The sequence below is a fragment of the Lepidochelys kempii genome, chromosome 2 (assembly GCF_965140265.1).
Source record: "Lepidochelys kempii isolate rLepKem1 chromosome 2, rLepKem1.hap2, whole genome shotgun sequence".
In the NCBI taxonomy this organism is placed as follows: Eukaryota; Metazoa; Chordata; order Testudines; family Cheloniidae; genus Lepidochelys; species Lepidochelys kempii.
The window spans coordinates 61,190,755-61,394,677 of record NC_133257.1 but is presented as its reverse complement, the minus strand read 5'-3'; the positions used below and the strand labels follow the sequence as shown (position 1 = coordinate 61,394,677).

The 203,923-nt window shown below is 40.3% G+C and overlaps 1 protein-coding gene across 4 annotated transcripts; it reads right to left on the bottom strand.

Moving 5' to 3' along the window:
• Positions 1 to 5,075: 5,075 nt before the first annotated feature.
• ARFGEF1 (ARF guanine nucleotide exchange factor 1) lies at positions 5,076 to 186,820 on the bottom strand. 4 transcript variants are annotated; one of them, XM_073330927.1, is made up of 39 exons: positions 186,190 to 186,816; positions 118,339 to 118,369; positions 108,788 to 108,944; positions 107,406 to 107,552; positions 97,176 to 97,355; positions 92,394 to 92,670; positions 91,692 to 91,805; positions 90,658 to 90,830; positions 89,103 to 89,236; positions 81,749 to 81,983; positions 73,822 to 73,921; positions 73,549 to 73,688; positions 73,325 to 73,433; positions 71,812 to 72,013; positions 70,464 to 70,575; positions 69,392 to 69,597; positions 68,350 to 68,434; positions 64,134 to 64,305; positions 62,026 to 62,177; positions 54,903 to 55,031; positions 49,412 to 49,570; positions 47,438 to 47,588; positions 39,121 to 39,211; positions 37,898 to 37,938; positions 37,635 to 37,804; positions 35,843 to 35,994; positions 35,500 to 35,672; positions 34,255 to 34,415; positions 33,018 to 33,148; positions 30,452 to 30,581; positions 28,458 to 28,593; positions 28,233 to 28,371; positions 22,564 to 22,636; positions 19,268 to 19,397; positions 16,028 to 16,167; positions 15,359 to 15,527; positions 9,266 to 9,404; positions 8,042 to 8,159; positions 5,076 to 6,511 (listed from the first exon to the last, which is right to left on the bottom strand). In XM_073330927.1, exons 1-39 carry the CDS (start codon positions 186,311 to 186,313, stop codon positions 6,347 to 6,349), a joined length of 5,547 nt encoding a protein of 1,848 aa, XP_073187028.1. In that variant the 5' UTR covers positions 186,314 to 186,816; the 3' UTR covers positions 5,076 to 6,346. The 4 variants fall into 4 exon arrangements, with proteins under 4 accessions (XP_073187028.1, XP_073187030.1, XP_073187031.1 ...); XM_073330929.1 differs by lacking the exons at positions 108,788 to 108,944; positions 118,339 to 118,369; positions 186,190 to 186,816 and adding an exon at positions 106,871 to 107,143 and having other exon boundaries at positions 107,406 to 107,482; XM_073330930.1 differs by lacking the exons at positions 107,406 to 107,552; positions 108,788 to 108,944; positions 118,339 to 118,369; positions 186,190 to 186,816 and adding an exon at positions 102,650 to 103,124.
• Between the last annotated feature and the right edge of the window lie 17,103 nt (positions 186,821 to 203,923).

Below are 203,923 nucleotides of genomic sequence, written 5' to 3'. Positions count from 1 at the left end.
CCAACGACTGTCGTGGGTGGTAAGAAGGAACTGAGAGGGGGGTGAAGCTGGCCTGTCCCCATATTACTGGCTCATGAGCACATGGCACCAGAGATGCTAGAGCCGGCCTGATGGATACCACAGAGGGAAAAATCTGCAGTGACTGTGCATGCAGTGTGTGCACACCTGACACGGCCTGGCCATGAACCGGCACATACTAAGCACCAGCAGAGAGAATGGTAGAGAGAGGTATGGTCAGGTAGGGTGGCATGGATTGAGGTAGGATGTTTCAGATGGTGTTAGTTTTGCCTTTGAAGAAATCAGCAAGAGTAAGAAAAGAATGTGTAGAGAAAGGGTAGAAGTAGTGGAGGGGAAAAGAGTTAAGGGAGAGTTTCCATCTTAGAGAAAGTCTTATTCCTGTGTATGTATTCCCTCTCAAAGGGCAGTCAAAGCTGGGAGTGGAGGTACAGCTAAACAGTGGGAAATAGGCAAGTTCCTCAAAGCTTACATGGCAAAATGGGCAGAGTCCAAGCCTAGAGGTTGGCTCTGTACCTGTCTGCAGCAGATACCAGATCAATGGCCACAGCTCCTCCTCGCAAGCATTAAGTGACAATGTATTATAACTAATCAAACATGTAAATGTTTTTAGAAACATCATTTTGGAAATCACAATAGCCTAAGTTCTACGGCAGTGATTACGACTCTTAATGAACTTTTTCGTGTGTACGCTTGCTGTTCTAAAAATGGGTTTCTCTGTTCAGCAGGGTAAAGCCTGTGGCACAGTAAGAAGGTTTAACTCCTGATTTTCTGCCTCTTGGCATCTTCACATCACCAGCCTTCCTGTGTGCTGAAGCACATGGAAAGCACTTCAGTTTCACAATAGATTCAGAGGTTTTTCTTGTGGGTGTTGGGCTTCTTGGCGTTCCTTGCTTCACCCCAGGTAGTGACTGCTCAATACCCTCAAGATAGGGAAGCTCTCCAAAATGAAGGAAGAATACCGAATATGCTTCCTCTGTCCTCATATCTCCTCTGTCTTGCTGTGAGGGGAAACTTCGCTTCTGTTCCCAATGATCTCTCTTTGCTAGCCCCTAACAGCTAGCACCAGTTCCAGCTGTGTACAGCGCAGCTTCTCTTGCTGTGCACCCCTATGCTCCCTGTGACAGCACTGAGAGGGGACAGGGCTTAGCTGCCAGTTCAAAGCCAGCTACACACTAGACACCAATTCCAAGCCAAACGGTGGTGGTGGTGATTATTGGTGTTCGAGGAGTGCCTTAAGACCCCAACCAGTCTTAGGTAATTTACAAAGTTTCTACTCTGAAGAGCTTCCAGTCTAAGGCTGTGTCTACACTATGAGCTAGAGTGTGAATCCCCAGCTCCCATACGCCTATTAGCTGAATGAGAGCTAGTGCGAGGATAAAGAGCAGTGGGGCCATGCAAACATGGACAGCGGCAGCAAGGCTGAGTACGTACCCACTGGTTTCAGGCAGGTTTGTAAGCAGCATGGCTAAGCCGGGCCACGGCTGGCACTCTGGCTACACTACTGTTTATACTTGCACTAGCTGTCATCAAGCTACCCTGAGTGTGTGTGAGAGAGCTGGGAATCACACCCCTAGCTCATAGCACAGAAGTAGCCCTAGGTAGGTCTGTGCTATGGAGAAACAGCCCGTTTCATCTTGAACTGTTCTACCCAACAACTTTGCAGCATGGAGACTGCTAAAGCTTGTGTTGCTGAGCTTGTTCTGATAGTCATCCAACAATTCCTGGTGCCTCTTTGTTCCAGCCCTTCTGCCTACTCACTTCCTTCTCATCCCATCTCTACCAGAAGCTACTTGGTTGGTGTTAACACTTCAGTTCTGCACAGCTTTGCAAAACACCATTAGAAGATGTCCAGCACTTGGTGTGCTGCTAGCTGGTTGGAGGTGCATGCCAAGGTTCTTGCTAACTTGTGATGTAAGTACAGCAAGCAGCATGATTTTGGGAAACGTGTCGGAAACGTGCAGGTGGGGATAAACTGAACTGCTGTGCAGTGCAGAGAGCACCTCAAACACTTAAAGACCCTCTACTGCAAAGCTAAAGGGATGGCACCAGCAGTTCCAGGAACTCACCTGCTACCTGGCCCTATTATGAGGCATTTGAGCAGTTGCTGATGATTGCCCAGAGGCCTCCATGACCTACTTCTGAACGTGGATGATCTGATGATTAGACCAGAGGGAGAGGGGTTGCACCAGAAGAGAATGTGGATTCTGAGGAACAGACCACAATGCTGGTAGCTCAGGAGCAGGCCAGATGAGGCTAGTGTGCAGCCTGGGTCAGTTCTGCTAGGACTTGTTCAGGGATGGGCCCAGAAAACAACCTGGAGCAAGAAAGAGGGGAGCAGCAGCAGCAGGAACTACATCCATGGTTAGGCTAAGTGGCGTCTGCCGTCTTCTTTATTACCATGGGCAAATTGTAGCAGATCGGGGGAGGGATTTCTGCATTATGACTTGTTATGGAGATTACATGCAGTGTGATGGGTTTTGCTTCAGTTGAGGGTGGAAGCCACAACATTTTCCTGGTGCTACTGCTGCACCTCCCTGTGTGACCCTGAATGAAAGCCAGCCAGGGGAGAAAAATGTAAACACAGAACTGATTTGTTACGATCTTGGCATTTTTAAAAAAGATGCAGGGTTACAGACTGGACCAACTCATGTACTGCTGTCTTTGTAACTGGCATAGCAGAGGAATGGTAGGTAGATCTTTACTAGCATTAAAATATTATCTCAGAGTGCATGATTTAAGACCCAGTGACTGAATTAAGTAGAAAAGTCCCTTGTAGACTGTCAGTGACATGCTGTCCAGATTGGGGCACAGGGAAGGGAACTCAGTTGTGCTTGTGTGCAACCTTCTGCATTGTAGTTCAGCATCCTGTTAGTGTTTGCCTGAATCTTCCCCCACTCCTAGCAGGTGCTGCTTAAGAATTTTCATGCGGAAGAAACTGAAGACAGATAAGTTAGGCAGACTTCCACCTACCTCAGCTGTAGCTTGCAAGTCCTCTTCATTCCTTAGGACTGTGTTTAGTTCCCACTTGATGAAAAGCTCCTTTGCTTGGATGGGATTCCAACAGTAGCCTGGAAAATTTAGTACTTAGTCTGTGATTTCCAGACCAGTAATATCCCACAGCCTGAACTAATGTTGAAACCAGTATGAAGCCCCTGATCTGATTGGGGTGTAGGGCAAAATTAAAAAAATTAAATCTGAAATTCTTACCATACGGTATCTTTGGTGAGGATATGTTGCAAGAAGGAGCTTGTGAATAGGCTGTGTATACTGTTTGCCATCTGTATCAAACTGTGGCTCTGCCTGGTTACAGAATGTAAAAGGGGGAGGGGAGTTATCAGTGTCTAGGAGCCACAGTCATAGACCAGAAACCTATTGTGCTAGGTGCTGTACAGATCTCTCTATTTTTACCCCTCACCTAATGAAAAATTGTGCTGGTTCATTTTCTTGGCCAGGCACTTCCACAATCACACAGGATCCTCAACCAGCATGGGAAAAGGAAGAGGGTTACAGATGACCTGGAGTGGCCAAAAGTGAAGGACAATAATGATAGTAGTTTTCCCCAAACTGATCAGAGAACTCGGCCTCAGGCCCAGATCACCCCTAGGCTGCAGCCTTCAGTACCATCACCCATGCAGCTCCTGGAAAGTTCAGGAGCTAGGTGGGTTGGGAACAAGTCCTTGAACTAGAAGGGATAGATGTATCCTATGCACTACACCCACCAACCAGAGGTGGAAAGAGACCAGGAGGCATTCTGTTCCACAGCCAGTGAGACTGGAGCTTGGCCAGCAGTTATTTACATTTTACACACTTGTAGTTATTGATGGACAGACACCTGGTATGGCTCTAGTGGCTATGTTAATTAGTTGATTTGACTGTACAGTATCTTTGTGGGTGAGTGCTTGGCACCTGTCTGACTCTTCAGTCATTCCCAAAGATTAAAAGTGTCACATTCTTGTAATCATATAAAACCAATAGCAGTGCTAACCAAATAAATGTGTACTGCTATATACATGTTCATCACCTCATTCCCCTCACCCTGTGATGCAAGTATGCGGGCACACAAGGTAGCCCTCCTTTCTCATGATGACTTGGACCCCAGCCCTAGTGATGAGATGTAAGGCTGGTGCGGGGAGTTTTTAGATGGCAATAGCAACCTGCTTCTGGAACAGCATTGCCTCCCTCATTTCACAGGCAGGGCAAGTGCCTCACACTGCTCCATGAAAGTCTATTTCCTCCTGTGAAACTTCTGGCCTCACTGCTGGTCATTCCATTACAGTGTGTGTGAGTGAGCTGTCCTGCACCAGAAGTGTTGCTCTACATGGGGAGAATCCACATAAGCTGCAGCAACTGAGGGGACTCTGAGTCCTGCCACTGAAATGTCATCCACCATCTTGCATAACATCAATCCTGCTACATAAGCAGGTCAGGCACAAGCAGCAACAGCTTATCCATAACTTGGCCCCAGATAGGTGAGACGCATGTAGAGCAGGAAGTTCCTCAGACATGTTGGCGGCTAAAACCCCTTCCATAATAAACCAAGGCCTAGAGAAGCTTCAGTTAATGTGATAATCTGAGATATACTCCAGAGCCTGCTCTGTGTAACTGTTTCACCAGTATGGATACATGTACAATTAGGTATGGGTCATGGGGTGCTGGGAGGAGAGCTTAGCTAGTACTTGTCTGCTTCCACATGAGTCAGGACACAGGTACATACTGTACTATGGATATATCCTCAGAGGCAAGACAGACAGACAACCATAATGCGTATTTCTCTTCATTCAACTACCAAACACATGCCCTTGTTCATTTTGAGTGCCTCCTTCTACTCTAACTCATTCCCACAGAAAAAAACCCAGCCTGATGCCAGAGAAAAACAAGCCCTTAAAACCCCCAAAAGTCTGAAGCTATGCTCCTGGCTGCATCCCCGCTCTCACTCCAAGTGAGCGTATCATTTCTTAGAAGTTCAGTATATTTAGGTTCATTTGTTAAAAACAGAAAGAAGAGCATGAAAGGTCAAGGAAACAGTGAAACAAGCAGGTGCAGATTACATTGGTTTGATTGCACTGATGAAAGAATTCAAAAACTTTATTGACCTATAACCTGATTAGAATATGCCAGATGAGAACCAATATTGTACAGAAAGTTGTACAGAATTTTTACATAGAAAACTTTACATATCTGTACCATATACATTTTATTTTGTCCATCTGAAAAAATTTTCTACATCCACTGTAATACAGAATGCTTGTCTTTAACCATCAGGGCACAATTCACAGTATGAATACATTTCCAATAAATTTAACCATCCCCAAACCATGCCAGATTTGTTACTTTAATATATTCAACATTAAATTCTGTACATAGAGTGAAATCTACATCAAACAAACAAACAAAAAAAAAGGTGACAGCAGACACAACCTAGACTGTTTGCAGTGATTCAAAATCCAGTCCTTGAAGGATCATCATATTTCAATGGCTCTTTATATTTAAAAGCCCTAAAACAAGTATATTACAGGTAGTTATGTCAGTCGTGAGATTTTCTTCCTCTGTTCTTGACAAAATTCAGCAACACTAACTTTTGAGCTACAACAAAACAAAAATCATAACTCAAAAAATAAACCCAAACTTCTAGTGCATCTGGTAAACCATAAAATGTTATGGGTTTTTAGCAAATCAATAAGAAAATACAGAAACAAAACAATGCAGGAAGAACTGTATAGTGTTTAATAATTTATATTACAGACCTGCATCTCTGTACATTTTTCACAGAAGGATGATTACCAATATCTCAGACCGCCTGAGTGTGCAAAAAATTTTAAGAGTAAGAATATCGGACATAGTTGCTAAATACCTTTTACCATGAACAATAATTTTCCATTCTTTTTTCACTATAAACATTTTATCCTTCAAAATACAGCTCTCCTGAGTTGTACTTCTGGCAGAAGTTCAAACCTTTACATATATAGTTCTTTGGGTACGTTTTAAATTCACACCCACCATAAACATCTGTTGCTATACTGCTGTCTAGGACAGTAAAGGATATCATAGCCCATGCTGACAACAGGACTGTGCTAAAAACTGGCTCTATGCTCAACATGAGCCAGGAAAGAGAACCAATAGAGATAATCCATCAGAAAACTGAAAGGGACTGGAGTGTTGTGAGCCTGAATTACAGTTGTAAGTATCTGTACCAATAACCCTTAGATACACGTTGCCATACAAATAAACCGTTTTTATGGCTATCCAGACAGAAAGCCTCAGCTACCTGGTCCTTTTAAATAGCTGAGGGATGTAATCTCATAAGAGAGCAATATTCAGTCAGCGCTTGCTACTGCTTGTTTGTTCCAGGCTCCTGCTCTGGTGGTTGGGATATCTGAAAAACTACACCAATCCGCAGGAAAAACCTTCGCAGAACAGCTCGAAGTTCAGGAATTAGGTCAAACTGCATAATTTCACACAAGAGAGGGTAGTAGAAGGAGGCATGAGCTTTGAACTGAGGAGGGAAAAAATAAAAAGTTATTCTATTATACATCAATCTTCCCCCACACCTCCACAAGCCTGTGCTTTAGAGTGAAGGATTTCAAATGCTATGCATCAAGGTGAGACACAGACACAAAATGATGACAAATGTTAATGGAGCTCAAGGACAAACAATTTTATAGGTATCCTGCAGTGGCTATATACTGTACATATTTTTTTTTAAACTATTGCTCATTCTGAGTGTGCCCTTGTTGCCAAGAAGGCCAATGGCATTTTGGGATGTATAAGTAGGGGCATAGCGAGCAGATCGAGGGACGTGATCGTTCCCCTCTATTCGACATTGGTGAGGCCTCATCTGGAGTACTGTGTCCAGTTTTGGGCCCCACACTACAAGAAGGATGTGGATAAATTGGAGAGAGTCCAGCGAAGGGCAACAAGAATGATTAGGGGTCTGGAACACATGAGTTATGAGGAGAGGCTGAGGGAACTGGGATTGTTTAGTCTGCGGAAGAGAAGAATGAGGGGGGATTTGATAGCTGCTTTCAACTACCTGAGAGGTAGTTCCAGAGAGGATGGTTCTAGACTATTCTCAGTGGTGGAAGAGGACAGGACAAGGAGTAATGGTCTCAAGTTGCAGTGGGGGAGGTTTAGGTTGGATATTAGGAAAAACTTTTTCACTAAGAGGGTGGTGAAACACTGGAATGCGTTACCTAGGGAGGTGGTAGAATCTCCTTCCTTAGAGGTTTTTAAGGTCAGGCTTGACAAAGCCCTGGCTGGGATGATTGAACTGGGAATTGGTCCTGCTTCGAATAGGGGGTTGGACTAGATGACCTTCAGGGGTCCCTTCCAACCCTGATATTCTATGATTCTATGAGAGAGAAGGGGGTTTTCCTTTTCCACTGAAGATTTGTGCACCGTGTCAGCTTACATTTGCAGCATGGCATCAAATTTTACTAAACCCAAGAACATTTAGTGGGGTGTGGGAGCCGCGGAGGAGGTCTCAGATGAAACTACAATAATTACTTGCTGTACAATTGCTGAAACATTCTAATTTATCTACAAGATTCATTCCAAAATTCATTATTACACATAGCATAGGAGTATACAGGAACTGGGTGTTATGGGAAGAATTAGGAAAAAAACACATTAACCACCAATCCTTCCCTCATAGTAGCTTTGTGTGGGAAGCAACTTTCAAAGACCGCCCTCAAGGCAGACGTATCATGTCTTTCATGTTTTTTTATTACAGTATGCTTGTCCTCCCTGCCATCCTCCTCCTCCTCTCTAGTGTCTGTCATCGTCCTCCATGTACTGTCTCAAATTAGACAGTAAGTTCCTTAGGGCGGGACATTTTCTGAATTGTCCGTAAAACAGCACAAACATTTAAATGTCTATAAGTAACTACAAAACCATATAATATCTTAGTACTTTTTTGGCTTCATGTTTTTAAAGTTTTTTGAGCATATCAGTGTTCAGATAATAAAACTTGGAACCAGTTCTTATTTGAGTACTATTTTAAAATAGCTTTTATGCAAATACTTACTCTTTCATCACTTATCTTGAGGACCTTAGTCAAGAATAAGAGTAGTAGATTAGTCCAGGCTTCCCGATGACTTTCTGATGCAAGAGTAAGGAAGTAACTTAGAGCTTCACTGCAGACACTACAGAGAACATAAAATTACAGAAGGTAAAGTGTTTACAAATACTATTGTAACCATAATAAATACTGAACGAGCCCTTGGGAAGAATAGAACCATTTTGGGAAAGGGAGCATGAGCCTCATTGCCAAAATAAATGAGAAGTGCCCTAAAAATGTAAGTAGGGGAGAGAATCTCAAACCCCATCCCTGTTGTAGTTTTGCACAACTGGTACTTTTAACAGTCCTAGGATTAATATCAGGGACGCTGCCTGTCAGGATTGAGCTGGACTGGCAAAGCATTGTGCCTGCCCCAGCCAGTGCTAGCATGCTCAGGCTGATCATATTTTCTTCCAATATATTACACAAAACGGTAGTAGCCGGCTCTCTCAGAGGCGTTAGAAAATGACAGAAGCAGAAAGATACTTAAAGTACTTCTATATTTCATATAATTTTTGGATGTGATAACAGACCTCACACAGATTTATCACTCTTTCAGAGTCACTGGATAGTCTGTAAATCTCAGTGCTATTACCATTGTATTTAAATCAAGTATTGTTCAGTCACTTGAAAGGGTTTTGTAGACTAAACATTTTCTTCCAACAAATATGAGAGTTCAGAATAATTAATAACCAATGCCCCCAAGGGGCAGTGTGTGTCAGTAGGTTCCTGAAGCTCAGTGGCACCTGGGCCATTTCCTACAAGGGAGAGTATGTAGTGAATTCTCAAAGAAAAATGGTGTCTATTCTCAGATTCATGTGAAAAGTTGACCTCCTGCTCCCCTTTAACGAACAGCAGCAGCAAAAACTTCAGGAGCAAAGGAAATCCCCACTGCACCCCACCTCCGCATGGAACACAAACCAGGGTTAAGGCTGACACCATCCTATGTTCTGCCACTTTTGCAAGGTTTTATGGACATGGCAGGGAGAGAGCGGAGAAGATCAGAAGAACTGCACTCTTCTACACCACATCAGGCATTTCAGCTGTAACTTTCATTGTAAAGTTTCATTTCCTTTTCAACACTATATAAACGTTAGCAACTATACATATAGCAAGTCAGATAGAGCACATTAATGTGTTTCGTGCTTAAAAATATGTATTTTAATGTTACAGCTATTACAATGATCTTACTTCAGTAGTCTTTGCTGGACTTCATCCCATGCACCGGTGCGGCTTTCATCCATGTACATGCGGAAAAGAATGCGCAACCCACAGGCCAGGCTACTAGTCTCCTGTTTCAAAAGATTGGGCTTTGATTTGCCTTTAAAACCTGGAGAAATGCAAGGAATACACTTAAATTTGTTACTTTCATCTTGAAGTTTCCCTTTGTACTTCTATCTTTTTAAAATGCTTGTTTGCCAGTAAGTGGCCACTACAAATTACCCATTTATTTAGATCTTGCAGCAGACAGCACCATAGGGCAGTGCTATTGTTTGGGGTTTCTGTGTACTACCTTGATTATCATACACATTGTAAGGAGAGTGATCACTTTAGATAAGCTATTACCAGCAGGAGAGTGGGGTGGGGGGAGAAAACCTTTTGAAGTGATAAACACCCATTTTTTCATGGTGTGTGTGTATAAAAACATTCTCACTGCATTTTCCACTTTTATGCATCCGATGAAGTGAGCTGTAGCTCATGAAAGCTTATGCTCAAATAAATTGGTTAGTCTCTAAGGTGCCACAAGTACTCCTTTTCTTTTTGCGGATACAGACTAACACGGCTGCTACTCTGAAACCTGTGTACTACCGTAATCATTTGCCTGGCATCATTTTCCTGCATGATCCTGGATGTGTTTGAAGTCTGTGACTATGATAAAAAGGTGGGGCCTGGAGGTCTGAACATAGGACGTAGAGCCACAAACTCCAAAATCCTCAGCGTTCATACAGACTATTGGTCCTTGACAGACCCAGTCTTTATGCCTCAGTTTCCTCATCTGCAAAATGTACTTCACAGGGATGTTGGTATACCTCTCCATTCCAAACCTGTCTCCTGTCCAAACTAAAATCTCAGCCTCTCTCTCTGACATCTTGTGAATGTCTAACCATCAACGCAAGCTCAACGTGGCTAAAACTGAGTTCTTAATCTCCTCCCCTCCAATCCAAGTCATCCCTGCTACTTCCTTTCTTCATCACTGTAGACAACACCACTATCTTGCAGTCAGGCTGGTTATGAGTGACTGACACATCGCACGTCCTGGCTATGTCTAAATCTTGCCAATACTTTCTACATAATGTCTCTTAAGGAACAGCCTCCCTTATCCATTCACTCCGCTAACACTTTTTGTCCAGCCTCTCATCAGCTTGCATCTTGATTGCAGCAACATCCTTTTTTCTGGCCCTGACAAATGCAGTCTTGCTCTGCTCCTATCCATTCAGGATACTGTTGCAAAGACCATTTTCCTAGCCCATCGCTTTATGGAAAATCTTTTTCTGGGGTCATTTCTAATGCATAAGTTTGGACATATGCCTGCAGGCTGACTTTTGGCCTCGCCATTGTTCGGCCTGAGTGGTGGTGTGTTTATAAGTTGCTATACAGGTGATGTTTTTAAAACAGAATGTACTTAACATATCTATAAAATGTTCTGTCAAAGGCCACTGAAGGAAACGGCAAGGAGGAAGAGGACCGGAAAGTACCCCAAAACCCTATGCAAAGAAACAGGTCAAAATGACCTGGCCAAACTTTCACAAATATACATAATCAGTGGTAATAAACCAACAACAAAAGAGAACAACATGAAATTAGTTTAGACAGCAAAAGTATAAAGATCATGCATGCATACTGCATAAGTTACTTAATATTCATGATACTCACTGGTGATTGGAAAAAGTCAAAATAATGAATATTTAATTTGGATGTGTATAAATATGTGAAAGATTGTAAGGACAGTTGCAGCATTGTAGGAGAAATCCATCATGAACTGCCTGTGCCCTGGGAGAAGATAACTGTCCATTGCCTTTTTCTGTATGTCTGTTGTTTCTTATTTTAACAGTAATGGTAATCCCAACGAATGCTTTTGGTCCAAATTAATAAACCGGAGTGTCTTTTACCCAACTACGTACCTTTCTCACCCAACAGTCTTGACCATGTTACTCCTCAATTTGCAGCCCTCCAATGGCTTCCCCCTTCTCAACTGCAACAAACTCCTGGTCTTCTCAAGGCCTGTAATGACCTATTCTCACCCTACTGATCATGTCCTATTCAGTATTGAAAGGTTATCATCCTTCTCTGATCAGCCCACGATGCCAGCCTCAAGGGCCCATTTGTTAAATTTTCAAACAAGAATCTTCGTGCTTTCTCTCATGATGACCCTCACAGTTGGGAAGAGCTCCCCAAAAACTGCAAAACTAACTCATTCTCCTCCTTCAAACTCCTTTGATGTGACCCCTACAAAAAAACAACACTTTGGCTGCTGGAGTGCCAAGAACTAGTGTGTATCATGCTGACCAGTATTGTCTCATTGTTTTCATGTACACCCGTCACTCTGGTTGTATACATCTAGACTCTTGCCTTATACTCAGACTGTAAACTCTGAGAAAGGGGGGACTATCTTTTTGTTCAGTGTTTGAATAGAGCCTAGCATACTGAGATCCTGGTCTATGACAGAGGCTGCTAGGCACAACAACAATAATTAACAACAACAACGATCAAAGTCTATCAGGCAACAAAAAGTGACATCACTGCATGCTGGGAACAAAAATGACAAAACGCTGAAATTTTTTACAGATTCCGTTTTTATAATTAAAAGCACTGAATAATATGGAATAAGGAACAATGTTTGGCTGAAAATATCTGGATATAGATGAGAGACGAGAAGGGCGAGGTAATATCTTTTAATGGACCAACTTCTGTTTGTGAGAGAGACAAGCCTCTAAGCTTACAAAGAGCTTTTCTTCCAGTCTGGGAAAGATACTGAGGCTACATCCGTACTACAGCACTTACAGTGGCACTGCTGTAGGGCTTCCGGTGAAGATGCTCTAAGCCTGTCTCTGAAATCTAGTGAATTTTTAGAAGTATAACTAGAAAAACAGCCTGGAAAATATCTCCAGCAGAACTGGAAAACAAGAGCCTACCTTTACCAAATATTAAGGGCGCACAGCTGAAGATACCTGAGGCTAAAATCCTTCCAAGAGATTTTAACTAGTTGGGAATCCTAACTGTAGGCCTAGCGTGACATGAGTAATTGGACATGGGTGAGGCTTCGTTTCTTGGAAGACAAGATTAGGGAGGTAAATCGATTAGCTGGCTGAAAACAGAACGTCTGTACTAGCAACTTCATGGGGATGCCCAGAGAACCATTTCCAACAGACAAGATAACAATGGATAAAAGAAGCCTGGAACATAAGATGAGGTAAAGAGTAAGTTGTGCATGGACAATGCACGCTGTATAGGGATTTGTTCTTACAAAGTGATCAAGCCAATCCCAAAATGTGTGATGCACAGTATACTAAATGCAATGTCATGTGTAAATGTATATTAAGGAAGAGTTTTGCTGTGTAACTTTGGATGAGTGATATGCCCTAGACCAGGGGTCTCAAACACTCGGACCGCGAGGCTATTTCCTGCGGCCCGCCAAGCTCCCCGCCCACCCCGCTCTGCCTTGCCTACCTCCGGGCCAGGGGTGGGCAAACTACAGCCTGCAGGCTGAGATTGCCCCCCCTAGCGCCACGAGCCCCGAGCTGCTCGGTGGGGAGGGGCGCAGAGGGCTCCATGCATTGCTTCCAGGCACCACCCCCCACAGCTCCCATTGGCTGGGAACGGGGAACCTCAGCCAATGGGAGCTTCGGGGGAGGTACCTGGAGGAGTGGCAAAAGCAGAGCACAGAGCCCTGTGCTCGACCTCCCCCAGTAGCAACAGGGACATGGTTCTGGCTGCTTCCCGGAGTGGAGCGGAGCAGCACAGGGCTGGGGCCAGGGCAGTGCACACTGCTACCACCCCAGAGTCGCTCCAGGTAAGCGGCGCCGGGCTGGAGCCTGCACCCCAAGCCCTTGCCCTGAGCCCCCTGCCGCACCCTGCACCCCAACTCCCTGCAACGAGCCACTTCCTACACTTAACTCTGATCAGCTCAACATTGCTTTGCTGTGGGACAAATAAAGGAACCTGACTGATGAGACTGGCATCAAACTAAGTCTTTGGGGAACTGAGTACAAGAGGTCTCAGGGGAACCCCAAACACTAATCAGACAAGACAAATAGGAAACAGAGGCAGAGAAAGGTGGAATGACTTGCCGAAGGTCATACAGGAGGTTAATGGTAGATCCAGGAATAGAACTCATGTCCCAATCTAGTGCCCTATTCACTGGACTACACTGTCTCAATCACACAGTGATGGTTTAAAATACTAATTTTTAAATAAAAAATAATTTGCTAAAACACCAAGGTTTGGCAAGCTATTACCATGTGTGCATATTAACTGTTCTCATAAGGGTCAATACAACTCAACTGCTATTAAAGATCTATTCTATATAAATGCATATTCTTATACATTCACACCATACACAGGATCCAACTGAGATGGCTAAGTGAGTGCATGCTGGTAACAGACACCAAACAACTAATTATGCATTCACAGTACGGTGGGTGCACTATTGTTGAAAGTATTAATATACTGGATTGGGTCCCAAGGAATATATGAATACATAATACTACAGGAAATTTCCACTTTCCATCAACAAGAAGTCTTAGATAATGGCATTTATTTCAAGCACTTAAGTATATATATATATATATATATATATAAAACAAAGGCTGGGATTTTTCGCAGAAGCCTATGGGAGTTGGGTGCCTAACTCTTTTAGGCTCCTTTAAAAATCCCAACCAAAAAAATTGACATTTAGAATCAGAGTTTAAGGCCAGAAAGGACCACTGGATCACCTAGTCTGACCTCCTGTATATCAGAAGCCACCAAACTACCCAGCACCGACTCTTCAAAGTGTTTTACAAACATTAATCTATCCTTCCAATCACTGTAAGGTATTATCAGCCCCTTTTATTACACAGGGAATTTAATCACAAGGAAGTTAAATAAGTTGATGAAGACCAAGCAAGAAGTTATTGGAAAAAACAGGCATAAAACCCAGAAGCTCTTAACTCTTAAGTTTCAGGCTTAAGACACTAGACCAGTGGTGGGCAACCTGCAGTCCGCATGCAGCCCCTCAGGGTAATCTGATTGCAGGGTGTGAGACATTTTGCTGACTTGACCATCCACAGGCATAGCTCCCAGTGGCCGCGATTTACGTTTCAGGCCAATGGGAGCTGCGGGAAGTGGCAGCCAGTACATCCCTGTGGCCCGCCGCTTCCCACAGCTCCCATTGGCCGAGAACAGTGAACTGTGGCCACTGGGAGCTGCAGGAGGCCATGCCTGCGGATGGTCAACGTCAGCAAAATGTCTCGCAGCCCTCAATCAGATTACCTTGATGGGCTGTAGGTTGCCCACCACTGCACTAGACATTGCTAACTACTGGCACCAACTTTCCAAAGCGCCAGGGGGTGCTTGACACCCCGACTGATCCTGCCCAGTTCTGCCCCTTTCCCCGATCGTGCCACATTCTCGCTCCTCCCCCACTCCCTCCCAGCCTCCTGCCTGCCGCGAAACAGCTGTTTGTGGCAGTCAGGAGGCACGGGGAGGGAGAGGGAGGCGTTGATTTGCAGGGCCCGCCAGCGGGTGGGAGGCGCTGGGGAGTGGGAGGGAGTTGATAGGGGGGCTGCCAGTGGGTGCTCAGCACCCACCATCTTTTCCCCGTGGGTGCTCCAACCCCAAAGCACCCATGGAGTCAGCGCCTATGTTGCTAACTCTCTGAAATACTTTCAGTTAATGAATTAATGTTAGCTGTACGACCTAAGGACTGAACGCTGTACTTAAAGTCCCTACCAAAAAGGATATGTTTCAAATGTAACCTACCACTAAGCTATGGATTTACTTTAGGACGGCTAAGTACATCCTCACCGCGTTTGGTTTAATATTATAAACCAAAACTAAACTCATACATTTTTATTTTATCTCTTTCCTTTTCTGAAAGGAAAATTTCTTTGAAAGGAAAAGAAATGTCAGGTATTTAAGTAACCAACCAGAAAAGAATCTCCATTGAGCTCTATGACTAATATACCTATACTAATATACCATGCTGGTGCTCCCTAAGGTGATATAGTAAGGCAATCAGCTCAAAACACCCAACTGATTCGGTCAAGACACAGTAACATTGTTTTCTCAAAGGAGGTGACCCACCTGCTTTCCAGAGGGCAGTTCTTTGTTCATTGTTTGAATTAAAAGCTTTCGCAAATCTGTGAGATTCCAGCAAACAGTCCAGCAGTTTGAAAAGCTGTTGCGATGTTAGAAAACGGTACATTCCTTGATCTTGTGTGTCCACATGAACATCGAAGTCTACTGCATCTCTCTTTAAAAAACAGACTTAGAACAGTCAGACTCAGAACCGTACTGACTACTGATTGTTGGTCATGGCAGTTAAGCTTTGCGATATCAGTCATTAACAACCGATATTGCTAACTCAAGGGTAAAAGGCTGTTGAAATTTTATTATTCTATAATTTCTCTTTTAAAGACAGACACTATGAATTATGCCCCTTACCTTATTTCTAGCCGTATACATACTTTAACTTAGATCTCGACAGAAAAAACAAACAAGTAGCAACATATACTAGGTAAGGAAATTTCATCACACACTCGTAATATCTAAATTTAGGCCTCCACAAAGTAGTCTGCCTCTGTGTGGGAAGGCTGAATTAATGTAAGGTTTGACAGACACTTTGGTTGCTTTGTTGGAAATGATGTAATTGTTATAAGAAACTGTTAGTTGACCGAAGTCACAGGAGTTTATGGAACTTAATCTACCAGTGAAAATCTTTCCAAAAGACTAACACCAACCACTCAAACTTACTTGTGCTGCGGCTAGATTCTCTGCATCTTCTTTTTTGCTGGTTGCTGGGAAGAACACAATGTTGTCGATAGTCTGAATAAGCTCCAGTTGTACAACACATTTGATTAACAGAGCAGCAAACAACTTCTGTTCTGGAAATTCTTAAAAAAAAAAAAAACCACCAAAATTACTTATTTTAGCAACTTTAACAGTTATTCAAGCAAAAAAAGTACAGTACAACTTAAATCTGTAAGTAATTTATTTTAGTGAAGACTTTCAGGACAGACCTACACTTAAAAAAATGTAATTGCATGGACATTTAGAAACCAAGCCTGAAATGTAAAAATTCATCCACTGAATTATCACCACACAAAAAACAGTTTGTCAATATATTTTATAATGGGGAAGGGATTTTTTCCCCCATCTTTTCAAACCTCTAAAATTGAAGGGTTTTAGTTCAGTTGGGACTCTTCTTGGCAGTATGGCAGAATAGCAAGAACTCATCAGGAAAAGTGGTGGTCACTTATATCTTCACACTTGTTTGAAAGGGTCCATTTTTGTAATTGCCCTCTCTATACTGGAAAAGACTTGCAAGTTAAATGGGGTAATTAGCCACTAGTACTTCAAGTATCTACACATAAATTTGCAACTAAGGTTCTAGAGGCATGCTTTGTAACATTTGTTAGTTCTCCTATGGGCAGGAAAGACTTTTTTTGTTCTCAGCTAGTGTTAGGTTATAATGTTACCTCCCCCACAAAAAAATTAAATTCAGGGAAAGAAAGATTAAGTTACTAATTTATAATAATTTTATAAGGCGCCAAATAATGTGTTTAAGAAATCTTGCTTTAAGTCACAAATTTACTAGCAACCCAAAGCAAGATTTTTAAATACAGGATGAAATCCTGGCCCCATGGAAGCCAATGGGAGTTTTGCCATGGACTTTCATGGGGCCAAAATTTCATTCAAGGTGTTTTTCTCCTTATAAAATGTTTAATTCTTGCCCACATCACAGAGAACTAAAAATCATATATCCATTAAATAATATCTTCAACACAGCATAGCTCAATCTTTTTGTGCTGGAAACCCCCTTTGGGACTTAAAAGAAACTGTGACCGCCCCCCATGCTAAAACTTCAAAAAACTGTGATCCCCTTATTCTTAATTTACTTAATAATATTTAAGGTAATACCAGTCCACCAGCATTAATAAATATTTCAAACCTATGAAAATTATTATAGAGTAATTTGTTGCTGTTTTTTGCAGCTAGCACATATGTCTGTGCACTTTTCAGTGAGGTCTTCTTGTGCAATGGATAAATGTTTAAAGAGAGCTCAAGCAAGTACTTCGCAGAATGAATGAGTGAAGAAGGTAAAGTGAAGAAAATACGATTGCAGCTATTTAATGTACAGTTTTACAGCAATCAAAAATAAACTTCATTGTGTTGTGTGCAGTGAAGTGCTAAGTGTTGAAAGCAGGAAACCTTTGAAATTAATGTAGCATTTGGAGAGTAAACATCTACAGTTAAGGAACAAGCCTCCTGAGTTCTCTAGAAAACGGAACAGCTTGAATAGCCAGCAAACACTGATGCTGAATACAAGGAATGTCAGTAAGAATGCTCTTGAAGCTTCATTTCTCATGTTAGTTTGTATTGCCCAAACATGTAAGGTACATACAATAGCTGAGAATCTCATACTTCCTGGGGCATTAGACATGGTTACAAGCGTGCTCGGCCATGGAGAGGCAAATAAACTTAAAGCTATTCCTTTATGAAATTATACAGTTTTGAGGTATATTAATGAAATGGCTGATGACATTCATGAGCAGTTGAAAGAAAAGTTAAAATGGACTGAATTCCTATCTGTTCAGTTTCATGAATCAACAGATGTTCCAGGATCAGCACAGTTCTTAGCTTTCCTTCGATACAATTCAGATGCTACTGTTGAGAAAAACATGCTCTTCTGTAAAGTGCTTGCCTACCCACACGACTGGTAAATGTCTATTTAACATTTTTGCTAACGCTACCAAATGATTTTAAATCGATTGGAAAAAATGTATTGTTATATGCAGTGATGGTACCAAAGCAATGACTAGCAAGAACAGCGGGCTTGTTGCAATATTAAGAACAATTATGCTGCATACAGTTTAGACCCATTGCTTCTTACATCGGCAAGCACTTGCTGCAAAAGGAATGCTTTCTGAGTTGCATTAGGTGCTTGATGAGTCTGTAAAAGTTGTGATTTTTATAAAAAGCCAATTTCTATCAGCTCGCCTGTTTGTGATGAAATGGGTACACTTCATAAAAGTTTTCTCTTGCACACTGAACTGAGGTGGCTCTCAGGGGAAAAGCATGAAGCAGACTTTCTGAATTGCTAGCTGAAGTACTTATGATACCACAGGATCAAGGGTCTCCTTTTGCTAAATCGTTCAGGGATCCTTTAAGGCTTCTTCAATTGGCTTAGTCAGACATCTTCAATCATCTCAATGAGTTAAATATGAGTTTTTAACAGCACAAAACCACAACTGTGTTGGGAGACAAAGTGAGAGCCTTTGGAAAGAAGCTTGGAGCCTGGTCTGCTTGGCTTCAGAGTGGAAACTTCGAGTCATTTCCTTTGAGTTGCAAGTTCATTTAATCAATTGCCAGCCACAAGAGTGTGGACATGAAACATTATGATTGAACATATACTTGAACTTAAAAAGCAGCTCCAGGATTACATCCCCCTGACAACGAAGAATTTAGCAAGAGGTGGATAATTAATCTGTTCAACAAAAGAGAAGTCGAGTCTGCTGAACTTGCAGGAAGTCTGCAAGATAAACTGATCAAGTTTTCATCTGACAAAAAGCTTCAGTGTTCATTTCTTTCCGAAGATGTTTGCATGTTTTGAATGGCTTAGAAGCATGAGTATCCCGAACTTGTAAGTGAAGCTTTGAAAGTTTTAATCCCGTATGCAACAACATACTTATGTGCATTGGGATTCTCATCAATGGTTTCTTCAATTCAACCCAACATAAAAAAGTTAGTTGGTACAAAACAAGAACAAGTGGCTCATTGAAGGACTCTTAATTTATAAAAGTGAACTTACAGTTTGTTTCTGCGTAAAAATATACTTTGATCTGGCACACAAAAGTTTTTTCGTACTTTTACTTGAGACCCTCCTAAACCCATTCTGAGGACACCCTCCACCCCCGAGGTTGAGAAACATTACTTTAACAGATACAAAATCCTCTATCAAGCATTCCTCTCTTTATTTAAAGAAAGACTTACTTGCTGTAGGTCTGATTTTGCTGATCTCTTCACTTGCTGTGGACCCCACAATGGGCTGAATCTGGTGTTTATCTGAAGATCTTGGCTGGACAGTATCATGAATATCTACAGATTTCTGTGATATTGTATCCTGAAAATAAAATAAACCCAATAGTTGGTACATCAAATAAACTGAACAGAAGTTCACCAATGGGTCAACTTTCAATAAAATGTAACAACTGTAATTTACTGACAATTTTTGAGGAGTTTTCTATTCATTATTGTGATTATTTAAAAAAATATGCACTACAGCAGTTTTTAATATTAGAATTGGAAGAAGACCAATTCAAGTAATAGTTCACCAAGACAAGGATTGATAACTTCTCAAATATGTGCATGTAGAGTAAAGTAATATAATCAAATAACTAAGATAAAATATGTAATACATTGAAATCAAGAGAGTACTTTGCACTTACAATCATTTTTTACCATTTTCAAATACTTTAGTGGACCATGTACTAGCATGTCAAGTAAAAGCTTAATTCAAGTTTCAATGGATTAACTAAAATACATTAACTGTAGTATAATTCTGAAACTGGCATTGCTCTATACCTTCCTTCCAGGTGCTTTATTTACAAATTCTTAGACCCACTTTGCGAAGTATCATTCTCCAATATATAAATGGGTGAAAATAAGGCATACGGATGTAATTGGCAGATCTTGGAATGCTTCAAATAGCAAGAGTAAGTGGGCAGTATAACTGAACTTTAATCTTTATTTGCTTCAAGTCCCCTGAAGTCATGAATGATCACCTCTTGATCTACGATTTATACCCACCACAGAAGTCTACTGCAGCAAGATGTAGACTTGGCGGATGGAGGTATTAGGTAAATGCCCTATTTAATATTATTATTGGTATTTGATAGCTAGCTGCTTCAGTAGATTTCTGTGATATATATAATCAGAAATACTGAAAAATGGGGGAGTCACAATACAAGACAAGATCCATGACTTGGGATGGCCTGAAAGAGAAAAGCGGTTGCATTATATGAATAGCTTCCTTATTCTTGCTGGGTTGAGTATTCTGCATACTAAATTGAAGAATTTTATTTTATTTTTTCACTATTTGTTGATCACCATTAAGACTACTCCCTGCCTTTAATTTTTAAGTACTCATGGGAAGAGGTAGAAGTATTAAATTATGTAATTTAATATAGAAATAAGAATATTCTATCATTAACTGCTGAAGTAGATTATATAGATGTGTGATTATTCTTCCTTTCAATAAGCAAATACTTCCAGTGTCTATTGTCCAGTAAATGCAATTTGAGAATATGATGATTTAAATCTAAGCATTCAACACTTATAAACACTTACATCATACCAATAATAGTAACTAGGATTGGGTTTTCATCAAACAGTGGACAACTCCTCTCCTCATTTTATATGAATGCACTTTTGATTTTATACTATTGTGTATAATACCCAGCACTGTTGCATGCAAAAAACTTTTAAGGAACAATCTAAGACAACAGGGCCATTCAGATACAAAATAAAGGGAGGCTAAGTGCTTTACTGGTTATGGATGAATGGGAGTCAGGACTTCTGGATTTCATTTCCAGTTTTTGCTGATGCCTCTCTCACTGCACGAAACTGGGCAAGTCACAACTACTGTCTCTCAGATTATGCATCTGAAAACGTGGGTATAAGACTTCCTACCTACCTCACAGGAAAACTGTGAAACAGCTTTATTTTAAAATGTTGAGTAAACTTAACTGCTGATTGATCATGAAAATCCACAAACCCTAGCGAACCATACCACAGGATCTAAGGCTATGTCCTCACTGAAAAAGGTACATTTTTTACATTGAGATAGCTAACTTGACATAAACACACATTTTTTTTTGCAATGAAGACAAAGCCTGAGACTCTGGGCTTTTTATAAAACATCACTGTGAGGCTACTTTAATTTTAAAAAGACAACAGCAGCTTTTTAGTTTATTCAAATGATCAAGGAGTATCCAGTGCAATATTCAACTATTTACATATTGTACAACTTTCAGCTTTATTTCTAATAACTTCAAATGACTGGAAGTTCAAAAATAATGCCATCCACTACCATTTTATATAGAAAGCACTTCATGCACATCAGCCAGTCAGAATGTGGCAAGTACACCTAATAACACTGAATGAGCGTATTGGCTAGAGGTCTAATACTACCAGAAATGAAACAGTTCACATTTGTGTTTTGCCATAATTAGACCCCATGAAGAGAAATGGAGGAAGTTCACATCTTAGTGTTACTGTTCTGGGACTTGATCCTGCAATGGCATCCAGATAGATGGACCTTTTCACCCATGCAGAGACTAAGGCCATGTCTACACTACCCACCGGATAGGCGGGTAGTGATCGATCTATCGGGGATCGATTTATCGCGTCTAGCGATAGCTCTGCCGTCGACTCCGGAACTCCACCAGGGCGAGAGGTGGAAGCGGAGTTGACGGGGGGAGCAGCGGCCGTCGATCCCGCGCTGTGAGAAAGCGAAGTAAGTGATTCTAAGTCGATCTAAGACACGTTGACTTCAGCTACGCTATTCTCGTAGCTGAAGTTGCGTATCTTAGATCAATCCCCCCTAACCCCAGTGTAGACCAGGCCTTAGGCCCCCTATGTCCTATGAAGATTTACCCAAGGGCTTAATTTAAAAAGCATGAGCTGTTCCATTGAAATCAATGGGACTCAGGTCCTTAGTCACTTAAGTATTCAAATCCAAAGAAACAACAGCATGTCAGTTTACACCATCAAGGCTTTGAGACTAGATGGGCTACAAACTATTTATTTTTAAATGAAAGTTTATATTCTTATTAGGAAACAAAATATGTGAGAACCCCCCCAAAATCACTGAAGTGCAATGATTTTCTGTGATTATACACTATAAATTTTACTGTGCTAGCCTAGCTAGAAAGATAAATGTACTCTTAATTAAATCAAATCAAAACAATGTTATCATCCAAGGAGCCTTACCACCACTATATATGGGGTTTATCAGAAATGTACACATGTACAGGAATGTAGCTTACCTACTTCTGCACAACACAATATATAAGCACTGCATAAACAGACTGAAAAACCACTATTTCTTGGCAGCTGAATGCTGTTTTTAAAGTAAATTATCTAGAAAAGCATTTCCAACCAAACCACATAAAAATTTGGGTCTAAACTAAGCACATTTTACTTTGTTCCATACAACAATGTATATTCAAGGCAAACCCGTGAGAGCTTTAAAAAAATATTTAAAAAACTCATTTTGCAAAACATACCAGCTGTTTCTCTCTCACAGCAGATGGAGATACAGGGCCAGTCTCCCCACCTGTCGGTCGCCAAGTCAACAGCCTTGAAAACACAAAGAGCACACACTCAGCAGTTTTGAAACACAAATCACAGTTAGACACTTACATACAAGATACACATTCATATGCAATGGCTGCCCTGTGTCTAGCATTGTTAGAAATGAAATTGAAAAAGGCACGAAAAATGGAGGCAAAAATATACTCTGTAAATAGATACTTCCAGAAATCTATAATTTAAATAGTGTTTTTGAAAGATAATTTGTTTCAGTTATAAGCAAGAAATAAAATTTAAAATGTTTACTTCACACTTTTCCAGCTATAACTACTTTAGTTCTTAGCTTTTTTAAAAAAACCTCTGGTGTTATTTGTAAACTTTATAACTGATACACAGCAGAAGCGACAGAAATAGTAATACTTTGTACTTCCTTAACTTCCACCTTAAGATGTCAAATCGCTTTGCAAACACGAAAGAATAAAGCCTGAACATCCTTGTGAGTTATTTGTATTACAGCAGTGCCTGGATTTCCTAACCGAGATCAGGGCCCCATTGTGCCAGGTGTTGTACTTGCACATGGTAAGGTCTTTAGAGAGCATTACTACCAAAATAGACAAGACAGATAAAGGGTGGGAGAAGGGGACACTAACATTTCTTATTTAATAGAATGGGAACTGAGGTACAGAGAGATTAAATGACTTGACAAGACAAGAATGGACAAGAAGTCTACGGAAGAGCTTGGAATTGAACCCAGATCTCAGAAGTCCCAGTCACAAAAGGCATCAGGCAACACAAAACAGGAAGAAAGTTGTCACAAAGAGGTAGCTTGGATCTCCTCTGGAACAGAGGTGGCTATAGCCAATGTAGTTGGTGTTATGCTACCCAGTCACCACCACTACCTGTGAGAGGAGGTGGGAAAGAGAGGGCCCAGAGCATGCTGCACTCTAACAATTTTCACTGGCATAATGGCCTTAGGGAGCTATTAAATGCCTGCAGAAGTCAGACTGTTCTAATTTTTGCCAGGAGCCAGTTCCCAGCTCCGAGCCAGTACCAGGATAAGAGGAGGGTCAATTTGCCTCTATCAATCTCAGCTATGCCAGACTCTGCTCTGGCACACCTGAGGGTATGGCTTCAGCTAAAATAAAATTATAAATTGTACAGATTGTATTATTTCTTCTGTTTTGTAACAAAGATGACTTCTATCCAGGGCTCCAGAATCGGATGCCTGTGACATACTCAAAAGTGTGTGCACATGTATGGTGGGGCTCATTGCAGGATTTTTCTACTGTCACCATATTGCATAAATACAGGAGCAAAGCTAGGCAATGATTTCTGCAAAAGCAATTGAGATATTGAAGAATTAATAACCCAATGACTTTGCAAGCATGCCAGGACACCAATTTTACCTGGCTACCCACATGATTCTTCACAAAAGTGATAAGTAATTCTTTTAGTTATCTCAGCAAAGAGTTTCTCAAAGAAAGGCAAGTAGTATTTCAGGATTGTTTAAATCACTTTTGAAAACAAAGACTCCATCTACACTTGGAGCTAGGGGTGGGATTCCCATTTGAGTAGACAGTCTCTCACTAGCTTTCATTGAGTTAGCATACTAAAAAGAATAATGTAATGTAGTCACAGTAGCGTTGGCAACAGCAAGTGGCAACATCCATGTCCACAGAGTCTGGGCGAGCTTGTGCACAGATTTGCACGCAGTGGCACAGGCTAGCCACTGCCCATGTTACAGTGGCTACACTACTATTTTTAGCATAGTCGCTTGATGAGAGCTAGCGAGAGTGTGTCTAGCCTAGCTGGGAATATCACGCCCAGGTCCAAATACAGACATAGACAAAGAGAGCCTGTCAAGCACTGACAGATTCCAGTACTATGTATGAAGACTATCCTATTAAATAACGTCTGAGGCAATCACAATGTTTCTCACACTGAGAGGGATATAAAATACAATACATAAAAATAGGTTTACTGAGTTGCCAATATTAAAAATAGTGTGAGGTAAACTGCTGGCTGGTTCAAAGCTTACTAACAGGATACAGTGTCTTAGGGTACACGTCCAGTGAATCCAAGGCACAACTGCAGCTTGGGTAGGCATACCCTCATTAGCTCTAATCCAGCTAACGTGGCTAAAACGAGTAGTGAAGTTATAGCAGCACCGCTTTAGTGCCAACTAGCAACATGACTACGTACCCAGAGGGCCTGGGTGGGCTTCTTCACTGCTAGTTTTAGCTGAGCTAGCAAGATTAAAGGTACCTTCTAAAGGTACCTTCTAAAGGTACCTACCTAAAAGTTGCAATCACACCTTCACTTGCATTTTAGTCATACCCTTATTTTTAAGCCATTGGGTCAAACGCAGTCAGTTCATATGCTGGAAGGCACCTAGAATTACTACTGAAATCATTACACCTGGAATAAATGCTAATTATTCAACCACTTCCACGCTATTAGTAATAAAGCCCTTGCCCTTGATGCAACACTATATACCTCTGTGATCTTTGCTTCTGCCTGCACTTCAACAAACAGTGTCGGAACAAGGAGAAAGGAAGAAAGAGTATGTGAAGTTACTCAGAGCAGGGAGGGGTTGTTTTCCTCATCCCCAAGCACTGGAGCAGCATTCAGAACAAGCTGTGTTGTCAGGGCTGCACTGTAGAATAGAAAGAGGAGAGAGCTGAGGCTCTTCGTAGGGCTGTGAGAGCCCCAGCCCAAAGAGGAGAGAGACAAAAAGACAGGACAGAAAAATATGAACTCAATGAAGAGGAGACTCTGCAGAGGAACTGCACTGCAGGCCACAAGAGAGCTAGAGCAAAAAGGCCCACCTCCCATTGGAAGAGGAAGGAAGCCACAGGAACGGAGGGAGAAAAATAAGGTAGTTTAAGGGCACAGAAACAGCAGAAAAACAGGATTAAAACAAGGAGTTTGCAAAGAAAAGTTCATTTTTGAGGTAAATGGAGTCAGTATTTCCACTAACCCTTCTAGAAAGTCTTAATTTTGCTGAGAAGACATGGCTAAAATGAACAGGTCATTTTGAGCAGTTTCATGTTGCATCAGGGTTGTCAGTAACCATGATGAGTACCAAGTAAATGTCCTCATATGCCATGGAAGATGAGGCAGACAACATACTGATCAGAAGACTGTATGTAAAAACACTGATAAAACAGGTTTCAGAGTAACAGCCGTGTTAGTCTGTATTCGCAAAAAGAAAAGGAGGACTTGTGGCACCTTAGAGACTAACCAATTTATTAGAGCATAAGCTTTCGTGAGCTACAGCTCACTTCTTCAGATGCATATCGTGGAAAACAGAGGATGTTTCACTGGGAAGGCTGCGCATCTCCCACAGAATATAAATGGCATCAGAGGGATGCTTGCGATGATGCAAAAATTTCAACCTAAAAAGCTCAAGAAGAAACACAAATTGAAAACCTGAGGAAACTCTGAGAGAAGACAGACAGGAAAAAGAGAACGGAAACATATGGAAGATGTGGTAGAACATCACAACATTCGTGCAAAGTGTGTCCAGCCTGAGAAGCAAAATACCATAAATGTCAGCAAAAGGGAAACTGTGAAGCATTAAGCAGGTCTTAAAAGCAGATGCTTAGTAGACAATGCAAAAGAACCAGCGTAAGATGTCCACAACAGAAATTGTTACGGAGCTGCCAATGTCTGATTGTATGAATGCACTGAACAGTGAAGGAGCTTAATACTTTGGTGAAAATGAAGACTTAACACATTCTGCTAGCACAAGTTCATATTTAAACCGTACACGGTAGCTGGCACAATGGATTAGTGTGTTTGGCTTTTCACATCTGGAGACATGGGTTCAAATGTCACTCTTGGTCACACCAACGAAAGAAACATTGGTGGTTTCATTCCAGCCTTCAGTAAACAGTTATCCACATCACTTCACCACCACACATAATCTGATGCTTTGATAGGGTGTGAAAATTATTACTGGTTTAGCTCAAAGAATTGTATTATTAAATTAAAACCGGACACATCTGGGAACTGGCTATTGGGTGTTGTATTGAAGAGGTTTCTAGCCACCAAAGACTGGGCAGGGTGAGATATTTGTGAGGAGAAAGTCCCTCACTGCAATTCCCTCTGCACTTCAGCCTGAATGCCTCATGCATCCCAGCTCCCTCACTGTCAGTTCCTGATCCCTCCACTGGGCCAGGTAACATCAGGAAGTCAAACCTGGGAAAGGAGAAAATGCTATGAAGCCAGCAGTCATGTGCAGGCCCAGCAGTGCTGTGACATGAGTCAGGACAGAGACAGAGAGACTTCAGAATGGGTAGAGTGTTCCACGCTCTGGCTTCGTCTGGTGGCAGTGTGTAATGTATGTTTAGCTATGTGCCGCAGTGGAAAGCTCACCAGATCCACATTGTGGTGTGTAGCTACAAGTGTCAGGGAAAGGCTCCGGAAGCAGAGAGGCTGTGGGGAAAGGGTTCAGCATCTTGTCACAGCCAAGACCTTTTGTTGTGGTGAGGAAGGGCTCCAGCAGAGGGGAGCTGGCAGAGCCTTTCCCCACTGCTGGCATCTTTCACTAAGGTAGGGAAGGCTCCAGCAGTGGGATACTACACTGCTAAAAGGTGGAGGCTTGGCCTGAGAAAGCAGGGAGTCCTGCAGGGCATATACTCAAGTACACTCCCACACCCTTCAGGTATTCCTTTACTTTAGTTGCCTAAACTGTACCTCATCATCTACACTACTATTTATACCTCCACTGAGGGGTTAAACAGATATGGACACTACACATTACTGAAAAAAGCCTACAATACAGACACACCTTCTGTGAGGGAGCTGGGGGTGGGATTTTAGTCTCAGACAACAGTGATTTTTTATTTTTTCACACCCCCATAAGCATGCATGGCGTATTGTAGCTGAAGTGGCAAGACCCTTCCCCAAGGCACTTACAGGCAGCCAGGAAAGACAATTAAATGTATGAGGGTTGTTAAAGGCCACAAAAGTGAATGACCAAGAGATTAATGTGTCACACTAAGAACATTTTGTTAATTCATTTTAACCCTTCCCTGCCCCCCCCCTTTTTTTTGCTTTTTAAGTAAGCAGATTAAAATTGGGCAAGTGTGAACCAACTATATGGCTTCCCTGACAAATTAAGACGCTTACTCTAATACACTTCACTTATATTTTATGGTAAAAGTCCTGTTAGATTATTTCATGCATATTTAAAAAATTGAAAGGCCTACTGTCCAATAAATAAGAGTAAGAGAAGAAGCGAATAAAACCAGGAGACACAATTCTTCCTCAGTGAAGCTGTAATTTTAAAAATTTGATTAGACCTCAATAATTCCTGTTAAAAAACCTCCTATGTTGTATTTCAAAGGTTTTTTTTTTTAAAAAAACACAGTTGATTAAAATTTACAATATATAGAAAAAGTACACTGAATACCCTGGTTATTTTGAATCAATTTGCTGTTATAAAAGACCATTTATTTTTAGTCTTCTGTTGACAAACAAGCAAAAAACAATATAAAAACATTAAATATAATATCACAACTTTTTGGTCACCTATGTAAAATGAAACTGATTTCAAACCATGGAGCCCTTATCCAAATTATCTTCTAAAAAGAATAGCTAATACAAATTTTACAATAAAAAAGAGGAATTTTCTTACGCATGGGGGATTGTGGTTTTGAAGATATCCAGCATGCAGTTGCATGTTTTATCCCAGATTTCTAGTGTAAACTTTTCACCATTTAGAATGACCACATTCTCCAAACAGTTGGTACCAGATCGTGCTAGCTGTTCATTGTCTGGAATGGAAAATAGTGCATTTGTTTGTTTGTACCCAACAGTGTAAAATGTTAGCATTGTCTAATACAACTTGGTACAGTCTTACCTTGCTGCACACACCAGTACAGCTGTGCAAATATATCATCCAAAAGGACATCACTAAGTACTTCTAAATACTGGGTGAATACATCACATATTGCATAAAGTGCATGATTGCAAGTAGTTGTCATCCATTCAGCTTTCTAGGAGAAAAAATAATAGCGAGGTGTGTGCTACTATAAAATTTCTAATGTATCTTACTAAGAATGCACAAAATTCTTATTTTAACTTGTAGGCAATTCCTGTTGATCTGTGGGGGAGCTATTGGGTACTTGTTCCATCTGCACCTTTCTCCTAATTTCTATTTTTAATCCCTAGTCCTATCCCTATACTAAATTGCAACTACTATCCACAATGACATGTAGTGCTGCATGGATTTGGCTGATAGGGTAATCTAAAATCCGTCTCTCCACTTTTACCCTGCTTAATGTGAGGTTAAGAGCATCAATTACTAACCCATTGATAGCATTAAAAAGCATAAAGGAAGAAAGCATGAAAATCTGATCCCAAGGAGAAATTAAGTAATGTAAATGTGAAGAGTACCTGATATAAGAAATGTAGCATACAGTAACCCCTTTCTTTTTACTACTATTTGAGAGCAATGTAAAGACTATGTAAATCATTAATGAATGCTAATATAAATTAAGTCTCACCTCACAATTAGCTCACTTTTCTGTAGCTTAATATTTGACAAAAGAAAAAAGGAAATCTGGCCTTTCACAAATCAACAGTACGTATTTTCCAAAAATAGTTGATATCTTGACCATATTTATAATCTATTATATCTGCCACCTTAGGATAAAAAAGTATATGACACAGCTAAAATGTATGAAATAAGCAACCGCTAAATTACCAGAACCTAGATGATCTTTCTTTAATGCTTTTAAAAGCAAGTGGCACCCCCCCACAACCTCTGAGGTGTGGGGGAGGGGTATTGTCTGGGCCTTCAGGGAGAAGTGGGCTCTGTGGTTTCTTTCAGGATCTTTCCATCTTATCGTGCTCATGGGAGCTTAGCTTTCTCATGGATTAGGAAGGTGAGATTACTGCTGGGGGCAGCATCCTAGCTGACTGGCTGCTTTGAGGGTTGCAGTGGAAGCCCATTGGTTCCCATGTACCAAAGGAGAGGGCACCCCAACACCAGCACAGCAGCTGCCACACCTGGGGTTTGAGGAGGACATGTTGTTTTGAAATTGCTGTGGATGTTGCACTAATTGCCTTTTTAAACTGGGAAAGAAATTTTATTCTCACTGCCAGAGTGGCCAGCATAGGAAGGGTTTTTTGCCTTCCCTACAACAGCTCAGGGACCTAGTGGGTAGGTTAGAAGTTGCAATTTGGCAGGTGTCCAGTGCAGATACTCATTCGATAGGGAGTCTGATTCCTTAATAACAGGAATAGGGAGTTAGGGAAAGGTTTCCCCTAATGAAACGGGGAATGGGATAGGAGCGCCTGAAGTCTGGTATGGAGAGGTGTCAACCTCTTTTTCCCCAGCCCCTTATAAACTTCATATGCATGCCGTGCAGTGAGATCCCAGAAATGGGCTGGAAACATGCGACAGGTACCCTCCACCTGGTGAGCAGATTATGAAAGGAAGGATGACTTGCACAGAAAGAGTTACTGCTGGATAGTTCCCAGATGACTTCAGTTAATAAATTTGCAGCCTAGCTCAACCATATCCCCTGTGTCTTATCTTTCTTCCTGCAATTATCAATTCCTAAACCATTCTTCCAACATTCAAAATAAGGAACTATTATAACCTAGTACATGGAATTATCATCCCTCACTATACAGATGGGGTTTACAATACAAATAAGAAGAGAGATTCTGCGTATGTTCAACAGAACAGTAACACAATTAATTAAGGTAGTTCTAGCAACAAGTGAAACATTCTGATTCACAAGACATGTGGGTGTGGCTTTATGGGTGAGGAACATTTCTTTTTCCTAGCTGTGAATCGTATGAAAATCTCTCCCCCTCAAACCCTGCGCCTCCCCTCTTTTTTACCTCTGTCTGCTGTTCTGGCAGTTTCATGTTGTCAAATATCCTGAAGACAATCCTAAACAAATCTTGCCACCAGTGTTTTTCATAAGTAAGGCCATATGTTTTCATTATTTCAAACATTACTGTTAAGCCCCTGCAATTAAAAAAAAACCACACAAATATGAGGAATCATGAAAAGAAACACTATATGCCACAGATGTCACACTGCTACACTAATAATAATATTCAAATCCTGCATGAAACACATTCCATGCACTGTTTATATTTTAAAACATGCTATAGTTGTATTGTTCTCATACAGTATACTAAAAATGAGTGGTAAAGTCAACTAGTTTAAAAAATATATTTTTAGAAATTGAAGTGGAAAACAAAGCAAGCATTTGTGAGCACTTCAAACTGAACAGGATTTTTAAGTTTAATTTCAAGAGATAGAAAACGGAGGGCACAAATTTCACCTATAAACTCTTTATAATTTTCTTTAACTTGTCAGAATTTACAGTAAAATATTATGAATGGAGGTACCCATAAGGTAAATCAGTGTATAATTTGTTTTAAAAAGTGAGCTTTCCCAAATGCTACCTGAAGCCAGGAAATAGTCAAAGTGACTTGTAAAAGGAAAAAAATGGGGTTGTGCCCTTTTTGATTCTCTGTGAAGAACAGACAAGAGTTTTTAAAAGATTCTGCTTATTTTTTTAATTGAGAAACTCAGGTCTCATCTCCCCCCCCCAGGAAGACTAAGGATGCCTAGAGAACTGGGAATATTGTGACATGAGACACCATGCATATGAAATCTAATTGAGAGAGGAAGTTATTTTTATTAAGATTTTTAAAAACTTTTCTAGTTACAGATTTAATGTAAAAATATTCCAGAAACAGTTAAAAAGAAAGTATCTAGTAAAGATTCACCACCTCTCAGCCTTTTAATTAAGCGCTGGGAATATTTCCAGTCAAAATCTTTGACCTCCAACAAGTCATACAGCACAAACAAGGAAAAGAAGCCTTCACTTTTCTGATACTTTAAAATGTAAAAACAAGCGAACTTTATTTTAATACCAGGTGTTTATATATTAGAAAGAAGCAATACAGAGCATAAAGTTCCATCTTCCTGTTCAAGTAATCTTTTAGCTGCTGTAGCTCACGAAAGGTTATACTCAAATAATGTTAGTCTCTAAGGTGCCACAAGTACTCCTTTTCTTTTTGCGAATACAGACTAACATGGCTGCTACTCTGAAAACAGCTCATTTACAAACGCTCTTCCTTTCATCTATTTACATTCTGAACATTAAAATTAAGTACCCAATAATGAGCCCTTCAAGTAAACATACAAGCATCTCTTTCAACATTTCTTGATTTTTAGGGCTGTGCCTAAATTTAGCTTTACAGTTTTCTTTCCCAGTATTTATCACAGGTATATAGAATTATAAATGTCAAATGTATTTTTATAAGTTATTTGTTACATTTACTGGGATTCTAAACATACTTTTTGTTACTTTTGAATATGAATGATTTCCTGTTAGTGACAGTGGAGAATTAACCTCAAAAATCTAAAATATAATTTACTTTTCTCTCATTATTTGACATACTGCAAAAACACTTCCTTCATGAAAAAGGAAATCCAAACATTTCATATATATCATTAAAAATGTCAATAAATATAAAAAACACATTACAAGGGCAGAATAGCATTCACTGAAAAAGAACTAGATTTGTGTGGGAAAGTACTGTATAACTTTTCTCCCTTTCAATCTTTCTGCAATCAATTATCAATTTGCAGACTCCACTACAGTATCTGCCCTGGCTTGAAAACTGTTGGCAAATACTCAAAGAAAATGTGCAAATTCAAGTATTCAACAGAAACCAGAAAAGATTCCTATAGGATTGTGTCATAATTTTCTATTAATATTAAATCTGGTTATTACACTATTTGTTCACATTTGTTTAACAACAACAAAATAATGGGTAGAACTGCCAGGGGGAAAAACATATTCTGAAGACATACTAACCTAACTAATTTCCTATTTTAACAAGAGTTTAGGGCATAATGATTGTTTACACAGTTGACCTACTGTGTCAAAATTAAAATGGAATGATTCTGATTAATTTACAACCTCTAACATATGGAGGTAAAGTTACTGTTTTACTTTTACTAACAGGCACTAAAAACAGCACTGGGTTTGACTATCACAGACTTTAAGAGAGAAACAGACATACAATAGAAGCCCATATCATAATGTCAAGTATTTCACCTATTGTATGATAATTCTAAAAGCATGTATCCATGTTCAATTGGACCTTCATCAGCTTAAGTAACAAAGCTAACTTAAGTAAAAAGTTTCTTCGAAAAAAAAATTTAATTAATGTTTCAGCATCTGTTTAAAATGTATTTATAGCACTTGCCTATCCTTCCAAAGTGATAGCAATTAAATCAAATATGTAAGTTACTGATTTTAGTCAGATCAGTTATGTTTGCCAACAGAAAATTACCTCCATCTGCTTTAAAAAAAATTTAAAGGCTCAAACAAGAAAAACAAACCACTTGAAAATTTAAATTACAAATACTGATTGTTACCTGGTTCTTACATCTAATTTGCATCTATTGATGATACAGGATAACTCAAAGAGAATTGGGAACCATCCTCTCACCCACACCCTGTCTTCAGGAGCTACATTCATATCATCACTTGTGTATTCCTTGAAAGCCTTGAGAAGCAAACACAGGATTAATGTAGCAGAAGCATCGTATTATTTACAAGTTCTACCTTCCAAATAGTAAGTTTATAAGTACTAGGATAATATTACAGTAAATGTATTCAATAAAGCACAATTTAAGCACTGTTATGGATATTATATTAGAAAAATTATATTCAGTATTTTACAATCTGGTATTAAGGTTTATAAATGATACCACTAAAATATGGTAATCAAATTTACTTTAGGAGCTATACTATGGTCAAGGTAAACTAAATGTTTTTTTAAAATTATCCTTATAAAAGCATGAAAAACAGATTTTGCAAGAAACAACTGGATGATCTACTCAGCCACCATTTTAAACTTTTAATTTAACCTCTCAGTCTTCTATTCTGTCCTATAGAGACATCCTTGAGGATAAGAATCTACACCATAATAATAATTTTTTTTTTTATTGACACCTATACCTATGCTACTATAGCAGGGGTCGGCAACCTTCGGCACGCAGCCCATCAGGGTAATCCACTGGCGGGCTGCAAGACATTTTGTTTATGACGACAGTCTGCAGCCACGGCCCCCCACACCTTCCAGTAGCCACAGTTCACTGTTCTCAGCTGATGGGAGCTTCAAGAAATGGCGACAAGCACACCCCTGTGGCCCGCTGCTTCCTGCAGCTCCCATTGGCTGGGAACAGTGAACCGTGGCCACTGGGAGCTGTGGGGGGGCCATGCCTGCGGACGGTCAATGTCAGCAAAATCTCTCACAGCCTGCCAGCGGATTACCTGGATGGGCTGTGTGCCAAAGGTTGCTGACCCCTGCACTGTATGTTAGCAAAGGGTGCTCCCTGCACAGGAACAGATACTGAAAGGTTCCAACCTTCAACAGCTCTCATTGAAGATCCCAAGAAAGTTAACCAACACAAAGTGCAACTTGTTCAAAGCCTACATCAAGATATTTATAAAAACAAAACAAAACATACAGCCCATGCCCTCTCCTGAACTTTAAAGTCCCTCTTAGAATTTAAAGCCAAACTTGTAAAGCTGGTACAACTGCACATTTTTATGTTATGAAAGTATTATTAATTTAAACACTTTTGATTTAACAAGTATGGTTTATACCTGAGGTCTGTCTGATACATATTTTGCACAATGGCGAATGAGGCGGATTGCTTCCATGCTTGTGTCTGGAAAAGCTGCATTGCATGCAAATTCAGACAAACATTTTACTGCATCCTGGAAAGAATCTATGGTGGCTGGGAAGTGTTTTTCAAATACAATTGCTGGAAAAAATACATATATAAAAATTAACACATGGGTCCTTCAAATAAAATGTCAATTGTTCCTAAAATAATTTTAGGAGGCCAAGATGAGAATCTAGCACAGTACAAAAGTGAGAGAAATGGCTGAACAGATGTGTGTCACTGCTTGATTCTGTTAAATGTGTAATTATTACAAAAACCAAAAATATTCCATTAAGAATTCATACAGAGGGCACTGTATTTTTATAAAATATTTTAATTTCACACCCATTCACGGATGTAGTCTTCTAAAGCAATGAAAGCCCACAATTAAATTAGTTAAGAAATTATGAATATGGCACGAGGCTTGATATTTAGCACTATCTATATTTCAACACATTTTTACTAAGAGCTGAACAGCATCCCCCCAGGACAGGCTACAGCATCAGAGATCAGTTGTAGGCCTTTCCCCGACCCCATATTTGTGGTTCAATTGTATTGGCGTTACATATTCACACGAGTTGTGAAACACAGAGCTTTGAGAACCTTCTTGAAAGCACAGCCTGTTGCAACTGCAGAAGTGATCCCTTTTGGCATTGAAAGCTTTGAGCCAAGACAATAAAAGATCATACAGTCCCAACTGCCTCACTTCCTTCTTTTAAAACAGAGCTCTCAGCAAGAACTCAGAGAACAAAGGGAAGGTGTGCAGGTAATGTAATTCTGCAACATACTCGAAAATTATAAATTCACAATCAAAAATAAAAAAGTATAACTTGTTTAAAAATTCATCGTCTCTCAATAGTTAATTTTTCAGTCCAGAAATAAATGTTTACAGCTCTATTATAAAAAACTTGTGTGTGAAGTACAAAGACAAATGACAAACATTACTTTATTACTTTTTGAAGTATATTCTCAGTGAACTACACATTTAAAAAAAATAGTAAAAGCAGAGAAACATTGATTTAACATGTATTAAGTGAGTTCTGCTAACAAAATAAATAATAATAATAAATAATAGATAAAAATAATAGATAATAAAATTAGAGCAAACTGAAAAGAACAATGAGCTGTTCATTTGCTTCCACATACCCATAGTGATATTTGTAAATTATGCATCAATACTTACTGACAATGTGCCCTGTAGTTTGAAATGCAAGTTCCACTATACTTTCATCCTGATCTGATGCAGCCAAATGAAACACTGAAAATATATTCTTCCAACCTGAGCGAATGTTGGCAGCTTGAGAGTTTACCATCTGTGCTATGCACCGTACAACCATGTCTCGAATGGTAGGAGACCTAAATTATAAACAAAATGTTAATAAATAGTAACTGAAGCTACTGTACTGATTAAAAAACAGGACTTTTCTAAGGACCAATTTCATTTTACAGAAGCAATTCGAACAAAATATCTGATTCCAAAAGCTGGTTGTTATGTTCCCAAGTGATTCAGTTAACTGCATAATTACCTGTTTCTCTTCATTATGTGTTCAAACGGCCTTAAGAAATCCTTCTGGAATCGGAAATTAGCAAGTTCTCCTTTTTCTAAGAATTTCATTGATAACTGCCTTAAGGAATCTACTGCAAAAATAGCTACATCTTCATTCGGATTGCAGCCAACCTAATAGTGTAGAAGTAGAAACACATGTTGGCATTAAAACTTCATTTTAAGAAATGAGTCTGAATTGTCTTTACATTTGAAAGTGGAAACGGAAGAGTAGAAATCACAAATTTAGAAGTGAAACTTAAGATACAAAGTTAAAAATACAGTATTCATTTAATCAATTCCTACCAGCAGCATGGCTCAGTACTTTACCAAATAAGTTTCTCACTTCCTAACCTATCCAACTTGTATTTTGAAGAACACATCCCAACTTTTAAAGCTAATTCACCAGTCAAAATGATATTAAAAAACAAAGACAAATAAGACTTTTAATTTAGAACAACAAATTAATTCAACACTGCAAACAGCCAAAGCTGAGTTAAGAAACACAAAACACTTTTTACAACACCCAATGACGGCATATTACCACTTACTGCAGCCATTTTTAGAGCTATACCATGATTAGGGCCCTACCAAAGTCACTGTCCATTTTGGTCAATTTCACGGTCACAGGATTTTAAAAATTGTAAATTTCATGATTTCAGCTATTTAAATCTGAAATTTCAGTGTGTTGTAATTGTAGGGGTCCTGACCCAAAAAGGACTTGTGAGGGGATTGCAAGGTTATTATAGGGGGGAGTCGCAAGGATATTGTAAGGGGGGTTGCGGTACTGCTACCCTTACTTCTGTGCTGCTGCTGGCTGGAGGTGCCTTCAGAGTGGGCAGCCGGAGAGCGGTAGCTGCTGGCTAGAAGTCCAGTTCTGAAGGCAGAGCTGCCGCCAGCAGCAGCGCAAAAGTAAGCATGGCCTGGTATGGTATTGCCACCCTTACTTCTAGGCTGCTGCATGCAGAGCTGGGTTTTTAGTCAGCAGCCACCACTCTCCGGCTGCTCAGCTCTGAAGGCAGCAGCGCAGAAGTAAGGGTGGCAATACCATGCCATGCCATGCCATCCTTCTGCACTGCTGCAGACGGTGGCTCTGTCTTCAGAGCTGGTATGGTATGGTTTTGCCACCCGTACTTCTGTGCTGCTGCTGGCGGGGCGCTGCCTTCAGAGCTGGGTGCCCGGCCAATAGCTGCCGCTCTCTGGCCGCCCAGCTCTGAAGGCAGCGCAGAAGTAAGGGTGGCAATACCATGACCCCCATAAAAATAACCCTGTGACCCCCCTGTAACTCCCTTTTGGGTCAGGACCTCCAATTTGAGGAACGCTGGACTCCCCCATGAAATCTATATAGTAGAGGATAAAAGCACACACACAAGACCAGATTTCACAGTCTGTGATGCATTTTTCATGGCCGTGAATTTGGTAGGGCGCTAACCATGATTAACAAGTTGGCCAATTTATACCACTGCCTTTGCCTTTAGTACAGAATATATCAGCCTTGTGAACAGAGAATAACCAGCCAGTTCAATATAGAGCAATATAGATGGCTTTAGCCCTTCTATCATAGATTTTGTATTCTTTTTCCTTTTCTTCTTTAGTGCTCTAATTCTATTTATACTAAAGGATTACATTAAAGGATAAACATTAAAAGGATAGTCAGAACTGAATTTAGGTGTAAAATTTTTCAAATTTAGTTTTGAAAGGGTTTTAAATAGATAGGAATCATCATTTTCTGATTGTGGGAGCAATTCAAATGGTGTAATGATTAGCAAACATACCTTATTAAAATGATCTCCAATAACTTCCCAGATTCTAGACCACTGTAGTCTTATCCGACCCATGTTGTAGTAAGAAATCTCTACTATCTTCTGTAGACTAAACATTCGAGGATGGGTAGCAGACAGCAGTTCATCCATAGATACGGCACAAAGCCAACGGACAAAATCCACTGTTAAACAATCACAGAATTCATTTAGTATAATTTCCAAGCTTTATCAGAAAGCTACTTTGTAGATTAAGATAAAAAAGTGATAAAACTTACCAATAGCATTTCCATCCAGCCTTGTAGATCCTGTAAATATTCTGAAAAATTCACAATTTATGAGACTATTTTTTTTTAAAAAAGTGACTTCTTTTACAAAAAATAATTTATACCACAACTACTTTGCCACTGTGTTATTGTCCAAAGCAGATTTCTGGCCATGACAAAATCTAACTGCCTTAAATACAGCATTTAAGACTTGACAGGTAAATTCTCAAAATCTGGAACGCTACCAAAAAGTGAATCATGATTTACTACACTTAGTAAGATTTTAGAACTGCTGTCCCTCAGAGAGCTTCATGAGAAGGTAAAGTATACCAAGAAAAACAGCATTTTAAATATATAAATCAGAAAGTACTTTTCATTATACCAGAAAGATTTGGGTCAATATTCAACATTTACAAATGACACCATAAGATATAATGTTGACCAAAGTATCTGGTCAGAGCAAATACCCACAACTGACATCAGTCTTGTGTATTATGCCTAAACCCTAGGGACTCTTGCATTCCTTCAAACAAATACGACTTTGAAATACAGCTATCAATTTTGACAACCATTTAGACACTGGGGGCCTCAGACTTCTCCATATAAAACAGCAAGATTTATGAAACATTCCTGTCCGATCCAGTTTTGAAAATAAAAACCAGAATACTCCTATAATATCCGCAATGCATGATCACTTCCACTTTACATTTAGGGAAAAACTAGAACGCTAGTAAATATCAAAGACAGCATTCTTATAGATGAGTACTAGTCAGGGGGAATGGAAGGATGCAGTAATTGGGTAGAGAAGCAAAAGTGTTTAGTGTCAGTAGTTCTCTCTCTCCATAAATCTATACATTTTAACTGAAGCATTTATTCTTAAATTTATGTAGAGAATCAAGATGGGTCACGCTTTGTACAGCAACAGCAGCTTCTTTTACAACCCTCAGTTTTTCCCCTAATAATTTAGTTATTACTAAATATTTGTAAACTGTTTCTGCCTCTCTTTTCCCTACCTTCCTTCTACCTTCTGCTATGATGAGCAACTCCTGCTGTGCAATAACACAAAAACCAGCACCTTGTGACACTGAAATATGGTGATGCAGATACAGCATTTTTGTAATGACTGGGAAACCAAATAACCTACTTATTTTTTCTATCACTAATTGAATTTACTGTATTCACATACTGTGAAAAGTTCATGAAGTATCCAACTGGAAGGGAGTTAAATACTGTACCTGTCTACAGCAACAACAACACTTTGGGAACTAGTTTCTCCAATGGATTCCTGAATACTCGCTATCTGCTTCCAGTCCACATTTCCTCCAACTGTGAGGAAAAATTAAAAAAAGAAGAGGGAGGTGAGAGGAGGACAGAGAGGAAAGTACTTAAGTCAGTATCAAAAGAATTGAATATATTTGTATTTACGATGAAGGCAAGTACACCAATTTTTTCCTCACCTGTTAAACTGGTCATCTCATTGACTAGTCCTTTGCTGGGTTGCTCCCCCAAACCTTCAAGAAAATTCTCTCTCCAGATTCCACTTCTGTTGGAACCAAAAACTCCCAGAAAATACTTCCAAAGATGCAAAACACATGAAGAGTCCGTTGGGATTTTAAAGTTACCCTTCTGGTTTTTGCATCTTTGGAAGTATTCTCTGCAAGTTTTGGTGCTGAAACTGGATAATTAGTAATAGCATCTGGTGCCTGGAGATAGAATTTGCATATTCTACCAGGAGCAAGTGAACAGAGCTATCAGGATTGGTGAAGAGCTACTCCATGTGTATGAATGATGAAAAACTATGATGATGAAAAACTAATCCCTGAAGGCAATGTCCCTAACAAGTACACCATATCTACCACTATAAAATACATAGAAAAATAACTACAAATAAATGAAAATACTTATTTTGAGAACTAGAAACCGTGGCCAAGATTTTTTAAAAAATCAGCCCCTAAATTAAGGTTCCTAAATCCACATTTAGCGAAGTTTCTGAAAATCCTGTTCAAAATCAATAAAAACTAGAAACATTGAATTAATACTGCCATGGGGTCTTATTAAGGACACTACTCTTAGGCACTGAAACACACAGAGTGTGTTGAATTGTTCTAAAATACTCTATTAGAAAAGGGAGCAGAGTAGAGTCAGAGTTCCAAGGACAGAAGGGATCACCAGATCATATAGTCTGACCTCCTGTATATCACAGACCACCCAGCACCCCACACACTAAACCCAACAACTAAAATTAGACAAAATATTACAGCCTACAGCAGACTAAACTATTATGGGCCACACATGGAGAACAGGAGTGACTGACGTGCACCAGTACCCACAGTAGAGTATTCAATGAAAGCCAAATTTTTCCCAGTTTTAGAATTTAGCAAACAGAAAGTTTACCAGGTATGTTTTTTTCTTAAGTCTCCAAAAAATTTGTCACTGGGGAGCTTCCCCTCTATGCCAAGAAAGTAGAGGCAATTCAACCATTATAGCTTAATTCTTACCCATTTGGCTCCTCACTCTTCCAAAACTGAACAAGAAGCTGTAACAAATTCTTATGTGAATATTAATTGTTAATTTTCTATTTTTTTAAAAAATACGTACATCACCCTCACTAGCTTGCAGAAACTAAGTGATTTATTTATATTAGTGAAATGGATGTAGGTCCAGATTAAGAGATATCATAATGAAAGAAAGAAAATGATCAGGTAATATTTTCTGTTCTTTCCAAAACTGTCTCCCTCAATCTGTCAGAGGAAGGAGTAAAACAATAAATAGAAGAAGTGATGGGGAAAACCAAAAGTCATGAGAAAATAATATGGAAAATAAGGATTGCAAGTTTCGCTTTGGAAAAAAGTTTATTTTGAGACCACTTAATTTCTTTAAAGTTTATTTTTCTCTGAAAGGATGTGTCCGCAGTGGCATGGAAATCCAAGATTATAGTAATTGTGACAAGGTGGATATTCAAGACCAGGTGAATGCTTCACAAAATTCCTTCAGCTGAGGCTCTAGTTGTACATATAGTATGCTTTTCAACAATGGCTTGACAGCAAGTACACAAGCTTCTACATTGCATTATTTTATCCAGTTAGAGATGGAGAATTTAGAAGTTTTGGCTTCTAATAATTTTGGATGAAAAGCTTAATTAAAGTGACAATGGGGACTAACCAACTCAGTGATTCAAAAGGGAGTAGAGAAGGCTTTAAAAGAAACAAGTTTACGTTCTATGGTGGAGAAAGCTTTGGATGGTGGCTTGACTTGTTTTGCTGCCTCCAGGAGTCTTAAAATGTGGGGGAGGAATACCAGGGAAAAATCTCTATAATAAATTTGGAACCTTCTGTGTTAAGGATGTGAATCTCTAAAGAGCATATACTTGGAGATACAAAAGAACTATAGGACTGGAATTCTAAAAATCTTTGAATTAGGTCAGGGGCCATGTCCCTAAACCAACTGAAGTATTTTCTCCAAATTACAGAGTAACCTTTCAGGGTAGTCGGTTCTCTGGATGTTGCAAGTATTTTAGTCACTTTGAGAACTTGATTTGGTCAGAACTTTCCATTTCAACATGCAGGCTGTCAGGTTTGATTAGCTTGGATTTGGGTGTTATAGAAGTCTCTTAGTGAGGAGATACAGCCTGTTAAGAAACTCTGGATGAGGTAGCAGGGACATCTCTGTCAGGTCACAGAACTCTGGCTTCCTCTGACACTTTGTTGCTGGATTTCTCCTTTTTAATATGGAACTTGTGACATAAATTGGTGGCGGAAAAGAGTATGGAACGTAGTTCCATGAATGAGGCACAGCATCAATTCCAAAAGTTATAAGGTCTCTTTTACAACAGAAGTACAGTCTCATCTTTGCAGTTCAACCTGGAAAGAGCTTACCTTCTGGGAGTCTCAATGTGCCCATTATCCATAATCGAACTTTGTTTGCACAACCACTTCACTTAATTTATTTCTTACCTGCTGAGCCAGTCACCTTCCGATTGTATATGTCTTTGTGAATACAAATTAAAAGGACAGAGGATGTTTGACCCAGGTGAAGGATATGCACTGCCTCCCTGTGAAGGGACAAACTTCCCGTTCCTGTTTATTAATGTACATTATATTACTGTTGCACTGTCTGACATAATCTAGACATGGATTTAAGGGAGGCTTTCTTGGAAAGTTACCTGGGCTAATCTGGTAGCACTTCGTTCTGGCAGATGGATGTTCCTCTTCAAATCCATTCAACACATTAAGTGACCCAAATATAATGCCTGTATCGATCACTTTACTGCATGGTAGGATGCAGGTGAGGAGTCCCTATCATATGTAACCTTTGCCCTTTGATTCCACTAATGGAGAGATGATGGAGAATTGTGTTTCCACAATCTGTACTATGTCTGCATATGGAATCACTGCATGTGCCACTATGATCAGAGTGTGATCCCAATACAAGAGACCATGATCTTTGGAGTTGTAGTAAGAAAAGGATTAATGAAAAGTTGGCCCTTTAAATCTAATACAAAATTGTAGCTTTTGAACTGATCTTCTGTGGAAAAAACTATGGCCTATAATGAACCTGTCTGTATTCCTGCAGAACTGGGACAGTGAAAACCTGCCCCTCAGAAGAAAAAGTGATTATGGCTCTACTGTATATTCTTCATAGTAAGGAAATGATCAGGAAGAGCCTGGGCTGGTCTAGACCTCAAGAGGCTGAACAGGTCCATGCAGAATGAAAATTCTGTCAAAGAAGAACTCTCCTTACCCAGGAGGCCTTTTCACAGACAGAAAACCCAGGAGGTAATCTGTTTACTCCATTTGATCTGGACTGCCATGATGGGAGAAGAAGAACATGAAGAGAAAGCTCAGTGGATGGTCCCATTTGACAAACAAAGCACCAGAAATTTGCCACCCCTGCTCCCCAGAGGACAGGGGAAAAAGAGAGAGAAAAGGTTTTGCCTACTGTTGCCCCAAAATAAGCGTTACAAATCAGGACACTAATGGATAGGGCAGGAACGCTTAACTGCCACTCTGTTTGCACAGTAAGATGCAGAGATTGTGTCACAAGAACAAAAGGGATATTTGCCCATGGTGTTTGCCTCTGGTATTTGCAAGAACGAGGTTCAGCTCAAAATGTGTTGGGCTGGAGGGAAGAGGTCAGCCTACAGAAAAATTCTTCTAGTTGATTCTTTTCAGAACCACCTGCCTTGGGAATGTTCTCCTTTCATAAAGAAGATGTGGGGGGGGGGGGGGGAGGGGAGAAACTGAACTATTAAACTTCTAGGATTTATTAATTAAAAAACCCACACATGTCCACACAAGGATACCGTGGTGCAATTTTTAATTTTAGACTTTTTGGTGGGTTATCACAGTTCTCACCTAGAAGGGAGAAACTTTTCTTAGAGGAGAATCATAGAATATCAGGGTTGGAAGGGACCCCAGAAGGTCATCTAGTCCAACTCCCTGCTCGAAGCAGGACCAATTCCCAGTTAAATCATCCCAGCCAGGGCTTTGTCAAGCCTGACCTTAAAAACCTCTAAGGAAGGAGATTCTACCACCTCCCTAGGTAACGCATTCCAGTGTTTCACCACCCTCTTAGTGAAAAAGTTTTTCCTAATATCCAATCTAAACCTCCCCCACTGCAACTTGAGACCATTACTCCTCGTTCTGTCATCTGCTACCATTGAGAACAGTTTAGAGCCATCCTCTTTGGAACCCCCTTTCAGGTAGTTGAAAGCAGCTATCAAATCCCCCCTCATTCTTCTCTTCTGCAGGCTAAACAATCCCAGCTCCCTCAGCCTCTCCTCATAACTCATGTGTTCCAGACCCCTAATCATTTTTGTTGCCCTTCGCTGGACTCTCTCCAATTTATCCACATCCTTCTTGAAGTGTGGGGCCCAAAACTGGACACAGTACTCCAAATGAGGCCTCACCAATGTCAAATAGAGGGGAACGATCACGTCCCTCGATCTGCTCGCTATGCCCCTACTTATACATCCCAAAATGCCATTGGCCTTCTTGGCAACAAGGGCACACTGCTGACTCATATCCAGCTTCTCGTCCACTGTCACCCCTAGGTCCTTTTCCGCAGAACTGCTGCCTAGCCATTCGGTCCCTAGTCTGTAGCTGTGCATTGGGTTCTTCCGTCCTAAGTGCAGGACCCTGCACTTATCCTTATTGAACCTCATCAGATTTCTTTTGGCCCAATCCTCCAATTTGTCTAGGTCCTTCTGTATCCTATCCCTCCCCTCCAGCGTATCTACCACTCCTCCCAGTTTAGTATCATCCGCAAATTTGCTGAGAGTGCAATACACACCATCCTCCAGATCATTTACGAAGATATTGAACAAAACCGGCCCCAGGACCGACCCTTGGGGCACTCCACTTGATACCAGCTGCCAACTAGACATGGAGCCATTGATCACTACCCATTGAGCCCGACAATCTAGCCAGCTTTCTACCCACCATTACTTCAACTTGGGAATTCATTCTGCACTCATCCACAGATAAGGAAGATTGAGAGAGTCTCTACAGTATCTTATTTCTGAGTTCTCCTGCATGGGATTAAGAAGACTCAGAACTCCCAGCTTTTCTCTAAGGATATGGCAGAGTATTTTCAAAAAGAAAAGGAGTACTAGTGGCACCTTAGAGACTAACCAATTTATTTGAGCATAAGCTTTCGTGAGCTACAGCTCACTTCATCGGATGCATTCAGTGGAAAATACGGTGAGGAGATTTATATACACACAGAACATGAAAAAATGGGTGTTATCATACACACCGTAAGGAGAGTGATCACTTAAGATGAGCTATTACCAGCAGGAGCGCGGGGGGGAGAAAACCTTTTGTAGTGATAATCAAGGTGGGCCATTTCCAGCAGTTAACAGGAACATCCGAGGAACAGTTTGGGGGGGGGGGGGGGGGGGAGGAAAATAAACATGGGGAAATAGTTTTACTTTGTGTAATGACACATCCACTCCCAGTCTCTATTCAAGCCTAAGTTAACTGTATCTAGTTTGCAAATTAATTCCAATTCAGCAGTCTCTCATTGGAGTCTGTTTCTGAAGTCTTTTTGTTCTAATATTGCGACCTTTAGGTCTGAAATCGAGTGACCAGAGAGATTGAAGTGTTCTCCGACTGGTTTATGAATGTTATAATTCTTGACATCTGATTTGTGTCCATTTATTCTTTTACGTAGAGACTGTCCAGTTTGACCAATGTACATGGCAGAGGAGCATTGCTGGCACATGATGGCATATATCACATTGGTAGATGTACAGGTAAATGAGCCGCTGATAGTGTGGCTGATGTGATTAGGCCCTATGATGGTGTCCCCTGAATAGATATGTGGACACAGTTGGCAACGGGCTTTGTTGCAAGTATAGGTTCCTGGGTTAGTGGTTCTGTTGTGTGGTTGCTAGTGAGTATTTGTAATAGCTCATCTTAAGTGATCACTCTCCTTACAGTGTGTATGATAACACCCATTTTTTCATGTTCTGTGTGTATATAAATCTCCTCACTGTATTTTCCACTGAATGCATCCGATGAAGTGAGCTGTAGCTCACGAAAGCTTATGGTCAAATAAATTGGTTAGTCTCTAAAGTGCCACTAGTACTCCTTTTCTTTTTGCGAATACAGACTAACACGGCTGCTACTCTGAAACCAGAGTATTTTCAGTTTCTGTTTACTTCTAAACTTCTTTTCCTAAACCTAAATCTTTTTTCACTTACTCCACTGGGGAGGCTGATGGAGGAGCCTGATGGAGGTCATCCCCCAGTGCTGTGGGCTCCCTCCCACCCCTAAGATTCAATCAGTGATTTATGGTGTAAGTCATGGACAGGTCATGGGCCATGAGTTTTTGTTTCTTGCCGATGACCTGTCCATGACTTTTACTAAAAATGCCCGTGATTAAATCGTAGCCTTAGACATGAGTATTTTTCCTTGAAAAACAACTATGCCTGTATAGATGGGCAAACATACTAGCATATTTAACAGGAAGAATACTGCTAGAAAGTAGTAATGCCAGAAGAGACCTTGAGAGACTGTGGGAAGCAAATTAAAATGCAAGTCTGCAGTGTAAGAGAATAAAACAAAAATAAAGGTAAATTAATTTGGACTTGCATGCTTCAAGAGAGGACTATCCTGGGCAGTGAAGCTGTAAACTTTCTTTTACAGGGACTAGAATACTGTGTACCTCAACAATAGCAAAACCCTTAGCAGTGTGGGGAGAATGGGTGGAGGAAGGTCACAAAGGGAGCTAGGGAAAAGGATTGGCTCAGGAGTCGGGGCTGATATTGGACTATGGAATAGACTGGGACGACAGCCCTCAGACCTCTGGCTGGGGAGCAATACCAGGGAGCTAGTAACAGAATCCTAACAGCTCCAGGAAAAGTGTTGCAAGACAGAGAAACCTTTAGCCAAGACTCAAGCATTCACCAGACAGTGTGGAAAGCTGTTCTCATGAAGCAAGAGGGAGTCTGGCATCATATTAAAATCAGATTTAGATAAATTGAATGTTTCTGTTTAATGGTCTGCCTGGGTGCATGAGAAAGAGAACTGGGCATTGTAGTGAGTGCCTGAATTGCATCTACAAACTTCATTTGTTTCCGTGGATTTACTGTTGCATTACTCCCCACTCTCAAACAGATTTCTTGAACTGCATCTTAATTTTAATTTAGATTTTTTGGTATATTTGTTTGGCTTTTTTTTTTTTTGTTATGGAATGGGAGTGAATTCAAGAAAGTTTTATTTTCAATTATATAAAAATGTTCCAACGTTGGTTTTAATGGCTTTATTTATCTAACATTGAAGATGGCACATCTTTTAAAGAATTACAAGTTTCTGTAATTAATCAGAAATATAACATCCACTTTTTATCATAATATAAAAATAAAGAATCTCACTGATGGAATGAAGCTTGGTTCTCCAAACTTTACCTTTCCTATAACAAAGTAACCACTTAAGTCGGTAACAGATTAAGATAAATTAGTTTAAAACTTGATTAAAATAATTTAAATCATTGTAATTTAAACCAATCCACCCTACATATTTCTCACAAAAAGTCCACAAGGGCCACCAATCAATCTACATTCATAAATCCACACCCCGATTATATTTGTATTCAAGTTTGGCAAAACGGACATATATTTGGTACAGCAAATTAGCAATATTGCTCAATCTAGCAACACAATACCTTTAGTATGAAGTACTTTTGTGATCAGTTACATTTCAATTTCCTCTTAGAAATTACTGTATTATTAATAGATATTGCATTCAAGTGTTTTTATGCCATTTCCCACCCTGTATCCCCCATAAAGTGATATTAAATCAATCATAAGTATTCTTAAAAATATTTAATTTGGGAGTAAATATCTCAATCTCAGTCCTGCATTTGTATTAGCAACAGCAGAAATGTTTTTAATAAATAAAGTATTAAAATGACTTTTTTTTAATAATTATGCCTCACTTCAATAAAAAAGTCACTGGCAACCACAAGCTGAGAACAAACTTTATTCAAATATTATACGTTCATACGAAGCTGGATAACTAAAATACTTAGAGCATTCACATTACTCACCTAATCCGAGGCCCACAAATTCATCAGGTGCCTGATCCTTTGTTCCAGTAAAAGAACCTTCCCTGCCTCTCACTGTTCCAGAGATGTAACGTGGTTTTACTCCAGTTCCTATTAATTGTGCCAGCTCAAGTTGACTAATACATTTCAGAATCTAAATTAACACAAAACACAGAAACCACTTAACAGCGAGAAGTGGATTTTAAAAATATTTACTATCCCTGTTCACTTTTATAAAATTCTTTATAAACGGGCAGATCTCAGTGTTTTCAAAAATAAACTTCTCATTTACACACATACATACTACACACCCAGACTATATGTGTACACAGAATATGACAAAAATGAACAGTAATCTTTTAAAAATACAATTACTATCACTTCGCTTTATGAACCCAATCCTGCAACTTTATTCATGTAAGGGCTGTAGAATTGGGTCCAAAATATGCAAGTCTGTGCAGATACAAAATAAAATTACAAACAAAAATGACTGTTTACATATAAACACCCACTCTATATACATACATACATACTCAAAACCCACTGTACTTCTGAGGGAATTGTGCACCAAAAAAATAAAAATTCTGTCACACAGTATTTTAAAATTCTGCAAAATTCTTTTATTTATGGACAAATAAAATTCAATGTGGAGGCTCCAACATTGGGGAGCACAGGCCACTGGCTGCATGGAGGTGGGAGATCATGGTGCAGCTCACCCCGAGACATGGACATGGCAGTGAGGCTGCACCCAACCCTGACACAGCGCAAGAGCTGGACCTTCCCCAGAAATACCCTGGGGCCCTGACACACCAGGTGTGGGAAGGCAGGGTCAGCCCAGCAGGATCGAAGTGTAGATGAGCTTAGTGAGAGGGTTCTGTATGGGGCAGTCAGGGTGCATGTGGGTCCGGGGTGGGGGGAATCTGGATGCACAGAGGCTTGGGGGGGGGCAGAGGGGGAGTTCTGCTTGCAGGGACAAAGGGACTCCTCACAGGGGGTCCAAGTGAAGGTGGTTGGGGCTCAGTCAGGGGGTCTGGGTGTTGGGGGATGGGGCTTGGCGGGGGGGTCTGGGTGTTGGGGGCTCAGCAAGGGGTCCGGGTGCTGAGGGAGTGGGGCTTTGTGGGGTGGGGCTCCAGGTGTGGGGGGCTTCTAGGGGTGGTCCCTGTGCATACAGGGTGGGGCTCGTTTGGAGGGGGGATCCAGTGTGGGTGGCTCAGCAGGGGGTGGTCTGGGAGCAGAGGGAGGTTCAGGTGTGTGTGTGCTCAGTGAGGTGTGGTCTGGGTGCAAGGACGGGGGTCAGGATGCAGGCGGGTATGGCTCAGCCAGGGTTCTAAGGCCAAGGTGGGGAGGCTCAGCAGGAGTATGTATCGGTGTGAGAGCATCCAGATGCATGGGGGTTGGGTGGACGAGGGAGCAGCCTTCCACTGTGGCTAAGGAGTGATGGGGTAGGGGGTGGAGCCAAGGGAGATTTCTGGGGCTGGGTCTGATCCAGTCCTCACGACTCCATGCAGGGGAAGTGTGCTCCTCCCCCACCCCAGCCAGGACTACTAGCTGCTGGGTGCAGGGGGTTGCGGATGCAGCAGGTGAGGTTCGCCACAGTGGAGGTTCAGGTGCAGGGGAGGGAGGCTTGGTGGGGGGTCTGGGTATGGATGCACAGAGGTTGGGCAGATGCGGGGTGTGTGTGACCAAGCCCCTCCCACTCCTCTATCGCAGTGATTTACCTCTCCACCGGCTGCTCCAGGCGACCTAAACAAAGTATGTGTGCTGCTGCTGGGGAGGGGCATGTGGCTGCTCTTGCAGCTCCCTTTGTAGCCCCATCAGAAAGTTATTTTTCTGCAGGGAAGCAAAGAAATCTGTGGAGGACACGAATTCTGCATGTGTGCAGTGGCGCAAAATTCCCCCAGTAGTAATACTGTATACAAATTCAATGTATTTTCATGAACATACTTTCTTATAGTTAAGAATGAACTATTCTTGTACCTCATGCCAGGAATTTCCTAAATAGTTTCCATCTGTATGAGCCACTGTGATAAGTGTTTTTATTGTGTCAATGTTCTTCTGTTTCATTTCAGTTATACCAGAACTCACTGTAAGCAAGGTAAATCTTGCTAGTGCTTGGACATAGGCATCTCTTTCAAGCTACACAGGGAAACAAAAATGAGTTGTTTCTGTTAGTTTCCATAACTTGTCAATGTCTAAATATCTTTTGGTTCCTTTATGTATTATGGAGGCATTCAGACATTAATTTTTATTTGGGAAACCATATCTCTTATAATAACCCTATGTCCACATCGGAATGAACCAAATATAGTAATACATTTGAAAGATGCATTAGGAATGTAGTTCTGCATGCCCACTCTTTGAATAATTGTATGCACCACCCATCTATGCAGTATTATGATTTGGTTTATACGGCCCATATCCCTAGCTTACCCTATATTGACAGATTTCAACCTCAAATATCTGGTTGCAATATCTCAATGGCAACTACACCGAAAAGTAGGGAGACATTAAAGTCATGAAATTAAATACTGATTGCTGCTAAACTCATCTACAAAATCTCTTAGCTAAGTAATACGGACACTTAAAGACAGTGGCGTTTTCAATGAGGACCAATATGTTACTGAAGAAAATAAGGTAGGTTTCATACAGTTGAATTTCAAAAGTATTATATTAACTTAAAGCATCCCTCTCTTTCTCTAATGAGCTATGGCATAAGGCTCTCCTTGTAGAACTGTAAACCGGGGAAGGTAAGGTGTCACATGTAGCAGTCTACAGCATGTGATTTTTATAATTTATTCTGAAACCAGACACTATCTTAACTTGAAATACAAAATGTAAACAAATATTCAAGACACCCCACCAGATGAGAGACATGCACGCTGTAAGGGAAAAAAGATACAACTCCCCAGCAGCCTTTCCCCAGTTGAGAGATGCTATTGCCCATGCCCAAGTGCTGCCTTGCCATGATGTGCTGGTAAAAGTCTGTCAGCAGAAGTCCTCAGAGAGACGACCTAAGAGATTTATTAATTGAAAACAGAGACTTACATTATGTATCTGTGTGTTCAGAAAGAGAACGACTATAAAATGAACTTGTTATAACCCAATTCCAGAGCTCTAGAGCATCTGAGTGTAGGAGCAACTCTTCCTGGGTAGATGAGTGACTGACCTACCTTCCATGCAAACAGAGAAGAGCTACAAAGTACAAGAGAAGGGGTTTCTACATGTGTATAACTGATTTGTGTGGATGGCTTATCCATGAAGAGGCCAAAGGCCAGAAACTACGTTCTTTGGAAAAGGAAGCTCATTACAACCCCAATTATCATGTGAACCTAAGATATTAATTACAAAATGCAACGAGCTGTTTGGGAATTTATAAGGCAGGTTTTTAGATAAAAGTTAAAGAGCAAAAGAGCTGGAATAAAATGAGATACAACCAGAACAGACATCCATTTTGTTGGGCATAATCTAACCTCTTTTCTATATTTGTGAAAACCCTCAGATAAGAAGTCAGCAATGGCCAACTGGTAGCAAACAAATTCTGTGTGGTCTGCAAGGTTTATAAAAATTCCAGTGTATATGAAGTCTAAGGACTTACTGCTAATTTATTTCATGTAGAAAATACTGGCAGCAGTATCAGACCCTTTTATAGCTAGATGTCCAGTAGACCTGTGGGATTACATAATTCAATGGGCCATATTCAATACTGACTGGCATTCCACTTTACTCTGGGCTTAGGCAGAGTGAGCACAGTTCAATCAGAGGAACACTCTCCCATGATACCATCAGGTGAAGAGGGATTGCTGAACGAAAAAGACTCAGCAGTCAGAGTCAGATCTTCCTTGAAAAGAAAAGCAACAGAGGAAATTAAGGCACTCTTCTCATGACAGATGTTCTCTTTTCCCTCATGGAATGGGAGAGAAAAAGAGTGACGCCGTCTCCTTCCTAACCACCACTACTGTAGAAGAAGAGAAAAATAACAAATGAGATCAACCAAAAAGGATAGGTGAGCTGAAATATGCAAATTAAGAAAAATCATGGAGCAGGTCCTCAAGGAATCCATTTTGAAGCACTTGGAGGAGAGCAAAGTAATCAGGAATAGTCAATATGGATTCACCAAGGGCAAGTCATGCCTGACTAACCTGATTGCCTTCTATGATGAGATAACTGGCTCTGTGGATATGGGGAAAGCGGTGAACATGATATATCTTGACTTTAGCAAAGCTTTTGATATGGTCTCCTACAGTATTCTTGCCAGCAAATTCAAGAGTATGGATTGGATGAATGGACTGTAAGGTGGATAGAAAGCTGGCTAGCTCATCAGGCTCAATGGGTAGCGATCAATGGCTCAATATCTAGTTGGCGGCTGGTATCAAGCAGAGTGCCCCAGGGGGTCAGTCCTGGGGCCGGTTTTGTTCAACATCTTCATTAATGATCTGGATGATGGAATGGATTGTTCGCAGATGACACTAATATGGTGGGAGAAGTAGATATGCTGGAGGGTAGGTACAGAGTGACCTAGAAAAATTGTTGGATTGGGCTAAAAGAAATCTGATGAGGTTCAAGAAGGACAAGTGCAGGGTCCTGCACTTAGGACGGAAGAATCCCATGCACTGCTACAGGCTGGAGACCAATTGGCTAAGCGGCAGTTCTGCAGAAAAAGACCTGGAGATTACAGTGGACGAGAAGCTGGATATGAGTCAGCAGTGTGCCCTTGTTGCCAAGAAGGCTAACGATATACTGGGCTGCATTAGTAGGAGCACTGCCAGCATATCGAGAAAAGTGCTTATTCCCCTCTATTCGGCACTGGTGAGGCCACATCTTGAATACTGCATCCCCCACTACAGAAAGGATATGGACAAATTGGAGAGAGTCCAGCGGAGGGCAACGAAAATTATTAGGGGGCTGGGGCACATTACTCATGAGGAGAGGCTGAGGGAACTGGGCTTTTTAGTCTGCAGAAAAGAAGAGTGAGAAGGGATTTGATAGCAGCCTTCAACTACCTGAAGGGGGTTCCAAAGAGGAGGGAGCTAGGCTGGTCTCAGTAGTGGCAGATGACAGAACAAGGAGCAATGGTCTCAAGTTGCAGTGGGGACGTCTAGGTTGGATATTAGGAAACACTATTTCACTAGGAGGGTGATGAAGCACTGGAATGGGTTACCAAGGAAGGTGGTAGAATCTCCATCCTCGCAGGTTTTAAGGCCTGGCTTGACAAAGCTTTGGCTGGGATGATTTAGTTGGGATTGGTCCTGCTTTGAGCAGGGGCTTGGACTAGATGGCTCCTGAGGTCTCTTCCAACTCTGATCTTCTATGATTCTATGATCTGGTACAAGATATGGAGTGAAAGCCCCAAGACAGACTTGTGTTACAGCATCAGATTCACTTTAAAACCATAATAATGAAAACAAGATTTTAAAAATGAGATTTTATTATGCTCAGTGATGAGGATGCATGGCTCACAAAACTGTACTGTGCTGTTCAGGAAAAATCCATAAAAGCTGAGAGACCCTTTCAGCTATCAATGTTATGATTTTATCATGATGCATAAAATACTGACTGTTCTTAGAAAGTGATCTTGGGTAATAACTCATCTATATTTCTTCAACAAGACTGACACACAACATGAGAGCACCAGCAGGAAGGTGGGAGAAAAATTTAGCATGGGACAGACAACATATTTGTTCTCAAAAATTCTTATAAGGAAAATTTACCAACCATCCCTACATCCCCAAATAGTCTTGTGTCCAAAATGGACAATACTTGATCTAATCAGAATCTTGCACAATAGGAACTTTCTAGTCTAAACCACAGTATCTTAGGGTATGTCTTCGCTACCCGGCGTGCAGCGATTGATCCAGCGGGGATCGATTTATCGCGTCTAGTCTAGACGAGATAAATCAACCCCCGAGTGCTCTCCAGTTGACTCCTATACTCCAGCGCCATGAGAGGTGCAAGTGGAGTTGGCGGGGGAGCAGCAGCAGTCAACTCACCGTGGTGAAGACACCACAGTAAATCGATCTAAGTACGTTGACTTCAGCTACGTTATTCATGTAGCTGAAGTTGCATAACTTAGATCGATTCCCCACTCCCAGTGTAGATCAGGGCTTAGAGACCATAATTATTTTAATGGCAACCAAGATACAGAACTCTCCAGAACCTGAAGGTAATATCATGGTCCTCACTTCAGAGGGAAAAGCAGCAAAAAGCAATAAATTTTCCTTTGAGATTAAGGATCAATCATCCAGAAAAATAAGTAGAAAGCCCTGAATGACAAGGAGCAACCTACAAAGTGAATAAGACAAATCCCTATCTTTTGACAGTGGCCAATTCCAAGGAGCTGTTCCTCAGTCTATACTGAAAATTCTGAGATGCTGCTTTCAGTAAATTATTCATGGGCTATTAGTTGCTTTTCACAATTTAAGGACATTTATGCTGACCAGGTTGCCTTCCATGTTGCCAATACACTTTCTCAAAAGAAAATATATCACACCATACTGCAGCTGCACTGTGTTATTCTCTGATGGCAAGATAGTTCACTGCTGCCCATAATACTTTTGAAAGTGGAAGACTTTGGTTTCTGCTAAGAGAGACTCCTACACACCTATTACTAGTTTGAGAAGGCAATTACTGAGTGGCAAAAAAGTTATAAGGGAGAGATTACTATTTTCAGCATGATAGTGTAAATGTGTTTAGCTTAGGGATCACATTTTTAATAATTAAAAGTTTATTTTCTATTTTCAGTGGACTCATTTAAAATTGTGGTGTCAAACATAAAAGAATTCAGCCTTCATCCCAACCACCAACATATACTCACAGATTATGGCAGATCAGTACATTTATTGGCCATTTCCCTATACTGGCAGAATATTATGTTCAACAGCTGTGAGTTTAAAGAAAAGAAACTTATTCCCAAGTTTAATCAGTATTATCCACTAGAGCCAGTGAGTCTGGAATTCTTGACATCCCATTTAATGCAAGGTGCATTATATTTGGAAAGGCATTCCCAGTGCCATAGAGTTAAAATGATATCCAATTGCACAAGTCTCAGAATAGCTATGGTCTCTCTCTAAAGTTGAGCACAATTTTTCCACCAAGGTTCAGCGAACTACTACTTTTCAACTACATAATATATTTGAAAAAGATTCATGTTAAGAAACAGAACCTCTTGTGGCAAGGCTTAAGATGAAAATTCAAAAAGTTTGTTCATCTGAAAACGCTTCTTTGTAGTCCTATATATATGGAAACATGTATAGTTTCACAAACAACAGATGAAGCAATTTAGAATTTAAAATAAACTCAATGCACTCAATTAAAACCAGGTACAGTAATAACTTCGGAACAAGGAAGTCACTGGATATTGCAGTACTTACATCTTCAGGTAATAATGTAAAGAATTTAGTGAATGTACTACGATTCCATTAATAGCACCTAAACCAAAATATACTCATATAATCTTAACATTTAACATTACCTGAATGCTGAAAATGCATGCAATCCTGATTGCACATCGTATGCCTTCCAAGCAAAGAGAAGCAACTTCTGTATCATCACAGTCTTGTAGACCCACACTGAATGCAGCTAGGAATGGTGTCCATGCCAACTGGAACACAATAAAACCACACACATTACATTAATTTTTAATATTCGATCTCAATAAGCGAAAACTTTATTCCAACAGAAAAAGAGATATAAACATCACTGTATCTCGCTGAAAAATGAAAAACCAAAACGCTTAATCAACAACAACTTCGGAGTGGCCTTTCTACTAAAAAGAAATGGGAAGTGGAAATAGGGAAAAGGAGTAATAGTACAGTTATAAGGTAAGGAGAAGATTATTTTGGACCAACTGCAGTGTAATACAGACACACACTTTCTAGTGACAATGCAGTCTTGTCCAGAGCATTTTTTTTATTGTAAATGTGCTATGGGTTCTAAAAGAGAGAAGCTGTGTGTCAGTTATATATAGTGGATATTGTTTTTATACTATCTATATAACAGTTCTCCATATGCATACATAATTCTTTGCATAATCAGAAACAAATATATATATTTGTATATAAGTTCTGACAACAGCCCCAAAACTTAATTGCACAGTGAAAGGAGCAATTCAAATTTGCTGAAAAGTGCCATCCTTACACACACAATTTCAGAGAATTGTTAAGAGTCAGATTGAAAAAAGGTAACTGTAGAGTTCTTGAAAAGCTACTCATGAAAATATTTATCCAAGTGCGTGCCTTACTTGTTAGGAGAAGTAAGATAGGCAGCTCCACCCAGCTATCTATAGCATATTATTATAAAATTAATGATTTTATATTAGTTAAACAGCATGGCTAACTACTATTTGGCGTTTTTCATATGATGAAAAAAACCTAACTATACAACAATCATTCCTACCAAGGTGCAAGTGGTGGAGATAGAAGGAAAGACAGTTTTTCCCCTCTCCAGAGAAAGGGATCCCGACATTCCTTCAGTGACATAACTTTCAGTACTTCAGTTTGAATTTTGAACAGATAGAAGGGGAGATTAGATTTCTATTATTTTAGCACACATCTTTTTCCTTTTCTTTTCACACGGGGATTTTCCATAATGTTTATGTGGACAGCAGTACTATAAGTTGTTAAGAGTGTTTTTAATGGGACACTGTTTGCATACTACAATTTTGCTGTTTGGTGTGTTACACGTACAGTTGGATCCACATTATGGTAAATTTCTATAATTTCTTTAAAATGTACCATTTGCTCATTTAGGATGAAAATCATCCCTTATGAAGCATAATTCCTACTTTGAGGATTTAAGTGGTGGCACACAAGGTGAATTTCATCTGTACTTATTTTTACCATGATATATAACATCACTAGGTTATAAGTTTCACTACTTCATTAACAGGAAAAGATATGCATACAGACTTGAGAATGTTTACAGAGCCTAGATATGAGGAAAGTCAGGATGGAGTAAGCAAATATTTATTCTTTACTATTTTGTAATCACTACTTTGACAGAATAATTATGATTCCGATCGTTGGCTCTAAACATTAAGCTATATTATTGGTTCTTACGATTAGTTAATGACTGGAAATGATAAAAGGATGAATGTCTTGGAACTGAGTCTAGTAATTAGAAACTCAAAGAGGAAGAGATATATCCACTGGAAGCTCACATTAAAGCTTTGGGTTTTTCTCCCTTAAAAAAAGAGATGGGTTTTGCAGATATTCTTCTCTGCAAAGTAAAGAAAGGGAAATTTTATATTAAAATGGGTCGATATCTTAATTGAAAAAACTGAATAGATAAAAATGGGAAGTTTGTTATTTTACATATGCTATGTGACTGACTTCACATTCCTTAACTTAGATGGATCAATTTAAGTTTTTTAAAAATCCTTACGAAATTCACATAGCCATAAATAATGTCTGTCACAGTTCAAGGCAACTGCACCTGTATTCCTACTCTGTGGTCCAGCAAGGGCACCAACTCGAGGCTCCTGGCTCCTCAGCCGTCACCACTTTTGGGTGGAGACCCACATCTCCCTCCAGCCAGGCATTTATCCAGGCTGCACTGTTCCCTGCCTACACTGTGTTATTCCCAGTAAGCCAGACTCCGTAGACAAACCAGCGTCTGTGCTTCGCTTTTGCCTCAGACAATATAAACAGTATAATTGCCATCCGTTATGAGTTGCCACACAGATCTTTCTAAGCAAGCCTATTTATACACAAGATGAAAGCATTACAGAGACAACCTATTAAAAACAACAAAGGAACCTATATGCATCATGAAAAGCTTATCAGAGGTCACCTCAACTCTAAGGTCTTCCAGGTGTGTCTGTCTGTCTATTGTGAGGACAGGTTTGTTCCAACCCTTCCTTCAGGATTGCTCCCTACAACCTGGACAGAAGATTCAGCCCATTTGTGCAATCACAAAAAAAAGGCCCTCATTCAGGGTATTTATCAAAAAGCTTTCTTTGTCTGTTACCTTTGAAGAATCCAATTTGAACCAATTTATGCAAGCCTGTCCAGATGATGGTACCTCTCTGGATGTGTTAAAATCTGAGTGAATTTGCTTAATCACACTAAATGTCCTTTGTTCCTGGAGACCTGTGAAAGCACCTTTACTTGTTAAGCTCCCCACTCCTGGAGCCCTTCCTCACCACAACAAAAGGTCCTGGCAGTGAGGAGATGCTGAACCCTTTCCCCACAGCCTCCTTGCTTCCGGAGCCTTTCCCTAACACTTGTAGCTACACACCACAATGTGGACGTAGTGAGCTTTCCACTGCAGCACATAGCTAAATGTACATTACACACCGCCACCAGTGGAGCGTACTGTAGACGAAGCCAGAGCGTGCAACTCCCTACTCATTCTGAAGTCTTACGGTCTCTGTCCTGACTCATGTCACAGCACTGCTGAGCCTGCACATGACTGCTGGCTCCATATCTTTTTCTCCTTTCCCAGGTTTGGCTTCCTGATGTTACCTGGTCCAGTGGAGGGATCAGGAACTGACAGTGGGGGAGCTGGGATGTATGAGGCATTCAGGCTGAATTGCAGTGAAGAGGGACTTTCTCCTCACAAATATCTCACCCTGCCCTGTCTTTAGTGGCTAGAAACCTCTTCAATACACCACCCAATAGCAACACGAAATTGACAGAAAGGTAGCCAGTTCCCAGATGTGTCAGGTTTTAATTTAATAATACAATTCTTTGAGCTAAACCAGTAATAATTTTCACACCCTATCAAAGCATCAGACTATGTGTGGTGGTGAAGTGATGTGGATAACTGCTTACTGAAGGCTGGAATGAAACCACCAATGTTTCTTTTGTTGGTGTGACCAAGAGTGACATTTGAACCCATGTCTCCAGATGTGAAAAGCCAAACACACTAATCCATTGTGCCAGCTACCGTGTACGGTTTTAAATATGAACTTGTGCTAGCAGAATGAGTTAAGTCTTCATTTTCACCAAAATACCAAGCTCCTTCACCGTTCTGTGCATTCATACAATCCGACAATGGCAGCTCCGTAACAATTTCTGTTGTGGACATCTTACGCTGGTTCTTTTGCATTGTCTACTAAGTATCTGCTTTTAAGACCTGCTTAATGCTTCACAGTTTCCCTTTTGCTGACATTTATGGTATTTTGCTTCTCAGGCTGGACACACTTTGCACGAATGTTGTGATGTTCTACCACATCTTCCATATGTTTCCGTTCTCTTTTTCCTGTCTGTCTTCTCTCAGAGTTTCCTCAGGTTTTCAATTTGTGTTTCTTCTTGAGCTTTTTAGGTTGAAATTTTTGCATCATCGCAAGCATCCCTCTGATGCCATTTATATTCTGTGGGAGATGTGCAGCCTTCCCAGTGAAACATCCTCTGTTTTATCAGTGTTTTTACATACAGTCTTCTGATCAGTATGTTGTCTGCCTCATCTTCCATGGCATATGAGGACATTTACTTGGTACTCATCATGGTTACTGACAACCCTGATGCAACATGAAACTGCTCAAAATGACCTGTTCATTTTAGCCATGTCTTCTCAGCAAAATTAAGACTTTCTAGAAGGGTTAGTGGAAATACTGACTCCATTTACCTCAAAAATGAACTTTTCTTTGCAAACTCCTTGTTTTAATCCTGTTTTTCTGCTGCTTTTGTGCCCTTAAACTACCTTATTTTTCTCCCTCCGTTCCTGTGGCTTCCTTCCTGTTCCAATGAGAGCTGGGCCTTTTTGCTCTAGTTCTCTTGTGGCCTGAGTGCAGTTCCTCTGCAGAGTTTCCTCTTCACCGAGTTCATATTTTTCTGTCCTGTCTTTTTGTCTCTTTCCTCTTTGGGCTGGGGCTTTTCCTGCTCTCACAGCCCTACAAAGAGCCTCAGCTCTCTCCTCTTTCTATTCTACAGTGCAGCCCTGACAACACAGGTTGTTCTGAGTGCTGCTCCAGTGCTTGGGGATGAGGAAAACAACCCCTCCCTGCTCTGAGTAACTTCACATACTCTTTCTTCCTTTCTCCTTGTTCCGACACTGTTTGTTGAAGTGCAGGCAGAAGCAAAGATCACAGAGGTATATAGTGTTGCATCAAGGGCATTATTATTAATAGCGTGGAAGTGGTTGAATAATTAGCATTTATACCAGGTGTAATGAAACCTATAGTATTAACTCTAAGTACTTCCTACTTCAGCAGGAGTTTGAACTGATAATCCTACTCCAGGTTGGTTCAGGAGTAAATCACCTTCTCAGGGAGTACGCTTCTCAGTTACCAAATACATCTGGTGGTCTGCTCTGCATTTGACAGTGTTACCATGATAGACAGAGACACATTTGAATATATATTCTTAATCTGGGAGCTGTTAATCTGAAAACCAGTTTTTAAGTGGGGCAAAGAGAAGATTACTTAGATCTACACCAAGGTAAGGACAAGCAATTCAGAACCACACATTAGCAAAGATGCATCTTAAACACTAACCTACTCCCCCCATTGCAAACACTAAAAAGCAAGGAAATATTTTAAGTTATGGCACACCTCTTCACTATACCCAAGAGCCCACAAATTCATAATTCCACTAAAAGCAATAGACTGTTTTGTCAGAATGAACTTCCTTTGGCCAACACACTACATACAACAAATTAAATCTCCCTCAGAATGAAGAGGAATTCTTAACGAGAGAGCTGGATTGTGTAACAGCTACTGACTGACTATTGCATTGTCATTTCCCTCCTATGCAAATCCCTGCACTCTATTGCCTTCCATATTCTCTCAACAAATGTTTACAGTTTCTCATCCATTCTTTATCCTTTACCCTGCACACTCTCCTCAATTCCTCTTCTACCTTTTTTGTTCCTTGTTTGAGGATGTCCCCCCTGCCCCCTTTTTGAGCAATTCCTTTTTAAATTAAAAAAACACTTACTTTAAAAATACACCCCTTTTCTTCAGCTTTAGCTGGAGTAGATAAAGGGCTTCAATTCCTCCTTTGCATATAGGCCTTACTGGTGGGCAAAATAATGAGAGGATGAATTATTTTACCCATCACTCCCTTTTGGGGGTCCTTAAAAGAAAAGAAACGTTAAGGGGGAAACTGTCTGCAGAGGCTGTCTGACATTTGATGGCCGGGAAACAGGTGGACTGGAAAAAGTACGCTTCATTGTCATGGCTGCCACCCCCAGTGTTTCCTGGGACCACAGGATTCAACGTAAGACCACTGGGCCTTTGTTCTCCTGATCTTGAAAGATGTTCTGACTAAACCAGGCCAAAGACTAGTTGACAATACCATCTCCACTGGCTTTGGCTAAATCCCGACCACCACCTGGGATGTGAGATTTTGGTTTCTGCTGTCACTCCTCTCCACCCATGTACCCTTTTCCTTCTCTTTCCTACACCTCTCCTTTTGCCTTCTGTGTCTAACTTAGCCAGCCATGACTGTATATTTTGCAATACTCCAGTAAGACCAAAAAGACAGCTAAAAACAATGCCCTACACAGCGCAATGCTAGTATAAGTTTGCCAGCTCTCAGATTGGCTACTGTGTGCCATGCCTGTGTTTTTCTAGCAGCAAGGCTGAAAAAAAAATTAGCATCAAAGACAGAAGCTGCATTTTCTATCTTTGCTGTTCTTTTCTCTCCCTAGTTGGGTCTGTGTCTTGATTTGTCTTCTAGGAAACGGAATCAAATTTTAAGAGCAGCAACAAGAGTTCTGGTCCATCTCAACTAACTTCTTCTCTTTTTCCCAGAAAGGACAATTATTACCATATTTAAAACCATCTAAGAGACTGTCAAACAGGGTTGTGTTTCCCACCCCCCCCTTCTAAAGCCTTTATCCAGCTAAAGGTAAAAGAGACAAGGGACGCTGCTAAAACAAGTCTTATTTAATACTTTACATTTCTAATCCTTTAACTGCCCTTCCTTTAGTTTTTGTATCTTTACGAAAAGGTTGAAAGGATTTTTAACGGCGCGCACCATGGTACTAAGCAGACCGAAGGCTCTGTATTCAGAACCCTGAACCTTGTTTAAAATTATTGTTGTACAGTAACAGAGCCATGTTAATATCTTTGATTCTCAGGGCCCATTTATTCCATCAAAATTAATATAACAGAACACACAAGAATGGAAAAGGAGGGGGAGCAGAGAGAAAGGAGGAGAAAGGAAGAGGACAGGTAGGAAGCTTTTAAAATAGATATTAAGAAGTTACTTATGCAAATGAAGACTAATCATTCCTAAGCAGCATGAGGTTGACAGGCACAATCTTTCAGTAAAATAACTAAATGGTGCTTCTTATTGGTTTGGTAATATCGATCTGGGCTCTATTTCTAAAACTGTGGTGTTAAGCCCAAGATAAGGTTATAAACTCAAGCAGGTAGCACCCCCTCAAGTTATTTAAACACTTCTACACTTACAGGATAGATTAAGTAATGTGAATTTTTTTTAAACAATTCTGATTAATTCTTTTACAAGGTGAAACAATGTCCAATAAGCTTTAGATTATTCTTCTGGAAGTTCGGTCTTTCAAAACATTACCACTGAAATAATATGGAATCCCACAGTATTTCTAACAATGCCTTGCAATCACAGTGTTCCAAGTTAACATTATATACCCAGCTAGAATTTCAATACAGAACATGAGAATCTCACCTTGAACATTGGTCTCACATGCTCCAAATGGGTTGCACTAGTAAAAGGTGCCTGAACATGGCTCACTGCTTCCATGAGGGCTTTTGCTGTTTTAGCCATCTGTTCCATTTCCAAGTTATATAGAAGTCGTCTCTGCTTTTCACTAGCAACATCTATGAACACATTTTTTGCTTTTACATTTGTGTTTCAGTCAAGGCTCTCTCACAGAAAGTAAGTAAAATAGTAATTTTGTGACAGTAATCATTTAAATGCTGTATTCTGATACATTTAGAAACGGATGAAATCTAAAAGTTGATGCGAATTAATCTTGTTTGTTTACATTGTAGTATAAAGTCAAGTTACATCAATACACTAATAACAAAAGTATGTGAGTAGTGAAATTTTGTTTTTTAAATGATAATTTACCTTAATTTTAGTCTATATGGAAATAATCTATATCATTAATCAAAGAAAGATTGTGACTGAATTGAAGCAATCTATTTTAAGAAGAAATACCAAGCAAGGTACATGGGTTGGATTAATTTCACAAAGTGGACAGAGATTTTATATGAAACTACCACCACAATGGGGAAGGGTTAAGTGTGGAAAAATAAATATTTTTCCCTTTCTCAAACGTATGTGGCGAAGTACCTTAACACCTTTTCATGCTGGTATTGAAGCCTCTATCTCAAAGTGAGGGACAACCCAGAAAGAGTACAATAAAAAGAAATAAAACACTTACATTTTCAGGGAACATTTAATTCATCAGAGTTTAATGGCTTTATAAAAAGGTAAAATAAGCTGCTGGACAGAAACAAGCTGAAGAGCAGGGAAAAAAAGAGGTAGCTACAGATGGAGACTTGTGACGTTGGAAAGGAGTTATGAGCAGAGTGTTCTGGGGGGCTAGTTTTGGAACCATTCATTAAACCATATACAGAAAAAATTTGGATAACTTTATAAAAACAGGATCTTCACATTTGCAGAAAATATGAAAACTGAATGCACACACAATGAGGAACCATCAGATTTAAGAACATTTGGATCATTAAAATGACAGTCCAGAAGACAAACAACAGTTAAATGCTTTTTAACATTATTTAAGGAAGGAACCAATCTAGGGAACGTGTGCTAAACGAGCAATCATAAACCATAATGAAAACAAGATTTTGAGGCATTATTGTGGGGAAAACCCCATTACTGCATTAAAACAAGATATTGCTATAGGTGATGGACAGGATACAAAACAAAAAGTGATACTGTTACTTTATTGTAAAGGTCTCATGTGGAATATTGTATACAGTATTCATCACTGTACATCAGCAAAAACTATGCTGCCAAGAAAGTGCTGTGTAGAGGTACAAAGATGACACCTGGACTAAATAATATCAATTCTGAGGCAAGATAAAGTCAGAATAAACCCAGTTTAATTTAACAGATAAGACTTCAAGGGAGCACAACAGACTTTCAAAATTAAAGGGACTGACAGAAGGTAATAAATATAGTCACTCAATTACTGCAGAAGATGACATAACTGAAGCCAAAAAGATGACGACCTGAAGAAGAGCTCTGTGTAGCTCTAAAGCTCGTCTCCCTCACCAACAGAAATTGGTCCAATAAAAGATATTACCTCACACACGTTGTCTCGACAACAAGAAAGGAATTGATGGGTTTGGGCAGAGAGTAAGAAAGTGAGAAAAAGATTAAAATTAAAGAGGGTAGGAATTTTGGGGCCCAGAGTTCTTAAATACTAAGTTTACAGAAACAATGATTTAGTACTATATGTAAGAACCTGTAAAATTAATTCTCATAGGTTCACTTTTTAGAAGATAGGAAAGAAGAAAAAAAAAAAAAGAGAGAGAGAGAGAGAGAGAAAGTGAAAGCAAATTTAACCCCATTTCAGATTTCGTAGTGCATCCTTTCCTGCATGTTTCTCTTAATATGTATGTTCTTCAGGCGTATATAGCATGGCACTGAGATTACTACTAGTGCTAAACAAATAACTATTCATAGCAACAACAAACAAGAGGTTGTTAGTTTAGTACACCACATTCCTAACACCAGGAGACCACATTATGAAATAAAAGAGCCAACATTTATTCTGTGACGACTGACACACTGCTGGTACTTACTTTGTTTACTGGATTTTGTGGGTATTACTAGTTCTTTTGTTTCCTTCATAGATATCTTCTTCCCTGCTATTTCGTTATAGATAGCTGACAGATACTCCTCAGGAAGATCCTTACTGTCATTGATACCTCTGTTCATCTTAATATACTGCTCCTTGGTCATTTTGTTCTTTACCTGGAAACCAAAAAGAAGCAAATAGTATGAATGACAGAGGCAAAGGGGAAGATTTTTAAATGATTTAGGCACCTAAACAGGCAGATAGGTGCCTAAGCCCACCAGATAATCACCATTGACATTTTCAAAGCCACATCTCAGGTGTTACCTAATCCCCCAAAATGGCTAAGTTTCCACCACTCAGCATTTTCAAAATGGTCTAAGTGCTGCCACCCCACAGGGGGTAACGAGGTGCTAGGACAGTTAGCTCAAACCAAAGCCTTGGAGGCGCCAAAACAGAATTTTTAAACTAGGCAGGGGAATGCTTATCTTGCCAATGGGCCTGATTAGGGTGACCAGATGTCTCGTTTTTAAAGGGACAGTCCCATATTTAAGCTCTTCTGCAAGCGTCCAGCTTTTTTTTTTTAAAAACGGGCAAATTGTACTGTGTTTTCTGTCTCTCCTCCCCATCAGCACTCGTGAGTCCTGCTGCTGGCCCAATCCCCGATTGCTAGCCACTTGCCCACTAGTGGTGAGTGGGGGGTCCAGAGGCCAACGATGGGGGTGGGTGTGCAAGGCTGGTGGCAGGGCCGGCCACTCCCCTTGCTGTGTGCTGGCTCTCGGCCAGCAGGGCCCTGCCCCCTGTCCCATTTCTGGCCAGCACTGGCTGTGCACTGCGGTGGCTGGTGAGTGCAGGCAGGCGCTAGGTGGCGGCCAGTTACATGTCTCCTCTGCTGCCCACCCATCAGCCCCTCTATGTGCTCCCCCCTCTCACTGTCCTCTCCCTGCTTTGCCCCTTCACAAACCTCAGCCCTACTGCTCCTCCATATCTTCCCCGGCAGGGTGTGTCCCACTCCCAGTACTGTGCGGAGAACCAGTCCCTAGTTGGATTGGTCAGGGTTATGTCGGTGGCCAGCTGGAGGTGTTAGCTGCCTTTCAACACGGTGCGGGCAGGAAGGGACAAGCTGCTTCCAGTCACAGGGGATGTTAATTTGAACACTGGTACTGCACAGTTCTGACTGCCATTGAACTCGCTTGAATACGAGTAATTTTACCAGGTGTCCCATATTCAGCATAGGGAACTATGGTCACTCTAGGCCTGATACTGTAGGCGTATATTGAGCATGTCTAAGACCTGATATCTGTCAGACCCCACAGCAAGAGAGCTAGATGCAGGCTACCGGCAGGCAGAGGATACACAGCACATCCACAAAAGACAGGAAAACATAGGATGAGCATAAGCAGGACAGAGAGAGAGAGACTTTCAGCTGCTGGTGGACTACCTAAGCAGCTGACTTGCAATAGGTGCTGTGACAGACCCAGACCAGTAGGGTACAGGAGTCTGGTAGAAGGCAAATAGACTGGCCACTGGATGAATAGTTTTCTGTTCCTTGAGAGACCAGAGCAGGGGCTGCCCTAGAGCAATCAGGAACCTGCTAGAACCAATTAAGACAGGCAAGCTAATTAAGACACCTGGAGCCAATTATGGCTGGCAGACTGATCAGGACACCTGGTTTAAAAAGGACCTCCCAGCAGTTAGTGGGGGGCATGACGGTGTGCTGCTGGAGGACTGAGGAGTACAAGCGTGATCAGGGTTCAGGAGGAAGATCCTGGGGTGAGGCCATGGGGAAGTAGCCCAGGGAGTCGTAGCTGTCAGAGAGCTGTTACAAGAGACGTAGACAACTGCTATCCATAGAGCCCTGGGCTGGAACCCGGTGTAGAGGGTGGGTCCGGGTTCCCTTCATCCCCCACAACTCCTGATTGGGCACAGAAGGAGTTGACCTGGTCTGTGACCAACACCAGAAGGGAAGGTCTAATTTGGAAAGGGATCTGGCCTGTCCCCGACCCACTACGTGGGACAACAGAGACTGTGGAGATTGTTCTCCATTTCCCCCAGGCTGGCCAGTGATGAGGTTAGCTGAGTGTATGGCAGGTTTGAGCCTCTAGCAGAAGTGGCCAAACTGAGGGCTGCCGTGAACCTCTGAAGTGAGCAAATATGCCAAAAAGCACAGGACCCACCAAGGTAGAAGAGGAGGAACTTTGTCACAGTGCCTAATTCCAGAAGAGGGTTCACCACTGGTGGATGCCAAGCAGAGGGAGGTGCTTATCTCTGGGCCATCAGGCAGGTACAGCAGGTTAGCCAATGAGGGTATGTCTACACTGTAATTAAAAACATACAGCTGACCCTGACTCGCAGGTCTCAGGCTTAGGGGCTGTTTAACTGAAGTGTAGATGCTGGACTCAAGGTGGAGCTCGGGCTCTGGGACCCTCCCACCTTGTAGGGTCTTAGAGCCCAGGCTCTAGCCTTAGCCCAAATGTGTACACTGCAGTTAAACAGTCCCACAGCCCAAGTCAGCTGGCCCGGGTCAGCTGCAGGGGTCTAACTGCAGTATAGATAGATATAGTTTAGGCCAGTGGCTTTTTACATTGTCAGACTCCTAAAAAATTACAAATGGAGGTGCGGACCCCTTTGGAAATTTTAGACAGTCTGCAGATCCCAAGAGTCTGCGGGCCACAGGCTGAAAACCACTGCTTTAGGCACCTTAGGACCCTTTCTTTTCCCCACCCCTGTCCCTGCATTTCATTCCTGGATAGCTTAGGCAGCTCCCCACACAGCTGGCTGTCTTATGAAAATCCCTTTCTTAAGCACTTAACTATCCTCAGGCACTTTATAGGGAACCTATTCAACATGGAGTCACCTAACTCAAAGCTGAAAATTCCATCACATAGTGGGTTGCCCTCGGGCTAGCCATTGCTTCGCTCAGCTGAGCAAAGCCTAAATCCGTTTAAGAATCTGGCCTAAAGTTCATACAAATCATGCTAGGATTCATGAACTCTAATGAAATCTATCCATTTTTCCAACAAACTGATAACTTTTCCCATTTGTTGGTGAATTGAAAAAAGTTTGTCCTCTCAAAAAAGCAATTCTCGAAACTGATACACAGGCAAGTGCAGACTATTCCCTATTCATGCTCTGTTAATGTACCATAATCCTGTTTTATTCTGAAACATCCCGGTGGTAACCATTCTATTCTTAGTCATCTCTTAGATATACAGCATGTGTTGAAACTAGAGAAAATTTACAGAAGAATCCCACCAGTTCAGACGAACCAGTGTTACCACCAGTAGGAGCCCTACAGCAGCTAAGACTCCCACAGCTGGACCTGTTTTACCACCAATTTAGCAAGCATGCTTAAAGCAAGCATAACTGAAAACATGGTCAAATGGGTCCTGCAGCAGGAGTCTACACTATGACTCCAACAGGGGCTAAACATTATTTCAGCTGAACCAAAAGACTTTTTTTTTTTAAACATTTCCCCAGCATAGACAAGACTCTCTTCTCAGTTATATGAAATGGTGGCATTACATGATACTGATGAACATACGCTAGGAAGTAAGCCAAGATCCAAATTAGTCAATAAGCATAAAAACACAACTATTTTGGCACACAGGCTAAACTATCTAATCTAAGAGTTTATTATTTTTTCAAGGTTAAATCAGAGGTGGTACCAAATACTCTAATAATTTCAAATGTGGTGAGTACTGCATTTATAAAGGAGCTGCACTGACTGGGGTCTTTAAGCATAATTTTTCCAAATGGTGAAGCTACACGAATCTCTTTCAGTTTTCAAACTGGATGGAACCAGGGCAGATTTATGATAAAAGAGTAGTTAGTATCTGCAAAAACTCTGCCTTTGATTGTAAAACCAGTCACTAAGGACAGTAGTATAATAATAAAAAAAACAGTGGATATAACTCAATTCAATTAAAGTTAAGGAAGTGACCTCTCACTGCAAAAATAGCCTAACTGACTTGAACTGAAAACTTCAGAAGCAAAAGAAACAAAGATTGTGTGTGTTATTTAGAAGGAGCAGACTTATTAATGTTAGACTTCAGGTAGTACATTAGTATAGAGTAGAGCACAAAAATATTATAAATACATTGCCATAAAATTTGAATATTCTCGTGTTAGAAATTCTGTGACATGCACCTAGTCATTTAAAGTACAAGAAATGTTGTTTACAAGAAACCTCACATATGAGAAAGTTCTTTATAGCAACATACCTGTGGGCTATGAAGATCTGTCGTTAACATGATAATTGAGTAAGCTAAGACATATGCAGTGTCTGCACTAGCAAAAAGGGTTTGCCTGAAAAAACAATGAAGCCACATATTACTAATTCTTACTCATTACTCAGTTTCACAAAAGCATTAAAATAAGAATCATAGAATATCAGGGTTGGAAGGGACCTCAGGAGGTCATCTAGTCCAACCGCCTGCTCAAAGCAGGACCGATCCCCAATTAAATCATCCCAGCCAGGGCTTTGTCAAGCCTGACCTTAAAAACTTCTAAGGAAGGAGATTCCACCACCTCCCTAGGTAACGCATTCCAGGGCTTCACCACCCTCTAGTGAAAAAGTTTTTCCTAATATCCAACCTAAATCTCCCCCACTGCAACTTGAGACCATTACTCCTTCTTCTGTCATCTGCTACCACTGAGAACAGTCTAGAGCCATCCTCTTCGGAACCCCCTTTCAGGTAGTTGAAAGCAGCTATCAAATCCCCCCTCATTCTTCTCTTCCACAGAATAAACATCCCCAGTTCCCTCAGCCTCTCCTCATAACTCATGTGTTCCAGTCCCCTAATCATTTTTGTTGCCCTCTGCTGGACTCTTTCCAATTTTTCCACATCCTTCTTGTAGTGTGGGACCCAAAACTGGACACAGTACTCCAGATGAGGCCTCACCAGTGTCGAATAGAGGGGAACGATCACGTCCCTCGATCTGCTGGCAATGCCCCTACTTACACATCCCAAAAGGCCATTGGCCTTCTTGGCAACAAGGGCACATTGTTGAGTCATATCCAGCTTCTCGTCCACTGTAACCCCTACGTCCTTTTCTGCAGAACTGCTGCCAAGACATTCGGTCCCTAGTCTGTAGTGGTGCATGGGATTCTTCCGTCCTAAGTGCAGGACTCTGCACTTGTCCTTGTTGAAACTCATCAGATTTCTTTTGGCCCAATCCTCTAATTTGTCTAGGTCCCTCTGTATCCTATCCCTACCCTCCAGCGTATCTACCTCTCCTCCCAGTTTAGAAAGTACTGCTTACCCTTGGTTGCATTCTAAATATCTAGCAGCAAATTTCTCCATTAGCCGATCGATTTTCTGAGCCTCTCCTGGAAGACGGAATCCCTCTAAAAACAGGCGCAGAGCTGATACAAAATCCTTTCCTGAAAAATCATGTTGGTCCACATATGCATACATGACTTCTTTGTTAATTTTATCATTGTCTCCCAGGAACTCTCCAACCTGAGTCTAAAATAAGAATGAAGAGGAAGGTAGAATACCAAAACAACATGCTGCATTTATGTACAGTATGCAAACACTGCCACAGCATATATAAAATCTATTTATAGCATTAGGAATCTTTTCTTGCATCTAACAGGTAATATCTATGTTTAAAGTACTGCTATTTTTCCTGGCTTGATTGACTAAGTCAGCCCAGCACAACGATCTGCACAGATACTAATTAGATCATATCCAATGAAAGCCCTTCATATTTAATGCTGCAGAGCTTCCGAAGACAGGCAAGGAAAAGGTGGGCTAGCAGCAGATGAGAACTGGAAAGAGTGGCACGCTACACTACATTCCCGCATAGTAAATATTCTGTTCACATGCAAACAAAAGCAGTTCTTTAAAAAATATTTGTGATGTTTCTCTACTGCTCTGTAAATAGCATATTTTTATTTTAGCCACACACACCAGAACAGTGCCCTCTTGGTGTGCTCTCTTCTATTTACCGTTTTTCTCCTCTTCATTCTGTTCATTCACCATTTTGCTCCACTCCATGTGTTGCATGCATGCATTCAAAAGACAGCAGTAGCTTATCAAAAAAGCCCTTGTCACAGCTGCACTGGCCATTTCCTGTTGTTTCCCACCCAGTCTCTTTAGGGGAGGGTGTAGTAAGTGGGCATGCAATGCCCGCTTATCCCTACATTCCTGGGTCCAAGGTCCAGTAGGCCACAAAAAATAAAGTGAGGATTCCTTCTTCCCCTTACTCCTTTGTATAGGCACAGTACACTCTAGAGCATTCTAACCCTATGAGATTTATAATTGGTGTAAACAGGTAGCAACATAAGCACAAATATAAAAAACTAAAGTTACCAGAGCAGTTTCCTTACCGAGTCTAATCTTTCCTCTTGATGCAAGAACTGGGCAATATCTTCAGGAGTAGTGCCAAGCATTCCTTGCTCTTGCAGGTACTGTATTCCTCTTTTTGGTTTCTTATTAAATCTGCATAAGCAATGTCAATATGGTATTAATTATAATAAACATTTCTCTCTCTCTCACACACACACAGTCTTACGCAGATAAATAAGACAGTCAACTTACTGATATCATAGGTAACATCAAAATACTTTTTTTTAATTTGCTAATCAAAGTTATTTTAGTTTTCTTCCTCTGCTAAATTGTCCAAAATGTACACAAAGCAGGGACAGGCCACTCCCTTGTCTCTTCTGCAAAGATTGAAGGGGTTAGGCTTCAGTAAGGATTCAATATCTGCCCTGAACCAATCCTCATGGGATGCCTTTTGGTTTTTCACAACCACTTTCTCTTGCTAATGATTGCCGGTACTGAACTGAGCAGCTCCCTCTAAAGATGGTCTCAATATATGTAAGTCCTCAACTCATTGAGCAATACAAATATTCTTCCTTCTCTTCAACCAATGGAACGTTAATGTGGTGCAATATTGTCTACACAAGTCCAGAGATTCGAACTGGCTGGATTTCTGAAAATTTCTGAAATGAAATGATGAAATTTCCCACAGAATGGAAATTTCAAAAATTAGTTAAAAAGATCAAAACCCTTCATTTTGATCTTTTCTAAATGCTTGAAGCTCCTTGAGTTGCCTGGAGGCCAAAGAACCTGCCAGGCAGGCTGTCATGGGGTGGTAGAGCCTCAGAACTTGGAAAAATTTTCTTGTGAAAATTGAAATATTTTCCGGTGGAAAATTTTAATTTTACCAAAAATAATTTTTCCATCAGAAAACCATTCTACCGTAAAATTCCTAACCATTTCTAGTGAATGTCTTAACTATTCTCCAGTTCACATTAGAACAGGGCTATGAAATAACATGCAGAGAATTCCCTTTAAAGGAACTAATATGTAGACTTTTGTCAAATAAGGCATTACGAAAAGTAAGTCAATTCTTTTGACTGGTCTATTTATTGTATGAATGTAATATACTTTTTTATCCAAGTCTGGATCCCCTTCTTTTATGCCAGGATTGCGGGAGAGGCAGAATGCTCATCCTCTCTAGCTGTGAAGAAACAGGCTAACACACAGAGCATTGTTGGCAGCCTCCAAATGGAGCAGCATCTAGAGCTCTACCATCAGAGGAACATCTGCTACATCCAGAGGTTTTTGGATGATGGAAGGAGTAATGGGGGTGGGGGGGGAGAAAGGAGTCCTCAGAGTTCCAAGAGAGCCTGAGAATCCACCATTCCACGGGTGACAAAGTACACTTACAAATCTATTCCTTGTTCTATTATTTCCTTCTGTTGCTTTAGGACCTCAAACTGCTCTGGGTTGTCAGTGCCAGACATCTGTGTGCTGTAACTGCCAATTCCTGATGAGGCTGTAGAGTCCAGGGAATTTAAGCTTCCATATCTGTTAATTGTCTCTGGGTGTTTGGTTTCATTGCTCTCCTGCTCTGTGGGTTTTTCTTGCCCTATAAAGTGCAAACAAAGGAAACCAAGCCTTGTTTTCAAAAGTTAAACACACTGTAAAAACTTACAAAATCACAGTTCAGAAAAAATCTGAAAAATAAATTAAGGTTTATAAAGTTACTACGGATATACGTTTCCTCAATTATCCCTTTACTGTTATTTAGTAGAAACCTGTGCCTAGGGTATATCAAAGGACTTTCTCACAGTATAAAATGTATTTGAAAATCAAGTTTTACATTAGAAGTGGTGTTTCTTAATATAATATTGAGTCAGTTATCTTGCCAAAAGCAGTGACATGGATGTGGGATAATGGTCTTTTTGCAAGAACTCCTGAACTTTAATCGTAAATATTTCCCTTCTGATTTTCAGGTTTGATTCCCCTCTTTGGGCTGGAACAAGCCACACTGGACAAAATTTTCAAAACTTTGTGCTTAGACTGCCTGGTTTTCAGAAGTGTCAAGGAGTTGGTATTCCCACTGACTTCAGTGTGAGCCCTGGATGCTCAGCATCTCTGATAATCAGACCACTTTGGGTGCCAGTCTTTAGATACTCAGTTTGAACATTCTGGCCTTCACCTCTCAGAGCCTCTGTTATCCCATGTATCACATAGAAATAAGAAATAGTAATAAAAATAATGAGCATTGTTTATGGCTATTATTATTTCATCATCTGTGGCTCTGGCAATTAGTACTGGGCTTTACGTTAGAAAACATAAAAAGCAATCACTATCCTAATTTAGTATTAATCAAAATAACATGAAGTTCACTATTTAAAAATATGGGGAGATTGAAAGTCTCAGCTCAGAGTAAGTTTTATATAAAACAGCTACACAGAACTGTTTTTCTAATTAGAAGTGTGTAATATAATAGAATTAAGTAGCTTCTGATGTTTTAGTAGTCTAGGAATTGAAATAACTCAAGATCAGCTAGGTTTAAAACAAATTTTTGCACTGAAAGTTCCATAAGGAATTTAGCAAATGGGACATATTGCTCACTTCTTTGTGCAGGTTCTTGTATTAATACAACAAATAGTGTTTAAGTGCTGCAAGCTTATTAGATCATTGTGGCTAAGTAGGACGTGTTACATTTAGCTTAAGTGCTTATACAACTGGAAACATTTTCAAAAAGCCTGTATTAGAAACTCAAGAGCTTGTGCATTTTTGTGAATATTAGGTATGACTGCCAAACACCTGAACAGCACCATTCAAATAACCTGATGGATCAGGTTACCTAGTTACTTGAGCAACTATGGTGATGCTCTTGAGCATCTCCACTCAGTAAGTGCTAAAGCATAAATATTCCAAAATATCTTACCAAGGGTTGTCTGAGAATTGGGATTAACATATTGATCCTTACTCCATTCTACCATGCACTTCAAGATTGATACTAAACATTCCAATCCTTTTTTTCTCAAGCTTAACTCCTGGAAGAGATTTCAAAAGTTAGAGAACATTTTAGTGTAATGAAAAGATTTAAAATATTTTATAGGCATCATTCCTACAAACTTGTAACTTAATAAAACTTGCCAGAATACCTACCTGAACGTTAGTCATGCCAAGTTCTTGGCTACCCCTTCCTTGAGCAATTTTTGAAAGGTCATTAACCAGTCTTTCAAATATGTTTGCTGCATTTAAGTCACAGTCATAGTTTACATAAATATCCACTACACTCTGGGCATCTGTAATAATGAAATGAAATATTGATAAACTTAGGTAGAAATAGGAATAAAAAATCAAATTTTAAAAGATATTTGCACCTGCAACTCATCTAGCACACAAAATTAAAAATCAAAACCAAGGGATTGTTAGTACCTGCACATATCCTTGTCAGTGTTTGTATAACCATCCATTTATGATCAAATGAGCTAGTAGATGTTTCCAAGATATATAGGAAAATTTCTTTGAAGAAAACCTAGGAATTATTTCAGGAAGAGAAAAAAAACACCTATTTTTAAATTTCAACCACATGTAGTTCTTATAAACATATTTTTTTCAATTACACATTTTGACTATGAAAGCTAACATTCTGATCCATCCAATACTGAATGCATATAGATAATAAGAGGCAGACTTTTGGGGTGGAAAATGTTTTCACTCATGATTAGTGGGTAGGTTTTACAGTCTGTAGGACCTTAAAAAGTCACTACACATATAAATGTAGGGCTCTTTCCAGAAGTAGTTATAGATTCATCAAGTCTAATGCCAGAAGGGACCACTGTGATAATCTAGTCTGACCTTCTATATAGCACACGCCATATAAACTTCCCCAAAAGAATTCTTAGATCATATCTTTTATAAAAGTATCTATTCAAATCCCAGAAGGCCAGATACTGGCTGTATTGTGGGACAACTTAATCCAAGAGAAAATACTCTTGCACAGCACAATAGCTTAATATTTTTAAAAATATCAATTTTCTGTAATAGACTTGCAGATCTGTTTGGGCTTGAGTGGAAGTGGGGGTATTAATTCATAAAAAAGGTCCCCAATTCTTATGGGAGAGATGGCACAAGGCATAGGAGAGGGATGAGTCCACATGATGGTTTAAAAGTAACATAACTCTGACAACCTTCAGTTGAAGGGGGTTGTAGGCATATGAGAGAGAGAGGTGTATTCTACAATCCCAGATTACATATGTTGGACACTTGGCCAGAGAACACTATCTTTGCCTCTGACTTCTGGGGATGATGGAATGGACCCTCACATCTCTATTGCATGGATCTGGCTCTTACTTCTTCCTCAGAACCACACTTTCAGCTTTCCCTCATCCAAACTGTTGAGGAGGGAGACCTTTGTCTTCATAGCTCCTTTCTCTTCCTTTCACAGAGATCCATAATGGAGTAATCAACTAGAATAGTGGGGTTGTGGCACCGAGCATGCTTGCCAACTAGATTGGGCAGAGTATGAGAGAGAGGACAGCCCTGAGCTGTCGTATGAAGGACATATTGATGGTGAAGTATGCCCACAGAATAAGAAACAGTCACAAAGACTCTCAGAATATGAGCACAAGCAGCTGCTCAAGTTACTTGGGTGTGGACAGAACTGTTAGTTTGCGCCATTTCATAAAATACAAACTACTGCATCAAACTAGCTTGCAACTATCCACTTCTGAAATTTCATCTCTCTATACACTGGTAGCTATTAGGATCAGGCTATTTTTGCTTTAGGGTAGAACTGTCCAATTACTTTGGGAAAAACAGCAACAGTGTTCTCTAAATAACTTTGACGGTAAGCATTTTTTAAAAGTGAGACTTGACCAGATGTGTAACACAGTTCACCATCACACAGAGCTCTTTAGATTATATATATATATAAAACCCAGATCAGTAGAGCTCTCTAGTTATTACTCACAGTAAAGAAAAGCCACTGGGAAGTTGGTATTGTGGTATTGTGAGAGATCAACAAACAGTAAGAACCAGATCAAGGACTACATCCTTTTTGAAGTTGATTTTATTTGATAAAAGCATTATTCAGGGCCACAATACCAAGAGTTTAAAATAAAATAAATAATCACTACCACACTGAACATAATCCTTCCTACTAAGACAAGTTGTTTTAACATTTATAGAATCTTTCAAATGCAGTACCCACAGTGTTTCCATATTTTGCAGAATCTAAACAGAGCAGAATGTAGAAGATTAAATTTTTCTCAGGCTACATCCTTATTTGTTATGTATTAGCACATATCCATTACTCCTGGGGGAATTCTGCGCCACTGCACATAAGCAGAATTTATGTCCCCCACAGGTTTCTTTGCTTTCCTGTAGAAAAAGGACTCTCTGATGGGGAAGCAAAAGGAAGCCACACGAGTAGTCATGCGACCCTCGCCAGCAGTATGTTTCAGGTGCCCAGGGCAGGTCTGGGGAAGACCCAGCTGATGACTTCTACCCTACGTCAGGCTCAGCTGCTAGTCCAAGCTGGGCTGAGGAGGACGAGACTTCCTCTTCCCCTGCATGGCATCCCACCCCAAAATGTCTTCCCCAGCTGTAGGAAGCTCTTCAAACTCTCTCCCTCCCCGTCCCTGCCACCCCACTTCCTGCAACTATTGCTCCTCAGCTGCATGGGGAGGGATCACGATACAGGGAGCTGCTCCCCCATCCTCCCAATCCCGACCCCGGTCATATCCAGACCCTCCTGTTGAGTCTCACCTCCTCTCCCGCACCCAGAACCCTGTGATGAGCCTCACTCCTCCTGCACCTGGACCACCCTGACGAGCCACCCACACCCAGATCCCCACTGTACCAAGCCCCAACCAGCTGCACTTGGATCCCCATTCCCCCAGCACCTGGACCCCACCACTGAGCCCCCCCACACACCCAGACTCCCCTGCTGAGCTCTATCCTCCCCATACCCAGACAACGCTCCTGCTGAACCCCAACAACCTCCACCTGGACCCCCTCTGCAGACTCCCATTGCACCCAGAACCCCCACAACAATCCCTTGTGCATCTAGATCCCCCTGCACCTGGATCCCGCACTGAGCCGCCAGCACCAAGATTGCTCCACACAGAACCATCTCAACCTACACCTGGATCCCCCACACTTAAGCCCCTCCACACTTGGATCCTGCCTTGCTGAGCCTTCCTGCCCACATCTGGTACACCTAGCACAGAGGGGCAGAGCCCTGGAGTGTTTCTGGGGCAGGCCCAGTCCTTGCGCTGTGTCAGGGTTGGTTGCAGTCTCACCACTGAGTCCATGTCCCTGGGGGAGAGCTGCATAGAGATCTCCAACCTTTGTGCAGCCAGTGGCCTGCGCGCCCCAATGCCATGCTGGAGTCTCCACATTTATTTGACAAATAAAATTTGCAGTATTTTAAAACATTGTGCACAGAATTTTTATTTTTTTGGTGCAGAATGCCCTCAGGAGTAACCCATGCTGCTAGACAAAGACAGTCTGGAAACAGATAAATTGACCAGTTCCTGAGATAGAACCAATGAAAGTTCCAGTACTAAATGTAGGAGTCTTAAGTATCAGAATTATGGGCCCCAGGCCTGAGCTATGAGGATAACATGAACTCTGTCCTTTTCCGCCTTCCAGACGACTCTCAGAAGAAAAGACACACACTAAATTCAGTCAATAAGAAATAAATCTATAATGCCCAGACCTCTGTGAATCCATGAACAGAACAGACTTCTGGCTTCTGGACTGTCTTTGGACAAATATGTCTGGGGAGAAATTAATTTTCTGAAAATTGTGGTGACTATTTGTTTCTTTAAGCAACCCTCAGGCTGATTTTGATGTCTATTACTTGGTTTTAAAAAACAAACAAAAAACAACAATACCCTCTCAGCTATCCACCATATGAGAAGACCTAATGACAGGAATGTTTAATTACTTATTTTTGTTCATCACAGGGAAAACTTGATGGTTATTGACAGGTGGGGGAACAGAGGTAATAAATCATCAGGGCCTAAACCGCACTAGGTTGCCAAGATATTATAGCCATGCTATTTGCACAGACTGACAAAGATTCAGATGTTCTTCTCTCACCCACAGTGCCCTTTTTTAGGCATGGTAAAATTACCATGATCAAATTACCATTACAACGATGATTCATGCATGACTAGAAATACATAGACTATATGGACCCTTTGTCATAAATGTAAAGGGAAGGGTAAACCCCTTTAAAATCCCTCCTGGCCAGAGGAAAAATCCTCTCACCTGTAGAGGGTTAAGAAGCTAAACGTAACCTCGCTGGCACCTGACCAAAATGACCAATGAGGAGACAAGATACTTTCAAAAGCTGGGAGGAGGGAGAGAAACAAAAGGGTCTGTGTCTATTGGTATGCTGCTTTGCCGGGGATAGAACAGGAATGGAGTCTTAGAACTTTTAGTAAGTAATCTAGCTAGGTATGTGTTAGATTATGATTTCTTTAAATGGCTGAGAAAAGAATTGTGCTGAATAGAATGACTATTTCTGTCTGTGTGTCTTTTTTGTAACTTAAGGTTTTGCCTAGAGGGATTCTCTATGTTTTGAATCTAATTACCCTGTAAGGTACCTACCATCCTGATTTTACAGGGGTGATTCCTTTACTCCTATTTACTTCTATTTCTATTAAAAGTCTTCTTGTAAGAAAACTGAATGTTTTTTCATTGTTCTCAGATCCAAGGGTTTGGGTCTGTGGTCAACTATGCAAATTGGTGAGGATTTTTACCAAACCTTTCCCAGGAAGTGGGGTGCAAGGGTTGGGAGGATTTTGGGGGGAAAGACGTATCCAAACTACGTTTCCCAGTAAACCCAGTTAGAGTTTGGTGGTGGCAGTGGTTATTCCAAGGACAAAAGATAAAATTAATTTGTACCTTGGGGAAGTTTTAACCTAAGCTGGTAAAAGTAAGCTTAGGAGGTTTTCATGCAGGTCCCCACATCTGTACCCTAGAGTTCAGAGTGGGGGAGGAACCTTGACACCCTTTTAGAACGATTGTTACTGTAAGATGAGTGAAGACAGAGAGAGCTCCAATATGTGGGTGGGAAGAAAGTAGAGATGGCAACCGGACGGATTCTGATTGAGCCCCAGAGGCCATTCTGGTTGTTTAAGTGCAATAAAATAGTTCAAAATGAAAAAGGATGGATGACCATCAGTGGTCTTCTTTTTAAATAGCCCAAGTGGAGAGCATCTTCCTCTTAAACAAGCAGGTTTCCAAGCCTTCCAACAGAATATAGTGCTCAATCTCAAAATCAAGCAGTCAGTCTGAGGAATTTCATATCTAAGTGAAGAATCCCGCCCCTGATCCTGAGACAAGAGATTCCGTGTAAAAGAATACACAGCTTGTGGGTCTTCTTAGCTCCAGGAGCTCAACACAACTGCCAAACCCAGTCTGGGGCTAACAATTACAATCTGACCATGCCTTTTGGACAACCTGTAGAATCAGTGGTATCAAGAGTACACATAAAGGAACTCCTAGCTGAAGTCCAGGAAAAAAAATACGTCTGTCAAAAATGCTGGCTCCTGTTTCCTTGAAACAGAATCAGAAACATCTCCCATTTTTCTTGGTGTCAAAAGAATGCAGCAACGATCTGCCTTATTTGTGGAAAAGGTAATACAGGCTTGACTCCTTGAGATATACATGGTTGTACTTGCTTGAGGAATCTTCTAAAATGATGTCTTTTTCAGGTAAACACAAAGCCATTGAAGTGATCTGATGATGGATTAACCACTCTCAGAGCATGACAGCTTTCTGAAATGGAACTGGCAAGACTGGCCTCTTTCCTCACAGCTGCTATGGCACAACACCGCGGTATTGTCCCTCACATTTGAACGGTTTGATTTGATTACAGGGAAGAACTTATCTATATTCTGCACTTATGGGGTCCCCATTATTGTTGTTAATATCTTTATACTCACAACCACCCTGAGAGGTAGCCCTGAAGGATTCAGCACCTGAACTGACTCCTGAGGTATCTGATTAACAGTACAGATGGTAAGGGAGATAGGGAGGGGACTCCAACATGATGATCCTCCTTTGTGCACCATAGCAGAGAATCCTGAATGTCTTGGAGAACAAACAGCAGCATATCCATGGTGGTTAAATGTACAGAGCACTTCCATAACTAGCACTGCAGAGGCTTCAGACAGTATTATGAATGGCACGGAATAGTTACCCAATGCCATAAAGCCTAAAAGTCACCAGAACCACCATATACTTGCACTGAGACTAAGGCCTCATAGAGCTTACTGCTTCCTGTTTGTCTTAGAATCTGCTCTTTGGTAAGAAAGCTTTAATAGCTGTAGTGTCTGTATAGGCTTTGATAAATTCCACCCTTGCTGCTGAGATGAAGATGGATTTCTGAATCTATGCCCCAGGGAGTGAAACAGCATGCATACCCTTTGAGAACTGAGGACACGGATGAAATGGGATCTTATTCAATCACCAAAATACAAGCAGATTTGTGCCTTGATACTTGAGGAGAGTAGTCACAGCAGTCAAATGTTTTGGCTTTTTCTAGAAAAGGAAAACACCTAATATGTTTTCAGATACAATCATATAAACCTAAGTACCATTTAAGCCACATTTTTTATTCTAAAATTTCTTGCATAAAATACAATTATACTATATTGTTCATAGTTTTTAAAATATTATATTCTTGTTTTATGCCATATATTCTAGAACTAAAACTTCTGTTTGCATCACTGAACTTTGCTTGACAGCACAGTTTATTTGCAGATTTTGCTACTTCTGAATCTTATCTTCCATCAATACTGTATGCAGCCAATTAGAAGATTTAATTCCCAGTTTAGAGATCTAGTCCCAGATTATATAATTTTGTATAATGTATAACATATACCTTATTTACATTTAATATATAATGCATAATTACAAGATTATAAATGGCTTTCCTCTTCTTGAAAACTAAGAGTCTACAATTCTGTAAATATTCACGTTGGTCACAAAAATACCATGTGTATTATACTGTGGGTATATGGATTTCCTATCTTTCATTAAAATCTGTTAATATATAAAAGCTGAAAGTATGCCTTCCCAGATAATTAATACACTTTCACAGTCAAATATGATGGAATTGTTTTTTTAAGCAAAATTTGACCTTTGACCAATAACCTGAGCTCAGGTGATCAGATAAACAATCATTTGTATCTTAATTATTTCTAAGATGATTACTAAATTAGTGCAAATGAAACTAAAGCTATAATACAAGTAAGAGTAAGCAAAGAAACTTAAAGGTTACTTTATAAAGTGAGCCTGAAGCCTAGTACTTAGATTGAGGCCTATTGGTAGTAATAGTTAGCAGAGGGCCAGATAAGGCCTAATAAGAGATAGCATTAGTAGGCAGCCTTGCGTCAGAAGATTAGCAATATATATCTTGTGATAAACTGTCTAGACTGAAAAGGATTTATTTAGCCCGCCATCCTTAACTGCATTGTACTGAGAATCTTCCATGTGCACAAATGCTTATGACTATTGTCCAAACCCCCAAAACGGGTAGCAGGTATGACAAATATGGACAAGAGTCCAAGATTTAATCAAATATGGTCTTGAAAATAGGTGGATATAAGAAATAGGTGCATAAAAAGCACCCTCAGTGCTTTTGACCCTCAGTGGGACCTCCGGATAGCAGGATGGTGACAAACTGTAACACTAAATCTCTTGTTAAGGGGAACCCACAGCCCCATAGATTGATGAGTATATTTGACATGGATTCCGATTTTATTCTTATTTTGTTTTCTAGATCTGTGATTTTGCTTAAATTGATCGTGATATTAGTAAAACTCATAATGACTACGTGGGTGTTTCACCAATCAACTTCTTCATAGTCTCTAAGTGCCACCAAAGAACAAATCTTATCAGTGACAAATGCATTTTTGCTTCCAAATTAATCATGCCACTACCAAAAGGATTTCTTAATTTCTATTTGGTAAGTTAACTAGTCACAGTACTAAGATTTGAATATTAAATTATTTAAAACACATACATTAGAACTGCAAATTGAACCTATATTTCTACAAATATTCCAGAAGACTTTCCATACAGAATGTTGGCTGGTCTGCTCTACCTGAATGAGGTTTCAAGGGCACTATCAGTAACAGCTCCCTTTCTCGTTGCGGGGGAAGGCCCAGACCTTCTCATATTAGGGAGCGGAGACTCAACAGAGAGAGAAACTTAGTGAACAGTATCTTTACAAAAATTCAGTGTTTCCACAAGTAGAAAAAACATTGAGCTACATGACTGTAGACAGCGGTACAGTTAAAAAGCAAAGACTTAAGTCACTGAAAATTGTATAAAATACCTCAATTTGCATCTTTAGGTGTGTCTTGAAGTTTGAGAGAAGTGTAAGGAATATTGAAAGTGAAAGCTCAAAAACTTCTGGAACAGATGAAACTCCATTCTTGGACAACGCAACACAAAGATACTGCTTAATAGCATTTATAAACATCTCATTTGTCCTGAAGACAGGTCCTGCATTCTGCAGAATGGACAGAAGCAACTGCAATGAAAGAACCTTTGATCGCAGCTCATGAGACCTAGAATGAAATAATATATACCAGGTATGAACAAGTTTGTAATTACAATGTAAAACATGCTTCTGGAAAGTTTTCGTGAGCCACACAATTATTTTATGTTTCAAGTACTTGAAACAACATGCTACGGTTTAAAAACACTTTGTTAAAGAAAGTAGCAAAAAAGGAGGCCTTAGTTACAAACAACAACAATTTGGCACATTTCAAGCAGACAAAAGTGTGTTTAAGCCCACAGCAGCCTTTTGTAGGCCTGTCCCTCCCTCTGCTACCTACACAATCCCCTCCTCTCCTGAATAGCTGTTTGGGGCTGGACATGAGATAGTTCTCCCCACTTCCTAATCATAAGAGAAAGAATTCGCCTCTTCTGAGTGGCTTGGGCGGATGGGCTTTTTCTCCCAGAAATGGGGACATGGGGAAGAAGAGCGAAAGTTACAGAATTCCACAAATTCTTCTTTTCTCCATACGCTCCTCCAGCATGGAAAACTGAATAAGGGACCCTGGGCAGCTAATGTACTGCTTGATCTATTTAGGCTTTCTTCTCTCACCACTGAGCACTTGACACCTCACTTTTCTTTATACACGTATAGTCAGAGATCAAAGCGGGGTGTGTGAACATTATACTTGCATTACAGACTAAAACTGAAGAACAATTTTGGAGACCCAACTACCACAACGCCCACCCACCTCAAAAAAAAAAATAATCCAAAACTAACAAACAATGAAAAGTCAAGCAGCAACCATAAGATCTCCATGAAAGTTATCCACCTTTTCAAAGCAATTTGAAAAGGTTATTATATACCATCTTCTGGAAAGTAGAGATTAGAGGAATAAGAGAAAAACAAATATAGTTGTTGAAATACTGTGTGCATTATCTGGCATAGCTTCTTCGAACCATTTCTATCAGGTGCATAACACAGATCCAGAGAGCATGGAAAGTAATGGGGTCCACCACAGACCACTGATGCAATCACAGGAAAATCAATTTGAGAATGATACCCTCAGCTAGGGCTAACAAAATAACCTTTGTTCACTGCTAAAGAGAAAAAGAGATAACATACCATCACTGCCGTAATAATCTGAGAAAAAACTTCCATGATCACAAGTTTGTCTGTCAGTTTAAACCTCTGCACCTTAGCAAAAATCACTGCAGGGAACCCTCTAATTCCAGTATACCCAATGACATTTAACTGTTTTTAAAGTAGTATTTTCTTAGGAGTGAAGAACAGCTCATTCTCACTTCTTAGGTAAACATACTTGACTACTAAAAAGACAAAATTTGGGCCCTGACCAACAGTATATAATAAATGGAGATGCAGCTGCAGTTTAGGGAATTAAGGGACAAATTGCAACGAGTGTGAATAAGTCAAAACCACTCCCATTTGGATTTTACGCTAGCCAAATAAATGTGCCTTCCTCCAATAGTCACTCTAAAAGTCCAGACTGCTGTTGTAATTACATTCTGGTAATTGTCTTGGGAACTAATGCTATACACAGAGAAAGCATGCTGCCTTAAAACTAGAGGTATGAATGTCAGAAAAGTTTGATTAACGATAGAATTTTTTTGTGTTGGGGGGAGGGGGAGAGGAAACAAGAGAGAGAATATTTGCACCCTTAAGGGTGATGGGATCCATGAAGTGTCCTGGATTGTAACATGCCTCTCCCTTAGGTTTATCAGATTTATCCTTATTTCTGGATGTCAGAGAGAAAAAACGAGCATGTGGCTTTTATGGAGAGCAAGACCATGGACTTGTGAAAGTATGGCTTATATTGAAGAAATATTTGTTGCTAGTTCCCATTTGTCAGATATGAAGAATACTGGAAAGAGATCCCCAGATAGTACTGATCTAGGAGGTAACAAGATATGGTACAGGTTTCTATCAGTCAAACATCTGAGATCCATAATACCTCTAATTCTGTTATATTCTGTAAATAATTAGTCAATTGTGTTATACTCACTTTGAGAATGTTACAACCTGGCCCGGTACCACTCTACTGTCACCAGTCTGTTGCAAATGGATCCAAACACTGGTTCCCATGTGCTTCCAAGCCAACTGGAGCCGAGTAAAGTCTAGTCGCTGTTTCTAGCTCTTGCACCCAAGGGCATTCTCCCAGGCTCTGATATCTTGTCTGACATCTTTTCCTTGGGATATGGGTTGCTGTTGTCCCGTCATGCTAGTCTCCAAAAACCAGTCAGACTTCCCAACCCCCCAGTTGCTTACCTATGCTCCTCCACAGCTCCACTTGGCTGTGGTCACTCTGGGCTTCTAATTCAACTCCTTTGGGGACAAATGTGTCAGGAAAGCCCCTGCACAGAGTAGCACCCCCCAACATAGAGTCTGACCCTTTCCATGCCTTGGAAGCTCTAGCTCTTTCCCCTTTGTCATATTTGCCCCACCAGCATGGTTATAAAATAAGCTAGGATAATTTCAAAACCACTGTGGATCACCACCTTTTCTATAGATATGAAGTCACACATCAACCTTTGCTAAATTAAAAGTAAAACCCCCTCATTTGTTAGCATCATAAAAAAGCAGATTCTGTACCAGATGTCACATGTACATAGAAATACACAAATATTTTGAATATCATGAATTATTTTTTATTCTTAAAGTTGAGGAAAAGCTAAAAAGATCCTTTCCCTGCTCTTAATAGAAATTTAAACTTACTATGAAAATACACAACAATGTTCACCTAACTTTTTTCTCTCCAAGATTCATTTTTGTAACCATACTATTTGTTTAAATTTGAGCATGTGACCAATTGCAATTATGTATTTTGTTTGACAATACAAAGAATCAAGTGTCTTTATGGAAACAAACTACTTCCAGAATGGACTGCTGAATCAAATAATATGTTCACATTATGTACTTTTCCAATCATATTAATGAGGTGTTGAATACTGAATTTCAACTAAGCCTCTTGAGTTTAGTTAGCAAATTTGTAAATCTTCTGTGCTATAAGTATTCTGCCTGTCTAGAAACAATGAAATACCAGTACCATTTCTCTGTCTATCAAAAACCAACAGGTTTGATTTTAGTTTTTGCTGACTATTACAGGGATTTTCTTTGAATTTCTCCTGACCCTTGTTCAAAGTAAAGGAACAACAGTCACAAGTTCCTATTTTATCATCTTACAATACTATCATTTCAGAAAACTGAACCACTCCTATGGGGCACCCAGTAGATTTTACAGAGCACTCTAGAAGACAAATACTGCCAAAAAGCAACTCTTGGATGCAAATCACAGTGAAAGATCATGTTATATAAAAACATATATAAACAAATTTAGGCCACAGAGCTCATGATTAAAAATTTATTCTTGTTTTTTCTGGGAATTGAGGAAGATACTCTAGTCTTTAGGAGTTTCCTGCTCATTTTCAAGGTACTGTAGACCTACACGTAAAAGGAGTTTAATTAGAAGAGAGTCTCTTGCAAAACTTTTGATTTTTATATTATCTTTCATCAGAAGATGAAAGCCACTTTATAACTACAACCCCAGTCCTGCAGCCTGCTGCCCTCAGTGGGACTCCAAAGGTTGTAATGATCTGCGCGTGTATAACAAGCTTAAGGATCAAGGCCAAATAATTAAACTTTAGAACATCCCTGTGAAAAAAGGAGGTATCTCCATTTCATTCTACAAGGAAAGATGAGTTAGAAGTGTCACATGACTTGTCTAAGGTCATACAGGAAATCTGTGGCAGAGCTAGGAATAGAATCCAGATCTTGACTCCCAGTATTTGTGCTTTTAACAACAAGGCCTCCTCTCCAATAACTCTGTTAATATTCATGAAGACTTATGTTTCAGTAAACATGTTTTCAGTTTATTTTAGTTATTTTTTCCTCTGTTTCTCTTTGTTTTAAACATTACTGGAATTTTCTCTTGAGATATTTGTGTGTCTGTTCTCAGTCTTGCTTTTTCACTACCTGATTTTCCAAAAACATTTTTTTTTTACTTTAGAATTCTCTAAAGTGATCTTAGGTAACTGCTAATCATTTATTTTTAAAATGTTGCAATTATCTTATCCACTATTCCCCCCCACTAAAAACGTGTTTGAAATGGCTGACAAGCCTTCAACGCTTTAGAACCGGAGAGCAATTCCAGGCATTACTCCAAATGTAGGACATCTTTGAATGTCTTGGCAGCTGTTTCTTTTTGTCCCAAATGTCATTTCCTTCAATTTACCCTATGCAGAGAGCTTAATTGGTCTTAATTTGCATGTCAAGGACTCTAGGGATTAAAAGGATGAATTCCAAGTGCCTCAGCAGCTACTGCTGCCCTCCAGGAGTAGGTTAACCCATTACTGCCTTTGGTAAATCTCGTTTCTTAATTTCAGACAGACAGTTTAACAAAAGTCGTATGTCAGAATTTAAGTTTTCTTTTTGGCATCGATGCAGACCAATTCCCAAGGGGAGCGAAAACCAAACACTGTTCTCAACTGATATTATTCTTTCCTTTAGTTTAGATGGGAGACTGAATACATCCCTAAGGCGCTAATAATCCAGTGTCAAGTTTTACAGCAGAAACAGTGACCATGCAGTCTGGGGGATGGATAACCAGAATCTTACTGTAGAACTCTGGATGAGAATATTACAACCTTTTTTCTGTTTTTTTCTGATCCTACAAACTATTGTTCTACTTGTTGAAAAATCACTAGTATCCTGGACTATTCCAAAGTTATGACATCAGTGGTAGCAGCATTTCCTGATTGTATTCAAGGACATCATCTCTCCCTAAAGAGCTACATTTAGAATTCATCATCACAGGCAATCCATTTCTTTGGTACAACTTCCCTTTAAACTGAATTGGATGGTCAATACTTATTCACACTTAAAGAGACATTTAAAGGAGTCAGTAGTTGTCTTATCTTTATTCAAAACTTCAAAATCCTCTCTCTCAATATATTAGAAACTACTACTTTCAAAGAATCTTGCATGCACACATAGTGGAGTAGTCACACACTTTTCTAAGCACTCAGTATGGTGTCACATTTTCAAAGATTTATGGGTTGGCCATTATAATTAGAACTATGAGAAAGCAAGGTCTGGATACACAGAAATCCCTAAAATTTTGAAAGAGGGCTTCTGGGGTTATCCAGGTGCACTGTCCACTCCCTTCCAGTTTTATCCCCTCTGCAGCTCAGAGTGGTACCCTCCACAAATTTTGTAGCTATTTGCAAAATAAAACTGAAATGAGCTTAGGGCAATTCATGATGTAGGGTCAAATGGGAGCCAGGAGAATATTAATGACTACCCAAGCACGAGGCATGGGTTTTAGGTTTTGAAAAGTATGAGAGATAAGAGAGACTGGGTGGTCCAGATTATTTAATATATTTTTCCCTCATTTTTCACATTTTCTTATGCGTGAAGACCCTAATCTCCCAATATAGTTAAGAAGTCTGCTCTAACAAAACTAAATTTCTCTGAAATTGAGGGTTCCCTCTACTAGATGTGTAGAAACTTGATAGGTAAAGGCTTTAACGCAGGTATCCTTGTGTATATGCGCCAGACATTAACTTATGGATTGGTTAGTTTTGTCTGAAGTAGCCTTTGGTAGCTGGTTCTCTATTAATTCCCTCCCTGTGCTATCTCCAAAAGGACCACGATAATCTAACCGAAATCAAAAGAAAGGAAATCTCCTCACTAATATTGAATTCAATCATCTCTGCTTCGGCTGATTAGAAATTTGTTTCCAATCAGGAGTCGTTATACCAGGTGGTACTGGAGACAGCACCAAAGTGCGATTGGTGTGCTTTTCATATCTTGCTACAGAAGATGGTGCTGATGACTATTCCGGCTCAGCTCCGGAGTTCTTGTGTTTCACAGGCACTGTGTTCAGCGTTGATGCCACAGCCAGTCTAGGTTGCTTACCTGACAGCTTCTCAGTATGTGGTATAGTCTTCTTAACTGATGCTGGAGTCTTAGTACTGAAGGGGATGGGAGTCTCAGTGCTACCCACATTGGGATGCAAGGTCTCCTAAGACCCAGATCAAAAAGGGTGACTTTCCCCTTCTCTTTTCCCATTCTGGAGAAAGGGGACTTTTCTTCTTTGAGGGTCTAGATAGAAGGGACCCAAGGATCTACTGTCACACCAAAGAGAGTCACCTGAAGTCTGTGAGCAACCAGATCCAAAGTATGGGGAGTGAATCAAACCCGGGGACTCAGAGAGCACTCCATCACCAGGTGCTTCAGTTGGCCTTCCCTCAGCTTCTTAGATCTGCTTTTAAGCCTGAGCAGATGTTACATTAGGAGGAGACGTGAGTCTCCCCCAGGCAGCAAAGGCCACTTGAATGACTGTCGCTGTGAATGGAAGACCTATAGCTGGTCTAGCAGGGTTTAATGCCCAGGGTCTTGGACATAATCTGTACTTGAGGCTCTGGACCAAGATCAGAGTTTTAAAAAAAAAAAATGGAATGACAATGGATCCATCCCCTTCCTACACACCTTTGTACCACAGCATGAAGATGTCTAGGGCACAGGTGCAGCCCTACAGACACTGCTGATGAAAATCTCCAACCCAAGAGTACATGGGTTTGTGCACAAAAGGACACTATTTGAAGAAGTACTGTAGTGAAAGTACTCCTTAAGAGAATCTTATGTCCTCATTCCCAGACAACAATCTGAATTTTGATTATTTTATTTTCCTTTCTATTGTCTGGGAAAAGCAATACTGTTCACAAGTTGCAACAATCTAGAAAGAGTAACAGAAAATAAACTTACAAATAAAATATTTGTCTTTCAGTCATCACACATTAAAAAGTTATCAAATATTAAAAAGCCCTTAATCAAACCTTGGACTTCATAGTTTGGAAGTGGTTTGTAATTAAAAAGTGATGACTTAGTCTACCAATAAAATAATGACTAGATAGAAAAGCGTAGGCTTATAAGCCATGTAAAGTGGTTAAAACTTATCAGAGAACAGAGCAGAAAGAGAGATGCTGCCACTTAACATACAAAAAATACATTAAAAATAAAGTACAGCTCAGCGGAAACTTTCAGATGATGTGGCTTTTCTGTCAAAATTGTTAACAATTTGTTTCTCAACAGCAGAAGACCCTTATCATTTGTGTTCATTTTCATTTTTAGCATCAAAGTATTTTCATAAAAGAAAATCATGCTGACTTACTTTGGATCTGGTGGCCCATCTGACAGTGGCTTCATAGAGAGTTTACACAGTGACCTGAATACTAGGAAGGCATCCTTTTGTAAAATATGGGAAAACTTAGCACCAGGCGTAGGTCCTGAAGAATTTCCAGATTCCTAAAGAAGTTAACAAATTTCAGAATTCCATTTTGCATTAGCAGCGTGTAGGGAAATCCCCACCTCCTAGCAATGAGAAGTTATGATATTGTACAAATACGACAAAATGTTAAATGTAATTTAAGGTCTCCAGACTAAGTTTTAAAAATGTAGTTTGACAATTTAGTTAAAACGGACCTGAAGAAAACATTAATAAAGCTGCCAACCCAGTAAAGTTAAGTGTCATCCCTGAAGATGTAAAGTCAGAGCCAATAAGTAAAGTGTGGGCAGGTCAAATTTATAGAAGACAACTGAGACCATACTGCCCTCACTCAGGGCTCCTAGAAAATAAAAAACTTTTAGAAAGAAAACAAACGGTAACATCAACTATAATTATACTAGTGGGTTACATGAGAATATTTACACAGTCATAAAGCCTTGGCATAATTTATAATGTCTTGTTATAGTCTTTATATATATATGGTGGATGGCAAAAACTTTTAGAATAAAATATTCACTTTTTTCTATTTACCAACTTCTGGTGATGCTATAAATGCCATTATCACTTCTGAAGAGGATATGGTAAGTCTTGTCAGACACATATGCTGTGCAACTAAAAGATAACAGCATCTCTTTAAACATTAAAGCATACTTAGGGTTGGAAAGAATATACTTTTAACTGGTTCACATTGGCAGTAAACTGCCAGTACAGATCTCTGTGCCCATGGAGCATGTTTTTTTAAGCCAACGGGATTCTACACTCATGCAGGGATTCGTGCTGCCAGATCTCAATGCAAGATAGGGAGAGTTATTTTATTTCTCGCTATTACAAAAGCTTAAAACTGAAAAATGAGGTGTACATTAAAATAATTATTTTCAATGAAAATTCAAAATCAAATCCTCCCAATCATAGATATAAGGTATGGCATAGCTCAAATCACTACCATTGGGGCACACTGTAAGGTGCAGGGGTTTTTTGTTTTGTTTTTTAAACGGACATTTGAAAACAAGGGAGAATTGTACAGGGAGAGCTGGTAATGGGTTTTATACATTGGCACTGATAACTCTGCGACATTTCTGAAGTTATTTTTATGTTATGGAAGAAGCACATAGAACATAAAGATAGGTGTCCTTTTAGACATTTATATAAATCCAAAGAAAGTTAAATTCTGTGTTATAATTTGAGCATCTACCTTCTGTAGTGAAAATGTTTTACCCTGCATGTAACTTGCTTGCAAAAGTCTTAAACAGCAGTCAAAGAAGAATACAGTAAATTTAAAAAAAAAATAAAAATGCCTGAGACTCCTTTAATAGCGATTGATTTTATACAATTATATTAAGATGTGTTGTCTGCACAAACGTAAGAGAAACAGATTATTATTATTAAAAAGAAACAGATTATTGTTTTCTTTGCCTGCTTCAACATTTATTTCCTTTAGTACCTGAGTGTCATTGGAAGAGACAGATAACCTGTCATCAGGTAAAGATGGTGTATATGCAACAGAGATTGGAGTCCCTGGAATTCCATTTGCCTGAATATTTTCACTGTCACTGCCATCTTCTAAAGTTCCAATTGTGCCATCTGCACTTCCACTTTCAGCAGTCCCTTCTACATCTAATGGGGGAAAAAAAGGTTAAAAGCAAAATATCATGCAAAAATATACAATATTTAAATTTAAAATTAGAAAGAATTTTTTTTATTAAGTCAACTAGAAGTTCAGTGCGCTAAGATTAAAAGCGGCATAGGGCCCAATCCTACAAGGTATTGAATTTATATTACTGTGAAATCTTTTTGGTAAATAGTAAGTTCACCAAATTCACCAAAAATTGCATTTTTCAGGGCATCAAAACCATTCAATGAATTTGAATAGAATTAAATAAAATTTCAGACAAAAAAACAAAAGAAATGTCAAGTCAAATCAACATCTCATTATGAAAATGTCACTCAAAATTTGAAATGGTTTCATTTTGACCCAAAAGAATTTTTTTGTTTCGGCAAGAAAAAAAAATCAGTTTCAGTTCAAAACAAAACCATTTCAGCAGAAACAAAACATTTTTAACTGAGCTATGAATGGACATTTTGAATATTTAGTCTTTCATTAATTATTTGAAGAAGAATTGTAAAGAACTCACAAGTGTAGAAACAAAATGGAAGTGGAGATATAAATGCAGTCAGAAATCTGAAATACTGATTATAGCTGAAAATTAAGCAAATTATCACACCTAAAAAATTCCCCCTCAGTTAAGGTAAATAGCAAAAAGCCCCGCTCTAGTTCATTTTATTGAAAAGTGGCACATTTAAAGTGGGCCAGCTGAAAGACTACCTCAGAAAGTAAACATGAAATTAAAATGGTTTAGAATTGTTTTTTATTTTAAACATACACAAATGGTTAAAGGAATCCTTAATGAGTGCTTAGGCAAAAGTGACTGCAGAACGAAGCTGGCAGTATATAAATTTTAAAAGTGAGTATGATACCTCCAACTATTATGTTCACCATTTCCTGCACAATACTCTGTACAATATCTTGTGCCTTTTCTTCACACTCATTGTTTTCTCCATCATATGTTCCCACATCACTTTTAGACAGAGCTTCCAAAAAAAAAGCAAAGCAGGAAAGATATTATTGACAAGCACTAAAGTCAATCAAGAAGGTTTTAAACACAATATTATATATTAAAAAAACCAGAACAAGACAGCAGTATTGAATGGTCAAATGTACTTTTCTTTTCACAGGTAAGAAGATCCAAATACGTTTTGGTAAGGGAAGAAGAGAGGAGTACATTAGTTATCCTTAGAGATAATTTAAGTAGTAATTGTGTAAATTTGTGAAAAATACTTAAAGAATATATGTTAACATTTCAATGGGCTTAGGGTGAAAAAACAAGGTTGACATGTTTATATTTTGCAATATGTGGCTGCACATTTGTGATTACCTGGGTGCAAGCATGCATCTAGACTGCAGTGACCAGAACAGATGTAATTTATTTGTGACTGAAATATGTTGTAAAGATAAAATGTTAACAGTGGTAGCAAGGGCAACTGATATTTGTACACTATCCTTAACTGTATTTTACTAACTGGAAACAGAATAATCTTCCATTAAATTGCTCAGCCCTTAAGTACCACAAAACTCCACACCCTCTTCCTCCTTACTAAGACCAACCACACAGTGATTACTTTCTGCTGCTGCAGCCTGGTCAGCTTCTGTCTGTTCATTTTCTGCACTGTAAATATCAGATCCATTTGCTGCTTCTGTATCTTCTTGAAGGCTCTTGTTCACATCATTTGTGCTGTGGTCAAGTTCTCCTTCATGTTCTTGGGGGAGCTGATTGACTGTCTGTGACGGAAGATGTCTCAGCTGAGGTGATTCGGGTTCATGATGGCTTAAGGGTGACTGCTGTAGATGGTGCTGTTGTCGGTGTCTTTCCTTTTCCATCTGTTTGGCTTCCTGGAGCTAGAAATAGATTAAGTATTCACCCATACACATTTTGTTAAAAATAAGATGCTGTTTATGAATGGAAAAACAAAAAATGTAATATGAGCAGTATATCTTAATTTGTGCTGGATAATAAAATTTTATCTTTAGTAAAATAGTCAACAATGTTCAAATATTTTCTTATTGTATCTATTTACATCCTGCCAGGCTACATTAGTGAATTAATCTACTTTTATTGGTAGCACATTTGCTTATGTTGTATTTGTAGACCTGCTGTGACAGGGTGAGCTTACCCTTTAAGAGGGTTAAGGTTAAGCTAACCCACCTGTGCCACACTGAGCTTGCCTCCCCAGGTGGTGGAGAGGAGTGCTGAAGCTATAGGACAGGTAGATCAGGTGACTAAACCAGGCCTGCTGGAGGGATAAGAACAGCTTGTGGGAAATCTTGGAGCAGAACTCTGGGGTAGGACAGAACAAAGAGGGACGTCCAAGGAGAGCAGCCATGGGAGTCAGTACTCTACAAAAGAGCTGTAGGGCTGAAAATATAGGAAGAGGTGTAGTATTAAAAATAGTTGTTAATGGCTGTATTGTTGATACGGCGACAGAAATCACCAAGGAAATTCTAGCACTGGTACTAACCTCTGAATCTTAACATTACAACCATTAACCAAGATTTTTAATACTACAGATCTTTATACTAACTTACAAATACTATTTACAAACAGAACCATATAATGCACATGAGCATGACATTCTTCAGTAAGTCATCTCTATCCCAGACTCTTCTGGTTACAAGCAAAAAGTCTTCAGTTGCTAGACCCTCTCTATGGCAGAGTGTGTGTGTTAAGTAATTATATCCCTTTTTTAACTTGCTGATTAAATAATTGCCTCTACCCTTACAAGCAATCACTTTAAAAAATGGGTTTGAGATGTGTCTCAAGAGTCAGATGCGAAGTGGAAAATCAGTTTAATTGAAATGAAGATTCATAGATATTAAGGTCAGAAGGGACCAATATGATCATCTAGTCTGACCTCCTGCACAATGCAGGCCACAGAATCTCTCCCACCCACTCCTGCGATAAACCTCTCACCTATGTCTGAGCTATTGAAGTCCCCAAATCATGGTTTAAATACTTCAAGGAGCAAAGAATCCTCCAGCAAGTGACCCGTGCCCCAAGCTACAGAGGAAGGTGAAAAACCTCCCGGGCCTCTTCCAATCTGCCCTGGAGGAAAATTCCTTCCTAACCCCAAATATGGTGATCAGCTGAACCCTGAGCATATGGGCAAGATTCACAAGCCAGATACCCAAGAAAGAATTCTCTGTAGTAACTCAGATCCCACCCCATCTAACATCCCATCACAGGCCATTGGGCCTATTTACCATTAATAGTTAAAGATCAATTAATTGCCAAAATCATATTATCCCACCATACCATCTCCTCCATAAACTTATCGAGTTTAATCTTAAAGCCAGATAGGTCTTTTGCCCCCACTGCTTCCCTTGGAAGGCTATTCCAAAACTTCATTCCTCTGATGGTTAGAAACCTTCGTCTAATTTAAAGTCTAAACTTCCCGATGACCAGTTTATATCCATTAGTTCTTGTGTCCACATTGGTACTGAGCTTAAATAATTCCTCTCCCTCTCTGGCATTTATCCCTCTGATATATTTATAGAGAGCAATCATATCTCCCCACAGCCTTCTTTTGGTTAGGCTAAACAAGCCAACCTCCTTGAGTCTCCTTTCCTAAGACAGGTTTTCCATTCCTTGGATCATCCTAGTAGCACTTCTCTGTAGCTGTTCCAGTTTGAATTCATCCTTCTTAAACATGGGAGACCAGAACTGCACACAGGAATAGTTTGGAGAATTTAGAGAGACCCCCTCTTTATGGGATGTTAATGTAATTCTTTCCTGGCCTATGAAGCGTCCTTTTGAGAAACTTAATATGTGTGAAAGAGCAGGGAAGGAACATTTTCCCTATAAAGTGACAGCCATAGTTGGAAGACAACACTGCTCTTTCCTGATTCCCACTGGTGAGTGAATTTAACAAGCAAAGAAGTATAGGCATTGGTCCTCCATTCTCTGAAATGAGAGCACGGGAGTAAGACAATACAAACACCACACCTACTAGCAAAAATGAAAGATGAGAATAGGAAGCGTTCATCCCTATCGTCAGCCTGGAAAAGGAGTGATGTCTCCTCCCCACTCTCCCAGCAAGGTAAAGAAAGGGAACAAAGCTTATCTACTGGCAAATGTTGATGCAAGAAGTAAGGCCCTATTTCTCCCAACCCGATTCGAAACCCAGACCTTCACGATTCTGAACCCAGCACTGGTACTGCCCCTAAATCCCAATGAGGAGGCCTCAGTCTTCAGTTTTAGACTCTGAGTATCACGTGCCTGAAACGTCATTCCCTGCCGATAACTACAACTACACAGCTGACACCTAAGAGCCAGTTCACGTAAGTGCTCAACGGCTCAGCTTTTTTTTGAACAGTATCTGACAGCAGTCATACCATGTATTGATAAGCAGTTTCTTTTCAGAAACTAATGAGCAAACTAATGAATTTTGATCACTGGATGACTCAAACACTGCTCAATCTGAAAGAAAATTGCTTGCTAATATTCACAAACTAACAGAAAAAATACTGGTCTCTTCAGGAAAGAGCAATGAAGTCTATCACTTCTAGGATCTGACTTTCCTTCTGTTTCCTGTGGCAATTAAGCCAACATTGCTTTGCTTTATTAACTACTCTGCTATCAGTAGCACAGAGCATGGGGCACAAGAAGCAGCGGACTTAGCTCACCACTTTCACTGCGAACGATGGCAATACTCTGTAGGCATCTGTTAGGGTGACTATTACACTGATTAAAAGATCATCAAGGGTGCAAAGTCAATCATTCAGAAGTTAGAAAATGCCAGAATTATGGTTGCTTGTGTAACCTTAATTTGGCCCCGTTGCACTTATTCATTATGATACAGTCATTAAATATGTGATCACACCTTTTTTTCCCCACAAGACCCCTGTCTAGTCAGTGCACACGATGGATGGTGCTCAATTAAAGAGCAGCTATTCAATATTTTGTTTTCTCCTTAATGCATGTTCAGTGCATGGTCCCCATGCCTTATTTATTGCACACTACTCAAACTCTGCTATGAAGACAAAATTAGTTTCTTCGTGGGCTTTTCTATAGCACTCCTCACTATAGTGTGAAAGCTTCTGAAATATTAATGAATTTGCTTTAACAACACCCCTATGAGGTGAGTTGGGATTATTAGCTCCCCATCTGTAAAATGGGGGTAAGGCACAGAAAGAATAAAGGTAAATGTGTCCACTACTTCTAGGTGCTCAACATGAGAAGGCTAGAGCTGATTTTTCAGAGTACTTTGCATTATACAGCATTTTATATGTTCAAAGCACAACTCCCACTGACTTCAACTGCAGATGTGAGTCCACTGCACTTTTTCAAATCAGACCCCAGGATTTCAAGTTAGGCATTCAAAAGGTCACAGTTAGCGAAAACCTAGGCAAATCATTTTTCATAACATCACATAGGAATTCTGTGGCAGAGGCAGGACAGAATCCAATTCCTCAGGGTGGCATTCAACTACCTAAACCAGGACGCCATATTTTATTTCTGCAACCCGTCTCATTCACTACACATTTTCCAAATTCTACAACAGAGTTAGGGTTCCTACAATAGTCTCCTTCGCTTACATAATCTTGATTCATTCATTCACTCAGAGCACACACTATTCTGTGCACTGAATGAGGGAGGCTCTCTGTGGAAAAAATGCTATGTGACCATGTTATTAAGGACCATCATAGGGCATGTGCACAAGGCAGGGGGAGGGTTAGACTGGCATTTCATAATCTCTGAAAGCTGGACTTTGCAACAGTAACATTCTTTTTACATAGGTTTCTGTGTGTGTAATTACCTAGCCTTTTAAAAAAACAAACTGAAAACACAAATGCTATCATGTGGAATCACACGGACACCCACATGGTTCATAAGCAGTGTTGAACCTTTTCATCCACATAGACCTCTGCCACTTGAGCTAATGGAGTAACTGATAGCAGTAGAAAGTTGTCATCCTCTGTGTAGGCTGACAGCTAGAGGAGGACGTGACACACTTTGCCAGTGGGTTTCATAGCTATTTGCTGACACCAGAGGAACGTTGTGATTCAAGGAGTCTTTGATTCCGTTCCAACTTCTGGAGGACAATGTGCTGTGGTACGTATTTCATGGCCTATGCGTCACTACACTGCAAAGCCCAAAATCCATTTCCAGTTTACCAAAGAGATGAGCAAAGTTTCTGCTTCAATTTTTTTAATTCATCAGCTAGTTCATATACCAAAATATCAAAAGAACAGACTGAATGATCAATACCATAAAAAAAAATTAAATATTTATTGAATGAAAAGTTACAAATGCCATGCAATCTTGTAGTATGAATAACTAAAGTCTATAACTAAAATGATCTTTTAGAAACTATTTTCTACATACAGAATATTAAGATACTCACTGCTTGGTTTTCCATTCGTGCAAATATAACATTCAGCATTTGTGTGAGAGTGGCCTTGGCGGTGGTCTGATTTATGAGATTTTTGCTTGCGAGATAGATATTGTAACATGTTCTTACAGCCTGCAGCACGGTTCCTTCATGAATTTCTATGTGTTGAGATGTTACTGCAGTGAGTAAAGCCTAAAAAAGAACATATTAAGTTAGAACTCTCTTCCTTCTTAAATGAAGCACTGAACTAGTTTAAAATATTTCATATGCACATTTCTATATACAGCGCAACCGGTACACAGCTTCAACTACATTTCTGATTTACTGATAAGTTTTTCTATGGTACTCATCAAGTCATATCCAAGTACCTCACATACATTAATCAAATTATCTTCATAAATACCCCTGTGATATAAAGAAGTATTCTTGTGATGATTCTACAAATGAAAAACTGAGGGACACAGATTTGCCGTAGGTCAAAAAGAAAGTCTGTGGCAGAACTGGGAATAAAAACCCTAGTTTGAGAGTCCAAGCCCACTGCACCAAACTACAACTATCATTCCACTCCACATCCACCTTACAGCTTTGCAAAACATATGCAACCTTTACTCAACAAGGGTAAGAGCCTTTGGTGATGAATTCAACAAGGTTTCTCAACAAAGCCTTTTAAGGAAACTAAGTAGCCATGGGATAAGAGGGAAGGTCCTCTTACGGATCAGTAACTGGTTGAAAGATAGGAAACAAAGGGGACATATAATTGGTCAGTTTTCACAGTGGAGGAAAGTGAGCAACAGGGTCCCCCAAGGATCTCTACTGGGCCCTGTGCTGTTCAACATATTCATTAATGATCTGGAAAAGGGGGTGGACAATGAAGTGGTAAAATTTGCAGAGAATACAAAATTATTCAAAATAGGTAAGTCCAGAGCAAACTGTGAGAAGTTACAGAGGGATCTCACAAAACTGGGTGACTGGGCAACAAAACGTAGAGTAGTGCCAAAGTAATACATATCAGAAAAATAATCTTAACTAAACATATATGATAATGGGTTCTAAATTCGCTGTTACCACCCAAGAAAAAGATCTTAGAGCCACCCTGGATACTTCCCTGGAAACTTTCACTCAGTGTGCAACAGTCAAAAAGGCTAACTGTATGTTAGTAACTATTAGAAGCAGTACAGAAAATATAATGCCACTATATAAAACCATAGAGCGCCCACACCTTGAATACTGTGTTCCGTTCTGGTCAATCCAGCTCAAAAAGGATACAACAGAACCAGAAAAGATTCAGAGAAGGGCAACAAAGATAAACAAGAGTATGGAACAGCTTCCATGTGAGGAGACACTAAAAGTATCAAGGCTGTTCAACCTAGAAAAGAGATGATTAAGGGTGGGAAGGATATGATAGAGGTCTATAAAATCATAAATGTTGTTCAAAAGTGAATAGAAGTGAATATTTACCCTTTCCCACAATACAAAAACCAGAGATCACTCAATGAAATTAATAGGCAGCAGGTTTAATAAAAACAGGAGGAAGAACTTTTTCACACAATGCACAACTAACCTGTGGAATTCATTACCATGGGATGTTGTGATGGCCAGAAGTATAACTGGGTTCAAAAAAGAAGTAGATAAGTCCAAGGAGGATATGTTCATCAATGGTTATTAGTCAAGAGGTCAGGGATGCAACCTCATGCTTTGGGGCAACCCTACACCTCTGACTACCAGAAGGTGGGAGTGGAAGAAAGAGGATGGATCCCTCCTTAACTGCCCTGTTTTGTACACTCCCCCTGAAGCTCTGTTATGGGCCTCTGCCAGACACAGAATACCGGGCAAGATGGACCATGGTATGACACATGACAGCTCTAATGTTATCTGCTTAACAGTGTATATCTACAAAATAATGTCCACCAAATAAAAGCAAAGTAACTTGGAGGGTGGGGGGCCTTCACACAAAAACTCAATTTTTTTACAATATAATTATTTCTAAATATATTACAAATATTCTCTTGTCTTCTTTGCGCCATTGACAATGCTCACCAAGCAGCTACACTAGACTTTCCCCAGATGCTTGTACAATTGTACCCTTATCTAAGAGTCTCAGGTAGAAATTGTACGGAGAGTTCTGCATACATAAAATTCTTTTCTACCATTCAGCTTCAGGACAGGCAAATTTACATTTGGTGGCATCTTTTCTTAAGTATACTAAATCACATATTTCAGAGTAACAGCTGTGTTAGTCTGTATTCGCAAAAAGAAAAGGAGTACTTGTGGCACCTTAGAGACTAACCAATTTATTTGAGCATGAGCTTGAGCTGTAGCTCACGAAAGCTCATGCTCAAATAAATCACATAGTTATTATACAAGTTAAAATTTTTGCAATTTACAAATACCTAGAAAATACATTAAGACCTACAACAGAAAAACAGTGAAAAAAAATACTTATTAGTGGCAACTTAAGAGAAAATATTAAAAATAGCGTTTTATATGTGCATAGCCTTTCTCCACCATAGTGTGAGCAAGAAGTAGAATTCTTCTGAAGGATTATTCTATTGATGGGGAAGCCGGTAAAATTGAGCAGTTACAAAATTTATACATTTAATATTTTTTATTTTATACATTAGATGTTATAAATAATTATTTTATTTGGGTTTTGCACTGGATCTTTTTACAAAGCAGGGTTCCTTTAATTAAACTACAACAGGAAACAGTCTCTCTCAACTTAATCTTTATTTGACAAAAAAAACTTCATAGGTTATATCTCACAAAACTGGGTGACTGGGCAACAACACGGTAGATGAAATTCAATGTTGATAAATGCAAAGTAATGCACATTGGAAAACATAATCCCAACTATACATATAAAGTGATGGGGGCTAAATTAGCTGTTACCACTCGAGAGAGATCTTGGAGTCATTGTGGATAGTTCTCTGAACACATCCACTCAATGTGCAGCGGCAGTCAAAAAGGCTAATAAAATGTTGGGAATCATTAAGAAAGGGATAGATAAGACGACATGATAGAGGTCTATAAAATCATAACTGGTATAGAGAAAGTAAATAAGGAAGTGTTATTTACTCTCTCATAACACAAGAACTAGGGGTTACCAAATGAAATTAAATAGGCAACAGGTTTAAAACAAACAAAAGGAAGTATTTCTGCACATAACACACAGTCAACCTGTGGAAATCTGCCAGAGAATGTTGTGAAGGCCAAGACTATAACAGAGTTCAAAAAAGAACTAGATAAATTCATGGTGGATAGGTCCTATTAGCCAGGATGGGCAGGGATGGTGTTCCTAGCCTCTGTTTGCCAGAAGCTGGGAATGGCTAACAAGGAGTGGATCACTTGATGATTACTTGTCCTGTTCTCTGGGGCATCTGGCATTGACCACTGTTGGAAGACAGGATACGGGGCTAGATGGACCTTTGGTCTGACCCAGTATGGCCGTTCTTATGTTCTTCTATACGACTACATAAAAAGGAACAATTCAAATATTCAAAGAAAAAAAAAGGTTAAAGAGAAAGTTATTCTAGAAGTAACAATACACATTAAAACTACAATAACCAACTTTTTATCCCATCAGGATTCTTTTGCTCAAGATAGTCTTTTAAGAGAAGAAAAAAATTAAAGCAAAAAATGTGTCTTTGGAAAATATACAACAGTGATCATCAGACAGCAAGTGTTTTTAAGGTGACCATAAGAAGTAACTGAGGTCCAAAAGCAGTAAGAGGTGTATGATATCACAAAGCTAATTTCTTAATATACAATAAAAGAAACCTTATATTAACTTACAGTACATTTTTATTATACTAAAGAAGTGTAAAAGCTTTCAATACAGGTAATTTTGGATGCTGTAAGATGTGATACACACAAATGCTTAAGCCTTATATTGTGCAACTTTTTTTTTTTTTACGGTGCCTTTAAATGCGAAGGAATTCAGAGCTTTGAATAGGCATTCTTTGCTGTTTAGTTTTATATCTAAAGAAATAAACATTAAATAAAACTACGTAGTGGCCTAATGTTTGAATCAATTAAAACTTCTTTAAACTAGATAAAAATAACAGTTGTACTCTTGACTATGTCTCCTTTCCCATGAGAATCAGGATACTAGAGGGAGACTGAATTCAAGTAGTCATCTAAAAACAAAACCTGGGGAAGGGGTGCCTGATTTGAGGATCTGCTCAAATGGTTCCATAAAGGCCTGTCCCCTAGCTAAGGAAGGTTTTCTCCCCCACTCAGAGGTCAAAGAGAGGTTTTAAGGTAATTTCAGTCCTCTCCCTGAAGCCAGGTATTTATCTAGTCTTTAAAAGACGAAGCCTAAGAAGTAGTTATGAACTCAGTTATTAGAGATCAACAACTTAGGCTACGATGAATGGTTCAAAAATTGAAATTGAATAAAATTTTCTAGACTGAAAAGCTATAGAAGTGCCACCGAAGTGGAAAAAAACCCTCTTCAGATATCTGTCAAAGAGAGGCATAATCTGTCCAAGATAAGGCTTCACAATGTATCTGGTTTTGATTTTGTCTCCATTCCTGGAGGTGCTGTTTTTCATCATTACTTTTTGATGAGAAGGACTTGTACTATTCTTGATCAAATGACGAATTCTATCCTGCACTCCCTTATATTTTGGGCACTCGAGTTCAGTGTCTGTCTCGATCTATTCTCTACAACACTGGTCATACAACCGCCCCTTTGTGTGTCAATTTCCATTTCTAGTTTGTAGTCAGATTCAGGTAAGTGAACTACTGAATTTCTTATTTAAGTTTGATTTTTTTTTTTAATTAGACCTGTATACAGCAATTTTTCTTTATAACCTTCAGGTTTCAGATGCAGAACACACAACAGCCTGTGAGAGGGATGATCAAACAGCTCCACGTAGGCTATTTAGGTTTTAACCAGGATCACACCAGAGTTTCAAAACCTTCTTCACCGGGCCCATCGCCTCAGGATACACACAGCTTCTTTGCCTTGCTTCAAATCATTAGGTGGATATACCACTCTGCTCCTTAGCTTCAGATGTGAAAATCACTTGAGTAACAGGCCAGAGGAGAGGCAGTAAAACAGTCTCGTTGATTGACAGCAACTCTTACACTCAACTCCGCTGGGATCAACAGGAGAGTATCTCTTACAGAGACTTCTTCAGATTTTCTGAGATATGTTGGTGACACGTAGGGGAATCTTCAGGTATCAATTCTTATGTTTCAGATTCTCATATTCAGTTATGAACTCCATATAGTTTTCCCTTACTTGGGGCAATTTTAGATTTAGTAAGAAAACTGCATGTTTACCACTGAACCAGTTTTAATCCAAATGAAAAATTAACATTCGATAATTAAATGTTCTGTTGTACGTTTGTAGAACTTGCATTCTCTTTTTAAACTGAATGATCCACAAAAGGACATAATGCTTACGTTACAATGAAGCAAACAGGGACAGGAGAAACAAGTTACAAAAATGCACAAAGAAGTGTTACATAAGTACTTACCGTTTTACAATGGCAATTTCCAACCTTTAGTTTAAAAACATAAGAAGATCTGTTTGTGCTTAGCAGATTTGGCTTAATGGTCTTTAAAAGAAAAAAAAACACAGTTGAGGGTGGTTCTGAACTGAACCTTTACAGGGCAAGTCATACTTTCTTCTCAGTGAAGCCTGACTGCACAAAACACCCCAGCATTGGTGGGTTAATGCCAGACTTTGTAGTCTTCATTTGACCAGTAGAAGAGGTCTTTTCCTCTATGAGAAGTATTATATTTCCATTGTTTAATTGTCTGGGAGTATTTTCTGCCACAGGAAGACAAGACATACAACATAAGTAGTCCCAACCCGTATTTCTGGCACACTGGTCTTGGGAACACAATCTGGTTTACTGTGAGAACAACTAAGAGGTTATCTGTTTACAGCACAATGAAGAAAGCATAGAAAGAATCTTTACTAAAGATTCAGTTAGCTAATCGGCACATTTATCTTTAGAGAAGACAATAATTAGCTAGCCACAGACCAACTTCTGGAAGAAACTTAAGGTCACAAGAACAAAAATTTAGCCCATACATAAAGTATATTGATAACATTTAGTTGATCATCAGATTGATGGCATATTTTACTTTATTATTGCATTTTATGCTTACAATCATGTCTTCCAAGCCATGTTATCCTTAGGGCAAATGGGAAAACATTGAAAAATCTAGAAATGATAAAAAGGAGGCTAACTGAAGCTAGATACTCAGTTTTTAAAGAGCTACACTTATTTAAATGTAGAAGCCATTGCAATAATGAAACAAAGCTTTTATCCTCAATGTTCTTTCTATTCAGGAAAGAAGGATTTAATCATGGACACCATATCCTAGGTTCTGTCACCAGAATTCAGGACAAAACATAATTAGTCATCTACAGAGCAGACTTCTTTCTTGATTCAATTCTGAATGTTACATTTTTTTCTAATCTGAGTAACTTTTCAATAATCAGCAAGCTGTCCTATTGTCTTCACAAGTGAACCTAACCAGTTCATCAGATTTCCTAGCCTCAGTCTCCCCTCATAGATGTGAAGGATTGTTCTTTTCAGATAACTGGCTGTCATGTCTCTGGGTATGTAACAGTTTCTCTTGTAAAATGGATTTAACAACCGTATAAAATCCTAGTTTGATTCTGATATCTAATTTTCAGTTGTGAAATTAAATTACGTGTATTGTATTAAAGCCCCCCAATATAACATACACAAAATACATCTACTTAGTTTTAACTGGGGGCCTTCCACATCCCCAACTCTCAAAACTAAACCCACTATGAAAAGTCATCTCCCCCTAAACTGTGATATCAGATATCACAAACTAAGCAGTGTCAGCCAGTCACTAACTTGGAAGGAAAACCTCCAGAGAAAACCATATTCAAGGTTTTCAGAAAAGTATCTAATGCTAAGTTCCAGAGGCAATGTTTAGACATCTAATTAAGTACTGTAATATTCAAAAGTACTGAGCACCCAGCAGTTTCTTTTCAAGTCAACGGGAGCTGCTGGGTTCTCAATACTTTTGAAAATCAGGCCACTAATGGCTTATCTACCCAAACAAACACTTAGCTTGCAGCAAGCTAGAGTGGAAAGTACCCTGCACTAGTCTGCTGTGCATTAAATGTATCTGTGCATTCTGCTGCCACGCACTAAAACTTCCATGTAGCACTTTGATCTATCCCTCTTTGAAATGGGGTAGATCAAAGTGCATTATGGAACATTTAGTGTACAGCAGCAGGGTCCACACAGACATGTAGTATGCAGTAGACTAGTGAGAGGTACATTTACACTCCACATGTCACAAACTAAGTGTTCATACAGATAAGTCCTTAAGTGATGTGGCAAATGCGCAACTGAGGCACTCCACCCTCTCCTAGCACTGAATTCAGTGTCACAGAATGACAGTGGAAAGCATTGTGCTGAAGTTTTATTGCTGTCCCTTCAGTTTTTCCCAATCATTCCATCTTTTTTCTAGCTCTCAAAATTGTTTTTCAATTAAAAACAAATATGAACCGCTCTGTTTTATTTTCACTCTATTATGAATGAAACCATGAAGAGTATTTTACTTTGAATCAGTCTCAAAATTTAACATATATTGACAGTAAATATTTGCTTCTGCCTTCCTCCTCCTACAGACACTAACCATGAAGACCACAAGCTTGCACAGAAGTCATTGCATACATAGCAGATTTCCTTTGCAGCAGTCTTATCACCCAATAGATTGCTTAGATGCCTAATTCACTCAAATTAGGAAGTTGTTTCATTTTAACCTTTCAGCTTATCGCTGATAACAGAAAGGGCTCTTGAAAAGTAAAAGTAAATTCTCCTAGCCATGCGCTAACAGATAAGGCTATGGGAATTTGTGGCTATGAAAGAGCCAAACGCACTCAGCACACAAATATCAGACCCACCCTAAAAAGAAAAGAGAAAAAGCAAGGACATCTGCTTATGGGGCTATCTTTCTTACCCCTCCAATTTTCTTCTACAGAAATTGATACAGTTCAACTTTTTTGTTATGGATAATAGATATTATATATGGAAAATTACATTAAAGTGTGAATAGAACTTCAGATTTCAAAGATGAAAACATTACAGAGGGCAAGCCATGAATGCAACCTTAGCCCTAGTACAGTGAGGCTGAAGACAAGGCAACTGATACACACATGCTGAGGGAGCCAGAAGGAAAACAGATTCAGAGCAGAGGGCCTTCACACTATCATAAAAGGAAGGTCAACAGGTTCCAATTACTGAAAAATTAATTAATTGCCCAGACATGTCCCTTCAGCACAACCCCAACTGCTTCCCCTGCACAGGCTCTGTTCGGCAGCAGAAGCAGACAGGGCTCTGAGCCCCAAGGCTACATTGAAGAGGGAACTCTGTCCAGCAGGAGGATGAGCATTCTGAGGTACAGCCTTCCACTCCTTGCTCACAGAGTTCCCACAAGCCTCCCACTAGAGGAAGATAACTGCCAGTTGGTGGCTTTTGCAGGTATAGATTGTGGGGGAGCAAGGCAGGCAGGGAATATGTTCCCAGCAGCTGAGACTGCCCACTGAGACAACCCCAGGGGTGAAAATAAGTTAGAGGACTTACCAGTATGCCAGAGTTCTGAGCAGGGGGCGTGGCCTCAACCGGAAGAGGTGTGGCCTTAAATCCCCGGGCCCTTTAAATCTTGATTTAAAGGGCCAGGGCTCCAGCTGCGGTAGTGGCCGCTGGGAGCCTGGGGCTCTTTAAATCACCCCCGAGCTACCAGCGGCAGAGGTGGCTGGGAACCCCAGGGCTCGGGGGCGATTTAAAGGGCCAAGGGCTCCAGCTGTCGCTACTGCAGCGGAGCCCCAGGTCCTTTAAATCACTGAGGACCGCTACCCCGGGGCTCTGGGCTCTGGCAGAGCTTTAAAGGGCCTGGGGCTCCACTGTGGTAGCAGCTGCAGGAGCCCCAGAGCCCTTTAAATCCCCGCCTGAGCCCTGCTGCCCGAGCCCTGGGGTAGTGGCGGCCAGGCTCCCTCGGGGATTTAAAGGGCCCTAGAGCTCCAGCTGCTGCTACTGCCCCGGCCCTTTAAACCCACTCCGGAGCCCCGCCGCCTCTACCCCAGGGCTTCAGCAGCAGGGCTCCAGTGGGGATTTAAAGGCTCGGGGCGGTAGCAGCGGCTGGAGCTCTGGGGTCCTTTAAATCCCCGCCATTTCCACCCCCACCCCTACCTTAGGGGTCGGGCAGCAGGGCGCAAGCGGGGATTTAAAGAGCCCTGGGGGGGGGGGGGGGATAGTGGCGGCTGGAGCTCCTGAGCCCTTTAAATCCCCACCTGAGCCCTGCTGCCCGAGCCCTGGGGTAGCGGTGGCGGGGATTTAAAGGGCCGGGGCAGTAGCAGAGGCTGGCACTCCGGGACCCTTTAAATCCCCGCCAGAGCCCCGCCGCTGCTGCCCCAGGGCTTTAAATTGCACTCTGGGAAAGCCGGTCCTGGTACGGTGCACTGGCTCTTACCGGTACGCCGTACTGGGGCATAATGGCTTACTTTCACCTCTGGACAACCCACACAGACCCCTTCTGACCCCAGCCCTTCAATGTGTCTCTGTCTTTGGACACTCTGATAACCCTGTTGGGGAAAACATCCCAAAGTTTGGGAACCTCTGCTTTTGACAGCACATGAAAAATACAGTTCCAAACAAAACAATGAAACACCTACATGCCCTTCCCTGTCTCAATTTCCTCACCCCTCTGGAGCGGTTCTTTGGGCTTAGGTCAGAATTCTCTGGGATGTCCAAGACCCTCCCATCTTCTCCTCCTGCATACCCTTCTTTTTGGCTTCTGGTCTCTTCTCCTTCTCTAAAATGGCTAGTGAGAATCCTCCTTTTAGAAAGTTGATGTCCCCTCTGTCATGTGGCCCCCGATCAACCTCATCAGCTGCTTAAAGTCCCACCTCCAGCAATTCCTTCATCCAACTAGAGCTCTGTTGATGGGCTGTGAATTAAATTCCATCCAGTTGCCTGTAGACAAGGCTTCATGTCATAATCATGACTCCATAGGCAGTGAGAGAGAAAAAGGATAACAGACATGTACTATCAGTATGCTAAGAATGGAAAGTAATACCTTATGAAACAGGGCTGGAGTGGGAGATGAAGAAAGCACTAAAATAAAAACTGAAATTGTGTTTCCAAATAAATGCTATGCTTTGAATCCTCAAGGACATGCATATTTTCTTGCTGTCATTACTATAATCATTTGAAACTGCATTTGGTCAGCAATTACCTTTATTATTTGTAGCTGAACCCCTTCATCTGTTTGAGGACCTTGAAAACAGCCACATATTGTCTCAATAATTCTATCGATTAATTTTTTGCCTGGAGCTGTACTGTCTGGAGCATTTCCAGTCAAGTGCCCATATGCTATAAGTTTCTGGAGGGAAAAAGAAAGGGAAATGCTAAATAAATGAATTTTAAAACCAACCTTGCAATTCAATATGTAGATTCACATTTATAACGCAAATGAAGTCAGGATAATTACAACAGTGCAGTGTATCCCAAATCACAGTAAATTTCAAGCACAGAAAATCCTTCAAAAGCATTTATGTTCTTATCCAGCAACTGCAACAACACTCAGTATGAAGTTTATCAATTTAGCTTACCTAAAACATTACAATTTACAGTCTATAAACATTTACTCAAAATAAAAACTGTCTCAACAATTTTAACTGGATTCTGAGACCGACTCAAAAATTCTACAGATATTCACATTACATTTTTACCTATTGCATCTGTACTATACAATGTTATAATACACCCAACAGAAAGCAAGTTTACAGAATGCCTTTCAAGGCTGGCAAACATAAAATTGGAACCACTAGGTGTGTTTTGGTTTGCAAGTATTCAATAGTCTTTGCATGCCTGCTTCAAACCTTGTGAAAAGGAAGAGTATTCTAAAATAACAGAATTCTGTTCTCTGGAGCATTCCAGCCATGACAATACTTGTAAGTCTCAATAACCTCCCTACTCATAATAGAGAGAACAGACAGGTAGCATAGTGAGACTGTATGCCAGATATGTATGTGCCTATGAATACAAATATATGCACTGGGTTCATTGTTCTCAGGCCATCCAGGGGAAGATAGACAGAATTTTTGGTAGACATCTTAAGCTTTTTTTCAGAACAACATTACAGGACCAAGATGGAAAGATTAATCTTCTTTACATGGGAAACCCACGTCATGGGCTCAAACTAGAGTATTTGTGAACCTTAAATTTTGACTATTTTACTGCAATTATGAAAAATATAAAATAAGTTTCACAGTAATATACCTGTTCTGGTAGCAGATGTTTAGAGAGTTGTTTTCTATACATGCACATTAATACAAAAGATTGAGGTTTGGGACAAATTACATTATATATAAATTAGTATACAATTAACTAGTTGTAGTTAATATAAAGTATATATATAGCTAGATATATTTTCTTCCTTTGTTCTTCAAAACTAGGGTACACTTGTCTGAAAAAAATCATACATTTTGGTTAGTATGTCCCATACAGTAGCTGAAAAAAAGACATTCTTCCTTAGTTACATTTACCCATCTCCTTCCCTCCAAACCAAACAAGATTTTCTTTCAGACAGTGAATAAAGCTCAGTTGTATACAGACCTGTAAACAATCTAGAGATGTACTAACAATCCTGGGGCACTTAGACTGGCATGCCAATTCGAATGGTAAGAAGTACTTGTCGGCTTCAATAAAGCTTGTCTTCGATTTCACTGGTGGAAGTGTGCTTGAACCAGGCTTTGCTTCTCCATGAGGGGGACTAAACAGAATAGTCTGATCATTACAATGTTACAAGTATCTACACTTAAGAAATCCTTCCATCATAATACTAGTTTTTCCCCTCATTTTTTTCACTTGTTCTTAACCTCAAGAAGGGAAATGATACATTGAAAACTGATTTTTATTAACTCAAACTATCAGAACAAAATGCAAGAGGATGGTAACTTGCAATAAGTAAAGACAAAATCTGTAAAAACAGATTCTCAGTATGAATATAAACTTTGGTTCTACCTGAAAGATTCCTTTACTTAGGTCAGACAGGTTCCATTGATTCCAACAGTGGATCTTCAGGTGCTCTTGCTGATTAGGAGACAGGCAAACTTATTTTCTTTGAACACAGGTGTAACCTACACATCTCCTGGGTGTGGTGTTCAGCCCCCTCTAGTGGCACTGAGACCACTTAGAAATTAATGAGTCTGCTCTACACCCTTAGCTAAGGGCCATATGGATTTTAGCTCATGCAGTAGAGGCTCACGCATTTAGCTCCAGAAGTCCCAGGTTCGATCCTGCCCGCTGACTACTGGGGTCTGTCACACAGGCACAGCCCCTCCCACTGAAAAGTCTGCACAACAGAACTTTCAGAGCTGTGAAATACTCCTTAGAATTATCTAGATAAGAACTTTGCTACTATAGAGTAAATCGTAACTCAGACAACATGGCTTATTGCAAAGCATGGAGACTAATGACTAGAACATCATGCTTTAAGATCCCTCATATCCTTTTGGCAATGTAAGCATTTGAAAGGTGAACCAAATCTGTGGACTTCCCTGACCTAACAAAATATGCAGATGAGAACAAAAATGATTCTATTCTCTTCCTCAGGCAGGTCCACAGACTATAAGAGTAGGAGTACTTGTGGCACCTTAGAGACTAACAAATTTATTTGAGCATAAGCTTTCGTGAGCTACAGCTCACTTCATTGGATGCATTCAGTGGAAAATACAGTGGGGAGATTTATATACACAGAGAACATGAAACAATGGGTGTTACCATACACACTGTAACAAGAGTGATCAGGTAAGGTGAGTTATTACCAGTAGGAGAGCACGGGCGGAAAAACCTTTTGTAGTGATAATCAAGGTGGGCCATTTCCAGCAGTTGACAAGAACGTCTGAGGAACAGTGGAGGGGGGAATAAACATGGGAAAATAGTTTTACTTTGTGTAATGACACATCCACTCCCAGTCTTTATTCTAGCCTAAGTTAATTGTATCCAGTTCCAGGTCAGCAGTCTCTCGTTGGAGTCTGTTTCTGTAGTTTTTTTTTTGTTGAAGAATTGCCACTTTTAGGTCTGTAATCAGGTGACCAAAGAGATTGAAGTTTTCTCCGACTGGTTTTTGAATGTTATAATTCTTGACGTCTCGGTACTGTGGAAGCACTCCGCCGAGTTACTGCACTTAATGCACTTAGAGCATTTTCTGTGGGGACACACACTCGAATATATAAAACCGATTTCTAAAAAAAACGACTTCTATAAATTCGACCTAATTCCGTAGCGTAGACATACCCTTAGGCTTGAATAAAGACTGGGAGTGGATGTGTCATTACACAAAGTAAAACTATTTTCCCATGTTTATTCCCCCCTCCACTGTTCCTCAGACGTTCTTGTCAACTGCTGGAAATGCCCCACCTTGATTATCACTACAAAAGGTTTTTTCGCCCGTGCTCTCCTACTGGTAATAACTCACCTTACCTGATCACTCTTGTTACAGTGTGTATGGTAACACCCATTGTTTCATGTTCTCTGTGTAAATAAATCTCCCCACTGTATTTTCCACTGAATGCATCCGATGAAGTGAGCTGTAGCTCACAAAAGCTTATGCTCAAATAAATTTGTTAGTCTCTAAGGTGCCACAAGTACTCCTTTTCTTTTTGCGGATACAGACTAACATGGCTACTACTCTGAAACCAGACTATAAGAGTGGGATTCTTGCAGTAGTATCCACTTGAACATCCTTTGAACGGATTACAATAATTATATACAATTTCTTATAAAAACTGCAATTTTTGAACTATTATTTCATGTAGCACCTTCTTTTGAAGATGTCCACTAATATTTATATCTAGTATTTAGTGAAAGTGGAACATTAAGACCAGCCAGTTCTGCTGCATATCTCTTCATACAGAGTAAGGAGGATTTTCTAAATCTTTTGGTGTGTGCATATATCTGGGTTACATCTTCTCCTTAAGGTGACTTGGTGAGGGGCAAAAAGGAAGTGATCACAATTTCCCAAGTTCTGTGAAAGACTATTCATTTTTGCGGATGAAAGCTGAATTTGTCCTCAAAGCTATCTTAGCCTGGAGAAAAGTGCAGAACTACAAGGAAACAGATACATTTCTTGAAATGGTTCAAATTAATATTTAGGAAGCACTTCCAAAACTAAATTAAGGTACCAGAGCAGGGAAGAACACATTTGTTGTGGTGTTGTTCAAGCAGCTGCTTTAAGGAATTCCTTAATATTCAGGTGAGAATATATTTTCTTTTTACTTTATGTTTCCAGGATAGAGAACAGAGCCAATACTTTGATATCTTATTTTAAAACCCACGAGGGGCTCCAGTTATACAGGTTACCTCTGAAGTCTGCTGACTAATTGGTGTAAGGAAAGATCAATACAATATGCTAATCTGTGGTACTTACTTTTAATGGGAGGCCTAATTCTGTACCTGAAAAATTGTAATAGCTCTCTTTCAGATTCATTACAAAATATAAAGGCACCCGTCTTGCTCCTATTAAAGTCATTGGCAAAACTTTCCTCTTCCAAAGTTTTGTGTGATACAAGGATTAAAAAAATCAGTTAAGAATTTTGACTTATCTATATGCTATACATAATGTCTAGATAAGATAATAAAGATAGTCTACTGTGCACTATGAAATTAAAATACCCACAGATATTTTCAGGTCACAATGTGCTCTAAACCACAGCTGTTTAATCCTGGAGTAACTCCACTGATTTCAAAAGTTAGGGCTTGATTTTTTTTTTATTTTATTTTTTTTTAGAAGTGCTGAGCACTCACATTCATGGAGACATATATATGCTCTGCCCTTCTAAAAATCACTTACTGTGGATTTATACAGATAAAATCAAGACCAGGGTCTGCTTCATGGAATTTGAATTGCCTGTAAAACTCCATATAATTAAAGACATAGTACAATACATTGAATTAGAGATAAACTTTTCCCCCCATATTGTTTGACAAGTAGAACTGCTTTCTAAGATGTGCAGCGATGCCCGCTTTATGATGTAACCCAGTCACTTGTTGGAGGAGATTAAATAAACATATTTTGTAGAAAACATTCTTGCAATCTGTATTTATCTATATTCGGTAGCTGCACCTCTGAGTCATATCTCACTGCACTGACACAGTTAAAGGAAACACAAATACATCTAAACTTAAAAGAAAAAAATTCCCTGGAGAAGTCTCCACGGCCCTTAATACAAAATACTGTATTTGAATCTTCACCAGTTTAAGAAGTGAGCTGGATTAGCTGATATTGTTCTTGAACAAAGCATCGTTGACACCACCCCAAGTTTCCCTTAATTCTTAGTCTCCACCATTCAAAATTAAAAAAAAAAAAAAGGGGGGGGGGGGGAGAGCTAGATTCTATCTTTTTCAATTCAACGTTTGGATTTTTACAAAATCTGCAAGAGATGCAATTTTCCCTGATATTGTTTTCTTAGAGGCTACCTCCTCAGAGATTCCTCCACATTCTGAGCTCATTTGAAATTCCCATGCAGGCCATTTCCTCTTAAGAGGAAGAGGTCAGATCTCCTTTGTCCACCTCTGGTAGGGCTCTGAGGGAGGTACACACTATTCCTGCTGTAGGGTGTTAGCACACTCTGTGGATCTAGCCTAGGAAATCTCAAGGATTCACTATCATGCCACTTTAAGGTCAGGTTCTGAAAAATTAGATAGATTGGGTAGCTTGGGGGGGGGGGGAAGAGGGGAGGGGAAGAAACAGTACAGGGAAACCCTGTTCAGTGGGAGTTCAATATGTAAGCCACATGGATGGAGTCTCAAAGAAATATTAAGGCCCTGCCCCAGCATAGCCTGATGAAAGAGGTCACTGCTGTTGCTTGATGCTTAGGAAGCCCCTTGAAAAGGAGCTGCATAACCATAATGCTCCACTTGTCTCCTAAGACAGAATCTTCAGGTAGGCTCAACTACTGCTGATGCTTGGAAAGAGCAGGCAGATCCCCTGCAAGGTGATGTTGTTTACACAGATGAACATCCGAGTCAGAAGGGTTTCACAGACCCAAGAGGAGACCTCTGCTGAGTTCACAGTTAGCTCATGAGCAGATTAAGTTGTCTGAAGCAACAAGAAAGACTTGCTCCTGCTTGGGAGTCCACCATGAGGGTTGTGGTTACACACAAAAAACAGCTGAGGCAGACCTGGCAGCTAGTTTAAAAAGGGGCCTAGGAAACTTTTGTTACACACAATGTATCTTGTCCTGGCTTACGCCACTGATACTGGGTAGTATTTGGCACTCTTCCTCCATTAGTAGCAGGGTAGATAAAAACAATGAGTTTTTTTAAAACATTGTCCTTTATTTTGCTATTTAAATTTTTTTTTAAATAAACCTGTTTAAAATTAAATCTGAATGTAGGTCTTAGAACGTTTTCAATTAAACTTACTACAATCTCTTGTTTGTGATTAAATATTTAAATAAAAAATAAATATGCTGAATCCATGAGCCTCTACGAAAAGCTTTGTGTTAAAGGTTGCTTTTTTATATAAAGAAAGAATCAGGGGGAAACATCGAATTTTTGAGGTCAAACCTTATAAATATGGTACAACAGGTAATATGCTGTATTAAGGGCTCAATCCTGTGGGAGACCCATGGGCTGTGCTACTGGATGCACAGCACTGGCAAACTCATCACAGATGTTGGGACCCAGCCTCTGACTCCAGGAGACACCATTGTTTATCTCATCAGGATCATCCAATGAACCCACCTGGGTGTCTCATACTCCCTATTTTATAGCTTCTTCCTGCTTGAGTTCGGATTGGCTCCTTTCTAAAATTATGAATATTATGACTCCGCCAAGCATGGAAACTTGCTCTCTAGCTCATGGAAAAACACTGATCTACCAGCCCTTGCTTTTGGATGGTTCTGGGCACTTGAAGTAAATGGCCTTGCTGTCTTCTTGCATATGTCCAGAGAGAGATATAAACAGAAATCCATTAGTTTCTCAACTGCCTCCCTCTCTGTCTCTAAACAAATAAAATATTGCAGTGCAGTCTAATGTGGGTTACACAAGCAAAAGTCTCAGATTGTTGTTTAATATTTTGTTTTTCTGGGGATAGGAGTGCGGTGGGGAATTATGTAACAAGGGAGAAGGAGCAGAATGCGAAAACAGAGAAGAGCAACACTGGTGTCAAAGCAGGACACTGTGGGAAGAAGGGACAACATTTTTCAGAGTGCTTCCTCTAGTGTTGATTTCAACACCTGGAAACTGGAGAAAAAAATGTCATAGCTTCAGGTTGTAAAAAAGATGCTATTTGGGAATATTTCAAGAAATTCCTGCACCTCTGGGTAAAAAAGGAACTCCTGCCAAATGTAAACAGTGCAACAAAGATATAAGGCCTGGTCGTCAGAATGAAACATTATGAAAAATGCTCCTCAGGAGGCAATGACTTAAGATGATGATGTGGACACATCTGAACAATCTGCATCAACTGGTTAGTAAAGAATGCTGCAAAAATAAGTTATGGACTGTTTACCATGTCTTACTATGCTAGCAAATTATATAAAGCAGTCAACATCAGACTAAAGAGAAATACAGAAAATATGCTGAATATAGGAAACCTATTTCCATAACCTTGAACAAACTGCAGAAAAATTGCTGCAATACTGCTGATGCTATTGAAATTTATAAAGAACTTCCAGAGACACTGCAGAAAGAAATACCCAACTACAAAGTTAAATTGCAGGAAGTAAAGAAGTGGGTGGATCAAGCGCTTACTCCACCTCATTTTCTTGCCAATATTCTCAGCCCAAAGTGTGAGGGTTCATGCTTAATGGATGAAGAAGATGCTTCTGCTATGACTTGGGCATCTAATAATCACCTATCAGTCATGCTAACCATAATAAATTTCAGGGCTGGAGCTGAACCATTCAAGCGGTACGTTTGACAATGATGTTTTAAAGAGAGTCACACCATTGAAGTCACTAGCTAACTGGAACCAGATGTGTTGAAGTATTAAACCAGCTTTTCACAGCAGTAGCCTCTTAGAATATTTTCTTCATTTGGACTGATTAATTCAAGGTTGAGAAATCAATTGGGAGGTGAAAAGATAGGAAAACATCTCTCTCTCTTCCAGTCTATGAATAAAAACAAGGAGGAAGAGGATATCTACTATTTTTAAAAGTCTTTAGGACAGCCTAAGTAACTTAGAAGACTGGTGTCTCATTTTCAAGAGACTTAGATGACTAGGAACTTAAGCTCCAGTCACTTTCACTTAGGCATATTTGAAAATTTTCCCAGACTGACCTGAAATAGGAAGTTTAATTCACGGACTACAATTAATCCTTCTGTTCCTTTAATAAATCATGTGAAAGTGAACATGCTTTGATAAGAGAAGCTTATATATCCAAAACATTAAAGGTTTTGCTTAATAAAACTAAATTTTATTTACAGTTGTGTGTTTAATTAAATTCCAGTTAATTTCCTAATAAAGCAGCTTGACACAAATCATGAGCAAAAAGTTAATTATAATAATTATAATAAGCAATATAATTCACCATAATTTTCTAATAAACTAAAAATGTACAATTAAGAATCTGAAAATACTAATCTAATTGATTAAATAAATGTATAGCTATAGTATACCCTCCTAGATAGCAAAAAGATATACCAAATCTACCATAAAGTCTTTATTGAGCTGTAAATCAACATGGTTTTAATGGTTACACCAATCAATGAGAATTCACCTTTCTTTAGAAAATAACTGAAGTACAAATGGAAAAGTTGATTAAAATCGATAACTTTAAATGAGGCTTTCCACTCGGTGATTTAAATCATAGTTTACATTGTGGCTTTAAATCGATCCACCCTGACTAGTACCAATCTTAAATAAGAAGCACGACAGGCATTTCTTGCCCCTGATTTCCCTGAATGGATTGGGGTCTGCCCCAACAGCAGATCAAAGCCATACAACACCTCAAAGAAAAATTTTCAAAAGGTTAATCAGACTGTGGAGTTAATTATTAACTACCTAGATATCCAATGTGAGATAAGAAAAGGAGTTTAAAATTAATTTTGGAGAAAAACAGGAAGTTCCTCTGTCCTAATGCTCTGCAAAGGAAGATCTTCTACCTCCTCTCCAGCCAAAGACAACTGATAACTCTTTGGTAGGAGGGGTACATCCTACATCCATAGCTAACAAGTCTATATGCCTCCAAAGCAATAAAGGAAACTGAAGATCCACTATTAGAATCTTTAGACATGCCTGAAAAATATATAAACAAAATAAAAATCTATTTACAAAATATTTCATCATAGGTAAGGATTATATGTACACTACACACACAAACAAAACTACATACTTACAAAACAACTATGTTAAAAACATTAAGGCTGCAAAGCCTAACACTCAAAAACTATAAAATGTCAGAATTGAGGTTGCACATGCAACCTGGATGAGGCCCCTTTGTGCATATGCATTGTGATAGTCTTTAATTACATGATCACATACTATTTTTCCACAGGATTCCTGCCTCATTCAGTGCACAAGATGGATGATGCTCACTATATAAAAAGCTATTTAATATTTTGTTCTATCCTCATTGTTCAATGTGTGGTTGCATATCTTATTTACTGCACACTATTCAAATATGCTATGAGAACAGAATTATTAATTTCCTCATGGACTTTTCTATGGTGCTCATCTGAGTGCTTCAGAAACATTAATTTATTTTTATAACATTTCTGTGAGGTGCAGGAGGGGACTCAGACAAAGAGAGTAAGAAGGTAAGATAAGAAGTGTCTACACATTTTACAGAGTGGTAGCCGTGTTAGTCTGTATCAGCGAAAACAACAAGGAGTCCTTGTGGCACCTTAGAGACTAATCAATTTATTTGGGCAGAAGCTTTTGTGGGCTAAGCTTATGCCCAAATAAATTGGTTAGTCTCTAAGGTGCCACAAGGGCTCCTCGTTGTTTCTACACATTTTAGATGCCCAATTTGAGGAGCCTAGGGTCTAATTTTTCAGAGTACAAAGCAAAATGCAATAATTCATATCTTCCAAAGCACAGTTGCCCTTGCCTTCAGTTGCAGCTATGAGTGAGTATTCAACATTGCTACAAATCAGACCCTGGGGTCTCAAGATGGACATTCAGAAAACGAGGAATGCACAATTACTGGCCTCTGAAAAGTTTGGTTTAAGTGACTTACCTAGGATCGCATGGGAACTCTGTGGCAGAGGACGGGATAGGATCCAAATCCCCTGGGTAGAATTCAACTGCTTTAACCATGAGAGCATTATCACTCTTCCCCTGCTTCATTCACAAAATACCATCCAGTTTCTGCAGCAAATGAGGCGGGAATCCTACAGACAATAGCCTCCTTCACTACTCAGCTCTGATTCATCCCTAGAACACAGCTCATCCTGTGCACTGAATGAGGCAGGAGTCCTATGTATCATGTAATTAAAGACTATCATAACAAATGCCCAATTTGCCAGGGTGTTCGCAGATTTGCTGACAGCAGAGCAACACAGACTCTAGAAGCTTGGATTCTATTCCAACTTCTGGAGGGAATGTTCTCTAATGGTCACAGATCTTTCTATACATTCTGCATGTGTCCCATTCAGCCTGTCCTAGATCCGTCTCCCTACCCCTGACTCCTCAACCCAGTGCCAGTCTCTTCCTTTAGCCTACCCAATCTCTACATCCCAATCTCCTTGCTCAGCCAGTACTAGTCTCCATCTCTGGGCTCCCCAGCTCAGTCTCCCTGGAGCTCCTTGCCCAGCCAATCCCAGTCTCTCCCTTCCTTGGTTGCTCATCTAATCTCAATATCTGACCCCAGGGTCCCATCCCAGTTAACTGCCCACAAAGCCAATCCAAGTCTACCTCCCACATGGTCCCTACCCCAGTCTATTCCTTCCTCCCCCCACAAGCCTTCAAATCTTTCTGCTCTCACTCTAAGTTATATAACAGCTGCAACAGACAGGAGTGGCAGTTGCAGGCAAGCTCCTGAGTATTATGCATCGCACAAGAGATGTTCAGCACCTTTCAGGATGAGTCACCATATGGATAATGTTATATGCTTAAATTCATAATAAATACTATACAAGTGTCTATATGACTACTCTTCCTATTTTCACAAGACAAATTATTTTTGCTCAATAAGAGGAAGAGAACTATTACATACCTTTGTTTTTCTGTTTCAGCTTTTATTTCCTCTGTAAAAGGAAACAGTGAATTAGAATTCTGATAATAAAAACATAGTTATGGAAATATTAATATGCACAGTCACTCTAATTCTATATTTGTTAACAGGTGGAAAGTCAAACTTCTATTTGGACTAACACCACGTTTGTGAACCAAATTTCAGTTTAAAACAGCAACCGCTATCATGAGCAGTTCAAGTGTTTCTATAACTCGTTTCTTATCTAATTTGCAACTAATATATTATTAATGCAGTATCAAAACCAAGATGAGCCAAATCTCTATTTTCCAAGTAATTTATTATTTAAAGTAGTGCCCAGTTGCCCCAAACAAAATCAGGGCCACCTTGTGTTAGGCACGGTTTCAATACATAGCCTTTGTCAAGTATACATAAAATGGTTTTTAATCCTTTGAAGACAAACAACTCTAACTGTTTTATCAATCTATGCACTGTATCCTATCTTTGCAACTTTGCAAGTCTGATTTATGAATGAACAGGAAAACTACATTAATGACTTCTATCAGTTTTACCTATAAAAACTTTCTCACTTGTGCTCTTAAGAAACTGATTATACAGACAATTTTTCCTTTCTGAATATACAACTGGTTGCAAACAGCTGCTCACATTGAAGCAATGACCTGGAGCAAAAACATACTCCTGTAGCATTTCCACTTCAGACATGATATTAAAATAAATCATTTTTAAATTATTGCAACTTAGAAATAATGGAAGAAATAATATGAGACTTTAATCCTTTCCCCATCCTTCATATAATCAGGTCAATGATATATAAAAAATGCTTAATTTTGCCCAGTATTTTAAATGTCTAGACTCTAGACATTGTGACAAAATATTAAACAATTGTGTAGTTAATTTTAAGAAATTATTATTATTTATTATTATAAATTATTATATAATTATTATAAATTATTTTATATATATATAAAAATCTTCAGATACCAGATTACTCAAGATTCACAATAAAGTAAACTGTAACATCTTTCATAGGAAACACATGGTGTTTACCGGGCATTAAGGAATCTGATTTCCACAGAATTTGCTCTGGTTACAGTAGGGAAAGACATGGACAGTTGAATAATAAAATTATATAGGATCAATACATGAAATCTTATTAATATTCATCACAGAAAAAGAAAATGATACTGATGTATCATTAGAGCAAAGTTTCCTGTTCTAATCGTAAGCATCGATCAAACATGCATAGAGTATTTGGGGGGGGGGGGGGAGAGACACCCTTAATTCACTCATGACATTTTTCTTCAGTTAGAAATGATAGAAAAATAAGACTGCATTACAATTTACCTTTGAACATAAACATTAACCAGAAATGATGTCGTACTTTAGCCTCACATGCACTGAATTATTTGAATTAAGCAGCCATCCCCTTTCTCCATAAATGAGATTTATTATTCAGAAGTTGCATTTCTCAATTGTGCACACACAAAAGTTGCTATCTTTATAGTTGAACAGTTCTGAGTATGTGCAAATTGTATGAACTTCTAGTTTTTTCCTTTTTAATTTCAAAATGGAAATTCTGATTTGCCACAAGACAGAGCTAGAGGTTTGGTATTTGCAGATTCTTACTGATTAGGAAGTTAACATTTCTCATTAAACTCACTTATAGCAAAGCTATTTCATATCTCAGTGTTCCCTCTCTAGTTTAAACAAATATTAAATTCACTTACAAAACTATTCTTAGTCAAGAGAATCCTTCCCGAGCTAGATAAAATTTTGTTTTCCCAAGGATTCTATTTCATTGCGTAATAGATACAATCACAGTAACATTAAGCCACTCTTTGTTAATTTTTATGATAAAATTAAACTGAGTTGTATATGTTTAGAGAACAGAGGGAAGCCTGCCAAATGTTGAGGAAAACTTAAGGTAATGCTTCCAATAAACAGTGAATACCAGTTTGAAATCTAATAGCGCTACTTCTGGAGTGGCTGGCATTCCTTCTCTTCTCCCAGTTAGAAAGAACAACCGGGTGGCTAGTTTCATTAGTGAAAATCCCACCAGAAACTGATTTAATTCTTCAATTCTCAGGACTTGAAAAGAAATGTATGAAATACATACTGGCAAAGGTCTAAACCTACTAGCCAGAGGCCAAAAACATAAAAGATATGGGAGCAGAATTAGGGGTAACACCTAGGAAGATGCATTAATTATTGGAAAAAGGGGATTTCTACCAGGGTGCTTTGCCTAAAGTCTGCAGCATCTTCATATCAGTCTCGACCTACGACCCTATCGTCCTATGAGACATCCGATCATTTGAAATCTTTTTCTTTTGTTGGTGGAAGGAGAAAGCTCTTTTTTCCTCAGTCATCTTTGGAGCCTTCCCTTACTTTACCTCCACCCCCTTTTCTGGGTTCTTCTCTCGATGAATAAATAATTCTAGAGCATTCTTTTCTGCTATTGGTAACTTCACCAAGAAACTGAAAACTAATATAACTGTTAGTTTCACTTCCATCTGCTGGGTTTCCAGCTGCAGCAGAGAAATCAACCAGTCTTGTCAGATTCACTTTGTATTAAAAATTAGGGTAACTAACCTATTAGGACAGGGGAACTCAAAAAAGCCAAACAGCTTTGTCTAGGTGGGCATCTGAGTAACACTGGGGGTGTCATAAATATAAAGGGAAGGGTAAACCCCTTTGAAATCCCTCCTGGCCAGGGGAAAGCTCCTCTCACCTGTAAAGGGTTAAGAAGCTAAAGGTAACCTCACTGGCACCTGACCAAAATGACCAATGAGGAGACAAGATACTTTCAAAAGCTGGGAGGAGGGAGAGAAACAAAGGGTCTGTGTCGGTCTGTATGCTGCTCTTGCCAGGGACAGAACAGGAATGGAGTCTTAGAACTTTTAGTAAGTAATCTAGCTAGGTATGTGTTAGATTATGATTTCTTTAAATGGCTGAGAAAAGAATTGTGCTGAATAGAATAACTATTTCTGTCTGTGTATCTTTTTTGTAACTTAAGGTTTTGCCTAGAGGGGTTCTCTATGTTTTTGAATCTAATTACCCTGTAAGATATCTACCATCCTGATTTTACAGGGGGGATTTCTTTATTTCTATTTACTTCTATTTTTTATTAAAAGTCTTCTTGTAAAAAAACTGAATGCTTTTTCATTGTTCTCAGATCCAAGGGTTTGGGTCTGTGGTCACCTATGCAAATTGGTGAGGCTTTTTATCCAACACTTCCCAGGAAAGGGGGGGTGCAAGTGTTGGGAGGATTGTTCATTGTTCTTAAGATCCAAGGGTCTGGGTCTGTAGTCACCTAGGCAAATTGGTGAGGCTTTTTACCAAACCTTGTCCAGAAAGTGGGGTGCAAGGTTTTGGGAAGTATTTTGGGGGGAAGGACGCATCCAAACAGCTCTTCCCCAGTAACCAGTATTAGTTTGGTGGTGGTAGCGGCCAGTCCAAGGACAACGGGGGGAATATTTTGTACCTTGGGGAAGTTTTGACCTAAGCTGGTAAAGATAAGCTTAGGAGGTTTTTCATGCAGGTCCCCACATCTGTACCCTAGAGTTCAGAGTGGGGGAGGAACCTTGACAGGGGGAAAAGTCTGGTTTTTATCCTTTGCAGTGAAATGACAGGATATGGAGAGGTGGCATCCTGTTCAACTTGGTGGAGGCAGAGACAAGAAAAAATAGTTTATAAAGGCTTTTAAAAAGTTCTCTCTCTTCACAATTAATGTGTTCAGTTTCTAAATCTATATTTGTTTTTATGATTATGTCTAAGTTATGAAAAGAAGTTCTGACCGGTGAAGTTGTGCTAATTAATCACACTGTCATGTTATTGGTTTCAGAATTACAATCCAGAATTTTTAAACCTGTTTTATAAATTACATTTCAATAGCCAGCAGGAGGCATTTCAGTTCTGGACCAAATGACTTAAAAAACAGACCTAGTCCAGCTCTACAAAAATCTGTTTATTTACAGAAAACAAGCTACATGATTTGTGCAGTTTTGCCACTTTGAATTTAAAAAAAATCTAACAGCAATTTATTTTAATGCTTTATTTATCCTCCAGAAGCTCATTTCAGAAAGCTAACAAGCATATTGTTTATCAATACAATAACAATACATCAACTATAATGAACAGTTTGTCATAACCAGTGATATCTAACTCTTCCGATATTTTTATTAAAACATGCTTATGTCCAAACAGGGATACCTATCCAAGGAGAAAGAACCATTTTCTATACTGCAGGGAATCAAGATATGGAATGAGCAGTGATCTCTCTCAATAAGCTGTCATCTCTCCTCCCTTCCTGCTTCAGAACAAAAGAAGTCAGAGTCTTCAACCACTATCCAAACAAAGGTACCAAAAAGTCCTCCAAAGTGAAGTGACCCAAACCAGCAGACTACGAGGACAGGTGGGTGGTAGAGGCATTGTGTCAAAAATCTAAAGAATTTATCACTGAATACACTATGCCTCTAGGCCCCTCCCATTAAAACAGGAGACTGTTAACTTCTTGTGCCACAGTATCCTGAGAAAATGGGAAGAAAAAGTAAATTGTGTAATTGAACTCAACAGGAACTTTCATAAACTCAGCAGCCTTTACTCTATAGTATTTAGGCACAGTGGGTCAAACACACTTTGTCGGTTATGTATGAGTAAATACCCACCACACTTCCCAGTCAGTTATTCTCCCACAACATAAACATACTTTGGACAGCTGAAAACGGTCTGAAGCAGCACATAAAAAGCAAATTATTAAACCCTCACTTTATACACAGCACAACTTGATCCAGATGAGTGCAGATGAGTTTCACCTCTGCATCTAGTTTTACATATGGAAGGGCTGCAGAGAAAAAATGGCATAGCCTGTTATTTTTCCTACCGAGACTGCCCATGTGTCAAGCACTCATTCTGGGCGTCTGCTCTAGAAGACACAAAAATACATAATCTGTATTACACAAAAATAGGGAGAAGCTTGTCAATAAAAGTACAAAGGCAGAGAAAAAAGGGGTAGGAGAAAACAATAAAACAGAACAGAAAACTGGAGGAAGAGACCAAAAGGAAAGGGGATGCAGAAGGACCCAAAAACAAAACAAAAAAAACGGAGATAGACAATGTAAGAGGAGATGACCAAAAGTTTTGATTGTGGAAGCTGGTCTGTGTACGTGAAACAGCTTTCTAACCATGGTTAGTCAGTCTCTCTTCCATTCCTCCCTAAAAAAACACACATGAATATCTCCACTTTAGGTTCCAACTCTGAGAGCCATTCTGCTTGTTGATTCCATTACGTGGCCCCTGTTTTGTTAGACTATGAGACCTCTGGGGAAGAAATTCTTCTTTAGCAAACTTCTCCAACTGCACAGCACTATGTAAATAGATAAAAAGGACACAGGCAGATGGGGAAAGAAAGAAAAAGAATTATAGTGAGGAAGAGAAAGATCAAATAGTAGTGGTCTCACTATGCGTTGCCTCACATTTTATTCCTCACTGAGAACAATGTAGTGTAAAAAAGTGAGCTGTCAGAACTGTATGTTTTTGTACTGCTGTAGATAATCAGTAATAACATTTTCTCCCCTATTTAACCTAAAACAGATCTTGTAGATAGAAGGAAAATTACAGTAAAATTGAGAGACTATTCAGCCCGTAGGTCTTTCCATATGCTATTTGTTTTCTGACATTTATTGACACTTTCCTAAAGTCTTCAGAGAAACTAGAAAAGTTACTATTTCATGGCTGTCTCTCAACTCTCAAACCAGAATGAACCAGATTAACCAGAATGGTGACCAAGAGATACATGACAGACATGGCAAGGTACAAGCTAGTGAAATAAAGCCTTCCCCATGAATCTGAGTGAGATTTCCACAGTAAGGGAAAACACAGTTAGGCTGATAACAGTGAAGGGCCAGATCACTCCCTCTCATGAGGGAAAACACACACACACACAGCCCAGGAACTGGAAAATTCTGCTAAATTACCCCTAACATAATTATAGATTTGGGAGTGGAAGGGAAGGAGAAGAAAAAAATTGGGGTGGAATGGGCAGGGATTCAGCTTCTAGAAGCCACAGATATGCTGGAGGCCTGTGGTATCAGCATAGAGACCCAGAGCTTCTGCATCAACTCTAGGATTACCTGCCAGCACTGTTCAAGTGAAGCTACTGAATTAGTTCGGAAAAACCTCTCAGAGGGTTATATTACATAAAGGCGCTCTGCAAAAAGCCAATATATCCTTAGGTGGTATTAACTGAGCTACACACTCTGCTTGGTTGGGAAGGATGGCAGAGAGGCAGAAACATACATCCCACTCCCCATGAGCCCCACAATATCCACACATAAATCCTCTCCCCTAAAGACGGCTCTAAGGCTATGTCTACAGTTGGAGCTGGGGTGCGTCACTTCAGCTCGTGTTGGATTTCCTGTCTTCATTAAAACAAAAGGGTAGCTAATACTACAGTTAATATCACAACGAAAAGTCACATATACTAAACAGAACAAAAATGGGTATACATATCTACTATTGAACAAGTACTGATTGAACAAGTCAATATGAAAATATATTTTTACTGGTAAAGATACAGAATGATTTATACTATAACATGGAAAACAGGTTAGTAAGATTATCATAGCAGAGTATGATACTGGAAAAATGATAATTTTTGCGAACATTTCATTTATAACAACATTTCCTTCTAAAAATGCACGTTTCATTTCTTCCCCATTACATTTCAGCAGTTTATAGAGGTGTCTCACTGTAGCCATGGTATTCTAGGACAGAAAGCTCCTACTTGGTTTAAAAGGAAAGTGTGAACTAAGTCCTTGATCCGGCAAGAAGTTGCATGTAGGTATAATGTTAATGTATAATGTTACCCAGATAACTCAATATCTAGGCAAGGAAGGAATGAAAGTGAGAAGTAACAGTTTTAAAAATGCAACCTTCCCAAATATTCAGAAGGGAGAACTGGACAAGACACCTAGAAAATCTAATAAGCAAACAAGTGATCTACAATCCAGAATAAGAGAGGAGAGTTTGAAAGGACAAAGCAATTCTGAGTCAGTTCTTTTGAGTCACTGCAAGTGAACCGGTTTCCAGGCAACATGCAATGAAGAATAATTTTATACAATATTAGTAATTAAATAGTATACATCCTGAAGTGTATATTTTAAAGCATTTGCTTGATTTAGTTGGCTTCTCTATATTTTCTCTGGTTAGTCTCTCCAATATCTGACACTGCCAATATTGCTCAAGTTGGTATGCAGCAACTGTGGGAAGGAGAAATCTTTCAAAAGTCACCACAGGATTTTCAACATGGGGGGCAATTTCTATGTTGTTCTTTTCATGGTTATGTATACTTGGGCCCTCTTGACTTAGCAGTCTCTGTAAATCCCTCTGATTTCAGAGGTCTAAATACTAGGTGCTAAGCGCTGTATTGCAGCTATTACTGTTGCACTTGTTTAAGAACCCTTTGAAATTCACATAGGTCATCAGCATAAAGCAACTCAAAAACCTTGAAATTTTCATTATGTATTTAGAGACAAACTGAAATTATGCTATTAAACATTTCTACTGTGGTAGTTTCTAATGGAGCCCAACCTGCCTGAGTCCTTTGTACTAGGCACTGTACAAATATGTTATAGTCTCTGCCCTCCACAACTAACAATCTAAACAGATTATGCTAAATACATTTTTAGTTTATTTAGAATGGAAGTGAAAAGGTATATAAACAGATACCAAAATTGCCCATTTTATCTCATTGCTCCTTGCTGGTACTAAAGCTTAGCACTAGCAGAGAAGGATGCCAATATCAAAAGCTTCTCTCTCCCGGACTAACCAGCAGCAACAGAAGACATGTTAACGCTTTGAAGGCAATTCAGAGACTTCCAGGAAGAACTAAAATAATCATATTTAAATAGACCAAACAAAAGAGAAGCAGCATGGGAAATCCGATCTGAAAGCATTGCCTGCATTTAAACTGCAAGTGCAGTAATCCAAAGATTTACCATTACCATTGTACAGTTCTTAAACATAACCAAGGTACAGAGGACGTACATCACTGCAGAGAGACAGCATCACTACCCATACTCTAACCTAGATGTTGCCTGAACCTCCCTGCTTTCCACACAGAAAAACCTCTCATCCAGGAGTGAGGGTGCTTTAAGCCTAGGACTCAGCCCAGGCTGGCAACCTGCCTACTTCACAGCGAGAACACAGGCTAATCAAGCCCAGGTGCCAACAGTCCTCCAATCGCTTCCTACAATTCCACCTGGGCCATATTTTCTTGCCACTGGACAGAAAAATAATATGCAGCTTCACTGCTTTTCAAAGATATCAATTCTAGTCCAGATAAGGTGCTCACACATGATGCCACTGACTGTTAATGAGAGTAGTAAGAACTTAAGGGGCAAAAAGAAAAGAGGCCAGATATGAGCTGCTATATTCTGCCAATAGGTCAGACTGCTCCTTCGGCAGGACAAGAAGAGCCAGTCTGCAGCTGCGAGGATGCTGGAAAGGGAGGAGAAAATGGCAAGGGACTACAATGCCCATGAGCATGCCACAAGGTAGGAAGAGCAACAGCTAGAGCTGGAAGAGGAACAGCAACATAAGGAGCTGATGCACTGACTACCTGGCACAATGTCCACAAGAAAATGTGAGCCCCTGCACTGCTCCCAGCCCAGCCTGCTCCAGTGGTCTCTCCTCAATTGGCCCACATCCAACATACAGGATGGGGAATTAACCAGTCAATACAGTTCATGGATGGTTATGTATGTGGGCAGATGTACCCTGTCAAGGTTCCTTCCCCACTCTGAACTCTAGGGTACAGATGTGGGGACCTGCATGAAAGACCCCCTAAGTTTATTCTTACCAGCTTAGGTTAAAAACTTCCTCAAGGTACAAACTTTGCCTTGTCCTTGAACCCTATGCTGCCACCACCAACCGTGTTAAACAAAGAACAGGGAAAGAGCCCACTTGGAGATGTCTTCTCCCCAAAATATCCCCCCAAGCCCTACACCCGCTTTCCTGGGGAAGGCTTGATAATAAACCTCACCAATTTGCATAGGTGAACACAGACTGAAACCCTTGGATCTTAAGAACAATGAAAAAGCTATCAGGATCTAAGAAGAAGAATTTTAATTAAAGAAAAAGTAAAAGAATCACCTCTGTAAAATCAGGATGGTAAATACCTTACAGGGTAATCAGATTCAAAACAGAGAATCCCTCTAGGCAAAACCTTAAGTTACATAAAGACACAAAAACAGGAATATACATTCCATTCAGCACAACCTATTTTACCAGCCATTTAACAAAAGGAAATCTAACGCATTTCTAGCTAGATTACTTACTAACTTAACAGAAGTTCTGAAGAGCATTCCTGACCTGGTCCCGGCAAAAGCATCAGACAGACAGACAGACACCCTTTGTCGTCGTCCCCCACCACCTCCAGCTTTGAAAGTATCTTGTCTCCTCATTGGTCATTCTGGTCAGGTGCCAGCGAGCTTATCTTAGCTTCTTAACCCTTTACAGGTGAAGGGGTTTTGCCTCTGGCCAGGAGGGATTTTATAGTTCTGTATACAGAAAGGTGGTTACCCTTCCCTTTATATTTATGACATACCCCTTGCACTCCACCCCCATGCATCACAGGGGGAAGAACAAAGTTCAACATATTCATAAATTATCTGGAAAAAGAGGTGAACAGTGAAGTGATAAAGTTTGTAGATGATACAAAATTACTCAAGATAGTTAAGTTCAAAGCAGACTGAAGAGTTAAAAAAAGGCATCTCACAAAACTGGGCAACGAAGTAGCAGATGAAATTCAATGTTGATTAATGCAAGATAATACATTTTGGAAAACATAATCCCAACCATACATACAAAATGATGGGGTCTAAATTACCTGATACTACTCAAGAAAAGATCTTGGAGCCACTGTGGATAGTTCTCTGAAAACATTCGCTCAATGTGCAGCAGCAGTCAAAAATACTATCAGAATGTTAGGAACCATTGGGAAAAGGATAGACAAAAAGACTGTAAATATCATAATACCACCAAATATATCAATGGTATGCCCACACCTTGAATACCGCACGCAGTTCTGGTCACCCCATCTCAAAAGAAATATATTAGAATTGAAAAAGGTACAAAAACGGGCAACAAAAATGATTCACGTTTTCATTCATGACCTTGGCACAAAAATGGGAGCATGCTAATAAAATCTACGATGATGCAAAGTTGGGAGGTATTGCAAATATGGAGGAAGACTGAAATAGCATACATGAAGATCTGGACAACCTTGAAAGCTGGACTAATAGAAATGTGATTACATTTAATAGTGCAAAGTGCAAGGTAATACTTAGGGACTAACAACAAAGAATTTTTGCTATAAGCTGGGGATGTATCGGTTGGAAGCAACAGAGGAGGAGAAAGACCTAAGTGTATTGGTTGATCACAAGATGACTATGAGCCACCAATGGGATGCAGCCATGAAAAAGGCTAATGCAATCCCATGATGCATCAGGCGAGGTATTTCCAGTAGAGAGAAGGATGTGTTATTGCCATTATACAAGGCACTGGTGAGATCTCATCTGGAATAGTACATACAATTCTGGTCTCCCATGTTTAAGAAAGATTAATTCAAAATGCAAAGGTGCAGAGAAGGGCTACTAGGATGATCTGAGGAATGGAAAACCCACCTTATGAGAGGGGGCTCGAGGAGCTTGGCTTGTTTAGCCTAACCAAAAGAAGGGTGAAGGGAGATAAGACTGCTCTCTATGAATACACAGATAACTTAAATAAATAGCAAGGAGGAAGAAGAGTTACGCGCCAATGCCGACACAAGAGCAGAGATATACACTGACCATCAATAAGTTTAGGCTTGAAATTAGATTAAGTTGTCTAGCCATCAGAGGAGTGAAGTTCTGGAACAACCTTCCAAGGGGAGCAGTAGGGGCAAAAAACCTAACTGGCTTCAAGACTTACCTTGATTTTATGGAGGATATGGTAGGATGAGACTGCCCACAATGGCATGTAGGGGAAGGATAGCTCAGTGGTTTGAGCATTGGCCTGCTAAACCCAGGGTTGTGAGTTCAATCCTTGAGGGGGCCATTTCGGGATCTGGGGAAAAAATTGGGGATTGGTCCTGCTTTGAGCAGGGGGTTGGACTAGATGACCTCCTGAGGTCCTTTCCAACCCTGATATTCTATGATTCTATGTGGCCCATCCACAACTGCTAGTAGCAAAAATTCCCAAACGGCCAGAGAAGGGGCACTAATGGGGAAGGGCTCTGAGTTACCATAGAAAATTCTCTCTCAGGTGTTTGGCTGGTGAGTTTTGACAACATGCTCAGGGTTCAACTGATCTCCATATCTGGAGTTGGGAAGGAATTTCCCCCAAGTCAAATTGGCACAGAACCTGGGGGTTTTTTTGCCTTCCTCCACAGCATGGAGGACAGGTCACTTGCTGGTTTAAATTAGAATAAATGGTGGATTCTCTGGGTCTTCAAGTCTTTAAATTAGGGCTGTCAATTAATCGCAGTTAACTCACGTGATTAACTCAAAAAAATTAATAGCAATTAATCGCACTTATAACAATAGAATACCAACTGAAATTTATTAAATATTTTGGATGTTTTTCTACGTTTTCAATATTGATTTTAATTACAACACAGAATACAGTGCTCACTTTAGATTATTATTTTTGATTACAAATATATGCACTGTAACAATGATAAACAAAAGAGATAGCATTTTTCAATTCACCTCATACAAGTACTGTTGTGCAATCTCTTTATCGTAAAGGTGTAACTTACAAATGGAGATATTTATTTATTTTTTGGTTACATAACTGCACTCAGAAACAAAACTGTGTAAACTTTAGAGCCTAATAAGTCCACTCAGTCCTACTTCTTATTCTGCCAAACAAGTTTGTTTAAATTGATGGAAGATACTGCTGCCTGCTTCTTATTTACAATGTCACTGGTGAGTGAGAATAGGCATTTGCATGGCACTTTTGTAGCCGGCGTTGCAAGGTATTTACACGCCAGATATGCTAAACATTCATATGCCCCTTCATGCTTCGGCCACCATTCCAGAGGATATACTTCCATGCTGATAATAATGCATCAATTAAATTTGTGACTGTATTCCTTCGGGGGGAGACTTGTATGTCTCCTGCTCTGTTGTACGCACATTCTGCATATATTTTTTGTTATAGCAGTCTCAGATGATGACCCAGCACATGTTCGTTTTAAGAACATTTTCACAGCAGATTTGACAAAACGCAAAGAAGGTTCTGATGTGAGATTTCTAAAAATAACTAGAGCACCCAACCCAAACTTTAAGACTCTGAAGTGCCATCCAAAATCTGAGAGGGATGAGGTGTGGAGTATGCTTTTAGAAGTCTTAAAAGAGTACCACACTGATGCGGAAACTACATAAGCAAAACAGAAAATCAATCTTCTGCTGGTGGCACCTGACTCATGAAGGGACATATGAATCTTTAGTGCATTTGGCACATAAATATCTTGCAATGCCAGCTACAACAGTGCCATGTGAAGGCCTGTTCTCACTTTCAGGTGACACTGTAAACAAGAAGCAGGCATCATTATCTCCTGCAAATTGTAACAAACCTTGTTTGTCTGAGTGATTGGCTAACCAAGAAGTAGGACTGAATGGACTTGTAGGCTCTAAAGTTTAACATTGCATTCAAAAATAAAACTTTTTTTTACATAATTCTACATTTGTAAGTTCAACTTTCACGATAGAGAGATTGCACTACAGTACTTGTATGAGGTGAACTGAAAAATACAATTTTTGTTTTTTTACACTGCAAATATTTGTAATAAAAAATATAAAGTGAGTACAGTACACTTTGTATTCTGTGTTGTAATTAATATATTTGAAAATGTAGTAAACATCCAAAAATATTTAAAATAAATGGTATTCTATTATTGTTTAACAGCACAATTAATTGCGCTATTAATTTGTTTAATGGCACGATTAATCACCATTAATTTTTTTTAATCACTTGACAGCCCTACTTTAAATCATGATTTGAGGACTTCAGTAACTCAGTGAGAGATTATGGGTCTGTCACACTAGGGAGGGGGTGATGTTCTGTAGCCTGCAATGTGTACGAGGTCAGACTAGATGATCACGATGGTCCTTTTTGACCTTAAAATCTATGAGTCTATATTAACTGAATCAAGATAGGAGAGCTGTTGCAGCAACAGATTTCAGCAAATGGAAAAAAGTGTGTTTATTTCTGAAATCAAATTTAGCAGGTGTAAACACCATTTGAAAAAATGAAACACTCATCATAAACCATTTCAGTTACTTATTGTCCTAGAAGTTTTCCAAGTCAACTGATGTAGCCGGCAACGTAGGATTATGGTCGGGATATCATAACCATGGAATATAACCCATAACCCATGACATAACCCATGGAATCTGCTACAGTTGATTTACTGGTACAGCCAAGGATTATATCATGGTAAAACAGTTTCTAGCTCAGCAGTAAAAAAAAAAAAGAAAAAAAAGTAAGGTGCAATGTTACATTTTACTGAGTAACTATTACTTAAATTTGATAGTGCACATTAAAAAAAACTTGTATTTCACCGATGCAAAACTATTCAAACACAGTCTTTAGATGGCAATTGTTACTGCTTCTACACCAGATTCCTCAAACTTCAAAAACCTAAACCAGCAGTCTTCTACGAAGCAGCAGTAACTTCCTTTGGGAAATTCAGAATAAGACATTTAATTACAAAGCTAACAACTGATAATTTAGATGGTCTAGAAGTTCCATTAACTTATTACTCTGTTGAATACTTAATGTCTAGTATGTTGATTAAATATAGTTTATTGTGCACTTTCTATGTAAATGACTTCCACAGACTATCAGACAGAGAGCAAAACATGGCATTACAAGAGGACAGACAAGTCTAAAGTTGTAAAAAACCAAGATGCAATTGTATTACATTTGAAAAACAGTGTATTTGTATAATTAAGAAACTATCAAAATACATACATGCAAAAAGAGTTCAGGTTGCATATGGAACCTTAATGTGGCATTTTGTGGCTTAAGTTCTAAACTGTGAATCCTTAGAATTCTTTTATTGTGTTTATGGAATTTCCCAGGGTATTTTTTGTTTTTGTTTTAAATTGGCAATATTAAATGCATATCCTGTCATTAGGAACTATTAAGATGGACAACACTGGAATGACCTGAGCAAGCACCTTAGGTAGTCTGTGGAAGAGAAACCATTTTTTGTGAAAGTTAGAACGTTTGCACCTTCCAAGATGCAACTGGGCAAGGTCTCTTCCTGCAAAAAACAAAAACAAAGTATTCTTCCCCAATACACTTCTCACATTGCAAGATCCACAGAAACTGTGATTCATTCATTTCTAACCCATACCTAAACATATGAAAGCCACATCTACACAAGGAAATGATACCAAAATAATTCCTATTGGAGGAAGCCCAGACAGTAGTTACTGGCAGTGTTTGTCAGCTCTGCTTTTCAGCAGGTTTAACTGAGTAACAATAGATCCCGCTACAGAAGAAGGCAGATATGGCAGCAAATGCATAAGTTAACTAGAGCTGTATTGAAACCTTAGCCTTATCTACCCTAGGTCTCTTCCCTATGGGATCAGCAACAGTATTCTTTTGCAAAATCCCCTAGTTTTGCCAAAGCCTCCATACAGCTCTAGTTCACTTATGTATCTGCTCTCCGGCCTGTCGACTTCCCCTGCAAGGTCCTCATTGTGCCTTCTTCCATGCCACTTATCCTTGGAACAACCTTTCACTTTTTGTGAGCCATTCACCAACCTTCTCTTCAATTCCTCCTTAAACAGCCACCCACTTCTATCAACACTTTCAGAGATGATTCACACACATGCAAAAAAAAAATTTCTATTCAAATGGAAACAAAATTCTAAATCTGCTCAATCTGCTCTCTGATCTATATTCCCACCCCATCATTTTCTTTCCACAATTCTTCTCCCTACTCTTTACTTTCTGTTGCCTTTCATCTCCGTGGTTTATAATGCTACAATCAGGATGGTTATCAGGGTAATCAGATTCAAAACATAGAGAATCCCTCTAGGCAAAACCTTAAGTTACAAAAAGACACAAAAACAGGAATATACATTCAGCAGAGCTTATTTTATCAGCCATTTAAACAAAACAGAATCTAACACATATCTAGCTAGATTACTTACTTAGTTTTAAGACTCCATTCCTTTTCTGTTCCCGGCAAAAGCATCACACAGTCAGAGAGAACCTTTGTGTCCCCCCCAGCTTTTGAAAGTATCTTGTCTCCTCATTGGTCATTTTGCTCAGGTGCCAACGGGTTATCCTAGCTTCTTAACCCTTTGCGGGTGAAGGGGTTTTTCCTCTGGCCAGGAGGGATTTAAAGGTGTTTACCCTTCCCTTTATATTTATGTCAGGGCTTATGGACGTTACTGCAGTAAAAATAATAAATAATGTAGTGCTTTTCATCTAATGATGTTTTGCTAATTATCTTTTGTTTAATAGCATCCTCAATTGAATTATTCTTGGTATGGTGCTGGGGTTAGTTTGTGTTCACTTTGCTGGCTGGTTGTTTGTATACATATTCTACATAAAACATGCATAACCTTGAAGTATTATTGAACAGTGACCATTTTATTTTCCTTATGGCCACAGTTTGATAGACTAAAGCTCTCTTCTTCTGAGGGTTTGAGTAGGTTGCTTTTGGAGTATGATCACTGTTAAAGCCTTGAATTACTCCAGTTTGAGCATTGGCCTGTTAAACCCAGGGCTGTGAGTTCAACCCTTGAGGGGGCCATTTAGGGATCTGGGGCAAAAACTGGGGATTGGTCCTGCTTTGAGCAGGGGGTTGGACTAGATGACCTCCTGAGGTCCCTTCCAACCCTGATATTCTATGATTCTATGATTCACCAACATGCCCTTCTTGAACACCTCCTGCCAGCCTGCATCCTACCTCAGGCGAAACAGTCCCCACCTCATGTGTTTTCATTTCCCAAGTCTGCAGTTGGCCACGCTACTTGAATGGGGCTCATTTTCCTAACTCAATGTTCACATACTCAAGGTAGGGTAGGGAACAGAGAATTAACTCTACTGTGGCTCACCAGCATTGAAGCCCAACAGGATCACAGAAGGGGAAGATGGGAATACATTTCAGTCATTGTATTTTGGTTGAATGGCACACAGCGAAGTGAGGTCCTATGCAAATGCACAGATCTAAAGACACCACTGATCATGACCACTATACAGCATTCAAAAAACCAAACAAGCGATTGTGGTGAGTTTAAGAAATATTAATAGAAGCAACGTACAGTTTTGTATGCACACACAAATTTACATATATATATTCCAAATGATTTAAATTCCTAATCTTATATTCGGATATAAGATGTTTAAAATTAAAAACATATAGTTAAAGAATTTTTTAAAAAATTTACTGCATGCTACTCAAGCTTCAAATCTAAAGCATTAGATATATGCTGCTCCTTGTCAATTTCATGCTTGGAGGCATTACAGGACTAAATGCCAAGGGAACACAGATTGAGAACACCACACCGAGATAGGTGCCCAGATTTGTTCTGCAATTAAATGTCAAAACCTGAGATCCTTAATGATAAGCATTCAGCACGAACATTAATTACATTTCATGGCCTGATTCCCCCCGAATGAGCATAGCAAGTTGCTATAGGTCTTTTGCTTTAAATATGCTAATCAATTTAAGTTCTAAATCATGACTTGATATTTAGAAAAAATAAAAAAAAGTGAGGCAGTTGAGGAAGAGAAAATAGATCGTTGAAGAGATACATAAATATCGCAAAATCATAATCTAAAATCCAACTTCTGCAGGAAGCAGAGGCATCTTACAACAGTTTCAAATAGCTCAGTGGTTTGAGCATTGGCCTGCTAAACCCAGGGTTGTGAGTTCAATCCTTGAGAGGGCCATTTAGGAATCTGGGGAAATTGGGGATTGGCCCTGCTTTGAGCAGGGGGTTGGACTAGATGACCTCCTGAGGTCCCTTCCAACCTTGAGATTCTATGAACATATTCAAGTTAACGGAAGTGGCACTGACAGGATGCAGGAGAGCTGTGTCCAGCATTTGTTGGCTAGAGGAAACAACAAAGACCCTTTGAGGATGGCAACATAAGTAAAAAATGATGAAGAACATAGTCCATTCTAGAAACAAAGGAATAGAGCATCCTAATCTCTGCAAAAAAGAAAACGTAAGATAAAGGAGAACCCCATCTATGATTTTTTCCCTCATTTTCTGATTTGTTACAGGGAAGAAGCAAATCCATTAAAATATATTTCATCACTTGTGTAACCCCACTTAAAATGCAAAGAAACAACACATTTCACAATTATGCACAGGCATGTAACACCTGTTTGGGTTACATCATTCTTTCAACAACAGGTAATACTTACTTTGTTTTAGTAATAAATGTTGGGCTCACATCACAGAAAATGTGTCTTTCTCAAAAAAGTAATTTTTACATGCTCCTGAATTCTATATTCTATCATACAAAAACCATACTAGATTTCTTATAAATCTCTCTCCATTTTTCCATAAACCACAAAAGATTTAGGCATCTTCCAGAGAAATGAGATAATCTGAATAAATTTTACAACAGAAAGCACAAATAAGGAGGAAGTGATGCACTACAAAACTGTTCTAAAAATATTATGGAACAGAACCAATACATTTCATTTGAGATGGTTTACAGACACATGGTCCTATTTTATTTTAGTTTTACTGTGTTACATATAGGATATGAAAAGCCAGTGATTAAACAAAATATCTTCTGCCTTCTGTATACTCCTATTTCTTAAAGAACGAATTCCTATAGAATAGTTGATTTCTACAGGATACTAATGAAATATGAATGCTTCATTATATATTAAACAGCAAACACGATAAATCAAGCAGATGCAAATAATTCATTCTATATTACAGTTACAATTACAGAGCAAATTGCCCCTTACACCTCTGTTAGTCCCTCTTGAGTGCACCCTACAGTGATAGGCCTGGCTTTCTGCACCTCACTCTAGGTGGAAAAACATGATACAACTAATCTTAGATTGGATCTCTTGGCTGCAGGCATCTGGTTCCTAATAGCGTTAACATAGTCTAACGCGGTTTGGGCACCCCTAAGAATTTCTTTCCTCAAAAGGTACAAAGCAGAGAGCAAAAGGTAAAAACAAAAAGACCTACATACATGGGTATTATTTTGTAAGTTCCCCTCAGCCCAGCTAACTCCAAGTCTGGCAGGCATAAACTGACGGCCCCAACATAGTTTCTACCTCTCTCCCTCTGCGTATGTTTGCCAGGCTGTCAGCTTTTCACCCACGCCCTGGATAGCCTCCTCTCCCAGTTGACACAAATCCCCTTCCCTTTCTACGGTTTTGGATGGTTAGCATCCCCTCTGATCCCAGGATTTAGTCTTGAGAAGAGCAAAGCACTCCAGCCAGAATAGAACCAGACCCCAGGTGGTTTCTTCCCCATTGATGGCTCAGCCATTGTTTCCCCCAGGAGCCTTCTCTTTGCCATTCTTTCATTTCCTGTGGGGTTTCCTCCTTTACCAATTCCTTGGATTTAACCCCTGGCATTTAGGCAGGTTTATATCATCCAGATAATAAATACTGCATGCCCCCTCAGTTTAACAAATACATATATTTCCCAGTTCTCCACAGTGATGTAATCATATACTCATCAGGTCTTCAGGCAGCAGTTTGTATTATACACATCCATTCCCTGAAGAGAGAATTTTAAAGGTTTAAAGTTATTTCAGGTTCTACACCTGCCCAAATTCCATGTTAATTTTGGTGGCATCTAAGCAAAATGACCATTATTTACACTCAACTGTCTACTTTAGATAATAAGATTGTATAGTTATGGAACTTATTAAATAAGATTATCTAGGCAAAGACTTTTTATTTAATATAAAACCAAGCAAAAATGCTCAAACAAAAACTTTAAAAATTAGTTACATTGTACAAAATGATAGGCATTCACCTTGAGAACTATTTGGGTTTGACTGCCTTACCTCTCCATTCCCCTGAGAGCGAGAGAGAGAGACAGAGCGCAAGCTCACACGAGTGAGAACAGACTGGAAAAAGTCAAGGGTAACAGAACTGGTTAGAGGTTTCCAAGTATTTATTATGTATGAAGAGTGATTGCAAAAACAGAGATTATTTAACTTGGATAGGAAAAGAGTATATTTATAGTATACAAAATAATGAAAAATGCAGTATCAGAGGGTACAGGAGACTGGGGATTATCATGACAGTAGATAGGAAGGAGGGAAGCAACCTCAGTAAGATTACACTGTTAACTCAGTTAGGGGTAGTGCACAGCTTCATGAAGACTACTTTTTAAAAAATAGGATAAATGAATAAAGGAAGCGGAAGTCTAATAGCAAAATTTGTTGTGGGCAATGCTGAAGAAATGAGATTTCACTAAGGATTTAAATTAGGAGAGGGTTGTGGCTTTGTAGCTGAATTTTGTCCACTTTAGTAAAGACATTCCATGCCTAGAGGGCAGCACGGACAGAGATATGGTGGGAGAAGAAAACAAATAGGGCACTGATGATGATGTTATTGCTGAGCGAGAGGGAGTGGAACATAAGACTGATTAATCAGAGAATCATAGGACTGGACAGGACCTTGAGAGATCTAGTCCAGTCCTCTGCACTCATGGCAGGACTAAGTATTATCTAGACAATCCCTGTTTGGGGAAAAAACAAAAACAAAAAGACAAAACTAACTTTTTGAATACAGATATCCGGTCAAGCACACACTATCTATAGATAAAGAGATAAAGAATTTTAATAGGTACAGTTTTTATTATCAGGATGACCAACAGTGGTACGCTGTTGAGCTTTCATCCTCTCCATGGGGTCAATTAAGAACTCTCAGTCTTAAAATTTGAAATGTAGGAGGCGGAATGTCCTCATTCCCACATGAATGAGTGCTTCAAAAAAATCAGTATAATGAATCTATGACCATTACATAATTAGCCAACTGAAAATAGAAAAATAAGTCACTGAACAACTTCCAAACAACAGATAAAAAGCTGTCCCATTGTTACCATACTAATCTGGCACTCTGGAGACGCAAGTTCAATTCCCTTCTTTGCCACCGACATCCTATCTGGGTCATGAACAAGTCATTTAGTTTTTCTGTACCTCAGCTCTCCATCCATAAAATATCATCTCCCAACCTCTCAGAGGTTTTGAGGGGACAAATTTGAGATTGTGAGGCTCTTAGGTACTACGATAAAGGGGACCACATAAGGAACTAAGATAGAATCATAGTCACAAATACCATCTATTCTATTGATCACAAGGATTGAAAAAAATGACTAAAAGTTTGCAACAAGAACACTCATATGGCTTGACAATTAATGAAGAATGATACATGGAAAAGTACTGAATTTGAGGTGAGGAGAGAATATCTAATGTGGTACATTAGTGATCTGAGTTAGTCCCAGTCTTATTAAATATTTCATTAGTACACCTAAAAGGAATACACAGCAAGTTAATGAAACTCACAGATAATGAAGGAGCTGAATACTAGATAGGGCAAAGAAAAACCATGAAAAGGTCTTAGACTGGAAACAAGGGTAGAACACAAAATGAAACTGAACTTGAGAAAAATGAAAGCAAATGAAAATAAACATGGGATAAACAATCCAAAGCAGCTGATATTCAATTCTGGAACACAGTCATGCCAGAGAGACACAATGTAACAGGAGTGACAGCAGACAGCAAGTTAGATTTGAATTTGTAAAGGGATGTGGCAGTAAAAGAAGCTAATGCAGCTTTTACCCTGCAGTATATTGACCAGGGCTCTATGCCACTCACAGAATTGATGTTACTATGTCAGGATAACGGGATGCTTACATCAGTAGAAGACAAACTTAAGTGTAGACACGCACAACTAGGTTGATGTAAACTGACTTGCGTTGACCTAACTTTGCAGTGTACACCAGCCTTTAGAAAAATCTGAAACAGTGATAGCCACTAGGCTATGAAAAAAAGTTTCCCAAAGGACATGAAAGAAGTCCTGTCACTTGGGAAATTTAAAACTGAATGCAACACTAGGGAAAAAAAAAAAAGTTTATGGAATAAACCCGAACTAGCAGGATTAGATAACCGCTTTTCCATCACTAAAATGCTTTGTCCCGAATACTCGTTATAAAAAGCATTTACAAAAAATTGTAAAGCTAGCTCTGTAAGGATGGATATGCAAATCAGAGAAAATATGGGACTGATAGAAAACCTCATGTGCCCATCTATCTCATTTGATTGTTGTGGGGTATGCTTTGTTCCTTCCCATTGTGTACAAGAAAGGGATAAACCAAGAGTGAAAGGAATCTGAATAAGTACTCTCCACCCAGAATTTATGACATGCTGACAACCCTTTAGAGAATCTCTCCCCCAACACTACTAAATTTTAGCTTCTACTAAATGTTAAAATGCATCGTAAGACCAGACACCTGCTTCTGATGTCCCGAGTTTGAGTCCCTTTCAGGCTACAAATAGGAACTCTCATAGCAGGAGTTTTAAGTTTCTCAGAAACATGTTTACCTCGTTCTTAAGATTTGCATCAACAATACCTTTAAGCTGTCAGAAAGCAGTTGGATACTTTTTGTCCTCTACTGTTTAAAAATTTAAAAGTAATGTTTGTAGAAAATGCCTTAATTTTAACTTTTACTATTTTTACTGAAAGATCTTCTCACATGAGAGTGATGACATTTTTTCTTCTGTGATGGATTTTTGAACACTGGATTATTTCTTGCTAACACCAGAAAAAGGAATCAGTTTCTGATATAAACAAAGGACATTTTAAATAACTTTGTACAACATGTGTAGCTTTGGTCGGCATAATTCTCCTAGTTATGATGCGCTCCTTGAACATGTAATTGCAATTAGGAATACTATTGAATGGGCAGAAACAGGTTCTTGGTCAAGCACAAACAAATAAAGGTTTGGTCAGCAAAAGTGAATCTTTACAGAGGTCTTTTCATATCAGATACTACAATAAACCTTCTATCAGGTATGCAGGGAGAGCCAAAAGGGTTCTTATCTTAGAATACATGACAGATTTACAATTTGAACTTACAATCACAGCTGAATCAACACCAAGTTACATACAGTACTTGCATCCAATGAAGTGAGCTGTAGCTCATGAAAGCTTATGCTCAAATAAATTGGTTAATCTCTAAAGTGCCACAAGTACTCCTTTTCTTTTTGCGAATACAGACTAACACGGCTGTTACTCTGAAACAGTACTTCTGGTGGCAACTGTGTCTTGGAAACCGGGGTTTCACTGGCTTATTCAACCTACCCTATAAAGAAGGGAAAGAGGAAGTTGTGCCAGTGTTTGTTTTGTTTCTTTGTGATACATAAAGGCAGCAAGTAATTTTTTTTAATGGGGAGGTTGGCATTTTCCTCACCCATATTAGAAATTCAGGTTCTCTCTATCCTGTTTTACTCAGAAGGGCATGGATTTCTGGAGACCAAACAGAGGTACTTAAAAAGGGAAACCTGAGTGACCGAGTAGAAAGGGATTTTTCATCAACCTATGAACAGACCGGTCAACCACACCCCTCCTTTGGAACCGGAAACACATAACCAGGCAGCAGCAGAGACCAAAAAAAGAGACAGATACAGTACAGTATTGTATTAAATGTAAACTACTAAAAAAAAAAAGGAAAGTTTAAAAAAAGATTTGACAAGGTAAGGAAACTGTTTCTGTGCTGGTTTCATTTAAATTAATATGAAAATGCTACTTTAACTTTCTGCATAGTGAAGTTTCAGAGCTGTAGTAAGTCAATGTTCAGCTGTAAACTTTTGAAAGAACAACCATAACATTTTGTTCAGAGTTACACAGAGCCTCCATTCCCGAGGTGTTCACCACTCTGAGGTTCCACTGTATTTTTTTTAAAATGATTCAGCAAGCCTGGCCTCTTCAAACAGGGCTGACAAAGCAACAACTCCAGTTCTCAATACATCCTCCACAGAAGCTTCCTTCAACAACAGGATAGACCACACTTTATGTGTCTCGTATTTCTTAGATTATTTACTTTCAAACCTTACCATCCTTTGTTTATACATCATGAAGCAGAAAAAAGGGGAGGCAAGTGAGGGGCACAAACCAAATGCTCTTGTGCAGATAGGTCACTTCTAATTCAGAACTGCAGCAGTCTGGAGAAGACACAAGATGTACAGTTCAAACAGTGGCACAAAAATTATGAGAAATTATACTAGCTATCTTTTCGCAAAATTCTAGATTGCAACCAGGACATAGGCAGTCTTGGCGAGGTCATGACAGCAGGTGCTGTGAATCAAGTATTGGAAACCAGGGGCTAAACTCAGAGCCAGAGGTAGTAGTTGGAAGCCAAAGACAAGGGTCAAGCTGGAATCATTTTGAGCAAGCAGAGCAATAGGCAAGGTGGGGTCTCAGGCAGAGACAAGGCAGGGTGCAAGGCAGGGAAATCAGGAACAAAGCAACACAGGAGTAGTCACAATGGTGGGCATCAGTACTGAGCAGCCAGTGAGCTGCTCCTGCCTTAAGAGCTGGTGTGCTGGACCCTCCAGCCAATCTGGTGGCATAGCCAATATATGCAGTCTGATGAAGGCCAGCTGTGCTCATGGGTTCTCTGGAGACTAGCTCTGCTGCCGGCCGATTCCTGACAAATAGGTTCTTATACCATGCCCCTCACAATGATATGGGAGACCCTACTAGTTCTTTTACTTCTTGGTGTTTATTCTTACCTGTTTGTTATCCTGTAAAGCAGACATCTTTGGGGAAGACTCCTTTACGATAGTATAGTGCCTAACCAATAATTACTTGCCTTCTATTAAAGAATGGAATGGAACAAATCATCTGTCGGGGCTATTCCTCTTAAACATCTATGAACAATGCCTGTAGGGCTAGCAATGCATGAACATCTACCACTTTTTTCTTCTTTGCACAGAAAACTGTTGGTACAGAGTAACCCAAATAATCAGCACAATCAATACCCAGACACATACAAGAATCACATCAGTTTATGCCCTCAAGGAGTCAAAATCCCACAGCAGAAGAGGCACAACAGAAAGACAACATATTAAAAAGTTAAGCCAATGCACCAGTTTGTTGGCCAGCTACATGCTGTAAATACACATTACTATCTTAATTGAAGTATGTATCGTTTAAATATCTGTATGTGTCATGACCAAGTATTTACCTATTTATGTTTAATATTTACTTTCTATACATATGTTAATGCCTATTTATAATCAAAAATAAAATTGAATTACCCATTTTAATTGTATTATCTGTTTTGCATCAGATAAGAATTCAAATTCTCCTCATGTAGTGTATAACTTCTGTTCTTTATACATTACACACAGTAACACCTGTTCATATGCGAGGGATTTTGAATTCAAAATTAGTACATTTCAAATTCATAACACCCATAAAACAACATTTTCATTGCTACAGAGATGTTATAAAAATAATGGGCTAATCGGTTTCAGCAAGCAGTAGCCTGAAACCAACATAAGAATACTTTTTACTAAAAAGCTAACATAAGAAACTGTATTAAAGCAAAGTTAAAAATACAATATTAACATATTACATTGTACAACTGGGAAGAGAAACTGGGAGTCAGGGGAGTAACCCCTGTGACCATCCACCAAGTGACCCCACCCCTAGCCTGGGATCCCCACACTCTCCCCATCCCATCTCACCTTAACTGGGGCAGGCCAGTGGAGGATGTCTCTGGCCTGGCTCCAGCAGGCTGGGTGGCAGAGCCGCAGCCTGCTCTGGCGGGCCAGACTGGGCGGCATGGCTGCAGCATGCTCCGGCGGGCCAGGCCAGGCGGCATGGCCACAGCCTGCTCCAGCGGATGGGACCAGGTGGTACGGTAGCAGCCTGCCAACCCCGGAGCTGCAGCTGCTTAAGGGGCTTGGTGGTGATCAGCGTGCCCAGAAGTGGAGAGACTCTGGCCCCACCTCATCCCTTCTGGCTCTGCTGGCTGTGCTGCCTCTCCTTGCCCCCTCTGTTGGGGGGAGGGGCTGTGTTGCACCTCTCCCCTCTCTATACCTGTTCATAAGCTGACCCCCTTCTCTGATGCTTCCCTTTTTTACTAAAAAAAATTCAGCTTATAAACGAGTATATATGGTAAATCCCCTTTACTGGAGCAATATGCAAGTAGGTCAGGGGAGCTCCACAAAGCAAGCATTTTGTCATAAGATTAATCTCTTTAATAATTTCCTCCTGAAACCGTCTAATTGCTGGACACAACCACCACATATGCAAGTTTGTTCCCTTTTCCCCACAACCCCTTCCTCAGAATGTCACCCTACCAGCAAAAATATGATGGATTTTACCTGGAGTCAAATACCATCTATACTGTATATTTTTTTCTTATGAGCTACACAAATTAAAGCTATATATCCCCTTTCCCATATATCAATGTCTTTGTCCAAACATCTCTCCCATCTTTTCATCTGGGTTGTCTTTTTATCAAGATCTTTTTCAATCAAAATTGTATATATCTTAGAAATTAAACCTTTTGTTCCAGATTGCTCCTAGGTCAATTCCTCAAAGAGTGGTTAAGTCTTCTTTGAGTTTTGTGGGATAATCTATTGTTAACCCAACTAATTACATTTTTTAATTGTGATGCATAATAAGCCAAATTAGGGAAAGCTATTCCACCCCACTCTGTAGGTTTATAAAGTACTTTCGAACAAACCCTTTGTCTTTTATGTTTCCATATGAATTTTAATAGCACATCCTGCCATGTTTTTAATGTCATGTCAGGGATACCAACTGGGATACACTGAAACCAAAGTAACAATTTTGGGAATATGCAGTGGTGTTGTAGTCTTCTTAGCCCCAGGATATTAGAGAGACATGGTGGGTGAGGTAATTTCTTTTACTGGATCAACTTCCATGGGTGAGAGTGTTATGCTTTCGAGCATACACAGAGCTCTTCTTCAGGTCTAGACATTCATCTCTACTGAGGCTAGCCAAGAAATTTCATGATTTGTTCCATTCCTTCAAATCTTATTATTTTATTCCACATTGGAGAATAATTGGTCTTAAAATATTTGTTTCTCTACAGCATTTTATGCCCATATTTTTTAAAAATTCCTTTACCCATTTCAATTTGTGTATCTGACAACAATGTGTTGTGAACCTTTGGGGAATATTAAATTCCTAAAATTTCAGATTGTAGTTTATTTTGAAGACTGCTTCAACTCAACTGTTCTATAATTTTTAACAAGGCTTCTGGATCCTGCAAATATAACAAGATGTTGCCAACATACAAAGCTATTTTGTGTTCAAAACCAAAAAAGCTTATGATGCACTATATAAGGGACTGTTTCTCACAAATGGTTCCATTCCAAAGCAAACAATGGGGGGGGGGGAGGAATAATGGTCAACACTGTTTTGCACCACTTGACATACTAAAAGGAGGGGATTTATGATCATTAACCAAAGCAGATGCTTGAGAATGATATAAAGGGACAATATGTCCCTATAAAACTGATTTCCAAAACTAAACTTTACCAAAATCTACCTGATGTAGTCCCACTCCAGCCACTCTCTCTCAGCATCCAAAAAAAAGCAACACATGGAAAGAACTGCTGGAATTAACTTTATATATCAAATGCTGAGTTCTTCAGCTAATATCAGATAGAGATGCCTGCCAGTACCAAACCCAGATTGGTCAGAGTGAATATATTTGGGCAAGATGACACTCAGTCTGTCCGCGAACATGTTGGTATAAATTTTAGTATCCACATTAAAGAAATAAATCTATATGATGCACAATTGGTAAGCTCTTTCCTTCTTTAGGGATGACCACAATTTTTTCCTCTTTCCATGAATCTGGAATCTTGTTTCCCTGCACTAAACAATAAACGACTCAGTTAAAATAGGGACCAATACTTGCTTTAGAGCTCTGTAATGCTTCCCAGAAAACCCATTGAAGCTTTACTGGATTTTAAATTCTTAATTACAAATTCAGCATCCTCTGCAGCAATTTGGCTATCAAGATGTGATGCTATATAAATGTTCATATTCAAACATATAATTGATATTGCCACTGTTATACAATTGCAACAAATTTCCAGATTCATGGCAAAGGATATAAAAGACCCTGAGATATCTCCATTTTGCCTCTTTTCTGCCCTGATTCTTTGGATTGTGGATTTACAATTGAACAAAGCATTTTGAACTATGGACTGAGGATCATCCAATCTTTTGGAAGTTAGCAGACAGACTTTACAAACCAGCAGCCTATTCCATCCCTGCTACAAACCTGATAGAAGAACTTTGCAATTATGTGTATGTATATGATTAACCATTATTAACTCTTGTCTTTTATTATTAAATCTTTAGTCTTAGTTACTAAAGAATTGGCATCAGCGTGATTATTGGGTAAGATCCGAGTTACACCTGGCTAAGTGGCTGATCTCTTGGAATTAGGAGGACCCTATATTTGATTAAACTTATTTTCAGTAACCATTCATCAGAAAGTCCAGTGTGTGGTAGCGTACCAAACGCTGGAATGCCTAAGGAGTCTGTATTTTTGGCTTCTTATTAACAAGTGTGGTAAGACAAAAGTACCCTTTTGTTACTGGCTTGGTATAATCTAATGATAAAATAACCACCAGTTTGGGGTGAGTCAGCAGTTTGTCCTGAATTTGGGATGGGCAAGGTGACAAGACCTGGCATATCATCCATATAAGAAGAAAACAAAGAAAGAAGAAGTGGGACTGCTAAACACTGAGGATGGAGTGGAGGTCAAGGATAATCTAGGCATGGCCCAATATCTAAACAAATACTTTGCCTCAGTCTTTAATACGACTAAAGAGAATCTTAGGGACAATGGTAGCATGACAAATGGGAATGAGGATATGGAGGTAGATATTACCATATCTGAGGTAGAAGTGAAACTCAAGCAGCTTAATAGCTTAATAAATCGGGGAGCCCAGATAATCTTCATCCAAGAATATTAAAGGAATTGGCACATGAAATTGCAAGCCCATTAGCAAGAATTTTTAATGAATCTGTAAACTGTAAGGGGTTGTACCGTATGACTGGAGAATTGCTAACATAGTTCCTATTTTTAAGAAAGGGGAAAAAAAGCGATCCGGGTAACTACGGGCCTGTTAGTTTGACATCTGTAGTATGCAAGGTCTTGGAAAAAATTTTGAAGGAGAAGGTAGTTAAGGACATTGAAGTCAATGGTAAATGGGACAAAATACAACATGGTTTTAAAAAAGGGTAGATCGTGCCAAACCAACCTGATCTCCTCCTTTTGAGAAAGTAACAGATTTTTTAGACAAAGGAAACGCAGTGGATGTAATGTACCTAGTTTTCAGTACGGTGTTTGATACCATTCCACATGGGGAATTGTTAGTTAAATTGGAAAAGATGGGGATCAATATGAAAATTGAAAGGTGAATAAGGAATTGGTTAAAGGGGAGACTACAATGGGTCCTACTGAAAGGTGAACTGTCAGGCTGGAGGGAGATTACCAGTGGAGTTCCTCAAGGATCGGTTTTGGGACCAATCCCATTTCATCTTTTTATTACTGACCTTGGCACAAAAAGTGGGAGTCTGCTAATAAAGTTTGCGGATGATACAAAGCTGGGAGGTATTGCCAATTCAGAGAAGGACCGGGATATCCTACAGGAGGATCTGGACGACCTTGTAAACTGGAGTAATAGTAATAGGATGAAATTTAATAGTGAGAAGTGTAAGGTCATGCATTTAGGGATTAATAACAAGAATTTTAGTTATAAGCTGGGGACGCATCAATTAGAAGTAACGGAGGAGGAGAAGGACCTTGGAGTATTGGTTGATCGTAGGATGACTATGAGCCGCCAATGTGATATGGCTGTGAAAAAAGATAATGCAGTCTTGGGATGCATCAGGAGAGGTATTTCCAGTGGGGATAAGGAGGTTTTAGTACCGTTATACAAGGTATTGGTGAGACCTCACCTGGAATACTGTGTGCAGTTCTGGTCTCCCATGTTTAAGAAGGATGAATTCAAACTGGAACAGCTACAGAGAAGGGCTACTAGGATGATCCGAGGAATGGAAAACTTGTCTTATGAAAGGAGACTCAAGGAGCTTGGCTTGTTTAGCCTAACTAAAAGAAGGTTGAGGGGAGATATGATTGCTCTCTATAAATATATCAGAGGGATAAATACTGGAGAGGGAGAGGAATTATTTAAGCTCAGTACCAATGTGGACACAAGAACAAATGGATATAAACTGACCACCAGGAAGTTTAGACTAGAAATTAGACGAAGGTTTCTAACCATCAGAGGAGTGAAGTTTTGGAATAGCCTTCCAAGGGAAGCAGTGGGGGCAAAAGACCTATCTGGCTTCAAGTTTAAACTCGATAAGTTTATGGAGGAGATGGTATGATGGGATAACACGGTTTTGGTAATTAACTATTCATGGTAAATAGGCCCAATGGCCTGTGATGTGATATTAGATGGGGTGGGATCTGAGTTACCCAGGAAAGAATTTTCTGTAGTATCTGGCTGGTGAATCTTGCCCATATGCTCAGGGTTTAGCTGATCGCCATATTTGGGGTTGGGAAAAAATTTTCCTCCAGGGCAGATTGGAAGAGGCCCTGGAGGTTTTTCACCTTCCTCTGTAGCATGGGGCACGGGTCACTTGCTAGAGCATTCTCTGCTCCTTGAAGTCTTTAAACCATGATCTGAGGACTTCAATAGCTCAGACATAGGTGAAAGATCTTTCGAAGGAGTGGTGGGTGAAATTCTGTGGCCTGCATTGTGCAGGAGGTCAGACTAGACGATCATAATGGTCCCTTCTGACCTAAATATCTATGAATCTTCTGAGAACTGAGGTAGTTTCATACTTCTCAAATATCTATTTGAAATTTCACGATTTGGATTTTGTGAAGCATATAGAGTATGGAAAAAGTTAGCAAACATTTCAGAGATCAGAGTAATTGATGTCAGTTACTAAGTCTGCCTTTTTAATTCTGATCAGAATGATGGCTGATGTATCCTGTTTCTTTTTTAACTTAATAAAGCTTATCACCTTTATTTCCCTCTTAAATATATTAAATAAAAGTGTTTGTTTACTGTTACCTGTTTCTAACAGGTTAATCTTCCCTCTTATCTCATTTATTTTCCTATATATTCCTTTAGACCCTGTAGATTTGTGTCACTCCCCAAAACAAAGTTATTTAACCACACTTTTTTCAAGAGCTCTCATCTTTTTGAAGTTGATGCTTTATTTATAAGGCTTCCCCTTATTACTGCCTTTCCAGCATCCCAGAGAACACTTGTATTGATCCCTCCCTTATCTCATTTTTTCTCCTATATATTTCTGGAAATTGTCTTCCAGCTCTTGAAGTCCAAGCAGGTCATACAACCAAGCTCTATTAATATATGCAACAAATATGCACTTGCTCCTCCCGAATGTCTTGTGTACAATTGATCTAAAGTTGGATTAACTATCTTGTTAAAATCCCCAGCTGGAATAATACCCCTTCCCAAAAACTTCCTAAAATCCCCTAAAGGAAAAAAAAAAAAAAAAAAAACCTAGTAAAAAAAGATGTTTCCCCTTGACTGGGAGAATATACATTGGCTAAGGTGAAAAGTTTACCTTTTAAGGACCCCTTAAAAATATTTCTGCCCTCTGTAACTGAGTTGTGCTGAAACAATAAACGGGAAGCTTTAGCAATGGTATTGCCACCCCCTCTTTTATTAGATTGCCCTGCAGAGACATGTAGTAGCTTTGTCCAAGTAGCATTCAGGTATTTATCATGTTTCTTAAAGTGTATTTCATCCTTTTCCCACGAGCAGAGTAACCTTTTCCTTTTGTTGGATTGTTCAAGTTCCTTAATTTTAACAGTTATGAGATTAATAAATTCACCGATGAGTACCAATTCTGCTCTCACTCAGCATATTACCCCTTTCCAAAAGCAGAGACACTCTCCTCAAGCCAGACCTCTCATTCCATTTGCACCTCTTCTTTAAGTAAGACATGCTAGATAGAGTTCCACTCATACACACAGTAATTTTAAAACTCCTACCTATATTGCTTTTCCTTTTTTAAACATCTATATTGTTGTCCCCTGATCCAGATTCTAATTTACTACAAATTTTTAAAATGAGTCTTAACATTTTTACTTACTTTTTTTTTCTAAACACACAAAAATACTGAACATCTGTTTCAATTCCCTTTCTCCCACGTCCCTATTCATTCTACTGTAGGTACCTGACCTCCTCTAGATGTGAGAGCCAGCACTCTCCATACTCCTTCCGTGGACATATTGGATCCCTCCTGGAGGAATTGGGGATTTTTTGTTTGTTTTGTTTTGTTTTGTTTTTTTAATTATTCAGAGATACAGATATAGAACCAAGCTTTACCTCATCTCATCAAACATTTTTGTTAAATCAGGCATTGTGATATTATTATAACATCTCTGAGTTCACTTATTCTTAAATTTTTCTACCAGAGGTGCCCCTTGTCCAATTAATATAAATTCTGGAATGTTTGTGATTATAATGAAGTAAGTTTGACTCTAGAATTAAACATGATCACAACATTAACTATATTTTTATATATTAGATATACTGTATCCACACTGAGTAAAATATCCTGGGTGCTATACAGTCCAGCTTCCATTTAACTACATCCCTTTCCATTATAACCACATGGGTATAATAGCCGTAACGTATTGTAATGTCGTAGCTATATACCAATCTTGTTCTTCTGTATCTTGACTGTTTCTTCTGTTCTGTTGTCTTGATGATCTTTTGGAGATATTCTGGTTCTCTTATCTCACGGATTCCCACTGATTTCTTGGTGGGACTGATGCCTTTGATCCTATTCACATAGGAATAGGTGTATCAGCCCAAGAACAAAGTCCATTAAGTATCCGTTTCCCTTCTTTTAGATCTGAGATAGACTCATAGATACTAAGGTCAGAAGGGACCATTATAATCATCTAGTCTGACCTCCTGCACAATGCAGGCCACAGAATCTCACCCATCCACTCCTGTGATAAACCTCTCACCTATGTCTGAGCTATTGAAGTCCTCAAATCATGGTTTAAAGACTTCAAGGTGCAGAGAATCCTTCAGCAAGTGACCCGTGCCTCATGCTGCAGGGGAAGGCGAAAAACCCCCAGGGCCTCTTCCAATCTGCCCTGGAGGAAAATTCCTTCCCGACCCCAAATATGGCGATCAGCTGAACCCTGAGCATGTGGGCAAGATTCATCAGCCAGATACCCAGGAAAGAATTCTCTGTAATAATTCAGATCCCACCCCATCCAACATCCCATCACAGGCCATTGGGCCTATTTACCATGAATAGTTAAAGATCAATTAATTACCAAAATCATGTTATCCGATCATACCATGTCCTCCATAAACTTATCAAACATAAACTCAATCTTAAAGCCAGATATGTCTTTTGCCCCCACTGCTTCCCTTGGAAGGCTGTTCCAGAACTTCACTCCTCTGATGGTTAGAAACCTTCATCTAATTTCTAGTCTAAACTTCCCAATGACCAGTTTATATCCATTTGTTCTTGTGTCCAACAGTGGTACTGAGCTTAAATAAGTCCTCTCCCTCCCTGGTATTTATCCCTCCGATATATTTACAGAGAGCAATAATATCTCCCCTCAACCTTCTTTTAGTTAGGCTAAACAAGCCAAGCTCCCTGAGTCTCCTTTCATAAGACAAGTTTTCCATTCCTCGGATCACCCTAGTAGCCCTTCTCTGTACCTGTTCCAGTGTGAATTCATTCTTCTTAAACATGGGAGACCAGAACTGCACACAGTATTCCAGGTGAGGTCTCACCAGTGCCTTGTATAACGGTACTAAAACCTCCTTATCTCTACTGGAAATACCCCGCCTGATGCAGCTGAAGACAGCATTAGCTTTTTTCACAGCCATATCACATTGGCGGCTCATAATCATCCTGTGATCAACCTATACTCCAAGGTCCTTCTCCTCCTCTGTTACTTCTAATTGATGTGTCCTCAGATTATAACTAAAATTCTTGTTATTAATCCCTAAATGCATGACCTTACACTTCTCACTATTAAATTTCATCCTATTACTATTACTCCAGTTTACAAGGTCGTCCAGATCCTCCTGTAGGATATCCCGGTCCTTCTCTGAATTGGCAATACCTCCCAGCTGTGTCTCATCCGCAAACTTTATTAGCAGACTCCCACTTTTTGTGCCGAGGTTAATAATAAAAAGATTAAATAAGATTGGTCCCAAAACCGATCCCTGAGGAACTCCACTGGTAACCTCCCTCCAGCCTGACAGTTCACCTATCAGTAGGACCCGCTGTAGTCTCCCCTTTAACCAATTCCTTCTCCACCTTTCAGTTTTCATATTGATCCCCATCTTTTCCAATTTAACAAATAATTCTGTGCTTTAAATGAAGGACAGAGGTATGTCTAAATGGGAAAGCCATTTGTATTTTACATTAGTCTTTTTAATTGTGGTCACCTGGTACAGTTCTCTTCACTTTTTAAAGGGTCGAGATTGCCAGATCTGGGAAAATTTGTATGGACTGGTTAAGAATCATGAGTGGTTCAGCTCTCTTTCCTATTGCCATCAGTATTTTATCCTTGTCTTGACAACAGTGTAGTCAGAAAATCACATCTCTTGCTCTGAAGCCTGCCAAGGCTCTGGGGAAAAGGAATTTGTGAGCCTTCTGAATGTGAGCTTTACAGACCAATTTTAATATGACATGGAAAATACCAAACAATGTGTCCATCAGATTTCTCCCTTCAGTCTCCTCTGGAATACCTTTAATTCATACATTATTCCTGCATTCTCTATTTTCTGTACCCTGCAGCTTAAATTCTATTTCTTTTTCTCTTTTTTCAATTATTTGGACTACTGTATTTCATCTAGGTTAGGAACACAATCTAATTGCTAGTTTAACCATGTTTCCTGTTTAATCTGATACTTTCCCATTAATCTCATGAATTTCATTTTTCATATTGTTAATTTAAGCTTGGAACTCTTTCCTCATTTTCTTATTCATCTTTTCAATTTCTCACAGCAGATCCTTCAGGTCAGCCCTAATGACTGGTGCTTCTCCACCCACCTTTATAGTCTGTTTGCTGGAAGGAGGAGCTACTCTCTTTTGTAGCCATATCTGTGTTTTTGGCTGAACAGATCTTTGTACTGGAGCATTTTTTTCCCTTCCCAGACATCTAGATCTTCTTGCTTTCCTCTTTGCTTGTTATACCTCTCAAGATGCTTGCTGCTATACTTCCCCTTTGTTTGACCTCTCCAAAATTGCCACTGCCACACTCCTCCCCCCAGCCACAATAGTTCAATTTTAATTAGGAATGTCAATTAATCATGGCTAACGCATGAGATTAACTCCAAAAAATTAATCACGATTAAAAAACCTAATCATAATTAATCGCAGTTTTAAATCGCACTGTTAAACAATAGCAATTGAAATTTTATTAAATATTTTGGATGTTTTTCTACATTTTCATATATATATTATTCTGTGTGGTAACTGAAATCAAAGTGTATATTATTTTTGATTACAAACATTTGCACTGTGAAAATGATAAGCAAAAGAAATAGTATTTTCAGTTGACCTCATACAAGTACTGTAGTGCAATCTCTTTATCATGAAAGTGCAACTTACAAATGCAGATATATTTTATTACATAACTGCACTCAAAAACAAAAGAATGTAAAACTTCAAAGGCTACAAGTCCACTCAGTCCTGCTTCTTCTTGTTCAGCCAATCACTAAGACAAACAAGTTTATTTACATTTATAGGAGATAATGCTGCCCTCTTCTTATTTACAACGTCACCTGAAAGTGAACAGGCATTTGCATGGCACTTTTGTAGCCGGCATTACAAGGTATTTACATGCCAGATATGCTAAACATTCGTATGCCCCTTCATTCTTTGGTCACCATTCCAGAGGACGTTACTATGCAGATGACGCTTGTTAAAAAAAATTGTGTTAATTAAATTTGTGACTGAACTCTTTAGGGGAGAATTGTATGTCTCCTGCTCTGTTTTACCCACATTCTGTCATATATTTCATGTTACAGCAGTCTCTGATTACCAAGCACATATTGTTCATTTAGACCACTTTCACTGCAGATTTGACAAAACGCAAAAGAAGTATCAATATGAGATTTCTAAAGATAGCTACAGCACTCGACCCAAGGTTTAAAAATCTGAAGTGCCTTTCAAAATCTGAGTGGGATGCAGTGTGGAGCTTGCTTTCAGAAGTCTTAAAAGAGCAACATTCCAATGTGGAAACTACAGAACCCAAACTACCAAAAATCAGCCTTCTGCTGGTAGCATCTGTATTGTTATTGAGTAGAACCCGTCATCAGCATGGACACATGTCCCCTGGAACGGTGGCTGAAACATGAAGGGATATATGAATCTTTAGCGCATTTGGCACATAAATATCTTGTGACACTGGCTAGAACAACGCCATGAGAACGCCCGTTCTCACTTTCAGGTGACAGTGTAAACAAGAAGCAGGCAGCACTATCTCCTGCAAGTGTAAACAAACTTGTTTGTCTGAGCGATTTTTGAGTGCAGGGTTTTTTACATAATTTTACATTTTTAAGTTCAACTTTCATGATACAAGTACTGTAGTGCAATCTCTTTATTAGGGGAATTGAAAAATACAATTTTTTTTTACAGTGCAAATACTTATAATCAAAATTAAATATAAAGTGAGCACTGTACACTTCGCATTCTGTGTTGTAATTGAAATCAATATATTTCAAAATGTAGAAAAAATCCAAAATATTTAAATGGTATTCTATTATTGTCTAATTAATGGCGATTAATAGATTAATTTTTTTAACCAGGATTACTTTTCTTTTTTAAAAATTGCTTGACAGCCCTAATTTTAATTTTAAAAAAATCTCATTGCACTCATCCACTGCCTCTTTACAGCATGAGTGTCCAGTTTAACATCTTCAAGCTTCAAGAGCAATTTTAAATATGTTCTGCAAGTTGATGGCACTGGCTTCTGTTGCTTTGTTTTCTCCCGCAGAGGCTGTCCTGGGACTCAGATCCGCCAGCTCTCTGTAGCCTTTTTTCTTTTCTTTCTTCTCTGGCTCCACAGGTGATTTTTCATATTTAAGGAACAGATCTGTGGATTCAGGTTGGCTTGGTTCTTTTTATCTTCTTAAATTGCTTTAATTTATTCCCTCTCTATTGTAGAGTGCTGGATTCAGTCACTATATTCTTTACTGATTTAGCCATACCCCCTTAGTAAAAAGAGTATTACGGGGGCAATAAAATGATGGAGAGCACTTTTAACCGTTTGATGAGTTTTTCTCTGTAGTTAAAAGCATACATTTATCTCCATAATATCAAAATGTACAAAGACTGTTCAATATCCAGGTTTTGCAATATTCAGACTTTATACTCAAAAGCCTTCTATTTCATTACACACCATAAGTTTCATAGAACAGTTATATGAAAATACATTTTCAAAAAACCAGCATGACAGCAACTAATTAGGTTTGGTAGATCAATTTAAGTTTAAAGACAAATTTAAGCTGTTGATGTCAAAGCTGCAAATAAAAATAAGTATCAAAACATCACTTTGGACACAAGGCCCAAATTTTCAGAATTCCACATGACAAAGTCCATGCAACTTTCACGTTCACGTGCAATGTTCACGTGCAACTTCAAAGACTGCAAAAAGTGGGCACAGGGTTACCCAAAGCTATGTTCTAACTGTCCATATAGTGGTCACAAAATCATAGAACCATAAAACCATAGGGTTAAAAGGGACTGCAAGAGTCGTCTACTCTAGTCTCATCTAGTCTAACCCCCAAAGTCATACCTGTAAACCAGCTCCAGATAGTCCACAACTAGTATATTAACATGAAAGATCTGTAAGCAAACAATTTTGCTATGCTCCTGTATTAATTCCAGCAAGGACAGATTTCTGCAGTAGCAGAGCGAGTCCATGCTATGTCTCAGAGCCATCTAAGGATCATTTTGCAATAGGAAGACAACAGTCCAACTAGAATCAAGTCAACCACTTTGTTAATACTTGGACGTCACCTAATGTACAGCAAATGATTTCTCAAATATTTCCAATTTAATTTCTCCAGGAATTATTTTTCAGGTCTAGTAAGACAAAAGACTATTCTCCACTAAGACAAATGTTCTCCAAACTCCCTTTTCCATTTAAACTATACTCTAACAGAAATAACCTACAGCAGGATAAGTAACACTGGTATACCTCTCAAGTGATTCATGGCACTCATACTTCACAATACACTGAACATAAACATCAAAAACAAACACACATTGTAGTTTATTACTTAAATGAATTTAATTTATACATACACATGAAAGTACCTCTTGCAGCTCTGCAACAATACCATGCTGAAAATAACCAGAAGAGCTTCAGAAAATTTTTCACGGTTTGTGTGTTCAAGAACAGATTCACACAAACATAGCCAAGCAAAAATATAAGTTAGGAAATAATTGCTGCCGGAAGGGGTCTACCTGTGCAGTGCTGCAAGTAAGAGCTCCACCTGGGGCTGGAGTATGACCAGCAAGCAGACCTCCAGTGTGAAACTCATGGGGATCCAAGGCAGATCCCCCCCGCTCTTCCTAAATGGTGCCCCTGGACAAGGCTCCCCGCAGCTTCCCCACAGCTTGTGTCAGCCCCATGCCTCTGCAGGGCAGGCCCAGCAATGGGGGCAGGGTGTACACACTGGGGCTGCCTTCCAACGGAGAGTGCAGGCACCTGGCTGTCCGGAAGGTGAGGGCGGGGGGAAAATCACCCTGCAGACTGTAGAGTCTTTGCACTAGATTTTGTAAATCTTTTTGCTACCTAGGAGGTTACACTAAAACCACCTTCCCTCCCATACACACACTCACTCTTATTTAAGCAATTATATAGCTTAATATTTTCATATTCTTATTAACTGTACTTTTTTGTATATTAGAAAATGGTGACTGATACATTGCTTATTTACTAGATAATTAATTTTTAGCCCATGATTTATGTCAAGTTGTATTAGGATGGTAACTGGAATTTAATTAAAACATTGAAATTGAAACATCGAAAACAGCATATAATTTTTTTTATATTTAAGGAATATAAATATTTTGGAAACAAACCTCTTTTAACAAAACATTTTTGATATTAACAACTAAATGATTTATTAAACAGAGGATTAAATGTAGTCAGCCTGGGAAAAGTTTCAAATATGCCTAAGTGAAAGTGACTGGAATTTAAACTCCTAGTCTTGTCTAAGTCTCTTGAAAATGAGATGGTCTTCTCAATAACACAGACTGACCTATTGTGCCATATTTATAAGGCCTGACCTCAAAAGTTAGAAGAATTGGGGGGCCACCTTGATTATCACTACAAAGGGTTTTCTCTCCCCCCCCCCCAATCTCCTGCTGGTAATAGCTCAAACTGCTGGAAATGGCCCACCTTGATTATCACTACAAGGTGTTCCCCCCCCCACTCTCCTGCTGGTAATAGCTCATCTTAAGTGATCACTCTCCTTACAGTGTGCATGACAAACACCCATTTTTTCATGTTCTGTGTGTATATAAGTCTCCTCACTGTATTTTCCACTGAATGCATCCGATGAAGTGAGCTGTAGCTCACGAAAGCTTATGCTCAAATAAATTGGTTAGTGTCTAAGGTGCCACAAGTACTCCTTTTCCTTTTCACTTCTGAAAGGTTCCCGACCCCGGATTTAAACAATAAAAACCTGATTTAAAAAAAAAAAAAAATCGATCTTTATCCAACTTGTTAGAAACCGTTCAGAATATTATGCCTTAGAAATTCTTTAAAGAAAAAAAGAGTAAACAACTTCTGCTAAACTATCTTAAAGAGAAACAGAACAACACTACAGTTTGAAGAGGTATACAAATTAGAAACATTCCTTAAATCATGCTCTAGATCTAGGCACTCAAGTTTTTCTTTAGTCATGGTTATGTATGATTATTTTGGTCTAATTCTAGCTCCAGAACTAAATATAAAAGAAAAATATGACACAGCACTAGTAAGAGTAGATTGCAGATTACTGAGAGGCAAAAACCTGTCACATGCATTACTATTAGAATGATCAGTTTATGCAGCAAAAAGGCAAGTGGCCAACTTTCTATACAAAATCAGTTCTGATACATAAGTTGCTATAATGTGTAAATTTCCAAATGTTTAAAGAAATTGGTAGTGAATCACAAAAGTGGCCCTGAATTTGCATTTCAAAGGCAACATTACCACAATTCTTATATGACAATTATTTCTCCAATCAGGACTTGAAAAACCCTCTCAACCAGACAAATGGGTTGAGCTAGGCTGGAAAACCACTGGAGATGAAAGTTTACAGAGTGGTCAAAGGAACAGTAGCACTTGGAAAGGGAAAGAAAAGGCAGGAAATACACTTTTTCCAGGAAGGGAGTGAGGAGGTACACAAGCAGAGTGTCAAAAAGCTTCTGCTCTTTAACAAAAGGAATAGGAAACAGAATGGCACAGATGCCACTTTTTCTTTAAGTTAAAGAGTTGAGTAAAAAAGGAGGAACAGAAAAATGGAGCAGCTGAATGCAGAATTCTTGATTTGAATGTAAGAAAGCAACATAAAACTCAGGAGATCCAGTATAATCCTGGCGCCTCCTGCTCTTCTCTAATATATCCAACAGACTGGAAGACAAAGCTTCTCCAGATCCATCTGATTGCTGATTCTCTATACGGGCTCATGTGTCTCTAAATCCATTTTCCCATTGTTATGGTAAAAAGCCTGATATCAACAAAATAAAAGCTTTTAATTCCTATTGCTGGGGTAATCTTACTAGCATACATCTAAATTTGTTTTTACATATCTACTTATAAGGACACTAGTGCACTCAAGTATCACATCTTAAATGAAAAGAGGAAAACAACTAAAATAAAATGAATTAAATACCGTCAAGTGTCCCAGAAGTTCAACTAAAATTATCCTTAACATTATAAAGTTACAGGTAAGTCCTCTCTGCCCTAACATGAAAATCTGCCCATCTTTCAAACTTATACCTATACAGTGTTCTACTCTGAAGGTATATCTCCACTGCACAGTTAGCCCAGGCTGTGGCCCTGGTGTTGCCCCTAACTCTCCTTCCACCCCCACAGAAAAACCTCTAACCTGAACTTGAGGATGCTTTAAGCAGGCATGGTTGAAGATACTGGCTTGAGCACAGATTTTCCTTCAGCCCAGGCTGGCAACCTGACTACTTTGCAGACGAACACATGCTAATCATGCTTGGGTGCTCTTAGTCCTCCAGTCCTATTGCATAATAGCACCTGGACTATACTTTTGGCATAAGTTCTCCTTTCTTTCAAACTTGGTTTGAACCCCATTTTTGCCTGCTCCATTTCTGCTGTACTTCCACAGCAACTGCACAGAGAAATGCCTCTCCTGTGCTGCCAGCTGGCCAGAAGCTGACACCAGCCTCCTAGTAAAGTTGTGATGTGATGTCAGTAACATCTATAAGAGCATTTCCACACAGAAGCCCAAGAAGGACAAGTTCAACAATATACTGCAAATATATTCATAGAATGGTCCAGTTTAGTATACTAGAAAGAACCACGAGATATCCTACTAGAAATCCAGCCTAGCATACAGGCTATTACTGCACCATTGAGGATGCAGCCGTGTCAGCCTGGCACAGGTAGGGCTCTGCAGTGAGGATGCTCCCCAAGACTAGCCTAGTCTGGGTTAACTCTGCAGTGAAGACATACCTTAAGTGCTTGCTCCTGTCTGTTATAAAGCTTCATTTTCACCAGTCTGCAATTCAGCCATAGAAAGTTTAGTTTACTGCTATCCACCCCTTTCCCAGTGTGCACAGGATGCAATATAGCATTCCTTTCAAAACCTTGACTTATTAACCAAATGAGGAAAGCTGAGAAAAATAACAACAATTTTCTTGCTTTTGTGAATAAGTTGTAATTTTATTTCTACCACTTCACCTTCTATGGTCATCTGAATGTACAGAGCCATACCCAGGAGTGTCCTACAGAATGTGCAGCAACAACTGTATTAATTTTACAAACCTTGCAACAGAACTATCACATCTTTGAGAGGCATAAAAACAAAGAATTAAGTCATCACTGTTTAAAAGACACTGCAGATAGTGTATTTTCATTACATGCAGTAAATACTGCATCTTAGCAAAAATGGAATAGTCATGCTCAAACTGTAGAAGTGGTTTCCATCTACCTCTCTAAACTAAAAATACAAAATAAGGACCAAAACTTTATCACCTTGCTCGTGCAGGCAGCCTCATTGATTTATATGTTTTACTTGTGATTAAATTCATTGTACAAGCTTAATTTTAAAAACACTAGTATTAAAAATAGTTGCACAACTTGCCCAGGACATTATACTACAGAACCTATTAAACAGTTATAGTAAATGGGACCACAGCGATTTAGAAAAGGCACAACTGCGAATGCAATAAAGGAGTGCTTCCCTCAACTCAGAGTGGGGTTCCAGCTAGAAGCTGCAGCAGGCCTATACCAATCGTCTTGACCTTCATTTTGCCATTAGAGTTCTATAGTCGTTGTCGAGAGAGAAGGTGCAGGGCCTATGGTAACCCCTTCCTTGTTTTACCTAGGCATACACGGCGTAGGTCTGTGCTCAATGGTCACTTGTCTGGCGGGGAAGGACCCAGGCCTTCAGCAGCAGCTCAGTTCAAGCAGCCCTATTTAGGGATGGCCTGCATGCCCCAACTTGGAAAAGGCCCTAGGAAAGGTGAGCTAATAAAAGCTCCCTTCCAACTTCTTCTTTCCTGGCTCTAAACTAATCATTGCTTGTTGGAATATTTGCACTATGTTAACCGGACTTGAACTAAAAGACCATGAACTTAGGAAAACAACCATAACTGACAGAGAACTAGATCATCTGGGCATCGATATTGCACCCTTCAGTGAGAAAAGACTTTCAGAAACTGGATCATTAGATGCAGTAAACTACCACTTCTGCAGGTATTAGAAACCTGAAAACGAACCAAGGATATAGTGTGTTGGATTAGCTGCCAAGAAGTCTGTCCTCAGTGCATGTACCCCTCTGGTATTTATCAATGAGAGGCTCATTCGGCTGGATGTGAATATGAACTCGGGAACCGTGACTCTTCTGTCCATCTACGGACCAACACTTGACTATTCCAAAAAGCAAAAAGCTGAGTTCTATTCTGAACTGGAACAAATCATAAAGAATGTCCCCAAAAGGAAGGAGACTCACTGTTCTCAGTGATCTCAGTACTCATATGGGTAAGAGCAATGGGACACATTATTGGCCAACATGGCACAGGTAGCCTCAACAAAAATGGCCAGCATGTCCTTGAGCTTTGCACTCTTGTGAGCTATAGTTTCAAATATTTATTTTGCTGGCAGCAGCAGCAAGGTCACATGGAGGCATGTCTGCTCAGGACACTGGCATCATCTTGATCTCATCCTGATCCATCAAAGAAACATTCACAATGTACTGCATGCTCTATCAATGCATAGCGTTGATTGTTACACTGACCATGCCCTTTTCAGCGCCAAGCGCCAATTACATCTTTAATAGATCCATCATGGAAAGCCAAATGGCAAACCTTGCCTCCACATTACTAACATGAAGGACTCCTACACTTGTGCAAGTTTTCAATTTGCGCTTGAGGGTGTTTCTGAAAATGATCAACTTGATTCCCCTGTTTCTGACACTTTGTGGAAAAATTTCAAGAATAAGACAGAGGCTACTGCCAAAGATGTCTTTGGAACAACAACAAAAAAACAACCTGACTGGTTTGCAGTTTCTGAACATCTGCTGCTCCTACTCATAGAAAAGAAAAAGCAAGCTCACCTAACTTTACTTCAACCACCAACTAAGTAGAGAAGTTCAAAAAGGCTAAAACTGCAGTCCAGAAAACCACCAGAGAACGTGCCCAAAGGTATTGGCAAGACCTGTGCAAAAAGATTCAGACCTGCTTTGAAAAGAGGGGAACTTCATGGTACCTATGATTGAATCAAAAAGTCACTTGGTCCAATTTGTAAAAAGAACGCAAACCTGAAAGTGAAAGAGGGTGCCATCCTGAATGACAGGCAACAACAACTTGACCAACGGACTGAGCATTATAAAGAACTCTACTCAAAGGATGCCGTTATCTGTGATATTGCCTTAGCTGCCATCCCCCAGCTTCTAACGATGCAGAAGCTGGACCAAACACCAACTCTTGAAGACACAGAGAAAGCTATCAAAGAGTTTGCACCTGGGAAAGCAGCAGGCAACGATCAGATACCTCTGGAGTTCCTAAAAGCAGGGAGAGAAAGCTTGCAAGTGATATCCACTCACTTCTCTGCACCTGCTGGGAAGAAATCCTTGGAGTCACTTGGGACCGGCAGACCATTAATTATGAGATCCTTGAGAGAACCGAGCTACAGTCTATGCAGACTATGCTGAAGGCTCACAGGTTTCGTTAGCTGTGGCAGATGGAGCATATGCCTCAGAACAGTCTGATGAAGACTGTGTTCTATGGCCAACTTCAAGAACTGCCCGTGACATAGAGGAACTGTCAAATTTCGAAACAGCGAGAAGGTCAAGCAAGGTCTCAAGAAATTCAGCGCTCCCACTGACAACTGGGAGAACCGTGCCCACAATCGCTCAGTCTGGAGAAGCTAGGTTAAGGCTAGTTCAGTCATCGGGAGAGCTATCAGGGAACCCAGGCTGAGGCCCACAGGTGAGCCAGGAAGCAGCGTGTGCTCCAAACTCCATCTGGCGAGTGGACCTGTAGCCACTGTGGGAAGGACTGCCGCTCACACATTGGGCTTTTCTCCCATACTACTGTCAAGCACCACTGACTGACTTTGTTGAGTTTCTTTTTATCTGCCAAGGTGTTACATGGCCAAATTAAACAGCTATAGTAACAAAAACCATTATTTCAATAACAACTAATTATCTTTTCTTAAATGTGTCTGGAAAGCCTATGAAACTGTTTACATAAGTGATTCTCAAACTTTCTGCAGAGCTGCTTTTGTCACAGCGATGAAGCATCCGTCAGTCTTCAAACGGTACTCCTGTTAGTTGCAGGCAAAACCAACACTCATGGTTCCCAGAGGCTGTTTAGATCAACTAAAAAAACCCAGCACCAAACTGCACACTCCAAGCTGCAGCAAAATCCTTCTGCATCCTGCATGACTATTTCATGTCAGATGCTTCTTCTGTTTCTAGATAAACACATGACCAAATCTGAGAATGACACCAAAGCTGGAGGAGTAACAAATGTTACAGAAACAAACTGCAAAGAGATTAGAACAGTGAAGACTGAAAATGATTTATTATTATGAATAATAATAAAAAAATAATAAATGGAAGATTTCTATACCAAGAGGAAATAAGCTCAGACAAAAGATGGTGGATGTGACCACGCAGCTATATTCATCTCAGTATTGTAAGGTTATTTTCATTCTCTCACTGTAACGTTATCTTAATATCTTTTCCTATAACCAAATGCAATAGCTGACACGGGGAAAGAGTGAGATCAGAAAGGATCTTTAAGTAAGCCACAAGATGAAAAGGTATCTAAACCAGTGACTCTTAATCTTTTTCAACTCAAATGATTATTATTTAAAGTACATGAATGCCAGTAACTGAGTACTCATAAGAACCTTTTATCATATCAGTGTGTACATGCTATACGATTGGGAGGAGAAATCCAAAAAAGAAAACCATTTTTATTTGAAGACAGTTGTAAACTGTAATAAAGTTTTAAAAATATACACTTTAATACAATATGGGTTAAGTTTTGGAAGTGTATTTAATAATACTACATTTGACCCAAAACTGCAAGAATGTTTTCACAAGTCCCTCAAATTAAAAAGCTGGGATAGAAAAAATGTTTTTGGTCAAAAAAAAGTTATAAATATTACAAAAAGTAAGATAGACATTATAGTCAATACTGTTAGAACAATGATCTCCATTTAGCAGCAAAATTCAATAATAAAAATAAGAACAGAGCAAAGACTATGTGCTGTTTCACTGCAAGTAATTTCAGTGCTAGCTACATGAAACTTGCTACGGGTAGAGCGTGACCCTATTTTGCAACCATGCCACTTCTCCACACAAAAGAGATGGTATTGCAAAACTGTGTGTGTTGTTCTAGCTAAAGTAAAATATAAGAAGGAACTAAGTAAACAGAGAAAAGAAGAATGAAAAGAAATGGGAGTTAAGACGAGTATTATGGAAGTTTGATCAGTGCTACTGCTGCGGTATGAGGATTCTTTCCATGCCCCCACCCCTCAAAAAAAAAATCAATATTTGATAAATAGCGGTTTGATTCAAAGTCCGTAACTCCATAAAGGTTATTTTTTTTAATCAATTTCAATTTTATTTTTGTATTTCTCATTCCTGGAGGGGAAGGGACTGATGGGAGGAGACAGATCTGAAGATCTACCTCACACCAGAGTGACCTACAAGGAGAAAGTAGCTAACTTGCATGTGATTTACAAAAAAAAAAAAAGAAAAGAAAAGAAAAGTTACTTCTGATTATTTCTTCATTTCACTTAAAACAACACCAGCATCATCACAGAATCATAGAACTGGAAGGGACCGGAGAGGTCATCTAGTCCAGTCCCCTGCACTCGTGGCAGGACTAAGTATTCTCTAGACCATTCCTAACAGGTGTTTGTCTAACCTGCTCTTAAAAATCTGCAATGATGGAGACTCTACAACCTCCCTAGGAAATTTATTCCAGTGCTTAACCACCCTGACAGTTAGGAAGTTTTTCCTTATGTCCAACCTAAACCTCCCTTGCTGCAATTTAAGCCCATTGCTTCTTGTCCTGCCCTATCCTCAGAGGTTAAGAACAAATTTTTTCTTCCTCCTCCTTGTAACAACCTTTTCCATACTTGAAAACTATTGTGTGCCCTCTCAGTCTTCTCTTTTCCGGACTAAACAAACCCAATTTTTTCCAATCTTCCCTCATAGTTCATGTTTTCTAGACCTTTAATCATTTTTGTCACTCTTCTCTGGACTCTCTCCAATTTGTTCACATTCTTCCTAAAATGTGGCACCCAGAACTGGACACAATACTCCTCCAGTTGAGGCCTAATCCGCGCGGAGTAGAGCAGAAGAATTACTTCTCGTGTCTTGTTTACAACTCTCCTGCTAATACCAGAATAATGTTCGCTTTTTTTGCAACAGTGTTACATTGTTGACTCATGTTTAGCTTGTGGTCCACTATGACCCCCAGATCCCTTTCTGCACTACTCCTTCCTAAGCAGTCATTTCCCATTTTTTGTGTGTGCAACTGATTGTTCCTTCCTAAATGGAGTACTCTGCATTTGTCCTTATTGAATTTCATCCTATTTACTTCAGACCGTTTCTCCAGTTTGTCTAGAACATTTTGAATTTTAATCCTATCCTCCAGAACACTTGTAATCCCTCACAGCTTGGTATCATCCGCAAACTTTATAAGTGTATTCTCTATACTATTATCTAAATCACTAATGAAGATATTGAACAGAACCGGACCCAGAACTGATCCCTGAAGGACCCCACTCATTATGCCCTACCAGCATGACTGTGAACCACTAATAACTACTCTCTGGGAACAGTTTTCCAACCAGTTTTGCACCCACCTTATAGTAGCTCCATCTAGGTTGCATTTCCCTAGTTTGTTTATGAGAAGGTCAGTATCAAGCGAGACAGTATCAAAAGCTTTACTAACATCAAGATATACCACGTCTACCACTTCCTCCCTATCCACAAGGCTTGTTAAACTGTCAATGAAAGCCATCAGGTTGGTTTGACACAATTTGTTTTTGACAAATCCACGCTGACTGTTACTTATCACCTTATCTTCCAGATTTTTGCAAATTGATTACTTAATTATTTGATCCATTGTCTTTCTGGGTACCGAAGTTAAGCTGACTATCTGTAATTCCCTGGGTTGTCCTTATTTCCCTTTTTATAGATGGGCACTATATTTGTCCTTTTCCAGTCATCTGGAATCTCTCCCGTCTTGCATAACTTTTCAAAGATAATTGCTAATGGCTCAGGTATCTCCTCAGTCAGCTCCTTGAGTATTTTAGGAGTATTCTATTCACTTGTGCAATGAAGCCACAAGCTTCATGCAGTACAGTAAAACTTTACTTGTATTTTTAATATAGTAAAACCACCCCAGAACTCCCCCGACCACTACACATACTAAAGCTGCCATAAAGATAGATTGTTTCCTCCCTCAAGGGGAAAAAAATTGTCCCCACAACAGCAGGGAATATTTTTCAAAGATTAATAGGTTATAAAGGCAGAAGGGACCATTCTGATTATCTAGTCCGACCTCCTGCACAATACAGGCCATAGAATTTCCCTGAATTAATTCTTGTTTGAACTAGAGCTTGTCTTTTAGAAAACATCCAATCCTGATTTAAAAGTTTACACCAATGTAAAAACCACCACAACTCTGAGTAAATTGTTTCAATGGCTAATTATCCTCACTAAAAATTATGATAGTTCTAGTTTGAATTTGTCTAGCTTCAACTTCCAGCCTTTGGATTCTGTTATCCCTTTGTCTGATAGAGTGAAGAGTTCTCTATTACTAAATTTCTATTTTCCATGTAGAGTACTGTACTCATACACTGTGATTAAATCAACCCTTCACCTTCTTTTTGATAAACTAAACAGACTGAGCTCATTGGGTCTTTCACTATAGGGCATGTTGTCCAATCCTTTTATCATTTGCATGGCTCTTCTCTGAACCCCCTCCAATTAATCAACATTCTTCTTCAACTGTGGACATAGTATCCCATTATCGGTCACAGCAATACCAAATACACATATCATATAACATCTTTTTTTCCTACTCAATATTCCCCTAGTTATGCATCAAAGGATTGCCTCAATTCCTTTGGCCAGAATCTTCAAAATGTCCAGCTGATTTTATATATATATATATACACACACACACACACAATGATCATCAACTCCTTTTCAGAATCACTGCTTCCCAGGATTGAATCCTCCATCAGGTACATTATGGCTTTTGTTCTTGATGCATAACTTTACGTATGGTCATACTAAAACACACACTGATTATCTGAGCCTAAGGGCTTGGCTACACTTGCGAGTTACAGAGCAATAAAGGAGATCTGGGCGCCCTAGCTCACTCCTTATCCACACTGTCAAGACACAGAGCACTCTGTCTGTGCGGCTACAGCGCGGCTGGTACTCCACCTCAGCGAGTGGAATAACGTTTGCTGCGCCACCACTGGAGCACCACAGCGTCAGTATGGACGCCCTGGTCTGTTCTTGCACTGTGATCGGCCTCCAGAAGTATCCCACAATGCCCGTTCTAGCCACTCTGGTCATCACTTTGAACTCTACTGCCCTGCCCTCAGGTGACCAACCGTCAGACCTGCCCTTTAGATTCGCTGGGAATTTTGAAAGTCCCCTTCCTGTTTGCTCAGCCAGGTATGGAATGCTCTCAGAAAATCTTTCCAGGTGACCATGCCTCCACATGCCAGACGAGCCCCAGTATGGTGCAATGGCGAGGAAGCTGTCCAGTCCCAGCTGCGCTCCAGCCGCAGGAATTACGATATCTTCGGGCAGATATCAAGGTCCATGCTGGAAAGGGGCCATGACCGGGACGCATTGCAGGGTTAAAGTGAAGGAGCTGCGGAATGCCTACTGCAAAGCCCGAGAGGCAAACAGCCGCTCCGGTGTTGCCCCTGCGACCTGCCGTTTTTACAAAGAGCTGAACGCAATACTTGGGGGCAACCCCACCTCCATGCCGAGTACCACCATGGACACCTCAGAGTCCAGTGCAAAAAGGCACGAGAAGAAGGAGGAGCAGCAAAGCGGGAGCGAGGGTGCTCCGGTGGAAGAAGACACCCCGGAATCCCTAGACGCATGCAGCAAGGAGCGGTTCTCAAGCCAGGAGGAAGGTAGCAGTCTCGGCAGCCAGTGCCTGGGGCAGGACAAACACCAGAGGAGGTTCCCGGTAAGTGGCTTTTATTTTGGGAAGGAAGTTATTTGGTGCAGGCTCTTGGGGCGAGGAGGGTTAAGGTTGCATGCATGCCTAGATGCGGAACAGGGCGTTGATGTGCTCTCTCACATCACTGTAATCGGCCTCAGTGATCTCTTCAAAGGTCTCAGCCAGAACTTGGGCAATGCGCTTGAGCAGCTTTGTCGGGAGAGCCACTGTTGTCCTCATCCCAGTAAGGTTAACTTCTCAATGCCACTGTGCCATGAGGGATGGGGGGACCATTGCTGCACACGGGCCAGGGTGGAAGTCACATTGCAGTAGAAGACCCTCCCTTGCTTCCCTGGTCACCCTCAGCAGCGAGATATCTTCCAGGACAAACGCCTGTGGAAAATGTGGGGCCAATGTTCAGTACAGGGGCCCCCTGCCGCTGCTGGCTCTCCCCAAAGCATAGAAACCCAGAGGACAGTACAGCCATGAAACAAACATACTTGACCCTGTGCTTACTCACCGTTTTTGGGCTCCCATGGGTTATGTGCGCTCGCTTTGGAACAGGCAAATTACACAATTGTGTCGATCCATAGATACTAAGGTCAGAAGGGACCATTATGATCATCTAGTCCGACCTCCTGCACAACGCAGAACACAGAATCTCACCCACCCACTCCTGTGAAAAATCTCTCACCTACGTCTGAGCTATTGAAGTCCCCAAATCAAAGTTTAAAAACTTCAAGGAGCAGAGAATCCTCCAGCAAGTGACCTGTTCCCCATGCTACAGAAGAAGGCGAAAAAACCTCCAGGGCCTCTTCCAATCTGCCCTGGAGGAAAATTCCTTCCCAACCCCAAATATGGCGATCAGCTAAACCCTGAGCACATTGGCAAGATTCACCAGCCAGATACCCAAGAAAGAATTTTCTGTAGTAACTCAGATCCCACCCCATCTAACATCCCATCACCGGCCATTGGGCCTATTTACCATGAATAGTTCAAGATCAATTAATTACTAAAATCATGTTATCCCATCATACCATCTCCTCCATAAACTTATCGAGTTTAATCTTAAAGCCAGATAGATTTTCTGCCCCCACTACTTCCCTTGGAAGGCTATTCCAAAACTTCACTCCTCTGATGGTTAGAAACCTTCGTCTAATTTCTAGTCTAAACTTCCTGGTGGTCAGTTTATATCCATTTGTTCTTGTGTCCACATTGGTACTGAGCTTAAATAATTCCTCTCCCTCTCCAGTATTTATCCCTCTGATATATTTATAGAGAGCAATCATATCTCCCCTCAACCTTCTTTTAGTTAGGCTAAACAAGCCAAGCTCCTTGAGTCTCCTTTCATAAGACAAGTTTTCCATTCCTCGGATCATCCTAGTAGCCCTTCTCTGTAGCTGTTCCAGTTTGAATTCATCCTTCTTAAACATGGGAGACCAGAACTGCACACAGTATTCCAGGTGAGGTCTCACCAATACCTTGTATAACGGTACTAAAACCTCCTTATCCCCACTGGAAATACCTCTCCTGATGCATCCCAAGACTGCATTATCTTTTTTCACAGCCATATCACATTGGCGGCTCATAGTCATCCTACGATCAACCAATACTCCAAGGTCCTTCTCCTCCTCCGTTACTTCTAATTGATGCGTCCCCAGCTTATAACTAAAATTCTTGTTATTAATCCCTAAATGCATGACCTTACACTTCTCACTATTAAATTTCATCCTATTACTATTACTCCAGTTTACAAGGTCGTCCAGATCCTCCTGTAGGATATCCCGGTCCTTCTCTGAATTGGCAATACCTCCCAGCTTTGTATCATCCGCAAACTTTATTAGCAGACTCCCACTTTTTGTGCCAAGGTCAGTAATAAAAAGATGAAATGGGATTGGTCCCAAAACCGATCCTTGAGGAACTCCACTGGTAATCTCCCTCCAGCCTGACAGTTCACCTTTCAGTAGGACCCATTGTAGTCTCCCCTTTAACCAATTCCTTATTCACCTTTCAATTTTCATATTGATCCCCATCTTTTCCAATTTAACTAACAATTCCCCATGTGGAATGGTATCAAACACCGTACTGAAAACTAGGTACATTACATCCACTGCGTTTCCTTTGTCTAAAAAATCTGTTACTTTCTCAAAAGGAGGAGATCAGGTTGGTTTGGCACGATCTACCCTTTTTTAAAACCATGTTGTATTTTGTCCCATTTACCATTGACTTCAATGTCCTTAACTACCTTCTCCTTCAAAATTTTTTCCAAGACCTTGCATACTACAGATGTCAAACTAACAGGCCCGTAGTTACCCGGATCGCTTTTTTTCCCCTTTCTTAAAAATAGGAACTATGTTAGCAATTCTCCAGTCATACGGTACAACCCCTTACAGTTTACAGATTCATTAAAAATTCTTGCTAATGGGCTTGCAATTTCATGTGCCAATTCCTTTAATATTCTTGGATGAAGATTATCTGGGCTCCCCGATTTAGTCCCATTAAGCTGCTTGAGTTTCACTTCTACCTCAGATATGGTAATATCTACCTCCATATCCTCATTCCCATTTGTCATGCTACCATTGTCCCTAAGATTCTCTTTAGTCTTATTAAAGACCGAGGCAAAGTATTTGTTTAGATATTGGGCCATGCCTAGATTATCCTTGACCTCCACTCCATCCTCAGTGTTTAGCAGTCCCACTTTTTCTTTCTTTGTTTTCTTCTTATTTATATGGCTATAGAACCTTTTACCATTGGTTTTAATTCCCTTTGCAAGGTCCAACTCTACTTGACTTTTAGCCTGTCTCACTTTATCTCCACATGTTCTGACCTCAATAAGGTAGCTTTCCTTGCTGATCCCTCCCATCTTCCACTCCCTGTGTGCTTTCTGCTTTTTCTTAATCACTTCTCTGAGATGCTTGCTCATCCAGCTTGGTCTACTACTCCTGCCTATGAATTTTTTCCCCTTTCTTGGGATGCAGGCTTCCGATAGCTTCTGCAGCTTTGATTTAAAGTAATCCCAGGCCTCCTCTGCTTTAGATCCATAAGTTCTTCAGTCCAATCCACTTCCCTAACTAATTTCCTTAATTTTTGAAAGTCAGCCCTTTTGAAATCAAAAACCCTAGCTGCAGATTTATTTTTGTTAATCCTTCCGTTCAGTTTGAACTGAATTAGCTCATGATCACTTGAACCAAGATTATCCCTTACAATCATTTCTTCTATGGAGGTCCTCACTACTCACCAAAACCAAATCTAATATGGCATCCCCTCTAGTCCGTTCAGCAACTACTTGATGAAGGAATCCATCAGCTATCGCATCCAGGAAAATCTGAGCCCTATTATTATTACTAGCACTCGTCCTCCAGTCTATATCTGGGAAGTTAAAGTTTCCCATGATCATGCTGTTTCCATTAGTATTTACTTTATTAAAAACATTAAAAAGGGCTCTATCCATATCCAAATTAGATCCCGGTGGTCTATAGCACACCCCGAGCACTATCCCAGGGAGGCTCTAATAGTTTTCTTCCCCAATGTAATTTTTGCCCAGACGGACTCTGTCTTATCCATTCCATCACTTCTTATTTCTTTACATTCTACCTCATCATTGATATACAATGCTACTCCACCACCTTTACCTTTATTTCGGTCTTTCCTAAACGGCACATATCCTTCAATACCTGTACTCCAGTCATGACGACTATTCCACCATGTTTCTGTTATCCCTAGAATATCTGGTTTCACTTCCTGCACCAGTAGCTCTAGTTCCTCCATTTTGTTACCTAGGCTCCTCGCATTAGTGTACAAACATCTTAATTTTTGCTGTTTGGCCCCACTCACATTCTGTACCCTATTAGGCACAGTCATTCTACAGCCAGTATAACCTATTAGACTTGTATCTACACTGCCCTTCCTCCTACCCACGGCCGTATCCTTTCTTACTTCGTTTTCTTTCCTCTCAATGCTAAAATCCGGCGTGGAGATTACCGGGACATCTCCCAACCATCTCCCCCAAATTCCTAGTTTAAAGCTCTCTTAATCAGTTGTGCCAGCCTCCATCCTAGAAGTCTATTTCCTTCCCTACTCAGATGAAGTCCATCCAAGAGAACTGTCCTCTGTCCATGAATGCCTCCCAGTGGTCATACATCCCAAAGCCCTCCTTATAGCACCACTGCCTAAGCCATCTGTTGATAGTCATAATCTTGTCACACCTTTGTTGTCCTTCTCTAGGAACAGGCAGAATGCCACTAAAGATTACCTGAGCCTCAATTTCCTTAAGCGTCTTCCCCAGCCTAGCATAGTCTCCCTTCATACTTTCCAGCGAGAATCTAGCCGTATCATTTGTTCCCACATGAAGGATAATTAGGGGATTCTTTCCTGCTCCCTTTAGGATCCTTTTCAACCTCTGGTCTATATCCGTATCTTAGCACCCGGCAGACAGCATACCCTTCTATTCTCTGGATCAGCTCTGGTTATAGGCCTATCTATTCTTCCAGTAAAGAGTCCCCGATCACATAGACCTGCCTTTTCCTGGTGACGATGCTATTCTCCAGTGTTCCCTCTGGCTGCAAGTTCTTTCCATTCCTATTCTCCCTTGTAATCCTCTTCAACCTATCCTGTATCCTCCTGGGGCTCATATTTGGTGTAGTCTCCATTGACTCTTCCCCTTTTCCTATAGGACTAGCTTGCCCTTGGGTACGGAGGAATCATTGCTTTGTCTGGTGTGAACAATGCTGCCTCTGTTAAGTGTTGCATTTTGCCTTTACAGATGCAACCTTGAGATCTCAGCCGTCTGTGTTACCAACGGCCGAGAGGCTGCAAAGAATCAGGAAGAGGCCACGTAGAAGCAAAGAGGACATACTGCATGAAGTCATGCAGCATTCAACTAATGAAAATAAAAAAGTGCAGGAGTAGTGGGAGAGTGAAAGGAGGGTTCGCCAGCTCAATGAGGATTGCTGGCACCAAAGCACAGAGTGACTGATAAGCACCATGGAGCGCCAAGTGGACTTGATCCAGGCACTCGTAGCTATGCAGGTGGAGCACTACCGTGCCTGCCCCCCCACCTGCAGCCCTTGTCCCAAAACTCTTTCCCTTGTGCCACCATGTCACCTCCAACCCCCAACATCCGGGTTCTTACCGCCATCAGCTGCCTCCGACACCTGTAGTTTCACCACCCAGCCCTGAAAACTACTACCCTTACCCACTGCACTCAACCCTCATCACCATGCAGCATAGCCATCCTGAAGTGCAGCACGCATTGCACAGCACTCCAGACAGGGCATACGCAAATCTGTGATTGTGCCGTTCCCCATCCCACCCCACCCCCTTGCCCTTGGTGTTTCCCAAGCAGTTGTGTTGTGTTTCTTTTCAATAAATTGATTTTTTTGGCTTTGAAAACATTCTTTATTATTGCATAACGTAAAGAAACCTTAGCCCAGGAAAGCAACAGGCACTGCAAGTTAGTAGCAAACACAGATTCCTACCACACTTCACTCCCGTGCAGGGAACCACCCCAGACATTACTGTTGGCTTTCAGCCTCAAATTGCTCCCTCAAGGCATCCCTAATCCTTGCAGCCCTGCACTGGGCCCCTCTAATAGCCCTGCTCTCTGGCTGTTCAAATTCAGCCTCCAGGTGTTGAACCTCCAAGTTCCATGCCTGAGTGAATCATTCAGCCTTCCCTTCACAAATGTTATGGAGGGTACAGCACGCAGATATAACCGCAGCGATGCTGTTATCGACCAGGTCCAGCTTCCCATACAGAGAGCGCCTGTGACCCTTTAAACGGCCAAAAGCACGCTCCACACTCATTCTGCACTGGCTCAGTCTGTTGTTGAACTGCTCCTTGCTGCTGTCTAGGCTCCCTGTGTAGGGTTTCATGAGACACGGCATCAAAGGTAAGCGGGGTCTCCAAGGATCACAATGGGCATTTTGACTTCCCCTATGGTGATCTTCTGGTCTGGGAAAAAAGTCCCGGCTTGCAGCTTCCTGAACAGGCCAGTGTTATGAAAGATGCGTGCGTCATGCACCTTTCTGGCCAGCCTGCATTAATGTCAACGAAACGCCCATGGTGATCCACGAGCTCCTGGAGAACCATAGAGAAATAGCCCTTCCGATTAATGTACTCAGAGGCTAGGTGGGCTGGTGCCAGAATTGGAACATGAGTCCCATCTATCGCCCTTCCGCAGTTAGGGAAACCCATTTGTCCAAAGCCAGCCACAATGTCATGCACGTTACCCGGAGTCACAGTTCTTCTGAGCAGGATGTGATTAATGACCCTGCAAACTTGCATCAACACGATGCCAATGGTAGACCTCCCCACTCCAAACTGGTTAGCATCCGATCGGTAGCTCTCTGAAGTTGTCAGGTTCCAGATTGCAGTAGCCACCCGCTTCTCCACCATCAGGGCAGCTCTCAATCTCGTGTCCTTGTGCCGCAGGGTGGGGGCAAGCTCCTCACAGTCCCATGAAAATGGCTTTTCTCATCCGAAAGTTCTACAGCCACTGCTCGTCATCCCAGACTTGCATGATGATGTGATCCCACCACTCAGTGCTTGTTTCCTGAGCCCAGAAGCAGCGTTCCACGGTGGTGAGCATGTGCGTGAATGCCACAAGCAAACGCGCGTCATTTGCGATACTCGAGTCAATATCATCGTTGGAGTCCTCACTGTCACTTTGAATCTTAAGGAATAACTCAACTGCCAAACGTCAGCATATTCCTCAGCAGTTCCCGCAGACCGAAAGGGAAGACAGAGCGCACAGTACACTCCCAGCCCCCTTCCCCCAAGCCACATCGCCAGAATGGGAAAAGGTGCTCTGTGGGATAGCTGCCCACAGTGCACCGCTCCCAATGCTGCTGCAAGTGCTGCAAATGTGGCCACGCCAGTGCGCTTGCAGCTGTCAGTGTGGACAAACTGCTGCGCTTTCCCTACTGCACTGTATGAAGGTGGGTTTAACTCACAGCGCTCTACAACTGCAAATGTAGCCATGCGCTAAGTTACCAAGCGATCGTGCTGCATCAGTGAGTGTCCTCTTCATTATTTACCCCTCCCCCAATCTGTGTGCAGGGAAGTCAACCTGGGTATCAACTTTCAGGGGAAGGAATGGGCAGGCATTTGGCTGTTTTTTGGCTGTTGCCCTCAGCATCAACATCTGGAGTGGGCAGGCAGGTGCTTGGCTTCTCTTCCCCTTCTCACCCTTGGCGCCCCAAAGCCGCAATGCTTGGCCTTTTTTCTTCTTTTTTTGTGCTCAGCTGATTGGGGAGTGCCAAAAATATTTTCAGCCATGGGCAACAAAACACATCAGCTCTGTTTGCATGTCATCTACTAAATTGATCAGTAATTATTTTTGTTTTCTTCCACGTCACTTATATATACATTAAATAGTGCAGAGCCAACACTGATGCCTGAAGGACCCCACTAGAAACACACCCACTTGATGATTTCCCATTAACTACATTTTGAGATCAGTTAGCCAGTTTTTCATCCACTTAATAAGTGGCATGTTGATTTTGTATCGTTCTAGTTTCTTAATTAAAATGTCTTGTGGTACTGAGTCAAATACCTTCCAGAAGTTTATCACATCACCACTTACTTTTATCAACCAAATTTATAATCTTAAAAAAAAAAATCAAGTTAGTTTGACAAAATTTATTTTTCATAAACTCATGCTGACTGGCATCAATTATATTACTTTCCTTTAGTGAGTTCCATTCCAGCTATTCCATTATTTTGCTCAGGAATGAGTGAGGCTGACAGGCCTATAATTACACAGTTACTCTTTTTAAATGCTGGTAAAACATTAGCTTTCTTCCAGTCCTCTGGAACTTCCTCAGCGTTACAAGAGTTATTTAAAAAAAAAAAACCCAACATTAATAGTGCAGAGCACTCCTTGGCCAGCACTTTTAAAAATTACTGGATACAAGCCACCTGGACCCACTGATTTTAAAATGTCTAGCTTTAGTAGCTGCAGTGTAACATCCTCCTTAGTTACTGTTGGAACGGAAAGTATTCCATCACCACATGCTATGACTACATCATCTGGCTTTGTCCCAAATACAGAACACTTATTGAGCACTTTGTCTCTTCTGCATTATTACTGATAGCTACAATTTCTCTCTAGTAATGGGCCAATACCAGTTAGGTTTCCTTCTGTTCCTAATATAATTTAAAAACTCTTTATTGTTCTTATCTCTGCTATCCATAGATTTCTCCTTATGTCCTTTTGCTTCCCTCATCAATTTTCTATAATTCCTACCTTCCGATTTATATGCATTACTATGAACTTCCCCCTTCTATTTGTTAAGTATTTTTTTTGTTTGTTTTATAATCTAATAAAATGCTCTTAAACAATTATTCCCAGTTATTCACATTTTTCTGTTTAATTCTCTCTCACAACTGATTTGGCTCATAATTGTTTTCAGCATTGTAAAACTGGCCCCTTTCAAGCAGATGGATAAAAATCACTGTTTTGAACTATCAAAATTTATTATGTGCAAAAAGAACCAGGTCATGATCACTTGTATCTAATCTATCACTAATTTTTAGTATGCGATCAACTCCTCATCATCCATCTAGATGATTTCTAATATAGAATTACCCCATACTGGATGCAACACTTTTTGAGTTAGGAAATCTTCTATAATTTTTAGAAATTGCAATGACAATTTAGTACTAACAGCATGAGACTTACAGTATCCATCACTCAGACTGAAGTCCCCATGGTAACATAGCTTTTTTTCCCTTACACATTGTAGCTAGGTGCTTAAGGAGATGGTCACCCTGTTCTCTAATGCAACTTGGTGTCTAGCAGACACCACCTTGTACACAACCTTGCGCTTTATCTGTTGGAAGCAAATCATCTTAAATGCTTGTGGATTGATGTTCTAAGTGGTCAGTGACTAAAACTGGTCATGCCATTTTTGACAGAGGGCTTCCATTCCCATTCTATATTGGTTCTTATACCATGCTGTTCACTATAGTATGTAAGCATCTACCCCTTCCCTTTCGCCCACTTGATCCTTCCTAAAAATCAATGCTTATAACCTATTTAACATTTCAGTCATGTGAATCTTTCCCCCAGCAACAAGCTCAACTTTAATTGGCTCATTTATGAGCCTAATCTTTATTACTCAGGCTCCTGGCATTGGTGTATAGACAATTAAAGAATTTATTTTCTTTGTGTCCTTTGGTGTCTTGATTAACTTTTTTCTCAACATCTTAGATGGGCTAAACGAGTGCTCACTTGTTTCCTCTTTTCACCCTCTCCCTTTTCTTATTAGTTGAAGTCCAGCCAGCCCCCTAGGGGATCCATTCTTCTTCTACCAAGATGGAGGCCATCTACTTCCCCATAGAAGGTGGAGCAACATTTCACAAAACCCACTACATTATACCACTTGCCTAGCCAGCAGTTCACTTCTAGAATCGTCTGCCTTTTTCACTCACAGGACAGGACAGGATTTCAGAGAAGAATATCCAACTTATTTTCTACTACAGCACCCTTTTGAGTTCTCTGAAGTCACAGAATCATAGGACTGGAAGGGACTTTGAGAGGTCTTCTAGATCAGCCCCATGCACTAAAGGTAGGACTAAATATTATCTTGAATGTACCTGACAGGTGTTTATCTAACCTGCTCTTAAAAATCTCCAATGACGGAGATTCCACAACCTATCTATAATCTGCAAGACATCCCATGAATTAGCATTATTACCACTGACATGCATCATCACCAGTGGCTCCTTGCCTACTGATTTAAGAAGCCATCCAATCTTAGCCCTGGCCTACACTGGGCGTGGGGGGGGGGGAAATCGATCTAAGTTACGCAACTTCAGCTACATGAATAACGTAGCTGAAGTCGACGTACTTAGATCGACTTACCGTGGGGTCTCCACCACAGTGAGACGACTGCTGCTGTTCCCCTGTCGACTCCGCTTGTGCCTCTCGTGGCACTGGAGTACAGGAGTCAACGGGAGAGCACTCGGGGATCGATCTATCGCGTCTACACTAGACGCAATAAATCGATCCCCACTGGATCGATCGCTGCCCGCCGATCCGGCAGGTAGTGAAGACATATCCTTTAGAGTATCAAGTATCACGGCTTGGCCCAAGGAAGAAATTCTGTTGTCCACCTGTCCTTTGCAGAATATTATTTCCATTATTAATATAAAATTCTCCAACAAGAACCATATGTATTACTCAGAGGGCTGGATCTTTTTGTGGGCATGCTTGATTTTCTTATGGTTTGGGCTGAGCAGCCTTCCACAAGTGTGTCCTATATACCTTTCTGTTGCATTCGAGCAGTTAGATATTCAGAGATATATTCCGTAATTTGCATGTTGAAGACATGGTAACAAAAGGAAAATTTTAGACATGTATAATTCCTCCTGGTCCTCTCCTCTTGGGTAGTCAGAGGCTGCCAACTCTCATCTGCCTCCAACAGTGTAGAATGCCACTTCATCCTCTTGCCTCTGGTGGGTACAAACTGTCAAGCTTCCTCTCCAAATACCTCTTTTCCAGTTTCTTGGTGGCCAGTTACTTTTGTCCTTGAATCTGGGATAATGATGTTTCCGAATCTGGCTGTCCAAGAACTTCTCAGCCTCCCTGAGATTCCATAGTATCTGTACTTATCCTTCCAATCCAAGAATCTTTTCTTCCAGGTCACCAACTTTCACTTCATATACTGGAAGTCCATTCTGCCTTCAGGCAGGAAAGTAAACATGGAACATCCATTACAGATCTCAGATACCAATTCACAGCTAGCCACTATGCTATCAAACATAGAACACCACTTAGAAAAAGAGCCTCTTACATGCCCTCTTGTAAACTCCTTCTGAAATTCTCTATTTGCCTCTTCAGGATTTTGCCTGGCAACTGGTATATATACACTGAACCTTGCTGCTCATCTCCACAGTCCCATTAACAAGGAGCGATTAACTATTCAAAGACTTCAAACACTGAAGCTGATCGAAGACCAAAGGGGCCCAGACAAATGGCCCAAACTGATACACAAATAAACAGACCAGTCTCTCCCTGACTGTTCAAGGTCCTACAGCCAACCTATACAGCCCTCATGAACAACACAAAAAAGACATAACAAGAACCTTCTACCTCCAAACACATATACCGCAGCTATGCTATCTGAAACTACAATTTACCACTCCTATTTGTCAATTTTCATTGGCCACAGAGCCGTAAGCCAGCCATTTTTAAAATCAAGTGCTGTTACAGTATTACCTCCGGTGCCATTTTTTTCTGAAGGACTCCAGGAAAACCCGACTCATCATACATCTGATTTCACCAGTCATTACAGACAGGAGAGTTCTTAAAATATTCCGATTTGGAATACCCCCATACAACAACATACCCAGAATCAGTGCCACTATAATTCTAAAAAATGAAAAAGCAGAGTAGGTAGAAGAAGTAGATAGTGAGAGTGAAGAACAAAAGGAGGAAAGATTGGAGCAAAAAGGGGGACAAAGACAGAAGAGAACGGAATGAGGTAGTAAGATGAGGAAAAATGTGCTGGTAGGGAACACAGAAAAGAAGATTTCACATTTTCATTTTCCTGGTCAAAGATGATTCATTGTTAGAAACAGATCAGTGTGGTCACAAGACAACTTTATCATTTAAGTTTAAACATTCCAATTAGCCCTACTGCAGTTTATTATACAGCACTAGCTTCAAAAGTTGAACTTTCTGTGTTACAAAGATGTTTTAAGACAAAAATTTAAAATTAGGTTCAGAATGTATTGAAAGTCAAGATAAAGAAAGCTTAGAGATATTTTTATATCTTAAATTGAGGATATATTTTACTTTATGCAGTGTGTTATAGCCATGTCAGTCACAGGATATTAAACAAGGTGGGTGGGGCAATATCTTTTATTGTACCAACTTCTGTTGGTGACAGAGACAGTAAATATGATGTATTTTATTGTTTTTCAACTGGAACTCTGTATTTACAAGTAGGGTGAAAGTTTCCATTGGCTTTTCATTTTACCAGGACAACAAAAGAATTGGCATGTCTTATCCATTAAATTCTTCCCTACCCACATTTGATCCACAATAACTTATTATAAAAAATAAACCTAATACAAGACACTGGCTTATCAGAGATTCACAGCACTTATTTAAAAAACAGACTCCAACAAGAAACAGCAGAACTGGAATTAATTTGCAAACTGGACACCATTAAATTAGGCTTGGGAGTGGATGAGTCATTACAATAACTAAAAACTATTTCCCCATGCTAATTTTCCCCCTACTGTTACTCACACCTTTTTGTCAACTGTTTGAAATGGGCCATCCTGATTATCACTACAAAAGTTTTTTTTCCTCCTGCTGATAATAGCCCACCTTAATCGATTAGTCTCGTTAAGAGTTGGTATGGCAACCCCCATTTTTTCCATGTTCTGTGTGTGTGTGTGTGTGTGTATGTGTATATATATATATAAAAATCTTCCTACTGTATTTTCCACTGCATGCATCTGATGAAGTGGGCTTTAGCCCACGAAAGCTTATACTGAAATAAATTGGTTAGTCTCTAAGGTGTCACAAGTATTCCTCGTTCTTTCAGTCCTTATTAAGTAACTCTAGAGCAAAAGGAATTAGTATCTCTTTTTCCCTTCCAAGGATTAGCATTGGTCAGTGTTATCATTCCAAACAGTCAAGAAATTACTGAATAAGGCGTTCAAGATATGGAGCCTTGTTTTCTAACTACACGGGTTTTCCTCAGTCCTGTAAATCTGGCTAACTGGTAACACTACATCAAGTCTCAGATGTGCTAACAAACCTGGAAGATAGTGTTACTGATAAGAGAGTCTTCGGTCTTAGCAAAAGGGGAAGAAAAGTCTTAATTACACAGTGCCCCTTTTAGCAACAGCATGAATACAGTAAGCTCCTTACCTGACATCTCAACTGGAAGAATATAACAATAAGTGTTGAGGGGGAAGACAGTGACAATATTAACCAATGAGATTTTGTTGCTTCAAAAGCTATCTGAGACATAACAAACAATATAAAAAACAGAAGAGTCTAACCCATTTTAATAATCTAACATTAATAGATTTTTAAAAGAACTCTGTTTGAATCAGAAGAAGCTATTGGGACAATGTAACTGCAAGGTTTATTATTCTTTTCATAGCAACCCAAGAGTACAAGAGAAAAGATAGTAATTCTTCTAAGTATTGTATCTTTCCGATCAAGCATATAGGCGCTCTAAAATCTTGGCCTCAGTATCTAAAAATTAACCACCAAGTTTAGTAACAAGGTACAAGATGTCATTTAAGATAAGAAGCCTGCCAGCGTACACAAGAAAAATAACTAACAACTTTGCAAGAGCATTTATTCCAGAAAAGGCCAATGATAAATTAAATCACTAAATTTTTATAACTGCACTAACTTTTAAGGGGACTTATTAAATGCTGTACATATTCATGACATGGCCTTTGTTTTTTTTTTACCATTATACCTATTACTACACATCTATCCAACACTCCCTCCCACTCTAGAAGGTGACTATGTGAAAGAGTTCTACAGTGAAGAGTAGAGAAAGCAGAGCAGAGGAGACCCACCCAGCTCATCTCTACTTTCACAGATTGAGGGGAAGGTGAATCAAGTCTACTGAGAGGTAGGTTTAGTCTAGCTTTTTGTCATTTTCAGAGAATGACACTCAAATTGTAATTCTATGCTGATATTTATCACTGCAACAATTGCATGACGTGGTATCTATACTAAATGGTCACACAGAGCGTGCATGTGACACGGTACAAAGGTTGAACAGACCTCCCTGCAGGAGGTTCCACAGCCATGTCACACGTCACCCAGTGGGGTCATAAATGTAGGCCTTGCCAACCCAGACAACAGCATGGATTTTTGTGGATTAAATTCCAGGCAGGGTTTTCAGTGTCATCAGTTCAGGGAACTTCAAGCAGATGCGTAGTTCCATTATTCTTGTTTTGTTTACAATTCTATATAGTTTGTTTGGAGTTTACAGATTTAAGATGGTTGATGGGAATATGACCAGAGATCATTCTAACTTGTGGTTACACAAGTACTGTGTATATAAACCACAAATTCCAGAAGTGAATCTTATTTTCTGTGAATTCTCTCTCCAGCCATTCAGGTTCACACACCAACTGACACAAAAATGTTTAATACTAAACATTTTATTTCAATTAATAAATTAAAATCCTGTTACCATCCAAACTGAAAAATAATTTAAGGATACGTAAGTAGATTAGGCACACGTTTCAATTTACCTTGACAATGTAATAATATGGTTGAAAAACTTAAAATTACAACCACAAAACACAAAATGGTAGCAATCATTTGCCTGCGCCCCACTAAGAATAATGGGAGATCTAATTCTATTGACTGCATTAGGCAATAAATTAACAAACAATTCAAAAGATGAATGCATTCCTGATAACATTTTAAAAGATACTGGTGCACAAATAAGTAAACAATGTACAGTTCTTTTGTCACCTGTGTTCCACAAGAAACAGTAAAGGAGTGGAAAAGAATATATGAAATGTTCAGGCTTCTCAGAAGCATTACAAACAATGGAATGTAAAAAAAGTGAAAATTTCAAGACTTAACTGACAGTGTTCTGTATGAAACCCTACACAACTTGGCAGACGAGACCAGAATCCAGGTAAAAAGGCTTTTAATTGGGGGAGGGGGGGTAAAATGGAATGTAAATACCAGACTTTTAATTCTGATGGATTAAAAAACCTGAAGAAAACATAGCTATAATTCAAATTATTTTGTGTGCACAAAAAAAAAAAAAAGAAGGTTAAATTTACATTTTAATAACCGGTAAATGAAGATGTTTACATTAAAAGAACCTCATCTTCACTCCTGGTTGGCAGAAAGAATCATACTCAATCATAGTTAATACTCAAGAAAAAAGTTTCCTTCATTCACGCTTCAAAAGGGAAACACACTACAGAGTAAGATTCTAAGAAAAATGTAATAGTAAAGAATGCCAAGCAATATGTAGGGATTATAAGTAAGGAGTGAAAATATTCCTATTTTAAAGGTTTTAAACTCCCTGTTGTTCACAATAACCCCTTGAAATCTCAAAATAATGTTTCCTTACTAATTTCCTTGCTTAGTACATGAGTACGCTAGAAGTTTTTTGTTTTTTACTTGTTATTTATATATGCTGGGCTCCTGACATTGACCACATGATTTTAAAAAAACAGGACAAAAGGAACGCCAAAAAATTGTTTTTAGAAACAAAGATGTAAAATTTACAGCCAGATCTAATATAAGGAACATTAAGTAGACCAAATATAGGACCCCACCAACCTGACAATTTGAACAATACAAAAAAAAAATTATTGAAAAAAAGCAAAGGAGTACTTGTGGCACCTTAAAGACTAACAAATATATTAGAGCATAAGCTTTCGTGGCTTATGCTCTAATAAAGTTGTTAGTCTCTAAGGTGCCACAAGTACTCCTTTACTTTTTACGGATACAGACTAACACGGCTGCTACTCTAAAAAAAGCAGAGAGGCTTGTCTAATGATGGCCACATATACCTGTATGAAGAAAACAGTGTAAGCAGCAGCTGGCTATTTTGTGCATTTCAAATTCTTTACAGATAGAGTCCATTATAATTTTACTGTTAAGATTCAGGATCCCGCCCCCCAATGCCTTTAGTTGTTCACTATGATTGAGCAGTAAATGTAAACAGTTGAGTAGGGACCTTCATATTATATCAGTATTGTATATCTTACATATTTCTAAGGCATCTAAGCATTTGAGATTTTTAGCAATGAACACAATTAAATAGAAAGCATAAAGAGACCAAAACGTATTCTCTGTCCACCTTCCTTTGGTTCCATGGCACACATGTATTTGCTGTTGTTGTTATTATTAAAGGTTCTCTCCAAAAGGTGGGTCCAAAAACTCCTTGGCTAAAATATTTTTTAGTTTCTGTTTAATATGCAGATCTGTATTAACTAAAACATATCCTGCAAAACAAGGACCCAGGCAGAACTAATATTTGGATCAGAGTCACAACTGATTTTAATTACAGTATTCTTCTAATCTACTGTCAGTAGGTAATATCCTATTATTATATCATTGGCACTGCTATGCTTGAGAAGATCCCAAATTAGTAATGAAAAAGCTTTTTAAAAAAATTCATGAAATAATTTAACTAGAACTTTGTGGATTAACTATTCAGACCGACAACAATATTTTAGCTGATTTAAATATATACAATGCATTTTAGTAACATTAGGTAAAAGCTAAATCCCATTTAACCAAGAAAAACAAAATCAATTCCTCAGCAGATCACCTGCAGTTGCTTTAAATCATTATGTAAGGCCTCACTAAAGTTTCATTAAAAATTGGTTTTAGCACTCAACATCCAAAAATGCAAGATGGTAATGTTTTTGGTTTTATAAGCAAGAAGTGAAAACCGAGATTTACATAATTACAATTAAAAGACTTCTATAATAATGTGGAGAGGCAGTCCGAGCTGATAGGGGAATAGATTAGGAATCATAACATTTCTAGGAATCAGCCACATTCCTATCTCTGCCACGATGTGATGTGGGTGAGACATCTCACTCCATGCCTCAGTTTCCCCATATGTGAAATGGGGAAAATGATATTTCCCTTCCTTTGTAAAGCATGTAGATATCTATGGATGGAAACTGCTATTCAAGAGCTAAATATCACTGTTCTAAGTAGAAGATGGGGCTATAAAAATGTTGAGTCCCCAAACAATCACCCATTAAGGTTTTTATTTTATCAATCTAAATATTTTTTACAATAAAAACACTATAATTTGTTCAATTATACTATTCAAAAGACCCATGAAGTCTTCATGTTTTATATTAGCTAATATATACAATCTTGTATTGCCTTATCTATCTCACTCTCCTGTCTTCTGCCGTCTTCACACCCATGTGTCATGTCTTGTCCCTATTTAGATGCCAATCTTGGAATTGGAACCACAGTTGAAGATTTCAGTAAAACTCAACACTGACACAGTAATCAGTGGGGCTCATTGTGAGTATGGGTCTGCCAGCAAAGATCAGTTTGCATGATCAGGATATTAAACTGCAAGATCTTTAGGGCAAGAGCTGTTTATATTTTTATAGCACCTAACACAATGGGACCAACATCCTAGTGTTAGAATCTGGATGCTCCAGGGATACAAATAAATAATTGAATTTCTGAAATAAAGTATAATCACATGAGGTTTCCTACTGTCCAAGTCCACATAAAATGATCCAGATATAAACTCAGTTTTTAAAACTGCATGTTTTATATTTAGTTAATTGAATTTAAGTTGTAAATAAAGGGTAAGTGCGTAATCTATGTTGTAAGTCAAATGGACATTATCCCACTTCTGTCTTTTAAAAAAAAAAAACTATCACAAAGATTAGAGATGAAATACTTTCTTCAATTTGTTTACTTTGTGTGTTTGACAGCACTTTGTGAATAGTCTCAGTTTCATTATATCCAATTTCCTCTGTTGGTCAGGGTATATCACAAACAAAGGAGACAACTATTTTAATTTTTAAAAAGGAAAATATGATTTTAAAGCGACAAAAGTAGCAGAAAAACTCATGAGCTGGTATAGCGCATGAAACGACTTATAATTGATTTTTTAAAGTAAATTTCAGGTTAATTATGTCCTTTTAAATAAATCTACTTAAAATGAACATATTACCAAAAATTCATAAGATAAAATCACTTCAACAACACCGACAGCATTGACAATTTAAGGATAAAAAGAATACATCTAAACAACTCAAAGGCAGATTTTCTTCCAATTAAATGATACAATCATCTTGATGAATGTGCGGTCATTTCTCAGTCCAGAGATCAGTGCCTTGGCCTGTGCTCATTACACCATGATGTTTAAGCCAAAATGCATGTTTCACACAGCCAACCCTTTTTTCTTCTCAGTATCTCCTCACCTAAACCTTATACAGTCACCTATATCACAACCTTAATACTTCGTTCATCTAGAGCGACATGAACGCACCCACAATGTTTATCTCCCTTCACTGTGGTTACATTAACTCTGCAATACATGAAAGAAACCCCCTTTTCTAGCAGCTATTTTTCTCTCCATACACAAACACTACCTAGGTTCCTTTCAGACAGCTATGGACTGAATCTCCTCCACCCTCATTCTTCCTCCCTATAGAATAGCTTCCTAATTCAGAGAACAGACATCAATTTTAGACGTGGCCTGAGTGTCATTGTCTCTTGTTTTCCATCATCCCCCTTTCTTTCTCTTCCCTCCCCCTTTATCGCTGCCTGTCACCTGCTCCCTCCCCGGCGGCCTTGTTCTTCCAGGTCAGCTCAGCTCAGCACACACACACACACCTTCTTCTCTGCCTATTCATCCTGGGCGTGTGGGGCGGTGAAACCCCGCCAGGGCAACTGACTGCATCCCTTCCCCTCGCTGTCAACAAGGGGCAACTCGGCAACCTCTCTCTCTCCGGGATCCAAACACACCAGTAGTTGCTTGCAGTGTAATAACCAAAAGACTTTGGTCCCCCCGGTCTCTTCTTCCCATCCCCAGTTACACAAACACCAGGACGGCCACATCTTCGGCTTGATCACAAGGGCCTGTCTGATGCCGCCTTTCGATCACCAGCCCCCAGCTAACCCTCCTTCTCCCCCTCCAATCCCTCCATCAGCCCCCCTCCGCTCCCCCAACGCCTGTGAACCCCCAGATCACGCCCCCCTTCCAACGGGCCCCACCGCCGCCTTGTCTCCCCCATCACCCGGCTGGCTGCGGGAGAGGGGGACCTGAGAGGAAGGGGGTCAGCCCAGGGGCACCGCCTGCCCCAGCCCCCGCTCCCTCCCCGGCTCTCACCTAGGGCCACCTCACAGGCTTTGCGCAGCTGGGAGTGATGCGCCTTCTTCACCTCCTTGTCGGCCAGGATCTTCTCCAGGGCCCGGGTCAGGAACATGTTCTTCGTCTTCTTGCCTTCATACATGGGCGCGATCGGGGGGACCGGCCGCTCCCGCCGGGGGAAGGCAGCGGGGACCGGGCAAGCGGGGGGCACTCGGGCGGCTGCAGGTCCGGGACTGTGGCCGCCCGGCCGCGGGGGGGGGGGGGGCAGAGAGGGGGAGCGGAGCAGGTCACCGCGCCGTGAGCGAGGCCCCGGGGACGGGCCCGGCCTGGGCGCTGCAGCCCCGCTCGGCAGGTAGCTCCGACCGTGGCGCTCTCAGCCCCGGAGTCGCCCGCCCGCACCAGCCTCCATTAGCGGCGGCAACGACCTGCGCTCGCCATGTTGGAAGGAAACGACGTCAGGGCCGCGGCCGAAGGGCTGCAGAGGAGGAAGCGGCGGCGCGATACCCCAACCCGGCAGAAAGGCGGAGGGAGAGAGGGAGGGAGCGGGCAGAGCCGCGGCACTACGGCGGCTCGGCAGGGACTTGCCTGCGGCGCGCTACAGGTGCGGAGGGAGGGCAGGGGAGAGCGGGGCGCTGCCACCTGGGAGCTACTTCAGCACAGGGAGCGGCAGCACCGCCCCCCTCCGGGCGGCCAGCGAGCGAGCCAGCCTGAGGCAGCGCTGCCCGTCGCTGGGGGAGAGACTCCCTCAGGCTCCTCTGTCCCGGAGCCACCACCCTCCCTCAGGCAGAGCTGCTCGCCGCAAAGTTTCACCCTGGCTACCGCAAGAGATCCCCTCAGGGAGACTGCCCCGGGTCTCGCGCTGCTTAGGGGGTAAGACTCTTTTGGGCAGACCTGCTTGCCCTGCCCTGCTCTGCCCAGCAGGAGGAAGTTGGGACTCTCTCGGGCAGGCCCTCTAACGATAGAGGGATTTATGTCAATGAGATAGCCTAATCTTCTGCGTTCATGCTGTCCCAGCCTCTCAGCCCTTCACTTTGATCTGAGATGTAACTCACAAGAGCAGGGGTAGGAACCCTGTTTGTATATTTGCAAATTGTTCATGATACTGAGGAGGACCACCAGGAGTTTTTCTTATTAATGATATTACTGTGCACTTCTAAAGAGTTTTTTTTTTCCCAAAGACCTCAAAGCATTTTACAAAGATTCAGTCTTTCTGAACAGTTGCCTCCTCTTTGCCATCGATGCAAAGAGTACTCAACCCCCTTAAAGTCCCATTTTAAATCAGTTATTTCACAAGGGCCATCAATGTTAACACCTCTCCTCTCTTTAGTGTGCAGTGAGATATGTAAAACAAAGCCTAAGCTAAAGCGTTGCTGTAATTTTTTTACACCTCCACTACATGATTAAATGGTGTTTTTGTGTTTTAATTGTTGTCTGTGTTTATCTTCTTAGATCTTATTCCCCTGGGATAGGGATGGTATTTTCTTCATATTCTGTAGAGAACCAAGCATAAGGTCAGCTCTCAACAAATGCTAAGTAACAATAAATAATAGTAAGGCCCAAATTTTGCACTCAGAATTAGTAGAAATGTATCTAATGTAGGATTTGACCCCAACTAAGTCCAGGTCTACACTAGGAGAATTTTGCTGGCATTAGTATTCCGGTATATAATACCAGCAAAGTGCTCGTAGTGTGGATGCAGCTTATACGGTACCAACAAAACTGCACTTTTGCTGGCACAGTTTATTCTTGCCCACCCCCCACATCCCCGAGCAAAATAAGATATACTGGCAAAAGCACACTTTGCTTTATAACTTTGCTTTATAACTGTATATACTGTACAACTATGTCTATACTAGGGGCTTTTGCTGGCACAGCTACATCAGTCACAAATCAAACCTACAATTGCCGTGGCTATCCCAGCACCAGTTTGTAGTGTAGACCTGATATAAGCCCAATAACAGTCCCCTGAGGCAAGTAGAAGGTACATAGAGATGTCACTCACAAGTGAAATCTTTCTGACTTTGGGACAGACCATAGCAGCTGTTTCAATAGCATACAGACACATTACATTACAGTCCAGGGCAGGAAACAAATGAAAATACTGTATCTAATTGAAGGTGCAAGAGAAATATAGGCAAGTGAAATGTGATTTAATATATTGAAGGCTGAGCAAGATAATTAATATGGTTAACACCCTTACTGTTCCAGAAAGCATCATGGGATCTTTAATGACCTCATGTAGTTAAGACTGGGTTTACGTCTCACCCAAAGGATTGTACCTCCAGCAGCACAGTGCCCCATAAAAGTATTTTGTGGCGTTTGTTAATTACACTCTTTTCTGACTCTGTGTTTGCTGAAAAGCCTTTCTCATACTAAATCAATATGGATATTCCATGCCAGTCACGGTTTCATACACTGCAGATGTCAAAGTGGCTTTGGCTTTTCAAACCTAACAATGGTGACCAACTGGCAAGACTAAGAAGTCCTGCAGATGCCTTACTGTTTGTTTTGCAGAAATCGCCTTAGCACAAATCTCCTTAGCAAAGCCATAAATGGATGGCATACAAAGTGGTATTTAGAAAAGAGAGTTTTCTATTGATTTGTTCAGTCCATTTGGCAGAAACAGGCTATATATTATTTTCTTGAAATTACTATACTCTGAGACTCCTTCCTTGGTCTTTTGTATTGTTGATGTTAATGTGTGAGCAACAGCTTTGTTTGGTACAATGACATTTCTGTAGTGAAAGCCTTATTTTGCACCATACAAGCACATGGTCTATGTCATAGTCTGCACTATGAAAACTGTGAGTATGGAGAACATTCAGTAGTTGTTTTCTACATGCGACAATTAAATCCAGTTGGTGCCACTGTCCAGATCTGGGGTATCTCCACGAGACCTTCCAGTGGTGACTTCCTTGGAAGTAGATGTTAGTAATGCACAGTCTTCGGTGAGTGCAGAGCTCCAGTAGTCTTTGCCCATTGTTGTTCATTTTTCCCACTCCATTGTGGCCAATGCATAGTGGCCATGTCTCATGATCTGAGCCAACTCTTGTGTTTAAGACTTCCAGCAGATAGAGTCACTCGTCCAGTGGTATCTTACTGATGTTGACTTGCTGATAGAACAAGTTCTTCTCTTCAGAAATGGAGAAAAGTGTTGGGTCATGTGTACTGATGGTGTTGGCAAAGCCACCTGTGGTATATAGTCTTAGTGGTATGATACTTTCTGATGTTGCAATGAGACATTCAACCAACGGTCGTAAAAACCCCAAACCACCATGAGTTTGTGGCATTCTTGTTTGCTTTTTCTATGGAACAAGAAGATGTAACACACTACAGTGCTTATTAAGCGATTGTCACATAAACACCACCCTATACCGGAAACCTACTGACCACTATTCCTACCTAGATGCCTCCAGCTTTCACCCAGACCATACCACATGATCCATTGTCTACAGCCAAGCTCTACGATACAACCGCATTTGCTCCAACCCCTCAGACAGAGACAAGCACCTACAATATCTCTATCAAGCATTCTTACAACTACAATACCCACCTGCTGAAGAGAAGAAACAGATTGACAGAGCCAGAAGAGTACCCAGAAGTCACCTACTACAGGACAGGCGCAACAAAGAAAATAACAGAACGCCACTAGCTGTCACCTTCAGCCCCCAACTAAAACCTCTCCAACGCATTATCAAGGATCTACAACCTATCCTGAAGGACAACCCATCACTCTCACAAATCTTGGAAGACAGGCCAGTCCTTGCCTACAGACAGCCCCCCAACCTGAAGCAAATACTCACCAGCAACCACACACCACACAAAAGAACCACTAACCCAGGAACCTATCCTTGCAACAAAGCCTGTTGCCAATTGTGCCCACATATCTATTCAGGGGACACCATCATAGGGCCTAATCACATCAGCCTACTATCAGAGGCTCGTTCACCTGCACGTCTACCAATGTGATATATGCCATCATGTGCCAGCAATGTCCCTCTGCCATGTACATCGGTCAAACTGGACAGTCTCTACATAAAAGAATAAATGGACACAAATCAGATGTCAAGAATTATAACATTCATAAACACTTCAATCTCGCTGGACACTCAATTTCTGATCTCAAAGTGACTATCCTTAATTTGCAAATTGGATACAATTAACTTAGGCTTGACTAGAGACTGAGAGTGGTTGAGTCATTATACTAAGGGAAACTATTTCCCCTTGTTTATTCCCCCCACACACATACACATTGATCCTCAGACGTTCTTGTTAACTCCTGGAAATGTGCTGGAAATGGCCCACCTTGATTATCACTTCAAAAGGTTTTCTCTCCCCCCACCCCACTCTCCTGCTGATAATAGCTCATCTTAAGTGATCACTCTCCTTACAATGTATATTTTTTCATGGTCTGTGTGTATATATAAAATCTCCTCACTGTACTTTCCACTTTATGTATCCAGTGAAGTGAGCTGCAGCTCACGAAAGCTTATGCTCAAATAAATTGGTTAGTCTCTAAGGTGCCACAAGTACTCCTTTTCTTTTTGCGAATACAGACTAATACGGCTGCTACTCTGAAACCTGACATCTTGTGTAGAGAGCCTGTGCCACCTAGTCTGGTTTTAGAGAGAGTGATTGTGTCGATATCAAGTTTCTCCAGCCCTCTGTCAATGATGGTGGTCTGTTTAGGATCGTTGACCTCCTCTAGGTCGTTTGACATACTAGTACACATTGTCCTCACATTCCAACAAGCAAGTTTGAAGAGGGCAACCATTGTACCTGAACCTTTGGCACACACGCCTAGGCATAAAAAAATAAGGAGGCAGAGACTTGCCTTAGGACCAAAGCCCTGCTCTTGACAGTACTTACTGTGCCCAAAGGCTTGGAGACCAAAACATCTGGAAGCCAACACAGCTGCAGGAGATGCCGGAGGGCAGAGCTGAGTGGCAGTGCAAACCACCTGACATTTTCTCCACAGCAGATTTGGTTCAGGGTTTTCTCTCCTAGCCTTTGTTCAATCAAGAACCAGCTGCAAGGCAGCAGTGCCAGATGGAATTACTCCCTTGTGGAAATTGTTTTTCATTCCAATGGGTATCTGGCATACCCCCACAATTTGGTGAGGGGTATGCCACTCCAGTTTAGTTGCTGAGCACTCAAGCCGTGGCAGGTTATACTAAGTTATGTGGTACCAATAGTAGGCTTTACATACCTGAACTGACAGATGCAGTGCTTGTTGCACACAGTAAAGAAGGGCTCCAGCAACGTTACAATAGCTTTGCAGTAGCTTGTGATGAATGTGGACTAACCATCAGTCTAAAAAAGTCAATGATTATGCAACACTGCATATCAATAACACTGCATTATTGACTGCACTAGAAGTTTTAATAGCTAGCACCGCTCTAGAAGCTGTGCACAAGTTCTGCAATCTGGGATCATCTGTATGAGATAATTTATCTCTAGATGACAAGCTTAATTCTCACATTGGAGAGGCAGCCACTTTGGGACAACAGAAAACTAACATTGAAAAACAAAGATACAAGTTTACCAGACATGCATTTTGAGCATGCTGCTGTGTGGTGGCAAGACCTGGATTATCTACAACAGGCACAAGAAAAGGCTAAACACCTTCCACATCTTCTGTCTTCCCTGTATTCTAAATATTAAGTGAGAAACCAAAGTTCCTGAGACTGAAGTGCTTGAGAAAGCAAAATTGCTAAGTCTAATCACTATTCTCAAACACAGATGTCTCCATTCATTTAGTCATCCATATCCGATGGATGACGGACAGAGAACTTGTACAGAGAACTTGTCATTGAATCGACCTAGGCTCAGGTTCAAGGATGTTTGGAAGAGCGACTCGAAAACTTTCAACATTGACATTGCAGGCTGGGAAGATGCAACTACCAACAGTTTATACTTGAGCACTGTGCTATACCCAGGAGTCAAAGAGGCTTAAGAGAGGTGGTTGAAAGAGCAGAAAGCAGAGAGAGTGAAGAGACCTGATGTATTCATAGTGCACTGGCTTTATCCTCGGGCCCTGTGCCTTATGTCTGTGGTGTCTCTGGCAATTTTGGCAAGGACTGTTTTTGGTTGTGAATTGGACTTTTAAGTCACTTGCAATGCTGCAGCATGACACATAGTCACTGAACTGCTTTGATGCTTACACCGTCATCTTTCAAGATAGATGGCTTCCATTATAGACTATGAAGAAAAAAAGGTAACTGCATGCAAATGGCACGTGTGCATGCAGTTATCCACTTTGCATGTGTAAATGTGTATTTCCATACACAAAGGATGTGTGTGCAAATGTCACAGGTGTAATTTAACTGGCCAGTTTTTGAAAATTTGGCCTCTAGAGTTGTTGCTGAGACTAGGGGGGAAAAGACAGCCAAAAAACCCCAAAACCCCTTATACTGTATTCCAGCTGTTTCATTCCAACTTCTATGTAAATCCAATACACTTTTTTTGTTGTTTGTTATATTTTGAATCTCTAGTTTCTGTCTTCAGGTTAGAGCAACTTCAGCTCAATTAATTGATTTCCAGTTGGTGTTATAGATCAACATGCTAGTCAAAAGAAAAACACTAAAAGTCTTTGTAAACTGGGCCTCCCCCCCCCCCCCAAGAGTTTTTTTGGGTTTTTTAATACTTTTAAATTAATTACAGTTAACAGTTCTTTAAATAATAAGGGGGAAATAAAGCTGCAATTTATTTCCCTTTTATTCAACTTACTGATCTGAGAAGTGTAAAGTAGGTATAACCTTTTGATGTCCCCAGCACAAGATAGGGCCAGGGCCACAGTGTGGTGACCTTAGCATATAAAGTTTTTAACTTCTTCAACTGAATTTTTGATTGACAAGTTTCTTCCAATTTTTGGCTTCCCTCTGGCCAACCATAGAGAGTATGGATCTGGGTTCATAAAAAGTGTTTTGAAAGAGAGTAGAAGAAAAACAAAGATGTCAGTAAGTAACGTTCCCACTTTTCTCTGAACAGAGTATATGCACACTGAAAACTTATCCCCTGTCTTGGGTTTGGCTTTATTGGTAACTCAAATAATAACAACTCAATATAAACTTCAACATAAACTTTTTCCACAAGCTTGGCAATTTGTAGAATTTTCCCTATCTCAGACCATCTACGAAAAGATTCAGCCCCTGTAGTATCCTGATCAGAGCTAATTGAATCCACCTGCTAGTAGGACTCATTAGTAATTACACTGTACTTACATGCAGGGTTCAAGTGAATAATATACTCCTAGGGAAATTCTGCGCCAAAAAAATTAAAAATTCTGTGCACAATATTTTAAAATTCTGCATTTTTTTTGTCAAAAGAACACAATATAATCACACCAGTTTCAGTTATTTTGGTAATTTACTTCAAAATACCTGTCAGCAAGTATGTCTGTAACAATACAGGCAACAACAAAAAATTCAGGAAATGTTTTTTGACAAATAGATTCCTTATTAGGTATATTAACAGAAAACTTTGAGTAATTCATTTAAACTGTAATACAGAAACGTATTTCCTGCACACCTCAGAAGCAGTGCAAAGGCTTGGGAGACAGAGGTAGTAGCTGAGGGAGTGGGAAGAAATTGCTGGGAAGGACCCTGGGAGTGAACCTGGAGGGTTGTTGGGTGTGGGTAGAAGTATGGACTTTTTTTGGAGTGGAAGAATTGTTAGGGAGTTGGGGAGTTAGGCACATCTGCCCCATCCCTTGTTTCCCTGCAGATCCACTCAGCCACCCCACCCCCATACCCATGTGGCCCTGCACCACCTTCCCGTCCCTATGTGTCTTTCCACCCCCACTCAGCCACCCCTCATCCCCATGTGGCCCTGCACTCCCACTCCCATTCAGCCCCTGCCCCAGTCTGTCCCACCCCTCTAACCCTTCTAAATCCCTGTCTATGTGATCCCCCCAGCAGCCCCATTTGCCCTGCCCTGTCTGTTCCTCCCCATATCCTTTTCCCCCTAACCTGGTCCCACTGGCAGGGTGCTGTAAGGAATGCAGCCGGCTGCTCTCTGCTATGGTGAGCCTGCTGCAATTTGTTCTGGTGCGACAGGCGTAATTGAAGTGCCTCTCTGGCAGAATGTATTTTCTGCGGAGAAAAAAAATCTGCAGGGGACATGAATTCTACATGTGTGCAGTAGAATAGAATTCCCCCAGGAGTAGAAGATCATAGAATCATAGAATATCAGGGTTAGAAGGGACCTCAGGAGGTCATCTAGTCCAACCCCCTGCTCAAAAGCAGGACCCATCCCCAATTAAATCATCCCAGCCAAGGCTTTGTCAAGCCTGACCTTAAAAACTTCTAAGGAAGGAGATTCCACCACCTCCCTAGGCAACGCATTCCAGTGTTTCACCACCCTCCTAGTGAAAAAGTTTTTCCTAATATCCAACCTAAACCTCCCCCACTGCAACTTGAGACCATTACTCCTTGTCCTGTCCTCTTCCACCACTGAGAATAGTCTAGAACCATCCTCTCTGGAACCACCTCTCAGGTAGTTGAAAGCAGCTATCAAATCCCCCCTCATTCTTCTCTTCTGCAGACTAAACAATCCCAGTTCCCTCAGCCTCTCCTCATAAGTCATGTGTTCCAGACCCCTAATCATTTTTGTTGCCCTTCGCTGGACTCTCTCCAATTTATCCATATCCTTCTTGTAGTGTGGGGCCCAAACCTGGACACAGTACTCCAGATGAGGCATCACCAATGTCGAATAGAGGGGGACGATCACGTCCCTCGATCTGCTCGCTATGCCCCTACTTATACATCCCAAAATGCCATTGGCCTTCTTGGCAACAAGGGCACACTGCTGACTCATATCCAGCTTCTCGTCCGCTGTCACCCCTAGGTCCTTTTCCGCAGAACTGCTGCCTAGCCATTCGGTCCCTAGTCTGTAGCTATGCATTGGGTTCTTCCGTCCTAAGTGCAGGACCCTGCACTTATCCTTATTGAACCTCATCAGATTTCATTTGGCCCAATCCTCCAATTTGTCTAGGTCCCTCTGTATCCTATCCCTGCCCTCCAGCGTATCTACCACTCCTCCCAGTTTAGTATCATCCGCAAATTTACTGAGAGTGCAATCCACACCATCCTCCAGATCATTTATGAAGATATTGAACAAAACCGGCCCCAGGACCGACCCCTGGGGCACTCCACTTGACACCGGCTGCCAACTAGACATGGAGCCATTGATCACTACCCGTTGAGCCCGACAATCTAGCCAACTTGCTACCCACCTTATAGTGCATTCATCCAGCCCATACTTCTTTAACTTGCTGACAAGAATACTGTGGGAGACCATGTCAAAAGCTTTGCTAAAGTCAAGATACAATACATCCACTGCTTTCCCTTCATCCACAGAACCAGTAATCTCATCATAGAAGGCGATTAGATTAGTCAGGCATGACATTCCCTTGGTGAATCCATGCTGACTGTTCCTGATCACTTTCCTCTCATGTAAGTGCTTCAGGATTGATTCTTTGAGGACCTGCTCCATGATTTTTCCGGGGACTGAAGTGAGGCTCACTGGCATGTAGTTCCCAGGATCCTCCTTCTTCCCTTTTTTAAAGATTGGCACTACATTAGCCTTTTTCCAGTCATCCGGGACTTCCCCAGTTCGCCACGAGTTTTCAAAGATAATGGCCAATGGCTCTGCAATCACAGCCGCCAGTTCCTTTAGCTCTCTCGGATGCAACTCGTCCGGCCCCATGGACTTGTGCATGCCCAGCTTTTCTAAATAGTCCCTAACCACCTCTTTCTCCACAGAGGGCTGGCCATCTATTCCCCATGTTGTGATGCCCAGCACAGCAGTCTGGGAGCTGACCTTGTTCATGAAGACAGAGGCAAAAAAAGCATTGAGTACATTAGCTTTTTCCACATCCTCTGTCACTAGGTTGCCTCCCTCATTCATTAAGGGGCCCACACTTTCCTTGACTTTCTTCTTGTTGCCAACATACCTGAAGAAACCCTTCTTGTTACTTTTAACATCTCTCGCTAGCTGCAGCTCCAGGTGCGATTTGGCCCTCCTAATTTCATTCCTACATGCCCGAGCAATATTTTTATACTCTTCCCTGGTCATATGTCCAACCTTCCACTTCTTGTAAGCTTCTTTTTTATGCTTAAGATCCGCTAGGATTTCACCGTTAAGCCAAGCTGGTCGCCTGCCATATTTACTATTCTTTCGACACATCGGGATGGTTTGTCCCTGTAACCTCAACAGGGATTCCTTGAAATACAGCCAGCTCTCCTGGACTCCTTTCCCCTTCATGTTAGTCCCCCAGGGGATCCTACCCATCCGTTCCCTGAGGGAGTCGAAGTCTGCTTTCCTGAAGTCCAGGGTCCGTATCCTGCTGCTTACTTTTCTTCCCTGCGTCAGGATCCTGAACTCAACCAACTCATGGTCACTGCCTCCCAGATTCCCATCCACTTTTGCTTCCCCCACTAATTCTTCCTGGTTTGTGAGCAGCAGGTCAAGAAAAGCTCCCCCCCTAGTTGGCTCCTCTAGCACTTGCACCAGGAAATTGTCCCCTATGCCTTCCAAAAACTTCCTGGATTGTCTATGCACCGCTGTATTGCTCTCCCAGCAGATATCAGGAAAATTAAAGTCACCCATGAGAACCAGGGCATGCGATCTAGTAGCTTCCGCAAGCTGCCGAAAGAAAGCCTCATCCACCTCATCCCCCTGGTCCGGTGGTCTATAGCAGACTCCCACCACTACATCACTCTTGTTGCTCACACTTCTAAACTTAATCCAGAGACACTCAGGTTTTTCTGCAGTTTCGTACCGGAGCTCTGAGCAGTCATACTGCTCCCTTACATACAGTGCTACTCCCCCACCTTTTCTGCCCTGCCTGTCCTTCCTGAACAGTTTATAACCATCCATGACAGTACTCCAGTCATGTGAGTTATCCCACCAAGTCTCTGTTATTACAATCACGTCATAATTCCTTGACATCACCAGGACCTCCAGTTCTCCCTGCTTGTTTCCAAGGCTTTGTGCATTCGTATATAAGCACTTGAGATAACCTGCTGATCGCCCCTCATTCTTTGTATGAGGCAGGAGCCCTCCCCTCACAGACATTGCTGCCTGTGCTTCCTCCCGGTATCCCGCTTTCCCACTTACCTCAGGGCTTTGGTCTCCTTCCCCCGGTGAACCTAGTTTAAAGCCCTCCTCACTAGGTTAGCCAGCCTGCTCGCAAAGATGCTCTTCCCTCTCTTCGTAAGGTGGAGCCCATCTCTGCCCAGCACTCCTCCTTCATGGAACACCATCCCATGGTCAAAGAATCCAAAGCCTTCTCTCCGACACCACCTGCGTAGCCATTCGTTGACTTCCACTATTCGACGGTCCCTACCCAGGCCTTTTCCTTCCACGGGGAGGATGGACGAGAACACCACTTGCGCCTCAAACTCCTTTATCCTTCTTGCCAGAGCCACGTAGTCCGCAGTGATCCGCTCAAGGTCATTCTTGGCAGTATCATTGGTGCCCACGTGGAGAAGCAGGAAGGGGTAGCGATCCGAGGGCTTGATGAGTCTCAGCAGTCTCTCCATCACATCGCGAATCTTAGCCCCCGGCAAGCAGCAGACTTCTCGGTTTTCCCGGTCAGGGCGGCAGATAGATGACTCAGTCCCCCGGAGTAGAGAGTCCCCGACCACCACCACCCGCCTCCTTCTCTTGGGAGTGGTGGTCGTGGAACCCCCCATCTCAGGACAGCGCATCTCATGCCTTCCAACCAGCGGAGTCTCCTTCTGCTTTCTGCCCCCAGACATATCATCTGGTCCACTCTCCGCAATGGTACCTGTGGAGAGAACATGAAAGCGGTTAGTTACCTGTGTCCGCGTTGCTGGAACCCGGACATTCCCCCTTCTTCTTTTGGAGGTCACATGTTGCCAAGCTTCTTCACTAGCCTCTTGGTTCCGCTGTGCAACCTGCTCTAAATCTTTAGAGCTTTGTGCCCGTGCACTGCATCTCTTAGGAAACCCCAGCTGATAGACTCCTGGAGCCCCTGAGAGAAGACAGTAATTGTAGTCCTGCCACCTTCTTTGGGGATGAATGCCCCTCTTTTGCATCTTCCCCTAGATAACATCCTGCTGTTCCCTGAAGGGATGAATCTGGCCTATAACTAGTTAATTCTCAAAACACCTTTGTAAAGCAGGTTTAAAATAGTGTATGACTGCACCAAGTTTTTAATATCCTTATATGAGTTATAAAGTAAGAATATTTTATTTTTAATGAAAAAAATCAATATTTTATTTATTTGGAAAAAGGTACTTGCTTTACCCCTGAAATGCTAGCACCTTTTCCCCAATATGCTAGCACCAGGCTCCCGTACGGTTCTGTAGCTGGTGTGATATGACCAGCATAATGCATGCTGGAGTGTCTCACAGACTGGGAACTGAATAGTCGGGATATTTTCAGCTGAAAGAGAAGAAAAAACCTATAAAATTTAACTTAATTTTTATGTGCTGAATGATTCTCTTCTCTTTGATATGTGGTTAATTCAGCACCTCAATCTAAAACTGATGCATTTTTCCAAAGTATTTGCAGGTCACATTTAAGAAGCTCATAATAACAAAAGAAAAGCTGAAAATATAGAGAACTGGAAAATGCTAAATAGGAATTTAGCAGGAAAAAAATCTCTTTTTAATCTGGAAATACAGTAAATCAGATTAATAACGAGGATAGTTTCAGCTGTTCTTCCCTTCTAGATATTTTAATATCTGTGTTGAAAGGCTCAGACAGAGAGATCATAAAAGTCATGTGAATTAAGGTGGGAAGCAATAAGACTGGAGCAATAACCATTTTTTTAACTGCCACGAGGTGATCTTTGAATCTTCCTGATTGTTTCCTTCAGTAAATGCAGCTGGTTACTTCCTGTCAAAAATGCAATAACTGTTACTTCAACACATACATTATAAACTGTGGGCTTCATGGATTAAATGAAAGGGTTCAAATATGAATAACAGAAGAGAAAGTTGCAGGGGAGCCACTTTTATTCTTGCCTAGAAAAATATATCAAAGGACTGACTGTAGTGATTCATTCTAGTACCCTAGTTAAATATTGTGGCAAAGTACCTTGTTTGCCTCAGCAGGCTCAGTTCTTTTTAGCCTTGGAAACATGGGTTTTGGCAAGGCAGTCCTTCTAGGTGGCACAAGGTCAGGCTGTACCTTTCCTCAGTCAGTCCCTTGTGCCTGTTTTCCCTCCATGTGGCAGAGACCTGCAGGTGGTGGCAGGGAGAGAAGGTCTACAGCCTGCCAGCACAGCACTTCCAGGCTCAGCAACTGGCTTATCTGTAACCTCAGCATGAAGGAAAACTCAGGAGGGGACAATCTGCTCCCCTTGCCACCAGCTTGCCAGCAAAAGGAGACAGCTCATCTCTACTGCCACTGTCTGAAGCCTGTTTGCCCTGCAGCCGCACAACGGATCTGGGATTTTGGATCCAGATGCCTGACCTGTGGGTTCCCAGCTTTAAAGACTGTCAGCGCAGTTCCGGAAGGGAGTGGATGGTTAGTCCCTCTCCAGTGATCCCTAGGGAGGATCTGCTTGCCTGGATCAGTCTCCTGACCACAGCCAAAAGAGGAACCTGAGAGTACCCTGTATTATAGGTAGTTATGGTTTAATTTTCACGACATTGCATCTGCAAAAGGACTTTCATCTACCTGGATCATCAAGACCTGCACTGCCAATTCCCAGTATAATAAACTGTGATATTAATAGCATCTCTTTACAAGCCTGCAACGTGTCTCCACGTACGCCACCAAGATACCTGAGATATAGGGGACAGAAAGAATTGAGTGGTGGGGGACACTTTTGTTTAGCAACACTGGGGGAGTGTGTGGTCATGTGACTAGCGTGCTTGCCAGCATAATCTTTAGTAATTCAAAATCATTATTAAGGCTGTTGATTAATCACAGTTAACTCACGCGATTAACTCAAAAAAATAAATCACGATTAATCGCAGTTTTAATTGCACTGTTAAACAATAGAATACCAATTGAAATTTATTAAATATTTTGGATGTTTTTCTACATTTTCAAATATATTGATTTCAATTACAACACAGAATACAAAGTGTACAGTGCTCGCTTTATATTATTTTTATTATAAATATTTGCACTGTAAAATGATAAACAAAAGTGTGACATTCTATATCTTGGGGAGGCGTCCTGGAACCGCCATATTCCTCATTTTTATATAATCGTGATCTTACATATAAAGCATGCCTTGTAAGGTATCGGGGAAAGGTTATAATCTGCTGAAAGTCATTTCTATATCCATATTTGTATCTCATTAATGCATATGAAGTTATGAAAATTGTGTTGTATGGTTGTCACTAAAACATGCTGATTCTAAGTTGGGGAATCAGCCAGATGTTAGCTTTCCAGAGGCAACAGCAAGGAAAAAAACCAAAACCTGGGTGGGGTTTCAAACAACCATCAGCAACAATTGTCCAGCAAGAGAGCAACAATTCCATGACTCACCTGGATGAGGCCACACCAGGGGAATTGCTCAACCTTGCTTGGAGACTCAGCAATGCCCCCAGACATGCCTGGATTCGTGCTTCCCAAACACATGGGATTGAGGTTATAAAACAGAACACAGTGGCCACATGCTGGGCCTTTCTCCTTCACCCACCTATGCTCCAAGCAACAAAGACGCTCTGAAGGCTCCAACTGAAGAGACTGGCCCAGATTTCAAGGGGGGAATCAGTGTGAACTGCAATATCCAGTGGGGTGAGAAAAACTGCTTAGTCTGGTTGTTGCCTAGTCTAATAGGGCTGAGAGTTTAGACTGCGTGCTTATATTTGATTTCTGTTGGTAACTAACTCTGACTTTTTGCCTATCACTTAATATAACTTAAAATCTATGTTTTATAGTCAATACATTCGTTTTACTGTTTATCTTTACCAGTGAGTTGGTATGAAGTGTGTGGCAAATCTGCTCAGGTTTTGCAAAGGCTGGTGTATATTCACTTTCCACTGATGAAGTGGTGAACCAATTAATAAATCTGCACTGCCCATCTTGAGCAGTGCAAGATGGTATCCTGAGGTACAGTGCTGGGAGCTGGGGAGAGGGTATAGGTTACACCCTGGGTTTCACTTTAACACAGGCTCTAACCTGCCTACTTTGCAGTTTGGGCTCAGGCTGAAACTGAGATTACAAAGCTTGGGTTCTGATAGTACTCCAGGACCTTCCCACAATTCTCAGAGAGCTATATTTTCCTGCCCTTCTACATACTCACTGCACCGGAAGTCACCTACCAGTATGTGTGTGTATATATATATATATATATATACACACACCTGGATGGTGTTTAAAGCCCACATGTCATGTGAACTCTGCCAATTCTGCACAGCAGTTGAATAAAATTTGAACAAAGATGCTGTCTGGGAGATCCTTATCTCAGCGTGCTGCTAGATGGCCAGGGGCTCATACTAAGGTTCTGCTGGTCCTCTGAAGTGAAGTTAAAGTCCATGGTTTAGGGCGATATACCCAAAATCATCACCTCTAAGAGAGAGGCTGGCAAAGGGGGGCAGGGAATTAAGCAGATGGCAATTCAGTGCAGAGAAAGAATTAAAAATCTGAAGACTGCATACCACGCGGCAAAAGATGTCAACAGTAAGTCTGAAAATGTGCCCCTTCTATGAGTTGTGTGATGGGGTGCTTGGCATTACCCTGAGCACAGAGTTCAGTGTTGTGCTGGGCAGGATTTTGAGACCAAAAGGGCTTATTTTTTAAAATGAGCTAGCAGTGCTGACTAGGCCATTAAAAGTCTGGTTAATGTGGGGATGGCAGGCTCCCTACCTGGCTTCACGCAGTTCCCGGAAGCAGCGACCTTTTCCTCCTATTCCTAGGCATAGGGGCGGCCACTGGGGCTCCGTGCACTGCCCCTGCTCCGAGAGCCAGCTTTGCTGCAGCTCCCATTGGCCAGAAACTGTGGCCAATGGGAGCTGAGGGGCAGTGCCTGCAAGCAGGGGCAGCACACAGAGCTGCCTGGCCACGCCTCCACTTAGGAGCTGGAGGGACAGGTTGCTGCTTCCTGGCAGCTGCCTGAGATCAGTGCCACATGGAGCTTGCACCCTGCCCCACCTCCCATGCCCCAACACCCTGCCCCAGCCCTGAGCCCCCTTCTGCACCCAAACTCCCTCCGGGAGCCTGCACCCCCTCCCATCGCACTCTTGCCCCAGCCTGGAGCTGCCTCCTGCACCCGCACCCCCTCATCCCTGGCCCCACCCTAGAGCCTACCCTCCCAGCTGGAGCCTTCACCCCCCTGTACCCCAACCACCCTGCCCCAGCCCAGAGCCCCCTCCTGCACCCTGAACCCCTTGGCCCCACCCCCCAGTCCAGAGCCACCTCCTGCACCCTGAACCCCTCATCTCCAGCCCCACCCCAGATTTTTTTGTTGTTACATAGCTGCACTCAAAAAAAACCAATCAATGGAAAACTTTAGCACCTAGAAGTCTACTCAGTCCTACGTCTTATTCAGCCAATTGCTAAGAGAAACAAGTTTGTTTACATTTACGGGAGATAATGCTGCCTGGTTCTTATTTACATTGTCACCAGAAAATGAGAACAGGCATTCACATGGCACTTTTGTAGCCGGCATTGCAAGGTATTTACGTGCCAGATATGCTAAACATTCGTATGTCCCTTCATGCTTCCGCCACCATTCCAGAGGACATGCTTCCATGCTGATGACGCTTGTTAAAAAATAACGCGTTAATTAAATTTGTGACTGAACTCCTTGGGAGAGAATTGTATGTCTCCTGCTCTGTTTTACCCTATGTTTCATGTTATAGCAGTCTTGGATGTGACCCAGCACATATTGTTCGTTTTAAGAACACTTTCACAGCAGATTTGACAAAATGCAAAGAAGGTACCAATGTGAGATTTCTAAAGATAGCTACAGCACTCAACAAGGTTTAAGAATCTGAAGTGCCTTCCAAAATCTGAGAGGGACGAGGTCTGGAGCATGCTTTCAGAAGTCCTAAAAGAGCAACACTCCAATGTGGAAATTACAGAACCCGAACCATCAAAAAATAAAATCAGCCTTCTGCTGTTGGCTTCTGACGCAGATGACGAAAATGAACATGTGTCAGTCTGCACTTCTTTGTATCATTATCGAGCAGAACCCGTCATCAGATGCATGTCCCCTGAAATGGTGGTTGAAGCATGGAGGGACATATGAATCTTTAGCGCATCTGGCACATAAATATCTTGCAACGCCGGCTACAACAGTGCCATGCGAATGCCTGTTCTCACTCTCAGGTGACAAGAACAAGAAGTGGGCAGCATTATCTCCTGCAAATGTATAGAAACTTGTTTGTCTGAACGATTTGGCTGAACAAGAAGTAGGATTGAGTGGACTTGTAGGCTCTAAAGTTTGACATTGTTTTATTTTTGAATGCAGTTATTTTTTTGTTCCCAATTCTACATTTGTAAGTTCAAATTTCATGTAGAAAGATTACACTACAGAACTTGTATTACATGAATTGAAAAATACTATTTCTTTTGTTTTTTACAGTGCAAATTTCTGTAATCAAAAATAAATATAAAATGAGCAGTGTACACTTTGTATTCTGTGTTGTAATAGAAATCAATATATTTGAAAATGTAGAAAACATCCAAAATGTTTAAATATATGGTATTCTATTATTGTTTACCAGTGCAATTAATTGCGATTAATTTTTTTTATTGCTTGACAGTCCTAGTTTAGATACATTGCTGAACATTGTGCATGGTTCTCCATGCTATG

Coding starts and splice junctions, on each gene's coding strand:
- ARFGEF1 (XM_073330927.1), bottom strand. CDS start 186,313: ATGTATGAAGGCAAGAAGACGAAGAACATGTTCCTGACCCGGGCCCTG. Junction 68,435..69,391: donor TATTTAGAATGCAACCAAGG/GTAAGCAGTACT, acceptor TTGTTTTTTCAG/GCAAACCCTTTTTGCTAGTG. Junction 9,405..15,358: donor AACTGCCCTCTGGAAAGCAG/GTGGGTCACCTC, acceptor GCATTTCTCCAG/GTTTTAAAGGCAAATCAAAG.